General features: G+C 40.2%; 1 protein-coding gene and 2 non-coding genes across 4 annotated transcripts; all 3 read right to left on the reverse strand.

Moving 5' to 3' along the window:
* Positions 1–17745: 17745 nt before the first annotated feature.
* On the reverse strand, positions 17746–17820 carry Trnal-caa. Its single transcript has one exon. It is a non-coding gene; the product is annotated as a tRNA-Leu (tRNA).
* Positions 17821–18046: 226 nt separating this feature from the next.
* Positions 18047–18121, reverse strand: Trnal-caa. Its single transcript has one exon. It is a non-coding gene; the product is annotated as a tRNA-Leu (tRNA).
* A 73123-nt stretch (positions 18122–91244) lies between these two features.
* Positions 91245–228958, reverse strand: LOC124615290 (E3 ubiquitin-protein ligase RNF103-like). Of its 2 annotated transcripts, XM_047143070.1 has the most exons (11): positions 228884–228958; positions 228465–228761; positions 199320–199575; positions 179028–179139; positions 173564–174022; positions 152766–152915; positions 135266–135525; positions 120574–120726; positions 117857–118039; positions 117433–117756; positions 91245–92176 (listed from the first exon to the last, which is right to left on the reverse strand). In XM_047143070.1, exons 2-10 carry the CDS (start codon positions 228697–228699, stop codon positions 117462–117464), a joined length of 2103 nt encoding a protein of 700 aa, XP_046999026.1. In that variant the 5' UTR covers positions 228700–228761; positions 228884–228958; the 3' UTR covers positions 91245–92176; positions 117433–117461. The 2 variants fall into 2 exon arrangements, with proteins under 2 accessions (XP_046999026.1, XP_046999033.1); XM_047143077.1 differs by lacking the exon at positions 228884–228958 and having other exon boundaries at positions 228465–228868.
* Between the last annotated feature and the right edge of the window lie 59400 nt (positions 228959–288358).

The raw sequence follows: 288358 nt of genomic DNA on the forward strand, positions 1-288358 counted from the left end.
GGACACTCATGTCAACGGGGTGAATGTGTCACTATCATATTCTAGAATGTACCGCGTGGTTTTTTTCCCTGAAATCTCTGGGAGATGGAATATCGCTTCTCGTTCTCCAAGAGTTTTAGAAAAGCTATCGCTTGTGAATTTTTTGATGTAGCTGCTTTTCACTCTAAGGCTTCCATTCGTTGCCAAAATTACGTTTGCCCTACTATCTCCGATTAACTACGAATCTAACAAGATTCCTGTATTGTGTTGTAGCCTAAGAGCTCTACTTGTTATGGAATATCGTTACCATGGACCATACGAGAGAAGACTATACACGAGAACTGCCAATAACGGGTGATTAACTCGGATGCACCAAAATAAGTGAAACAAATTTGTAAAAAATTTTGATTCGGCATTTAAAAATAGTCTGCCGATGTGAAGAGCACCAAGGAATACAAAAATAGGCAAAGTTACCAGAACCCTAAAACTTTACAAATACGGAAGGGAAGATTATTACATGTGACGTTAGGGAAGAATTCTTGGTCGGCAGTTACCTGCTACAGTTACGAAAGCACTGCACACATTTTGTGAAAGTACAACAGCTTCACGACCGTTCGTTCTAAATTTAAACGTACAGTGTTGAATACTATTGTTAAGATATGGCAACAGATGATATAGGCCTGCTTGGTGACTAATACCTGTTTCTCAGGGAAACTGTTACGCTATAAAGCCATTCCAATCCATAATTATGGATTACGAACTCCATTGGTGTGTGGGTCACATTCCAGTCGGACCAAGGAAATTTCAAGTCTTCATCTCTCTAAGATGTAAGAAGTCGCCAGGAACGGCAAGTGGTTCCCCATTAAATTGGAAGTTCGATTTCCCCGGCTGGCTAGCTGGTGTGGATTAGGGACCGGCAAGTCGTCGAAGTGGTGCCCAGTCGAAAGACTTGCATCTGCCTATTGACCAACAAGGAATTATTTAACCAAACCGACACGAAGATAGAGACGCACTACTTGTAAAGTTTCAAAAATCGACTTTAAATGATGCTAGGGATGTACTACAACGCTTTACTCATCGCTTCCATTGTGATCATGAGGACAAAGATTACTTATGCCGCGCATAGTCATTTGAAGTCTTTCTTCCCGCGCTCCATTCTTGGATGGAACGAGAAGAAAACCCTACAGTCCGAAGTACTCTCTACCGTGCACTTCATTTTTTGAGTATAGATGTAGCTGCAAATCAACAATCAGCATCTCATGGCGTGAAATATACAGGATGTCCCCAGAAGAATGGTCAAGGTTCAGTTCCTATCATTCGAAGCAAAAACGTCCGGTAAACATTGCCTCTAAAACGGATACCTTAAGCGTTCAGTAGAAATGTTTTTCGCAGTAGCGAAGATGAACAAGTTTTCATTGCTCTTAAGGTATGCACTTTAGAGCTCATGTTTACTGTATTTTTTGGCTCTAATGTTTCCTGTCATACCCCTGTATGTTGACCATTCCTCCTGGGTCAGCGTGTTTAATTTGCAATCTATCTCGTTGTCAACATTTAATTATAATATAAATGATTTTCAGATGGCATCAAAAGCAAATGTTGTAGCTGCATGGTCATATTTGCGGATCAGTCCAGAGAAACTTTGATTTGCGCAAATTATCAAATTACAAGAAAATTTCAAAATCAAACTACCGCAACTTACAGGCAGTGAAACGCGCCCTGCCATTCTTAAACGTAATTTAGGAAGTCTATGTAATGGCACAAAATTTTATATATTTATGCGACTAAATAACTCAAATGGATATAACATGGACAAATCTATTTTTCTCCTTTCGAGAACATCGTGAAATTAGGTTGATAGTCTACAGACATTTTAAGAGTTCATTTGCAACCTTATCTTTCTTTGCATATTCCACGTGTAATGTCAGAAGCAACCCAGCGAGAGAAAATAATGCGATTTGATTATGTATCGTTTCTAGTCCTAAAATTTATTTCTCTGGTGAATTTTTGTGCTCACTCAGAGAATCTGCTATTACTGTAATATTCAATTTGCCATATTTGTTCGAACTAGCTACTCGGTTTCGACCTTAATTACGTATGTACACAAACTAGGTTCCATTACTTTCTGCTACATATTTAAACATTCGGTATCCTGTATACGATTGCTACATTAAGGAACATGAACTTTTTTGCTACATTAAGGAACATGAACTGCTTAGTGCCTTAGGAAAACTATTGTTCTAGAAGGGTGAATAACTAAAGCTATATGAGATACAGTAACAGTAATGAATGCACTACGACTGTATGAATTCATCTAAATGTTCTGTCTTGTCTGGAAAGAAAACTTTACGTGAAAGCTTTACTCAGATTTTTGGAAAATTCCAGCCCAAATCACCACCTACTGACGGGTTTAAATTTACCTTAAAGTTAATCTATGTCCCCTCTCGTTCCAGACAGACTCCATTAAACGAGGTTCCATTAATGTCGTGCAATAGAAATTTGTAGACTCTTACCCGCTGTATCGGGGTAAGCAACATTTGCATTTCACTGCCCACAGCTTGTTACGTATTCAGTATCATGCACTAGAACCATGCAGCCACGTCTCGCAAAAAAGACCACCAAAGTTTCCAAAATATCTCACTTATTCTACATTACGAGAGAGGTCCAACAACCACGTATATCAGATAACCATTGCCCATTGAATAGCCATACGCATATGGCACCCGCTTAGCAGTGTCTGGGGTTGTCAGTAATGCTAGAAAAAGCAGTTCGAAAAATAAAAACGTACCATTTCACCGTCAGAGACGGAAGCATGTCAGTGTGGACTCCTCTGAATTTTGTGTGAAACTACAAGAATTCCTTACGCACGCCCTGAATGCATTTTACTAATTGAATTTTAATTACAAGTCAACCACTAAATGTCAGCATTCAACATGACAAAACAAGCGGTTATCACATTGGTGAAAACATTTTCACGAAATTTGCTAATATTCTATGCAGAACATTAATTTTATGCCTCCTCCAAACATTAAATAAAACATTTATTGTTCGGGAGAAATGTAGTGTCCTACACGCGACTATGTAGACTACGTTGTTCAGTTACGGAAAGTGAAAGGACTTCGATTTTTTGATGGCGTTACGCTATTTCATAAGCCAGCGTCATTTAAGAGGCACAAACGTCGACATTTAGCTATGTTTGACATCTTAGCGTTTCAAATAGAGCTCGAGCAACATTAAATAATAATTAACGAACCACCTCCATTACAAATGCTACATTATTTCAGAAGAATTGCAGCAGAGTGAATAAAGACAGGAACGCAACACATATCCGGAAGGCGTAATGACAGATTTATTCGGTAGTTCTTTCAGTTTTTCAAAAACGTATCTTCAGTAAAATGAAAACAAACATGCACTATTCAAAAGTACTAACGGAATAAAGTACATGCATAGGAGTTGAACCTTTGCGTCTGACTGATTAGTGTAAATGGTTTCCCGTAGAAACCTCACGAATGTGGCGCTGGTGTAGCAAGCAGTTGTGCCATGGCGTCACCGTTTCGGGCCTATACACACGCACCAATTTGTCGGCCGACCGACCGACCAATTTCGTCCCAGCCTACACATATCCCAACCAACTGAACTCGGAGATTACGACGCCGTCCTGTTGTTGTGGTATGTTTACTTAAGTTCATTGAGTTTATGTTCTACAAGATCCCGCTTGGTTTTACACAGAAACAGAAACGGGGGTTTGCCTTGGCTGTTTTAGAGGCAACAAGGCCTAAATTAAAAAAAGAAAAAAGCCGAGAGAAAGCTGTGCGCAAAGTGGCTAATGCAAGGATAGAAATTCACCCCCATTCTGTTACTTAAACAGCTGGGAGCTAAAGATTTTCGTAATAGTCTAAGTAAAAATGAGAAGTGCTTTTCAGAGCTGTTGGAAAATCGCTAAACCATTCTTAACGAAAAAGAATAGGGTGCAGACGTGAAAGAAGCTGCAAGCTTGCAAGGAGAGGCTGTCAGTTCTAGCCATTGGCGTAAGTTACGAGAACCGCAAATCCAGGGCAACTGTGTCCCCACAATTATGATCTAAAATGATACCTGAAACCTGCAATGTGGTTTACAGTTTCTTGAGGAAAGTAAAGCAAAATAAATAAAATAAAAAATATGCATACAAACCTTATTGTTTTGTTTATGTTTGTAGAAGAAACGACGTCCCTTGTAAGATAACAAATAAATTTCGAATTAGAAGAAGAAAGACAACAGCAGTATCGGCGCAGATCATCTAATAAATACAATAACAGACATACAAGAAATGAAGCATTTAACAACTGTTAGAACTGTAAAAATAATCCTACACTTTGCTCTTCGTAGTACAAGGCGTGGATGTAGCCTGGACTTTTGTAACATTTCTATCAATGAAGCTAGTATGTTTCATGAATACGAGTCCATCAACTGTCTGTATTTCGCTCTTATTTCCGATACGTATCGGAAATGAAATCTAAGGTCTAATCTATCGGTGATTCGGTTTTTAGATTTCATTTCCGTTAAAGATCGGAAATAAAACATATACACTTAAATACACAAGGCTGAGGACTTTTTTCCTCTCTATGTGCCACACGAAGCCATTACGTACTCAAAATGAAAAAAGTGCTTCATTTGTTGCATATATATTGCTATACTCCTCGCATGACGTGTTCTACAAACATCAGCAGTCTTTAAATTTTTCCAGAAACTCTTTCTTTAAAATTTTATCCGTCTTGCACCCTGTCGTGTGTATTAGAACAGCATTTAGTCCCGCGCGCAGTGGCGAAAGACAAACTTTTGTCGGCCGATTGGCACTACATCGCTACACACAGCACAATTTGTTGGGAGGATTATACTGCTGAAGTATTGTATTTAGATGAATCCACCTATAAGCATCTAGATGCTGAATAAATATTGCTACTTGTTTTGAAAATATATGTGCGCATAAAAGAGCTAACGGTAATGTTAACAATAGGTAGGCACGCCAGACAGTCACGCCCTCTGCCGTTGAACGCACAATGACGCGCGCCTCAAATGCTATAAATTCCTGGCTGAGCCAAATCTGAACGTAGTCTGGTAGGGATCACCGGTTCCTTAACAGTCCGGTATGTGAAAGTTCGCAACTCTCCTAGTAGAGTTTAATAGTGTTGATTATAAATAACTGACTGTTATAATATTTGAGTGGTAATTGTGTGTTTAATTAATAGTTTTAGCAAGCTAACATGTGCGAATCAACCGTTGTCAAGTCTGAAGAAGGCAAGCCAGTCCAGCCTGAGAACTCTGTTCCGGCAGTACCTGCTACTGCACCGGCCCAGCCTCCTGCAGTTGGGGAGGCGCCAGAGCAGACATACAAAATGGCTGAGTTGCTGAAACATTGGCCAGCGGTGGTAATCGCCGTCCAGAAAAGCAAAGATGCGTATTGCTCTGTAAAGCAAAAGGCGAGCATCATCACCTGGTCACTTAACTTGACCGAAAAAGTTGTTGGTTCGGTTCTCAAACTTGCAGAAAGCAAAGTGAGCAGCTGGCGGCCAATTATTCAGCACGCAGACGAAGCGGTTAGCAAAGGCATGGTAGTAATAGAGAAGAAATTTCCCGCAGTGAGGGAGTCGCCGGAAAAGGTAACTGTTAATAAATGTGAACTCTGAAATGGTTACGTGAATACCGCATAACAAATCTTTCTTTTTCAGCTGTATGATGCTATCACGCAACACATAACGAAGATCGTGCGACCCGCACTAGATAAAACCGAATTTATAAGCGAAATCGGCAGGAAGAAACTTAACAGGGTTGCTAAAACGATAATTAAGAAATACAACAGTGTGATCAGGATCGTGGACAGCTGGCTGGACAAACTGGAGAACCAACTGAACGGTGCAGAAGCTGAAGCAGCATCTGGTAAGTTAAGCATGCTGAGTTGTTAGTGGTAACAGGTAATATTCAATGAAACAAGACAGACTTAAGACTTCCTAGTTATCTATGAATTTTCCACACATTCATGGAAAAGTCTTTATTTTTTTCTGGAAGAAAGCTGCATACAAAATTCTATGCATTACGTGAATTTTTTTTAAAGGAATCGTTAGTATAAAAACATTTTTTACTGCAGCTAGCATCTTATGCTATCTCTGCATATTGGTTGTCATTAAGTGACATCTCGCAAGATGTGGGTACTATAGTTTGCACGTGTCTGGTTATGGTTGACAATTAATACGTTCTTATCTGGAGATAAATTAAGTCGAAAGTCCTGTTGTAGAGAACAGGAAAAAGTTCCAGGGGGAGAGGAGAGGGTGGGGAGGGGAGGGAGGAGAAACCTCTTAGACAATTGCGGCGGGTTGTAAGTACAGCAGCGGTTTTCTTGCTGTCTGCGACAAGTCATGCAAGGGTAGGCTTTACTAGTAGTAGATATCATGCAGGCGATTGTCTTTGATGTGGAGCGGTGTTACTCGACGGCTGTAGCTAGGTAACGATGCTGGCTTCTCGGTCAGCTTCAACATTCCTATACTAGCTGGGTTCATCATCGTCTAGTGTCAGATGGGTGATACATTGCATTAACACTGTAGGGTAGTGTTAGCGGTTTGTGCGAAATTGTACGAGCTGGTCGGCTTTAATAGCAGCTGGCATATCCAAGGTAAATGTTACTGATTTGCAGGGCCTTGCCGATGTTGTTGCTGTATATGTTAGCTCGGCAGAGGTGGTTATGCCCTACCTAGTAGCGTCTTCGGCCGCTTATGCTTAAACTTACGGTTGTGATCGTTTCCGAGAGTAAGAATAAAATAATTACAAGAATATCTAGAGTTCTTGTATAGTCATGTGGCGAGTTTTTCCTTTTTTGTTAAATTCTTGAGGATTTCAAGACTGTATTCATTACGCAGATCAACAGTACGGGTAGAGCGTTGCTAATGATGCGTAGCACTTTGTGTGATCTGCAAGTAGTGCAGGGTTGTAGGAGCTGCATACATCAGAAGTATAATCAGTGTTTATATACCTCGACGCCTTCCTATTCAGGATACTGTCCTTGTTCTACATTAGGTAGACATGAAAAAAAGGCAACGTGCACTATTAATGTTCTCCTTAATCACTTGCTAACTATTAACTTTCGAAGTGATGGGTCACATTAAAGTAATTAATCTGACCCTTAGTTCTGTATATCGGGTGATCAAAAAAAGTCAATATAAATTTGAAAACTGAATAAATCACGGAATAATGTAGATAGAGGTACAAATTGACACACATGCTTGGAATGACACTTTTTTTTTTAATTAGAACCAAAAACAAAATTTCAAAAATGTCAGACAGATGGCGCTTCAGCTGATCAGAATAGCAATAATTAGCATAACAAAGCAAAATGATGTTATTGACAGGAAATGCTCAATGTCTATCATTCCTCAACAATAGCTGTAGTCCAGGAATAATGTTGTGAACAGGACTGTAAAGCATGTCCGGAGTTATGGTAAAGTGTTGGCGTCGGATGTTGTCTTTCAGCATCCCTAGAGATGTCGGTCGATCACGATACACTTGCGACTTCGGGTAACCCCAAAGCCAATAATCGCACGGACTGAGGTCTGCGGATCTGGGAGGCCAAGCACGACGAAAGTGGCAGCTGAGCACACGATCATCACCAAACGACGCGCGCAAGAGATCTTTTACGCGTCTAGCAATATGGGGGGGGGGGAGCGCCATCCTGCATAAACATCGTACATTCCAGCAGGTGTTTATCAGCCAGGCTGGGGATGATGAGATTCTGTAACATATCGGCGTACCTCTCACCCGTCACAGTCGCAGTTTTGCTGTCCAGCGCCATCCGTCGGACATTTTGTGACTTTTTGTTTTTCTAATAAACCCCATGTCATTCCAAGCATGTATGTCAATTTTTACCTATGCACATTATTCCGTGGTTTATTTTTTTTTTTTCCCCAGTACGCAAAACAAAAGGGGGCTAAGACGTTCAAAACAATGTTTACTCCTAATTTGTTCAGAAGGCAGCCGTCCTGGCAATGAAACATTGCTAGGACGCTGCTTGTCGGCCTTAGCGTGACTCGGTATGTCTCCTTGTTCAGATGCGGAGACAGCTGCGGCGCCGACCCAGATCACCACCACCATTGCCAGCCCGACGTCAGCGCCCCCTGCGGGCCGCGTGCGGCAGGCTCTGCGGCTGGGTGCTCGCGCCACCACGGCGCTGGCCGCCTTTCAGGTGGGAGCAGCCTTCTGGCTGTTGTCGCGGGCGCCGCTCGTGGACCGCTTCTTCAGAGAGGCGCCGACGCCAGACTCTTCGTCCTCCAGCGGCGCCTCATTCGCCAGACTCCCGACTCCCTCGACTTCAGAGGAGGAGCAGCCGCTGTCCAGATCTCAGTCCACGGACTCGTTGCACCCGGAGCAGTTCCTCTCATTGCCGCAGCAGTAATCACCACTAGATATCTTCCCTTAATTCGAAACTTTGCTTAATGTATGTAGTCCACAAAATTGCTTTTAACTTATTTATTGGTGAAATAAAACAAAATACTGGCATCTATGTATACACTACTTTCACTCCATTACTGGAGTGGCGTACTAGAACACTTTCAATATCCCTTGAAATTGGTTTGAGCAAACCAACGTGCCGTATTAAATCTGTGGGCAGTTGTCATGAGAACTAAGGTAGAATTTACTTTTTTTTTTTTTTTTTTTTTTTTTTTTTTTTTTTTTTTTTTTTTTTACTTAGTATACAAAGCTTGCCTTCACTACTAATATTAAGCTCTGTTAACCTACAACGTTAATTGCGAAATTGTCACAATCAAATATCAAGTTTGCGAGCTACTACACACAGAAGGAATTGAAATTAGTGGACCAATACGAAACTACTAAATCATTCAGGATGTAATGCAAATACTAAGATAACCTAGTAGGACTCCCTTGGAACACTAAACACCTCCACCCAAAAAAAAAAAAGTTACTCGCTTGTCTCCCACATTTCAGCAGGTCTCGTAAGATGCCTACAGAAACTAGAAAATTTCCGTCAAATTCAGGTGGAAAAGGGTAGGAACGTGTTACTTTCTTACTATAGTGCGGCGCCTGTGTTACGAACATTGCACCGCTCATCTCAACTTAGGCACTGCAATATCGTATATATCCGCAGATACCAAGCGGCGACTTTCAGTTACAAATGTCATCGCTGTACAGGAATTACATCGTCTGTGTTAGAGTACAGGCAGTGACGCAGGAATGACGACAGGTGGAACTCTGGGTCTGGCCGTGAGTTCTGCACGGATAGCCAAAGCGCTTAGGTTCATAAGGAGTTTGATTTAGGCAGGAAAAGTCTTAGCATGTACAGTGTCTAGACAATAGCTTTAACTGACGAGGGAAACTCCCCATCGTATCCCCCCCCCCTCCTCAGAGATCAATTTGGCTCAGTGGATAGCCCATCAAAAACTGAACACAGATAAAGCATGAAAACAGGAAGGTGTACTGAATGGTAAAAAAAGCAAAATAGAAACAGTGAACTGATAGCCGGCACGGTAGCTCACTCCCTTCGCGCAGAGGGTTGGATGCCCTCTGTAATAAAAACTGATTGAACGGAACAGTGAACTTGATCGGGTGTAATGGGACGTCGGCCCAGGATAAACGCGATGAACAAAATAAGATAAATTGTCACGGTGTTCTACTGCTAAGTGGGCGAACAGAGTTCAAACCTCATACGTGGTTCCTCTTCCTCGTCCTTCTCCGCTGTTCGCAGTATTCAAATTTGTGTCTGTGTTAAGTCCATTTGCAACCGCGAGATGTAAGGAAGGGACCTGTGATGAAAATTCATTCTGCACTACTACATTTGCAAATTTTTAGACAACATAGTTGTATAGAGATAAACAGCGATTAATTTATTTATAATTATTCAAAATGACAGTCACAATCGCATTACTTATTTTGCTATCAACCGGTTTCAACCCGCGATGAGGTCATCTTTAGGGCAATTTACACCATTTGGTCGGTCGCTGGAGTCGTCACCCTGCCTGTGCGCGGTTGGTAGCTAGATAGCCGGTTGAAACCGGTTGGAGGCAAAATAAGTAATGCGATTGTGACTGTCATTTTGAATAACTGAAACTTCCTGGCGGATTAAAACTGTGTGCCGGACCGAGACTCGAACTCGGGACCTTTGCCCTTCGCGGACAAGTGCACTACCATCTGAGCTACCCAAACACGACTGACGCCCCGTCCTCACAGCCTTACTTCCGCCAGTACCTCGTTTCCTACCTTCCAAACTTTGCAGAAGCTCTTCTGCGAACCATGCAGGACTAGCACTCCTGAAAGAAAGGATATTGCGGAGATATGACTTAGCCACAGCCTAGGGCATGTTTCCAGTTCGAGTGTCGGTCCGTTTTAATCCGCCAGGAAGTTTCATATCAGCGCACACTCCGCTGCAGAGTGAAAATCTCATTCTGGATTTTGAATAATTGATTACTCTATTAGCAGCTGAAAGGCAGCGGCTTTCGAATGCGAACCGCAAACGTTCAATCACAGGGTGACAGCCAGCTGAATCCGCCACTGGAAAGCATGTCTGGTATATCGTACACGGCATTAGTGACAGTACGTGTGTCATACGATGAGAATCTATTACCGACGCATCTAATTTGTACGTCGGTAAGTGAGGTATGCCTCCTTGTCCGATTTAAGTGTTCGTATGAATGTGATCACTCTCAAGGAAATGATGGAAACAGTGTCACATAATCTGCAACAAATGAACGCAAGTTTCACAATCACACAGTTTGTGCTCTGTCAAAACATACGTGCTTGATCCATTAACTCACTTGTTTTAAGTACAGAGGGCAGCTAACACGCTGAGCTACCGTGCCGGCAGCCACAACGCCGCTGCTGTTTGGTGCTGCTCTATATTGAACTTGTCGTCCTTTGACTGTTCACTGTTTCTATTTTGCTGCTTCTTCACAGTTCAGTACACCTCCTTCCTGTTTTCATGGTTCATCTGTGTTCAGTTTTCGACGGCCTGTCCACTGAACCATGGTTCTGTTACACACGCATTGTCCGTTTGTCCTAGATCTGACTATCCTACTTTGACACGCTGTACAAAATATTTGCTTGTCTACCTACCTACATCTATTACTACAGTAGAAAGAAGTTCTTCAACATTGCGTCTTACAAAGACATGGCTGAGGACGACAATGAAGGAGGATCTACTTAATTGCTTAGCTATGTTCAACACTCACCATGACATTGATTGTCCTATTGACGATGTAATTATCCCATTTGACAGGAAGAGTAGGCGCATAAAATTCATCATTTAAGGAAGAGAACATCAACTGTAACTTTTTTATATCATAAGATTTTCTTGTATATGTGTAAAAACTTTCTTAAGCTTTGCATGTGACTTGATTATTTTTTGTTATGGTAAAAGTAAAGGTAGCTCAAGATACTTTAGCGCCCCCTCCTTGAGGTTTTTCTGTATCCGCCACTGCCCAGGGGTCGAAATCAAGCTTTAATAAGCCGAGGTTACAGCACCGAAATCGTACTAGTGCGGACATACAAAAGTTTCTGTTGTTTTAGTTTGTTTTTTATTGGCTTGTCACTGTAGTGCACAGAAGTTCGTCGAGCTGAATAGCCACTCTCTCCGTATAATGTGATTGTGTGACAAGCTACATTTTTGTATAGCTGCGTCACACAGTTCTAAAAGTTTTTTGGTAGTGGAAACGAAAAATCCGAGTGGGAATAAGTGTTAAAGCGCTTCATTGGTTTGTCAAAAACGAAAGCTGAAAAGATAATGATGCGAAAAAGAGACAGACATTGTTACCCTTTGCGCCATTCACTAAACCGGTAGTGTCGAGGAAGTTAGTGGGATGTGGGAGATGAAGTTGAGGCTTACTTAATTGACGGTGTGGAGGATCAGGGTTCTCATAGAAAAGGCACGTCGTTAATTAGACAATTCCACGTGTAGGCATTTAAGAACGGCCTTCTCGTGCAAAAACAAGTGCCACTTAAAAAAAAATTGTAACTCTTGGTCTGCAAGACACACGTTGTTTAGAAGCATCTGAAATATCGGCGGTGCACGGATGGGACCATGTCGATGACGAGAGAGGCGTCAGTAAGAGTGACATTTGCAATCGGGAAGAGTGGACACAAAAGTGTAAGAGAGAGAACAATTGGCAGTGACACGTCTCGAAATCGTCTGCAGAAACTGTACATGTTTTAACGGCTAGCTCGTCAGGAAATGAGAAGCTGGAGAAATAAAAAATAATAATAAAAGGAAAGAAAAACGCTACGGCGGTTTAGAGGTAGGAGAAGCTGTTAGGCGAGGTCCAGATCAAACACCTACAAGGCCGTCGTGGGTCCGATAAAGTAATACCTTTCCCGTCAAATATATTTGAGCGCATTTTAAGAACGGAGCAAATTTTAAAAAGGAGCTGGCTTGTTTGGAACAAAGAAAAGCAATCATTGTACTGCCTTGCTTACCTATTGTTTCCGCGACGTACGGAACTCTCCGGGGAGAGGGCTCTCTCCAGTCTGATATGCACCATGTAATCAAAAGTATCGGGACACCCCGAAAACATACTTTTTCATAGTAGGTGCATTGTGCTGACACTTACTGCCAGGTACTCCATAACAGCGACCTCAGCAGTCATCAGACATTGTGAGGGAGCAGACTGGGGAGCTCCGCGGAACTCACGGAGTTCGAACGTCGTCAGGTCACAGAGTGTCACTTGTGTCATACGTCTGTACGCGAGATTTCCACACTCCTAAACATACCAAATCCACCAGGTCCACTGTTTCCGATGTGATAGTGAAGTGGAAACGTTAAGGGACACGTACAGCACAAAAACGTACAGACCGACCTCGTCTGTTGACTGACAGAGGCTGCCGACAATTGAAGAAGGTCGTAATGTGTAATAGGCAGACATCTACCCAGACCATCACACAGGAATTCCAGACTGCATCAGGATACACTGCAAATACTATGACAGTTAGGCGGGAGGTGAGAATACTTGGATATAATGGTCGAGTGGCTGCTGATAAGCCACGTATCACGCCGGTAAATGCGAAACAACGCCTCGCTTGGTCTAAGGAGCGTAAACATTGGACGATTGAACAGTGGAAAAACCTTGTGTGGAGTGACGAATCACGGTACACAATGTGGCGATGCGATGGCAGGGTGTTGGTATGGCGAATGCCCGGTGAACGTCATCTGCCAGCGTGTGTAGTGCCAACAGTAAAATTCGGAGGCGGTGGTGTTATGTTGTGGTCGTATTTTTCCCTGGTGGGGGCTTGCACCCCTTGTTGTTTTGCGTGGCACTATCACAGCACAGGCCTACATTGATGTTTTAAGCAGCTTCTTGCTTCCCACTGTTGAAGAGCAATTCGGAGATGGCGACTGCATCTTTCAACACAATCGAGCACCTGTTCGTAAAGCACGGCCTGTGGCGGAATGGTTACATGACAATAACATCCCTGTAATGGAATGGCATGCACATAGTCCTCACCTGAATGGTATAGAACACCTTTGGGATGTTTTGGAACGCCAAGACTTCGTGCCAGGCCTCACCGTCCTACATTGATACCTCTCCTGAGTGCAGCACTCCGTGAAGAATGGGCTGCCATTCCCCAAGAAACCTCCCAGCACCTGACTGAACGTATGCCTGCGAGAGTGGAAGTTGTCATCAAGGCTAAGGGTGAGCCAATACTATAATGAATTCCAGCGTTAGCGATGGAGTGGCCACGAACTTTTAAGTCATTTTCAGGCAGGTGTCCGGATACTTTTGATCACACAGTGTAGCAGTAGGCCATGGCTGGGAATTATCAAAAGGGTGGTAAAGGCTAATACAATGAGTGACTGAACATAAAAGCAGCACTGAGCACAAAATGTCGTAATTAGTAGAGTGTAAAATTAAAAATGTGCTAAACAGTAGTTCAGCTATAGAAAATCCTTTAGACTGAAATATAGTAAGAGAAGAGCAGTATTAGACAGAAGTAGCTATTACACTGTGTAATCGAAACGATTCTTTTTCTCGCGGAAAGAGGTTTAGCTTTGAGAGGTGATAATGACTTAGTCGGAGATCGTCAAAATGGAAATTTTTTGGTCATCCTAGAGTTTTGGGCGAAGTTTCATCAAGTTACGAAAGAGCATTTAAGAAAAGTTGAAGAGTCACAACAATGAGGAAAAGGCACGGTTCATTATCTATCACATTATGTTCAGAACGAATTTATTGAAACAGCAGGAGACTGGTCGCCAAACTATTTTATCGGAGGTAAAACGTAATAAATACTTTTCTGTTACGGTAGATGCGATTTTCGATAAAGCCCACACAGAGGACAATGTTTTTCTACTGTGTTACATTGCTCTCGGTGAAAAAAACCAGTATAGAGTTAGAGAGCGTTTACTTGACTTTGTGAATTGTGACTGTGAAACTGGTCAGTCAATCGCTAACATTATTTGGGATAAGCTGAAACGTTATGGTTTACAGCTTTCAGACTGTCGTGGGCAGGTTATGGCAACAGGAATTAAGTGACTGCCTTCTATCAGGAAGCTCAAGTGCATATACAGGTAGTCTCAAAAGAAAGTTTATGTTTGAAGAACTGCTTGCGCATGTGCAACAAATCGTGAGAGTGTGCGACGCGTTCATTGCTTGCTTGGCCTCTTGGAATTCAGTCGATATGGAGCACTTCTCGGGAACGGACCGCGTGCGAGAATTTTACAAAAACCGTGATTCGGCGACTGTAGTACAGACAAAATTTTGGAGTCATCGTGGTTTGCATAAAGTAAACGATACTCCAAGTGTTCCTTTTATCCGTAAATGGATCAAAACGTTTGAGGAGACCAGTTCAACATTGGCCAATCGAAATCCGGATGGCCAAGGTCACCAAGAACGGGCGAATCCGTGGAGAGTGTAAATCGGTTTGTTCGTGGCAATCTTAACCACTACATTCATAAGCGTGCAAATTCTTTAAATGTGCTTGGGTCATAACTGCGCCGAATTATGCAAGAAGACCTCAAACTGCAAAGCTTACAAAATACAATTACTGCAAGAATTAAAGCCTCAGGATGCCAGACATAGGCTGCAGTTCGTTGATGATATGACTGGGTGTCCTTCATTTAACAACCTCTTGTTTTCTAACGAGGCTCATTTTCACCTGAACGGTCACATCAGTAAACAAAATCGCCGCTACTGGAGTGCAACGAATCCTAAACAGAAGCATGAGAAGCCTTTTAATTCACTAAAAGTTACTGTATGGGCTGCGATGTTTGCTCGAGGACGAGATCGGTCGTGCAGTGGTTCACCTTGAAATGTTATTTAACAGTCGTGGTTAAAGACTGAAAATTGTTAGAGTGCACTTTTGAAAAATAATGTTCCGAGAAAAATGCCTTTGAAGTTATGAAATATGTTACAGACGTGAACAAATGAAAAAAAGTTCTGCTTTTAGAAAACTCTTAACATTAATCTGTTTTTCCAGGCCTGGGCTGCCGTACTGCTGCCGTTACGATCGAAATCATGTCCACTAGTTTATCACAGAACGATTGAAATATCAGTCGTGGAAATTCCACGAACGCACAAAACTTTTTAATTCCGTTTAACCCTACTACAAACATGCGCAATACTAGGACGATTAGACCGTTGATTTCATATGCGTTACGCAGAAACTTACTACTTAGTATAACAACTTCTGTAGAGTTTGGACAAGCAATAATTATTGTGAAGCTTCGATCTTGCAACGTGATGTCTGCATTGCACGTTTTATATTTCAGGAGTGGAGAAATAACAGAGAAAAGTCGAGAAAATTTATAATCCTATAGCTCATTTCGCAGTTCACATTAAAATCCTGATCACTGTCTTTCAGTTTGGTAGCAGAGGCACCGACTCCCTCCGAACCGCTCTCTGCCTCACATCTATTCTTTGGACTCTTTGATGACATGATGCTTTGACTCTGCGTTGGGTAAGATTGTTTTGTGGATATGATATTTTCGTATCTTTTCTGCACGAGTACACTTTCTTACTACTCTTTGTTACTTGAAAGACAAAAATGTATACCAAAAGTTCAGTAATACACTATAAAAAAATCAAGATTCTTCTTCGTACAGGCACTGGCGCTTTGCTGGCGCCAAGTTAACGTATCATTGTTGTGAAACGCTTGGAACTACGAGGGTTGTTTTGTAAGTAAGGGCCGTTTTTATTTAAAAAAAAAGATACAAATACTTTTGTAAAAAAACTTTTATTTTCTGATTCTACACACTTTTACCTATTTTTCTACATAGTTGCCTTGTTTATTTAAGCACTTATCATACCGTACAACTAAGTTTTTAATTCCCTCTTCAAAGAATTCGGCCGCCTGCTATGACAGCCAAGAGTTCACGGCCGCTTTCACTTCATCGTCGTCATTGAAGCGCTGCCCGCCAAGATGGTGTTTCAGGTACCGGAAAAGGTGAAAATCGCTAGGAGCAAGGTCGGGGGTGTATGGTGCATGGTCCAAAACTTCCCAGCCAAAAGAATCAATCAAATCCCGAGTCTTTTGAGAGGTGTGAGGCCTAGCGTTATCGTGCAGGAGCAAAACTCCTTTTGTCAGCATGCCGCGCCTTTTGTTTTGAATTGCTCTGCGAAGCTTCTTTAGAGTTGCACAGTAGGCATCTGAGTTGATTGTCGTTCCTCGTGGCATAAAGTCCACTATCAAAACACCGCGCCGGTCCCAGAACGCAGTTGCCATAATCTTGCGCTTTGACAGCGTCTGTTTGGCTTTGACCTTGACGGGTGAGGTTGTGTGTCGCCATTCCATCGATTGTCGCTTGCTTTCGGGAGTGATATGAGATACTCATGTTTCATCTCCAGTGACAATTTGACTCAACATGTCATCCCCTTCTCCCTCGTAACGAATCAAAAAGTCCCATGAAGTGGCAAATCTCTTCCCTTTGTGGTCCTCTGTGAGGAGTCTGGGTACCCACCGAGAACACAGTTTCTTAAAGTTTAGGTTTTCAGACTCTCGCGTCCGTCGGCCGTCGTAATTTAATATATTATTATTGTTATTATTATTATTATTTGATTGTTGCCGACTTACGTGGTGGGCCTTAATAAAAATGATATTCCATTTAATTTTGATTTTACGATTAAATGCTTCCTGAAGTTCTCCTTTTTAACAATATTAATCTCAAATTATTTGTTACGTTAATGAATGTTAGACTCGCTGCATCTTAAAACATGAGCATACAAGCTGAACAATGTAATAAACTTTTCATATTAATTTCCTCGGCTAGTCAATTCACTTTAAAGTAAAAGATCTTTAGTTATTAATTGCAATTGCGGCCCACACACGCGCGAGAGTATTTTTTCTTACCTCCGTTAACCATTGTATTGTAGTCGGAGTCCTGGCTCTGGGTCTCGGCTATGGTACTGAAAATAAGAATCTTAAAGCTAAGTATTTTCTGCAACGTCGGGCGGCTGTGGAGAAAAATTAATATTATGTTAAAACGAAACTTCCTGGCAGATTAAAACTGTGTGCCCGACCGAGACTCGAACTCGGGACCTTTGCCTTTCGCGGGCAAGTGCTCTACCAGCTGAGCTACCGAAGCACGACTCACGCCCGGTACTCACAGCTTTACTTCTGCCAGTACCTCGTCTCCTACCTTCCAAACTTTACAGAAGCTCTCCTGCGAACCTTGCAGAACTAGCACTCCTGAAAGAAAGGATATTGCGGAGACACGGCTTAGCCACAGCCTAGGGGATGTTTCCAGAATGAGATTTTCACTCTGCAGCGGAGTGTGCGCTGATATGAAACTTCCTGGCAGATTAAAACTTTGTGCCCGACCGAGACTCGAACTCGGGACCTTTGCCTTTTGCGGGCAAGTGCTCTACCAACTGAGCTACCGAAGCACGACTCACGCCTGGTACTCACAGCTTTACTTCTGCCAGTACCTCGTCTCCTACCTTCCAAACTTTACAGAAGCTCTCCTGCGAACCTTGCAGAACTAGCACTCCTGAAAGCAAGGATATTGCGGAGACATGGCTTAGCCACAGCCTGGGGGATGTTTCCAGAATGAGATTTTCACTCTGCAGCTGAGTGTGTGCTGATATGAAACTTCCTGGCAGATTAAAACTGTGTGCCCGACCGAGACTCGAACTCGGGACCTTTGCCTTTTGCGGGCAAGTGCTCTACCAACTGAGCTACCGAAGCACGACTCATGCCCGGTACTCACAGCTTTACTTCTGCCAGTACCTCGTCTCCTACCTTCCAAACATTACAGAAGCTCTCCTGCGAACCTTGCAGAACTAGCACTCCTGAAAGCAAGGATATTGCGGAGACATGGCTTACCCACAGCCTGGGGGATGTTTCCAGAATGAGCACTTGCCCGCGAAAGGCAAAGGTCCCGAGTTCGAGTCTCGGTCGGGCACACAGTTTTAATCTGCCAGGAAGTTTCTTATCAGCGCACACTCCGCTGCAGAGTGAAAATCTCATTCTGGAAACATCCCCCAGCCTGTGGCTAAGCCATGTCTCCGCAATATCCTTTCTTTCAGGAGTGCTAGTTCTGCAAGGTTCGCAGGAGAGCTTCTGTAAAGTTTGGAAGGTAGGAGACGAGGTACTGGCAGAAGTAAAGCTGTGAGTAGCAGGCGTGAGTCGTGCTTCGGTAGCTCAGTTGGTAGAGCACTTGCCCGCGAAAGGCAAAGGTCCCGAGTTCGAGTCTCGGTCGGGCACACAGTTTTAATCTGCCAGGAAGTTTCATATCAGCGCACACTCTGCTGCAGAGTGAAAATCTCATTCTGGAAATATTATGTTAATAGCGGGCGAGTTTTCCGCTTCCGCTAATTTTTCATAAGTTAATATCGCCACGTAATGGCGTCGTTGGCTGCATCGGCCGCTGCGATTGTTGAGCTGTAAATTACTTGAATGCAGGTTAATTCAAGGAAGGCGGGCATGAAATCGGGAAAACCTCTTACAAATTAAAAGTGCACAATAATATTAAATCATTATATTATATGCTTAACTCATACAAATATGCTTACATTTGCCAGCACTCGAAAGATGTCCGTCGATACACAATAAAGACAAGAGAAGAAGTGAAGACGACTAAAAAATTAACAAAAGAGCGTATCTTCTCGTCTCTATTAGATCACTTCATTATATTTCTTTGCATTGCATTTCTTTGCATTTCTCGACAGATAAATTATTGTTTTATGGCTACATGAAAAAAAAATATATTATTCAGTTTATGAATGTCTCTTCTTTATAAATATTGTTTTTAAGTCTTTTCGTAATATGGCACTGGGGACGCTATAAGACACAATTTTGTACAAAACCGATCTTGAAACTTGTGGAAATTCCAAAGAAAGAGTGGAAATTGTGAATCTTCTGTCCTCACGAATCTTTGTTTCGACTGCAGCCACCAAATCATCAGTGATCACAGAGGAGCGGCCTGAGCGTTCTTCGTCATGGACGTTTTGACGGCCATTTTTAAACTCTCTAACCCATTGTCGCACTTTACCTTCACTCATTGCATTCAAGCCATAAACTTCTGTTAACTGACGATGAATTTCTGCAGCTGATAGGCTTCTCGTGGTCAAAAAACGTATCACTGACCGTATCTCACACGCGGCGGACGATTCAATAATCGTAAACATTATGAAGTAGCACAGCGATGCGTACACGTCAGCTACAGAGCTGCAACTTGCATCAGCGTGAACGGGAAGGATGCCGGCAAGTGGCACGGTGGCTTGCTGCGGCGTCCGCGCGAACTACGGGACTATACGCGCGAACGGCCCTTACTTAAAAAACAACCCTCGTATACCCAGACATTAAAGGGGGTGTCGAGTTGGAGCAGGTAGGCCGTTTCTGGTCACCCGAAGCACTAGAGGAGCAGCTCGGAATGCAATACAACAATTTTTTTTTCAGTTATTAGACATTTTGCCTCATATTTCAGGACGTTCGAAGCAACTGTAAAGCCAACAAAAAAAGATTTTTTGAAAGTTTTACAGTGGTGTCACACTTTAAACTAGTCAAAACTAGCGCCACAGCTCAGTCAGGATGCGAAACCAAAACTTGACGAGGTACGTGGCGTTTAAAATTAGTGCACGAATACTCGTCCATATTATGTAACGTATGTTTGAATGGCTAGAAATAAATTTATTTGACGCTTAAAATATTGTCCTTACGTTGATTTTAAAATTTTTCGTATAGTTTCTTTAAAATCTGGTATCAACTGACAAAAAAAAGTTCATATATATTACAGCACTTGCACGTGTGTATTAATAGCATTTTATGACTAAAATGTCAGATGTATTTTCCGTTAATGTAACCACTATCAACAAATGTTCATGTTTTTTTAGAAAAAAAAATCGTGGCGCAGATTCGGTAAGGATCTATAGCTCTCAGGCATTTTGTTCAAAATCAAAAGTGCAGTTTAATACTTACGTTTGATTTCCATTGAAGATGTCAACACCCCCCCCCCCCCCCCCCCCACGAATAGTGTTAGGGAAATCTAATTTTTCGGTAGTTTCTGCCAACCTTTTGTGCAATTTATTAATAGAGTGCAGGATCCTTTCTCCGAGGTTGAGTACACCAAGCCAATCGGTAGAAGGCCCGTAAGAAGACCGAGAACTCGTTGGAGTGACTGCGTGTCCAAAGACCTTCAGAGAGTGGGACTGCTTGAAGGATGGCAGGAAGGAGCTAAAGACAGGCTGAAGTGGAGGCAATCTCTCAAAGCAGCGCGCGGTCTATTGGGCCTCACAGCGTGAAGTAAAGCATTAGCTGCGCAACTGAGGCTTCCCCTTAGGTTTACGATAGGGTTTTCTAAGATCTCCAATGTAGTTTCTTAAAAACATAAATTCTGTGTCCAGAAGAAGAGTTTAGTAACAATTTGAATCTCAAATAGGGAAAATACCTCGTCGTAAAATGAGCTGTGCGGCAGATTCTGCTAATAAAAAAGAAAATTTATTCGTAATGGTGCCAATTATTGCTTGTCCGTTCGCCGTGTTGTCTCTACTTACCGACAAGCGGACCCACGATCTTCAGATCACAGATGTGCTTCGGACTTTGCACACTTTTAGGAGTCCATTAGGACAAGATTACGTCCAAGCAACAAGGCGTACTACTTCGGCCATTTTGACAAAATCGCAAGAGAAGTTTTATGCATCAACAATGCACCATTGTATTGCAGCCTTGAACTGGAGCTGACAGTAGTTAAGTGGGAAGCGTTCAATCGACTGAGTCCCGTTGATTTTTTTTTTTTAAATTTGTATTTTTTCAACACTAGTCTTATTATTTCGTACATATCATATTAAGAGACGTGTATTTGCATGAACTTTTATTGAATTTCCAATTTTATTTCACTGCTTACTAATTTTTCGTATTACAACAAATATTATGCAACATTTGTTTATATAGGCAAGATAAAAACTTTATCAAGTGCCTTCAGACTTGTTCAGATTTTATTGGCAACGAGCGAGAAATTGCTTCACTGACGGATGCTGTTAAAGTACATTCAGTTGTACATCGCTAATTTTCGACACCGATATTTACGAAAATGTAGCGTTGCAAGTGGTTTGGATCCAAACTGTGGGAAGAAAGAGAAATTTTTCAAAATGTCAATGGGCTTTGCTTTTCCTTAGTAGCTCTGAACCTAGTTTGAGCATACGGGAAACTACATACGAGGGCAGTTCAATAAGTAATGCAACACATTTTTTTTCTCGGCCAATTTTGGTTGAAAAAATCGGAAATTTCTTGTGGAATATTTTCAAACATTCCCGCTTCGTCTCGTATAGTTTCATTGACTTCCGACAGGTAGCAGCGCTGTACGGAGCTGTTAAAATGGCGTCTGTAACGGATGTTCGTTGCAAACAACGGGCAGTGATCGAGTTTCTTTTGGCGGAAAACCAGGGCATCTCAGATATTCATAGGCGCTTGCAGAATGTCTACGGTGATCTGGCAGTGGACAAAGGCACGGTGAGTCGTTGGGCAAAGCGTGTGTCATCATCGCCGCAAGGTCAAGCAAGACTGTCTGATCTCCCGCGTGCGTGCCGGCCGTGCACAGCTGTGACTCCTGCAATGGCGGAGCGTGCGAACACACTCGTTCGAGATGATCGACGGATCACCATCAAACAACTCAGTGCTCAACTTGACATCTCTGTTGGTAGTGCTGTCACAATTGTTCACCAGTTGGGATATTCAAAGGTTTGTTCCCGCTGGGTCCCTCGTTGTCTAACCGAACACCATAAAGAGCAAAGGAGAACCATCTGTGCGGAATTGCTTGCTCGTCATGTGGCTGAGGGTGACAATTTCTTGTCAAAGATTGTTACAGGCGATGAAACATGGGTTCATCACTTCGAACCTGAAACAAAACGACAATCAATGGAGTGGCGCCACACACACTCCCCTACCAAGAAAAAGTTTAAAGCCATACCCTCAGCCGGTAAAGTCATGGTTACTGTCTTCTGGGACGCTGAAGGGGTTATTCTGTTCGATGTCCTTCCCCATGGTCAAACGATCAACTCTGAAGTGTATTGTGCTACTCTTCAGAAATTGAAGAAATGACTTCAGCGTGTTCGTAGGCACAAAAATCTGAACGAACTTCTCCTTCTTCATGACAACGCAAGACCTCACACAAGTCTTCGCACCCGAGAGGAGCTCACAAAACTTCAGTGGACTGTTCTTCCTCATGCACCCTACAGCCCCGATCTCGCACCGTCGGATTCCCATATGTTTGGCCCAATGAAGGACGCAATCCGTGGGAGGCACTACGCGGATGTTGAAGAAGTTATTGATGCAGTACGACGTTGGCTCCGACATCGACCAGTGGAATGGTACCGTGCAGGCATACAGGCCCTCATTTCAAGGTGGCGTACGGCCGTAGCATTGAATGGAGATTACGTTGAAAAATAGTGTTGTGTAGCTAAAAGATTGGGGAATAACCTGGTGTGTTTCAATGCTGAATAAAACAACCCCTGTTTCAGAAAAAAATGTGTTGCATTACTTATTGAACTGCCCTCGTACATTCGGTGTAATAGGTGCCGTTTTAATTTATGTTTTCCGCCTGTATGAAGAATAACATTCTGAGACTTGTAACGTCGGAAGCACATCCGACACGTAATTGTACATTACCCTCGCATTCTGGCATCTTGTAATTCATTGTATCGTTCAATGAAGTTATTTATACCTTTTTTATCGATGTTTGACTCTGGCTTTCCAAGCCTGTCCCTCGACCTTGAAACATGCGTCTGCAAATCGAAGCGCCCAGGAGCAAAGGGGTTCTCGGTATCTTATCCGAATGCAGGTATAAGGGATTTCGGAAAACACGACTGGCATACAATTTCAAGAAAATCTTGTGGGTCTAGTCGTTTGCTTGTCGATAGTTATAAATATATTTGCGTATAATACAAATTAGCAAACAACCAAATAACACTGTAAATTCGATAAAAGTTCACGCAAATGCACGGGTCTTTTCATCATACTACTTTTTGAATGTAATGAGTGCGAAATATAATGTTGAAAAAAAATATAATTTTTTTTTTTTTTTTAAAAAGAGGCGGACTTGAGCCAGCCATTACGGAGCTTGAACGCTACCCATTCAACCACCGCCGGCTCCAGTTCGGGGTTGCAACACCCGGTACATCAGTGAAGCGTAAAACTTCTATTTTGTTTGTATACATGGAAGAAGCGTGGAGATACTGACAGCTTTCAGATAGATTATACAATGGTAAGACAGAGATTTAGGAACCAGGTTTTAAATTGTAAGACATTTCCAGGGGCAGATGTGGACTCCGACCACAATCTATTGGTTGTGAACTGTAGATTAAAACTGAAAAAACTGCAAAAAGGCGGGATTTTAAGGAGATAGGACCTGGATAAACTGACTAAACCAGAGGTTGTACCGAGTTTCAGGGAGAGCATAAGGGAAAAATTGACAAGAATAGGGGAAAGAAATACAGTAGAAGAAGAGTGGGTAGCTTTGAGGGATGAACTAGTGAAGGCAGCAGAGGATCGAATAGGTAAAAAGACGAGGGCTAGTAGAAATCCTTGGGTGACAGAAGAAATATTGAATTTAATTGACGAAAGGAAAAAAAATAAAAAATGCAGCAAATGAAGCAGGCAAAACGGAATACAAACATCTCAAAAATGAGATCGACAGGAAGTGCAAAATGGCTAAGCAGGCATGGCTAGAGGACAAATGTAAGGATGTAGAGGCTTATCTCACTAAGGGTAACATAGATACTGCCTACAGGAAAATTAGAGAGACCTTTGGAGGAAAGAGAACCACTTGTATGAATATCAAGAGCTCAGATGGAAACCCAGTTCTAAGCAAAGAAGGGAGAGCAGAAAGGTGGAAGGAGTATATAGAGGGCCTATACAAGGACGATGTACTTGAGGGCAATGTTATAGAAATGGAAGAGGATGTACATGAAGATGAACTGGGAGATATGATACTGCGTGAAGATTTTAACAGAGCACTGAAAGGCCTAAGTCGAAACAAGGCCCCGGGAGTAGACAACATTCCATTAGAACTACTGACAGCCTTGAGAGAGCTAGTCCTGACAAAACTCTACCATCTGGTGAGCAAATTGTATGAGACAGGCGAAATACCCTCAGACTTCAAAAAGAATATAATAATTCCAATCCCAAAGAAAGCAGGTGTTGACAGATGTGAAAATTACCGAGCTATCAGTTTAGTAAGTCATGGCTGCAAAATACTAACGCGAATTCTTTAGAGATGAATGGAAAAACTGGTAGAACCCGACCTCGGGGAAGATCGGTTTGGATTCCGTAGAAATATGGGAACACGTGAGGCAATACTGACCCTACGACTTATTTTAGAAGTTAGATTAATAAAAGGCAAACCTATGTTTCTAGCATTTGTAGACTTAGAGAAAGCTTTTGACACTGTTGACTGGAATACTCTCTTTCAAAATCTGAAGGTGGCAGGGGTAAAATACAGGGAGCGAAAGGCTATTTACAATTTGTATAGAAACCAGATGGCAGTTATAAGAGTCGAGGGACATGAAAGGGAGGCAGTGGTTGGGAAGGGAGTGAGACAGGGTTGTAGCGTCTCCCCGATTTTGTTCAATCTGTATATTGAGCAAGCAGTAAAGGAAACAAAAGAAAAATTCGGAGTAGGTATTAAAATCCAAGGCGAAGAAATAAAAACTTTGAGTTTCGCCGAAAACATTGTAATTCTGTCAGAGACAGCAAAGGACTTGGAAGAGCAGTTGAACGGAATGGATAGTGTCTTGAAAGGAGGATATAAGATGAACATCAACAAAAGCAAAACAAGGATAATGGAATGTAGTCGAATTAAGTCGGTTGATGCTGAAGGAATTAGACTAGGAAATGAGACACTTAAAGTAGTAAAGGAGTTTTGCTATTTGGGGAAAAAAATAACTGATGATGGTCGAAGTAGAGAGGATAAGAAATGTAGACTGGCAATGGCAAGGAAAGTGTTTGTCAAGAAGAGAAATTTGTTAACATCGAGTATAGATTTAAGTGTCAGGAAGACGTTTCTGAAAGTATTTGTATGGAAGTGAAACGTGGACGATAAATAGTTTGGACAAGAAGAGAATAGAAGCTTTCGAAATATGGTACTACAGAAGAATGCTGAAGATTAGATGGGTATATCACATAACTAATGAGGAGGTATTGAATAGGATTGAGGAGAAGAGGAGTTTGTGGCACAACTTGACTAGAAGAAGGGATCGGTTGGTAGAACATGTTCTGAGGCATCAAGGGATCACCAATTTAGTATTGGAGGGCAGCGTGGAGGGTAAAAATCGTAGACGGAGACCAAGAGATGAATACACTAAGCAGATTCAGAAGGATGTAGGCTGCAGTACGTACTGGGAGATGAAGAAGCTTGCACAGGATAGGGTAGTATGGAGAGCTGCATCAAACCAGTCTCAGGACTGAAGACCACAACAACAACAACAACAGCTCGTGTATTTACAGATTAGGGATCGTTGTACATATTAATACTTTTCGTTGTTTTGGTGCTTAAGTATTGAACTCCTTAACACACCACGCTATCAGGAGATAAAGTTTTCTGCATCTCTTTTTTACTGGAACTTTTCAAGCAGTTGTATTGGATGTCCTGAGTGGTCGACAAAGGAATAAAAGACAAACAAGTGAATAACTTTGCTTTTGGTAGAGGTGTGCAGTCCCTCGTAGTAGCTAAGGTTGGTCATATTAGTATTTAAACTATCTTCGAAAGGTTTGCGATTTAGCAGTTTAATGTCTGCCATGGTTTATGTTTGACCACTGGCTCAAATCTCTTCCGTAGTAACTCGTTTGAATATTTCGCAATCTGTTCTACGTCTCAACCTCGCAACTGACTGCACATAACGGGCAATTCATGAAGTACCGCCGCGCGGGATTAGCCGAGCGGTCTAGGGCGCTGCAGTCATGGACTGTGCGGCTGGTCCTGACGGAGGTTCGAGTCCTCCGTCGGGCGTGTGTGTGTGTGTGTGTGTGTGTGTGTGTGTGTGTGTGTGTGTGTGTGTGTGTGTAGTTTGTAAGCTTAGGGACTGATGACCTTACCAGTTAAGTCCCATAAGATTTCACACACATTTGAACATTTTGATCATAAACTACGTCACACATTAAGGGGAGAGAGGTTTCAACAAAGAGTACATCGACATGGAGGGTGGGGAAGTCACAATCTTCGTGAGGTTACATGTATCAAGTTTTGTGTTACAGCTCCAAACTTCAAAATTCCAACTTGAACGAAAAATTTAAAAAAATTATCAATTTATCATTATTATTTACTGAGCTTTAAATTTGGTTGTATCACTTTTTGGCAAGTGGCGGCCGCTCGCTGTACCTAAGGTGCCGCGCGTCGGCCGCCTTTGAAGTCTTCGGCAAAACCGCCACCGCTCTGATTTCGTCTATGTTCAATTGTTTATATCACTCATTATAAATTTGACATTCGCAGAGGGATGGACTTTTTTTCGTTCTGCTATTTTGTGATTTTCAGTTTATTTAACAAATTTAAAATGAGTAACGAAAGTGATTTAGGTATTCTTTACCGCAAAATATATGAAATATACAATGCAACTTACGCTGAAAAACATAAAATATACAACGCGATTGCAAATGGGACTGACGAAAAAGAAAGCGAGACTCATAAATTTTTTGTTCGAAAATATCTTCGTCGTCAAAACCATCAGAATAACTAGAGCGCATGAGCTTAAAAGTTTTAGTTTTATATTAACAGTTCGTCCTCTACTGCTAAAAATATATTTAGTGTTCCGTGGCAAATTGGAAAAAAGAATAACCCAGCTACGTTCAACTGTCAGCCGAACGACAGAAAAAAAAGTCCTGACTCTAAAAAAAATTTAGTAATTTTTGAAAGTACTGTAATTCCAACTCATTTCAGCTCCGATAAAGGTTATAGGTAAAGACTCCTTCCCAGACAAGTCAATACAGTGGAGGGAGGCAGAGAGAGAGAGAGAGAGAGAGAGAGAGAGAGAGAGAGAGAGAGAGAGAGGGAGAGAGAGAGAGAGAGAGATATTAGTTTTAAATCGTGCAAATCAGACTACGATTCATGTAAAGCATAAAGATGGCAAATTCCGTACAGCTACTATAAGAAACCTTGAATCATTGGTTTCAATTTTGGGTTCTGATCAAGTATTTTTAAGTTTGGATGAGAAAGCACATATGACGTTAGGTACTGCAGCAGCAAATGATTAAGCACCAATTTAATGCACCTTGAGTACAGTGTAAAATTACCGGATCACTATTTCGTGGTAGCTGATAAAGTTATTGCCTCTGCTTATGCTGGTATTTTAATAAAGAAATATGGTGAAGGGAAACCTAAAGCTGTGATACACTGTTGTTCTAGCGATTTGTAATCGAAAACGTTCTCTCTCTAACGCAGCGACTCATGACACAGACGTATGCAGTTCCCGAGTTACCAGCTTTATAAAACTTAATGATACTTCGATAGGGTTTTAAGAAACCCATCTTTTCTTCGGCTTGCGATGGTGATACCTACGAAAATCCACGATGGGAACGAGTTATATCAGCTGTACAACATTTTTAAAAAATCTTTTTTTTTTACTTTGACGCTATTTAAACTGGCACAAATGCTCCAGGAAGTGCCTTTAACAGAAAGGCGCCTTTTAGTCGTGTTAAAAGATCACAATTTCGGTTCACATCTTAATTGCTACTGACACTGAGCTAGAAAAAATTGGACTTAGAGAACGCAGGCATCGTGCTGGCTAATATTTGGAGCTATTTGGCCATTGATTTTCTTGTAGTAGCCGAAAACGTGTCAGCAGAAACCAGATTGGATATCGCACAGGCAGGACGTCAAAAAATGCTACTTGGTACGCAGATTACAATTTTTTTTTTTAAGTTATAAAATGCAAGGTTGCCGCGTGTCGCAGTGTGACTATCCAGGCTGCGACTAATGTCTCTTAGGATTTTTTTTTCTTTCTATCACCTGTTTTGATTATACAAACTTAAGACTGGTCTGTAACGTGGAATAGGACGACTTAAATTTACTCTGCTGTTACTACCGTTATCTTTGTATATCCGAGCGTCGTCACATTTGAAGCAAGTTCCATACGATGACTATTGCCCCAGTTTCGAATCATGCTTATTTAAACGATCGTATGGTCTTTGGGGCGTATATTTTTCATCATACGATGCTATTAAACAAATGTATGCAATCACACCAGAGCCAACAAGATGTGTTGCCCTTTACGAAGATTCATCAATTAATTGCAGCTAGACGTTCCAGGGAACATCTCTGATGAAGAATTGAGTCAATTGGATGAAGATTACGTGGAATGCTACCAATATAATGCAAATCGAGAACGATGTGCCTGCTGTCCTACTTAGCAGGCAAAGAGGAACGTGTTTAATGACATGAATTTGGCACCCTTCGATTGGTTATGTTTCGCCTTTTTTTTTTTTTGGAACATTACAAATATTTTTGATTTCATTGAGAATTAAATAATTTTGGAAGCAGTATTTTACTTTTTAGATTTAAAACTGCAAAACGTGCTGCGTTAGACAAGGAGAGGGTATGACTGTAACAAAGAGGAACTCCAAAAACCAAATTCATGTCACATTTCTGAGTGGCCCCTAACTTTGTAGCTTAACCTAGCTAAATGTTGCCGGTAAAGGCAAGCCTCCTCTACAGAGGAGGCAATACTATTTTTTTCCCTTATCAAAACCCTTTGCTTTCAACATTTGTTATATGAAACTTTGAGAACATGGCATAATGTAGGTGAGTAATACACACAAGTACGAATATTTTTTTTTTATTTCACCGATAATTAACTCTTAAAACATTTATGTAGAGTAGCTTAAGTAATTGAAGATTCGAGTTACGGAAAGACGTCTGGTAGTGGTCACTCTTGCGGCAGGGAAATAAATTGCTCCGGGTGCAGCGACTGCATGGATAGAGGCCTGGACAGCGGCCGCTCCTCCAAAGGCGTTGGCGTAGGGAGCCTGGCGAATGACGCATCGCTGGAGGACGAAGATGCGGGCGCCTCCACCTCTCTGAAGAAGCGGTCCACGAACGGCGCACGAGACAGCAGGGAGAAAGCTGCGCCCACTTGGAAGACCACCAGCGCCGTGGCGGCACGGCTGCAGAGCGTCAGCGTCTGTCGCACCCGACCCGCCGGGGGATTCAGGGTCGGGCCGGCTGTGGGCATGGTGGTCTCATCTGGTGCCATCAACGCCGAAGAAGACGTCTCGGGTACAACCGTCTCCACACCTGAACAAGCGAACACGACAGGTAACGCAAACGCCACCTGCTTTCAACATCCACACTGCTACAGTGACATGACAGCTGTCCTTTGGACAACATTGGCTGGAAGTGTGAATGCTGTCTCTTTTGTCACGCTTACGGAGGAGGAAATATTTTTTACGTGACAAACTACAAAACGTATGTTAAATAAAGTCACTAGTATATATAAGTTACAAGTTATTGTTGAAATAACTTCATTCGTTATAAATTTGTGCATGATAAACCACGATTCCAAATATTAAATGTTTGACAGATTACAAACGTTATGTACGCTACGTATCTGATGTCTACTGCGCGTTAGACAACTCACCAGGTGCTGCCACATTCAGTTTTTTCTCCAGTTTGTCCATCCAGCTGTCCACGATCCTGATCAAGTTGTAATATTTCTTCATTATTATTTTACCAGCCGTGTTAAGTTTCTTCCTACCTATTTCGTTTACAGCTTCAGTTTTATCCAGCGCGGGACGGATGATTTTTATTATCTGTTGCGTGATAGCATTGTACAGCTGAAAAGGAGAAAGATTTGTTATACAGTTTTCACTGAACTGTTTTCAAGTTTACATTTACTAGCTGTTACCTTTTCCGGTGACTCCTTCACTGCAGGAAATTTCTTCTCTATTACTACCAAACCTTCGCTGACTGCTTTGTCTACATTCTGAATAAGCGGCACCAAGCTACTCACTTTGCTTTCTGCAAGTTTGAGAACGGAGCCGACAACTTTTTCGGTCAAGTTAAGTGACCAGGTGATGATGCTGGCCTTTTGCTTTACAGAGCAATAAGCGTCTCTGCTTTTCTGGAAAGCAGTTACTATTGCTGGCCAGCGTTTCAGCAGCTCAGCCGTCTTGTATGTCTGCTCTGGTACCTCCGCAGCTACAGGCTGCTGGACCGGTACAGTAGCAGGTGCTGGCGGAACAGAGCTCTCAGCCTGGGGTAGCTTTCCTTCTTCACGATTAAAAGCCGTTGGTTGAGGCATGTTGTCTCTTAAAGCTAATAATAAAAACATATATTTACCACTGAAATGTTGCAGAATTCAGCTCCCCATAATCAGTCATATCTACATACTTACAATCACAATAGTTATAAGTAATAGAGGACCACCACAAGACTGCGTTCAGATTTCGCTGAGGCGGGAATTTATAGGATTCAGGCGCACGACATTGTGCATTCAACGGCAGACGGCGCGATCCTCGCGGCTGTTATCAACGTTACCTGTAGCTGTTTTATGCGCATGCTATTCTTAAAGTAAATACCAGCATCATTTATTTACCATTTAGATGTATAGAAGTGGATTCACCTAAATAAAATACTTCGGTAATATGAATAAACGGAAGCGCCACGGCGCAACCGCTTGCTACACCAGCGCCACATACGTGAAATTTCTGCCGGAAAACTTTAGTCCGAATCAGCGAGGAAATGTGTACTTACATGGAGACACTGCTCACTTACACATTTGACGCTTCTGTTTTCACGACTGATAGCGCAGTGAGATTAGAGCTATCGCTGTACATACGGTACGAGGTGCTACGTTCGTCTGCGAAAGGCCCAGTAATGGTGAAATTCCTGGAGTTTTGATAGTCTACATTAGTTGCTTTGAGTCTTTGTTGACGTTTAAAAGTCGGCGTTTGTTGTTGTCGAGTGATGTCTTCAAGTAGTCATATTCGTGAACCACAATTTAGTTTACATTTGCTGTAAAGAAACGTTGCAACATGTATTTCGAATAACCGACATCGCCTCGTGATTATCATAATTTGGCAGTATTCGGATGGCCCATAGATTTTCATGCGTAATTTGATGTGATGGACTCTGTCCCCGTCCTACTGTGCTGCGGGCGGATTCTTTTTTTCCGTTGCCTGAAGTCGTCCGGTCGTTCAGAAAATCACTCTGGTACTAAGCTTGGTCGATTGAAAGCGAAAAATCTGTTAGAAATATTGATTCACACGAACTTCTTTTATGTTCATTTGGGGAAGCCGGTGGTACTGTATCCTTTGCGTGTGCTATGGCGTACCCAGCGAGGGGTAGCAGGAGGCTCCTTTGAAAAGAACCGATGTCTCATCCTGTCCCACTAGACTGAGTTATCAACTCAGTATCATTTAAAGGTAAAGCAGAGCGGTATCGTGGGTAGTGGCTAGTAGAAAGCTCAACAAAGGATATTTTTTGTGACATTTCACATCTGTTTCGTAAATCTTCGAAATAAACGTGCTGCTGATAGCCTCTCCCTGCCCTTCTCGGGCAACAATCTGGTGCAGTGGTTCTCAATCCGGGGATAGTAAAATGAAACTTTGATGGCTTAAAGGCAAAAAGGATAGATTTCGGTCACGAAACTAAATTATTTTTAAATCATTTCTATTACTGGTACCTCTATTTTGGCACTGTAGCACTGATTACATAAATTGGCTAAATTGTGTGTAGGACCCCCTCCTCCCTGAAATCTTGGTGGTGATGGACGGGCCTGTAGAGCAGCCCGATATCTGTTAATTGGAAGGTGACAAATTGGTTGTGACTTGAAGCCAACGAGTGTCAAAGCAGAAAATCTGGTTGTGGTAACAAATTAACCAATAGTGAAGCGCATAGTTTACGTCTGCACCGTACTGAAGAGGCAAGGGGCTCAAATACGTAACTTATATCCATAAATTACCAATACCTAAATTTTCATTTCAAATACTTGCATTAATGCATGTGGTGGTTACAGATTGTGAAACGACTGTGTGAGCATCTTCCCATGTACTCCTCCCACTACACACGCGCACTGTACTTTGTATCATGCATATCCATGCTTACGACATATCATAAAAAGTGGTGTGTGTGTGTGTGTTTGCAACACCTCCTCCTAACCACTGCACGGATTTCAGCCAAACTTGTTAAATACACACATTACTGTCAGGTGACAGTGGCTGTGGGAGGTAAGAGCCACCTACCTGTCAAATGACTGGGGGGGGGGGGGGGGGGGGGGGGGGGGGGGGGGAGAATGAGAGCACTTAGTGACTTGTGACAAACTTTACACCTAACTTCAAACCTTTGACATTTTTTCCTCACTGGCAGCCCCTACAAAAATGATGAAAGTAAGAATGTATGTTTGCTTACTGCTTTCCTGCTGTTCATGCAGTACCGCATCAGGCACGACATAATTTCTTCTTTACTATTAACTGAATTCAAGACACATTTTGTAAACACATGCACATATGCCACTGTGCATGTCATTGTATGTGGATGAAACTGTCTAGGATCTGATCCATCAGTTCTTGCAGAACATCTCGCGACGCATTTTGTGACAGCATTGGCGTTCCCCCCCCCCCCCCCCCCCCCCCCCCTATCCTGCTACCTTTCTCTGGCAGAAACGCAGATTTCAAAACACCCCTCCTCTGTTTCAACCCCACCAAGCTGAATTCCGTAATGAATCCTTCACTGAATGGAAATTCTTGCAGGCTCTTACCTCTTCACATTACACAGCTCCAGGGCCCGGATTCCATCCACAGACGATCCAACACTTGGATGTTGCCCAAAGGCAACATCTACTCAGGTTCTTCAACCGCATTTGGCTCTTGGGTGCCTTCCCCTCAAAATGGCAAGACACCATAGTTATCCCTATACTTAAGCTCGGGAAGAACTCGATGTCTCTAGACAGCTACCAACTGGTTACCCTGACCAACTTCCTTTTGTAAACTGCTAGAGGGGAGAGTTAGCTTCAGATTATGTTGGGTACTCTAATCTCGGGGCCTTTTGTCCCCATATCAGTGTGGCTTTTGGGAAGGACGATCTCCAACAGACCATTTACTCAGACTGAAACAGCAATCCGAAAGGCTTTTGCTCAATGCTGACACCTTATCACAGTCTTCTTTGACCTGTAACACACACAAGACATGGCTTGGCACTATCGCATTTAGCTAACCTCCATGACCGGGGCTTTTGTGACCTCCTTCAGATTTTTATCCAAGAGTTTTTTATTCCACTGGCACTTCTGGGTTTGCATTGGGACTTCTCGGATCCAGGAGAATGGTATCCCGTGGGGTTGTGTGTTAAGTGTCACTCTCTTCCTCATTGCCAACAATGGGCTTTTGACCTCTGTTGGGCCTCTGTTTACCCGGTGTTTGTGGACGATATTTGCATCTGGTGGTGCTTCCACTTGGTAGCATCTGCTGAGTAACAGCTCCAAGGCACCATCCAATGAGCTTCTGCATGTGCCATCCCCCTTCCAGTCTGCTCCCTCCAAAATGCAGGTTATGCACTTTTGCTGTTGACCCACAGTACACCCCAAACTTAAGTTAGGTAACCAGTACCTAGATGTTGTAGCAGTCCCATTTCTTGGGCTTATTTCTGATAAAAAGCTGACATGGCTGCCCCATATTCGCCACCTGAAGACTACCTGCATTTGGAACCTTAATGTTCTCCACCTCCTGGCCCACACATGTTGGGGCACAGTCCATGCTACCCTTCTCCACCTTTATTGTGCTCTGGTTTTGTCCAGACTTATGGTTGTCAGGTTTATAGCTCGGCAGCTGCTTCCGCTCTAAAACTACTGTGCCCTGTTCATTACGGGTTGTCTGGCAATCGCTGCCATTTGCACTAATCCTGTAGACAGTCTCCTTGGAGAAGTAGGGATTTTGACTCTACAAATAAGACGGAGCCACTCCTGGATTCTCATGCCATCATCATTGGATTCCCTGCCCATCCTGTGTACCCTGTTCTCTTTGCAAATGAGGAATGTCTCCCTCCTGACCTACACCCTCGGGTGGGATTGCTGGTTGGAATGTCTCACTTCCCCTCTCTGGGATCTGCATCTGCTATCCCTGGAATGTGCTCTGTGTATTTCCTCCGGACCCCCTGAACCCCCCTCCTTCCCCCCCCCCCCCCCCCCCCACCCCCCTCCTGCTGTTGCTCTTGGATAGTTCCTTGACTAGGGATTAGTGCTGACCTGTTCCAGCGTCCTAAAGTCTCTAATGCCCCTATGATATTCTGACAACTTGTATGTTCCATCCTTAAAGAGCTCTGGGGTGCTAATATCCGATGGTTCTAAAACAATAGAATAGGTGGGATACTTTCTCTCCTACTGGCATGGTACATCATTTACTGCAGGGATCATGTAGTGTTTTCACAGCAGAGCAGCTAGCCATTAACAGGGGCCCTCAATTTTGTGTCTCAGGCCTCCCTCCATAGTGTTCTAATATGGATGGGGTGGATGAGAAAAGGGGGGGATGGGGGAAAATGGAGTGAGACTGATTGGGTGAGGGGAAGGCAGCAGGGAGATGGAATGCTAGGGATAGGGATTTCTTCAGTTTAAAATGAGGGGGTCTTGCTGAAGTTATAAAAAAATACAATTATATAAAAATTCTTGTTAAAATGTGTGTGGCATAATATAGTAAAATTATAAAATTGATCGAAGGGAACTGAGAACAGGGAAAGAACGCAAGAGGGGTTAGGGGGGGAGGGGGAGGGGGGGGGGGGGGGGGAAAGGGGGGAGGCAGGCATATGGTAGGGATGTTATGGCATTAACAAACGAGGGTCTTGTACTAAAATTGCAAAAAAATCAATTATGTAAAAATTAAATGTTGGCCAATGATGGGTAAAACTGTAAAAGAGAGAAAATAGTAAATTGGAGAGTTTAACAGTATTTTTTGTTAGGCATGTGACATTTAATAGTTAAACTGGCCATTGTTCCTTTTGTTTAATAGTTGTAAAGTATCTTCTAATCTAGAAATAATTATGGCAATTAATACAGTAAAGATATAACCATTAACGATACCTAACATCTGTTAGGTGTGAGACAGAGATGATATGGAAGTACAAAATTTTGTAAATTTAAGAAAATCTAAAGCTTTGTTACAAATTTAGTGCATAATACTCATAAACATAACCTTTCATTGTGAAATGAGATTTTATTTTTATATTTCTATCAGTTTTGTGTATTATAAATACAAATGTTTGCTAGGTGTGTGGCTATTAGGCATGTGACACTCTGTCTATAGGAACTTTAAATGCCATAGAGCTTAAAAAAATTATTGAAATATACCAGAACAGCATGATAAAAAAGAGTAAAAGCTTATCTGTTCTATGAATTTATCAGGCAACCCATGATGACACCTACACTTCACAAAAAAGATGTCAGAGTGGGTCCACAGTTACACTATAAATGAGCACTGAAAATGGAATACGGCAGCAGTATACTTGAAACAACTAAATATCATACCCATGAGTCTCAACAGCAAAAACAGTTTATCCCCCCTGCCAGGTATTGATTCACCTGAAACGCGCTATGTTGTCTAAAAAGGATATAGAAACATTGACTGCAAGTGGGCACTGATTAAATCAATAAGGAAAGTTGAAAATTTGTGCTGGATCGGGATATGAACCTGGGTCTCCTGCCTGCTAGGCAGATACTCTGACCACTAAGCCATCTGGGCATAGCAGTCATCGCAACTGCATGTACTACCCTAATATGCCTCCTGTCAGACCTAAATTCTCAACTACCCATTCCTTTGTCTTGATTCATAGTGCCTGCTGGATCAAAAATGGTTTATATTTTTTCAAACTCACCCAAAAAAGACAGCACACAAATAGGCACTACGCTGGTACTTTCAGTCAGAACATATTCATCTGGCCACACAAAGATAGCGTTGTTAGTTTTTATAAAATGTCTCCACTATCCCATCATGTGTATTTGGTGAAACTAAGATGCCATGTAGACTTGTCAGACTCATGCTTGAGTAATGCTAATATAATGAACACACAAAGCCTGTCACATGACAGATATCATGCACAGTGTTATTAGATCTTTCCTTGCATGATGTTTCACTAACTACTATCTCATCGCTGACAACTTGAAGCAGACTTGCTGTATTACCACTGCCTGTTTATGGGGTGACATTGGCAGTGCTTTCTCATCTCTGCAGACAATTTTCCCTATTATATTCTATTATTCCCTAGATGATGATGATGATGATGATGATGATGATGATGATGATGATGATGATGATGATGATGATGATGATGATGATGATGATACTAGGGCATAGAAGGTCTCCTTCTCACTGTTTGACAGCTTCAGCACAGAAATATTAGCATTTGTTAGGCATGTGACTAGGAACCACCTGTTCAGATAGATTGTGTACAGCCATTTTGAACAATTTGGGCAATGCTGCCACATATGATTCATGGACACTAGTTGCAACTATAAATGATACAAACTTTGGAAAATACTTTCCTCTTGTTCTGGGAAGATGAAAAAAATCATCACATGCCTAACAGGAATTTTACAATTTTCATGTTTACTATTACACCAGTCATGGTACATTGATTTCTGGTGGTTAACTTTGTTATACTTGGAAAATACATATAATTACTTTTCATTTCGTATTCCACTTTCACTAATTTCTTGGAAACTGAAATACATGTATCTTGTCCAAAATATTGCAAAAGACCCCAATTATAAAAGTGGGAATCAAGTAACTAAAACTAAATTGTCTTAAAATACTTTGTGTGTGAAACATTGAAAGTATACAACCATAAGGTTCTATAAAGTATAAACAGTAAAATTATATGAAAATTATCATTTAAAGTACAGAATAATGGATTTACTAATAATAAGACGTGAAGTTTGTAAAATTATATTAGTGGAATTGTGTTGAGTATCTAAAACAGAATTGTTGTTATTAAATCTTAAAAATTTTAAAACACTGAACATATAAAACCCACAAAAAGTATAAAATGATAATTTATAAAAGTGAAATTCTGTAGCAGCTAAAGTTACAGGGGACAGGCTGTGACAACTATGGTTAATTGCATTTGCTTCTACTTGGAGCCATTATACAGCATGCAGTTTTATAGTATGTACAGAAGCCAGTCTGCATGCTGACTTTATGCTGTAGTTGGAATCATGAACAATGGAGGTAGAGTTCAGTCTTGTTCTGCACACATCACCAAGCAATATTCAACAACCAATGAGCATTCAGTAGTGTTCTGAGTACCTTACTAAGAATATCATAGCCAATGAAAACATTAAATGTGAGTGTAGTGAATTTTTATTTCATTTATCATGAGAAGTCATGGCTGATGATGGTGGTAAGTGATAATTTCTACACAAGTGGTAGATGTAACTGAAAGGATAAATGTTTTCACAAAGCTCAAAACACACACATGCTCATAGTGCAACTGTCACTTTGTAATCTTAAACCCCAACACATCACCATTAAAGTTCTCATTCTTTGCACAACTTTTTGAAAATTGCAAGTTGATTAAATTACAAAATAAGATTATCTCATTGTTGTTGTCGATGGCTCAGTATTGTCTAGGAGTATATTCTTGCAGTTGAAAATTTTGATTTCTTAGGTTCTTGCTGGCGAAATAACTGAAGAGTTGCCTGTTGCTATGAATGTCTCTTTATTATATTCTCCTTAATCACACTGACCTAACAAATTCCACATTCAAAAAACAATAATTACATTCTTGTTGACAAGTTTAGCAAAATACATGCATTTCCATCAGAGGCATGCCCACCACTACTTTACATTCTGCAGTACTCACAATTTCCAAAGAGCTTACAAACTTTCTTAACAGGAGAAGAATCTTTACCAAATTATATCATTATTTCATAAATAAATCCAGAAACAAATTTAATAATTAGCATTTGTTTGCATAATTACTAATGTGAATTTTAAGCATGCCAGAAATTTTGTAATTTCAATTATTCTTAATTGAAGAGTAATTTTAACTGTTAGTACATATCGGTTCTAACACATTAATTTCATTTTTTTTTTTTTACATTTTAGCCTGAAATATAATACATCATATACAAAATCATATGAATTCTTTTAATGCAACAGCTGAGATAATTTTAACGTACACAAGAATCGGTAACTTACATAATTTCGGTTAACTCTATAAACAAAAGGTAATGTTAGAGGAGGATGCTTCATTACAATATCCTCCTCCCAAAATTTGGAAACAGGGTGTTTACAATATTTGGTGACAGGCTCTAAGGTTGGACAAACGGTGTCCAAAATGATACCTACGATAGAAGATTGATGTGTAGAAGTATCTGATACATAATGTATTACAGAGAACATAAGAAAAATATCTACTATACAAAATTTTAAGTTAAGATCTATACAATCAAACCTTTAAAACCTTCAAAAAAGAGGAAAAATTTCAGAGCTTGAGTATACAAGGGAGCCGACTCGAAAAACTCGCAATGACTGGTATAGACCACCAAAAGTGTACTGTAATGAGTAGGAATCAATCAGCCAAATAAACAACAGTATTCAAGGATACGTTGACTCCTAATAGACCAAACTAATGGAAAAATATTAGGGCCTAAGCTTACAATGTGGGGATCGACCAATGAATCTAAACCACATCGGGTACAAACCAGCAAAAAAAAAAACGTTTCGACACAACAAAATGAATAAAGTTCATAATCATTTCAGTAAGTTAAATCAAATGCAAAGAGCAATTGAGAAGCATCTAGCTTCAATCAATGGTTGTACACACTCCTTCAGTACACACTTACCCAGCTGCAATGACCAGAGATACCCAAATACCCAAAACAGAGCGAAGCATGAGTCTGTCCACAACCCAAGATCCAATTAGATACAATACTGCAATATTCAGGATAAATTCGGGTAAACATAGTCATAGTTAGCTTTGAATGACACAATCCAGATGCTTGAGAACCAAAAATAGCATTAAAGCAAACATGTATACATCTTATTATATTGTCCATACTAGTAAATGTCTTCGACACTGTTGTTGTTGTGGTCTTCAGTCCTGAGACTGGTTTGATGCAGCTCTCTATACTACTCTATCCTGTGCAAGCTTCTTCATCTCCCAGTACCTACTGCAACCTACATCCTTCTGAATCTGCTTGGTGTATTCATCTCTTGGTCTCCCTCTACGATTTTTACCCTCCACACTGCCCTCCAATGCTAATTTGGTGATCCCTTGATGCCTCAGAACATATCCTACCAACCGATCCCTTCTTCTAGTCAAGTTGTGCCACAAACTTCTCTTCTCCCCAATCCTATTCAACACCACCTCGTTAGTTATGTGATCTACCCATCTAATCTTCAACATTCTTCTGTAGCACCACATTTCAAAAGCTTCTATTCTCTTCTTGTCCAAACTATTTATCGTCCATGTTTCACTTCCATACATGGCTACACTCCATACAAATACTTTCAGAAACAACTTCCTGACACTTAAACCTATACTCGATGTTAACAAAGGTCTCTTCTTCAGAAATGCTTTCCTTGCCATTGCCAGTCTACATTTTATATCCTCTCTACTTCAACCATCATCAGTTATTTTACTCCCTAAATAGCAAAACTCCTTTACTACTTTAAGTGTCTCATTTCCTAATCTAATTCCCTCAGCATCACCCAATTTAATTTGACTACATTCCATTATGCTTGTTTTGCTTTTGTTGATGTTCATCTTATATCCTCCTTTCAAGACACTATCCATTCTGTTCAACTGCTCTTCCAAATCCTTTGCTGTCTCTGACAGAATTACAATGTCATCGGCAAACCTCAAAGTTTTTATTACTTCTCCATGGATTTTAATACCTACTCCGAATTTTTCTTTTGTTTCCTTCACTGTTTGCTCAATATAGAGATTGAATAACATCGGGGAGAGGCTACAACCCTGTCTCACTCCCTTCCCAACCACTGCCTCCCTTTCATGTCCCTCGACTCTTATAACTGCCATCTGATTTCTGTACAAATTGTAAATAGCTTTTCGCTCCCTGTATTTTACCCCTGCCACCTTCATAATTTGAAAGAGAGTTTTCCAGTCAACATTGTCAAAAGCTTTCTCTAAGTCTACAAATGCTAGGAACGTAGGTTTGCCTTTCCTTAATCTAGCTTCTAAGATAAGTCGTAGGGTCAGTATTGCCTCACGTGTTCCGATATTTCTACGGAATTCAAACAGATCCTCCCCGAGGTCAACTTCTACCAGTTTTTTCATTCGTCTGTATAGAATTCGTGTTAGTATTTTGCAGCCGTGACTTATTAAACTGATAGTTCGGTAATTTTCACATCTGTCAACACCTGCTTTCTTTGGGATTGGGATTATTATATTCTTCTTGAATGGTATTTCGCCTGTCTCATACATCTTACTCACCAAATGGTAGAGTTTTGTCAGGACTGGCTCACCCAAGGCTGCCAGTAGTTCTAATGGAATGTTGTCTGCTCCTGGGGCCTTGTTTAGACTCAGGTCTTTCAGTGCTCTGTCAAACTCTTCACGCAGTATCATATCTCCCATTTCATCTTCATCTGCATCCTCTGCCATTTCCATAATATTGTCCTCAAGTACATTGCCCTTGTATAGACCCTCTATATACTCCTTCCACTTTTCTGCTTTCCCTTCTTTGCTTAGAACTGGGTTTCCATCTGAGCTCTTGATATTCATACAAGTGGCTCTCTTTTCTCCAAAGTTCTCTTTAATTTTCCTGTAGGCAGTATCTATCTTACCCCTAGTGAGATAAGCCTCTACATCCTTACATTTGTCCTCTAGCCTTCCCTGCTTAGCCATTTTGCACTTCCTGTCGATCTCATTTTTGAGAAGTTTGTATTCCTTTTTGACTGCTTCATTTACTGCATTTTTATATTTTCTCTTTTCATCAATTAAATTCAATATTTCTTCTGTTACCCTAGGATTTCTACTAGCCCTGTCTTTTTACCTACTTGATCCTCTGCTGCCTTCACCACTTCATCCCTCAAAGCTACCCATTCTTCTTCTGCTGTATTTCTTTCCCCCATTCTTGCCAATTATTCCCTTATGCTCTCCCTGAAACTCTGTACAACCTCTGGTTCTTTCAGTTTATCCAGGTCCCATCTCCTTAAATTCCCACCTTTTTCAGTTTTTTCAGTTTTAATTTACAGTTCATAACCAATAGATTGTGGTCAGTGTCCACATCTGCCCCTGGAAATGTCTTACAATTTAAAACCTGGTTCCTAAATCTCTGTCTTACCATTATATAATCTATCTGAAACCTGTCAGTATCTCCAGGCTTCTTCCATGTATACAACCTTCTTTTATGATTCTTGAACCAAGTGTTAGCTATGATTAGGTTGTGCTCTGTGCAAAATTCTATCAGGCGGCTTCCTCTTTCATTTCTTAGCCCCAATCCATGTTCACCCACTACGTTTCCTTCTCTCCCTTTTCCTACTACCGAATTCCAGTCACCCATGACTATTAAACTTTCATCTCCCTTCACTATCTGAATAATTTCTTTTATTTCATCATACATTTTTTCAATTTCTTCGTCATCTGCAGAGCTAGTAGGCATATAAACTTGTACTACTGTGGTAGGTGTGGGCTTCGACACTAACCTGCATACAAGTCCTAAAAGATTCATTTACAAATGATAAAAAAATGAATATATACTGATTTAAAACCAGTTCTAAGCAAAGAAGGGAAAGCAGAAAGGTGGAAGGGGTATATAGAGGGTCTATACAAGGTCAATGTACTTGAGGACAATATTATGGAAATGGAAGAGGATGTAGATGAAGAACCGGTCGTAGTGGCCGAGCGGTTCTAGGCGCTACAGTTTGGGACCATGCGATCGCTACAGTTGCAGGTTCGAATACAGCCTAGGGCATAGGTGTGTGTGATGTCCTTAGGTTAGTTAGGTTTAAGTAGTTCTAAGTTCTAGGGGACTGATGACCTCAGAAGTTAAGTCCCATAGTGCTCAGAGCCATTTGAACCATTTTTTTGTAGATGAAGATGAAATGGGAGATACGATACTGCGTGAAGAGTTTGACACAGCACCGAAAGACCTAAGTCAAAGCAAGGGCCCAGGAGTGGACAACTTTCCATTATAACTACTGACAGCATTGAGAGAGCCAGTCCTGACAAAACTCTGCCATCTGGTGAGCAAGATGTATGAGATGGCAAAATACCCTCAGACTTCAAGAAGAATATGATAATTCCAATCCCAAAGAAAGCAGGTGTTGACAGATGTGAAAATTACCGAACTATCAGTTTAATAAGTTACAGCTGCAAAATACTGGCATGAATTCTTTACAGACGAATGGAAAAACTGATAGAAGCTGACCTTGGGGAAGATCAGTTTGGATTACGTAGAAATATTGGAACACGTGAGGCAATACTGACCTTACAACTTATCTTAGAAGAAAGATTAAGGAAATGCAGACCTATGTTTCTAGCATTTGTAGACTTGGAGAAAGCTTTTGACAATGTTGACTGGAATACTGTCTTTAAAATTCTGTAGGTGGCAGGGGTAAAATACAGGGAGCGAATGGCTATTTACAGTTTGTACAGAAACCAGATGGCAGTTATAAGAGTCGAGGGGCATGAAAGGGAGGCAGTGGTTGGGAAGGGAGTGAGACAGGGCTGTAGCCTCTCCCCAATGTTATTCAATCTCTATATTGAGCAAGCAGTAAAGGAAACAAAAGATAAATTCAGAGTAGGTAATAAAATCCATGGAGAAGAAATAAAAACTTTGAGATTCGCCGATGACATTGTAATTCTGTCAGAGACAGCAAAGGACTTGGAAGAGCAGTTGAACGGAATGGATAGTGTCTTGAAAGGAGGATATAAGATGAACATCAACAAAAGCAAAACAAGCATAATGGAATGAAGTCGAATTAAATCGGGTGATGCTGAGGGAATTAGATTAGGAAATGAGACACTTAAAGTAGTAAAGGAGTTTTGCTATTTGGGGAGCAAAATAACTGATGATGGTCGAAGTAGAGAGGATATAAAATGTAGACTGGCAATGGCAAGGAAAGCATTTCTGAAGAATAGAAATTTGTTAACATCAAGTATAGATATAAGTGTCAGGAAGTCGTTTCTGAAAGTATTTGTATGGAGTGTAACCATGAATGGAAGTGAAACATGGACGATAAATAGTTTGGACTGGAAGAGAATTGTGGTGCTGCAGAAGAATGCTGAAGATTAGATAGGTAGATCACATAACTAATGAGGAGGTATTGAATAGAATTGGGGAGAAGAGGAGTTTGTGGCACAACGTGACAAGAAGAAGGGACCAGTTGGTAGGATATGTTCTGAGGCATCAAGGGATCACAAATTTAGCATTGGAGGGCAGCGTGGAGGGTAAAAATTGTAGAGGGAGACCAAGAGATGAATACACTAAGCTGATTCAGAAGGATGTAGGTTGCAGGAAGTACTGGGAGATGAAGAAGTTTGCACAGGATAGAGTAGCATGGAGAGCTGCATCAAACCAGTCTCAGACAACAACAACAATAGAAGGTTCAAATGGCTCTGAGCACTATGCGACTTAACTTCTGAGGTCACCTAGAACTTAGAACTAATTAAACCTAACTAACCTTAAGGACATCACACACATCCATGCCCGAGGCAGGATTCGAACCTACGAGCATAGCGGTCGCTGGGATCCAGACTGTAGTGCCTAGAACCGCACAGCCACTCCAGCTGGCTAACAACAGAAGGGTAAGGCCAAAAACAATGTTTTAGATTGACTCAGGAAAATCAATTGAATCTGAGTTTCCCCATTTGGGCACAATCACCAGGAGAACTGAGCTTAAAGACCAAGACAGAGCCTTCATATTCATATCCCGTATTTTGTCAATATACTTGAGTAGATATGCATTTATTTGAAAAGATATTTCGTTACTAAATTTGTAGAACAATTGGTTTCATACTACATTTTTATATGGTTTTTATGTCTCTGGTATGTGATTATCAAGCAATAAATTTTTTGAGTATACATAATTTTTTTTTATTTTACTGTGTTGTGAATGTTCATACTCAGATTTCTGATGCACGGAACAAGTTATATGGTGTATATCAGTTTAAACCTCATTATACAACTTACAATAGTTTCTTATTGTTCTGTCACTGGCAACTGCTGCATTGTAATATTGGAATGCAGAGTACCATCTAGGACCTGTGGCACACTGTGGAGACATCTGTTTGTAGTTATAGGCCGGCTTGCAGGCGGTGAACGTCCCTCTGGAGTTGGTTGGATACTGGCATCAGGGATTACATGCAGCTTATTGCTGTTGGTGAACATGAAAAATCATATGGCAGTACCAGATATTCTCCTGAGTAAATATATTTACAGTAAACAGAGAAAGTTTTTCACAGTACATAAAAATTATAAACTACATCACAAAGTTGTGGTTCATGTTCAATGTTTCATTCAGATCTATATGTTATTGGGGTCTTTTGAATTTCTTGTGTCTCTCTACAACAGATACATATACATTTCATTGAATTATGGAATAATTTTACAGTTTATAAGTGTTATTTATTTGTCATGATCAGTCAGTAAGTCCATACACATTTCACATCATGACACAGGATACAAGCACTTTCTAAGTGTCCTTCTACCTCCACTGTGTGTGTGAAACAATATCATTTCATTTTGCAAAGTCTGTCAGCATGTGCTATATTCCTGACCAACAATTAGCAAGGGAGTTCTTATTATTGCATGACCATGTTCCTTTCATGCTGCCAACATCATTTACTGAAGTAAAGTTTTGTGCTGTGAGCTATTCGCCAAGATCATCCAGAGTTTTTGTCTTTTATGTATAATACAGTCATGTCTGTATACAGCAAGCTCCACAAAAAGGTAAGTAAGACATTAGTTCATCACAATTTTTTGGTATAAGTTTTATGTAGTCCATATTGATGAATAGTGTTTTGCTCGCACTTGAGTGTCCATTTACTGTCACTATGGATATAAAGCACTAACATCAGTTTTTCAGAGTATATGTTAGCATCTTCACATTTACATGTTTGCATACCAACACCCAGTTCCTATTGTTTAAGTTGGCACCCATCACACTATTTATTATACTTTCTTCATGCCACAGATACAAAATTAATTTGCCCCCACATGGATAGCACTTACATCAGGTAAAGATTCTAGGATTACATTCTTATTATAAAAGTCTTTGAAATTATTTTAATGTTTTGTACATGGCTGGAGCAGCAACCACAGTATGAAATCTTAGTGAAGAAATAATAAGCAACCAATAAGTTGTCACTAATATCCATCTGAAGAAGACATTTTTATAAACAGTTAAACCCTGCTGATAGGGTTTAATTTAAATTCAAATCTCAACCATTTTAAAGTGCCCACCATATCACACAATTAATTAAATATTTGATACATATTTTTTAATTGTTACATGAGACTTTGATTGATGCACTCAACCAGAAGGGGATTTAGTACATGGACAATGAACAATTTTTATGATATGTAGACAGGCTGGATAGGGCAGTAGAAAGAAACATGTACCATAACAATTGAAATGATAGAGATCACAATGGTAACAACTACAGAAGCAGAGATAATGGTAATTTCAATCAGGGTCAAAATGGTAATAGAGACAGAAATTTGAACCTCAGCAGAACAGGAATAATGGGGATAACCATTGGCAAAATAATAGCAGAAACAATTATAGAGGCAACTATTCGGGGAACGGTGGTCCACCTCAATGAAGGTCCACAGTTTTGGGACAAAGAAACACAACAAAAACAGGACCCCCAATTTAAATGTACATTTAGACAATAATAATAGTATAAATAATGTATCACAGGTATCTGAAGTTGAACAGAAGAAACATCAGATTTCTCATTTATGATGTGATCATAAGTTTTGGTATACTATGTTTAACTACAGTGATGTAGATACTAATCACAAATCAGAGTGTGAGAGTAATGAGAATTTTGATGTAGTATGTACTAATGATTTCTTATCTTGGTCAGAAAACAGTGTTATGGATATATGTAAAGCAAGTGAGGACTGTATTGGATATGAATTAGGTGGTATTTTTGATGTAGATGTGAACGAGAGCTGTGAAATGACTGAGGTTGGTAAGTCTGAGACTGGTAGCTTATTGCAAATCAATGTACGTGAGGTATGTGACTTTGATAGTGATGAGTCTTGCATTGTTAATGGTGTTATTGATGAAGTAGTTTTTGAAGAACATGATGATGATGATGATGATGATGATGATGATGATGATGATGTGGAGGTTAAGAATAATGACATTTCAGAGTTGTTAGCGAATACAGTAAGGCAGGTGGTGTTTGTGATGATGTGAGAGTCATGGAATACTAGACCAGTCAAAGCAGTTTTTCATGAACATCATGCAGAGTAATGATCCAAACACTAAAGGTGGGTTATCTGTAAGCCTAGAGAATAAAGGTGAATTTTTTTAAAATTTGTTTGGTATCATATTGATGATAACATGGATAAATTTGCATTCTAGAATAAGTTGTCTGTGGTTAGTCAAAATTTGTATCCAAATTGGTGGAATGAAGTAAAAGAAGATCTAAGTAGGAAATGTTATTTTGGCAGTAATATATTTTGTGTTCCTTTTCTAATAAGTGGTGATGGTTGTGCTATGGAACCGATTCAGTGTGTTCAATCTTTACCTGGCAACAAGGGTAACCAAAGTAATGCTACACCACCAGTAAAGCTGTTAAAAACTTGCAAAAACAGTGTAGTACATGTATCATTTGTTGGGTGGTACTTAGATAGGTAAATAAATTAGTAAAATCAATGTGAAGTGAAATAGAAATTAGAAAATAAATGAAAAACTTAGTTTAGTTTAGAAGAATTACACACTGGCAAACAACGGGCAGAGCAGCAATGACAGAAGAGCCAATGACCATGAAATCAGCACGTCAGGAGAAGCCATCACCCCCCCCCCCCCCCCCCCCCCCCCGACACACACACACATACACATAAGCGGAAGCTGTCGATTCAGCCGTCAGGGCATCGTCCAACCGGCTCATGTGTTCATGTGTTTCTCAATTGTCACATGTGATCACAGGCACTCGCCTACATTCCAAGAGCCAATGACCGACATTAAGAAGAAACCCACATCCTTTCTACTTTCCCTTCTTTCCCTCTCCTTCCCTATTTCCTGACAAAGTAATCATGGGTTGCGAAAGCTTGAAATTTTGTGTGTGTGTTTTTTTATTGTGCCTATCTACCAGCGCTTTCCCGTTTGGTAAGTCATGGAATCTTTGTTTTTAATATATTTTTCCCATGTGGAATGTTTCTTTCTATTTTATTTATATCATTAATTTCAGAAAGTCTTATAGATAATATATTTTCAAATATAGAAAGCCCAGGTACGAAAGTTTTGAATATTGACCTAGGAATATCTTATCATAATGCACTTATTATTAAACTGCTCACAGTTCCAATACATACAAAAACAGTACATCATATGTATAAGAGAATTTTCTATCCCGAAAACTGCAACCAATTTGGTATCACACTGACTAACCAATCTTGGGCAGAAGTATTGTCACAAACTGATACAGATGCTGCATACAATGTTTTCTCCTCTCTTTTCATGACAAATTTTGAAATGTGCTTTCCAAAAAGATTAGTTAAAATCAACTCATCTAGCCATGGACACTCAAATTCTTGGATCACATTTGGCATTAAAAACTCTTCCAAGACTATGAAAAGACTAATCTATGAAATGAAAACTAATACTGACCCTAATTTCAAAAAACATGTTAGTAACTACAAAAAGGTATACAGAAGGGTAATTAATCTAGCAAAAGTGTTAAGTAACGATAGACTAATAAGGAAGTGAGACAATAAATCAAGGATCACATGGGAAATTGTTAAAAGAGAAATAGGAAAAAGCTCTAGACTTAAATCTAGTGATAACATTGAAATAAAGAAGGAAGTCTTGCCCAATTACATTAAAAACTACTTTCTAAGTGTACCTGTTAAATTAAGCAAGAGCTTTACCAAAGAAGAGAAAACAACAGCTCCAAAAGTAGTCAATAGTATAATAAGTTCCACTAATAAATATGAAATACTGAAAGTAATTAACAGTATGAAACCCAAAATGTCTGCAGGACTGGACGAAGCGCCAGTGGCAATAATAAAAAAAGTCGCCACACAAATCTTGAAACCACTGGTACATATTGCCAATTTATCATTCAGTGAAGGCTGAAAATTTCTAAGGTTAAACCATTATTCAAAAATGGGAATATACGCAAGGTAGAAAGCTATAGACCTATATCCCTCCTTCCATCTTTATCAAAAAATTTTGAAAAACTGATGAAAATTAGACTCATAAGCTACCTTGACACCTTCAATCTTCTAAATTGTAATCAACATGGTTTTCGTACAGGTTACAGCACAGAAACAGCTATACAGGCCTATACGGAAGAAATTATTAGAAATTTAGACAAAAACAAATGTGTGGTAGGGGTCAGCCTAGATCTTTCCAAGGCCTTCAATACAGTAGATCATCAAATTCTCCTTGACAAACTGGAGGCAATAGGCACCAGAGGAATTGGAAAGAAGTGGTCTGAATCCTATCTCCAAGATAGAACTCAGGTTGTGGAACTCACCTCATCTCAGAGTAAGCAAAAAACAAAGTGGGTTTCTGATGCTAAGAACGTGGCAGTAGGTGTCCCTCAGGGTAGTGTTCTTGGCCCCCTATTATCCCTAATATATATAAATGACATTGAAAGGCCCAACAGATGACCAAAAATTATGTTATTTGCAGATGATACAAGCATAATTATAAGTGATGACAGCAAATCCTTATTGACTACAGCTGAAAAGGTTCTGAAGAGTGTGCAACAGTGGTTTTACACTAATAAGTTAACACTCAATTTAAATAAAACAAATTACATACAGTGTGGTAAAGAAAATGAGAAGGAGGATCACCATTTATCATTGAGTGGCCATGAAATAGAGACAGTCTGGTCTACAAAATTTTTGGGCATGTACATTGATCAGCAGTTGAGCTGAAAAAGACCATGTCACATACATATCCAAAAAACTCAATTCAGCAAGTTTTGCACTGAGAATAATTTCTAGAGTTTGCAGTGCAGAGTGTACAAGATTAGTGTATATGGCTTATTTCGATTCTATTATATCCTATGGAATAACATTCTGGGATGCAACTAAATGTTTCTGTTTTTAAATTACAGAAAAGGGCCATTAGAATTATTACACACAGCTCCCTACAAACACACTGCAAGCCCTTGTTCATGCCGCTAAACATACTTACAGTACCATCTTTGTACATATTAAAAAGCATACTGCATACAAGAACATACTTGAGTAATTTACGTGTAAATTCATATCTTCATAACTACAATACACGTATCTGTAAGAATCTGCATGTAGAAAGAAAGTATTTTGTAAAGGCTGGCAGTTGCGAGTTTGTTTACATACTTAGGTGTAAACTTCGTATGAGCATAGATATTTGTGTTTGACTGGACTTAGTGCTTCAAAGTTAAAATTAATTCATGTCTCTCATCCAGAATTTGTGTGATTAATTAAAAGTTTCTGAAGCAAGTTTATAAGTTTGTTTATATTAGTGTTTAGTTACATATTAGTACAGGTTACGAAACTATTGTGTTGTTGAAGTTATTTTCTGCTTTTGTGTTACAAGTGTGGTGGTTGCCGCAAAAATTTGAAAGAGGGGGTATTCTGTATAGACTGTAGGTTGTGGTTTCATTGGAGTGAGTGCAGCAGAGAGGAAACGAGGGTAGATAATGAGGCTCTTCCATGGCAGTGTAGGTTATGTAGAAAGTACAGAAAAATCGCGGAACAGGAGGCAAAGATTTGTGTCCTTAAGGCTGAATTAGAAATCATGAATTTGGACTTATGTAAGCTAAGGGAGGAAAAGGACTCTGGGTGCTGGAAAAAGGTAGCAAGCAAAGGGCAAAAAAGGGAAACAATTGAAAAACTTCTGAAATTCAGTTAGCAAATCAGTTTGGCTTGCTATCCGAAGTAGTGGAGGAAGGGCCTCATTCAGATTTAGTTGAATGTAGGCTGAAGCAGAATATTAGTTTAAAGAAAAAAGACAGGTCGGGATCAAACCAGAATAGTAAAAGAAGAATTCTGCTTATAGGTAGCAGTCATGGGAGCACTGTGGGCCAACAGCTTCAGGAGAAATTAGGGACAGAGTACCAGGTCACAAGTTTTGTGAAACCAAGTGCTAGCCTTAGCCAGGTGACAGAAAACTTAGGTCAGCTATGCAAGGACTTTGAGAAGGAAGATCAGGTAATTATAGTTGGGGGAGCAGGAAACAGCCTGACTATGAATCCAAGATATAGTATTAGGAGTGACCTGGGTAAAATAGGATCAGGAACTGGGCACACGAATGTGGGCTTTGTGGAGGTCTTTCAGCACCATGATCAGCCCTGGGTAAACACTGCTGTAAGGTGTGTTAACACTGAGCTGAACGGGATGCTCCAGACACCAGCAAAATCTCACATGGGTGTTGTTCCAGTTGATGCTATTGGTAGGTGGGGTTACACTACACATGGCCTGCACCTTAATAGGAAGGGGAAAGATAAGTTAGCTTCTCTATTAGCAGATACCGTAAGGGGGGCCACAGTCACACAAAGGTTGATCCCTGTGGTTATTGGGACCAGGCAGACAGGTTTTTTAGGTTAAAGCCAAATTCCAGACAGACAACAACCAAGGAAAATAGAAGAAAAGAAACTTCATGCACAGCAAATAGGGATAAAGCTAAGGGTGGCATCAAGTTACTTCACCAAAATATCAGGGGAATAAAAATTAAAGTAGATGAGCTGATAATGTGTTTAGACGATCTCAAAAATGAGAATGAGATTGACATCCTTTGTCTGTGTGAGCACCATGTAACTGTGGAGATGGAAAATGTCAGTATAAATGGGTATAATTTAGCATCTTACACTTGTTTTATTTTTTTTTTTATTTATTTATTTCGTATTCAATTAATCCGTATTGTGATAAATCACAAGGATGTGGAATGAGTCATGATTACATACAACAGATATAATACACATATATAAAATGACAAAAATGTACCATAAGATTATGAATAAGTTTGTAGGTTAAAATCAAATCAAAGGTATAGCTCAAGTAATATAAAACAATACCTAAAAAGGAAATATAGTACATTTTCCAAATTAAACAAATAATACACATATATAAAATGACAAAAATGTACCATAAGATTATGAATAAGTTTGTAGGTTAAAATCAAATCAAAGGTATAGCTCAAGTAATATAAAACAATACCTAAAAAGGAAATATAGTACATTTTCCAAATTAAACAGTTAATGTGATCTATAGCAAACAAATTTATCAGTATAAAAAATCATTGCTTTATCTGTAGATACTCATCAAGAGAATAGAAGGAATTTACCATTAGGTATTCTCTCAATTTACATTTAAAAGTAGGCAAGACATTAATGTGATCTTTAATACCTGATGGAAGGGAGTTGAAAATTTTTGTGGCTGAATAATGAACACCTTTCTGAACAAGACTTAAATGTTTCAGATCCCTGTGTAGATCATTTTTAGACCTAGTATTATGATCATGACATTCACTATTAGTTTTAAAAAGAGATAGGTTGTTAGAAACAAAAATCATCAAAGAAAATATGAATTGAGAGGTAAGTGTTAATATTTGTAACTTATGAAACAGACTTCTGCAAGAATATCTTGGATGAACACCACTCATGATTCTAACAGCTCTCTTCTGTGCAGTAAATATTTTTTTGGCTAAAGGCTTGTTGCCCCAAAATATTATGCCATACGACATGATAGAATGAAAATAACCAAAGTAGGCAGCTTTAGTAGCGTCCTCTTCACCAATGGGGGTGATTACACGCAGAGCATAAGTTGCCACACTGAGCCTTCTATGTAGGTCTAAGATATGCTCAGACCAGTTCAGCTTGCCATCAATTAGAATGCCCAAGAACTTAGATGATTCACAGTGTAGTATATTTTGGTTACCACAGTTTAAGTGGCATACTTCATTTTCTTGTTGAGATGTGTGAAATTGCATATACTGAGTTTTCTGAATGTTTAGAGTTAGTCCGTTGCTCTTAAACCAGTGTAGGATGTCCACGAGTACAGCATTACATTTATTTTCTAGGTCACTGTTAGTTCGACTTTCAAGCAGAATAGTGGTGTCATCGGCAAAAAGAGTAAATTTACACTCGGTGTCTGTGCAAAGTGGGAGATCATTGATGAAGATAAGGAAAAGCAAAGGTCCTAGGATGGACCCCTGAGGCACACCACACTTTAATGTGCCCCAATCAGAAGAAATGGGACTATCATTGGCACCATTAATTATCACCTTCTGTTTTCTGTTTTGCAGATATGATTCTATCCATCTACCAATGCTACCTCGCAAGCCATAAAAATTAGCCTTATGTAAGAGAATGTTGTGGTCCACACAGTCAAAGGCCTTAGACAAGTCACAAAAAATTCCAATAGGTGACATTTTATTATTTATTGACTCTAAAATTTCATTTGTGAGAGAAAAAATAGCCTGCTCAGTTGATCTACCTTTTTGGAAACCAAACTGGTTTCTGTTGAGTATGTTGTGGCTGTTAAGATGTTCTACAATTCTTGTATACATTAGTTTCTCTAATACTTTTGAGAAACTACTTAGTAGTGATATTGGACAGTAGTTAGATAAATTAGTTTTGTCACCCTTCTTGAAAAGTGGTTTCACAATGGCAAGCTTTAATCTCTCTGGGACAACACCTTGTTGGATAGACTCATTAAAAATGTGACACAGGACTTGACATATGTGGTCACTACAATGCTTCAGTATTTTTGGTGAAATGTTGTCAATACCAGTGGAATTTTTATTTTTTAAGGCCTTGATGGTATTTTTAACTTCAGTAATAGTAACTGGGGCAATACAAATTGGGTCATACGTGTTAGGGTTAGCTCTGTGTGATAAATGCGTAGCAGCATTTAAGGAACCGTTACAACCTACTTGTTCTGCTGCAGTTATGAAGTGATTGTTGAATATGTTGGAAACTGTTACAGGATTATGAATAACCTCATCCTTATAGCTTATCTCTGTGGTATTAACATTCTTGTTACTCTTGCCACACTCTCTCTTTATAACATTCCAAACTGCTTTTATTTTGTTCTCAGATTTATCAATTTCAGACTTAATATACAGGCTCTTGGATTTGTTTATCACCCTTTTTAAAATTTTACAATATAACTTAAAATGAGACCTTTCAAGGGGATCATTTGATACTCTTAGTGAGGCATGTAACTCCCTCTTAGTCCTGCAAGAGATTTTTATACCTCCAGTAATCCATGGTTTACTGGAAGAAACCTCATTGTTCTTTCTGACAGTTTTTTTTGGGAAAGCCATTTCAAATACAGATATAAATTCATTTAAAAAAGGTTAAATTTATCATTAACATCTGATGTGCTGTACACTGGCTCCCAATCTATCTGTGACAAATAGTCGTTAAAGGCAGACACAGTTTCAGTGTTTATACATCTATAGGACCTATAGGTGTGGGAGATTTTATTGCACAAACTGATGTTATTTACTTTCAGAAGTTGTCCATCATGGTCAGACAGGCCATAAATTACTTTGCTCACACTAGCACTGTTGACTCTATTCTTGTCAATGAAAATAGATGTAGTATGGATAAAGGAGGAGTTGCCATTTTCATAAAACAAGGGTATAAATACAGAACTGTTGAAGTAAGCATATTTTGTATTGATCAGCACTTTGAGGTTTGTGCATGTGAACTTCGGCTAGATAATGTTGTGTTGATATTAGCCACAGTGTACAGGTCTCCACTAGGAGATTGGGAGCTATTCATAAAATAGTTTGACTTCCTATTATGCTGTCTGTGAGACAAAAAGAAGAAGTTAATTTATCTGTGGTGATTTCACTGTTAACTTTCTAAGCAATTCTGATAGGAAAAGTGAACTAGAAGTGTTGATAACAACATATAACTTAGAATCAGTGATCAATTTCCCTACATGTATAGCTCAGGACAGTAGTACTCTAACAGATAATGTATTTGTACAGCAAGAGGATGGAGAACAAACACATGCTTTCCCTGTGATAAATGGATTATCTGACCATGATGTACAACTGATTAACTTACAAAACCTAACAGGGTGTACACTTAAGAAACCATTAAGTAAAAGTGTGGGAGTGCTCAGCCCGGTATTTATAGATCACTTCAGAGAAAGTTTAGGAAATGTAAACTGGGAAGATGTATACAATGAGCCAAATGCTAATGATAAATGTAGCATATTTCTTGATAAATTTTTATCCCTTTTTTAACATTGTTTTCCAAAGAAAACTACTAAATGTAATACCACAAACTTTTCAAAGAAACCTTGGATTACTACAGGTATTAAAGTGTCTTCAGAAAGAAAAAGAAAACTGTATGAGACAGCGAGAACTAGTAAAGATCCAGAAGTAGTTTTACACTATAAAAATTATTGTAACATACTGAGAAAAGTTGTAAGGAAATCAAGAAATATGTATGTTAGAGAAGAAATTAACAACTCCAACAATAAAATCAAATCAATATGGAATGTTGTTAGAAGGGAGACAGGAAGAGTAACCACTGGGGTAGGTAGTATTACTGATAAAGAGAATGAGACCATCTTAACCAACAGTACACTGGTAGCCAATGTATTTAACAATCACTTCTTAAGTGTAGGAGAAAAAATTGGTGAGAATAGTTCAAAAGAAAAAGCCAAGCAGTACATTGAAGAGTCAGTTTTGAAAAATTTTAGTCAGATTAAGTTTCATCTAACAACCTCTTGTGAAATAAGGAAAATTATTAAATCTTTGAAAAATGAATGTTCTGTTGAAGTAAATGACATCTCTAACAAGTTATTAAAACAATGTGGAGCAATTACAGCTGATGTTTTGAGTCACATAAGTAATGCATCACTGACTCAGGGTATTTTTCCATACAGGTTAAAATATGCCATTGTCAGGCCTCTCTACAAAAAGGGGGAAACCACATATGTCAATAACTACCGGCAAGTATCCTTGCTTACAGCATTTTCAAAAATCTTTAAGAAGGTAATGTACTCAAGAGTGGTTAGCCATCTCAACAGTAATGGGATTCTTAGTAAATAACAGTTCGGATTTTAGAAATGCTGTTCCACTGAGACAGCAATATACAATTTCACTATCCACATAATAGAGTCTTTAAATAGTAAAATGTCACCAGTAGGAATATTCTGTGACTTATCCAAAGCATTTGATTGTGTGAACCATGACATTATGTTAGAGAAATTACAATTCTATGGTATAAATGGAACAGCATACGAGTGGTTTAAGTCATATCTACAGAACAGGGAGCAAAAAGTCTCTTTATATGCTTCAAGTGATTCAAAGGACATTGCCACTTCATCTAACTGGGATGAAGTTACATTAGGTGTTCCATAAGATTCGATCATGGGTTGTGTTCTTGATATATGTGAATGTCCTCCCTTCTCATGTGAAACAAGATGCTGAACTGACACTGTTTGCTGATGATACAAGCATAATTATTAATCCAGTAAAAGAAAGTCCGATAGAAAATGATACAAATAAGGTCTTTGGAAAAGTTATTAATTGGTATTCTGCGAATGGACTTGCTCTGAACTTTGAAAAAACACAGTACATCCAATTTTCTGCTGCAAAAAGTATAATTCCTTCAATAAACATAACACATCAAAAGAAGTCAGTAGCCAGGGTACAGCATACTAAGTTTTTGGGTCTACATATAGATGAGGATCTTAACTGGAAAAGTCATATTTTGGATCTCCTAAAGCGACTAGGTTCAGCAACTTTTGCAATCAGAATTATTGCCAATTTTGAGGATGTAGAAATTAGTAAGCTAACATACTTTGCATACTTCCACTCTCTGATGTCATATGGAATAATAGTCTGGGAAACTCAACACTTAGGCAAAAGGTATTCACTGCTCAAAAGAAAGTAGTTAGAATAATGTGTGGGGTTCATAGTCGCACATCTTGTAGGCATCTACTTGAAAGGTTAACTTCTTACAACTGCTTCACAGTACATTTGCTCAGTAATGAAATTTTTTCTCAACAACATGGACCAGATTAAAATCAACAGCAACATTCATGATTACAATATCAGATAAAAGAAAGACCTACACTATTCTTTACTTAACCTATCTTTGGCACAGAAAGGGGTAAAATATGATGCTATAAAACTTTTTGATACATTTCCAGATGAAATAAAATTTCTGACAGACAGCAGTAATAATTTCAAAAATAAATTGAAATCATACCTCCTTGACAACTCCTTCTATACCACAGATGAATTCTTGAATATGAGTAAATAAATCTGGAGATATAATATATGCATTTTGTGCCATTTAAGGGAATGGGATAGAAAGTAGAAATATTTAGGTATAACACTATAATGGAAAAAAAACTTGTTTCCTGTGTGCATTTCTTGTGCATTTTACACATTCCACATCATAAGGGTTATCCGTGCTATTGATCAGTGGAACACATAACTCACTAACTAACTAACGAAAAAAAACCTCAAAAACATGTGAGCCACTATGGAATAAAGCTTTATAATACTTTGCCACTCTGCATCATGGAACAGAAGATGAAGGAAAATTTAAGTTAGAATTAAAAAAGTTTATGATAAATAAATGTTTTTATAGCATAGAGGAATATTTTGAATCCTTAAATCACTAACTGATAGTTGTATTGTCAATATCATGTTGTTCTCATTGTCAGTTCTATGTCTCATTTATACTCTTTTAACTCTAAAATTATGTCTAATAAGTGTTTTCCAAAATGTACTAAATATATATAAATCCATCTCATACGGTACATGTTAAAAGAGCATGTAAAAGAACAACACATTAATTCAATGTTTTAATTTTCAACATAATGTTAATTTTGTGTGTTTGATAGAAATTTGTAATATTCTGCTGTGCACATTCTGGACAGTATTATCACAATTTCTATATCATGTAAATGATGAAAAGGATGATAATAAATTAAATGAAAAAATGAAAAAAAACATAAAATCATGTGCTGAATTTTAACAAAAGGATTCTATAGGCAAGAAATTATTTCGAAACAATATCTAATTATGGTTTTTGAACCATACTACAGAGACTACTGATCAAATTAATTACTTCTGTTTGTATGGTTATAAACTAGGTGCGCATATGAGTAGAGAGAATAAGGTGGGAGGAGGAGTTGCCACATATGTCATAAGTTATCACTGTGTAGAAAGCTTAGATACAAAAACGTTTTGTCTAGAGCAACATATAGAAGCATGTGCCTGTCAACTTAAACTGAAGGAGGGCTCTTTTATAATTGTAACAGTATATAGATCCCCTTCAGGAAACTTTCATTTATTCCTGGAAACTTGGATACCTTGTTGTGCTATCTGTCAGATAGGGGGAATCAAATTATTATTTGTGGGGACTTCAATGTTGATTCACTGAAAGAGTGTAATAGGAAGAATGATCTGGAAGTCTTGCTCGGATCTTTCAATTTGACATCTATCATTAATTTTCCTACTCAGGTAGTAAAGGACAGTAGCACATTGATAGATAACACTTTTATAGACCAAGATAGGTTTAAAAACATAAATTCTTGTCCTGTTGAGAATGGGCTTTCTGATCATGATGCTCAGCTAGTTACAGTATATGACATAGCTCCATTCAGTAATTCAAAACTACCCTCCAAAGTTGTGCATTCAATTAATGACTCAACAATTAGAAATTTCAGAGAAAATCTTCATCAGTTAGACTGGGATGAGGTGTGCAAGGAACCCGATGCTAATTTAAAATATAACTTATTTCATGATTCACTTGTAAGAGAATTTGAAAACTGTTTCCCCAAGAAAGTAGTTAATCTAATTATAAGAAACCATGCAAAAAACCTTGGCTTACTAGAGGAATAAAAATATCTTGTAACCACAAAAGGGAACTGTATCTAACAACAAAAAGAAAGAGTTATGACACAGAAAGAGCCAAATATTATAAGAACTACTGTGCTACATTAAGAAAGGTTATTAAAAAGTCCAGAAGCATGTGCATCATGTCTGAGATTAATACCTCTGATAACAAAATCAAAACAATTTGGAATATTATTACAAGGGAGACAGGACAACCAAGAGTACAGGATGATGGTATCACCATCAAAGCGAATAGAAACTTAATAAACAACAAGCTGGAAGTCGAAAACATTTTGGATAATCATTTTTTAAATGTTGTAGAGAAAATAGGATCTAAATGTTCATTAGAAGAAGCAAGGCAGTTAATGGAAGAGGCCTTACCCACACCATTTGATACAATTGAAATTCCACCCACCTCTCCTTCTGAAATTAGGAAGATAATAAACTCTCTCAAGAATAAAAGCTCACATGAAATTGATGGCATTTTCAGCAGGATGATAAAAGCTTGTTCCCAAGAAATAAGTGGGATTCTTAGCCACATATGTAATAGCTCTCTGAAGCAGGGTATTTTCCCAGATAGACTGAAGTATTCCATTGTTAAACCACAGCATAAAAAAGGGGATACGTCTGATGTCAACAACTACTGCCCAATCTCTCTTCTGACTGCCTTCTCCAAAATTCTTGAATACTTGAAAAAGTAATGTATTGTAGAATAGCTTCACAACTTTGTAAAAATTAAGTTTTAACAAAATGTCAGTTTGGTTTCGGAAGGGTTTTTCAACAGAAAATGCTATATATACTTTCACTAATGAAATATTAAATGCTCTGTGTAACCAGAAGTCACCCGTTGGGATTTTTTGTGATCTATCAAAGGCTTTTGATTGTGTAAATCATGGAATACTTCTAGATAAGCTCAAGTACTGTGGTATGAATGGGACAGTGCTCAAATGGTTTAACTCATACCTAACTGAAAGAGTGCAGAAAGTTGAAATAAACAGTTCACATAATATGCAAAAAACTGGTGATTTCTCAAACTGGGGAACAATTAAGAATGGGGTGCTGCAGGGTTCGGTCTTGGGTCCTCTGCTGTTCTTAATATATATTAATGACTTGCCATTCTATATTCACGAAGATGCAAAGCTGGTACTTTTTGCTGATGATACAAGTATAGCTATCACACCCAACAGACAAGAATTAACTGGTGAAATTGTAAACGATGTTTTTCAGAAAATCATTAAGTGGTTCTCTGCAAATGGGCTTTCATTAAACTTTGACAAAACACAGTAAATACAGTTCCACACAGTAAATGGAATGACCCCATTAATAAATATAGACTTTGATCAGAAATCGGTAGCTAAGGTAGAATATTCAAAATTTCTAGGTGTATGCATTGATGAGGGGTTGAACAGGAAAAAACACACTGAGGATCTGCTGAAACGTTTGAGTTCAGCTACTTATGTTATTAGAGTCATTGCAAATTTTGGTGATATACATATGAGTAAATTAGCTTACCACACCTATTTTCATTCTCTGCTTTCATATGGCATCATATTCTGGGGTAACTCATCATTGAGTAAAAGAGTGTTCATTGCACAAAAGCATGTAATCAGAATAATTGCTGGAGCTCATCCAAGATCATCCTGCAGACACTTATTTAAAGGGCTAATAATCTTCACTGTAGCCTCACAATATATATATTCACTTATGAAATTTGTTATTAACAATCCAAACGAATTCAAAAGTAATAGCAGTGTACATGGCTACAACACTAGGAGAAAGGATGATCTTCACTACTCAAGGTTAAATCTAACTTTGGCTCAGAAGGGGGTAAATTATGCTGCCACAAAAGTCTTTGGTCACTTACCTAATAGCATCAAAAGTCTGACAGATAGCCATATAGCATTTAAAAGGAAATTAAAAGAATTTCTTAATGGCAACTCCTTCTACTCATTATATGAATTTTTGGATGTAGTAAGTGGGTAATTTCCCAACCCCCACCAAGAAAAATGAGTGTCATGTAATATTTTGTCTAATGTAATATCTTGTATAGACACCTTTTATTAACCTGACACGTTCCACATCATTACAAAGTGTCTTATTCATGATCTATGGAACAGGTACTAATCTAATCTAATGGAACATAATGAGTGAACATTTATTAGCAAATAATTATGAAAAATACGATGCTAGTGCGATGTATGGGAAGATAATAACAAAACTCTCATAAACTTAACAATTATTTCAATAATAAAGTTTTTTTCCTAAAGCTTTCAATACTCCATAAGACAATTTAACACATGTTGAACTCTCAAAGCCATGTGTGTAAACACACATGCTTTCAAGACTCCAGGGAGCTGTATGATGCTCCTTTTTCTGTTCACAGCCAGTTTGGTTTCTTAAGCTTTTTTTACAATTACATCTGTCAAATAATAGGTGTAAAGTGTCTTGAGATACTGGCAAAGTGCTTCAGATATCATTGTCATTATCAGAGAAATGAAACATGATCCAAAGAAACTATTATGTAACATTCATTGTCACACCTAGATTGTTTTTTTCTTTAAGGATTAAAAATATGATGCTGTTTTATTTTATTCCAATAATATCAACACAAAAGAATTCTTATTTTCACTAAAGTAATTTTAAGCAGTCATAGTCATCTTTTGAACTGAGGTCATTTAAATAAATAGTTTTGGCCTTAGTAATTGTATTAGCTGATACTTGTGTGGAAATGTAGGTGATCAGTCAGCATTTAAACAGATCTGGATTTCAGTACCTGCAAATGAGAACCTCCTTTGTTCATTATAACTTTACAAAGTTTGATAATTTTACATGGGCTGCTTTGGATGAATCTGTTTTTGTATTTCAATGCAGCCACACAGAGCACATGCTATTCAGTAACTTTGGCTTGAACTGAACTCAGGTAAATAGTAGAAGCTAATGTATTCAGAATTCAGTTAACAGAATATGCACTATAACAATAAATTTCATTTAAATAACAGAGTATTATTTTCACTTCAGTGATCTAGAAACACAAAGATATTACACAATAATAATTTCAATTTTTTACCACTTTAAATTTACTTCCTGTCTTGGAGTATTAGTAGAAAGCAATTATAAATATTTTTGCATTTCACCAATGTAAGCTATCCATTAGATTTGGCAGAGTTATACTGTCCACTACAATTTTTCAGTATTTGAGTGAAACAAGCATGTTACCATTCATTTTAAAAGACATCCACAAAAAGCACACACACACACACACACACACACACACACACAGAGAGAGAGAGAGAGAGAGAGAGAGAGAGAGAGAGAGAGAGAGAGAAAGTACACCTCAAGTACACACGATAATCAATTCCAGCATTTCGGGCCAGAATGCATCATCATGTGGGATGCAAGTAGCAATCTGGAGGGGGCCAGGAAAGGGGAAGGGATAGTAGTGTATGGGTGGGGAGGGAGGCAAATGCTGTTTGGTGGAGTGTGCAGGGACTAGACTGCCAACAGGCACAGTGTCAGGAGGTTGTGGGGCAAGGAGGAGGGGAAAACCTCCACAACATCATAGTCCATCCCTATGCCACTCCCAATCCCAACCTCATGTCACAAGGATCATATCCCTGTGGGATGGGCCACCTGTTAAAGCAGCCGTATCATTTACCAGATCTGCTGCAATCATTGTATAACTTTTTATATTGGTATGACTACCAACCAGCTGTCCAACAGGATGAACAGCCTCTGCTAAACTGTGGTCAAGAGCAAAGTAGACCACCCTGTGGCACAGCATGCAGCTGAATGTAACACACTTGATTTCAATGGTTGCTTCACTACCTGAGCCATCTGGATCCTTTCCTCCACCACCAACTTTTCTGAACTGCACAGATGGGAATTATCCATACAACACATCCTCCACTCCCATGATTATCCCAGCCTCAATCTACAGTATCATACTTTACCCACACCCTACAACCAACAGTTTCCATCCCCTCTATCCTACCATCTCCTCTCCACTATAATCTCCCACCCTGTTTTTTTGCAGCCCTCTGCCAATGTGTAACCTCCTCATGCTGCACCTGTTGGCAGTCTAGTCCCTGCACACTACCAGGTAGTGTTTCTCTCTCTCCTCACCTGTACACTAGTATCCCTTCCCTTTCCCTGCCCCCTCCAGACTGCTGCTTGCATCCCATGCGATATTGCCTTCCAGCTTGAGATGCTGGAGTTGGTGGTCACATGTGCATAATGGAACGTAACAGTCCAATCAAAACTAATAAAAAAAAACAGGTAAATTTTAACCATAAACAGTAGTTTCTGACATAGAGGTGTATGGAAATATGTACTTCTGAAACAGTTATGAAGAAAATAATTACAGAATCTTAATTATACTAATGTGTAGAAGTCTATTAATTGGTAGGAACATTTTATATGATATGAATGTTCTGTAATTAGTAAATATAACAAGTGTATTGTTAACATTTACCACCTAAGAGTTTATACACTATACAATTAGTATATAAACTAGAATTTATTCATGTGTTTAATATATAAAAATCTAGGTAATCATTGAAATGTGTAATTTGTTTTAGGAGGAGAGTTTTAATTGTTAATTAATGAAATAATAATTTTAAACAATATTAAGAAAATATAAATAGTGACTGCCATGTTGGCAAAGTGAGTGAGTCTGGTTTTAGTTTTTGACCAGTGAGCGTGTAGCTGCTCCTTTTGTATTGTAAGTATTGTTTGCCTTTGTAATAATACTTTAATTCTGTTTTGAAAGAATAATAAATGTATTTAAAATACATAATAAAAGATGATTTATAATTTTCACTTTTCTGAAGTTAAAATTCTTTACAGTTATTGAGAACTTAGGACTTCAGGTGTGACAGATCTGCAGAAAGGATGAGTACACAGAAACCACAATATATAAAAGCTTAACCCAAGAATAGTTACATTTTATAGTTATGTTACAATTGGTGGAGGAGCTGGGATGCAGTGTAAATCTGTAAACTAATCTTGTATTTTGTTTCAGAGTTAACCCAATTGTTGAAATAATATTCCATTTTTACGAGAACAGGACAAAGAAGAACGTGAGTAACACTACAAAGTATACTTATGTGAGAACGCAACTCGGAGAACAAAATGTAAGTACAAATTTTATTTTAATTTTTACTTTTGGAAACTGTTTTTCATCTGCTTTGTCATTATGGAGGATAATAGAAAGGTTAACAACAATAGGCAAGTTGATGCTAATGGGGAGGTTAATGGAAATTTGGAAAACAGCGTAGATATTACTGCTAATAATGTAGTTAATTGCGACAATGATGTCGGAGAGGATAGTGACCGCAGTAGTGTGTGTTCACCCGTTCGTGGATTTGATCCTAATGTATCACCCTTGGATAGGTTAGTTCAACTTACGGAAGAAGTTGAATTCATGTGCCATATTAAAGACAACTGGACTGATAAAACGAGTGATAATTTGAAAATTAAATTTTTTAAAAAGTTCTTAGATGGGGAGGCTTTGTCATGGGCGAACCAAGCAATCAACCCCGAAATGTTGTTTAATGAGGTAGAACGAGCTTTCATGAACAAATTCTGGTCAGAAACTAAACAAGCTAGAATTAAGTCAGAATTTTCGAATGGGTCAAATTTCAAACCGGGTAATGGACACATGAAAACTTTTTATGAACAACAGTTAAGAACTTTTGTACTTCTTGATAAACCACTTGATGAAATGATCCAAATGGATGCTCTAAAACGTAGGTTGCCCAATGGGATACAGTGGAGTTCTGTCTACGGACCTGATGATACAATTGAACAATTTCTTAGATATATAGATAAATTGGATTTAGCATGGGAGAGAAATGACAGATGTAATGGCAGATCTAATGATAGCAGGAATAACAATAATAGAGCTTTCTATGATAATTTCAATAGCAGATTTAGAAATGATGACAGAAGAAATAGGGAGAGGAATGATAGGCAGACACCTGAGAATAGGAATTTCGAACCAAGAAAGGCAATGGGGGCAAAATCAGGGAAACAATAGTAACAATTTTGAAAACAGAAGAAATGATCCAGTAAACTAAGACCTGCCACTTTTGGCGTCTGGCGAGATGGGGCAAATAGACATGGGAATTACAATCAGGCACATTGTATTAATTTCAGAAGGGGAAGGTGCAGGACAAATAGATCATGCCAAAATTTTGTACCCAGAATACAACCTGAAGTGAATAGAATGAAGTTTGATAGGGAATTTTGGGAAATTTTTTTATCTGAAAACAAAGATGAACAAAAAAGTAAAAAATCTGAATTTGAATTAGAAGAAAACACATTGACAAGTTTCTTTAACTGTAGTAATGCCGTAGTAGCTGTTGATAGTGATGAGAACAGATCTGATGAGTATGGTTTAGTGAGAATGTTGAGTGACTGTGAAATAGAGTGAAAATGCCGACACTGGTGCTGTATGTGTGGAAGCTGGTGTTCATGTGCTAGGCAATGGAAGTGAGAATGACAGAATAATTCCAGATGAAATTACAGTAGATAATAAACAGGAAAATGAAGATGTGGTAGAACAGAGTAGTCACAGTGCTGAGGTTGTTGAAGAAGTGTGTGAAGAGAGAAATGAGTTTGGTGTTGAAAATAATATTAAATGTGATTATAATGTTTCCAATGAGAATGATTCAGGTGATAATGATAATGATGTTAATGATATGTTACTTACAGAATTAGATGGGATGGTATATGTAGAAGTTAATGTTGGTGATTTCATGCTCAATTATTCTGGAATTTCTGGTGTGCGTTCGAGTAATGAGTTAGAAACCAGTAGAGCAGTGCCTGATAGATTAATGTTACCAGTTGATGTTAGTGATGATGTGTCTGAATGTGTTTGTGAAATGGAAAGGAAGATCTAATTAGTGATAATAGTACTAAGTGTAGTCAATGACTACAGTAGCAAATGTCAGTATGGTGATCAAAAGTGTGAGGTCTTAACTGAAATTTGTCAGAGTGTGTACTCACATGATAAAATTGCCATGAAAAATGTGGAACAGTCTCCTGGTGGTAATATGATTAGTAAATGTATAGAATCTGTAATAAAAGATAGTGATTGTTATAAAGTGGTGAAAATATTTAGTGACTATGGTGACAGATGCAACCATAGTGGCCAAAAGTTTGAAACCATAAATGAAATTTGTCAAAATGTGCATCTAGGAAAGGAAAGTTGTTTTGGAAATTTGGAACAGGCATCTAATAGGAACTTAAGTAGTGAATGTGTATAAGTAGTGAAGGAAGGGAGTTGGCGTGTTGAAATCAGTAGCTTGCAGGCAGATTTGAGGGAGCTTTGCAAAAACAATTATCTAATTAATGAATATGCCACAAAACCAAATAAACAACCAGCAAATAGTAAACTTGTGTTGAAGAATGTATACTCTATGCCACACAGACAAACCCATGCTGTACACCTTGTCATGCCATGCTATAAATACTCTGATCCAATAATAAAGAAGATAGTAATTGAAAGAAAATTACAACTCATAAAAAGCTTTTTGCAAATGCAAACACTGACAAGTGAGAAATTGGATAACTTAACACATTTGAAGCTAAAACTGCAAAATATTTTTTTTTTTTTTTTTTTTGTAGTTTATATTCATATTACTTTTATGTGTGAATATTTGCATATTTTACCTATATTTTGTCTATTCATAGAATGGGGGTTGAAAAGGGTATGTTTGAATTTTTGTGTATGCTTTTACGTAGCATAGATTGGGGATTGTTTGATTTTTATGTGAGACCATTTGAATTTGTTGTTATCTACACTTAGGAACGTGACACAGCTGAAATTGTGCAGACAACCTGGTGGTGGTTATCAACCACAAACAATCGACCTACTTATCTTCGAACTAACTTCCTTGAAAAATTGTTTATTGGAGTGTTCACCAGGTTGTTGAATCAAGCGACTGTGGATTTTGAATGCGTCACTTTGTGTATTTATTTCTAGCAACAATAAAAGTATTCAATCGGTTAAGTGGTATGTTTCGGTTCTACAAACCCCTATACAACCCAACAACCACACTGGTGACCCTGAACTTTTGTTATTTCATGTGCTTCTGATACAACTCAGTGTATAAACAACATGGCCCATAAAGAACGCGAGTGTGCCTACGATTCCGCTGTCCTGTGTGAGTGAATTCTCACAAACTGCTCCAGGACAACTACCGTTTACACCAAATCCTACATTTGCGCCTCTTACGAATTATTACGCTCCACAGTTGCAGCTTACGACAGACACTTGTGTTGTGACAATGCCACCCGACAGTGTCCGCGTGAAAATAAGACATCAACAACACATCAGGTGCTGTGTATTCTGTGTTACCTACATCGTACGGCACACAGGCTACGCAATACGACCAGATCACCTGCTCGTTTGTTCTGGTGGCATTGGCCACCCCTGCCATGCCTACCACGACATACGCTGATCGTATTTCGGACCGTTCCGTGTTTTCAACAGCACCGGCTGTTTCATCCGCGCCGGCAACACACCACGCGTCTTCTGTGCCAATCGTGTCGCGTTGCTTCACACCTCCAACTGCCACGCCAGATGTCGCATGTCGCTCCAAGCTGGATACCAGTTTCCAGGCCCCCGCCTTGTCTCCAGTCGCAGAGCTATCGAAGCCCCCAAAACTGCCACCATTCAATCATGACAATCCTGTCACTTGGTTTGCTCTAGTCGAGCATGTGTTTGAACTTAATGGTGTTATCTTGGATGACGCACGTTACTCCAGTTTGATTACTCATCTACACGACAAGCTCGAGCCGGTGAGTGATATAATTAATTCACCACCACCTCCACCACGGTATATTTTGGCGAAGAAAATTATTGTGGCCCATTTAGCATGCACTACGGATGAGATGCTGCGGCAAATCATCCATGTCGAGCAAATTCAAGACAGATTGCCGTCCCAGCTGTGGTGCCAACTACGCTCAATGGTCGACCAGCAAACCCTGTCAGACACCACCCTGTGGGCCATTTGCTCAGTTAAGTTACCATATGACATGCAAATGCAACTGCTCGCCCTCTCGACGGCACCTTTGGACAGTGCCTATGGGTCGCTGACAGCATGCATCAGCTATATTCACACAGACACCTCGTTCCTGCAAGCCATGTTCGCACGGCGCCAACTGGTGGCACGCCTGGAAGTGTCAGTGCCCCACCAGCGCCGCCTAGGAATGGCTGCACGAACTCCAACGCATCGCATGAGCCGATCGTGTCCCCTCCTGGGAGCCACACGTGAAAACTACTAGCGCTGCCTGCCCCACCACTGCTAGCACTCCCACCGCTGGCACCCTGCACAGCCCCGCGACGGAGGTGGGAACTCCTTGCCTGGCTTCCACTCATCAGCTGTGCCGGTTCCATGCAACACACGGCGACACCGCCCGCAGATGTCGACCGCCATGCGCAGCAGAAAACTACAGGTGCGAGCCGCTTTAGGCACCTTGTCACACTCCACCTCTTCAGGGCGCCTCCAACGCACAAAATATTCTACACACGACGCCAGCTGTGCACCCAGCCATCTGTACATTCTCGACGAATGCTCCAACCTCCACTTTCTTGTGGATACAGGCGCGGACTCCAACGTTCTGCCACAAACACTTGCTCCGTCGAGCTTACTACCTACCGTTTCCACACTCTGTGCAGAGAATAATTCCAATATCAGCGTTCACGGAACACTCAACATTCAGTTTCAGCTCGCACCCGACGTGCTGTTCCCATGGACGTTTCACGTCGCAGATATCGACGAACCGCTGCTCGGTATTGATTTCCTCCGACATTATGGACTTTCTCCAGACCTACAGTCTGCAACACTGGTGCACCACGCTTCTGGCACACGCATCCCTGGCTCCTTCGCGCCACGTGTTACTACTCTGCCTCTTAGTTATGATTCACTCATTGACGCCTCTGCCAATTGCTCCAACTTGTCGGCTCAACTCGTCGCCTCCATCGCCGAAGTCAACCGCCAACGTCGTGAAATAGATGCTATTCGTAATGACAACAACAGATTACAACAACTGATTGCGGACAAATCACGTGAGCTGGCATGCGCATGCAGCGTGATCGCCAACCTCTCAGCTACAAATGCTCTCCTGTCATCTGCGGTCACTCACATTGCCAACCTCATGCACGTTTCCGCACCTGTTGCGGATTCTACTGATGAACTCCAGCTCAAGTTATTCCCTCGCTCTCATGTCGAGCGACCTGCTCACGTCGAGCCGACACAAGACCCCACCTCATCACAGGTCACAGCCACGGACCACAGATCTCCTCTTGCGACAGCACTTCACACGAAGGCCTCCACCGACCACGCCCATGCAGCTCCTGTTACAACGCCGACTGCGTGGCTCCCACAGCTGCCACCACAGGTCAGTGACTCTTCAACTGTCAGGACCGTGAGTGATTCGACATCCTCCCATTGCCCCCACGTTGTGGTGATTTCGAACGGCACGTGCCACAGACTGAATACTACTGAAGGCCCGCCAGTTCGTCACAAAGCCAGGCGCCTGTCGGCTCACAAACTTCGCCAGGCAAAAGCTATCATACAGGACCTATTAGACGCCGGTATTGTCCGTCCGGCATCCAGCAGCTGGTCTTCTCCAATTCACTTGGCTTCCAAGAAAGACAGTTCGTACTGATTATGTGGAGATTACTGCAAATTAAATGCACGCACCATCACTGACAATTATCCGATTCCGCATATTCAGGACTTTGCACAACTACTACACGGTGCACGTGTTTTCAGCGTTATTGACTGTAAAAAACCATATCATCAGATCCCTATGCACACTGATGACATTCCAAAAACGGCTATTATCACCCCCTTTGGCATCTATGAATACTGTACCATGCCGTACGGCCTCAAAAACACTGCGCAGATGTGGCAACTCTTCATTGACTCACTCCTTCTCCCACTGCCTTTTTGCTACGCATATCTCAATGACGTCCTTGTTTTCTCAGCGTCCGAAACAGAACATGAAGAACTTTTGTCACGTGTGCTACAAATTCTCTCAGACAATGGCGTTGCGATTAACGAAGATAAAAACCAGCTCTGCCACTCTCGTGTGACGATTCTGCGCCATGAGGTCACCCCCAATGGCATACGGCCTACATCCGAACATGTCGTCATTATTAACGAACTGCCACTTTCGGAAACGTGCCATGACCTCTGTCGTTTCTTAGGAATGGTGAACTATTTCCGCCGACACATCACGCTCACAGCTTCACTCCAGGCACCGCTCACAGACGCGTTGGCAGGCAAGAACACTTCTGGCACACGCAAAGTAGTTTGATCCGAGGATATGACACGCGCGTTTGACAATCTCAACTCTGCCCTGACCAACGCAGTTACACTCGTGCACCCATTTGCCGACCCGCGCATCTCTATTACTATGAATGCAAGCGTCGCCAGTATCGGCGCCGAGCTTCAGCAACACGTCAGTGATACCTCTCAACCACTCCGATTCTTCTCTAAAATACTGTTTGCTTCTCAACCCAAGTGGTCCGCATTTGATAGAGAGTTACTGGCCATTTACGAAGCTGTCAGACACTCTTGTGACGATATCAAAAGTCGCGATGTCACTATTTTCACCGATCACCATCCACTCGCAGGTGCCATTTGTAATCCTGCTACCGACCTCCCACCGCTTAGGTTCCGACATATGGATCTCATATGTCAGTACACGACAGACGTCTGCTATATAAAAGGTGCAGACAACGTCGTTGCAGACTATATGTCATGCATAAATGCCATTACTTCGCCGTTTGACATGGCTAATCTGACACCCCTTCAACAACAAGATCCCAACATACAAGACTTATTACAGGACACCAACACATCTCTTACCTTGGAGAACCGCCACCTACCGGGATCTGACACCCCAGTCATATGCGACACTTCCACCAGTACACCACGCCCGATCATACCTGCCTCGCTCCGTTGAGCAGTTTTTGATACCCTCCTTGACCTAGTCCACCCTGGCATTTGGGCTACGACACGCCTTGTAACTGAACGTTTTGTATGGCCTAATGTCAAGCGTGACTGCTGTGACTGGGTCCTTGCGTGCATACCCTGTCAGCGCAGTAAAGTCAGACGTCACGCCCAGCTGCTCCTCAGACAGTTCGATGTTCCTAAGGGTTGCTTCCGCCACGTCCACCTTGACATCGTCGGTTCCCTCCCCCCTTCTGAGGGCTACAGATACATTTTGTCTATGATCGACCGTATCAGCAGATGGATGGAAGCTGTACCGCTTATTGACATTTCTGCCGCCTCGGTGTCTTGTGTCTTTGTCCAAACGTGGCTCGCCCGCGTCGCCTGTCCATCCGCGATTACTACGGACCAGACCCAGCAGTTTGAGTCCATCCTTTTCGCCAGACTTTGTCAACTATGAGGTGTCAATAAATTCCATACAACTGCTTATCATCCACAAGCTAACAGTTTAGTAGAAACGCTGGCACAGAACACTTAAAGCAGACCTCATGTGGCATGCGGAACAGTGGTCGGAGGCCCTTCCCTGGGTGCTTTTAGGTGTGCAATCAGCCTTCAAAGAGGACCTGCAAGCATCATTAGCAGAAGTGCTCTACGGCGAGCCCCTTGTTCTTCCTTGCGAGTTCATCAAGGATTCACATCCCCTTCCATCGGACGAGCTCCCTAACTTGGTCGAGCGTGTTCGCATGTGTATTTCATGCATCCATGTACCCCCTCCGTGTGCACACATGGTTCCACGCGTTTTCGTACACAAAGACTTGGCTCAAAGCGAGCATGTAATGTTCTGGGATGACACTGTGCGAGCCGTTTTACAACCTCCCTACACAGGACCTTACAAGGTACTGTCATGCACCCAAAACACGTTCCAAATCTCCATCAACGGACAACCACACACCATGTCCGTGAACCGTTTAAAGCCAGCATGGACCATCTCAGAAGCAGCAACCATTATTCCGTGTGATTTCACCACTCAAGTCAAGTGTACTCACCCGATTGACAATGGTAGTCATATTTAATTATTCTTTTGCCATCTTAATACTATAAGATATGGATGATGTTTACAACATGTCTGGTATCTGTACAAGTCATGCTTTGTCCTCAGTACAGATATGAGGTGTTCTTTGTTACAGTGCCTACACAAATCTGAACTGTTCAATACTGCTTTATGTTACAGCAAGTCAATGCTTTTCAATATATACAAATGTTATCTTACACTCTGATTCTTAATGAAAACTGGTTAAATTTTTCCAGTATCTCATTGAAAATAATCTGATGACCAGTAATGATTCCTGTGTAATGACTAGCAAAGGAAAAACTAAAGATTGAAGATTCGTATTCATGATATAGTTATAGTTCTTGCAGACATCTACTTTCAACTGATGACTAGTTGATTCATTAATATGTAACTGATGAGGGAATATACACTCCTGGAAATGGAAAAAAGAACACATTGACACCGGTGTGTCAGACCTACCATACTTGCTCCGGACACTGCGAGAGGGCTGTACAAGCAATGATCACACGCACGGCACAGCCGACACACCAGGAACCGCGGTGTTGGCCGTCGAATGGCGCTAGCTGCGCAGCATTTGTGCACCGCCGCCATCAGTGTCAGCCAGTTTGCCGTGGCATACGGAGCTCCATCGCAGTCTTTAACACTGGTAGCATGCTGCGACAGCGTGGACGTGAACCGTATGTGCAGTTGACGGACTTTGAGCGAGGGCGTATAGTGGGCATGCGGGAGGCCGGGTGGACGTACCGCGGAATTGCTCAACACGTGGGGCGTGAGGTCTCCACAGTACATCGATGTTGTCGCCAGTGGTCGGCGGAAGGTGCACGTGCCCGTCGACCTGGGACCGGACCGCAGCGACGCACGGATGCACGCCAAGACCGTAGGATCCTACGCAGTGCCGTAGGGGACCGCACCGCCACTTCCCAGCAAATTAGGGACACTGTTGCTCCTGGGGTATCGGCGAGGACCATTCGCAACCGTCTCCATGAAGCTGGGCTACGGTCCCGCACACCGTTAGGCCGTCTTCCGCTCACGCCCCAACATCGTGCAGCCCGCCTCCAGTGGTGTCGCGACAGGCGTGAATGGAGGGACGAATGGAGACGTGTCGTCTTCAGCGATGAGAGTCGCTTCTGCCTTGGTGCCAATGATGGTCGTATGCGTGTTTGGCGCCGTGCAGGTGAGCGCCACAATCAGGACTGCATACGACCGAGGCACACAGGGCCAACACCCGGCATCATGGTGTGGGGAGCGATCTCCTACACTGGCTGTACACCACTGGTGATCGTTGAGGGGACACTGAATAGTGCACGGTACATCCAAACCGTCATCGAACCCATCGTTCTACCATTCCTAGACCGGCAAGGGAACTTGCTGTTCCAACAGGACAATGCACGTCCGCATGTATCCCGTGCCACCCAACGTGCTCTAGAAGGTGTAAGTCAACTACCCTGGCCAGCAAGATCTCCGGATCTGTCCCCCATTGAGCATGTTTGGGACTGGATGAAGCGTCGTCTCACGCGGTCTGCACGTCCAGCACGAACGCTGGTCCAACTGAGGCACCAGGTGGAAATGGCATGGCAAGCCGTTCCACAGGACTACATCCAGCATCTCTACGATCGTCTCCATGGGAGAATAGCAGCCTGCATTGCTGCGAAAGGTGGATATACACTGTACTAGTGCCGACATTGTGCATGCTCTGTTGCCTGTGTCTATGTGCCTGTGTTTGTGTCAGTGTGATCATGTGATGTATCTGACCCCAGGAATGTGTCAATAAAGTTTCCCCTTCCTGGGACAATGAATTCACGGTGTTCTTATTTCAATTTCCAGGAGTGTATATTTATCATACCTTCAGAGTGGCTGAACTAACCATTTTACTCCTAGTATTAACCCATTCATATTTAACCACTAGTACTTTACCCTTTGCCTTAATCTATGTTGGAATTTACCTTATCTGAGCCCAATTTTAATTACAGTCTGATCTGATGTTGCTACATCATGTCTAATGTGGTGATGACCAACGAGAAATTTGTCAACTAGTTGTTGAGCAGTATGTATTATGGAAGTAACTTGCTGATATTTAACTTGCCAATGTAAATCTGATTCTACAGTGGCATGTGGCCATTGTGGCTCTTTGTCTCTACGAGAAGATGCTGAGTTTCAAGCTACGAGAACAAGGTACCTTTGACAGTTATTGTGGGCATATCTCTTTATCCGTCCTCATGGTTTCCTGACCTGAAATGTTCGTGTCGGTTCAGTTGTTCTAAAGTTGGAGTTTAACATGTAAAGAAATGAGGACGTTTGGTCCTACAAGTGGTACAGTCATTATATCTACATGCATTTCAAAAGTTGAAGACTGACATAATTTTCCAATGAAAATAGATGCCTGAAAGGCTAACAATTACTGTTTCTTGTAAATTGCTTGACAACTACCTATACATGATACAATGCATACTATAATCATCTGTTTAATCTGGTCTGTCTAGACTCAATACAATGATATACTGTTACATGCAGTATATTACTTTATAATAACCTATTGTCAAAGTAATTTCAAACTTTGAGAGTTTAATTCGTATGCACTGCTGCTTGTAATATTCTCTACCTATACTTAATACAATGCTATACTGTTCTCAGCAATCCTTTTTATCAGTGCTCTTTTCTTTTCAGAACAAATGCACTTACTACAATTAATCTACAACTTACAGGCACAAAATTGGAACTACTGATGTACTGACATATACTATGATGTGCTGTCACATGCAGCCTGATTCTTTGTAATTATTCATTGTATTTGTGGTAAACTGCTTTCTTGTGGCATTCAGCCTACCCTTGCAGTTATTAACAGCAATATAATAACTATAATTGAGCCTATCACTCTGCTAATGACTGTTCATTTATAAGTACTTCCACTTGAAAAACATATACATATATATCTTTTGTCTTTGCCTTATATAAAATTTTGTAACATTATAAACACATGAAATATGTCCTTGAACTTAATGTAAGACTTATGTATGCCCTGACATTTGGAAAAGGAACTTCTATATCACTTGGCTGAGATTCCAGTAACTTTAATTTTATGTCTCAGACCTGCCTCTTGTTTAATTTTGAAAACATAACAAAAAATTTTTTTAGTCAGTGTCACTCTTGGCTCTGTGATGTTTAGTAAATATATTATATCTAAAAAGAAAGATGATGAAACTTACCAAACAAAAGCGCTGGCAGGTCGATAGACACACAAACAAACACAAACATACACACAAAATTCTAGCTTTCGCAACCAATGGTTGCCTCGTCAGGAAAGAGAGAAGGAGAAGGAAAGACAAAAGGATATGGGTTTTAAGGGAGAGGGTAAGGAGTCATTCCAATCCCGGGAGCGGAAAGACTTGCCTTAGGGGGAAAAAAGGACAGGTATACACTCGCACACACACACATATCCATCCACACATACACAGACACAGACACAAGCAGACATTTGTAAAGGCAAAGAGTTTGGGCATTTTTTGGGCAGAGATGTCAGTCGGGGCGGATGTACAGAGGCAAAGATGAAGTTGAAAGACAGGTGAGGTATGAGCGGCGGCAAATTGAAATTAGAAATTAGCGGAGATTGAGGCCTGGCGGATAGCGAGAAGAAAGGATATGCTGAAGGGCAAGTTCCCATCTCCGGAGTTCTGACAGGTTGGTGTTCGTGGGAAGTATCCAGATAACCCGGACGGTGTAACACTGTGCCAAGATGTGCTGGCCGTGCAACAAGGCATGTTTAGCCACAGGGTGATCCTCATTACCAACAAACACTGTCTGCCTGTGTCCATTCATGCGAATGGACAGTTTGTTGCTGGTCATTCCCACATAGAACGCTTCACAGTGTAGGCAGGTCAGTTGGTAAATCACGTGGGTGCTTTCACACGTGGCTCTGCCTTTGATCGTGTACACCTTCCGGGTTACAGGACTGGAATAGGTGGTGGTGGGAGGGTGCATGGGACAGGTTTTACACCGGGGGCGGTTACAGGGGTAGGAGCCAGAGGGTAGGGAAGGTGGTTTGGGGATTTCATAGGGATGAACTAAGAGGTTGCGAAGGTTAGGTGGACGGCGGAAAGACACTCTTGGTGGAGTGGGGAGGATTTCATGAAGGATGGATCTCATTTCAGGGCAGGATTTGAGGAAGTCGTATCCCTGCTGGAGAGCCACATTCAGAATCTGATCCAGTCCCGGAAAGTATCCTGTCACAAGTGGGGCACTTTTGGGGTTCTTCTGTGGAAGGTTCCGGGTTTGAGGAGATGAGGATGTGGCTCTGGTTATTTGCTTCTGTACCAGGTCGGGAGGGTAGTTACGGGATGCAAAAGCTGTTTTCAGGTTGTTGGTGTAATGGTTCAAGGATTCCGGACTGGAGCAGATTCGTTTGCCACGAAGACCTAGGCTGTAGGGAAGGGACCGTTTGATGTGGAATGGGTGGCAGCTGTCATAATGGAGGTACTGTTGCTTGTTGGTGGGTTTAATGTGGACGGACGTGTGAAGCTGGCCATTGGACAGGTGGAGGTCAACGTCAAGGAAAGTGGCATGGGATTTGGAGTAGGACCAGGTGAATCTGATGGAACCAAAGGAGTTGAGGTTGGAGAGGAAATTCTGGAGTTCTTCTTCACTGTGAGTCCAGATCACGAAAATGTCATCAATAAATCTGTACCAAACTTCGGGTTGGCAGGCCTGGGTAACCAGGAAGGCTTCCTCTAAGCGACCCATGAATAGGTTGGCATACGAGGGGGCCATCCTGGTACCCATGGCTGTTCCCTTTAATTGTTGGTATGTCTGGCCTTCAAAAGTGAAGAAGTTGTGGGTCAGGATGAAGCTGGCTAAGGTAATGAGGAAAGAGGTTTTAGGTAGGGCGGCAGGTGATCGGCGTGAAAGGAAGTGCTCCATCGCAGCGAGGCCCTGGACATGCGGAATATTTGTGTATAAGGAAGTGGCATCAATGGTTACAAGGATGGTTTCCAGGGGTAACAGACTGGGTAGGGATTCCAGGCGTTTGAGAAAGTGGTTGGTGTCTTTGATGAAGGATGGGAGACTGCATGTAATGGGTTGAAGGTGTTGATCTACGTAGGCAGAGATGCGTTCGGTGGGGGCTTGGTAACCAGCTACAATGGGACGGCCGGGATGATTGGGTTTGTGAATTTTGGGAAGAAGGTAGAAGGTAGGGGTGCGGGGTGTTGGTGGGGTCAGGAGGTTGATGGAGTCGGGTGAAAGGTTTTGTAGGGGGCCTAAGGTTCTGAGGATTCCTTGAAGCTCCGCCTGGACATCAGGAATGGGATTGCCTTGGCAAACTTTGTAAGTAGTGTTGTCTGAAAGCTGACGCAGTCCCTCAGCCACATACTCCCGACGATCAAGTACCACAGTTGTGGAACCCTTGTCCGCCGGAAGAATGACGATGGATCGGTCAGCCTTCAGATCACGGATAGCCTGGGCTTCAGCAGTGGTGATGTTGGGAGTAGGATTAAGGTTTTTTAAAAAGGATTGAGAGGCAAGGCTGGAAGTCAGAAATTCCTGGAAGGTTAGGAGAGGGTGATTTTGAGGAAGAGGAGGTGGGTCCCGCTGTGACGGAGGACGGAACTGTTCCAGGCATGGTTCAATTTGGATAGTGTCTTGGGGAGTTGGATCCTTAGGAGTAGGATTAGGATCATTTTTCTTCGTGGCAAAGTGATATTTCCAGCAGAGAGTACGGGTGTAGGACAGTAAATCTTTGACGAGGGCTGTTTGGTTAAATCTGGGAGTGGGGCTGAAGGTGAGGCCTTTGGATAGGACAGAGGTTTCGGATTGGGAGAGAGGTTTGGAGGAAAGGTTAACTACTGAATTGGGGTGTTGTGGTTCCAGATTGCGTTGATTGGAATTTTGAGGTTTTGGAGGGAGTGGAGCTGGAAGTGGGAGATTGAGTAGATGGGAGAGACTGGGTTTGTGTGCAATGAGAGGAGGTTGAGGTTTGCTGGAAAGGTTGTGAAGGGTGGTTTCCCACCTCCGGAAAGGCAACTCACTCACCCTTCACAACCTTTCCAGCAAACCTCAACCTCCTCTCATTGCACACAAACCCAGTCTCTCCCATCTACTCAATCTCCCACTTCCAGCTCCACTCCCTCCAAAACCTCAAAATTCCAATCAACGCAATCTGGAACCACAACACCCCAATTCAGTAGTTAACCTTTCCTCCAAACCTCTCTCCCAATCCGAAACCTCTGTCCTATCCAAAGGCCTCACCTTCAGCCCCACTCCCAGATTTAACCAAACAGCCCTCGTCAAAGATTTACTGTCCTACACCCGTACTCTCTGCTGGAAATATCACTTTGCCACGAAGAAAAATGATCCTAATCCTACTCCTAAGGATCCAACTCCCCAAGACACTATCCAAATTGAACCATGCCTGGAACAGTTCCGTCCTCCGTCACAGCGGGACCCACCTCCTCTTCCTCAAAATCACCCTCTCCTAACCTTCCAGGAATTTCTGACTTCCAGCCTTGCCTCTCAATCCTTTTTAAAAAACCTTAATCCTACTCCCAACATCACCACTGCTGAAGCCCAGGCTATCCGTGATCTGAAGGCTGACCGATCCATCGTCATTCTTCCGGCGGACAAGGGTTCCACAACTGTGGTACTTGATCGTCGGGAGTATGTGGCTGAGGGACTGCGTCAGCTTTCAGACAACACTACTTACAAAGTTTGCCAAGGCAATCCCATTCCTGATGTCCAGGCGGAGCTTCAAGGAATCCTCAGAACCTTAGGCCCCCTACAAAACCTTTCACCCGACTCCATCAACCTCCTGACCCCACCAACACCCCGCACCCCTACCTTCTACCTTCTTCCCAAAATTCACAAACCCAATCATCCCGGCCGTCCCATTGTAGCTGGTTACCAAGCCCCCACCGAACGCATCTCTGCCTACGTAGATCAACACCTTCAACCCATTACATGCAGTCTCCCATCCTTCATCAAAGACACCAACCACTTTCTCAAACGCCTGGAATCCCTACCCAGTCTGTTACCCCTGGAAACCATCCTTGTAACCATTGATGCCACTTCCTTATACACAAATATTCCGCATGTCCAGGGCCTCGCTGCGATGGAGCACTTCCTTTCACGCCGATCACCTGCCGCCCTACCTAAAACCTCTTTCCTCATTACCTTAGCCAGCTTCATCCTGACCCACAACTTCTTCACTTTTGAAGGCCAGACATACCAACAATTAAAGGGAACAGCCATGGGTACCAGGATGGCCCCCTCGTATGCCAACCTATTCATGGGTCGCTTAGAGGAAGCCTTCCTGGTTACCCAGGCCTGCCAACCCGAAGTTTGGTACAGATTTATTGATGACATTTTCGTGATCTGGACTCACAGTGAAGAAGAACTCCAGAATTTCCTCTCCAACCTCAACTCCTTTGGTTCCATCAGATTCACCTGGTCCTACTCCAAATCCCATGCCACTTTCCTTGACGTTGACCTCCACCTGTCCAATGGCCAGCTTCACACGTCCGTCCACATTAAACCCACCAACAAGCAACAGTACCTCCATTATGACAGCTGCCACCCATTCCACATCAAACGGTCCCTTCCCTACAGCCTAGGTCTTCGTGGCAAACGAATCTGCTCCAGTCCGGAATCCTTGAACCATTACACCAACAACCTGAAAACAGCTTTTGCATCCCGTAACTACCCTCCCGACCTGGTACAGAAGCAAATAACCAGAGCCACATCCTCATCTCCTCAAACCCGGAACCTTCCACAGAAGAACCCCAAAAGTGCCCCACTTGTGACAGGATACTTTCCGGGACTGGATCAGATTCTGAATGTGGCTCTCCAGCAGGGATACGACTTCCTCAAATCCTGCCCTGAAATGAGATCCATCCTTCATGAAATCCTCCCCACTCCACCAAGAGTGTCTTTCCGCCGTCCACCTAACCTTCGCAACCTCTTAGTTCATCCCTATGAAATCCCCAAACCACCTTCCCTACCCTCTGGCTCCTACCCCTGTAACCGCCCCCGGTGTAAAACCTGTCCCATGCACCCTCCCACCACCACCTATTCCAGTCCTGTAACCCGGAAGGTGTACACGATCAAAGGCAGAGCCACGTGTGAAAGCACCCACGTGATTTACCAACTGACCTGCCTACACTGTGAAGCGTTCTATGTGGGAATGACCAGCAACAAACTGTCCATTCGCATGAATGGACACAGGCAGACAGTGTTTGTTGGTAATGAGGATCACCCTGTGGCTAAACATGCCTTGTTGCACGGCCAGCACATCTTGGCACAGTGTTACACCGTCCGGGTTATCTGGATACTTCCCACGAACACCAACCTGTCAGAACTCCGGAGATGGGAACTTGCCCTTCAGCATATCCTTTCTTCTCGCTATCCGCCAGGCCTCAATCTCCGCTAATTTCTAATTTCAATTTGCCGCCGCTCATACCTCACCTGTCTTTCAACTTCATCTTTGCCTCTGTACATCCGCCCCGACTGACATCTCTGCCCAAAAAATGCCCAAACTCTTTGCCTTTACAAATGTCTGCTTGTGTCTGTGTCTGTGTATGTGTGGATGGATATGTGTGTGTGTGCGAGTGTATACCTGTCCTTTTTTCCCCCTAAGGCAAGTCTTTCCGCTCCCGGGATTGGAATGACTCCTTACCCTCTCCCTTAAAACCCATATCCTTTTGTCTTTCCTTCTCCTTCCCTCTTTCCTGACGAGGCAACCATTGGTTGCGAAAGCTAGAATTTTGTGTGTATGTTTGTGTTTGTTTGTGTGTCTATCGACCTGCCAGCGCTTTTGTTTGGTAAGTTTCATCATCTTTCTTTTTAGATATATTTTTCCCACGTGGAATGTTTCCCTCTATTATATTAGTAAATATATTGATGTATATGAAAGTACTTCACATAATGTGAATATTGTAACACTTGGTTTATCCGCCCAGTGAGGCAGTTGACTTTGTTTATTTTTTTTTAATATGAAATATGCTGTATTCGATGCATTTGGCTACTTTATTTCTATATTGTTATATTTATATAATAATTTATGTTTGAGCAGCAACAGATATCAGAGGAATACAGCAATTCTGTACCTCGCTTTAGTAATTTTCATGGATATGTCTCAGATATGTCACAGGTTTCAATATTATATGTTTATGTAATTGATTATGTTTTATCAAACCCAGATACTAGAGGGACTGCTTATAAGTCAGCTGGTAGGATCTAGCATTTATTACTTGGTTAACCAATACAGCATTGTATTTGTCATTTACTCTGTCCAGCAGAATGCTATTTGTTCGCCCTTTGTTGATCAATCAATAGGGAGTGTTGGGGTTAATTTTTGGGGACTTGAAAGGTGAAGCTGTGGAAAGTCCGTTCTGTAGGGAATGCCGAACATTCTTCTCCCTCCGGAGCCACAGTGAAGTACTGCAACAGTGGGGGTCCTGGGTAGGGGGGTTTCCTGACTTTGGGGTCTGTCTTTTCTTCTTCAACTCCAACACTCTGAGCCTTCTATTTCATTTCTTACTTCTCATTAGAGTACCAAGTTATCCTTCCCCCTGTCCACATGCGTATGTCTCTATTGCTGAGACCCTTCTTAGTTACCGTGTCAGCTTTATTAAGCGACTGAAACCTATTTTATAGGAGGATCCGGGGAACAAGCTAGCATTTCTGCATTAGTAGATGCAACTATTCTCAGTGATACTATATTATTTATTTATGTCTAATTTTGTTGTATGTTGTCACTGAATTGATAAACATTTTACCTATGTATTTATTTTGCTCCATACCAGCACTCAAAGTTGTGAACAATTATTAATATTTGTACTTACCAATGTATAAAACCTATTCATATTATTGTCATGATGTATCTGTCACTTATGAACCAATTACCAATGTATTATGCTCAACCATATAACTGTCATTGTGTATGTGTCACTTCTGTGCCAATTTGCCAATGTACAATGCTCAAACATTATTGTCATGGTGTATCTGACACTTATGAACCAATTACAAATGTATAATGTTCAACCATATAATTGTCATGATATACCAATTATTTATGATTTATCTATCATGTGTTCACACCTAAGTGGTGAACACTTACCAATGTATAATACCTAACCATGTTTCATCATGATGTACCAATCATTTATGATTCATTTATTTTGTACTCACAACCAAGTGGTGAACACGTACCTGTATATAACGCCCAACCACATAGTTGTTGGTGCTGTTTCAATTACTTATAAAACACAGCCAATATCATGTATTAGTCACTTACATTGTCACTCAAGAGTTATATGTAACTGCACTCTTACGTGTCATGTTTGAATGATCGTAAGGGTGGGAAAGTGGCGTTGGAAGTGTCTTGACAAATGAGGAATAGTAAGATTGGTCATTGGTCAGACATTTCATCCCAAACAGCAGTCTACTTACTGTAATCTTCAAGATTCTCTACAAAGCAGTCTGCATACTGCAGACTTCAAGATTATCTATAAAGCAGTCTGCGTACTACATATCTCAAGATTCACTATGGATCAGTCTGCATACTGCAAACATCAAGACTATTTACATTTATGTAAAGTACAGGGATTAGTGAATTTATACATAAGAATTTTGTACTAGTTTGAAACTGTAAGTTGTATGTTAGCTCATACAGTTAAGTAATAACTTGTTCTTCCCTTGTACTGTTGAGTAATAATGATTGCATAATGCTTCATAATTAATTTATATTTTTAATCAAACATAGGATTTACCTCACACCATAAGTAAACTGCTTGTTTCTCCAGTTTATTGTAAAATGAGGACTGTTACGTACATTTGTCAGAAAAGGTTTTGTTCAACTTTCTGTTGCACAAATCCTTTTTGGCGTTGTTGAAACATAACAGTCCAATCAAAACTAATGAAAAAACACATAAATTTTAACCATAAAAAGTAGTTTCTGAGACATGAGGTGTATGGAAATATGTACTTCTGAAACAGTTGCGAAGAAAATAATTAAGGAATCTTAATTACACTAATGTGTAGAAGTCTGTTATTCGTAAGAAACATTTTATATGATATGAATCTTCTGTAATTAGTAAATATAACAAGTGTATTGTTAACATTTAACACCTAAGTGTTTATACACTATACAATTAGTATGTAAACTAGAATTTATTCATGTGTTTAATATATAAAAATCAAGGTCATCATTGAAATGTGTAATTTGTTTAGGATGATAGTTTTAATTGTTAATTAATGAAATAATAATTTTAAACAATACCGAGCAGTGAGCATGTAGCTGCTCCTTTTGTATTGTAAGTATTGTTTGCCTATGTAATAATACTTTAATTTTGTTTTGAAAGTATAATAAATGTATTTAAAAAACATAATACAAGACGATTTTGAATTTTAACTTTTCCGAAGTTAAAATTCTTGACATTTACTGAGAACTTAGGACTTCAGCTGCGACAGATCTGCAGAAAGGATGAGTCCACAAAAACTCCAATATATAAATGCTGAACCCAAGAGTAGTTACATTTTATAGTTATGTTATAGTAAGGTGTTCTCATTTGTGTGTGTGTTTAAACTGAGTAATCTGTGACCAAAGGCTTTATGTGCATGTCTTTTAATTGTGCCTGTCTACAACTTGACTTGTCTTCTTTACAGCAATTAGCAATCTGTCTTCCTACATTGTTGATATTCCTGCCTGGAGTTTCCATTGTTTTATTTTTGCAGAATGGCTTTCTTTCATCCTACAACCCTGTAATGTTTTCCTTTGTTACTCTTCTCTGTAGCATTACTCTTCACAATGTCTGTTCTTTCTCTTCTTTCCTGTACCTATTTGCTCTCTTCCAAACCACATCTACTTCTGAGCCACACTGTATCTACAATCGTCCACACACAACACAGACTTCATGACAGCATGGATTGCTGTCTGATGCTCCAAACTCTTTCCTCCAACAGTTATAATTACATTTATTCCTATTGATCCCACTTCATCCCTCATCCTGATGTACTTCAAATTTTTCCACACCTGCCCGTGCCACATAAACTTAGCCCCCTTCAATCTCTCTTTGCTTATCGCAAAAACACACACACACACACACACACACACACACACACACACACACACACACACACACTTTAGAGTTCTTTTTCACTCACATTTCTGCAAGTTTTTAACGTATTTTTTCATATCTATGCATGTTTCTGCATGTCTTTACAAATTTTTTTATGCATTTTTACGTGCCTTTTCGCTTATCGAGCTCCTGTCAAAACCATCAACATCTATTTTGCCCATTGCTGCGTCACTTACATTTCTTCACACCATTCCTGCCACAATGGACCCTTGCTCCATCTTTTTTCTATTCTCTTCTTGTCTAAACTGTTTATTATTCATGTTTTACTTCCATACATGGCTACACTCCATATAATACTTTCAGAAAGGACCTCCCGCCACTTAAATCTATATTCAATGTTAACAAATTTCTCTTCTTCAGAAACACTTTCCTTGCCATTGCCACTCTATATTTTATATCCTCTCTAGTTCGACCATCATCAGTTATTTTACTCCCTAAATAGCAAAACTCCTTTACTACTTTAAGTGTCTCATTTCCTAATCTAATTCCCTAAGTATCACCTGATTTAATTCGACTGCATTCCACCATCCATGTTTTGCTTTTGTTGATGTTCATCTTATGTCCTCATTTCAAGATACTATCCATTCCGTTCAACTGCTCTTCCATGTCCTTTTCTGTCTCTGACAGAATTACAATGTCATCAGCAAACCTCAAACTTTTTGTTTCTTCTCCCTGGATTTTAATGTCACTCCAATTTTTTCTTTTCTTCCCTTTATTACTTGCTCAATATACAGATTGAGTAACATCAGGGATAGGCTACAACCCTGTCTCACTTCCTTCCCAACCACTGCTTCCCTTTCATGCCCTTTGACTCTTGAAGCTGTCTTCTGGTTTCTGTACAAATTGTAAACAGCATTTTGGTCCTCATATTTTATCCTTGCCACCTTCAGAATCTGAAAGAGAATATTCCAGTCAACAATGTCAAAAGCTTTCTCTAAGTCTACAAATGCTGTAAATGTAGATTTGCATTTTCTTAACCTATATTCCAAGATAAGTCGTAGGGTCAGTATTGCCTTGCATGTTCCTACATTTCTACGGAATACAGAGTGATCTTCCCTGAGGTAAGCTTTTACCAATTTTTCCATTTGTCTGTATAGAATTCGTGTTAGCACTTTGCAATTGTGACTTATTAAACTGATAGTTTGGAAATTTTCACAGCTCTCAACACCTGCTCTCTTTGGGATTTGAATTATTATATTCTTCTTCAAGTCTGAGGGTATTTCGCCTGTCTCATACATCTTACTCGCCAAATGGAAGAGTTTTGTCCTGGCTGGTTCTTCCAAGGCTATCAATAGCTCTAATGGGATGTTGTCTACTCCCAGGGCCTTGTTTTGAGTTAGGTTTTTCAGTGCTCTATCAAATTCTTCACACAGTATCATATCTCACATCTCATCTCCATCTATGTCCTCTTCCATTTCCAGAACATTACCGTGAAGTACATCACCCTTCTATAGACCCTCTATACTCTTTCCACCTTTCTGCTTTCCCACCTTTGCTTAGGACTGGTTTTCCCTCTGAGCTCTTGATATTCATACAGGTGGTTCTCTTTTCTCCAAAAGTCTCTCTAATTTTCCTGTAAGTGACATCTCTCTTAACCCTAATGATACGAGGGTCGTCCACAAAGTAAGTTCCATTTGTATTTCTATCCGCAGCAGCGTTACGATCGCAGTTCCGAGCATGTGCGGAAGGGAAGACATGTATACCATTTTCTGATCGCTGCTGCCAATGTGTGCTTTGTAGTGCTTCTTTATAATGTCGGATGTAATTGAAAATGCTGCCACGTGTGAAATCAGATCTGTGATTCTTTTTCTAAATGCAAAGACAGTTAAACCAATTCATGGCAAATCTGCGAGGTTTACAGACAAAATGCTGTGAGTGATTCAATGGTTAGAAGATGGGTCAGACAGTTCACTGAAGGATGTAACCAAATGCACAATGAAGAATGAAGTGGATGCCCATCTGTGGTTACTGATGAACTGGTTCACACAATTGAAGAGAAGATTAAGCACAACTGTGGGTTTACACTTAGTGCCATTTCTATGGAAGTCCCACAAATATCATGATCACTAATTCATGAAATTGTTACTGAAAAACTGAAATTTCTAAAACTTTGCTCACTTTGGGTACCTAAAATTCTTACTGCACAACGCAAAGAAACAACCAATGGGCAGTGCACTTCAGTTTCTGACACGCTACAATGAAGAAGGCGATGGTTTTCTTTCTTGGATAATCACAGGGGATAAAAATTGGGTATTGTATGACACCCCTGAAACAAAAGAGCAATCAGTGGAATGGAGGCACACTTAATCTCCAATGAAAAGTCATGAGCACTGTTTTTTGGGTCAGAAAAGACATTTTGCTGGTTGATTTCTTACCACGAGGACAAACAATCAATGCACATGGTTACGGCGAGACCATTAAGAAATTGTGCCATGCAATACAGAAGCAGTGCCGAGGATTACTGTCAAAAGGTGTTTTTTTCCATGATAATGCCCTACGACTTATCTTAAAAGCTAGATTAAGAAAAGAGAAACCTACATTTCTAGCATTTGTAGACTTAGAGAAAGCTTTTGACAATGTTGATTGGAATACTCTCTTTCAAATTCTGAAGGTGGCAGGGGTAAAATACAGGGAGCGCAAGGCTATTTACAATTTGTACAGAAACCAGATGGCAGTTATAAGAGTCGAGGGACATGAAAGGGAAGCAGTGGTTGGGAAGGGAGTGAGACAGGGCTGTAGCCTCTCCCCGATGTTATTCAATCTGTATATTGAGCAAGCAGTGAAGGAAACAAAAGAAAAATTTGGAGTAGGAATTAAAATCCATGGAGAAGAAATAAAAACGTTGAGGTTCGCCAATGACATCGTAATTCTGTCAGAGACAGCAAAGGACTTGGAAGAGCAGTTGAACGGAATGGATAGTGTCGTGAAGGGAGGATATAAGATGAACATCAACAAAAGCAAAATGAGGATAATGGAATGTAGTCGAATTAAGTCGGATGATGCTGAGGGAATTAGATTAAGAGATGAGACACTTAAAGTAGTAAAGGAATTTTGCTATTTGGGGAGCAAAATAACTGATGATGGTCGGAGTAGAGAGGATATAAAATGTAGACTGGCAATGGCAAGGGAAGCCTTTCTCAAGAAGAGAAATTTGTTAACATCTAGTATAGATTTAAGTGTCAGGAAGCCGTTTCTGAAAGTTTTTGTATGGAGTGTAGCCATGTATGGAAGTGAGACATGGACAATAAATAGTTTGGACAAGAAGAGAATAGAAGCTTTCGAAATGTGGTGCTACAGAAGAATGCTGAAGATTAGATGGGTAGATCACATAACTAATGAGGAGGTATTGAATAGGATTGGGGAGAAGAGAAGTTTGTGGCACAACTTGACTAGAAGAAGGGATCGGTTGGTAGGACATGTTCTGAGGCATCAAGGGATCACCAATTTAGTATTGGAGGGCAGTGTGGAGGGTAAAAATTGTAGAGGGAGACCAAGAGATTAATACACTAAGCAGATTCATAAGGATGTAGGTTGCAGTAGGTACTGGGAAATGAAGAAGCTTGCACAGGATAGAGTAGCATGGAGAGCTGCATCAAACCAGTCTCAGGACTGAAGACCACAACAACAACAACAACAATGCCCAACCTCACACGGCGAATGTGATCAAACATCTCCTACGGGAATTTCACTGGGACGGGTTTGATCATCCTCTGTAGAGCCTGGACCTCGCTCCTAGTGACTTTATTCTCTTCTTGCACTAAAATCTGTCCTTTGTCGTCAACACTTCAACAATGATGACAAGCTGGAAGAACATGTTACTGCATGGTTGATTACACAGGCAGCAACCTTCAATGAAGAAAGCATAAAATAAACTTGTGCCACACAATGACAAGTGCCTACAAAATTTCAGAAGCTATGTACAATAGTTGTTAACAGTTTTAGATTTTTGTACAATAAATATTTTTATCTGTATCCGTACAAGTTTGTTTTATATAACCAAATGGAACTTACTTTGAGGACATACCTCGTATATGCTTCTACATTCTCACACTTGTCCTCTAGACATTCCTGCTTAGCCACTTTTGCACTTCCTGTCCATCTCATTTTTGAGACATGTGTATTCCTTTCGCCTGCTTCATTTACTGTATTTTTACATTTTATCCTTTGATCAATTAAATTGAATATCTCTTGTGTTACCCAAGGATTTCTACTAGCCCTTGTCTGGCCTTCACTATTTCATCTCTCAGAGATACCCATTCTTCTTCTACTGTATTCCTTTCCCTTATTCTTGTCACTTGTTCTCCAACACTCCATACGAAACTCTCTACAACCGCTGAAACATGGTTCCTAAATCTAGGTCTTACCATTATATAATGAATCTGAAACCTTCTGGTGTCTCCAGATCTCTTCCACGTATACAGCCTTCTTTCACGATTCTTAAACCAGGCGTTAGCTGTCAAAGTTATGCTCTGCGCAAAATTCTACCAGGCTGTTTCATCTTTCATTCCTTACCCTCAGTCGATATTCATCTACTACTCTTCCTTCTCTTCCTTTTCCTACTATTGGATTCCAATCCTCCATGACTATTAAATTTTCATCTCCCTTAACTATTTGGATAATTTCTTTTATCTCATCATACATTTCTTCAATCTCTTCATCATCTGCGGAGCTAGTTGGCATATAAACTTTTAGTACTGTGGTAGGTGCGGGCTTAACGCTTATCTTGGCTACAAAATGCGTTCACTACGTTGATCATAGTAGCTTTTCCACATTCCTACTTTTTTATTCATTATTAAATCTGTTCCTGTATTAGCCTTGTTTGATTTTGAATTTATAACCTTCTATTCACCAGAGCAGAAGTCCTGTTCCTCCTGCCACCGAAATTCACTAATTCCCACTATATATAACTTTTACCTATCCATTTCCCTTTTTAAATTTTCTAACCTACCTGCACGATTAAGGGATCTCACATTTCACACTCCAATCTGTAGAACGCCAGTTTTGTTTCTCCTGATAACGACATACTCATGAGTAATCCCCACCTGGAGATCTGAATGGGGGACTATTTGACCTCCAGAATATTTTACCCAAGTGGATGCCATCATCATTTAACCATACAGTAAAGCTCCATGCCCTTGGGAAACATTATGGCTGTGGTTTTCCCTTGCTTTCTGTCACTGTGATCTTTTACTTAGAAAACTGCTCAAGCACCAAAAGTGCATAGACAGGAATGTACCTTGCTGGAACAATAACCTGGAACTGTAAAGTACACAGGTAAGAAGACTGTTAAACCTTGCAAGAAGGAAAGGACAATGGACAAAATATCATGAGCCCCACACCGAATATAATCTTGTGCTTAAGCAAGCAAATCTACCATCCTGGAAGGTATTCTTTGAGCAGGAGGAAGATACAGCTACTTGCACCGGACTTCACAAGATCACCAGATAATCAAATAATCCAGGAGGTGCTCTACGGAAGAGCGATGGTGAGGAGACAAAGACAGTGAACAAGATACTTGATGTGCTCCTCAAGAATCACTTCCCTCAGTACACTCTGGCAGACAGATTACGATTCAGTCCCTGAGAGGCACTTGGTTTACAGATAAAGGAAGAACTGAGAATCTATGCCCGCATCTCGTGGTCGTGCGGTAGTGTTCTCGCTTCCCACGCCCGGGTTCCCGGGTTCGATTCCCGGCGGGGTCAGGGATTTTCTCTGCCTCGTGATGGCTGGGTGTTGTGTGCTGTCCTTAGGTTAGTTAGGTTTAAGTAGTTCTAAGTTCTAGGGGACTTATGACCACAGCAGTTGAGTCCCATAGTGCTCAGAGCCATTTGAACCATTTTTGAACTGAGAATCTATCAGAAAATGTATTGATATAAAAGATTTCCAGTGGATGGTTGGAACATTTTAACCTTGCAAATCATCAGGTCCAGATGGAATATTTCAGCCCTACTGGAAAAAGTAGGAGAGAGTTTAATTAAACTCCTATGTAGCCTGTTTAGGGTTATCCTAGCATCAGAAATCATTCCTAACCTACATCTATGCTGCTTGGAAAACAGTGAGGATTGTTTTCATTCCGAAGCCAGAGTGAACTTATTACCAAGGCCAAGGATATGAGACCAGTCAGTCTCTCCTCCTTTCTTTTAAAGACATTAGAAAAACTCATTAATGCGCGCATTAACGAAAGGAGGCTAAGGTTTCTCCACACATAAACCGACAACCATATCAACCAGGCAACTCATGCAAACAACACTTCATCAACTTCTTGGGAAGTTGGAGAGTGTGCTATACTTTTACAAAATTGCTCTCTGCATCTTCTGCATAAAGAAGTGGCTCTTAGCAATACAACTTTCGAATCTATGTGGTCACAGATGCAGAAGAGCATGGCATTGAGAGCACCGTATATAGATAAAGACTATGTTGAACAGAAGAAAGGAAGAGCCCACTATGATGAATGAAAAAAATGGTGATGAACACCACCCGAGGATGTCCACAAGGAGGGGTTCTCCCCCCACTACTGTGGAACCTAGTTGTGAATGAACTCACTGAAGAACTAAATAACAGAGAGAACTTTTGCTTTTTGGTACAGGCAATAGTGGGCAAGGAGTGTTGTTGTTTTTATCTCTCTGTTCAAATCAAAGTATCTAACAGCCTACTGAGACACCTGCTGATAATGATGACAGAGGAAATCAGTGGAAGCTTGAGATTGACAAACCTGACACGGCCAAGAACTTCCTGAAGCATTTACTCAACAATGTCACCACAAAAAACTGGGTTCGCATATTGTGAAGATGTTACTAAACTTTGAATCATTCAATAAAGTTATTCTGAAAAGCATTCAAGTCATGGGAAAAAAGAATGCCTGAAATACTTAGCCATGTAATAACACCAAGAAGAAGCAGGGTGTAATGATTATGGCATGATTGGTCTGAAATGTGTTCTACATTATTCATCTCAAAGTCCATTAATGTACCGAACTTGAGAAATATGACAGACCCTTCTCACTAGTAACTTAAGTTCATTGCTGCATGACTATTTGGACTCCCGTGCCTACAAAAGTACAGCATATAATAAAATATGAGGTAAGTAAATCTGTTTTGCTTCTCTTCTGGGACAGTCAGCTATCCACTGAAAACAGAACATACAAGTTTTGTCTATTACGTGTTTCTCTGAAGACTGTGAGATCATAGTTGCAGTTTTAATTACCTGGTTGGAAGTGGAGTGTGTTTTAAATGAAAGATTTCTTTGTCAAGAGCACTATTTTATTTAGATAGATAGTGAATAAAATATATGTTTTCAATGCTTCCATATTCTACAGTCAGATCAATCAGACTTGCCATGTTAACACTTGTGAAGGACAGTCTTTTATACACATCAGTACAATCTGAAACATAAATAATGGTTCTCTAGTGATACCTGCCAGCCATAAATCTTCCTTAACCTCCCTGGGAATTTGGGCAACAGTCAAAGCAGAGAAAATTTTCAGCAACCGTCCAGATTTCCAGAGTAAAACTGAAAGTCTCTACCAGAATAGATTTATTGTTTCTTTCTTTCTTTATGTGTGTGAGTGTGTATTTTAATAAAAGTGATTCAAAGTATCTTGTTTCTATATATAAAAACAAGAAATAATGATTATTTGGAATGAGCACTTCTCTCTTCATCTGTTGACCCAAATGAACTTATTGCTTCACTTAGGGAAAAAAGTTCATAATGTAGTTAGCACATATGGCACACAAATTCATTATTTTTTAATCATAGACATCAATTGGGACATTCGAACAGTATGATTTCAATTTTCTTTAAAGTTGTATATACGCAGAATGTACTAAGATACTTATTTATATCTGTGTGTGTGTGTGTGTGTGTGTGTGTGTGTGTGTGTGTGTGTGTGTGTGTGTGTGTGTGCATATACATATAATGGTACACGAGGAACAACAACATTTAATGACAATATGTACACCAACTAAGGAAAACAATTTTTAAGGAACTTGTTTCTATGCTTAAAGGAAATATAATACAAGAAAATGACAGAACAACAAAATATCACGGTTTTGTACCACCAAATTTTAGGGAATGTATATGCAGCTCATAAGTATACGTGGCACAGTGAAATCTATGATATATAAGGAACACATACATATTATAAATTGACATAACTCTCCCAATACTATTTTGCTCACTGAACAGTCATACTTCTCACAATCCACATCATTGGAATGTAGTTTAATATTATCATGAATAGAGAAATCATAACAAAAAGCTTCTATTGCTCTGTCTCTTTTTTTCCTCTCAGTATAAACAATGCGAGTTCTATAGTGCTTATGAATTTATATTTTACCAGACTCCAGCAGAATTAAAGCTCAATTCAAACAACTTATTATTTTCCTTTTTAAATATTTCTGTATATTTAAATTATAAATATAAAAGCTTTTAAAGATTTGTGTATATATAAATTATAAATATAAAGGTAACAAAAACAGATTTATGATTACATGACATATGGCAAATATAAAATTAAACAATGACTTCTGAAGAAAGTATTTCTTAATCTAATTTCAAATGTACATGATACATCAATATTTTTGATCAAAAGTGGCGAGATTGATCAATGTGATGGGACACTTCAGCGGGGAAAGAAATATCTGCATATCCATGTGTTCCTGGAAAAAAAAAAAAAAAAACCATACTTTCAAACATTCTGTGCATCTGATCTTATAAAATAATATTTGACTAGTATATATTGTTTCTACAGGGGAAAATTGTGAGTTAAACAATATAGGAAGAAAATAAATTGTACATTTGACAATATTACGAAAAGGGTAAACTGCTACTCACCATACAGTGGAGTTGAGTCACAGACAGGCATGACAAAAAGACTGCTAAATACGTAAGCTTTTGGCCAAAAGGCCTTCTTCTGAAGTAGACAACTCCCTCCCCCCCCCCTCCTCACACACACACACACACACACACACACACACACACACACACACACACACACACACAGGTCTCGGCAGCCAGAAACAGTGGGCAGTGAGTGTGAATTGTCTATTTCAGGAGAAGGCCTTTTGGCTGAAAACTTACTCATCTAACAGTTAACAGTTTCCCTCCCCCCTGTCCACGACTATACATCTTCACAATAAGACTCTTTTCATAAAATTGCCATTTTTCCATTCTGGATTTTCCATTGTTTAAAATTTTGCATTTGTTAATATAATAATGGAAAAAACTTTGACAGAACATAAATGACAGGTCATATTGCTCCTGATGATATTATTTACCCAATTCTGTGAATTTTTGTGAAATTAACTTTTTTTTAAATCCCTCATTCTTGAAAATTGGTTTGCAAGAGTCTGTAGTTTTGCTTCCACTAACGATCCTCGTGATTCTCTTCCGCATTATAAAAGTGCAAAGGGCAGCAAGAAAATTTCCCAGAATATTACATCATATTTTAGGTGAGCCTGTATATATGCATGCCATGCACTTATTCCCATTTTCTGACTAGTGCATGCTTGCAGCACAGTCACTGCACAGTAGCCAGTAAATATTATAATGTTTACCTGGTCAATACATTCATTCCATTTCCAGTTATCTTGCAACCACAAAGACAGGAACTTGAATTCTGTGTTTGTTTTTATTGGTCGGTTATTTACTGTTATAAGTGATTGAGAGGGCTTTGTGTTTTGTGTGTTGTAGAAGTTCAATGAAACAGTCTTCTGAGTGTTGATGAGCAATTTGTTGAACATAGCCCAGTTGCCCACCTGGCTAGCCGTGCAGTCTAATGTGCTGCTTCCTGAGGGGGAAGACATACCAGTCCCCGGCACGAATCCAGCTGGGGGATTAGTGTCAAGATCCGGGTGTGCCGGCCAGCCTGTAGTAGGTTTTTAAGGTGGTTTCCCAATTGCCTCGGCAAGTGTGGGCTGGTTCGTCTTATTCCACCTCAGTTACACTATGTCGGTGGCTGCTGAGCAAACACTGTCTCCACATATGCGTACACCTTAATTACTCAATTACTCTACCACAGCAAACATTTGAGTTTGCACTTCTCTGGTACGAGACATTCCCGGAGGGGGATGGGGGGTGAACCGCATAATAATCCTGGGTTCGGTGTGGGGTGGCGTTTGGGTGGGTGGACTGCTGTGGCCTGTTGTGGGATTGTGGACCACTGAGGGCTATGGGGGGGGGGGGGGGGGTCAAAGCCTCTCCGTCGTTTCTAGGTCTCCAGTTTAATACACGATACCCCAAGTTGCTGAGTTGTTCTACACCTACATCTACAAGACACTGTATACTACATGGCAAGGGATATGTCCCAATGTACCTGTTATTGGAGCTTTTTCCCCATTCCATTCACATGTGGATAGCAGGGAGAATGAGTGTTTAAATGCATCTGTCTGTGCTGTAATTAATCTGATCATGTCCTCACGATCCCTATGGGTGTGATACATATGTAGGTTGGAACTTAACACTGCTGTGGAGACACTATGCAATGGAATCTACTATTGTCGCTGATAGCACATGTTTTTGACATACCTACCTTACCTCCGAGCAAATGGACTTGCCTGTCCCACGTCACCGGCGTGCGCACAATCGAGGAAAACATGGTCACTTGTGAGCGAGCAGTCTAACATAACGGTGTCACTATGTTTTCGAAACAGGAACAACAGAGTTGGATCAAGATTGAATGTGCCAGAGGTCATACAGCACGACAGTGTCATCAAGGTCTTCATGAGGCAAGCAGTGAATCAGCACCATTGGGTAAAAGCCTTCAACACAGGTCGGCAGCCTGTGGCAGACATGCATCGGGCAGGTCATCCTAGCATCTCTGAAGAAGATGTGCATGCTATTGCCGCGTTAGTTGACAGTGATCGACGCCATACGATTCATGAGCTTGTCCACAAAACCAGATTAGTGCATACGACTGTGCTTCGATCCTGAAGGAATGCCTGGGCATGTGAAAAATTGCATCACAATGGGTTCCGCATGACTTGACAGAAATGGATGCGTTACGATGCTGCTCAGACGCACTTGGAGTGCTTTCTTATGCCATATTGTAACACTGTATGAGACATGGGCCACATTGTACGAGCCAAAACTGAACCGCCAATCCAACAAATGGCATCATCATGGGTCGCCTCGAAAACTGAAAGTGCGTCAGGGCACCAGTATGGTGATTCTTGTGTACGACTGTGATGGTCTTATCCTAATGCATTATGATCCTCCACAGCAGACAGTATTACTGTTCATTTTTCGAGCATCACCTATGACCAGTTTTGCAAAAGAAGTGGCGACACTTTCTGTGCAACCCACCCATCATTGTGCATGACAATGTACGGGTGCATACAGCGCAAGCTGTGGCTGCTCTGTTCAGTCGACGGGACTGGGAAGTAATGTACCACCCACCATACTCCCTGGAATAAAGTCCTTGTGACTTTGATTTGATTCCGAAGATGAAGGAACCACTTCATGGCATTCGCTTCAGAAGTGTTCCGGAGATTCGACAGGCAGTAGACTGCTCCATTTGCACCAAGAGAACAGGCTCTCAAAAAAGGTATACTATGCCTTTCACATTGCTGGCAATGGGTTCTACACAACACTGGTCACTACTTTGAAGGACAGTAACAGGTGCAAACATGTAACTCTTTTGTACTGGTTGTGAATAAATAGTTGCCACTATTTAAGTTCCAACCCTCCTTGTAGGTTGGGGTATATTTCTAGTCATAATTTCAAGGTGGCTCTTGAAACTTCCTCCATTTCCTTAGTATTCTATCAATATACCAAAGTGCGCCACCTGCTTTACCCATGACTATGTGATCACTGAGTTTCATATCCCTACACAGTATTACACCCAGGTATTTCTATCAATTAACCAATTCCAACTGTGACTCAGTGATATTATAGTCATAGGATACCACATATTTAGTTTTGTCAAGTGCACAATTTTACATTTGTGAGCACTGGAAGCAAGTTGCCAATCTTTGCATCACATTGTAATCTTATCAATATCTCACTGAATATTTGTACAGCGTCTTTCAGACAGTACAGTGTAGATGACTGCATCATCTGCAAAAAAAGGCTGAGGCTACTATTAATATTGCCCACAAGGTCATTAAGATACAACATGAACAGCAAGGGAGTCACAGCATACTTCCCTTGGGCAGTTCCCATGTTACTCCGACATCTGGTAATGATTCTCCAGCCGAAACAACATGCTTTGCCTTACCCAACAAGAAATCCTCAATACTGTCACAATTTTCACTTCATACTTCATGCAACTGAACTTTTCATAGTAAGTAAAGATGTGGCAATAAGTCAAATGCTTTTGGAAATTGAGGAATACTGCATCTCCCCAAACAGGCCTCGATCCATGGCTTTCAGTATATTATGTGAGACTTTTGGATTCACATGAACATTGTTTGCATGGTCCATGCTGGTTGGCACGGAGGGAATCATTTTGTTCAAGGTATCTCATTATGTTTGAACTTGGAATATGTGCTAAGATTCTACAACAAACGAATGACAAGGATACTGGATGGTCATTTTGTGCATGGCTTGTGGTACACACCTTGTAAACCGATGTGATATCTGCTTTCTTCCAGTTACTGGGCATGGTTTTTGTTTGAATGATGTATGAGAGATTGTAGTTAGAAGAAGAAATAACTCAGCTGTAAGTTCAGTATAGAATCTGATAGGTGTTCCATCAGATCCTGGAGCTTTGTTCACTTTTAACAGTTTCAGTTATTTCTCAATACCATTGACACTAATATCTACTTCACTCATCTTTTCAGTGGCACAAGAATAGGGACAATACTTCTGAATGTTCTTTCGAAAAGGGACATTTGAAATAGGATTTAAGCATTTCTGCTTTTGCTTTGCTACCCTCAATTTCAGTTTGTCTTGTAGATGAGTGTAGTAGACACTTAACTTTGTTACCATTAATAGCCCTTACATATGACCAGAATTTCTTTTTACATTGTGAGAGATTGTGACATAGGAATGTGTTTTTACCCCATTTGATATGTTTTCATCCCTGGGTAATTATTGTTTTCTTTCTCTTTTTTCTGCTATATTTTCAATACTGTTATATGAGTAGAATGTGGTGTATGTAAAGATGTTCCAAAAAATATGAAACTTTCCCCCTTTTAAATTTATTGTTCATATATTCCTTTTGGTTAGTCTGGTTGCACAGCATGCTAATTGAAAGTTATAGTTAACTGAAATTAGCATTATAGTTCAAAATGTGTAAAACTTTGTGAGCTAATCGGCATATTTCCATGTAATAACACATGCCACCGTACCATTCTAAAATTAAGTATTCCAATTGTCAAGTAACATACTTAATTTTGCCTGAAACTACCTTCCAAAATAATTAGATTTGTAGTTACAAGCTAGTATCATTTTTCATTGCACTTTTTGTCATAAACACTGTTAGATTCCGAACTCTGGCTATATACTTTCATTACTTTAATTTTTCTGGATGATATGACAGACAGCATTTAGTAATTAACTTACTAATTGATAATTTCATGTAATTTACTATGTTTTTCAATATGGCATTTATACATGTAAACAAGGGTATCCATATTGTGGAACAATAACAGTGTCCACGTTCTTTTCTAAATTTCTAACCAGTAACATTACCTTTAAGTCAAAACACAACTAGCTTTTGGAGTCCATTTGAAATAGTAAAATCTAATCACTGCCAATTTTCAAAGCATCATGTAGTTTACAAAACACCTTTTTATTTGGTCCCAAAATTGGCAGTCTGCAGTCAGAATATAGACTTTCTTCTGTCGAGGCTGTGTCGAAATACATAAAAGCATTCATATCTTGTGTCAAATTGTGTAAGAAATATTATAGAAACTGTGTTTGTATGCTGATCTGGAAACTACAGACTGTACCACACTGAATTATTGTACTTGGAGTGACAAACTTCACCACAGATATTGCTAATTATTCTGTGGGTTAGCCTGATACAGGCACTAATTACTTTTTATATCTAACAAACTGGTCACTGTCTCAATGGAAACAACTAATTGTGAATAACTATACAAATTAATGAAACTAATTGCTGAACTGTTAAGCCATGTACATTACTGAATAGAAAGCTTTCAATAATCAATAAGATTTTTGCAGTTCTATTTTATCTACAGACTGGAGATTGCCTACATCAGGTTAAGGACCTTCAAGGTTTTTCGATAGTATTCTGCTACAGTAATTGTTGAAGGCCTCACATGCTGCTCTCTAGACAGCCAAACATGTTTCATTCAGTATCTCTATAGGTACAGCACTATGCATTGTTTTACATCTTTTATGCAAAAATCTCTACTTCTTTAGAAGTTTCTTTACAGTGACTGTGTACCACGGAGAGTCCCTCCCATCATGGAATCTCTTGCTGGGCACACATCTAACCAATGCATGGTCAAATATACTTTTAAACTTGAGCCATAGTTCTCTACATGTTCCTGTTTTGTGCTAAGAGTTTCAAGTTCCTCACTGAAACATGACATTGCTGCTTCTGTAACTAGATTAACATAATGTTTTCTACTTTTTTTAGTTCGACTTTGTACTTTGGTAATTATTATTGCTACTAGTGCCTCATGGTCACTGATGCCAGATTTGAAGTGAAGATCCTCAAAGAGGTCTGGTTTATTTGTTACCATTACATTTAATAATTTCCATCATGGGTGGGGTTCCGAACTATCTGTTCTATGTAGTTTTCAGAGAAGGCATTTAGCAAAGTTTCACAGCTTGTTTTTTCATGCTCATCACTAACAAAACTTTAATTATCCCAGCTGTTTGTTGGACAATTAAAGTCACCTCCAATACCTACAGTACAACTGGGAAACTTATGTACAAGCAAACTGAGGGTTTCTCTGAAGATTTCACTAACATCAGGAGGCGAGCCTGGCAGTTAGTAGAAGGATCCAATTACAATTTTAATTTTATGCCTATCACTGATACTAAGTTTTGCCTGAACAATCTCGCATGCCGCTCCAATTCCTACCTCGACGGATTCGAGTTTCATGTCTACTATAACCGACAGACCGCCTCCCATTTCCCAGAAGCCCATTCCTTCATTATATGCTTACATTTTCTCCAAAATACCTTACTGTTGTCAACTTCTGATTTTAAACATCTTCCTATACCTATTATTATGTGAACTTCGCTGCTTTTTAGTTGCACTTCAAACTCTGGAACTTTGTTATAAATGCTTCGGCACTTAACCACTTCGATTTTAATACTCTCACCTGTGTGGCGGGTATTTCTTTGTATCTTACATTCATATTATGGGTCTCCCATAGCTATCTTTATCTGGAATAGATGGAGTTGCCCAATCCAAAAAGAGCCTTGTATGCACTCTACAACAGACAGTTACCTGCGTAACAGCCTCTGATGTGCAGTGTACATCTGCTCCATTTAGAGGGTTCTCCACTGTATGGCACAAGTCCCAGAAATCACAGTCTAGCTTGTCACAGGACCTTCGCAGTCTCTGGTCCAAGACTTCCACTTGACTCAGAACCAAGGTGCCACAATCTGTTTTGTGGACATGCTACAGATTGTGAGCTTCGTTGAAACTCCATGAGCAAGCCTGGTATTCTTCTCTGCCAGTTGTTGGAATGATACAAGTACGACTTTGAAACCTAGAAGACAAGCATTGCTTGTTCCAACATGCATCGAAATCTTCAGTTGGTTGCGCCCTTTTCCCTCACAGGCTGCTGGCCTGTTTGTCATGTTGAATGAGGTCCCTAGGTTTACACACTGAGTGTACATGGTGTTCCTTACTCTCCCTTGTTGCATTTTCCTAGGGGGCACCATTACTTTCCTTACATTTGAACTGCTGATGGTTAATAGACCTTCCCTTTTATGTTTGCCTCCCCTCGACATGAGAGAGAGCATGTTTCTCAACTAGTGAAGTGAGTCTACTTGGCTCATTTTTGGTTTCAGTGGAAGATAGCAAATCTTAATTAGGGAGATGGACATAACATTCTGAGTTCTCCGAGTTGTTTGTCGGTGTACTTCATACCAACCTTCTGTGTGCCATTACTTAAGAACAACGTAATCCATTTGTATGCAAGTCCTCTGGTATGCTACATTTCAGTTTTTATCTGTTACACAGGGTGTCTGGAAATTCCCATTACAAAGTTCTAGGACTTGTAAAAGGGAGTGAATAGGTTCACTAGACGACGACAGCTTCACACCATCCCATCGGCATGATGAAGAATGTATAGGGATTCATCAGACCATGCAAACATGTTTCCACACTACAACCATTTGAAAATATGTTAGTAACACAACCACTTTCACAAGTAACTGATTAGGCGTGACTCAGTACATCACTTGTTTTATTGTTCCACATATTAATAGCTAAAGAACTTGCTCATGTACTCATTGATGGGTTCTCTTCAATGTGATCCAGTAACTCCTTGGAGCGCCATGGTCACACCTGCTGACGGTAAAGGTAACCTTTCTCGAAGCCATTGCATAATTGTGGTGAAAAGGCTATGTGATGGAGTTGGATGTTGTGGAGAACAACCTTGTGACAAAAGTGACGAGCAGCTCTTCCATTACCATGAGCTTCACGATTCAGAAGGATTGTGTCGGTTCTTCAGCAAATGTGTACTGAACCGTGTTACTCCAACAATCACAGACACTGGATAAGGCCTGAACGAGGTCAGAAATATAAGGGTAGATGTCAAATCATGCCAGACGATTCCACCACATAACCACCCACCCACAACTACCCTCTGCATATACACCTAGCATACATGTTTTCAAAATGGCTGTAGCACAGAAACAGTACCTTTCCCGACATGTGTCCCTATTAAAAATATTACGTTCTCACTCCCCTCTACAAGTCCTAGAAGTTTGTAATGGGAATTTCCGAACAATCTGTACTTTGTGATCCACTGTGTCAAAAACCTTTGACAGATCAAAAAATATGCCTGCAGTCAGTTGTCTTATATCTAACATATCTAGTACCATATTAATGCAGTCACATGAAGTTGTTTCTGTAGAGCTGATGTTTCTGCACACATGTTGTGATATATGCAGTATAACCCCCCCCCCCCCCCCTCCCTTTTTAATTAAGCCCATCAGTATTTTGTACATAATTTTTTTTCTTTAGAGAAGCAGTATGAAATAGTGATAGACCTACAGTTGTTCAAGTCTTTATTATCACCTTTTTAGAAAACAGGAATTACTTTTGAGATTTTTCAGTGACTCTGGGAAGGTACCTGCCTGAATGTACAGGCAAAGAGACTGAGTTTGCTGTTTAGCAAAAGTGTGTGCACAATTTTTGACGACAGTTGCTGAAAACAGTTTTTGATGCTGCTGAGCAACAGTCATACAATAATTTTTAAATGAACACACTGCCATTTGTTTATTTAATTACAAGCCAGGTTTCAGCCTTTTATGTCATTTTTGAATCACTTTTACTTTATTGTTAGATTTGTCAATGTACTCATCATTGTGCAGCATTTTAGTCTGTTTTAGCACACTTCTTAGGATATACGTGTAGCTTTTGCAGCACCTGAGTAGTTGGGCAAGTCATTAATATGTTTACATAACTTACGGTGAAGTGACTAAAGTCATGAGATACATGATACATAAATGACAGCTTCATCAATGCACTGCCCTTTTATACCTTGTGTACGGGATACTAGCACCATCTGCATTTGTGCCTATCGCTATCCCATGACTTTTTTCACTTCAGTGTATTTTTGCAGGATGTTCTTATAGGTCATGTAATCCAATTGTTGTGCTATTTTTGCAGGATGTTTTTATAGGTTGTGTAATCCAATTGTTGTGCCCCTCATTGTTTTCTGTGAAAATGCTTGGCTATTGTAACGAAATATTTTAAATTTGTTGACATCGTTTACTGCATATATGGCTGTCCACTTTCCCTTACTTAGGAGGCTGTTTCCTTCGTCTAAATTATCCTGACTGTAATATCTTTGGAAAGTTTTAGGTGGGACGGCATCTGAGGTATCTTTGTTTAAAAAGACATTTCATATGAGAGCTTGGTGATCACTGAATCCTGCACTGTATTTTTGCAGTGTTGTGCTAAGTTTATTTCTGTTTACAAAAATCTCACCTGAGGCTATCTTGGATGTAGGTGTTATTGTGATGTGCTTATTTACCACATCACACAGATTGTAAGATTTTGAATGAGCAGTGTCTCCCTGTTTTTATTTTTAGTAAGGAAGTCAATATTAAATTCTCCTCACATAATTACATTATGTTTCCACTGGCTAATTTTGCTTTAAAACAAGTCCAATTTCTGCAGTAAATCATTAAGATGTCATTATTTAAATAATGAAAACTGCACCCGTTACTTATTTTTTGAGGCTTAGTACAACACGTTCAAAGAATTTACTTTCATTTTCAAGTACATTTGTTTACATGAATATGTTTGGTGACATTTGCACGTGTCATTTTGTGCCTCTCTTGATCTTTTTGAGTTTAGATTGCAATGAAAGATAGGACAAAATGAATCTTTGAGTTGTTTAAATGCTAATGTTAGAAATGGTATTTTTGTTTTTCTACTTACAGGTATGGCACCTCCTCCATTATACGGAACATCACACACACACACACACACACACACACACACACACACACACACAAACACACACACTCACACACACTCAAATCATCATGCTCCTTGTTTACAAAACATGCTACAAGGATATTATGACATTATAGTTAGAGGTGTTACACTGTTTTTGGATTACATTATATATATTAGGTTGTCAATTACAAAATGTATTTTTACCACTATTGGTTACTGAATTATCAGTTACATCTTTTTTTCCCAAAATGAAAAGATGTACATGTTTATCAAAATGACTACAGTTACCATATGCAGGAGAAACATCTGAAAAAATAACTTACTCACTATCTAGTGTGTCATTAAGAATTTTTTCTCCTTCCTTTTTGTGGGGTACAAAAATTTCAAGCTCTTCCATTAAATACACTGTATGAGATTTGTGGAAGTAATAGAGTATCGTAAGATCTTCTATGTTTTCAAATGGGTGTCCCGTGGTCTTTAAGTGTGTTGCTATTCCTGATTTCGTAAATTGGTTGTGTGTGTAACGGTTGATGTGTTCCATGAATCTAATTTGAAAATTCATGTCAGTTTGTCCTATATAGTAGCTTGAGCAAGATTTACATGTTATTTTGTACATTCATGAATCTGAGAATGTAATTTTTTGTTTGTTTGTTGTTTACGGTGTCGGCTAATTTCTGTTGCAGATTGTTGTTTGTCAAAAAAGCTACTTTCACTTTCTGTGACGTAAGTGGATTTGCTTTTTTTTATTTACATATTTTTATTTTTTATTTATTTATTTATTTATTTTAAGGAATGTTAGCTACATACAACATCCTAGCAGTACATTTGATTGTACTATTGGTTCCTTCTAAAGATCAAGGAATTTCTTTCTTTTTGTTATTTGTCTCAGCATTCTGTCTATCACTGAGCAAGGGAAGTCACTGGTTACTGCAATTTTCTTAATTTCTCTATGTCATCTTTATTTACAGGGATTTTATTTGTTATGTGTATCATCGTTTTGTATGCAACTTTCTTGTGTACATCTGGGTGACGTGATGTGGCATGCGTCCTGTTGCTGGAAGTGGTCTTTTTTTCTGTATACCTGGAAATTGGGCCTGCAGTTTTTGTTTTCTATGCACAAATAGAAAATTAATACTATTGTTTTTGTGGTATCCAGCTGTGAAATTTTCCCTCTTGTGTACATTATCAGGGTGCATACGTGGACAAGGAAAAAAAATTCCTGGATTTTTCCCACATTTCCCGGTTAAACACACACTTTCTCCCAGCTGAAAACACACTTTTTGCGTGTTACTAAGTGGCTGTATATTTTCCCCTCGGAACTGTAAAACTTATCAATCCTTTGAATGATTATGTTTTTATACATGGGTGTAGAATTTCCCAGCACTTTATAAAACGAAACTCAGGGAAGAAAACTCCTTTTGGAAAGATTTTTGATGTGCAGCAACATGTACACTGCATATTTTCGTATTACGAAAGTGTAAATTCTAATTCCACCAAACACTGTACGTTACTTTCTGAACCATTGTAATCAAGATAGCGATGCGTTTTTGTAAGCCAGTCATAGCTCAGGTCACGTGATCCCGCCAGCCGATGACGGCGGCGGACGGCCCACGGGACATGTGATGTAGTCAGCTAATAGCAACATCAATTATGTAGCCCGGATACACAAACAGGAAAAGTTAATGTTCTAAGTTAATATACATAGTGTTGCTACAAGAAAAGCAAAGCTTTCACATATAATGTTGAGATATCTTAAAACGTAACACACGCAAAAAATATCACACAAATGTGCCAGTAAAATTTTTAGGCGAGTCCAGTGACTTGTCCTCAAAGTTTTCCACAAATAAATTTGCTACCGCAGAGGAGAGAGAGTTTCCCATAGCACTACATCAATTTATTCATAATAACGACATGAATGTCTGATCTTCTGGGCTCGAAATATTTCTAAATGGCTCGTCATCAAACACTCTGTGATTTAAGAAATCCATCATACATTCTCGCACATAGTTCAACTTGCATAAAAGGAAATTTACTTTGAAAGTAACGATTTTCACACCATTCGCAATATTTTCCTGCGACCTGTGATAAATAGGCTCGTTTCAGTAGTCGTCAGAAAGCGCCAGATAACAGGTGCCACCGCGCTTTGACAGCTGCTATGATGCAGGAAGCCCGTATGTTCATACGTGTAAAACATCAGAAGATCTTACATTATCTCATAAAAGAAAGAAGACATCAGAGGATACTCCAAGAGCATCGGAATTTTGTGAAGCATACTAAAATGGCACATTTTAAGCTCATACTTAAAAGAGCACATTCGTATGTCCAGATTCCCAATGAAGTAGGCCTCGACCTGATGTTAAGCTTTTCAGTTGGGTTGCGGGATTTAAATTTTCTTGGTGTACCAGTATTGTATTAACTCATGTTTGATTCTTTATTATGGCATAATGCCATACGTGCTAGAAGATGAAACTTGCACTTGAAATGCAAAGAGCTGTTAAAATTAGCCAATACCGTGGAACTAAACACTTCGTTTCAAACACATTGACTGGCTCAATGTCAAAGATTGATAAAAACCAAATTTATTTAGCAAACCAACAAAAATAACTTCATTGTTCTACAAGGCGATTAATGCATGGCTGTCAGAAAAGTGGAAATAAAATAAAATCTGAAACTAATAAAGTATATTAGCCGTCTGTAATTATGTGAATGTATTTTAATTCACTTGATAGCTCCCGGCCACAGAAATCTATTTTGTTTTCAGTTGACGTGAGAGCAGTAAATGAAGAGGTCACGTGGAGACTACACACTTCCCCACTATAACTCTGACTGCTCCGCGCATCAGCCTCGGATCTACGATGTTTCCGAGCCGGGGCAATACTAAGATAGTGGCGCACCCCTCCCCTCCCTCAGGGGTTTGAGATACGGCGTCAAAAACTTGAAAAAATCGAATTTTCAAAATTATTTTCATTCTGTAGTGCACATCTTTCTGAAGGATCTGATACATAAAACATATATGATCAAGGAAATGTAAGACATGTTATTTGGTCTTAAGTGTGCCAGAGTGCAGTGCCACCCCGCTTCGCACAGCATTCTTCTATCGTATGTCACTGTATTTCGCTCCGTGGAATTGAAACGTGTATATTTTGTACTGGATGCCATCAAACTATATTCAGGACAGTGGAAATTAAAATGTCCTGTGGTGCCTCTCCTGCCCCTCTTAAAAAAAAAATTGGATGGTATTATTTGCAATCGGGAGAACAAGAACTCTTCAGAAAATTTGCACTCTTTATTGCCTATTAGTTAATAACTCCCTGTTTTGGGTGACATAAAATTAAATATAGGATACACAAAAAGAGCAAAGACAAGAGACAAGCAATTTCTTCAATCCTTAGCTCCTCGTATTGTTTTGTCTCTAATCTTGCTACAGCTTTACATGGCGTGCTTTCCTTTCTGGGAAAGGATCTATTACCTCATCAAAGTTCATCAAACGTTTTGCTACATGAAAAATCGAAATATCGCTGTCTAATACTGTGCAAGCTGTTAATATGAATAGTACCCAAGACTGGTGTGGTTTCTAGATCTGATCACGTCTATTTTGTCACTGTCTGCTAGATAAAACTAAATAGGCCTTTCTAACACTGCATTGTAACACACACCAAATAAATGAGACTGTTTTGCCCCAAATGGTAATTTTTAAAATACAACAGAATATAATACATGAAGACCAACATAAAATGCCTCTTAGGCCTACTACAAGCAAAAAGCTTTATGTTAGAAAATAGTTTCAAATTTCATTCATACGCTCAAGTTTCTCGAGCATGAGATCGAAAATTAGTAGTTCGAGATTTTTATATAAATTTGTAATCATCATATTCTTCCCTAATTTGTGTGATGTCCCCGTTTCTTCTCTTTCCTCGTTCTAATAAACAATCTTGTCATGACTAATTCTGGAACTAGTCCTGCCTTTGTCAAAACTTATTCGCCGGTTAAATTCACTAACCCTGCCAGAATCACCGGTTTAGCTATCCCTGATTATTGTCCGGGTAGGCATTGTTATGTTTGTACAAACCATTTTCCGTGCTACTTCCAGAATAGAACTTACGCGGCTGCTAGACAGGGACTGTACAACTGGCCCTTACTAGTGTAGCGATCTGGTCAAAAATTTGACAAAATTTCATTTTCCTGGATACACCGAGAAGATAATACGTAATCTTTCTTACCTGTTAGTCTTTTATTTCCACTCTGGTAGTCTGAAACTATGGATTTCCCTAGTAATTATAACAACACTGATCATTCGCAAACCCAATCAACCACATAATCAGACAGCGATTGGCGCTCACTCATTCGGCTTTACTCCACTCAGCTTGTATAGCCCGGTCCCCTTTTGCCTGCATCACGTACACTATGCACACATTCAAAAATAAACTTATGTTTTTTTTCTGCTGATGTCATCGGCCCCTAGGCTTACACACTACTTAATCTAACTTAAACTAACTTACGCTAAGGACAACACATACACCCATGCCCAAGGGAGGATTTGAACCTCCGACGGGGGCAACCACGCGAACCGTGACAAGTCGCCCAAGACTGCACGGCTTATGATTCATTCAGAAATCAACTTACAGAGTGGGTTCAAAAACCAACAGGGATGCACATCAAAATCATATGAGTAATCGATAGACTAAAGTGCGCTGGATGCTAGGCACTTTGTGAAACAAGGTTTTTTCTCCTCCAGAATACGAATTTGGTTCCCCCTCAAATACCTCAACATGCAAACTAACCTTAAACCCACAGAAAGAACTGCAGTTCACCATCTGAATCCTTATAAGCCTACATTTGGATACAGGCTCCACCACTGTTGTTTTGAACTGCAAGGATTACCTGACAGAAGGACTCCGCCAACTGTCTGATGCATTCACCTACAAACCTTACCACAGTGACTCCATTCCAGAAATCCAGCAGGATCTCCAGTCACTCCTCAAATCCTTAAGCCCATCCCAGAACCTCTCCCCAGAGTCCATCTCTCTGCTCACCCCTACCAATCCCCACACTCCTACCTTCTACATGCTAAAGTCCAAAAACCCAACCACCCAGGATGCTCCATTGTGACTGGTTACTTTTCCCCACTGAGAGAATGTCTGCTCTCGTAGACCAACACCTTCAACCTATTACCCGGAACTTGCCTTCCTATATAAAAGAGACTAACCATTTCCTCCAGTGACTCTCCACAATTCCTGTCCCTTTAACACACAGTGCCCTGCTCGTCACTATTGATGCCACGTCCCTTTACAATAACATGCAGAATGCCCATGACCTTACTGTTATTGAATATTACATTTCCCAATGCCTGATGGATTCCAAACCAATAACCTCCTTTCTAGTCACCATGGCAACTATATTCTCACCCACAATTACTTCTCCTTTGAAAGCATTACCTGCAAACAAACATGGCGTATGGCTATGGGGACCTGCATGGCTCCATACTATGCCAACTTATTCATGGGCCGTCTAGAGGAATCCTTTATAAACACCCAGAATCCTAAATGCCTCATGTAGTTCAGATTGACTGGTGACATCTTTACGATCTGGATCAAGGGTGAGGACACCCTATCCACATTCCTCCAGAACCTCAACAGCTTCTCCCCCTAGTCCTACTCAACTCAACAAGCTATCTTCCTAGCTGTTGACCTCCACCTCGAAGATGGCTACATCAGTATCTCTGTTCATATCAAACCTATTAACTACCAGCAATACGTCCACTGTAACAGCTGCCACCTGCTCCATACCAAGAAGTCTCTTCCATACAGTCTAGCCACCTGTGGTCATCACATCTGCAGTGATGACTGTAATTATCCTTCCAATCTCGTACAAAAACAAATCTCCCATGGATTATCTTTCCACACTCGCACCACCTCCCAAAGTCTCATCATCCAGACACAAAGCAGCATTCCCCTTATAACTCAGTATCACCCAGGACTGGAGCAACTGAATTACATTCTATGCCAGGGTTTCGACTACCTCTTGTCGTGCTCTGAAATGAGGAATTTCCTGCCCACTATCCTCCCACCCACACAGTGGTATTCAGCTATCCACCGAACCTACACAATATACTCGTCCATCCCTATACAATGCCTACTCCAAACTCCTTACCTCATGGCTCATACACCTGTAACAGACCAAGATGCAAGTCCTGCCCCATAAATCCTCCCACCATCACCTATTCCAATCCGGTCACAAACATCACCTATCCCATCAAAGGCAGGGCTACCTGTGAAACCAGTCATGTGATCTACACGCTAAGCTCCAACCATTGTGCTGCATTCTAGGTGGGCATGACAACCAACACCCTGTCTGTCCACATGAATGGCCACCGAGGAACTGTGGCCAGAAAACAAGTGAACCACCTTGTTGCTGAGCACGCGGCCCAATACAACATCCTTGATTTCAATGGCTGTTTCACAGCCTGTGTCATATGAATCCTTCCCACCAACACCAGCTTTTTTTAATTGCACAGGGGGGAACTTTCCCTGTTTTATATCCTATGTTGCCATAACCCTCCTGGCCTTGATCTTCATTAGTGATTGTCCTCACCCCCCCCCCTTTCCCTGTTCCCATTCTGGCACTAGGCAGCCCTCTTTCCACCATCTCACCCAGCCTTTTTACTTCTCTCCTATTTGGCTATCCCCCCCCCCCCCCCCCCCCCCCCAAGCCTGTCCCCGGCCCTCCACCTAACCTCTCAACTGCACATAGCTGCCCTACGCCCTCTCCACCTTGTCCCTCCATGCTCCCCACCAGCACTTCACTGTCACCCACGCCTACCCTACTATCGCTCCCCCTCCTCTCCCCACCCCAGCCTCCTTCTTACCCCCACCCAGTCTCCTCCACTGCTGGTCGCAGTGTGGCCTCAGTTGCCTGAGACTGTAGTCGTGTGTGTGTGTGTGTGTGTGTGTGTGTGTGTGTGTGTGTGTGTGTGTGTGCGCGCGCCTGTATTTTGACAAAGGCCTTACTGGCTGAAAGCTTTGTTCGTGACAGTTTTTTTGTTGTGCCTATCTGCGACTTGGCCTCTCTGCTGTATGGTGAGTCGCAAGTTTCCTTTTCATTTTATTGTTACATGCATCCGGGATTTTCCACTGTTTGATGTATCCTTTGTAGTATACTATGTTGTTTTTTTTTTTTTAAGCAGGGTTCCTGGCTGCTGAATATTTTCAATTCTAGGTGGTTTATGAAAATGTCTGTTATGGTGCCAGATATGGATGAGCACATGACGAGCACATCTGTGTGTTGATAAATGTTACTACCAAATGCAAAGTAATTGTAGTTGAGAAAAAGTTACTGAAGCACTGAATATCTTGTTTAGACACTGATCAACAACACGTACGAATTTCACAAAATGCATAACACTGTGCTGTCTGTGATAATGATATTTATTCTGCTACCGGTTATGCATTTTGTAATATTATTAAAGCACAAAAACTGTTCACAAGCTGAAATCACTGAATGTCTAGAATTACTAGAAATAATCCTCAACTACAAAAAGTACACATTCAATGGTAACAATTATCAACAACCCTGCTTAAAAAAATAGTATACTACAAAAGGTATGTAGATGATACCTTAATTTTACTCAAAGGTGACACCAATAACATCATAAATTTGTTAAATAATGTACACAAGGGGAAAAATTTCACAGCTGAATACAAAAAGCAATAGCATTAATTTTCTAGATTTGTGCATAGAAAACAAAAACAACAGGCACAATTTCAAGGTATACAGAAAAAGACAACCTCCAGAAACAATGTCCCTGTCACATCACATCACCCAGATGTACACAAGAAAGTTGCATACAAATCGATGATACACAGAGCAAATAAAACTCCAGTATATAAAGAGGACACTGAGAAATAATTGACCATTATTAAGCAAATTAAAGTAACCAGTGACTTCCCCAGCTCAGTGATAGACAGAATGCTGAGACAAATAACACAAAAGGAAAATTCTTGGCTCTTTATAAGGAACTGATAGAACAATCAAATGTAAGGCTAGTATGCTGCACATAGTTAACAGTTCTAAAAAAATAGTAAATCTACTTAGGTCACAAAGTAAAAATAGCTCTCTCCACAAACAACAAAGTACACAGAAATTAGTTCACACCTTAAACAATAAAAAAAGATAAATTAAACTCAGAAATATACAAAATAACATGTAAAAATTGCTCAAGTTACTACATAGAAAACTGGAGGGAGCTGTCAAATTAAGATACACTGAACACATCAATTGTTACACACACAACCAAACGAAATCAACTATAGCAACACACACAAAAACCACTGGATACCCATTCAAAAACACAGAAGGAGATCTTAAGATGCTCTACAACTTCCACAAATCTCATACAATGTATTTAATGGAGGAGCTTGAAATTTTTGTACACCACAAAAAGCAAGGAGAAAAAATTCTTAATGACAAACTAGATACTGAATCAGTTTTTTTCCCAGATATTTCTCTTGGATATGATAACAGTAGTTGTTTTCATAAACATGTATATCTTTTCATTTTGGGAAAAAAGGTGCACGTGATGATTTGCATGTGGGTGATATACTGTATAATGGAGGAGGCACAATACCTGTAAGTAGAAAAACTATCATTCCTAACATTAGCATTTAAAAACACTCAAAGATTCATTTTGTCTGATTTTCCAGTTGCAGTCAAACCTCAAAAAGATGCAGAAGAGGCACAAAATCACACATGCAGAAATCACTAACATATTAATGGAAACAAATGCACTTGAAAATGAGAACAAATTTTTGATACTGGTTGTGCTAAGCATAAAAAAGTAAGTAACTAGTGCAGTTATTTTTTAAATCATGACTGACACAGCTGCGGGTTTTCCTGAAAAATTAAATATGATAAATAAATTAAAAAAATTAAATCATTAATATTACTGAAAGGGGACAGGGGAAAGTAAACTATAGGTGTAATGAGATTTAGATTTGTAATTTTTAAGTTTTATTGCAGCACTTTCAAAGACTTTGTCTGCTGCTATTTCCTTTAGGGTTAATAGTGAGTCAGATTCAGTACCCTTTTTTTTTATGAAGATGGCTACCCTACCACATTTATCACTGGTTCTCTAGTAGTTTCACAGAACTAGAAAACTCACAGCGAATAACTTCACTACAGCATTGCAAACCCAGTGTTCTGCAAGGCACACTACTGAGAGCTCACTGGCCTCATTAGTTAGCAGAATTTTTAATTCTTCAGTTTTATTGGGTAAGGACTGGACATTGTGGCAGCAAATTTTCAGATTTCTGTCGAGTTTCCTAGGAAGGCTTGAATTTATGTTCAGTGTATCACTGACTTTTGGATTAACTTCTGCTGTATTCCCTATTCAATGGCTTCAGATCTGTTGTGCATCCTTGGCTGCAAGTGTTCCTTCAGAAAATTCACTTTCACACCGCACTGTTGGGATGTCACATTGTTTTGATGGAATGACACAATATTATTATGGTGAGATGCCACAACAGTATTGTTCCTTTCTTTGTTGCCTGGAGAGACCAGACAGGAAACTCACTTGGCTTCCAGGTGAGCAATTTCTGTACTCTCAATTGCACTGCTTACAAGAGCTGCATTAGAGTTAGGTATCTATTAATTGTGAACTAAAAAACTTAATGAATTATGAAAATTAGGTGTTGCAGTGCAGTTGACTTTACAATTTAAGATTAAAGGATTCACATTGTAGTTTATAACACTTTAATACACTGACTCACGACCCTTGGAAGGTAATGCACAGAAAATGTGTCCTAGAATATATGTATAGTGGAAGTACTCGCTGAAGCTCATTTGGCAGCTGCACAAGGGGCACAGAAATGGTCGTCATTCAGTGCAGTGATCCTGTATTTGTATGTTCATATCGCATTTCCCCCCTTATACTTTCATAAAAAGGAGGTAACAGGTAGAGTTCTAAAACTGATCGATTCAAACTTCCGCAATCAAGCAACATTTTGTAATTGTTTTGGTACTTTATTATATATGAAGTTAATTCAAAAAATAAGTAGTGTATCCATAACCAGCAGTGATTTTAGTTTCTTGAGGGTTGGCAACACTGAATGGTAGAGAGCAATCTCCTGACCATAGCAAACATTGCAGGAACATGATAGTACATAAACTCATGCTGTAGTATATTGATAAGTTTCACTTATGGACCGTCTGATAGCAACTGAATAAAACACAATTTTAGTGCCATACGCGTTTCGCCTTTATTTTCTGCAAGGCATCATCAGTGGCCTGGAATATGTACATATGTTAGCTATTTTATTTACATTTTTGTCACTGTGCCTATAGGTTATAAACAGTTCTGGTGGTTTGTATTTCCTATTAAGTATTAATGTTTTGAACTGTACTTACAGGTTGCGTAGACAGTTTCTCACATATTACGCTCCTGTTGCATTTTTGGCGTTGTTCTTCTTCCTATGAGCGCCAGTTTGCTGTTTTTTCCACATTCCACAGCACTATGCACTGAAAGCATGTTTTAATGCAATGTTTTGGTTTCTGTTGCCGACTGTCAAATGTTTTTGCCAAAGATCGAATGTTACTGCCAAACTTATGAGTGTAACTACTGAAGTATCTGTGGTCTGTTCGTGTATGCATTTGTGTGTGCGTTTGTGTTTGTGTATGTGTGTGTGTGTGTGTGTGTGTGTGTTTTGGTGTGGTATTAATTTAATTTCATTTAATTTTATTGTATTTAGTTATTTATTTTTGTTTTTATCCTGTGTATGTGTGTGTGTGTGTGTGTGTGTGTGTGTGTGTGTTTTGGTGTGATATGTATTTTTTTGTGCTGTGTGTGTGTGTCTGTCTGTATTTTGGTGTTACGTATTTTTTTTTTGTGTGTGTGTGTTGGGCTGTGTGTGTGTGTGTGTGTGTTTGTGTCTGTCTGTCTGTATTTTGGTGTTATATATATTATGTTATCATTTCCTTTATTAAGTGTAGTAGGGAGCCTGTGCCGATGTGTGTTTGTTCATTTATCACATGTTTGTTTTCTGCTATGGCTTTCTGGATGTGGAAGTTTTCTTGCATTTGTATAAGATGTTTGTCATGGTTGCTTATTCTCATTATTTTCATTTCTTGTTCCATGTTTGTAGGATGATGGTTGTAGTGTTTTAAATGCTCTGCAAATGTGGAATGGTTTGTTTCATACTTCCAACATTTCTTTGTATCTTGTTTCAAAATTCCTGCATGTCATGCCTATGTATACTGCATCGCAACTTTGACATTCAAGTTTATATATTCCTGATTGTTGGAATTTGTCCCTCTTGGTAGCTGGCTGGCTTAGGTGTGATTGAAGGGTTTGCCCAGGCTTATATGCTATTTTGAAGCCCTGTCTCTTTAGGATGTTTGCAACTCTGTGTGTTAGTTTATGTGTGTAGGTCATGGTGTACCATCTGGTTCTTTTCTGTGTGGTGTTGTCATTGTGTGTGTTTGTTGAGTGTGTTTGTAAGTTTTCAGCTTGTGAGTTCTTTTGTATTGTGGAAATGTTGTGTTTGTTTTTTATTTGTGTTTTTATTTTTTGATTGAGCCTGTGTACCACATGTGTCATACCCGTTGTTCCTAGCTATTTGTATGATCGTGTTCATTTCTTGTTCATAGTTTCTCTTGCTGAGCGGGATTCTGTTTAATCTATGTAACATGTGTCTTAGTGCTGCAAGTTTCTGGCTTTGGGGGTGGTTGGATGTGGAATGTATTATCGTGTCTGTGGTTGTTGGTTTTCTAAAGATGTTAAATGTATGTTTTCCATTTTCTTTTTTAATTGTAATGTCAAGAAAATTTATTTTATTTTCTTTTTCTTTTTCAAGTGTGAATTTTATGTTCTTATGAGCTTTGTTTATTTCTGAATGGAGTTCATCTATTTTTTCACTTGGCTCGTCTACCAAACAAATAATGTCATCCACGTATCTGTACCAATATATGATTTTGAAACTTTCATTTGTGGTTATCTTATCATATATTTGATTTTCAAGGTGACTGATGAAAATGTTTGCTACAGTTCCTGATATTGGGGATCCCATGGGCAGTCCATCAGTTTGTAGATAATATTCTTCCTCAAACTGAAAGTAGTTTTGTTCAGTTGTCAGTCTGAGCATATCTGTTATTTCTTTTATTGCATCTGTGGTGAGGTTGCTGTGGGATGAGAGATTTTGTTCTATGATTTCTATTGTTTCTGTGATAGGGATGGAGGTATACATGTTTTCTATATCGAATGAAATCAGTGATGCTGTGTGTGGTATCTGTATGTTCTGTATGTTTTCTATTAGGTTTCCTGTGTTTATCACTGTTCTGTTGTTTTCTACTTTATAGTGGTTTGTAACTAACTTTTGGAGGTGTTTGGCTATGCGGTATGTTGGGGCTTTCTTGAAGTTGATAACAGGTCTCATTGGCATTCCGTCTTTATGTACTTTTGGTTGGCTGCGGAGTGTTGGTGCTTGTGTGTTTTTCTGTGTTAAGTAGTATTTCTGTTTGTCTGTGAGTGTGTGTTCAATGTTTTTCAGTGTTCGTTTCACATTTGCCTGGAATCGTGTAGTTGGATCTGACTTCAGTTTTTGTATTGCGTTGGTGTTTATGTATTCCTTGGTTTTTGTGATGTATTGCTCTTTATCCATGAGTACTGTTACATTTCCCTTGTCTGCTCTTGTTATTAATATGTTGTTGTTTGTTAACTTTTGTTTTAACCTTTTCATAGTAGCTGCTTCTGTTTGGTTGTTCTTATTTTGTGTCTGCTGTGTTTGTTTTATTATGCCTTTTATGCTGTAGTGTACAGTTGCCTGAAACGCTGTGATCGGCTTCCTACTCATTGAAGGAAAAATACGCACCAACATTTTTTTAACAAATCAAAACAGTTTACGGTGAAGGTGTTGTGAACAGAACAAGTGTATTTAAGTGGTGTAGGGAGTCTTGTGGAGATCGAACTAACGTCCATGACAGAGAGAGGAGTGGAAGACCTTCCATTCTGACAGATGACTTGGTGCAAAAAAATCAAGGAAACTGTTTGTGAAGACAGTCAATTGACAGTGGGTAAAATTTCTGTGGTGTTTTCATGAGCCTCCAGAACTCTCTTATATGAGACACTCACAGAAATGATGGGATACCAGAAACTGTGCACAAGTTGGATCGCAAAACAGCTGACAGAACAGCACAAGAAAAATCAGTCAACAGCACCAGCAAGTTTCTTGAGCGACTTGAATTGGTAGGTAAGGATTTTCTGAGCTCTACTATGCTTCTGGATGGAACGTGAGTGGCTCATGACATGACAGACAAAAGGACAGTTGTCACAGTGGCATCGTACCAATTCCCCATGTTCCAAAAAATGCAAAATCACAATTTTGGGCAAAAAATCATGGCCTATGTGTTTTGGGATCAAAAACGAATAATTTTTGTTGAATTTCTGCCTTTGGGATACCATCAATGCACAGTGATATTGTAAGAACTTAAAAAACCCAAAAGTAGCATTCAAAATAAAAAGAGGGGAATGCGGACAAGAAGAGTGTGCTTGTTGCACAACAACACCCAACCTCACATAGCCTTAGCCATCAAGGTGATTTTGGAGTCATTTGGTTGTTTTGAACCAGCCTCATTATCCCCCGAATTCAGATTGTCATCTTTCCACCTCCCCTGAAGGCACATAAAGTGCAATTAAATTTTCACCTGATGAGCAGGTGCAGAAAGAGGTTCTAAAGTGGGGGAAGGAACTAGCAAGAGAGTTCTTCAAGGAGGGCATAACGAAGCTTGTGCCGGAGCTCACATGCACTGAACGGGATGGCGATTATATGGAAAAATTGTCAACAAGCGTATCAACAATATCATGTAATTCTTTTTTTGCAAATACACTTTTTCTAAAAAAATATAAAACCCTAGCACACTTACTTTCTGAACATACCTAGAATTCTGTTGTGAGGCTATGAAAGAGTGGCACAAATAATTTATTTTTGTCTGTCAAGTTGTAATTTGGCTTTCCAAATGTTATATTTACTAACAAACCCCACAGTAGTCAGGTAGCAATGCAAGAACCATTTCAGACTGCTATATCATATCGGCCGAATAGCATATGAGCAACTGCCAGTTACATTCATTGGACCATCAGATGCTAGAAAGGAAATTAACAAAACACTTACCTTAATGTATTTTCTCTCTCTTTCCGAGGTTTTGCCTGGATTCTATCCAAGTATGTTACAAGGGATTCTAGTTACATGGTACCCAATATGAGCACAACAGAATCATATACTGGATTTGTACACTGACTTTAGACTATTAAATACTTCACATGATTTTATTTTGTATGTAAATAAAAATGTGACATTTTGAGATACAAACTATCAAAGTTAACTGCAAAACTAATTGCAAACAAAAGTGAGCTTGAAGTTTATATGAAGAAATATGCTCCCGAAAATTGTGGAAATTGTAGAAATACAAAATGAAAACTAACCTGAGAAAGCCTCCGTACTTAGTTTCAAGAACTGGCTTTAAATGGTGACTCTAACAATACACAACAATCCCCCAACTTATCACTCCTGTAGGGATTGTGAAGACGTAATTAGATTAATTTCAGCACACATGGAGGACTGTAAGCAATTATTCTTCCCCTGCTCCATATATGGGTGGAATGGGAAGAAACCTTAGTAACTGGTACAATGGGACTTACCCTTTGCCAAACACTACATAGTGGCTTGCGAAGTACAGGTGTAGATGCAGATATTTTTCTTGACATAATTCCAATACAAAATTGAGTCTCATGGTAAATAAAATAGTGTAATAGTGCTACATCAGTTTCTTCCAGTAGTTCAAAATAGTGAGAGCTTGAGATAGCAACAGTTCTGTGTAAATGGGCGTGGAAAACACTGACACATATATATTTATTGTTAAGATGTGGTTACCTCATAATAAATTGCAATCCAGAACATATGGCTAAAAGATCATTAAGCATATCTTAGGAAACCAAACAGGATAATAAGGAAAATTACATTTTAACATGCTGTTGATGATGTGCTCATTACAGTTGGAGCAGAAGCTTGGAATAGGGAAGGACGGGATAGAAAGTCTGCCACTTTATTCTCAAAGGAAACATCCTGGCACTTGTGACAATTGATTTAGAGGAAACTAAGGAAAATCTAAATCTGAATGCTTTAGGAATTTCAACCATCATACTCCCAACTACAAGTCCAGTGTCTTTCCCTTGCACCACCAATAGAATATAAGCTATATGAGAAATAACTCAGTCACTTGAATGGAAATAGAAGCAAGAGAGAGAGAGAGACAGAGATTGAAACTAAGATAATGAGAGTAAACAAGTATATAACCCTGTACCTTAATGAAAGTTCCATTCGCAACGTTATTCAGTCTGCATGAGGATGATGCACCTTGTTGCGATAAGCTGGCCAACGGCAGACAGGGCAATGGTGGTTATCCCTTGACAGCCAAGTAAATATACAGGGCTGGTGGTAGCTATGTCCACATGGCAATCCACAAAGTATTGCACCGTCAACATATGGTTCCAGACAGACAGCGCAGTCCAAAGCCAACAACATTCCTGGCGGAACTGATTCCCACCAGCAACCCATTGTGCCTAAAATGGTATTCTCCTCAGGAGAAGAAGCACTTGTACTTTCCTCACTTTCTGAGCTTTCTTCCCTGGTAATACATTTAAAAAGCATATGTTAGAAAGAAAATAAAAACTGTAGTGTGAAGTAAATCAGCATTATATCAATGACAGTGAGGTAGTTATATTTACCTTGCAGCAGGTACACATTTGCATTCATTATTCTGATGAGGCAAGTTTGGCTCCCTAAAATGAGGTCCTGGTTCTTCACCATCCATCATACGTGCTACTGTTTCTGGAGAGTCAACACAGTGAGTGTCAAGAACCTTTAACTGCAACTGGTTATTGGATTTGCAGCACTTTGTATTTTCAGAGCTGCAGAGAAAGGATGACACTTCCACTGATTTACTTTGTAAACGTCACCATAAATAGCAAATGTGTACATATTATCAAAATTAAACAGTTGAATATAAAAATGTCAATATACGAACATACTAAAACAATTCTAGAAGGATAGTTGCATATAAATTGTGTGTGGAAGATCACACAGAACTCATGGCAAATCCCATACCAATGTGAAAACAGATTAGTTTACTTAGATAAATATAAAGCAGAATTACTCACATGTTGCTGGGGTTCACATTTTTGAACTTGCACAACTGACAATGATGACAAAAGCATGCGATTAGAAATGCTCAACAAGTGGCTCAACCAAGGGAAATTAAGGTAACACCAGAATTAACGGTCTTCCAGTTTCTCCCGGTGTATTTGAAGACAAAATAATCCATGGGTGTGCTGCAGACTTTTTGCATCCAGAGGGCATAATATTTTGCTGTTGATCCTGTTGCCTTCCTCAGGTCCACATATAATAATGGCGACAGGACAGATCACTGATATACTGCGCCCTCTGGACACCACTAGCAAGCAGTACATCAATAAAATTATTTCTTATTTTACAGTACGTCTTGTATGGTTACACCACACATTTATAGAATAAGTACCTTGTCCCACACCAAAAGCCCCTTCTCATTCTTGCAATCAACTATGACACAACTTCCAATCTGCCTTATCACATCTTTCAAACAGCCCCAAAAATTGACCAGTTAGTAATCGTAGATAGACCTAATAAGAATCTCCCTCCTTCCCCAAAGCTAGCTTGCTATTTCATTTTTGACACTCTTGTATAAAGATCTTGACTTACCACTTAAGTACCTTAACAACAAACTTGAGCAGTTTGGCTTCCACATGGAACACAGCACAATCCATCGATCGCTGCATATGGTTGAGCTGTTATGTAAGTCAATGGATAAGAAGCACATAACAGAAGCTTTCTTTTTTGATAGCAAGAATAACTCTGACTAACTTTGCCATGACTGTATAATTTACACACGTTTCAAATAAGACATTTGAGATCAGATGACCCACATTACTGACTCATCCCTAATGGGCAGACAGTTTTCTTAAGTCACAGTGTGAATGTTAGTACAAGAGCAATAAGAAAATTTTGGTCTGGAAAAGATATGGTGATAATGTGCTCATAGCTGATCTGAGAATCCAACTCATTTAGTAATTTGATGTGAAACATATTCACTTAAGAACATGTGCATTAAAACAGTTCTCTACATGGACAGGCTTTAAATTTTTCAAATGGCAAATGGAGTTCTCAAATACATCAGCTACTGCAATCGTATGAAATAGACGTAGCATGTGTCTTCAACATATACTGAAGCAATCTGTAGTTGGAAACTTTTTAGTGATTTGTAATGAACACTGCACTTGCAACAAAGCAATGACATATTGATCTGGTAGCTCTAAAACCAAATCTGATGGCAAAGCTCTCCAAGGCCAGTGGGCATTCCACAGATGTCATGACCAAGCAACAGACACTGTAAGAACTCAATACACTGTTTTGTTTATACTTATGTAACAGCTCCATTAAAAAAAAAATCTTCAAATGTTAAAAAGTTCCTTAACATTTCACTTTTATTACTAGGTAAAAATCAGTTTTTTGCGGGGATACCAGGACTTCCTGACAAATTATTAATCTGGAAATGAAATTAATTTTCCATTGTAATTAACACACAGAGTGTGATTGAATATGGCCTGACTGGACCAATATTATAATTTAAGGTGACACTGACTGCAAACACAATAAAAAACACTTAATTTCCAATGTAAAACAGTTCACAGTTTAGTGACGAGACAGTGACAATTCAATAATGCGTGTGGAAACTCTGTCTAATATCAGGTAACTATGAAATTAAATAAATTTCAGTTTTATTATGAAAGGTGATTGAACAGTTTTCTGTTCCAAAGAAATCATCCGCATCCTGTCTCTCCCTCACATTCACCTTCTAATCAGTTCAAGGTGACTGATTCAGAAGACGACCCCAAAGATAATTCCATTTCTCTTCTACAGTTGTGCACTCCAATGTTGGTCAGTTTTTATATGAATACAAAAATTTAACATCCATTCATTTAACAATATCCCCAAAAAAGTACAATTTTTGAAAGGTACAAAACAATTATTAAATTGAATGAAAAGATAAAACTGTGTAGTTTGGTTGTCTTGCAGTGGTTCTCAACAGTAACCAAACTTGTATCTCTTCAAAATCTACTAAGTAGTTATGAAATTATATTCAAAATTTATTATTATAATGGTACCCATTTTAAAACTTCAGTAAAATTAAACACTCAGTACTTGTCTTTCTAATATAAATACTTTTCAGAAGAAATGCTTTCTCAATGAACAATGATTAAAAATGCAGAATCAAGCATTCTTGAGTATTTCTAGCAGGAGAAATCTGCACAAGTTTCTTTTCCTCATTATGTGGTTGTTTTTCTCTCACAGGTATTCTAAATAATTTATTTTTGTACAGGACAGACTATGTAAGAAATTATTTCATTACCTTGATGTACTAGGAATTCTGAACCGCCATAATGGTAGCTCCTTCACATAATCTGTAGGAATAACAGAAGGTTGCAACCACAAATTTGGAACAGCCAGTCGTTCAATTAACATCTCTATACCTTCCTCCATGTCAAAATCTGTTGGAGCTTGTCTGGAAATGAGTTGTATTTGTTTCTCAATACATACATCACAAATAAGCAACCAACTTCATAATAATTCTATTTCTTTGCATTATGAAAGAAGTGATAATAACATGCAATAAATGGAGACAACTTTCCTCAAGTAAGTATTGTCCACTCATAGAAACAACTGAAAAGGCTTTAAACACTTTTAAAAATGTTTCCTTTCAATCACAAAATTATTTCACTTTAGTTAAAATACAGTATATTTGTCATATAATACATACTGGTTTATACGATAATTCATGAAACTGTTTACATTTTGTACAGGTTACATCCTGTCTGATCTGATTTTATGAATTTGTGAAAATATATAGTTTTTATTGTGGCTAATAACTTAAGACTGTCTTTCAAATTTCGTCAATTCAAAATTGAAGTATTCTGAACAGCTCACACATTACTATAAGAATGTGGGCCTGTCCTGAAAATGTGGCCTGTATATTATACAGTTTCATTAAAGGTTCTGTGCAATGTTTAAAAAAAGTCTGAACAGCACCTTTCAGATAGCAGTGATGTAATGAAAGCTGGCAAAAAAATTTACCAGAATTACAAAGCAACCTATTGCATTAAAAATATTAAATAGCTACATTCCATCATACACAGACTGTTTTCAGAATGTAAAAGTATGCATTTTTGTAAGGAGTTATGAGCTCACCATCACAGGCAAACTAATGAATTAGCTAGAAGTTGAACAAATGCAAGTGTATAAGACATGATGCAATCACGTATCATTGGAGCTAACGAGTTGTGCACCTAGTTCAATAGCTCGTGCCTGGCAAGTTGAGCAATGTCTGACAGTTAGAGGGTTTTTGTTTTTCTCTCTGGTGGAATGGAGGAAGTGGGTTGTACGAAAAGGAAGGGGATAGTTGGAACTGGGCAGTTACGGTGGATGGTGTGTCCAGTGAAACATAGGGGCTTCCTAGAGAGCAATAGGTCAGCATCACTAATGCATCATTTTTCTGGCGTGCGTGATGGCAGTTGGCACTCTCCATGCAGTGCAATGCAGCTGTTGACATTTCATGCTGGGCCAGCCTGGTCCTGCTGTAGCTGTCCTTGTTTGGCAGTACCCAGGTTCCTCCCAAAGAATATGGTGTGATTGTGCGGTCGTCTCCGCTTCTGCACTACATGACTGGGATACTTTCACAGCATGATTTTGCTGGGAACTGAGTCAGTGCCTTCTTCGGGTTCCTTGGTCATGAACAGAGCCCGGATCAGCTTCCCTGTGGTTATGGTGAGCGCTATTTGTACATTCTCCATTGGCTTGTCTCCATTCCCTGCTGCTGGTTGTGTTTGAAGCAGCTGGATGCTGGCCTTTCACTTGGTTTATCAATTTTTGTTGTTCTGCCCTCCCTCATTTTCTCTTAATGTGATTTTGAAAGGGTTTGCAGTACGTCCTCAACTCTCTCTCATGGGGAAATTGGCTTATGTTTAGAGTAAATGTTTTTAAAATTTTTGGGGTAACTTAATATTAGTTATTGGATTTCTTATAGAGCCGCGGCACAGGCTTTGGCTTTATACAATCTGTTCACTGCTCAAGAGAACTTTGCTGTATATGTTGCAGTGCATTACCTATCCTCTCTCAGCTTCTTGTCTGTGGTCTGCTGTGTTATCAGCAGGTTTCAGCCCTGACCTCACGTGTGGCCTCGGTATGAGTTCCGAAGTAAATTATTAAAAAATTAATGTTTTGATGAATTGGTACTTTTTAGGGAAAAGAATAACCTTCAAAGAGTATCTAAATTGTTCTGCTCCCAGTGTTTCACATTTAACGCCCTTTTTAAGTGTATTGCTGGGAGTATTTGGCAACAAATAATGTCCAATAGTTTTCCCTCAGCCCTTCCTCTAGATCCTGTTGGTTGATGTCCTAAGATATAAGCTCTTGTTGCCTGTGTCAATTTTGGTAGCTATAGTGTGGTTATGTTCTGGCCTTATCCTCCTCTCATTGAACATCATATTTTTTCTTTCTTTATGTTATTTTCTTGTTTATTGTAAATTATATGTTATTACTTGGAAACTGTTCACTGTTGATCGTTGTTTCAGGCACACTATGCAACATGGAAGCTCGTACTGTGACCAGAGTGGAGACTCTCAGGAAAGAGCAGTTCAAGTACGAGTTGTGACTATGGGGCCAAACTGAGGACGGTGACGTCAGTGAGTTATGCAAGTGTCTGTGCAGCAGTCATGCTTCCCATGCACGTCATGGAAGAGAATATAGGCTAGGTGAATACCATGCTAGCGAGTTGCTCAACTTCCTTGGTAGACATACATAAAAATGTTGAATTCCCTTCTGATACTACTACCCCTCATGCACAAACTTTTCGTCTGGAAGCGCAGATTGCACATTTGTTCAGCTGAGTGGAAGACTTGTGGTCCTTATTTTCTGATGTCCTCTCTAAGGCTCAAGTGCATAAATTATTGGTCACAGTAATGTCTGTACACAGAAAGCTAAATGGGTTAGAACAGGACCGAGGGTCCCGCGAAAGTGCGGGGAGTGGTCCAGCAGAAGAGTGTCTAGGAGAGACTTACAGTCCTGTCCAACGAAATATGCATGTTTTGCCAAACTTCCCAATTCATTTCTTAGAATTATCAAGGGCACAGATAACCTTGCCAAGATACCGTTAACCAGATTTGGTACACCAAATCAGTTACCCTTTCCATAAGGGCCTGTTAACTGATATGGTGAGTAATGTCCTGGCCTGTAAGGGTGATCTGTGTGAGCTATGCTCCATGATCCTTCAGCAAAGACTGTCTGCTTGAGTCAGGAATGAGTTAATTAACGAATATTTGTTTTGTGTACAGCAGGTTGGGGAACCCCTAACGGATTACATGTGGGGCGTGTGTACTGCCGCCCTTGCATTCGATGTGCAACTTTCCAAGGATCGCTCCCACATTTGTTTTGGAAAGGCCTATCACTTATCAAGATTTAGAGCATCTGGTTTCTGATGTCATTGGGGTTGCTTAAGCTGATGCTAGACATGAGCATGTTAGGGAAGGTGGATTTCCTCCACTTGATAAGACTACTGTTACTAATAAGGTCACTCACAGTAAGTGACGGTGTTTCCATGGCCGGCAGCCTGGGCATTTTGCCTGCTTGTATTACTGAAAATGTAAATCTGTGCAAAACGGCTGACACCAGAGGACAAACAGATGCCGAGGAGCTATCTCTGTTCCTCACATCTGTGATCACCTAAGTGCGGCTAGTTTGCATACCTTCCCTAAGCTTGCACAAGTCTTAATCACGAAGCAGTGTGTGGTCTCCTTGATTCTGATACCTCGGTGCCTTTATTGATTTATGACGTGTACCTCAGACATCTGGCTATTCATATTTTACACAGTTGTGACCCGTGATTACCATATATTATACAGTTAGCAGGCAGCAGTTCGCTACCCATGGTTTATTGCACATTTTTTGTGGGAAGGGTGGCTGACATGCTGAGCCATATGTTTGTGTCTGGTGATGAGGAAACTTTGGTTCGTTGAATGTCCAACCAGGATGGAGGTGCCCGAGTTGTTTGGTGATCTAGCACAACAGGATTCTGACCTAGGGGCTGTTACATATTAAACAGCATTTTCAATCTGGGGAAGAAGTGTCCAGGTACCAGCTTATACGGGAATTGTGTATTTACAATTGAAGGGCAATGGTGACTGGAAAATTTGTTTGCCTCGGGATCTCATTTCAGCCATCTTTAAATATTACCATCAGTGTTTGTTAGGTGGGAACTTAGGCACCTATAAAACCATACAGAAGATCAAACAACATGCAATGTGGCACTTGCTCTTTATTTATATAAACAGGATGGTTGGACAGTGCTGAGAATGTAAGTTGTCAAAACAAAGTTGGAGAAGTAAGAGTGGATTGCTGAATTCCAACCATGCCATGGAATGTATTTTCATTGACAATGTTGGTCTCCTTCCCCAGACTCAGGCAGGATACCACTATATTTTTGTAGCAGTGGACCCTCCTTGCATTTTGAATGGTTGATGCCAAGTGGGGTGGTTAACCGCAGGGACTAGCACAAAACACCTTAGTAAAATTATTTTATCTTTGGCCCTTCTGTCACTCTCATCAGCAATGACAGCCCAGCCTTCGTGTCTCGCAAGTTCCACAGATTTTGTTTTTAGAATGGCTTCCATCAAGAAACTACCACCCCCTATTACCCCTCAACCATCTTTTGTGGAAACAGTTAACAGGAACTCTAAGACTGCTCTTATTGGTTCAAATGGCTCTAAGCACTATGGGACTTAACATCTGACGTCATCAGTCCCCTAGACTTAGAACTACTTAAATCTAACAAACCTAAGGGCATCACAAACATCCATGCCCGAGGCAGGATTCGAACCTGTGACCGTAGCAACCACATGGTTCCGTACTGAAGTGCCTAGAACTGCTCGGCCACCACAGCCGGCCACTGCTCTTATTATTTACCATTCTGAGGTGCCACTGTAATGGGACAATACCATACCATAGTTGAATTTTGCCTTTAATATGGCTAGGCATGAAGCTCATCAAGCTGTACCAGCATCCTTAATGTTCTTCCACCCTGTAAATCCACCACCGTCCAAGTTGAGAGAAATTGCTTTCTTATTATGCCACTCCGAAGGTTCCCAGACTTAGTAAGAACAATGAACACAAAAACATATGTAGGGTTTCAGAAGCTTTTGCACAAAGCCCAATAAGAGAAAATTCTGAAAATATAAATGAAAGTTGGTGACACATAGTGAAAGGAAAGGCAGTGTTGCAACTATGCAAGATAACCAAATGGCATTTATATTAATAAGTCATTCGCTGTTGACAAATGTCATTGTTCCAAACTGGAAAATTTGTATGTGACCTGGAAATAGAACACAACAGCTCAAGAAATATTGGAAAGGCAAAACCAGATAATGTAGGACAGTCTGACTCTGAAATCAAACATAGATACAGAGGTGTCTTTATACACACTGGGACACATTCGCTAAAAACCTGCCTCATTTAAGTACTAATTTGTAGCATTATAAAAAGGAAATTAGTGAGTTATAAATACATCTGCAAGATAAATTGTGTCTTAAATAATATTGTGATAGCAGTGTTCATAGACACAAACAAATTTATAATTTAAAACTGCCTAGGAAAGGATAGTATGCATTTACATAGACTGGGATCTATAACAGTTAGCAGGATGTATAAACATGTCTGCAAAATCATCAGAAAGAGAGGCAATCAGATGCACCAGCTGAAAAAAGCAAACATAAATACAGAGAAAAACTATAGTGTATGAAAGTAATAGATGACATTAATTTTACAAAATCAGTGGTACAGAATTAAGTACACAGAGTGTAACACAGCAAAGGGGAACTATCCTATTCATTCTTATACCATTCGACATCAATATTATTTTGTCCTAGTGGATACTCTAAACATCCAATTCCTTATGCAAATAGGCATTCATAAAACTTTACTATTCACTGTGTAATTTCTTCATTACTGATAACTATAGAATAATTAGTTTAACGGGAAATATTTTATTTTGAGAAATATTAGTGATTTACTGCACACACAAAACATGGGAAGGTGAAATTTTCGATGAGCTAGAAATTATTTGTTTCTCAAATTAGAACAGTTCATAAGAAAGCCCCCATTTTTCTCTATTCAACAAAAACTTTATACTTCAAAAGTTATTTGTATTCAAATGTATGATGTTCCATAATTTCCAACATTAAAATGCAATTATTTATAAAAGTCAGTAACACAGTTTCATCGTCCTGATTTTTTTCTGTGTACAAAAATGCAAATTTCCACTAAAATAACTTGTTTGTTTGTTAATTATTCTGATTAGAAAATAACACTTTCTCAAGAATGTCTAGCAAATTTTGGGAATCCCCTTCCACAATGAGTTGCTCTCCAACAAAACATTATCATTAATTCTGCCATTTTCTAATTTACAGCTATTGGTTAAACAAACTCATATCAATGGCCATTGTGTCTTTGTTCTTTGTAATAGCTCTATATTTCAACAAACTGTAATTTTCCATATTATTTACTTCTGTAAATAGGCACAAGGCCTTAGTCTGTGCTTATCTACCAAAACGTAAACATCTATATGACAATATGTTATAAATCAGCTGGAGGACAACACTCATTACTTAATCACCATGCTGTCAGTATCAAGTTAAAGTACGTATTCAGTACGAGACAGTCAGTGGCCAAAAGTGAAACTGTAACCATTATATTGTTTTTGTTTTATGTTTCCTCATGCAGTTTTCATCTGCACTATGTAATCCAAATGTAAACATCATGTTAGTAGCTCGAACAATCCACACCTAAAGAGTTTGGTGGTCTTCTCGTCAAATTTCTGCTCAATAAGCTTGACTAACTCTGGTGAATAGTGAAACCATGTCGAAGCTCACTAGGATATCAGTATCTTTCAGTCTGAAGTTGTCGAGACGTTTCACAAAATCCACGGAATTACGGATATGGTGAGGGCATTTACCTACATAGGGACTAAGTAATTCAGCCGTTTTCCAACTTTCCCAACCTTCGAGGCACTACTTCTCAATCAACTAGCACCTTAATTTGCATCACGAGGATAAGTGCAACACGTACCTGCCCTCCCGCCAAGAAAATCCCCTTGACAGTACCAGGATTGAACCCGAGTCCACATACAGTAAGAAATTAAGCTACTAAAAACTAAACACTGCGTGGAAATAGACAATATACTGAATTTGATTCCAAAAATTTTTGCAGACATAACATCTGAACCACTGATGTAAACACCATTTAAGTTTGTTGTTACCTACTGTCATCTTCCCAGACTACTTAAAAAGTGAGACCACTACATAAGAAAAGAAGCCATGTTCTGGTGACAAACTACAGATCAGTTTGAAACTTCTTGAGAGATTAAAACAATGTGCAGGACTAGGACTCAAATCCGGAACCTTGCCTTGTCAGTCTGCCACACAGCTTTACTCTGAAAGGAAGTTTCAAAACAGCACACACACCCCTTTTTAGAGTGAAAGATTGATTCTGGATACAGAGTATTTTCTTTACTGTCAGTCTTTTAAAAAATACTTGAAATTTTTTTACTTAGAAGACAGTAAGATTTCTTAAAGAAATACAACCTAATAATATAGTACGTCAGGATGGGTTTACAAGGAATTACTCAACTGAAACTGCAATATTTTCTTTTCACAAAACAAGAGAGGATCACTAGCATATGTGCAATGGGAGCAGAACTCTGCCAACAACAGTTTACAGTCTGATTGGACTCCAGACTGTTAGTCCACATAACAGCACCACTCGCAGCACCTGAAGATGACAGGATCAGCCACCATATATTCTGCATACAACGGAAACTACTACTACTACTACTACTACTACTACTACTACTACTACACTGGGAACCTGGAAGCACTCTATTAATCAATCACACCAAGAAAACCTGAGAGGCAACATGAGAAAAATGTATTTAATAATAAGAACAATAAGGAGCTGTATTTCATATAATAAACTCATGAATATATATTTTGCATATGCTCACTCAACATTGAGTAGTAGTTGGAGAACACTGTTGAGCAAGTCAGAAACTTTTCAGGCTACAGAAAATATAATACTTTAATGTTGAGATTGGACAAGAAAAAAAAATCAGAAAAAATAATAACTACAAAAAACTTAACACAAACAAATGACATACAATTTTAGTGACAAATGCAGCACTATTCCAAAAAGTTATTCTTCGTCCCAGCATCAAACTGTATAACACATTACCGAGCTACATAAAAATAATAACTGACAAGGATAAATTCAAGTCACATGCAAAAGATTACTTGGTCAAGCACTGCTTCTGTTCTGTGTACTGTAGTATTTAAGCACTTGTCCAACTTCTCTTGGGCATTATACAATACTTTATTTAAAAGACACATAAATACATAAAGCAAGTAAATAAATGAATTTCTCAGTAATCTTTGGACTCTTTTAAAAAAAATTGTCTGATTTTATGTGCTACTTTGTTATTGTGCATCAGACATAAATCCACCACCACATGCTAGAAATTAGAAATGAAATGGCAATGAAAACAGAGGGTGGAAATCGGTGACACTGACTGAAAGAAGGCAAATTTAATTTCATCAGTCAGATAAGTTACGGCAAGTGTTTTCTAAGATGAATTTGGATACTTGATGTGATTACCATTCAAATGCTAAAACAACAACTAGCAAATACTGTGTAAGTCATACATGACAGGAAGCTGGGACTGTTTAGAGGAAATAACCCACCTCTGGTAGACCTGAAGGATTTGATATACAAATTGTTGGGATGTACACCCTGTTTACCAGATTTGGCAGCCTCTCATTCCACCTAAGTCTTTAGAAATGTGAGACAAAAATTTTTTTCACCCCAATGGAGAGATGACAGCATCCATACATGTGCATTTGCAAACATTTCAGGACTGGATTACAGGGATGCAATGAGTTCACTGGAGAATCATTTATCCAAAGTAAATTAATCAACAAGGGAACAACATTGAAATCAGGGAATCTTTGATCCAAAGAATACTAACTTTCATGGCCAGAGCAAAAATGTTTCACATTGCCCTTATATCTGTATATGTGGAGGGGGGGAGGGGGGGTGGGGGTGGCCACACATTTCAAGTGGATACAAGTTCATATGCTGAGTTACTATGTTCAAGTTTTTTATTCACCAATCAATGTCTCCATTATAGGTAAGTGGTGTGCAGGCAAACAGAACCCTCTTAGTCTTTGAAAATGTTCTACTTACAATATTTCAATATTGCCACGGATCTTGTGATGCTTTATTAACAAACATGAACACCAATAAGTGAAGTTCATGTTTTGTTTATTCCACTTCTTAAACAATTTTGATGCCTGCCTACAATACAGCTGGAAAGTTGACTAAACATTAGTTAAAGAGAACATGTTAGCTAGAATTTCTGTTAGTGTTCTCAATTGCATCTCAGTCATATAAAATCATTAACATCTAAGCTTGCTATGAAGATTTGTGTAGTCAGCAAACTTAATAAACTCAGACTAACGTATTCTCAAATCTTTTTACCTACAGAGAACTTAGATCCATAATTATGTTATTTTCAAAAAACTGGCACAACTCTATGGTTATAACATGAACACTTTCTCATTATGAAAAATCAAATCCAATGGCTATGTCCATAGGGAAAATTTATGAGGCAGTAAAATCACATAACAGCTACATTTACTAATTACTATGCTTGTATTTTGTGCATGATTTTCCAGTACTGCATGTAAAATTAGCACTTGTGAGAAGTACTGGTAGATGAACAGTGACACAGTATGCAACTTATCACCACCGTACAATGGAGCTACTAAGCACAGTGACCTACAGCTGCACTCCAAAACATGTGCTGAACCCATTACATGCCTGGATATTTGTTAAAAAAGGATAGTGTAGTTGAGTGAAACAAACAACCTGATATACCTGCCAAACAACAATGACATCTTCATATTTTAATACAGTGCAACTCACACTTGAAAGAACTTCTCAAAGAAGAACTGAATGCCTTTCAGAGAATAATTAGAAGAGGTTGACAGTTCCTTAAGAATACATTCTGGGATTCACTCAAACATTACAAAATGTACTGCCTCCTTCTTCCCGACAACCAGTGTTTAACTCATCATGCAGTCACCACTTCCATTACAGCACATCCCTACACATTGTGGAATAAATAAGAGTACATCATTTAACTGGAGCATATGATCAGTCATGTTTACAATGCATTGATTCCCAAACTTACATCACTACTACATACACATACATCACTACCACATCTATATAGATTTAGCACAAGGCCACTTTGGAACAAGTATTTTAATCTATATTGTCAATCACACTCATTCCCTTTCTCGAATGAAAAACAGCCCATAGTTGCACTAAGTTATGTTTATTTTAAACTTTGAACATGGTTTTTGCTATAATAATATTGGACACCATGAGCAAGGAATTTAGTGTCATTGTAAGTCTGGCTTTTCAAGTAACAGAGATGAGGAAAAATTCCTCATTTCAGGGCAACAGGAGAGGTAGTCGAAACCTGGCAGAGAAAGTGATTCAGTTGATCCAATCCTGGGTGGTGCTGAGTCACAAGAGGAGTGCTCCTTTTAGGCCAGACTGGGTACGTGGGAGGTGGTAGGTGACTGGGTAGACAAGGCATGGGAGATCTCTCTATTGACAAGGATGGGAGGGTAATTTTGGTTTGTGAAGACCTCAGTGAAATCCTTGGCATCTTTGGAGAGGGACTGTTCATCACACTACAGTGGCGATGACCACTGGTTCTGGACGAATGTGGATAGGATGTTCTCAACCTCAGTCCACATCACGAAGTTGTCATCAGTGAACCTGAACCAGGTGAGGGGTTTGGGAAAGATTCCTTAGATGGTCCATGTATAGGTTGCCATGGATTGGTGCTTTGCATGTGCCCACTGCTGTACCACATATAGGTTTGTAGGTGATGACTTCCAAGAAAAAGCAATTTTCAGTGAGGATTCAGTTTGCCATGGTGACCAGGAAGGACATTATAGGTTTGGTGTTGGGAAAGATAGCATTCAATAAGCGGCAAGGCCGTGAGCAATGAGGATATTAGTGTAGGGAGAGGTGATATAGACAGTAACGAAGAGGGTGCTGGGTGGAACTGGAACAGGAACTGTGGAGGGTTGGTGGAGGAAATGAAACCAACCCACAATACTTCTCCTTTTAAAGCATCACCTACAAACAAATCTGCAGTACACAAGTGGGAAGCCGAATGGCACCACCCAGTGCCAACCTATTCATGGGCCATTTAGAGGAATCCTTCCTATGCGCCCAGAATCCCAAACCTCTCACCTGCTTCAGACTTACTGATGACATCACTGTGATCTAGATCAAGGATGAGAAGACCTATAAACATTCTTTCAACACTTTCTTCCCCACTCACTTTACCTGGTCCTCAACTGTCTTTCTCAGTGTTTACGTCCACCTCACAGATGGCTACTTAAGTACCTCTGTCCGCATCAATGCTACCAACTACAAACAAAACATCCACTTCAACAGCTACCACCCATTCCATACCAAGAAGTCCCTTTCATATAGCTTAGCCACCTGTGGTCATCACAACTGCAGTGACAAACAGCCCCTCTCCAAAGCTTCCAAGGCTCTCACTGAGGCCTTCAGCGACTAAAATTATCCTCCTAACCTAATTCAGAATCAGGGCTCTCATACCTTGTCTCTCTAATCACCTACCACCTCAAACATACCCACTGTCGGGCCACAAAGGAGCACTCCTCTTGTGACTCAGTAGCACCCAGGAATGGATCAACTGAATAACTTTCTCTGCCAGGATTCTGACTATCTCTCGTGATGCACTGAAATGAGAAAATTCTTCCCCATCTCTCCCATAGTGGTATTCTGCCACCCATTGAATCTACACAATATCCTTGTTCTTCCCTATTCCAACCCTGCTACCAACCCCTTGTCTCATAGCTCATATTCCTACAATAGACGAAGATGAGAGACCTGTCCTCCTGCTACTATTTACTAGTCTTGTCACAGACATCTCCTTTGCTGTAAAAGGCAGGGCCACCTAAGAAAGCAGCTGCGTGATTTACAAACTGTGGTCAAGTGTCAGCTGGACCACCCAGGTGCTGAAAATGCAACCAACACAATGTGCTTCACTTTAATGACTGCTTCACAGTCTGCACCATCTGGATTCTTCCTACCAATAGCTTTTCTGAAGTGAGCAGATGGAATCTCTCCCAACAACATATCCTTAATAATTCCCATAACCCCCCCCCCCCCCCCCTTCGCCTTCAACCTTTGCTAACCCGTGTCCTCCACCAACAACCTATCCCGTTCCTTATTCCCACTCAAGTCCTTCTACCCCACCAATGCACTCACCCATTGCACCTGTCTGTGACTCTATGCCTCATCTATGTGGTGACTAGCAATCTATCCTTTCCATATTACTGTTATTTGATCCTACTTTTTCCACTGTTTAAAATGTAATTAAGTTATGTAGACCTATCAAGACTGATAGGACATACACCTGCGAACATTCTGACGCAAAAGACTATATGGTGATAAATTATTTATATGACAGATTGCATATGGTGTGTGATATGGAAGTGGTTGACACTGAAATTCAACACTTTAACCTACAAGTCAAATCACAAACAGAAAAGTGGCATCATTTAACAGATTTCTATTCCACTAAAACAGTTTGCACAACAATACCATGAAGCAAAATTCGAACTAATTTATAACATTCTCTTTTCTGTTTAGTAGATCAATTTCATTCGAATCTCTACAGCCTGCCATCACCATGAGTGATTTGGGGAAAATCTTTAAAAGAAAATGAGCAACACCTAAATGGAATTTTAATATAATTTCTCCTGAAACTTCCTGGCAGATTAAAACTGTGTGCCGGACTAAGACTCGAACTCGGGAACTTTGCCTTTCGCGGGCAAGTGCTCTATCAACTGAGCTACCCCAGCACGACTCACGCCCCATCCTCACAGCTTTATTTCTGCCAGTACCTCACCTCCTACCTTACAAACTTTACAGAAGCTCTCCTGCGAACCAACCAAGACAACACTTTTTGACAGTGCTAGAGAGATTTCTAACGTCAAGCTTTTATTTTCTACAGTTTCAAAAATCTCTGTATGTTAAATAATTAAAATAAATTTACTCTGTCTGTAAACTGCAAGTAAAAAAAATAATTATTATAAAATGCAGAGCACAGTAATTTGGAGACTGATTTTGTTTGTAGATTTGGCAATATTTGATGGCCGAAATTTTAACAATGCAAGCTCTTCTCCTGATGTACAGTGCTGAAGTCACTTCGCAACTGCACAGAATTTCAATGACGAGATAATAGTTACATTTTTACCTTCACCTGACACTGAGGAAGTTGGTTGATGGCACTTACAGAAGTAGAAATTATTTTGGCATTGTTCATGAAAAAAGATGCACAGTTTGTAAGATGAGATATTGCAACAAAATCATTGGTTAGAGGTGGTTTTGTTGACACGGAGCTACAAGAAAGACAAGACATTATGAATTCACATAATGTCAACCTGTCATTCAAAGAGTAGTGTCCTCCCCCAAGATTACATAATAGTGAATCAATTAAATATGGAGACTAGTAAAATGGGCAATGACTGGAAATAAATGTTCACTTTCAAGAAACCTTAGAATTTTCACTTGCATCATGGACGATTTTATTTAAAGATAAAATGAAAAGCTGTCAAGCAACATATTTGTTCAATATAAAAAAGGAGAAATCAGGACACAAAATTTAATTGAATAAAATTTTTTCCAAAAACAATTTATTAATGCAGCTATAATGAACACAAGATATTTTGGAGGTTCAAAGAAAGATGTTAAGAGTCAGCTGTCTTGCATCTGCCAATTACCTGGTGAATCCTGTCAAGAAATGCAGAGGCAGCTGTGAAGCAGATAAACATACTGAACAAAAATGCAAAAAAAGCTGGTCTCCAAACTTCTTTAGAAAACAAAGTACATTACCGACATCTGAACAATAACTCATCACCTAACAACAGAGTACCGTAAAATAGAAAAAGTGGACAGTTTCAGATACGTTGGTGAAGTAATAAAGATAAAAACAAGCAAATAAAGGCCAACGACAGCAGAAGACAGAGGATGAGCATTGCTTTCATAGGACAATTGTCCTATATAAGAAAAGGGCAATCACAAGAAAAGCTGAACTCAGGCACTATAACACACTGATCGAAACTGAAAGTCTATATACAATCAGATAGATAGGAAAGGCTGGCCTGAGAGATGCCAAGAATTTTTAATGCAAGATCCTTTGGAAAATATTGGGTCCTAAGATACTGGATGAACAGTATCGACTGTGAGGAAGAAAAGAGTTGTACAGGGATAATGAAAGGCTGATTGAGTCAATAAGGAAATGGCAACTAAAGTTCTATGGACATATATTCATGATGGTAACCCCCCCCCCCCCCCTCCCACACACACACACACACACACACACACACACACACACACAGAGAGAGAGAGAGAGAGAGAGAGAGAGAGAGAACAGTCAGAAATGGCTCACAGAGATACGTAAAGAATCCAAGCAATATATAGATGAAAGATGGGAAACATCACTAAAATATGTCTTTAGTAATATAGAAATAAAATTGTGTGAATGTAATTATGTCTCGATGATCCATTACGAACCAAATGAATGCAGAAAGTGAAAGAAAGGTCTTGAAGGTATGACTTGAAGGTATGACATTTCTGTCCAACAACACACAGCATAAATTTAAAGAAGTGATACTAATGGCACACAAATTACGTGATAGCATTGCACTTTCATGGTGACTAACTATGTACATACTCAAATGTATCAGCTGCAATTTCAGTTTACACTAGAATTACAAAAAATAGTATTTTCTTTGACTGAATGCAAGTATTCTACTTTTCTTAAAGCAGAATGGAATTACTGTACACTGATCACACAAGCAAAGTATTGTTAAAGAACTACTCACATTCCAAGAGCTTGGGCAGGTCGAAAGAAGCAGTCAATCCAACGAGAGCCAATTGGTAATGAATACCACCATGATCTACCTCCTGGGACTCCTGATCTGTTATTATCTTCATCTTCCTCTGGCAAAGGGTCTTGTATGAAGCCTGCTATTGCCACCAAATATACCAAGAGTGAACCCATCACCACATATGGCCGTTGGCACATTAACCACAGATCAGAACGTACAGCTGCCGCAGCTTCTGTCAAGTTGAGTTCTCGCACCTACAATTGTTTCCATGTATTTTTGAGAAAGTTCATTATCAACAAAACAGTTTTCTGAGTATTCTCCATGACAACATATTAAACTAATTCATAAAATAATTTTGTCCAGAAATAAAGATACCACATATATGGACAAAAAAATTATGTTAGAATCACACCAATACTACTGAGTCTCTGTTTACATCCATCAGAGTAATGAAGAAACCTCACAGAGCTATAAATTCAAAGAAACAGTATCGATGGTAATCGAGAGAGATACACAAAAATAAATTAATAACTGATGGTACAGATCCCCATGGTATATAAAACAGGTCAGAACACTGCTGCAGACACTACGAAAAAAGCAAGCCAAATTTGAAAGAATACTAAATCCCCAAGACTTTCAAAGTTTTATAAAATCTCAAAAATCAGCACAATCTTGTATGTGAGATGCTTTTAATAGTTTCCAAAACTAAATCCTGTCTATAAATCTGGCAGAAAACCTAAGGAAATGCTGGTCTTATGCTAAGTACACTAGTGGTAAAATGCACTTAATACCTTCACTGTGTGATAGCAATGGTAACGATACTGATGATAAACCCAAGTTACTGAACACACGGTTTTCTGAAATTCCTTCAGCAATGAAGAAAAGTACGTATTTCAGAATTTGAATCAAGAACAATTCCCAACATGAGTAACTTGATGTAGAAAAGCAGCTAAACCCACTGGCTTATACAGATGGCCACAGGTTTCAAATTCATTATTACAATGCTGGCTGTGAGACAGGCCAAGCAGCTATAGTTTCTTCTTTTCTGTCAAAAGATGGCACAACACGTTATAATCAATTGGAAAGCTGAGAAATATATCTATGTCGCAGTGTACCACACACACTATTTCCCTTAATATTTTGTGAGTTATAAACAACAATTCTCAAGGTTTCTCACCAGCTGTGTAGTCACAAGCAATTTCATACCATAAAAAGTTTCTCTCAGACATGGAAATCAAAAGTCTGTTGAATAAAGGTGACGGTGATAAACCTGAAAGTGATCAAAGAGATAGTGACAGTGATGTTGCACCAACAGGTATGAGTGCTGGTAAAAAACAGAAGGTAGAAAAATTAAAATGGGGAATAAATCACGATAAACCTTCCAAAATTTCGTTTTCTGGTTCTAGTGCCATCAATTCTAGGGTTCAAAGACAACTTCCTCGACAACTAACCCCCTTAGATATTTACAGAAACAGGGTCCATTTGTTGTTCTGAGAGAATGTAGCAGTGGAAAAAGACAGATATGCAAAAGATTTTTACGAAAAGTGTCATACTTTGAAATCAAACAATGCCTTGTTTCCTGCTAATTCTGAAGAAATTCAAGCATATTTTGCTTTAAGTATTCTTATGGCAGTCCATACTCACCTACTATTTTTCCTTCTCTTCCTTTTCATACTACTGAATTCCAGGCCTCCATCACAGTTACATTTTCATTTGCATTAACTACCTGAATAATTTCTTTTAACTCCACGTACAATCCTTCGATCTCTTCATCATTGTGGAGATGGCATATAAACTTGTGCTACTGTTGCTGATGTTGACTGTTTGTATCTTGACTACAACAACGCATTCACTATGCTGTTCATAGTAACTTACCCACATTCCTATTTTTGTATTCATTATTAAATCTACTCCTGCATTATCCTTATTTGATTTTGTATTTATAATCCTGTATTCACCTGACCAGAAATCCTGTTCCTCCTGCCACTGAACTCCCGTTATATCAAACTTCAACCTATCCGATTTTCCTTTTCAGTTTTCTAACCTACCTATGCAATTATGGGATCTAACATTCTGTGTTCCAATCTGCAGAAAACCAGTTTTGTTTCTCCTGATGATAACATCCTCCTGAGTAGTCCCTGGCCAGAGGCAGACTATTTTACCTCTGGAGTATTTTATTCAAGATGATGCCATCATTTAATCATACAGTAGAGATGCATGCACTTGGGAAAAATTATGGCTTTAGTTTCTCCTTGTTTTCAGCCATTCACAGTAACAGCACAATGAGGCCCTTTTGGTTGATGTTACAAACCCAGATCAGTCAATCATCGAAATTGTTGCCCCTGCAACCACTGAAAAGGCTGCTGCCCCTCTTCAGGAACCACAAATCTGTCTGGTCTCTCAACAGATACCACTCTGTTGGGGTTGCAGCTACGGTACACTAATCAGTACTGCAAAGGCACGCAAGCCAGTCCACCAACAGCAAGGTCCATGGTTCGTTGGGGGAGGAGGTTGGTTGATTGTTGGTTGGTTGGTTGGTTTGTTTAAAAGAGGGGAGGAAGGGACCAAACTGCGAGGTCATTGGTCCGTTGTTCCCAATAAAATAATTATACAAGGGAAAGATGAAAAGAAAGGAGACGTACAGCACAATAACAAGAGAAATGAAGAACCAGAAGAACGACAGAAGGACAACCAGCACTACTACAGACAAAAATAGGAGAAGAAAACCATAGAGAGAAGCAATAAACAGGTAGAAAGGGTAAAAACTAGACAGCAGATGACTGTGGCTGGCCAACCACAAGAATAAAAAGGAAAAACCAGTCACTCTGCGACACATTACAACATGCACCCTAAAAGCATTAAATGGCAATGAGTCCGTTGTAGGGCAGGCAAAGAAGGTCAGCTCACCAAGATATGGGCCACTATCAGCCAGGCACCGCACTGACAATGAGGCAGGTCATCACGGCGCACGAGGTAGCTGTGTGTCACCCAAACGTAGCCAATGCGGAGCCGGCAGAGAACCACAGAGTACCTGCGAGAGGCCCGCATGGAGGACTGCCACACAATCATAGTCTCCTTAATGGCATGCAGTTTGTTGTGCATGCTGAGGTTATGGCATTTTGTCCCCCAAAGCCTCAGAACCTTGAGGCGTAGTACTGAACGCAGGTCAGTTGCAGAGAAGCTGATCTCCATAAGTGGTTACCGCTTAGCCTGTTTGACCAGCCTGTCGGCAAGTACGTTGTCTGGGATTCTGACATGACCTGGGGTCCAGACAAACACCACTGAACGACCGGACTGTTCCAGGGCATAGATGAACTCCTGGATGGTCACTGTCAAAGGATGACGAGGGTAGCACTGGTCAACAGCTTGTAGGCTGCTCAAGAAGTCAGTACACAGAAGAGACGCCTCCCCCGGGCATGAACAGATGTGCTCAAGAGCATGAGATATAGCCACCAACTCGGCAGTGAAAACACTACAGCCATCAGGCAAGGAATGCGGACATAAGCATCAACCATCGAGCCGTCTGTGTAAACCACATCATGGTCTTGATATTTGACAAGAATCAAGAGGGAGTGGCAGCAGAGAGCCGTGGGGTTAACCGAGTCCTTGGGGCCATGTGAAAGGTCCAGACAAAGCTACAGCCTTGTTCTTGAATGGACCTCAAGTATAGGTGGTAAAGGCAAGGACTCCAGTTCATAAAGAAGGGATTAGACACGAACTGCAACTGAAAGCCCTGACCTAGGCCGCCGATACAGGAGATGAACCACCGTGGGTGGGAAAAGGAGATGGTGATTTGGATGTGCAGGAGAACTACGAACATGTGCTACGGCCAGCAGTTGTGCACGCCTAACCTGCAATGGAGGCACTTCAGTTTCCACAAGGATGCTGGTACTGGACTCAACCTAAAAGCTCCTGTTGTTGGGTCAATGCCACAGTGGTGAACTGGGTAAAGTAAATGCAACACTGAGGGCACCGGAGAATCATGACTCCCATAGTCAAGGTGGGATTGAACAGTGTAGAGCAATCTGCACCCCAGTTAGTGTTGCTCAGGCAGTGGAGGGTATTTAGGTGCTGCCAGCATTTCCGCTTAAGCTGCTGAAGGTGAAGAAGCCAAGTCAAAGGGTCATCAAAAACCGGTCCTAAGAACTGATATGTCTCCACTACAGTGAGTGAATCGTCATTATGGAAAGACATCGACAGAAGTGCATAACACACGACCTTACAGCAAAAACTGGAAACCATGGACTAGAGCCCATGACCGCGCCTTGTGGATGGCTCCTTGTAGGCGCTGTCAGCAACACCATTACTGGCGGAGCAGTATGAAATGCATAAGTTGTCTGCATACAGAGAATGTGAGACGGACAGCCCTACAGCTGCTGCTAGACCATTAATAGCCACTAAAAATAGAGATAGACTCAATACAGAGCCCTGCGGGACCCCATTCTCCTGGATATGGAGGGATCTATGGGAGGCACCAACTTCGACACTGAATGTACGAAGCGACAGGGAATTCTGGATAAAAATTGGGAGTGCGCTTTGGAGACCGCACTCGTATAATGTGGCAAGGATATGATGTCGACAGATCGTGTCATACACTTTTCGTAAATAAAAAAAGATGGCAACCAGGTGTTGGCGTCTGGAAAAGGCTGTTCAGATGGCAGACTCTAGGAAAACAAGAGTATCAGTGATAGAGCAACCCTGGCGGAAGCCGACCTGACATAGAGCCAATAGGTGATGTGACTCCAGGTCCCGACCCAACCCTGCTACCAACACACCATACGTTCCAGCAGCTTACAAACAACATTGGTGAGGCTGATGGGCTGATAGCTATCCACATCAAGTGGGTTTCTACCGGGTTTGAGCACTGGTATGATTGTGCTCTACCGCCATTGTGATGGAAAGGCGCCACGCACCAGATCCGGTTGAAGATTACGAGATGTTGCTTGTAGTCAGATGAGAGATGTTTAATCATCTGACTGCATCTGATCTGGTCCAGGAGCTGTATCGGGGCAATGTGCAAGGGCACAGAGGAGCTCCCACTCTGTAAATGGGGCGTTATAGGGTTCACTGTGGCACGTAGTAAACAAGAGAACTTTCCCTTCCAGCCACCATTTGGGAGTGCGAAAGGCTGGGGGGTAATTCTCCAACGTAGAGGCTCGAGCATAGTGCTCAGCAAAGTGCTCGGCAATCACATTTGCGTCGGTAGATAACGCGCCATTTATGTTAATACCAGAAACACCTGTTGGGGTCTGGTACCCGTAAACACGTCTGATCTTCCCAGACTTGGGAAGGTGACGTATGGCACCCAATGGTCGAAACATATCTCTCCCAACACTCCTGCTTCCGTTGTTTGATAAGATGGTCAATGCGAGCACAGAGCCATTTAAAGGCTATGAGGTGCTCCAGCGAAGGGTGCCGCTCATGCTGTTGTAGAATTTGCCAACGCTCCTTAGTTGCTTCAGTGACTTCCGCCGACCACCAAGGGACTGTCTACACTGGGGGTACCCTAAAGAGCGAGGGATCATGTTTTCTGCCACAGAAACAATTGTTGTAGTCACCTGCTCAACCATCCCATCAATGTTCCTGTGTGGGGGAGATTCAACAGTGACAGCAGAGGTGAAAGTTTCCCAGTCCGCCTTGTTTAAAGCCCATCCGGGCAGGCGTCCATGGGCTTGACGCATGGGCAGTGACAGGTTGTCATGTGCTCTCCAGTGGATAGATGGGAGAAGTCCTGGACTGCAAATGGATAAATCAGTGGTCAAGTAACTACCATGAGCCACAATGAAATGTGTGGTGGCCCCAGTATTTCAGAGGCAGAGGTCGAACTGAGACAATAAAGTTGCGACATCTCTGCCTCGGCCAGTAAGCACAGTGCCACCCCACAAGGGGTTGTGGCCGTTAAAATCTCCCAAAAGTAGGAAAGGTTTAGGGAGTTAATCAACCAATGCAGCTAATACATTCATTCAGGGGTACTGCACCATCTGGGGAAGGATATACAGTGCAGACAGTTATTTCCCGCATCGTCCGTATTCTGAGAGCCACAGCGCATGATGGACACGACGCACCATGTAAGGCGCCCTTCCCCAATTGGCTTGCTCTTCAGGAAAATTTTGAAAAATGGAGGTCAAACCCTGCAGGGGACCATCACAAACATGTGAGTTGGCCTATTCTAACCTCCAGACCTACAGGGATGGGGGGTGGAGAGAGGGGGAGGGAGGGGGGGGGGAGGAAGGGCATGAGAATATGGACTGGAGGAAAGGAATGAAAGAGGAGGTTGCCTGGTAGAACTTTGCACAGAGCATAATTTAATCTCTACAAACACTTCGTTTTAGAATTGTGAAAGAAGATTGTACACATGAAAGAGACCTGGAGACACTGGAAGGTTTCAGACTGATTACATAACAGTAAGACACAGATTTTGGATCCAGATTTTAAAACGTAAGACATTTCCAGAGGCAGATGCGGACTCTGGCCACAATTTACTGTTCATGAACTGTAGATTAAAGCTAAAAGAATTGCAAAATAGTAGGAAATTAAGGATATGGGGCCAGTATATGACTTTGTTGAAAGTTTCAGAGGGAGCATTAGGCAACAGGTGACTTGAACAGAGGAAAGGAACACATTAGAAGATGAATGGGTAGGTTTAAGAGATGAAGTCGTGAAGACAGCAGAGGACAAATAGGTAAAAAGCCCTAGTAAAAAACCTTGGATTACACTGGAGATATTGAATTTAACTAATAAAAGGAGAAAATTTAAAAATGCAGCAAATGGAACAGGTGAAAGGGAATACAAATGTCTAAAAATGAGATTGACAGGGAGTGCAAAACGGCTAAGTAGGAATGGCTAAGAGGAGAAATGGCAGGATTTAGATCCATATTTTACCAGAGGACAGATGGATACCACCTACAGCAAAATTAAAGTGGCTTTTGGAGAGAAGAGAAGGAGCTGTACGACATCAAGAGCTCAGATGGATAACCAGTCCCAACCAAAGAAGAGAAATTTGAAAGGTGAAAGGAGTATGTACAGGGTCTTTATACGGGAGGTGAACTTGGAAACGATATTACAGAAAGGGAAGAGGATGTAAACAAGGAGGAGAGGGGGAAATACGATACTGTGACAAAAATTTGACAGAGCGCTGAAAGACTTAAGTCTAAGCAAGGCCCTGGGAGTAGACAGCATTCTGTCAGAGCTACTGATAGCTTCGGAGTGCCAACCATGATAAAATTATTCCGTCTGGAGTGCAAGATGTATGAGGCAGGCAAAATACCCTCACACTTCAAGAATATAGTTCTAATTCCAAAGAAAGTAGGTGCTGATCAGTGTGAAAATTGCCAAACTATCAGTTTAATAATCACAGTTGCAAAACACTAACATGAATTCTTTACAGAAGAATAGAAAAACTGATAGAGAAGTTGAACTCAGATAAGATTAGTTTGGATTTCAGAAAAATGTAGGGACAAGCGAAGTGATACTGAACCTATGACTTACCTTAGAGGACAGGTTAAGGAAAGGCAAACCTACATTTATAGCATTTGTAGACTTAGAGAAAGTTTTTGACAACGTTGACTGGAATAATTTCTTCAAAATTCGGAAGGTAGCAGGGGTAAAATACAGGAAGCAGAAGCCTACTTACTACTTGTACAGAAACCAGATGGCATTTATGAGATTCCAGGGGCATGAAAGGGAAGAAATGGTCAAGAACGAAGTGGGGCAGGGTTGTAGCCTATCCCAGATGTTACTGAAATGGCACATTGAGCAAGCAGTACAAAAACCAAAGAAAAATGTGGAGTAGGAATTAAAGCTCAGGGAGCAGAAATATAAACTTTGAAACTTGCTGAAGAGACTGTAATTCTGCCGGAGACAGAAAAGGACTTGGAAGAGCAAATAAACGGAATGAACAGTGTCTTGAAAGGTGGAAATAAGATGATCATCAACAAAAGCAAAACAAGGGTAATGGAATGTAATCAAATTAATTCAGGTGATGCTGAGGGAATTAGATTAGGAAATGAGACACTTGAACTACTAAATGAGTTGTGCTATTTGGGGAGCAAAATAACTGATGATGGTCAAAGTAGAGAGAATATGACGTGTGGACTGGAGATGGCAAGTAAAGCGTTTCTGAAGAGAAATTTGTTAACATGGAGTATAGATTTAAGTGTCATGAATCTTTTTATTGGAGGTATTTGTCTGGTACATAACCAAGTATGGAAGTAAAACGTAGATGGTAAACAGTTTAGACAAGAAGCTTTTGAAATGTGGTGCTACAGAACAAGGCTGATGACTAGATGGGTAGATCACATAAATAATGAAGAGGTACTGCACAGAACTGAAGAGGAAAGAAATATGTGGCACAAACTGACTAGAAAAAGGGGTCACTCAACAAAATACATTCTGAGACATTAAGGGATCACGAATTTAGTATTGGAGGGAACTGTGGGTGTAAAAATCGAAAGGGACGCCACAAGATGGCTATAGTAAGCAGATTCAGAAGGATGAAAGCTGGAGTAGTTATTCAGAGATGAAGAGGCTTGCACAGGACAGAGTAGCATGAAGAGCTGCATCAAACGGTCTTCGGACTGAAAACGACAACGACGACAACAACAACAACAACAACAACAATAAATCAATTCATACTCCTCTCTTTTTTGACGTCATACCCTATACAAGATTCTTGTATATTTCTAGGCTCATTCATTTTATAAATAATGAAAATGCTGACCTTGCAAAGCACATGAACAAGTTACAATCTGTTACTGACCATCTGAAACAAAACTTCCAAAGTTTTTGTTATTGTGAATAAGATATTGCAATTGATGAGTGCCTAATGATATTCAGAGATAGACTTCACTGCATACAATTCGATCCCCAAAAAGGAGCATGTTTTGGAATAAAGTTCTCCGAAATTTGTGAAACAGATAGTGGCTACTGTTCAGGATTTGATAACTATACAGGAAAAATATGTGAGGCAAATAATAAAGAAATCCTAATTAGTGACGGTGTTATGGATCTCATGCAACTGTCATGGTCATACAGTATATGTTGACAACTTGTACACTGTCCCTTCATTGTTTGCAAGGCTCACTGAAAGAGGCACAAATGCTGCAGTGACAGATCTACAAGATACTCTTGGGGTATTTTCACACAAGCTCATGGCTCTGAAGTGGAAGGGTAAAAAAGAAGTAAATATTCTATCCACTATCTATACAGATGTCAATATCACAGCAACAGAAAAAACTGATATGAAAACCAAATCCCAGTCCAGAAGCCCCAAGTATTATACAAAACAACAATTCAATGAATGCTGTTGACAGACAGGACCAGCAGTTGTCATCTTTCCCTCTAATGTGAACATACACCAAAGGATACAAGAATTTTTTCTTTTTCCTGAAGGACATTGGGATTTTCAATTTATGTGTCCTACTAAACAAAGTGTTAGGAAAAAAATCTTGTTTCAGTCAGTTTAGAACTCAGCTGGTTGCTGACATAATAGAGCGAGTCACTCTACCACACTACCCCAGACGTAGATGGCCCCAATCTGGAATTTCCGCTGTGAGACTGCAAGCAGCAGATTGAGCACATTTTGTTAGCAAGAGATTGCTTTATTTGAAACTGTTAGAGAGCCTGGTGTATAGTAGGATTACATCCAGAAACAGGGACTTACAATGTTGGCCTTTTGGAGTAACTCCAAGGGACAGGTAGGTTTCAAGAAACAGAATGTGCGACCTCAGCTTCGATAGTGCAGAAGCATGTTTTCAAACCAAATAGATTTAATATGTCAAACGTTCCCTCCCACACAGCCTTGGCATTCGAGGCATAGATATATGTTCAGATGCAAACTATTTACAGCAATACACTGCTGCTCTCACCTCAGCCTTCACTGGACATAATTATCCCACCAGCCCAGTTCAAAGCAGATTTCCCAGGCCATCACATGCAATTCTGGTACTGCTGATCCTTCCAAGAAACAACTTCAGAGCACACCACTTATCATGGGTATTATCCTGGTCTGGAATGTACTAATCAGCTACTTCGACAAGGCCATGACTTCCTAAAACCATGTCCTATAAAGAGATCTGTACAGTCAGATTTTGCCCACCACACCTAGAACAGCTTTTTGTCGCTCTCCCAATCTCCACAATATCCTTGTCAGACCCCATTCTCCTTCTGCATTGATCTCCCTACCCTATGGCTCCTACACCCAAGACCATCCCCACTGCAAGATTTGCCCTATGCACAATTCCACCACCATCTATTCTTGCCCTGTAACTGGTAAAACATATATCATAAAAGGGAGATAACCACCTGTGAAACGACACTTCATATACAAGCTGTAATGTAAACAGTGCTGGTCAGGATGAATGGGTGTAGGCAGAGGGTGTATACTGGCAACAAGCAATATCCTGTTGCAGAGCATCCCTTACAATGTGACAGTCATGACCTTGGTGTCTGTTTCATCACATGGGCCATCTGGATTCTTCCCCCAGACACCAGTTTCTCAGAACTCTGCAGGTGTGAACTAGCGCTACATTATGTCCTTGGTTCTCGCCACCCGCCTACCCTTAATTTTTGTTAATTTCTTCTGTCTCGGCGTTTATTCACAGTAAATATTCCTTTCTTCACTCTGTTTTAGTTTTCTACACATTTCTCTTTCTGACATGTCTGTTTTTTGCTGTCCCCCACCCACCTCCCTTATGTAAAATATACTTAGCTTTTCATTCTTTATTAACTCATGCATGATGCTTTAGCAACAATTTCTGTCTTGCATATTACCCTGTCATCCACCTTTAAGCTTTCAGGTTTTCAAATCTCGTCTGGTGCAGTCCCCAATAATAAGTCTTTCCTTCTCATCGTGTCCAGTAAGTCTGCCCTGACCTGCAGTTTTGGGTGACTTTCCGAAAACCTACCCCTTTTCCTAGACCTCTCTAGTCCTTTTCGTTCATCCCTCTTTCTTCCCCTTCAATCCTTCTGCCAGAAGAAGGAGCTCCTGACTCAAGAAACTTGCATAATTGTAATCTTTTTTATGTGCTTGTTCTGCCGCCACTTTGTGAGTAGATTTTTTTATCTATCCTATTACACTATATTGTCAAAAACTGATAGTTTTCATTGTTATAGAAGTAATATTTGGTGTTCCCCAGAGCAATGTTATAGGCCCTCTGTTATTCCTGGACAATCTGTGCAGCCTTCTTATATTGTTTTCAGATGATGCTGTTATTTACCATTTTGTAAAGTCATCATATGAACAAAACTATTTGTACAAGAATGGTGCAAAATGTGGCAATTGACTTTAAATAATGAAAAGTGTGAAATCATCCACATGAGTATTAAAAGGAATGCACTAAATTTTGGTTACACGATAAATCACAAAAATCTAAAGTGTGTCAAGACAACTAAATACCTATGGGTTACAACCACAACCAACTTAAATTGGAATGATCACATACATAATGTTGTATGGAAAGTGAACCAAACACTGTGATATATTGGCAAAACACTTTGAAAATGCAACTGGTCTAATAAAGAGAAACCTACATTACACTTGACCACCCTCTTCTGAAATATTGCTGCATCAGATAGGCCTGACAGAGGAAATTGAAAAAGTTGAAAGAAGGGCAGTTCATTTTGCATTATAGCTAAATAGGGGAGAGAGTCCTGTGGACATGATACACAAATTTGTGTGACAATCATTAAAACAAAGTGTCTTCGTTGCGGCAAGATCTCCTCATGAAATTTCAATCACCAACTTTTTTGTCTGAATGCAAAAATATTTTGTTTGCACCCACCTTCATAGGGAGAAATTATCGTGTAATGACACAATTTCAGAGATTTTACAGGTGTCATATAGATATGATTTTGTGTATATAGTGTAGTTGTGTGAATCGTTGTACCAAGGGACTTAGTGGCTAATGCACCTGCTTAGTAGAAAGGAGACCTGGGATCAATTCCTGGCCTTGGTACAAATTTTCACTTGCCACTTCAGTGTATATACATAAAGAAATTATCATCACAATAAAATAAGAGGAATTAGAGCTCGTACAGAGAGATTTAAGTGTCAGTTTTTTCCACACACTGTTCTGGGAGTGGAACAATAGAGAAATATCTTGAAGGTGGTTCGATGAACCCTCAGTCAAGCACTTAATTGTGAATTGCAGAGTAATCATTTAGCCTTAAATATTAGAAGATGTAGTAATTTTTAGTAAACTATCAATGCCCAGCCAGACAGTGACCAATACCTTATACCACACCAAGACAGGGTACTTGTGAAATTAGCATACTTTTTAACAACTACTCCACAGTATTCCACAATGGGCAAATTATCTAGATAACAATGGAACTATCTGGAGTTTCCATGTTTGATTTTACCTATATAACATAACCATAACAGCAGTCACTCAGGAGCAAGACAAGAAAAATTTTCATTGTGTATTAGTCAGCCTCTGAGCCAATGACCTGTGATGCGGGCTGGATAAATTTGGTTTTATTCAGCTAAGGTTAAATGGTTTGAGCATATTTGGAGTAAAAATGGTTTTAAGCCCAACATGAACATACAAATGAATTCAAAAGATCTGAAAAAACTATGATCTTATCTTGGAAAAGAAAATTATAGGAAATTTATACTCAAGGTAGTCCGAGTTTCGTATCTCCTAAATAAGTATGCAAAATAAGAGCTGAATTTGTGTACATTAAACAAAAGTCTGAAATCTGTTCATTGCCTGGCAGTGGGGAAGTCACTTCACTCTGGTGAAAAACATGCTGCTGTATATGACTGATGTAAATCTGTCCAATAAAACCGCTGAAAGAACAGTCAGTAGTTGTTGCCTCAAAAATATTATTAAAGAAATAAAAAATCAGTCACAAATTGAAAAGCTTGGCAGTAATATATTACATAAAGAAATTATATTTACTACTGAGCCCTATTTGAACCCTCAGACGAAAAATGGCGAAAAAGGTGAAGAGGAGAGCCTTACGCCTTGGAACCTTTTGCCCATTTATAGGTCCACATAACAACACATTTTCAACACCCAGGAGTCAGTTTGTTTAGCAACCAAAGGCAACATGAGGCTCACCCCACATTACACAATTTTCTGAATACAGTGACTAACAACCTGTCCTCCACATGTAATTATCATCAGTCCATTGGAGTTGGCTAAAGCACCTACCCAAAAGTATGGAAATGGCACATACAACTTACTCTTCTTATTACACATTCTTAATGCCAATGAATGAGTCCTATTACAGGACACATAAGAAGCAGACTGCTGAATCAGACTACTCTGGTCTACATCGCTCAACTCCTGCATCAGTAGCAATGGGGATGAGAAGAACGATGGAAAGGCTTGGCATCATATCACAGCCAAGGACTGAACAGGAACCAGAATGAATGGTTTGGCTTTCTTATGCCTAACTCAAAATCAGTCCTCCCTGTGACCCAAACAAGAGCCCATGGGAATTAGGACAACAATTTTGTCAGGTCATTCAAAGATCTAATGTGCTTTGTTTTTAGTGGACACACTCTCTAATTTCCCATTTGAGTCCTGTAAGTCAACCACAACTTAGCAGGTCAAGTATGACTGTTAGATGTCATAATGGTACAACAGACTTTGCTTTGTTTTCATCTATCTACATCTATACTCTGCAAACTACTGTGAGGTGCATGGCAGAGGATACGTCCCACAGTACCAGTTATTAGGGTTTTTTCTTGTTCCATTCATGTATGGAGTGCAGGAAGAATGATTGTTTAAATGCCTCCTTGAGTTGTAGAATATTCCGAGAGTCTCTGTTTAAAGCTGGTTCTTGAAACTTTATGTGTAGGCTTTCTTGGGACAGTTTAGTCTATCTTAAAGAGTCTGCTAGTTCACTTTCTTCAGCATCCCTGTGACACTCTCCCATGGATCAAACAAGCCTATGAACATTCATTCTGCCATTCTCCATATACATTCAAAACCCTCTGGTGGTCCTACTTGGTATGGATCCCACACACTTGAGCAATATTCTAGAATGGGTTTTATAAATGATTTGTAAGCAATCTCCATTGCAGACTGATTACATATCCACAGTATTCACCCAATAAACCACAGTTTACCACCTGCTTTACCCACAGACTGAGCCTATGTGATCATTTCATTTCATTTCATATCCCTACAAACTGTTACACACCCAGGTACCTGTATGAGTTGACCAATTCCAACTGTGACTCACTGATATCATAGTCATATGATACTAGTTTTTTTGTTTTGTGAAGTGCACAATTTACATTTCTGAAGACTTAAAGCACAGTACCAAACGTTGCACTACTTTCAGATCTTAACAAGATATGATATGAAATGAAATGATCACAGAGGTTCAGTCTGTGAGTAAAGCAGGTGGTAAACTGTGGTTTATTGGGTGAATACTGGGGATATGTAATCAGTCTGCAATGGAGATATTTAGGCAGCTTCTTTCAAACAGCATTTCATTATAAACAACTGCATTACCTGCAAAAATTCTGAGGTTACTATTGTCTGCAAGATCACCAGTATACAACACGAACAGCAACGGTCCCAACAAAATTCCCTGGTGTACTTCTGAAGCACTTCTACATCTGTCAATGACTCACCATCCAATATAACTTTCTGTGTCCTCCCCCCACCCCCCCCCCCCCACCCCAAAATAATAATAATAATAATAATAATAATAATAATAATAATAATAATAATAATCCTCAATCCCGTGACAAATTTGGCTTCATACATCATATGAACTTACTTTCAATAAGCATACATGTCTTACTGAGTGGAATGCTTTTTGGAAATCTAAAAATACTGCACTATCCATGTAATATAGTCTATTCTCTGTCCTACATGTTTGCAATTGGAAGGAGAACTTCAGACAACTGTCTCCAGCAGTTGCCATGCATTTATCACATCCGAGTTTTTGAGATTCTGCCAGTGTAACAGTATCGAGGGTACCTAATGTTGAGTACATTCCACCTGAAGTAAAATTCACAGGTCGAGTGATTAGTATGTACATTCAAAAGTTAGACAGATGAAGGTGTGTTAATAAAGTCCACCCAGGAGACACTCATCAAATCCCTCACAATGTAAGAGGGTTGGCTGAAAAGTAATGCCTCCACCTTCTTAACTCTTCAACAGTTGGCAGCATTGGTATGTGACAGGTACTGGCTTGTTCTGTAGCCTCTTCTCTACAGCTCCAGTTGGCAGGAAGCCTTAGCATTGAACGGTTGTGTTGTTACAGTGTAATGAATGGAACCCTACACAGACAGTCGGTCAATGCAATTTAAGCAATGTGCGGTCATTGAATTCTTGACAGAAGAAGGTGTCACCCCAAAGGAGATTCATCAGAGAGTGAAAGTTTATGGTGATTGTATTGATGTGAGTATTGTGCATCATTGGGCAAATAACTTTAAAGATGTTGAGGTGGGAATATCTGACCTGTGTGACAAACAAAGAGTTGGATGTCCTGTTACAGCAACCACCAAGTTTCACAAGCAAAATGTTGACAGATTGATTCAGGACAATCATCGTATCACTCAGAGAGAAATTGGAAGCACAATCAACATTTCACAAGAACATGTGGGTCACATTATTGCATGACAATGCCAAACCACACACTTCATGTGCCACCACAGCAAAACTTCAGAGACTGTATCTCACCACCATACGGCATTCTCTATACAGTCTAGATTGAGCACCGTCCGACTTCCATCTGTTCCTGATAACGAAAGACGATCTGCGCGGACATCATTATGCTTCTGATAAAGACGTTGAGAGAAATGTGAGATTGTGGTTGCAGAAACAGAATGTCGACTTCTTCCGTGACGGCTCCAGAAAACTTGATCATCGCTCGCAGAAATTTATCCAATTGGCTGGTGATTATGTGGAAAAGTGAATATTGGTAATTAAAGATCACATTCTAAGGATTATTTCTGCATTTGATTTATCAAAATATTCCCATTCAAACCCAATTAACGAAGGTGGAGGTGTTACTTTTCATTCAACCCTCGTATATGTCCACGAATGACAACAATTGCAGCAGGCTACGTACATTGTTCAACCAACTGCATCTGGACCAGTATGCCCAGGGACAGCACACTAGTCCATGGTACTATGCAGGCACATCCACCTGGGCTCACGTACTTTGTATTAATCCTGGGTGGACCTCAAGTATCTTCTTCAAAAACAAAGCAGCAGGGTAGGGGAGGGCCAATTATTTGAAGTCACACTTAGGCAGACTCTGCTGATCCACCATTTAAATCAGCTCAGTTCCAAGATACCAGACAGACAATATGATGGTAAATGATCCAAAACAGTTACATTCATAGGCTAATTCTGAGACCTGCCAGCTGATATAGGCCAAGTACACCAACCATGCCTCCAGCTATGCCATTGCAAATGCACAGCTGTGACTTTTGCCCATGCCACCAAGTGTGAATACAGCCAGTTGCAATGGGCAAACATTTAGGGAAACCCATGGAGGTGGACTATTGTCTTCATCCAGGCCATATCACCCTGATACATTTTAAGAGCCAGGTACAAGAACAATTCCCACACAAACTACTGAAACCATGTTGCCACCCCTGAATGAGGCAGGTATCACTGTTTCATTGTTACCATCCTGCTGCCTGAATCATTGGCAGGAAGGTCATAGTTACTATCATATCTGCAGCACCAAGCTAGGCCTTACTCAAAATGACATTGGCCCTCCCAACTGGTTACGGGGGACACGGATATCCCCAAAAAATGCAAAAATAGAACCATTCAAATGCCCACCAGGCAGTGATACAGAATATGAAGCGATGGGTAATGTTAGCACAGCATGAGCACCAAGCACCATAACCCAGCATTAAGAGAGGTCAGAATAAAAAGCTGTGATAGGTAGATTGCTTGGCAGATGAGTCCATATAAAGCCGCATGTACAGTTAATCGATACCAACTTGCATATGCGCATGGAGCCTACCATTATATATCACAGTCATATAGTAGACTTCACTTTGTTTTCGGATTACAGCATGGATGCAATTTGGGCACTTAGTACATGAAGTAGGTTGTCCCTATATGTAGGCTTGTAATAACATTAAACTTACCAAACTTTGGCATATGTAACATTAACCAATATATAGGCCAATGTCTGTAGGTAAGTGGCTTTCAACTTAAGCTACTGCTACACAAAATTCACATTTTCAGGTGCATAACAACTAATTTGCATTAATGTCCTGTGAGATACAATATCTATGAGCTAAATTTCAGCTGTTAAAGTCACCAATGCACAAGAAAATATTATCAGCAGCTTGAAACACATCAAATGCCTCACAACTTACATTAATAATCAAAGAACCGTCACTGTTATGTGGCTTCATTCTTAAACAGGCAATTGTTCTAGCTGCATGTGACAGATGAATCTACAATTTGCTGTAAGCATCTAAAATTTTATATAATATATTCCTTATGTTTTTTGTAGCTTTTAAGAATTAAATAATAACACTATAGCAGTGACTTACCACAATGAGTATCATGTCCAAAATAAAACCAATGACACAAAAGCGATAAACTGCAAGAATTAGCAGCCAAATTGCAAACAGCCAAAGATTGTAGCTCACAAGCGTCCATACACATTGTGCCAAATGCTTCCACCACAACTTCACTGTGACCTAAAAACATATTTAAACACACATGTTTATAATATCTATGAATTCACTTAATTTATAGATGACCAAGCAATTACACATAATACAATGAAACAATGGTCAGTAGTGAATTCTAAGAGTTTTTCCTCCCAATAATTGAGAAAATAACAGGCTGACTCACACAGTTTTCCAATGATAGCTTGGCAGGAAGATTTTCTCTTGCCTACTCAGTGAAATTGCAACTGAAATGAATATCATAATTATAGAATCTGGTAAATCTGTTATTTGTGAATTAACTTGTTTCAGTTATCTCTTAGGCTAGTAACTGATATCAGGAAGCCACCGCAGATCTGAACGAAACAAACACTTTGGACTCTGCAGTGTTTATATACCAGAATGATACCTTGCTGTAAATAGGCATCAGAATACACATATTTAATGATGAGTTTATGTAAAATAAAGGAAAGATGGCCATTCACACATATCTGGGGCACAGAAATACACAACAGAAAACAGCATTCACTAGCTATTTTTCTAGCAACAGCACACACATTCACACATACAATGATACATACACACCAACATACACACTTGTTGGGTGGTTGTTGTGTTTGGGTGTCTGTGTGGTTTTGTGTGTGTGAAATCTATTGTTAGTGCCTGAAAAAGAGCAGTTGCTCAAAAGTTAGTGTAAATGCTATTTTTTGTCATGTTTCTGTGCTCCTCACGCTGATCAGCTATAAGTGAGTTGTTACCTTTCCCCTATTTTACATATTACTCCATCCATAAATTTCCATTATTATTACAGTGATGCGTTTATTAAGGCAGAACTTTTCATGTGATAACACAAATTACAAAGGAATGGCTAGAGTTAAATATGGTTAACTGCCAGCTGGGATGCTTTGTCATTATCACCCATATGTTGGAAACATGTCAGCTAATACAGCCTGGGGTATGTCAGTTTTAGGTAAGGATTGGCTAAACTATTAACTGTGACTGATAGATTCAATTTCACAGTTCCAAACCGGTTAAAGGTGCCCCAAACCTGTTCATTTTTTAATAGGTTCTACATAGGAATGCGAAATAATGACTTTATTGTCACAACATATTTTAAGTATTTAATGCAGTTAGGAAAATCATTTTGAAGTCTGATTTATTTAAGACTTTCTGAAAGTTGGAAAAGTGTATTCTTTCATCAATTAACAGAAAAGTGCTCAGATTTAAATACAGAATCTTTTCAATAAGTTGTGTACTTAGGTACATATGACAACCATTTATTACACAGCATACTCTTCAAAAAATTCTATTGATAGGCTCTCATGCCACTGACATGTGGAATCTATCTTAATTACTTTCACCTCTGGCAGAAAAATATCCCCGTGAACAACTAGATCTCTGTCTTTTCTTTGTGTTGAAAACCAAGCACAACTACACACAAAATGGAATGGAAAACATCTATACTTCACCCTCCTATAGCATATCACTTTGCATAATATGGGAGATCAGCATTACCGTCAAGAACACTTAATGCATTTGGAACAGTAAACCTGTCATGACTTCTAAATTGGAACAGTGATACTGCTTGTGCAAAGGAACAACTCTGTATTCTGCAGTCCATCCCTGATAACTGCTGCTGAAGAAATGAACACATTCCAACTGCAAGCAATATACTACTCAGGCAGACCTATTAATAAGTAATAGCTGTAACGCAGAACAGTTTTGGTGGATTGTTCCAAAGAAATGAATACGTTTCAGGTGCACAAATATCATCCCGACCCCACAGAGCTATCTGTGCTTATAGGTTGCAAGATCAATGCAATTTCAGGGTTTTGTAGCGGACATTGTTTGGAATTGTGTTGATGGAATCATTGGTAGAAGCAAATGGCCAATACTGACAACTCTATTCATCCTTTAGAAGTTCTGCTTCAGTTGACACAAGTCGTTTGCTGTGTATTCTAGAATAATTTGCGTATCACAAGGCTGTATGCAAGTTCAGGTATGATATGTTAGCTTAACTTGGCACCCACACAGTCATCATGTTTGACAGTCACAGTGGACAATGCAAGGCTCTGAATGGGTCCAGTATCAAAGTTTAGATTCAGTACATCTCTATAAAGCAGACCACCAGCCTGGTATATTCTCATAGACAACTAAAAGCAGCTTTCAACACAATACCTTGCATTCCCATCAAACCACACAGTGGTTATTAACAATCCCCACTGGCCAAAAATGAGTGGAACCGTGGGGGGGGGGGATGGGAAGAGGTGTAGAGGGGGCATGGGGGACAGTGGAGAGGGGGCCTGGGGGACAGTGGAGAGGGGGCCTGGGGGACAGTGGAGAGGGGGCCTGGGGGACAGTGGGGAGGGAGCGTGGGGGACAGTGGGGAGGGGGCGTGGGGGACAGTGGGGAGGGGGCGTGGGGGACAGTGGGGAGGGGGTGTGGGGGACAGTGGGGAGGGGGCGTGGGGGACAGTGGGGAGGGGGCGTGGGAAACGACAGGGAGGAGACTGGTGGGGGGATACTGGCGGGGAGGGGGGTGAAGTAAGTGATGGGTGGAGGGGAGGGGAAAGCAGTGTGGAGGGGAAAGGGGGAAAACGGCAGAGTAGGAGGAGTGGTGGGGAGCGAGAAATGGCGGAGAGGAGGAGGAGGGGGGGGGAGGGGGGGGAGAGGGAGAGAGGGAGAGAGAGAGAGAGAGAGAGAGAGAGAGAGAGAGAGAGAGAGAGAGAGAGGGGGGGGGGGAGGTTTACTTTATTTTTGTCTCATTACCGTCAATGTGGAACAATCATAAAAACTGGGACTCCCAAGGGAGTCTGGAGAATTTTTAAAAGAAGAAAATCTGTAGCATATTAGTCGGCCAAGTATTCATATTATGAGAGTCCTGCTGCAAAGTGATGTCTTAAATACATTTATGTGAAAAGGCAAAGCTTTTTAAATAATACAAACACATTAACACATTAAATCTTTATTCTTCATGTTACATATTTACTTCTCAACACAGTCAACCTGGTAACGAACAATGAGAGTGCAGTTTGTTGATACCATCACTGTAGAATGTTTTACTTTGTTGACAGGGCCACACTCTCACCTCAGCTTGCACTGTTTCATCACTATAAAAATGAAGTCCTTGGAGGTGTTCTTTAAATCTTGGTAACAGATGAAAATCGGATGGGGCCAAGTCAGGGCTGTATGGAAGATAATCGATGAAAGTGAACCCAAATCATCAGATTGTTGCATATGTCACAGTTCTCACATGATATATGACATTGGCGTACCGAAGTAGAGGGTGCTCCATGTGTGGAAAAACTCTGAATTCAAAACTCGATTACAGCATGCTTTTTCTCATGCACCAAGATAGTTACACTTCACACCGCCATGTTACACACTACAGTTCGGAGCTCTCTAATGGCAGAGTGCTGCAAATACGTAGACATGAATAATAAAGATGTAGATTTTTAATAAAGAATTTTTATTTAAAAAGTTTTAAGAACTTTCACACAAAAATATTGTAGGCACTGCTTTTCAGCATGCCCTTTGGACAGTAAGTCTGACTACGGGTCAGCTCTCGTACCAATTCAAAGTCTGAGTCACAGCAGGCAGCTGTATGAGAAGAAACTAAAGGGAATGAACTTCTTCTTCTTCCTGGCCCTACTGCCCTAGATATGCCTTGGCCTGCACTAGGACATCATTCCATTTGTCCCTGTCCGGCATCTTGTGGTTGGTTTGTTTGTTTGTTTGTTTAAAAGAGGGGAAGGGACCAGACTGCTAGGTTATCGGTCCCTTGTTCCGAATAAAACAATGCCACAAGGATGAGAATAAAACAAGCAAAACTGATGACACAAAATGGAGAGAAAGGAAAAACCACAACAATAACGGAAGGGCAACAAAACACTTAAATGGACAAAAGGGAAGAAGAAAACCACAGACATGCAAGAAAAAGAAACAGGTAGAAGAGGTTAAAACGACAAAACAGATTACCATAGCTGGCTAACCATGACAATAAAAAGGCAAAGCCAGCCACTCTGCAACACATTAAAACCTCCACCCTAAAAGCACTAGGTTGGAGGACACATAGGCACAAAGGACATGCGCTAAAACTTAGATCAAATGATAAAACCCACCTACTTAGCCAGCATGTCATAAAGTTTGATGTCTGGGATTCCGATGTGTCCTGGGGACCACACGAACACCACTGAACGACCGAACCATTGCAGGGCATACATGGACTCCTGGATGGTCACTGCCAAAGGATGACGAGGGTAGCACTGGTAGATAGCTTGTAGGCTGCTTAAGGAGTCAGTACACAGAAGAAATGACTCCCCAGGACATGAACAGATCTGTTCAAGAGCACACGATATAGCAACCAGCTCTACAGTGAAAACACTGCAGCCATCGGGCAAGGAAAGCTGTTCAATATGTCCTCCATGGACATACACGAAGCCGACATGACCATCAGCCCTCGAGCCATGGGTGTAAACCATTCATGGCCTCAGTACATGTCAACAATCGAGAGGAAGTGACAGTGGGGTGAATTGAGTCCTTTGGGCCATGTGGAAGGTCCAGGCAAAGCCGCGGTGTACGCAAATGGAACTCGAGTATAGGTGATAATGGCAAGGACTCCAATTCATATAGAAGGGATTGGACATGTACTGCAATTGAAGCCCTGACCTGGGCCGCCGATGTTGGAGATGAACCGCTGTGGGTGGGAAAATGGGATGGTAATTCGGATGCGCAGGAGAACTACGAATGCGTGCGACTTAACTGGCGAGTAGTTGCGCACACCTGACCTGCAATGAAGGAACTCCAGCCTCCACCAGGATGCTGGTGACTGGACTCATCCTAAAAGCTTCCATTCCTAGTCTAACACCACAGTGGTGCACTGGGTTGAGTAAATGCAATGCTGAGGGCACCGCCGAACCATAAACCAGACTCCCATAATCAAGGTAGGATAGAAAAAGGGCTCTGTAGAGCTGCAGCAGCTTAAAGCGATCTGCAACCCAGTTGGTGTTGCTCAGACAGCGGAGGGCATTGAGAGGTGCTGCCAGCACTTCCACTTAAGCTGACGAAGGTGAGGAAGCCAAGTCAATCAGGTGTCGAAAACCAGTCCTAAGAATCGATATGTGTCCACTACAGTGAGGGGATCGTCATTACAATAAAGTTGTGGTTTCGGATGACAGTACAATGGGACAGAAGTGCATAACACACAACTTTGGGGCTGAAAACTGGAAACTGTGGGCTACAGCGCATGAATGGGCCTTGTGGATGGCTCCCTGTAGGCACCGCTCAGCAACACCAGTACTGGTGGAGCAGTACGAAATGCATAAGTCGTCTGCATATAGAGAGGGTGAGACGGACGGCCCTACAGCTGCTGCTAGGCCGTAATTGGCCACTAAAAATAGAGAGACACTCAATACAGAGCCCTGTGGGACCCCATCCTCCTGGATATGGGGCGGAACTATGGGAGGCACCAACTTGGACACAGGAAGTACAAAGCCACAGGATATTCTGGATAAAAAAAATCAGGAGTGGGCCTCAGGGAGACCCAACTCGTATAATGTGGCAAGGATATGACGTCGCCAGGTGGTGTCATACACTTTTCGCAACTCAAAAAAGATGGCAAAAAGGTGTTGGCATCTAGAAAAGGCTGTTTTGATGGCAGACTCGAGGGACACAAGATTATTAGTGGTAGAGCGACATAGGTGGATACTGCACTGGCACGGAGTCAGTAGACCATGTGACTCCTGGACCAAACCCAACTGCCGACACACCATACGTTCCAGCAGCATACAAAGAACGTTGGTGAGGCTGATGGACCGATAGCTATCCACATCAAGTGGGTTTTTGCCAGCTTTGAGCACTGGTATGATGGTGCTCTGCAGCCAGTACGATGGAAAGATGCCATTGCACCAGATCCGGTTGAAGATCATGAGGAGATGTCACTTGTAGTCAGACGAGAGATGTTTAATCATCTGACTGTGTATCCGATCTGGCCCAGGAGCTGTGTTGGGGCAATGTACAAGGGCACTGAGGAGCTCCCACTATGTAAATGGGGTGTTATAGGGTTCACTGTGGTGTGTAGTGAATGAGAGGACTTTCCATTCTATCCACCATTTGGGAGTGCAAAAGGCTGGAGGGTAATTCTCTGATGCAGAGACGCGAGCAGAGTGCCCAGAAAAATGCTCGGCAATCACATTCGCGTTGGAAGATAACAGACCATTTATGTTAACACCAGGAACACCTGTTGGGGTTTAGTACCTGAAAACTTGTTCGATCTTTGCCCAGACTTGGGAAGGTGACATATGGCACCCATTGGCCGAGACGTATCTCTCTCAACATTCCTGTTTGCGTCTTTTGATAAGCTGGCGATCGCGGGCATGGAGCCATTTAAAGGCTGTGAGGTGTTCCAGGGAAAGGTGCTGCTTATACCGATGTAGAGCTTGCCAACACACCTTAATTTCTTCAGCGACTTAAGGTGAAAACCAAGAGACTGTCTTTCTCTGAGAGCACCCTAAAGAACAAGGGATCGCGTTTTCCGCCGCAGAAACAATCATTGTAGTTACTTGCTCAACCATCACATCGATGTTACCACGTGGGGGAAAGTAACAGTGACAGCAGAGGTGAAAGCGTTCCAGCCTGCCTTGTTTAAAGCCCATCTGCGCAGGAGTCCATGTGCCTGACACCGGGGCAGTGACAGGAAGATGGGGAAGTGGTCACTACCACACAGGTCATCATGTGCTCTCCAGTGGATAGATGGAAGAAAGACAGGACTGCAAACCGAGAGATCAATGGCTGAATATGTGCTGTGTGACACACTGAAATGTGTGGGGGCACTTGTATTTAAGAGGCACACGTCAATTTGTGACAGTAAATGTTCGATATATTTGCTTCGGTCAGTAATCACAGTGCCACCCCCCAAGGGGTTATGAGTTTTAAAATCTCCCAAAAGTAGGAAAGGTTTAGGGAGTTGATCAATCAGTGCAGCCAATGTGTTCAAGTACACGCACCATCTGGAGGAAGATATACATTGCAGACAGTTATTTCCTGTGTCATCCTTATCCTGACAGCCACAGCTCCAAGAGGGGTTTGAACGGGCACAGGTTCACTGCATACAGAGTTCCCGACATAGACACAAACTCCACCTGACACTCTAATATAGTCACTACGGTTCTTGTAATGTCCTCTATAGCCACGGAGGGCAGGGGTCCGCATTTCAGGGAACCAGGTTTCCTGAAGGGCAATGCAGAAAGCAGGTGTAAAGCTTAAGAGTTGCCACAGCTCAGCCAGGTGGTGGAAAAAACCACCACAATTCCAGTGGAAGATGACGTTATCATGAGGCTGGGAAGGCATGAAGTGTGCAAGGAGGCAGGTTATGCCTCAGGGTCACCTGCTGCCACTGATTGAGTATTTGTAGCCATTTTTATGGTGGATGAGGCATCAGTGACATCCAAGTCTGCAGGGGATGCCTAGATCTCCACCGCATCCTCAGATGCTGAACTGATAGGGAGTGGTGGAGTTGGGGCTACCAGAGGGTCCTGTTTCTTAGCAGATTACTTCTTAGTTTGCTTGCTCTCTCACTTCTCTTTAGGGGCTTGCTGGGAATATTTCTCCGAAACAGCTTCAGTCACAAAGGAAGACTGTGAAGTTCTTTGTCCAGCATCTTTTGGCCATGGCCGTGGCATTGGTGGAGACTGAAAGACCTTGGGAGAGGGGGCCCCAAGGGACCCCTTCCGCATGAGAAAAGCCAGAGGAGGCTGTTTCTTCTCCGGCAGCAGGGAGGGGACCAATGTCCCCTGCATTTGGAGAGGCCTTGCTCCCGAAGTAGGTGCTTTGGGAACAATGGAGGAAGATTTGCCCCCTACCACCAAAGGGGCAGATGTATTCTGGTGGCCCAGAGGGCCCACTGTTTGTGGCACAGAGTGAGGAACCACTGACACTTAGGACAGCGATGGTGACATAGCTGCAGCACATGACAACGTCAACTGAATGGGGTGTAATCTTTCAAATTTACATTTAGCCTGTGTGTAAGTCAACCGGTCCAGGGTGTTGTACTCCATGATTTTCCCTCGTTTTGGAGTACTGGGCCCTGTGGTGAGCAAGGGGAGTGGTGCTCTCCACAACTGATTCAAGTGGGAGGAGGTGCACATGGAGTATATCTGGGTGTAGTTGACGTTCACAGTCTCGACAAAGGGAGCTGGAAGTGCAGCAGGAAGACATGTGCCCAAATTTCCAGCACTTAAAGCATCGCGTAAGGGGAGGGACATATGGTTTAATGTCACAGCGGTAAACCATCACCTTGACCTTTTCAGGCAATGAATCACCCTCAAAGGCCAAGATGAAGGCACCCTGTTGTCTTTGGTTCCCCTGTAAACGCACCGGATGAAATGAACACCCTTCTGTTCTAAACCGGCGTGGAGCTCTCGTCAGACTGCAATAGGAGATTGCGATGGAAAATGATCCCCTGGACCATGTTGAGGCTTTTATGGGAGTGACGGAAACAGGAATATCACCCAGCTCGTCACAGGCGATTAACTCTCTGGATTGGGCTGGGAATGCTGTGTGAATCAAGACTGCGCCGTTTCGCATCTTGGACAGTGGTGTCACTTCTCCAAACTTATCCTCAAGGTGTTCAACGAAAAACTGAGACTTCATAGGAAGAAAGGAGTCCCCCTCAGTTCTGCTACAGACTAAAAACTGAGGCGAATATGGCTCTCTCTGTTCTGTAGCCCTAGGTTCCTCCCATGGTGTAGCAAGGGAGGGAAACGATTTAGGGTCATACCTGTTGGCATTGTATTCGATCTTGTCCTTCTTAGAGACTGCTGATGCTGTACGGTCACCAGCAAGAGAGGACTTAGTCCACTTCACTGCGGGTCATCCGCCCTGATGCCACCCACTCTGGTCAGCGACACTCCCCAAAGGCACCACCCAGTGACAACAAAGGCTAATTGTTATGATGGCCATTGCTGGGAGTTCTGATGACCCAAGAATACAGGCATCTACTCCTTGGCATACGTGGGGAGTTTACAGCTCAGGCATCAGCAGTGCGATCCCTGTGCTGTCAGGGGGCTACCACCACATGGGTACATGACAGCCCCAACACAACAGACTGTCTACCGTGCTCAATACTGGGTGCAGAGAAATCCAATATTGTCATGGGGGCGAAAGAGGACAGGAGACAATGGAAGAAGACAACATACCCCGAATTTTCAGCACTTAAAGCAGTGTCCTCGCCCAAATAGGGTATCGCAGCTGGAGATGCAAAGCCATGACAAGAGATTCAGGAGATTGAATCTAAGGGCACTATGGATAACTCGTGCACCACGTAAGGTGTCCTCCCCCATATGGCCCGCACTTCTGTATTTTGAAAGTGGCAGGTCAAACCATAGAATGGGACCTGAACTCATAGGGCCAAAAAGTATGAGACTCTTTTTAGTCATCTCTTATGACGGGCAGGAATACCTCCAGCCTATTCTACCCCCGAACCTGCAGGGGGGGCATCATCTTGCATCTCCATCCTTTGACACCAATAATTTTCAAACCATCTTGTATACCATCCAATGCAGAGGAGAAGACGATAAACTAATAGCATCACATGAAGGCGTGTTACATCAGTGGGCAGAGTACTTTAAGGAATGCTGAAGCATGGGAACATAGCAACTATCTGAAAACCAACATAAGAAGAGGAAAATGGGATGCCCTCGATGCAAGAGATTCGGCTAGCAATATAGAAAGGGGAAGATTTTTACACACACACACACACACACACACACACACACACACACACACACACACAGTGAAGTAAAACATCTTGAGAAAAACCATTCCTTTAAGGCAGACCCTCTCTCTAAACAACAATATTTCTAAGAGACGGAAATAAAATCTCACAATATCACTGCATCTTCACCCCCTTTAAAACGACCAACCCTTTCCCGACCAACCACCACTCTTTAACATTGTTTTCCCTTTAAGAGGACCACAAACAATCACAGAAGGGGGATTTTCAATACTGATTAGTGTGAGGTTTCTCACTGACAATTGGACACAACAATCTCTAAAATTTCATTGTAATTTTACTTCTAATAGCAAACATTTCCGATTTTTCTTCTGTAGTGAATAGTCATAGCTATTTCAAATAAAAGAAATCTTGTTGTTCTCTTGCTAGAACACAGAATTTCTGTTATTAGAGAGAGTGAAAAAGGAAAAGAGTGAAAAAGTCAAATACAGATTACAACTTCAATTTGTTACAGGTGTGTTAAGAAATGAGAAGAAAACGCGAACTAAAATTAAAATAAAAGACTGTGGCAACCATTTTAAGATGTGAATAATGCTATTTCAAAAAATGGCTCTGAGCACTATGGGACTCAACTGCTGAGGTCATTAGTCCCCTAGAACTTAGAACTAGTTAAACCTAACTAACCTAAGGACATCACAAACATCCATGCCCGAGGCAGGATTCGAACCTGCGACCGTAGCGGTCTTGCAGTTCCAGATTGCAGCGCCTTTAACCGCACTGCCACTTCGGCCGGCAATGCTATTTTAGAGCGGTTTAATAGAGCAAGTGCCAAAGGATTGTCTATTAGTGTACTGATGCTACAAGAAAAAGCTCTTAAATTTGCTTCTGATCTTGGAATTTCAATGCAAGCAATGACTGGCATGACCGATTTCATGTTCGACATAGTATTGTTTTCTGAGCAGTCCCTGGAGAAAGTGCAGAAGTTAATCAAAAAGATGTATCCAACTGGAAGTCGAGACTTCCAAGTAGCTATTATGACAATGACATTTACAACATGGGTGAAATTGGTCCATTTTTTGAACTTATTCCAGACAAACACTAACTGTGAAGAGTGATCAGTGCAAAGGTGGAAAAATGGCAAAACAAAAATTAACAATCAATCTTTGTGCTAACCTCTGCAGTGAGAAGGGGAATCACTAGTCATACATACTGCAAATTGTCCACAGCACTTCAAAAACAATGACATTTCCTTGCTTGTTATCTTTTGGCATGCAAATAAAATGCACGGACGATGTGTGACTTTCATTTTTGGATGAGTAATTTAAATTCAAAAATGAGAATTCAGAAAAGTAAAATCCTAGTTTTCGTATATAATGCACCATGTTATTGCAGCAAAATGTATCAAGTATGTGGTAGTAACATTTCTTCCTGCCAACACAACATCCTGTGTTCAGCTTCTTGACCAAGGAGTGATCCAGTCTTTTAAATTAAATTACCAAAAGAATCTTCTGTGTTCCCTAGTTAAGAAAATGAACAACATATCCGTGTATGACCCAGCTAAGTCTGTGATTGTAGGTGATGCTGTCAGCTGGATTAAAAGTGCTTGGAATGAAGTGAAAAATGAAACAATTACAAAATGCTTCATTAATTCTGGTTTTGAGTCTCTACAAAATGTGGACGCTGGAGGACAAGCAGGTGGCGATGAATCAATAAATAGCCTCAGTCACCTGTCCGATGCAGCCGAGGTGCGATGCTGCCAACATAGAACTGAAAATTTCTACAGTGAACAAAGAAAATGAATGCTTCAATAGTGGTGATCATTGGGAAGATGATGTTGCAGACCCAGAACCAAAACAGCAATAGTGATGACGATGCAATTCCTGTAGAGGCAATCCCATTAGGCAATGCCTTACATAATATGGCTGGGCACAAGTCCCTTGCTTCCGAACTTCCCAACCAGAAACTGATGTACTTACTATCTGAGGTGGGAAGTAATATGAGAATGAGACTGTAAATAAATGTATGAAAAAGTGTGTGCTACTCACTTGCATGCGCTTGTATATATATAATGTGCAACACTTAAAAAGTAATGACAATATTATGAAAAGGATAGAGTGCTACTCACCATACTGTGGAGTGGCTTTAGACAACACAAACACGTGCACGTGCGCACATGCACACGCACATGCGCGCGCGCGCCCACACACACACACACACACACACACACACACACACACACACACAAATGCAACTCACACTCCCATGACCACTGTCTCTGGCAGCAGCCTGGGGACTTCGGCTGGATTTTCCATTGTTTGACTTAAGAAACTAAAGTAGTCATCAATCTGAAGGTTGTTTTAAACACCACAGTGCTTTACTAGGCATGATTCTGTTGGAGGTGGTATGCCGCTGACTTTCTCTAACCACTGAACTGACTTAGCTAGCCAGTTACAGCGGGACCTACAAATTATGAAAGCAGAGAGGAGTGGTAAAATTGAGGAACTGAAAGCAATATTGATGCTGAAGCTGAGAAATAATTTAGAGAGAAGTAACAGTATATGGGTTGGGATGGTGTGCATGTCACAGCACATATGAGGGCTGCTCCATGTCTCATATAAGGTGGGGGAAATTTCATCTGTATCTGACACCTCTCCCTCCCCCCCAATCTGACAAAGTGCTAAGACAGTTACAGAGGAAAGAAGACCTTCTGGCTGAGAGATTCATAACAGTAAAAGTGAGAAAGCTAAAATCATAATGAACATTAGCTGGATTGACAATAAAAAAAGGTGAGAGAAATAATCAGTAAAGAGGTGGGTGGGCCCAGGCGAGTGTTGACCCCTGAGCTCTGCATGCAACAGATGCTGTCCCTCCAAAAGTCATCCCACCCCCAATCTGTTACATCTAAAGTGAAGTGTTAGAGATGAGAACAGTACCCACTATCTTGGAGGAAACATATAAACCTCTTTCATTGTTCTTTCATCATCGGCTTGGACCTAGGATAAGAAATCCTTAATATCTTGCCAGAGTGTTATCCCTCATCCGTAAAATACAATGCGCCAGAAAATAAGAGCTAACCACATCTAAAAGTAATTAAAACAGAGTAAAACTGGGGTGACCACAGGAGCTAGCAGAGGAGGTGGAGATGAGGGTCCCCCCAGACCCAGCATGTGGTAGGATACACCCCAACCCCAACAACCCTGCCCCCAGCCTGAAAATAGTTTAAAATGTTATAGCTGAGGACCAAAACCACTTCCTCAGAGAAAACATCTGAAATAAAGTGCATTGCACCAGCACGTGAGATACTTTCTGTGAAGTGCTTGAATAATGATAATTGAAACCAACAGCTGTATTGTAATCCTACATCATTTATTCAAAACATGCTACCAGTTTTGACGGTGAAAACTGTGATCTTCAAGCCCCAATCGTAATCTGCCACCAACATATGAACCACAATGACAACGACCAATGGAGACTTGAAATGGAAACAGTACAACTTACTAAGGAAGTTACGACAGCATGTGCAACCAACAAAGTCAAGTGGACTGTGGCCAAAATCAACTAGATTCCTTAACTTCCAGTAATAAGCCCACCAATGACAGGATGACAACTCTTGGTCTTTATCACTGTGGTTCTTATATTGATGGCAGATTATGCTTGGGGTCTGAAAATGACACATTTTGGTGTCTCAAGCAGTAGGATGTTTTGAATGAACAATGTTGGATTACAATACAGCTGTTAGTTTCAATTATCATTATTCAAGTACTTCATGCACAGCTGCTGTCCAGATTACCATATGCTTTTTGTGAGGCTCTACAACTGTTATTCCTGACCAGTGGGAGATACCAGGCTACAGTAAGTACAGACTAGAGTTTGTGATCCACATTCCAAAAGGTGGGAACAAGGAAGCAGAGAGCCTTAAGCTTTCACTTTGGAGTTAGTCTTTAACTGACAAATATGGAGTAGCCATGTCAGCTTTTCATCAAACGAGGAGTCCCAAAAACTGAGATTGTGCAACAATGTCCAATTGCTGCATACCCAAATATAGCTCTAGGTCTGCAAGAACCATTGTATGATGATAGAAATGCATGTCTCTTGTTTTTGTGGGAGGGAACTGAAAGCCATGGGAGGGCACTGAAAGCCATGGGAAAGACTCCCAGCAGAGGCCCTTCAGATGGCATCTAGGAGCTGACGCTCAGCCAAGGCCACAGATTTGGAGCTATACCAAATGCAGAAGTGACTGATATACAGCAAGGGACTGAAAAATGGGCCAATGGAGGTAATTCTAGCTCAATGTTGATGATCAGGAAGAGTTTTAACACTCAGCACAGAACACTGTAGGGTGCCGTTCTCTTGAACCATAGGAAGCTGAACGATACACCAACACTAACCTGAAACAATTGGTGGGATAAAAACTAGCGAATAAATACCAGTCAAGAGCCTCAAATGCCCCAGTCAAGGAGAGTAAGTAAAATGTGATGACACCAAGTGATGTCATATGCCTTACATAGATAAAAAAAAAAAGACTGCAAGGAGATGTTGGAATTCAGAAAAAAGCCTATCAGATAGCTGCTTCCAACCTAACCAGATTGTTGATTGTGGATTGTCCCTCTAGGAAACCACAATGATAGTGGATAAAACGTCCAGTGATTTGAGAACACAGCACAATTGTTGGGCTACCATCCTTTTAAGCAGTTTGCAGACACATTGGTGAGGCTAATCAGTCAGCAACTGTCTATGGACGTGTGGTTTCTGCCAGGTTTAAGGGTTGGGAAACACCTACTAGCCAAAGAAGGTCGAAGACCCTGTGTAGGTGGATTCTTTGAGTAACATTCAGATGTTGGATCATTTGATTATGCATTGAATCAGGGCCTGCAGCTGTTTTATGCGATGAATCAAGAGACTGAACAAGTTGGCAGTCAATGAAATGTTCATTTTATAATTTGGATTGACAAGGGGGAGGGGAAAAGGGGATGTATTCAACTAGTCTTTAATAGGTTCAAAATAGCTGGCTAAGAAGAGGATGCCAACACTTTTGACAAGTGTGTTGCAGGGTGTTAAACAAGAAATGAAATTGGTAGACATACCATCATGAAGGAGGCGGCCTGGAACAGTTGCTGGTCTTTGGCAGCATAAAGAATACAGCACAGGGCCTACATCTGCGATGAAGAGATATATGTTCTAAAGGAAAAGGTTCAGCACTCCCAGCATTCCTTCTTACTGAATTTAATTAGATAGCAATCCTTACTACAGAGCTGCTTTAAACTGAATAGGGATGGTCTGTGAAAGATGTCATCTGAGAAGTTTCAGGGCCCTTCGACAATCCTAGATAGCTGTTGCAATGTCCTTGATCAACCGTGGCACAGGGAGGCAGCAGAGAGGGGGCTGCAGAAATGGGAACAGCAGTTCTGATGGCATCAGTGATCGCATAGGAGACATTTCTCACAACCTCATTGATGCAGTTTGAAAAGAGTGGATAGAGATGACAGCAAAAGTATACAACTGCCAGTTGGTTCTTTAAAGAGCGCAATACGGTAACTGGTCTGTCGGGTGGTGACATGGAAGTGGCAGAATCACTGGTAAGCGGTCACTGTCACAAAGATCGCTGTGTAGCAGCTATTGTAGCAAAGCTCCGTGACTGGGAGAAAGGAACCTACAGTTGATAGCTGGAAAGGTGACATGGGTGGGTGCTGAATGTGTAGGAGAATCATCACTGAGGGGAGAGAGATCAAAATCAGAAAGAACGTGATCAATCAGAAGATCCAGATGAGACAACATGATACTTCACCACAGGGGGTGGTGGGCACTGAAATCAGTGAGTAGGGATAAAGAGGCGGTAGGGGGGCATCATTGGATAAAGGTGTTCATCTCCAGACAACTAAGTCCCTTGCCTGCGGTAAACTGTAGCAAAGTCACAAGATTGGAGGAAAGAACCACAAATTCAATATCCAAAAAAGTATTTCCTGGAGAGCAACACAGATTGTGGAACAAGAGGAAATTAGTTGTAGTTCTGGTAGGTGGCAATAACATCAATTACAGTTCCATTGAATTATCAAGTTAAGGGTGTCCTTGTTAGATGTGAAGGGGCAAGGAGGAAAGGTCATATCTCAGGGTTACTGCACCTCACCAGTTGGGATGGAACAACAGTCAGGTGGCTTGAGGGATCTCATTCTTCCAGGGTCAGAAGAGTAGCCTTCTCCCAAGCTTTCTCCTTCTTCTTCTTCTTCTTCTCCTCCTCCTCCTCCGTTTTTGGTGGTTGAGAATCCTGTGAGGGCTTATCCGCTGTAGGTGTAGGTTGTAATGACACACCCTCCTCTGGCATTACCTTTTTTTTTTTTTAAAAAAAAAAAAAGAAGTAACCCATAGCAGCATTAATCTCGAATCTCATATAGGTGAACATTATCTCAGTTGTTCACTAAAAGAATTTTGATTTTGTATACAATGTATTATATTTCAGGCTAAAATGTATAAAAAGAAATTAATATGCTACAATCGATATGTACTAATGGTTAAAATTACTCTTCTTTTAGGAATATTTGAAGTTACGAAATATCTGGCATACTTAAAATTCATATTATTAATTGCACAATCTAATGCTAATTAGTAAATTTATTTCTGTACAGACGAATGCCTCGCCAATATGCTGCCGATATGGCTGCACAATCAGTCGAAGGATGGCATTCATGTATCATACAGCCATTACAGCGTCTTCCATTGACCACCAGTGGCGTATGTGGGCCCCACATAAAGTCACCCCAAAACAGCAGGAAACCACCACCTTGCTGCACTTGCTGGACAGTGTGTCTAAGGCATTCAGCCTGAGCAGGTTGCCTCCAAGCAGGTCTCCAATGATTGTCTGGTTGAAGGCACATGCGACACTCATCGGTGAAGAGAACGTGATGCCAATACTGAGCGATCCATTCGGCATGTTTTTGGGCCCATCTGCACCGAGCTGCATGGTGTTGTGGTTGCAAAGATGGACCTTGCCCCGGACATCAGGAGTGAAGTTGCACATCACGCAACCTATTGTGCACGATTTGAGTCTTAACATTAAGTCCTGTGGCTGCACAAAAAGCATTAGTCAACATGGTGGCATTGTTGGCACGGTTCCTCCAAGCCATAATCTGTAGGTAGCGGTCATTCACTGCAGTAGCAGCCCTTGGGTGGCCTAAGCAAGGCATATCATCGACATTTCCTGTCTCTCTGTATCTCCTCCATGTCCGAACAACATCGCTTTGGTTCACTCCGAGATGCCTGGACATTTCCCTTGTTGAGAGCCCTTACTGGCACAAAGTAACAATGTGGATGCGATCTAACTGCGGTATTGACCGTCTAGGCACAGTTAACTACAGACAAACACGAGCCATGTACCTCCTTCCTGGAGGAATGATTGGAACTGATGGCTTAGGATCCCCTCCATCTAATAGGTGCTGCTCATGCATGGTTTTTTACATCTTTGGGCAGGTTCAGTAACATCTCTGAACAGTCAAAGGGATTGTGTCTGTGATACAATATCCACAGTCAACACTATCTTGCGGAGTTCTAGGAACTGGGGTAATGCAAAACTTTTTTTGATGTGTGTATATTTTATGCCTCTCGAAGTTTTTGAAACTAATGAGGACACCGAAAAATTTAATAGTGATGTGTGGGAGGGGAAGATTACAAAGTGTAGGAATGGAAGAGGGACGGGGAGTCCCGGGCTCCACTCTTTAAGGCTCCTCAGCTACTGGTTGGTGTTGGGTGGCTCATCTGTAGGTATCTGGGGAGGGAGTTCCCAAAAGGGAGTCCTGTTACAAGTAGATGCCATAAGAGGATGCTGCTCCTCTGACCAAGTGCAGGGAGTGGTTCCAAAGATGGTGCTGCATGAACCATGGTTATGAAGATGGTGCTGCAGGTACCACAAGGGGGAGGGCCTACTGCCCCAATAGTCCAATTTATTTGCACCACTACCAAAGGGCGACACCGGGGGAGTAAATACATCAGGTACCACTGACGACGTGGCCACATAGTGGCAAAAATCAATACTATGAAGACAGGATATAAAATATCATATTTTTTCCGAACTTCAAAATATTAGAGGCGACCGAAGACCTACAGTTCATGTATTTTGCATTCCTTGATTAGGATAGCAGACTTCAGGAATGGGAAGGGTGGTCCTTCTTGCAAGTGATACAGGCAGGTGGTGGCGCATGTTGTGAATTTTCATGAACTGGCTGGTCACATTCTCCACAAATTGGGTCATACGTACACCAGGAAGACATAAGCCCCAAGTACTGGCATTCTAAGTGTCATATTGTGGATGGGAAATATGGCTTCACATCACAGCAGTAAATCATGGTTTTGAACTCCTCTGGAAGTGAACCCCACTGAAAAGTGAGCATGAATGCTCTAGCATCAAATTTGTGGTCCGGCGGGCCACAATGGATCCTACACTTCTCCAACTGTTCATGTAGTTTTTCATCCATGTGCTGCATTGAGTCCTGGTGGAAAATGAAACCTTGCATGTTTACATTCTTATGGGGTGTTATGGTAAGATGTGTATCACGGAACTCCAAGAGAATGATGCCCAAGACTGGGTATGATTTGGCTTCTAAATAACAATGGAATCATTCTGTAATTTACTAAGGAAAGACAGTTCACTGTATATGTTTTCAATATTCTCCAAAAAGAACACTGAGTTTGCAGAGAGAATGGACCCTCTGTCTGTGACTAAAAACTAGGAATTGAGGAGAATAAGTGTCTGCAAGCCATTTAGTTTTGCTTTTTTCTCATGGTATGGCCATGAAAGAAAAGTGCCTAGGATCTTAATGATGTGCACTGAATTGTGGTCTGTGTGAAGAGACTGCCAGAGTTTTGTGAGCACTGGGTGGTACCTTGGTCTTTTCATAGTGTCAGGTACCCACCATGATACTACATAATCCAAATGACGGTTCCCCCATGGACACCACTCAGCCAGAGCAAAGGCCATCTGGCTTGATGGCAGGGCCCTGAGTCTCGAAGCCCCTAAATGGACAGGCGCCTAATCACTGGCGTATGTGGGAGGTGACAGCTCGAGCATCAATAATGCATTCTCTGCATAGCTAGGGGCTATGACCATATGGGTACCAGACAACCCTCCAAGTGGACTAGATACTGTTCTGGGCATTGGTCGACCTTTCCCACACAGTCCACGCTTCTGTAAAAAGCTTTGAAAAGGTGTAGGTCACACCCAGGACTAAGGATTTAATGCAAGTTAAAATACTGAGGATTTAATGCAAGTTAAAATATGTGATGTAAAAAAAACACAATATTATGAAAAGGACAGAGTGCTACTCATTATGTAGTGGAGATATTGAGCCACAGACAGGCACAACAAAAAGACTGCTGAACAAGAAAGCTTTTGGCCAAATGGTCTTCTTGTGAATCAGACAGCATACATACATGCATTCATGCAAACAAAACACACACACACACACACACACACACACACACACACACACACACACGACCACAGTCTCTGGCTGTCGAGACCAGCCAGTCTAGCCTCCGCAATGTGGCCTTGACAGCCAGAAACAGTGGTCAAGGGTGTAGGAGTTGCATTTGTGTGAATGTTTGTGTGTGTATGCTGTTTAATTCAGAAGAAGGCCATTTCCCAAAAGCTTACTTGTTTAGTAGTATTTTTGTTACGCCTGTCTGTGACCCAACATCTCCACTGTATTGCGGTAGCAGTCTATTCTTTTTGCAATATTGTCATTGGTCCATCCTAGATTTACCATTGTTTGGTGTAAAAGAAAGGAACATAGTGGGAGGGGCTTCTATATCCTGCAAGCAAGCTAGATTTTTAGTAGGAAATCTGTGCTAGAGAATAAATCTGAGAAAAGATATACTCAGAACATAAAACTGCAGCACAGGAAAGGAAGAAGTACTGCAGTGGCTTTGACTCCCATGCTCACCATGCACACACTCACTCAAGAACTGCGTGTCCCCTGGGAGGGGGGGAATATTAACAAATTTAATAGTTAACAGTACTACCTAAAAATGAGAGGAGGAGGAGGAGGGAGGGAGGGAGAGGGAGAGGGAGAGGGAGAGGGAGAGGGAGAGGGAGAGGGAGAGGGAGAGGGAGAGGGAGAGGGAGAGGGAGAGGGAGAGGGAGAGGGAGAGGGAGAGGGAGAGGGAGAGGGAGAGGGAGAGGGAGAGGGAGAGGGAGAGGGAGAGGGAGAGGGAGAGGGAGAGGGAGAGGGAGAGGGAGAGGGAGAGGGAGAGGGAGAGGGAGAGGGAGAGGGAGAGGGAGAGGGAGAGGGAGAGGGAGAGGGAGAGGGAGAGGGAGAGGGAGAGGGAGAGGGAGAGGGAGAGGGAGAGGGAGAGGGAGAGGGAGAGGGAGAGGGAGAGGGAGAGGGAGAGGGAGAGGGAGAGGGAGAGGGAGAGGGAGAGGGAGAGGGAGAGGGAGAGGGAGAGGGAGAGGGAGAGGGAGAGGGAGAGGGAGAGGGAGAGGGAGAGGGAGAGGGAGAGGGAGAGGGAGAGGGAGAGGGAGAGGGAGAGGGAGAGGGAGAGGGAGAGGGAGAGGGAGAGGGAGAGAGAGAAGGTACTGAAATAAAATATTTTGTTATGAATGAACAACTCTCCACGATCAGCAGCACATTCATAAGTCCTCCTCACTTGCTGTCAACTAGCGCACAATTTGTGGTTAAAGCCATAAGTAATCACTGAAAAATATCTGTCCAATGGAAACAAATACATAAATAAATTAGCACTCGTAAAAGAAAAACCTGATCAAAGTGCAAATATTGCAGAATAATGTTGAATGGCCACCATTTAAATCAGATACTGAATACCCAAATGATGGTAGTTTAAGTGCGAGCTTCTACTTTTGAATAGCCAAAGCAGAGACAAAAATGTCTTTCATGTTTTCTGAATTTTATCTTTTATGAAGCTCACAAGATAAGTAAATATACAGTAAAGAACTGAAACTATACCTGAAACATCCGAATACTGACAAGCATGTTGACCAGCACTAAGCTACACAGGAAGACATCATTAGTTTCTGGCTGTACAGAACGAAGGAAGAGGTTCATAGCAGCATAATTGAAGTGTTCAAATTTTCTGCGACCATAAACAACCTTCCTCTCTGGTGTCACAACAACATATGCTGGAAGCTTCTGATCTGACAGACCAAGTTTCTTGCGCACCATTTCTGCATCCTCTTTTTTCACAGTAAACACGCCAAACTTGATTCGTCCTGTGAATTTCACACTGAGTGCTGCCAGGAAGAGTGGTGGATGTAAAAGATGAGTCAATAACAGCACACGGACTTCACTGTTTTGTGCATTAACAGCTGCTTCATCCTCACCGAACCACTCTGACTGAACTTCCTCAACACTTTTCACTCTTTTTACTCTGATGGACAGCTGTTCTCTTACCCATTCCACTATTGCCTGTGGACAAAAATTTTTCTTAAAACATATAATATGCATACACATTTCACATTTAAAAAGCAAATGATCTCTCTGCATTTGTATAAACATCCAAACCATACACATAAAAAAATTAATGTCATTCAGTTTTTCAGTAATATGCTGAGCCAATGTCAATAAATAACTTCCTTCCATTGGCACATCACTAACTCCTAGGTACTAATGCTGTAAGGGTTACAGGATGGGGAGGGGATACGGTTCTAATCCTTCACAAAGTTACTGGATTGTGTTTATCTATTAAACATTTAAAAACATTTGTGGAACATAAAGACAAATTTTATTTCTGGTAAAACCAGAGTAGGCTGTTGTTTCAAGAATGTACCCAACACTAAGAACGGCGTACTGCTTGCAAAGAAACTGTTGCAAAACCATAACCTGAATAACAGGTACCCTTAGTGGTCAATCACTACAGCAAAATTTTAAAAATTAATTTTGTAGGTCAGAAACTGTTTGCAGATGGCACTAAATTGGATAAAAGAACATTGTGTGAAGAAAATAAAAATCCTAACATTATGATGTTATTAACAACTAAGAAAATACGGAAAAGTGCAATTGGTACTGAAAATCTCAGCAGATGTGGATATTTGCCAGACAGCAGCCAAGCATTTTCACTGATTTTTGCATGCATAAAGACTCACTCCGTGGAAAATACGTGGGCTTTTTTACGGTGGCATTGTTTTGGTAACAGAATTCTAACACAAATGTGCTTACAACAGTGTTATGGTCAAGACAGTATACACATATTACAACAATTGATTATCTTCAAGCTTACTGTTTCCTAATCACAGTATGGGATGTAATGCATTCCAGTCAGGCTCAGAAGATGGCATATTGACAGAGTTTCTATGGATGCTGCTTGTCTACAAATTGCAGCTACAGCCTTGACAACAGTGCACCACCTGACAAGACTTTACAATACTGAGTCGCCTGGTGTTATATCACGTCAGATTGGCTGGCATAAGATAGAAACACCACTCTCTTGTGTGCATTTCGTTATTTTTAAAAACTATTGTAGATCATCCTTCTTAGTCTTACTGGCTTGGGATTTCTATTTACTTATTATGTATTGTAATTTTGTTGACAATCTGTGCTTTTGTATCTGGACTTGAATGTATTACCTATGTGACAGTGCTTCTCTCCCTTTAATATGACTGCAAATTTCCTGCACAAGGAACTGGTCCCAGTATTTGTATTAAACGCAATAAATTAATTTGAGTCAGCAGTTTGGCAAAATGTGTGTTAAAGTCCTGTGTTAAAACTGTGTGTCAGGATTCTCTTATGTGCTGATGTACATTGCCACAGCATAACGTACGGAAATCAATAACTGTCTTTGTGAACCACATCCTGATGGGTGTCACTGTTACAGCTGTAGGTTATTCTGTGGAAGAAATTTCAGGTTTTGAACTTATCGGTCAATGTTTCGCAATACCAAACATTAAAAACTTTAACAGTGACTGTGTTCCCTTGATAGGATGACTAGTTTAATTAACGCTTGCTGGAATACTTTAAATGCTTCTCTCAACCATGGACCTTGTTGTTGGTGGGAAGGCTTGCGTACCTCTGCGATAGGGATAGCCATACCATAGATGCAACCACAACAGAAGGATATCTGTTCAGAGGCCAGATAAATGTGTGGTCCCTGAAGAGCTTCTTCGGGTAGTTGAAGGGGCAACAGTCTGGATGACTGACCTGGCCTTGTAACATCAACCAAAACGATCTTGCTGTGCTAATACTGTGAAAGGCTGAAAACAAGAAGAAACTATCATAATTTTTCCTGAGGGCATGCAGCTCTACTGTATGGTTGAATGATGATGGCATACCCTTGGGTAAAATATTCTGGAGGTAAAACAGTCTCCCTTCAAATCTCTGAGCGGGGACTACTCATGAGGATGTTGTCATCAGGCAAAACTAAACTGGCATTCTACAGATCGGAGCATGGAATGACACCTTAATCGGACAGGTAGGTTAGAAATTTAAAAAGGGGAATGGATAGAGTAAAATTAGATATAGTGGGAATTAGTGAAGCTCAGTGGCAGGAGGAACAGGACATCTGGTCAGGTGAATACAGGGTTACAAATACAAAATCAAATAGGAGTAATGCAGGAGTAGGTACAGTGATGAATAAGGAAATAGAAATGCATGTAAGCTACTATAAACAGCATAGTGAATGTATTATTGTAGCCAAGATAGACACAAAGCCAACACTAACAACAGTAGTCCAAATTTATATGCCACCTATCTCCACAGGTGATGGAAGAGATTGAAGAAATGTATGATGAGATAAAAGAAATTATTCACATACTTAAGAGAGATGAAAATTTAAGTGAAGAGGGAGTGGAACTCAGTAATAGGAAAAGGAAAACAAGGAAAAATAATAAGTGAATATGCACTGGTGGGAAACAAATAAAAGGACAACCCACTTGGTAAAATTTGTCACACAGTATAATATAAGCATTTCTAACACTTAGTTTAAGAAACATGAAAGACGGCTGTTTATCTGAAAGAGACCTGGAGACACCGAAAGGTTTCAGATTGATTATATAATGGTAAGACAGAGATTTCAGTACCAGGTTTTAAACTGTAAGACACTTCAGGGGCAGATGTGGACTCTGACCACAATTTATTGGTTATGAACTGTAGATTAAAACTGAAGAAATTGCAAAATGTAGGAAATTAAGGAGACAGGACCTGGGTAAGTTGAAAGAACCAAAGGTTGCTGAGAGTTTCAGAGGAAGTATTAGGCAACAGTTGACTAGAACAGGGGAAAGGAATCCAGCAGAAGATGAATGGGTAGCTTTAAGTGATGAAATAGTGAAGGCAGCACAGGGTCAAATAGGTAAAAAGACATGCCCTACTAGAAATCCTTGGATAATGCAAGAGATACTGAATTTAATTGATGAAAGGAAAAAATATAAAAATGCAACAAGTGAAGCAGGCGAAATGTCTAAAACAGGAGATTGACAGTAGTACAATATGGCTAATCAGGAATGTAAGGATTTAAAAGCATATATCACTAGAGAAAAAGTAGCTACCACCTACAGCAAAATTAAAGAGCCCTTTGGAGAAAAGAGAAGCAACTGCATGAATATCAAGAGCTCAGATGGAAAACCTGTCGTAAGTAAAGATGGGTAATCTGAAAGGTTGAAGAGTATATATCGAGTCTATACAAGGGAGATTAACTTGAGGACAATATTATAGAGATGGAGAGGACAGAATAGAAGATGAGATGGGAGATATGATACTGTGAGAAGAATGTAACAGAGCACTGGTAAACCTAAACAGAAACAAGGCTCCAGGAGTAGATAACATTCCATCAGAACTACTAATAGCATTGGGAGAAACACCCATGGCAAAACTCTTCCATATGGTGAGCGAGATGTATGAGACAGGCAAAATACCCTCACACTTCAAGAAGAATATAATAATTCGAATTGCAAAGAAAGGAGGTGCTGACCAGTGTGAATATTACTGAACTATCAGTTTAATAAGTCAAAGTTGTAAAATACTAAAACGAATTCTTTACAGAAGAGTGGAAAAATTGGTACAAGTCGACCTCAGGGAAGATCAGTTTGAATTCAAGAGAAAAGGAGGAACATGCGAGGCAATACTGACCCTATGAATTATGCTAGAAGATAGGTTAAGGAAAGGCAAACCTACATTTATAGCATATGTAGACTTAGAGAAAGATTTCAACAATGTTGACTGGAATACTCTCTTCAAAATTCTGAAGGCAGCAGGGGTAAAATACAAGGGAGTGCAAAGTTTTTTACAATTTGTACAGAAACCACACAGCAGTCATGAGGGTCGACGCGCATGAAAGCAAAGCTGTGGATGAGAAGGGAGTGAGGCAGGATTGTAGCTTATCTCTGATGTTATTTAATATGTACACTGAGGAATCAGTAAAGGGAAGGAAAGATTTGGAGTAGGAACTAAAGTCCAGGCATAAGAAATAAAAACTCTGGTGTTTGCCAATGACATTGTTGTTCTGTCAGAGAGAGCATAAAACTTGGAAGAGCTGCTGAATGGAATGGACAGTGTGGAATGTAGGGAATGGACAGGGTGGAATGTAGTCTAATTAAATCAGGTAATGTTGAGGGAATTAGGGTAGGAGATGAGACACTTGAAGTAGTAGATGCGTTTTACTACTTGGGCAGCAAAACAACTGATGATGGCCGAAGCATACCGAATATAAAATATAGACTGGCAATGGCAAGAAAAGCATTTCTGAAGAATATAAATCTAACAATGAATATTGATTTAAGTGCTAGAAAGTCTTTTGTGAAGGTATTCGTCTGGATTGTAGCCATGTATGGAAGCAAAAAATGTGGATGATAAACAGTGTAGACTAGAAGACTTTGATGTGGTGCTACAGAAGAATGCTGAAGACTGAGTGGGTAGATCACATAACTAATGAGGAAGTACTGAATAGAACTGGGAAGAAAAGAAATTTGGGACACAACTAGGAGGAGGGATTACACTTATTCTGAGGCATCAAGGGACCACCAATTTTGTACCAGAGGGAAGTGGGGGGGGGGGGGGGGGGGGAGGGGGGGGGGTAAAAACCAGAGAGGAGGACAAAGAGATGAATATAGTAAACAGATGCACAAAGATGTAGGTTGCAGTAGTAATTCAGAGATGAGGAGGCTTGCACAGGATAATAACATGCTATTCTTTTCAAAGATTCATTTAATATATGCATAATTTCACACTTAAAAAAAAGTATGTGTAGCATAAGTAATTGAAGTAAGGTTTTATAAAAAGGTTTTCCTTTCAGCTAAATATGAATTTCAAATAAATTACTCCACTGTTTGGTTTTTTGTTTACATCTCTGTTAAGATGGAGAAAAAAAAATATTCATGAAATAAATTCTTGGACAAATTAATTCACTTAGTATAATGACATATTCCATGAACATGTGTTGTCGTTATAGTTTGCGAATAGAATAAAAAGCAGTATTATATCTTACCTGTGGTCTTGTTGAAGTGAAAGTACGAAGAATTACTCTATCTTTAGGCCTTGACCCCTTTGGTAGAGCCAGGAGTAGAAGAGGCTGATCCCATCCTTTACTGCCACATAGTCTACAGAAAAAAAAATAACTTTTTTTTTCTCCCAAACACACTTTGATTTCAGAATCCAGGGTGATTAAATGAGATACATTCTAAAATGAAATAGCTTTTATTTTTTAAATAATAATGTGTTCTTGTAATTTATGAAGATAAATACAATTATCATTTAATGTCCTGCACTCTTCCGAAATATTTGTGAGAACTTTCTGTGTGACAGAGCATTCATTTGTCTAGTCTTTCATTCATTCAGTCACTGTGTAAAAAAAAAGGTAAACTATCACCATATCTCTATACCAGTTAAATTTAATCAAGTAGATTAGAAATAAATCTGCTACCTTTAAATAAGCTGCTGTGTCCTCCAACACAAAATCAAAGAATGGAAAATCCATGATGGAATGTAATAAAATTATGAAAAGGATAGTTGCTACTCACCATATAGCAGAGATGCTGAGTCACTGGTAGGTACAACAAAAATACTGTCAGAAAGGGAGCTTTCGGCCAACATGGCCTTCATTGAAAATAGACAACATACACACTCACATTCATGCAAACGCAACACACACACACATGGCCACAATCTCTGGCTGGCTTCAGCTGCCAGAGACTGTGGTCATGTGTGTCTGAGCTGCATATGTGTGTGTGTGTGTGTGTGTGTGTGTGTGTGTGTGTGTGTGTGTGTTTATTTTTGACAAGAGCCCTGCTGGCTGAAAGTTTACTTTCTCACGGCCTTTTTGTTGTGCCTTATGCGAGTCAGCATCTCTGCTATATGGTGAGTAGCAACTATACTTTTCACAATATTGCTGTTGTGTCCTCTGTTATAACGAATAGGTAACAGTTACTTCACATTGATTACAGTGGTATTTTTCAAAGAAAATATTTACCTACACCTGTAAATACTGAGTCCTATTTACAGTGCATTACTATTCATAATCCAGTGGGAGTTTGCTGAACAGCATCTCACCAGGCTATGTAATGCCACTCTGGACTCTAGTCAAAGATCAAAGTCTATGTGAAAATTATCTTTGTTTCTTGTACTGTGACTGAGTAGATAACAGTTCAGTTAAAAAAAAAAAAAAAAAACTTTTTTTTGTCAGCAACATAAAATACTAAGGAATAAATGTTTGGAGAAGTTAGTATAAGAAAGCCACGAGCCTTAAAAAGGCTTACTGCAAGATGCAAAATGTAAGATTATCTACTTTCTAGGAAGGGACAACATGCAAGATAAGCAACGCATCTGCTTTTAGCTCAACAAAATGAATGGTGCTCATAAGGTCAAAACACACTGAACTGAGCTTTTTGATTAGTTTATCTGCAGGATGGGAAAAACGAAACTGGCCCAAAAAATATTTTTAAGTCCGACGTGGAACTGATCCTTTTTAAAGTACAGGAGCACAGCCTATTACAGCAAATGCTGCAAATCATGATTTCGGTACACTAATCGGTTGTATCACATGTCTGCACATGTACATTTCCCATGTGTTCTGTATGTGTACTTTGCTGCGTCGTCATGTTCAAGTGAGTCAGTGAGAGAAGCAGGCTTGAGGGGACATGGCTTAGCTACAGCCTGTGTGGAAGTGTTTATGCGAGAGTTTAAGATGTGAAATATTCCTTGAAAACCTCCAGAAAGGGCTTAAATACAAAACTTAGTGGTAAAATAGTCGAAACTGGCTCTGCAGTGAATAAAAGCTGTAACTACCTGGAAAGCATTTGAACACTAGAAAACATTGCTTGACTGAAGGAAAGCCCAGAATGAAGTCCAACTAAAGTTCAATGCTGTTTATGTGTACAAGTGAAAACAGAGATCATCATGTCAAAATATTATCATAAAGTACCTGAATCTTTATCCTTACAAATTTACTGTTCTGCACAAATTAAAGTCCCCAGACCAAATTTTGCATATAAAGTTGTTATTGAGGTGTCTGAATGATGTGAAATCAGAACTATCGGATCTTCAGTTTTAATTTCCTCGTATGAAGACTGGTTCAGCCTGTAACGGGTATGAAGTCACAGAACATGTACTTCTGTTCATCGGAAAATCTCCATCAGTACTTCTGAAGAGCTGTTGCACAATTTCAAGATTGGTACTTAGTGCACAATGTCTGGTGTCCGCATCATATGATTCTTTAACCAAACTGTTAACGCTAACCAGTACATCCAGAAACTGTTTAATACATACATGGATCAACTCACAGATTATGAATGACGGTATACATACTTTTAGCAAGACAAATTGTCATGAGTGCATGAGGTGCTCAGTGAGGAGAGGACGATAAACAGAGTCCATGTAATGTATTGGGCAAATTGAATGGTCAAGTGTACTCAAATAGTCTGCACGCACTGGAGTAGCTGCAGCAGAACACCGAAAACCGTATTGATGTTACCCTTCAGGCAGAACTGCAGCACACTTCAATAAATTGAGCACAGCACTGCATCAATATCAAAAATCACCATTTATGTCATCCTCCGAGATGTTCGTTAACAAGGGCCAATCCTGGATTAATTTTATTGTAAATGTTTTCTGTGGCAGTTTTACTTTGCCCATCCTGTACATGTTGAATTCAATTTAACTGGACAACAAGTATTCTTATACAGTGTGTTTCATTTAATGTATTACCATTAATGCCTTCTTTCTGGTGCCACCAGGTCATTATTCCATAATTGAAATTGCATAATATGAGTGTGTGTTAGATTAAGACAAACTCTTGACCTAGCAGGACTTTAGAAGGGGCAGTCATGAAGTTTTAATTATCACGTTGAAAGAAATAAAGTCATGTATTTTTTTTATTTATTTATTTTTAATGACACTACAGGAGCCCAAACAAAATGATGCAGCTAAATGGTAAAGTGGTGTTTCATGTGGTAATTTCATTTCTGGCAGCAATGGGAATATTGCAGCTGCGTCAGCCCAATACAGAAGACTTCCTTACCGACCTGGATTGACCTGACACAGCAGAAACATTTCTGCTACTGCCAAAATCAAGTTCTTGCACAATTTGTTGTGTGACTTTACTTTTTTGAGGTAATAATTAAAACTTTATGACTACCCCATGGGCTTGTTCGGCTATCGTCTGAGCTGCATCTGCTAATGTTCATTTTAGACACTGAATTGGTATGCTTTTGCCACTGGAAGTCAGTTATGTAGGATTCGAACAACAGCACACCTAGTTCTTATCTTTGTGAGACCCCTTCCTGTCACATTTTCCCATTCTCACGTTAGCTTCACTTATGTGTTAGAGCCTGATAATGTGATTCTCTGCTTTTCATTATTAAATTAAGACCAGTATATGCAAGAGTAATCTCATTAATGCCACAATATTATAAGCCTGCATATAGAACTAAGTGAAGTGGTACGGTGCTTAGGACACTGGATTAGTGTTCAGGAGAGCTGTGGTTCAAATCCTTTTTTAAGCATCCAGATTTAGGTTTTCTTATGGTTTCCTTAATGTGCCTACATCTAATGCCAGGGTGCTTCCTTTGAACGGACATGGCCGATCTTCCTCGGTGTCCTTCCTCCAATATGAACTTCTGCTCTGTCCCTAATGACCTCATCATTAATAGGACATTAAACCCTAATCTTTATTTTTCCTTTCCAAGTAGATATTTGTGTCCTCACAAAAAGGCTTTGGCTAAGTCACAGAATATACCAACAGGATAATGTTTTTCTTGTTTAGCTCTGCCTGGTCTTCATTTGTGAGTTCTCTGTGGAGAATCTTTTACAAAACTCAAACTATGAGGCAGTATGCAAGTTCTCCTCAGAAGAATAAATTAATATTTTATGACAAGCTGCTTTCTCAAACACTTTTGAAAAGATTGGAAGGAGAGAAATATGTCTATAATTAGAGGTGGTTAGTTTATCTCCTTTTTTATAGAAAGAAGGGAGATTTAGTGTTTAATATACTATCAACAAGGTCATTTCATGAGACAGAGCACAAGCTTGAGGTATGGGAGGAAATTAGCCATGCCCTTTACACAGGAACAATTCCAACATTTGCCTTGAGTAATTTAGGGGTATCATGGAAAATATAATCTGAAAGGCTGGATGGGAATTCAAACCATCATTCTCCTCAATGCGAGACTAGTGTGCCAACTACTGTTTTACCTTGGTTGGTTCCATTTTTATACTTGGGTGTTGCAACACCACGTTTAAATCTGTCGGGGAAACATGTCTGAAGTCAACGACGATTACAAAGATAGCTCAAGGGTCATCTATCAAGTCACCACAATATTTTAATATTCTGATAAAAACACCACCATAAACAGCAGAACTACTGCTTTTTAGTGCTCTTATAAATTTTCTAATCTCCTTATTATCTGTGTTTTTTAAAACTTATTTCTGTTGGTGGTACATGGAGTGTCCACACTAATAAAAACAATGCCTCTGTATCTTATTGTTTCTATGTGGATGCAGCGTTGTTTGGTGGCATCATAAGGCCAATGATTTGAAAGTGACCATTTATGCCTGAGCTATTTTCTAGGGACTCAGTTTAATTTGGTCACTATACTTGTTTGTTTATCATGTGATAACACTCCAAATAATTAACAGTACTGATTATTCATTTGGAAGTTAATTACAGGATTTACCAGGAATTCTGCTCACTTTATTGTCATCTAATTGTGTTTCGGGGATGCAACTGCTTTTGATACATTTATAGTTGGGTGAAACTAACTGGCAGATGTATTTCAGTTTTCACTGAAGATTATTTGAATGCAAAGGCGCATGTTTGAGCTTCATGTCATCATTACTAATTCTGACATCTGTACAACTCACAAGAATCCAGTGTCAGCATTTATGTAGCTAACGATTTCCTTTTTTGGAAGTTAGGTTCTTGAACTACAGTACACCTGCAGTAATGACCAATTGCCTAATTATCCTTCCTAGCATGACTAAATACATTACAATTCACTGTTCCCAAACCATTAATATGTGTTATATTGCCAACCTTTAAATTACTGAAAGTTCTGTACTAATTTGGTATTCACAAGTTGCTTCTGTTTAACAGGATTGCAATGAGAGGTACACCCTATGCTCCCACCCAACACCAAGCTCTGATTGTTAGCTAAAAAGTATGAACAAGTGTGTACAGTCTTGGAAGTAATCCACTGTAAATCTGGAGAGACAGCACAGCCAGTAAAAATTATTTATTTTGGGGAGGCTGGAGATATCAGAGGGAGAAAGAATCCATTTGGAGTCCTATTCAGGTTGAAACACTCCTCACACACCATTCCTCAAGACTTTGGTTTTGTTCAGGTCTGTGATGGTGCTATCTTGCCTTCATAGTAATTTAGTAATTTGCCTGTTGAATCAAAGCTGGTGTTACATATCCCTCACAATCTTGAAGAGAAGATGACTTACATGTAAACATTCTTGAATTTTTGTTGTTGATTCTAAAATTTTTGGCCCCTTATACTAAAGTCTGATGTTGGCTGTTCATGTAATCAGCAAGCTGTGTCTTGTCCTATTTTCTAACCAGGAATATTTTCCTGCCTTTCTTAACATACAACCAAAGCCTATAGTCAATGATATGGTAAACACTATAAGGCACTCACTCCTTACTCTGTAATAACTAAGTTTTAAATCTGGGGTCTGTTTTTCTCCACAAGACATGTAACATAATCCTTATGAGTTAGCTTGCTAGCTAACCACTCAATGTAACTTTCATATGAAACATTTATTACAATATCACATGAAACCCTGGCCCTGCTGCAGCTGGTAAAGTCAACTATTTTCTCTGTTATCTTAATGTTATTGGTAAATTTATGCACTACATTCTTTGAGGCTTCCCCAATGTATCCTGTTATTACAGTATATGAGGTAAGTTTCTAGACTTCTTTGATCCACATTTGATTTTTACCTTAACTCAATTATTTAAGATTTGGAACTGTAAATAGCGAACACTCTAGTTCTTTATCCCACTGAAAACACTGCCACCAATGGAATATACACATATATTCCATATAGAATTTAAGCATTTTGGTACTATCCCCTTCTTGTTTCAGCTAAATGTTTTAACTTGGACACACAATACAACCAAGAAAGTTGGTAGTTTATTAGGTTGTGGCATGTACGCCACCGCCATAGCATACATTGATCACAGTAAGATGACAAGGCAACAGTACACAAGAAGTAATAACATGATAACTGAACACAAGCGTAGTGCAGCAAGGTTTAAATAGGCACTCGCCTGTGGCGGGCTCATCGGTAGTTCACAGTATTGCTCTTTCATGGTGTACTCTTGCGGATGCCCTGCTAATACATGCTGCTTTCAAATGTGTGCACATTACTTCATTCGGCTTCCCTTGGGGAACACGTTGGACTCTTGAGATGTTTTTGCAGTCTTCCTTAGTGAGGCTCTGACAAGTGATGTACTGATACTGGGGCATATGGTTGGAAGTACTTTGGGCACAGGCAGCATTGCAGTCCACCTTGTGCCAACCCACAAAGTAGGACAGGTGACAATAGCATGAGCTCCACGTCCACATCAGGTCTAGGGCCTGGTGGTGGTGGTTCCCCCACAGTTCGTGGCTGAGGGAGGTTTTTTTGGGGGGAGCGCACAACTACAGCGGTCATTAGCACCCAGACTAAGTTAGGAATGCACCGCGAGGCACAAGGCTAAAACAGCAACTAAAAGGGACAACACTATGAAAGACATTGACAGGCATAGGATTTTTTAAAAAAAAAAAAACAGCATAATCAAATGTCCTTAGACAGGTTTGTCAAGTGGATAAAACGAAGAACGCGAGCAGCTGCTCTTGTGTCAATGTCTTGTGTCAATGCGCAGCGAATTAAAATTCGGACAGGACGTTAAAATGTGGCATACCGTCAGCGATTGCCCACATGGGCAGAACGGCACCGGCGCAGCCATCAACAGATGCCGATGGCTGAACCGGCAGTGTCCAATTCGTTGTTGTTGTTGTTGTGGTCTTCAGTCCTGAGACTGGTTTGATGCAGCTCTCCATGCTACTCTATCCTGTGCAAGCTTTTTCATCTCCCAGCACCTACTGCAACCTACATCCTTCTGAATCTGCTTAGTGTATTCATCTCTTGGTCTCCCCCTACGATTTTTACCCTCCACGCTGCCCTCCAATACTAAATTGGTGATCCCTTGATGCCTCAGAACATGTCCTACCAACCGATCCCTTCTTCTGGTCAAGTTGTGCCACAAACTTCTCTTCTCCCCAATCCTATTCAATACTTCCTCATTAGTTATGTGATCTACCCATCTAATCTTCAGCATTCTTCTGTAGCACCACATTTCGAATGCTTCTATTCTCTTCTTGTCCAAACTATTTATCGTCCATGTTTCACTTCCATACATGGCTACACTCCATACGAATACTTTCAGAAATGACTTCCTGACACTTAAATCAATACTGGATGTTAACAAATTTCTCTTCTTCAGAAACGCTTTCCTTGCCATTGCCAGCCTACATTTTATATCCTCTCTACTTCTACCATCATCAGTTATTTTGCTCCCCAAATAGCAAAACTCCTTTACTACTTTAAGTGCCTCATTTCCTAATCTAATTCCCTCAGCATCACCCGACTTAATTAGACTACATTCCATTATCCTTGTTTTGCTTTTGTTGATGTTCATCTTATATCCTCCTTTCAAGACACTGTCCATTCCATTCAACTGCTCTTCCAAGTCCTTTGCTGTCTCTGACAGAATTACAATGTCATCGGCGAACCTCAAAGTTTTTATTTCTTCTCCATGAATTTTAATACCTACTCCGAACTTTTCTTTTGTTTCCTTTACTGCTTGCTCAATATACAGATTGAACAACATCGAGGACAGGCTACAACCCTGTCTTACTCCCTTCCCAACCACTGCTTCCCTTTCATGTCCCTCGACTCTTATAACTGCCATCTGGTTTCTGTACAAATTGTAAATAGCCTTTCGCTCCCTGTATTTTACCCCTGCCACCTTTAGAATTTGAAAGAGAGTATTCCAGTCAACATTGTCAAAAGCTTTCTCTAAGTCTACAAATGCTAGAAACGTAGGTTTGCCTTTCCTTAATCTTTCTTCTAAGATAAGTCGTAAGGTCAGTATTGCCTCACGTGTTCCAGTGTTTCTACGGAATCCAAACTGATCTTCCCCGAGGTTGGCTTCTACTAGTTTTTCCATTCGTCTGTAAAGAATTCGTGTTAGTATTTTGCAGCTGTGACTTATTAAGCTGATAGTTCGGTAATTTTCACATCTGTCAACACCTGCTTTCTTTGGGATTGGAATTATTATATTCTTCTTGAAGTCTGAGGGTATTTCGCCTGTTTCATACATCTTGCTCACCAGATGGTAGAGTTTTGTCAGGACTGGCTCTCCCAAGGCCGTCAGTAGTTCCAATGGAATATTGTCTACTCCGGGGGCCTTGTTTCGACTCAGGTCTTTCAGTGCTCTGTCAAACTCTTCACGCAGTATCGTATCTCCCATTTCATCTTCATCTACATCCTCTTCCATTTCCATAATATTGTCCTCAAGTACATCGCCCTTGTATAGACCCTCTATATACTCCTTCCACCTTTCTGCTTTCCCTTCTTTGCTTAGAACTGGGTTTCCATCTGAGCTCTTAATATTCATACAAGTCGTTCTCTTATCTCCAAAGGTCTCTTTAATTTTCCTGTAGGCGGTATCTATCTTACCCCTAGTGAGATAGGCCTCTATATCCTTACATTTGTCCTCTAGCCATCCCTGCTTAGCCATTTTGCACTTCCTGTCGATCTCATTTTTGAGACGTTTGTATTCCTTTTTGCCTGTTTCACTTACTGCATTTTTATATTTTCTCCTTTCATCAATTAAATTCAATATTTCTTCTGTTACCCAAGGATTTCTACTATTCCAATTCGTAACCTGGCCAAAGTGACCTCCTCCCGCCGAGAAGGGCGCGAAGAGGTCGTCCAAGCCATGGGAAGAGGTTTCAAGGCCCGAAGCTTGTTGTCCGTAAGTGCAGCCCAATCAGCATGCCACAGCGATAAAATGCGCTGACAAATGACCCTGCTACAATCTGATGAAGGGACACAACAAGAAGCTGTCCGAGGCTGGAGGACCGCAGCCTTGGCCGCAGCATCTGCAGCTTCGTTCCCAGTGATACCGACATGGCCAGGAACCCACATAAAGGTAACCGGAGAACCATCGTCCGCCAGCTGCTGAAGAGAGCGTTGGATCCGGTGCACGAAAGGGTGAACCGGATATGGATAACTGAGGCTCTGGATGGCGCTCAGGGAATCGGAGCAGACGACATAAGCAGAATGTCGGTGGTGGCAGATGTAAAGAACAGCCTGGTAGAGGGCAAACAGCTCAGCTATGAAGACCGAACAATGGCCATGGAGCCGGTATTTGAAACTGTGTGCCCCGACAATAAAAGAACACCAGAACAGAGCCATCTGTATAAATGAAGATCATATTAATGAACTTTGAACGAAGTTCGACAAAATGGGAGCGGTATACCGAAACGGGGGTAACCTCCTTTGGGAGCGAACTGAGGGCAAGGTGAACGCAAACCTGAGCCTGGAGCCAAGGTGGCGTTTGGCTCTTGCCCACTCTAAAGGTTGTAGGGAGTGAAAAATCAAGGTGCTGAAGGAGGCGACGAAAGCGAACTCCAGGGGGAGCAGGGCACAGACATACAACTCGTATTGACGGTCGAGAGAGTCATCAAAAAAGGAACGATAAGATGGGTGGTCGCATATTGACAATAGCCGACAGTCATACCGACAAAGCAGTATATCGCGGCGGTATGTTAGTGGCAATTCACTGGCTTCAGCATGAAGACTCTCGACGGGACTAGTATAGAATGCTCCGATCGCAAGACGTAAACCCCGATGTTGTATAGAGTTGAGGCGGCGTAAAATGGAGGGCTGTGCAGAGGAGTATACGAAGCTCCCATAATCCAGCTTTGAGCGGACGATCGACCGATATAGGCGAAGTAGGACGGTTCGATCCGCTCCCCACGACATACCACTGAGAACACGGAGGATATTTAGAGAACGGGTACAACGGGCAGCCAAATATGACACATATGGAGACCAGCTAAGTTTCCTGTCAAATGTAAGACCTAAAAATTTTGTTGTCTCCACGAATGGGAGAGCAACGGGACCAAGTCATAAAGACAGTGGGAGAAACTCTTTGTAGCGCCAGAAGTTAATACAGACCGTCTTCTCGGCAGAGAAACGGAAGCCATTGGCGACACTCCAGGAGTAAAGACAGTCAAGACAATGCTGAAGACAGCGCTCCAGGAAACATGTACGCTGCGCGCTGCAATAGATGGTAAAATCGTCCACGAAAAGGGAGCCTGATACATCAGCTGGGAGGCAATCCATTATTGGATTGATCGCTATGGCGAAGAGAGCGATGCTCAAAACTGAGTCCTGTGGCACCCCATTCTCCTAGCGAAAGGCGTCGGACAGAATGGAACCCACACGTACCCTGAACTGTCGATCCATTAAAAAGGCACGAATAAAAAAGGGAGGCAACTGCGAAGGCCCCATGTATGCATGGTGCGGAGAATGCCCGCCCTCCAACAGGTGTCGTAAGCCTTCTCCAAATCAAAGAACACAGCCGCGGTCGGGCGCTTCCACAAGAAGTTGTTCATAATGAAGGTCGACAAGGTAACCAGATGGTCAACGGCAGAGCGGCGCCTACGAAATCCACATTGTACATTGGTAAGTAGGTGTCGAGATTCGTGCAGCCAAACCAAACGAGAGTTAACCATTCGCTCCATCACCTTACAGACACAGCTGGTAAGTGAGATGGGTCAAAAACTGGAAGGCAAGTGCTTGTGCTTCCCCGTCTTAGGAATCGGGACAACAATAGACTCGCGCCAGCATGTGGGAACATGACCCTCAATCCAGATGCAATTGTAAGTACGAAGAAGAAAATCTTTACCTGCAGGAGAAAGGTTCTTCAGCATCTGAATATGAATAGAATCAGGCCCTGGAGCGGAGGACCGTGATCAGGCAAGTGCATTTTCGAGTTCCCGCATGGTGAATGGGGCATTGTAACTTTCACAATTCGAGAAGCGGAAGTTAGGTGGCCTTGCCTCCTCTGCCTGTTTTCGGGGGAGGAAGGCAGGGTGGTAATGAGCGGAGCTCGAAACCTCTGCGAAAAAGCGGCCGAAGGCATTGGAGACATCCTCAGGGGCCAAAAGGACGTCATTTGCAACCGTCAAGCCAGAAACTGGTGAGTGGACCTTAGTACCAGAGAGCCGGTGCAGGCTACCCCAAACAACAGAAGAAGGAGTAAAACTGTTGAAGGTGCTTGTGAAAGCAGCCCAGCTGGCTTTCTTGCTGTCTTTAATAACACTACGACGCTGTGCACGTAATCGTTTATAATTGATACAATTCGCCACCGTAGGGTGGCGTTTAAAGGTGCGTAAAGCAAGTCGACGAGCATGTAAAGCTTCTCTACATGCTGCAGTCCACCAGGGGACCGGTACGCGACGTGGAGAAGAAGTAGTGTGAGGGATGGAATATTCAGCAGCAGTGAGAATGACTTCCATGAGGTGTGCGACCTGACTATCGCAGCTTGCGAAGTTTTGATCCTGAAAGGTCGCCCTCGAAGAGAAGAGCCCCCAGTCTACTTTTGAGATGTTCCAACTAGATGAGCATGGAGAGGGGGTATGATGCAGGAGATGGATAACACACGGGAAGCGGTCACTCGAATAAGTATCAGAAAGTGCGTACCACTCAAACCGGCGTGCAAGTTGGGTAGTACATATAGAGAGGTCTAAATGGGAATAGGTGTGAGATGTGTCCCAAAAGAAAAGTAGGGGCGCCAGTATTCAGGCAGACAAGATTGAGGTGGTTGAAAAGGTCTGCTAACAGGGAGTCCCTCGGGCAGGATGCTGGAAAGCCCCAAAGGGGATGGTGGGCATTGAGGTCTCCAGTTAACAAAAATGGTGCAGGTAGCTGAGCAAGAATTTGTATCATGTCTGCCCTGGTAACGGCAGATGACAATGGAGTGTAAATGGTACAAATGGAAAATGTAAAAGTGGGGAGAGTAATTCGGACGGCAACTGCCTGCAGGCCAGTGTGCAATGTGATGGGATCGTAGTAAATATCATCCCGGACCAGCAACATAACCCCACCATGAGCTGGAATACCTGCCACAGGGGGTAGGTCAAAACGCACAGAGGCATAGTGTGCCAAGTCAATTTGATCGCATTGGCGTAGCTTCGTTACCTGGGGAGCTACAACGAGCAGACAGTGCAAGCGGAGCAGCAACTTTAAGTCCTCTCGGTTGGAGCGAATGCCGCAAATATTCCAATGAAGAAGTGTCATCGTGAGAAGAAAAAGAAAAAGGAGAAGCAAGAAGGGGTCACCTCAAAGGCCGCTGAGGGCCTGGCTTCGAGTGAGCACTGCTGCCGCTATCAATAGGCGGAGAGTCATCATCCATTGGTTCGATAGGTTCATCGGCCATCTTGTTACGATGATCGGGAGGGGGAGCTTCCTCTGCCGGTGAATGGCCAGATGTTTGGCTACTAGTGGTGCGGCCAGGCAAAACGGATGACGGCCTGGGGCGGCAACCGCTGGGTGGCGCAGGAGAAGAAACGCGCCGTGGCAGAGAAGGAGATCTGTGCTTCCTATGAGCCTTCTCGGAAGGTCGTTTAGTGGAAGTACTGGTCGATGGCTGGGAGTTCGAGATACGCAGGAAGTTTGCACGGGATGGTTCCTTCTTTAAGGCCCGTGCATCTGACTTCTGGGTCTTCGTGTTGGCAGAAGCTGATTAAGGTGCTTGTGTCTTAGGGGTGATGGGAGGGAGAGGAGACGTTTACTGGGCGATCTTAGCACTGACCGTCGGACGACCGTAGTGCTGAAGGTCAGATCGCATGTCTGCGTCGCCACCTCCCTGGTAGTCCGAGGAGAGGCGAGGACAGTACTGTATTTCCCCGCTGGGAGCAGTGTGGGCTTCCTACTAGCAAATACACTCCTGGAAATTGAAATAAGAACACCGTGAATTCATTGTCCCAGGAAGGGGAAACTTTATTGACACATTCCTGGGGTCAGATACATCACATGATCACACTGACAGAAACACAGGCACATAGACACAGGCAACAGAGCATGCACAATGTCGGCACTAGTACAGTGTATATCCACCTTTCGCAGCAATGCAGGCTGCTATTCTCCCATGGAGACGATCGTAGAGATGCTGGATGTAGTCCTGTGGAACGGCTTGCCATGCCATTTCCACCTGGCGCCTCAGTTGGACCAGCGTTCGTGCTGGACGTGCAGATCGCGTGAGACAACGCTTCATCCAGTCCCAAACATGCTCAATGGGGGACAGATCCGGAGATCTTGCTGGCCAGGGTAGTTGACTTATACCTTCTAGAGCACGTTGGGTGGCACGGGATACATGTGGACGTGCATTGTCCTGTTGGAACAGCAAGTTCCCTTGCTGGTCTAGGAATGGTAGAACGATGGGTTCGATGACGGTTTGGATGTACCGTGCACTATTCAGTGTCCCCTCGACGATCACCAGTGGTGTACGGCCAGTGTAGGAGATCGCTCCCCACACCATGATGCCGGGTGTTGGCCCTGTGTGCCTCGGTCGTATGCAGTCCTGATTGTGGCGCTCACTTGCACGGCGCCAAACACGCATACGACCATCATTGGCACCAAAGCAGAAGAGACTCTCATCGCTGAAGACGACACGTCTCCACTCGTCCCTCCATTCACGCCTGTCGCGACACCACTGGAGGCGGGCTGCACGATGTTGGGGCGTGAGCGGAAGACGGCCTAACGGTGTGTGGGACCGTAGCCCAGCTTCATGGAGACGGTTGCGAATGGTCCTCGCCGATACCCCAGGAGCAACAGTGTCCCTAATTTTGCTGGGAAGTGGCGGTGCGGTCCCCTACGGCACTGCGTAGGATCCTACGGTCTTGGCGTGTATCCGTGCGTCGCTGCGGTCCGGTCCCAGGTCGACGGGCACGTGCACCTTCCGCCGACCACTGGCGACAACATCGATGTACTGTGGAGACCTCACGCCCCACGTGTTGAGCAATTCGGCGGTACGTCCACCCGGCCTCCCGCATGCCCACTATACGCCCTCGCTCAAAGTCCGTCAACTGCACATACGGTTCACGTCCACGCTGTCGCGGCATGCTACCAGTGTTAAAGACTGCGATGGAGCTCCGTATGCCACGGCAAACTGGCTGACACTGACGGCGGCGGTGCACAAATGCTGCGCAGCTAGCGCCATTCGACGGCCAACACCGCGGTTCCTGGTGTGTCCGCTGTGCCATGCGTGTGATCATTGCTTGTACAGCCCTCTCGCAGTGTCCGGAGCAAGTATGGTGGGTCTGACACACCGGTGTCAATGTGTTCTTTTTTCCATTTCCAGGAGTGTAGCTTGCGAGCAGCCGAGGTGGACAGTTTCTCTTTGACCCAAATTTCCTGTATACAGCGTTCATCCTTGTAGATGGGACAGTCGCGGGAGGACGCTGCATGGTCACCCTGACAGTTCACACAACGAGGAGATGGAGTGGACAGTCACCCTCATGGGCATCCCTGCCCCAAGTGACACATTTAGACGCATTAGAACAAGACTGGCGAGTGTGATTAAAACGCTGACACTGGTAGCAGCGCGTAGGTGTCGGGACATAGGGGCGAACAGAAATAACCTCATAGCCCGCTTTGATGCGCGACGGCAGCTGAACACTATCAAAGGTCAAGAAAAGTGTCCGGGTTGGTACAAGGTCATTGTTGACCTGTTCCATGACCCTATGGACAGCCGTCACGCCCTGCTCAGCGAGGAAAGACTGAATCTCCTCGTCAGTCAATCCGTCAAGTGATCTAGTATATACACGCGACGAATTCAAAGTGCGGTGAGCCTCCACCCTGACAGGGAACATGTACAAGAGTGTGGCCCGAAGCAGTTTTTGTGCCTGAAAGGCGCTCTCAGTTTCTAATAACAAGGTACCATTACGCATCCTGGTACAAGACTTGACAGACCTGGCTATGGCATCCACGGCCTTCTGGATAACGAAAGGGTTAACAGATGAAAAATCCTTTCCGTCCTCAGATCGAGAAATGACAAGGAACTTTGGGGCAGGCGGTAGTACTTTTGTCACTGGTGTCTGGTCAAGTTTCCGTTTTTGGGCAAAAGTCGAGAGAGAAGAAGAAGAAGAAGAAGAAGAAGAAGAAGAAGAAGAAGAGAAATCCATTGCGGAGGAATCCCCCATGATTGTCAGCATCTCCGATAGCACGCTCCTTCCTTGTGGGGACCCTCTCAGAGGGCACTCCCGCCTTAGGTGAATATTTACAGCTCATGTCACACCTCCCGAGAAATGGACGGAGGGATCAATCGGCATGGTTGGATGGTGTCAGCTCAGGCAATCACCCCTCCCTGGGCCTGGCCTTTACCAGGGGGTACGAGCGTGCCTTACTTGCTACCCAGGGCGGGGAATTACGCATTACCCCGTCACCGGCTACGCGTGCGAACGCGTGGGTCGGCCCTCAGGCACGCACAGAGAGGAAAGAAGAAGAGGAAAAAATAAAAGGGAGAGAGAGGACAGACTGTCTCAAACGCCGAGGCGGAGACAAGAGGGTGGACAAGAAGGCAAGGAGAAGAAGGCAAGGAGAAGAAGACAAGGGAAAAAGTAAGGAAGACAGTAAGAGGGAGAAGGACAAAGAAAGGAACCAAACAAAGAAAGGAAGAAACCAGAATAAGTGAAAAACCAAAATGACCACAAATATAAGTTGTGGAACCGTCCGTCTCCGGACGCAGGCGCAAACTACCCCCTTGAGGGGGAGGGACTCCTTCTAGTCGCCTCTTACGACAGGCAGGAATACTCCCGGACCCGCAGGGGGAGGCTGAGGGAGGTGGAGGAGGTAGCTCTGGTGTGGACAGCAGCTGCATTGGTACTGGTTGTGGTACTGAAGAAGCTGCATCAGGTTCATCCACCGGTGATGGGGGACCCCTTGTATGTCTTGGCAGTGACCTAGCCACATCAGACTGGAATGACGACGTCAAGAGTGCCAGCTGGGCCTGTCCAGTTGTCAAGCACAGGAGCATATGGTCTTAATGACATGCACAGTGGCGTTCCTCCATACAGATGTCGCAGAGATGGTGGCCATGGCATCAAGAGATGTTGGAGGGAATCCATTGTGGGCAATGACTAAGCCCGCATGCCCAGACAGCCACCCAGGGCCAGAAACGGGACAATGGCTGCAAGGGTTGGCATCCCTGCCTGGACCACAGCAGATGCAGAAGCAGCCAGGGTTGACACTTGTGGGGCTGTTGTTGCCGAACGGCATGAACTGCTAGGAAGACAGAAATTGGTCCAAGGCAATGTCGGATGGGGACTAAGTCATTAGTTTTCCATTTTTGTTAGGTTCTAACTAACCTTTCAGTCTCATTGTTGGACTGTGGGTGGAAGGGTGGGGCAAAAATGTGGTGAATCCTACAGGCGTTGCAGAAGAAGACAAACACTGGTGACACAAACTGAGGGCCATTATCAGAAACCAATAGTGCCGGAAGTCATTCAATGGAAAAAATTTCTGACATGGCTCCCAGAAGCTGAGGGGTTAAACAGCAAAACTAACGGCTTGTGACCGATGATAAGGAATTTTGCATCATACTGGAAAACATGAAAATTCTTTAAGGCATTAACAATGGGGCGAGGGCTTATTTGTCTATTTGTGAATATCTAGTCTGAGCCAAATTAAGTGTCTTCAACATGTATGCAGTAGGCTGCTCAGAGCCATCACAATATTTATGAGCTAACACCGCCCCAAGACTATGCTGGGACGAATCTGTTGCTAACACTAAATGTTGACCTGGTTGGTAAGTTACAAGGCAAGGTGCAGACTGTAACACAGCCTTCAGTTGGGAAAAGCCATTTCACATGCTGGTGACCAGTGAAAAAGACATCCCCTTATGCAACAAGGCTTGTAACGGTTGTGCAACAGATGCCATCCTCTGCAAAAACAGACTATAATAAGCAATCTTATCTAAAAAAGAACCCTGGAGATCCTTAACCGGCTTAGGATGCAGAAGAGCCACAATAGCAGAGAGATTCTGATGAAAGGGTTTGACACCAGCACTAGATACCTCAAACCCATGATAAACAAAAGAAGGCTGAAAGAAGTGGCATTCTCCCAAATTGCATTTTAAGCTGGTGGCCTGTAACACTGAAAAGGGCGTACATAAGTTGTTGAGATGTTCAGCAGTGGAGCAGCCAGAGACCACAATATCATCAAGATAATTGGCACAGCCAGGCACAGACCTCATGAGTTGTTTGAGAAACTGTAAGTATTGATACAAGGCGAAAAGTGTGTTAAAGACCAAAAGCCGCTGACATTCAGCATCAACGTGAAACTGCAATTATGCATTGAAGAGGTCAATTTTTGAAAAATACTGAACACCCGTGAGCTTAGCAAAAAGTTCATCAGGGCGCAGCAAGGGATATGTGAAAATGATACATTGAACATTGACAGAAACTCTGAAATCACCGCAAAGGTGTAACCATCCCGACAGCTTCTTGACAATGACTAAGGGGGTAAGCCATTCACTGGATACAATCAGTTGGATGACCCTGCCTTGATTTGGTCATGGAACACCATTGGCACCGGGTGATCCCAAAAGAAACTGGGTCTGGCCGAAGGTTTCATGGTGATGAGGGCTTTGAAATTATTGGCACAACCCAAGGCCACAGAACACAGGGAGGAAAATTCAGAGCATAAAGAGTCAAGCTGTGTATAACACACTTGATCAGAGACGAGACTGACTTCATCGGAAATAGTAAATCCAAAAAGGTTAAAGATGTCCAAACCAGACAAATTTTCAGTTTGTGCATTGTTTACCACCAGAAAAGTCAGTGGATGAACCACTGATTTATATATGACTGGGCCTGAGAAACTACCTAATATCGGACTGCTTTGTTTATTTAAGTGACTAATGCATGTGACACTGGCACTAAAGGGGGAGATCACAAGTCCCTGTCCTTTTGCAAGTTGAGTAATGACATGGCAGCACTAATGTTGATTGCATGTGTAGAACCTTCTGATAAACCTTGACATCAATAAAAAGCTTATTGTGTGCAACGGAGATTGCCAACACACAACTGACATCCCTTTCAGTGACTGCAATATGCTGTTGAAATTTTGTGTTACAAACTGTAGCAGTGTGGCCTGTTTTGTCGCACTGCACTGGCAGCAAACTGCCCACCACTTAGGACAATCTGGGCCATCATGAGTGACAAAACGCAATGGACAAGAGGGAAGCGTGGAGTGCTCATGTTGTTGTTCATTACTGGGGCTTGCTGCTGCAGCAAGTTGGACTGGCTGCCGTGATGTTTTGCTCGCACGTAGACCGCTGTGGACTGTCCAACAAATGGTGGTGGTGGGGAGCTAATTTAACTTTTGTAACCTCACATCATGATTAATTTCAGAACCTGCAGCCATCAAAACTTCAAAAAACTGTGCAATGTTTTCACACTGAAGGGCCCACTCATGAACTCATGATTGGGGACCAACAGAATGATAGCATCACGAACCATCTGGTCAACATACGACTTCTTATGCACATCAGGGACAATGTGACAACGATGGCTTGAACCGTGAAGCTCAGCTGTCCGAGTTCCATAGGAATGTTCCAGTTTCTTGTGACACCAATAGAACTCGACTCAAGTGGCAATGATGTGCAACCATTTACAGTAGTATTTTGATAGCAGGTCACACATGCTATTAAAAGAAAGTGAAGACTGACCCTGCAGGGTGGCCACTTGGCAAAGTAGTTGATAGATGCAAGGTGAAAAAAAAAAAAAAAAAAAAAAAAAAAATCGTGGCTTAAGCTATCATCAGTCAATCCAAATGCATGAAAATGCTACCACAACCTTTTTTGTAGGCTTCCCATTCTTCGTCAGATTCATCATAAGCCAGAAACAACAAGCGATAAATGACTTGGGTAGCAATGTGCAAAACAGGAGGTGCGACGGGCGATTTAGATTGAGATGGACCCAAACTGGCCGAAAAAGAGGCAAGCATTTGCAATACCTGGGTTTGATTATGTTGCACTGTGGCTAACACCACCTGCTGTGACAGAGATGCTACAATGTCGCAGTTACCCCTTGCTGATCCACCAACCTGAATAAAAACTCGTCAGTAGCACCATCAGACATTGTAGATGCAACAGTGGACCAACCAGAGACTGAATGCATGCAGAACAATCCCACACTCTTCGTCACTTTTGTTGTTACTTTGACACACGACACAACCAAGAATGTTAATACAACTTTATTAGACTGGAATGTATACCAATCACCATAACATACACTGAACACAATAAGATAGGACAAAAGTATGCAAGCAGTAATAACATGATAACTGAGTGCGAGCATAGCATCACAGGATTTAAATAGGCAGTCACCCATAGTGGGCTCTATCAGAAGTTCACAGTATTGCTCTTCCGTGGCGCACTCTCACGGATGACACACTGCGTGGATTTCAAGTGTGTGCACAACTTTCAGTTCACAGTATTTTGTGGGCATTAGTGATTCTGCCAAGATAGATTAACTTATCTGGGGTGTCCCTGGAATTAACTAATACCATATCACTGTTTCTCTTTCTGAGCCGCAAGAATGAATGTTACTTTCTGAAATTAATGAAGATGATTTTTTCATCTTCTCTGAGAATGCCATAAATTGGTGATTGGACCAGCATTCAGATACTGATAAATGCATTTGGTCATCACTGAACTATCAATTAATTGTACTATCCACTCACACCAAATTTAACAATTTGAAGATTCAATCTGTCACTTGGTTTCCTCCCATACCTTGACAGAAACTCTGTTGTTATGCTGGTGAACTATCATATCTAGAAAAAAAGGATGTAATGGATAGTGCAACTTAAACTCAGCATCAGAGATGTTAGTGACATGCCACTTACATTACACTGTAGCAGACTATGAACAACTGCGACATATTCATGATGTGTCAGTCTCTTTGATATATAGGTACAAAGGATAAAAAAATTGGTTTCTCCATATGTCTCCCAGAACCATTTACGTCCCCCCATAGTAACAGGGCTATTTTATTACTGAGATTTGTTAACAGCTATTCCCTTCCCCTCTTTGTTTGCACTTGTACTGTAACTGTATGTCAGGTGGAGGATTAGACGCCGAGCTAGTTGGATCAGTTTGATAGGTTATAGTCTATTTCTTCCAAGTATGGGTCCTCCTTAATTAAGTATTACTTACCTCCGGTCAAGGCGACAGTCAAAGACTCCAGTACGAATAGCAAAGGGTGCCAGATGTGACCTGACAACATGCCAGCTGAGGTCATCTAGGAGAGGTTCACCATCAGCTGGCACAACTTGAACAAGCCACACACTGTCCTTAGTATCTTCTACCTGCTCATAAAAATGTGCTCCACCAGAAAAGCGTGCAGGCTGTTCTAGCACAATTCGAGAATCCGGTCCATTCAAATGTTCCACCTCTCCATGTGTCACTTCCGCTACAAGAAAAAGTGAATATATAAAAATTTAATCAACTATTTTCATAAATATGTGTGTGTGTGTGTTTGTGTGTGTGTGTGTGTGTGTGTGTGTGTGTGTCAAAACTTAAGATAGATTAATATTGATAATCACAAGCAGGAATGCACTATGATTACTATGTCTTTGTTCACAAATAAATTAATGGTTAGTTGCTCCTGTTAGAGAGAATTTTTTATTCCAACAGCAACTTTTCAATGGGCAGCAGGCATGTAACAGCTGTGACTAATTTAACTGGAAAGGTAAATTTCTAGCCTTATTTTATTTTAAATGGAACATAAAAGTGTTCCACTTAGAAATTGCATACAAATAGTTTTCAGACAATCAACAGCAATGAGATGGATTGAAACAAATTTACCCTTCAACACAAAAAACAAGAGCATCTAAAATCCCCTGTGTTTAGGCATAGCGTATTGCAACCAGTTTGCCCTAAGTACTGCATGCTAACAATTACTTACAACTGGATGAAACAAAAAGCAACTTCTAACCTGAAGACAGATGATAACTTAATTCTGACATAATGGCAACAAGAAAATGTATGACGACAGTTTTTTCAAGTTTCGTTACCTGCAGATTACTATTCTTCACTTTCAGCCAGTCATTCCACTTACCTTCAAGGATGTTTATCTGGGACAATTGTGTGTACTGGAATGACACGATGTACAACAGTGCATGAACACTTATAATAAGATTTTGCTTCAGCACATGTCAGACTTTAAAATCCTCCAACATGTATATATGTCGTCGTCATTTCACAATGTACAGAGCTTTGCACTTGTCTGATGTTACTGTATTTCTATAGTGCACAGGTCTCTTTTTGATGATGACATGTATATATGTTGGAGGATTTTGAATTCTGACACGTACTGAAGTAAAATCTTTCTGAGTACTAGTAAAACTTGAAAATGGCTCAAAGGGCAAAATCTTAATAGTGAAATAAATAATTTCCATGGTCAACAGCAAATATTATGCCCTTTAAAAAATAAAATTTCATTCAAGATCACATGCGCAAAGTGTCAAATGCAATATGGTACATTCAACATGAAAAACAAACTGCAAGGATTCAGAAGATAACACAATAGAATCCTCAAATATGCCTCTGCTTAGCCATGTCAGTAACAAAGATATAGTGCACTTTCGAAATAGAAAGCTCTAATGATTTAAAAATGAGCTATGGGGCACAATATTTCTGGCACTCCAGTAAATCTAAAACTAACCTCTACATTGTAAGTGCCAAGAGTTGCAATCTATTCAAACTGTGATCAACAGTTTCCATATATTCTACACTTAACTTCACACAGTCAGGCTCCACAAATTTCTTACAGATTTTAATGCTTACAGACAGCTAAGGAAAATACATTCAACAGACAGATGGAATGCAGATAGTTGTGAATAGGCTGTGTTAAATGTCTCACTATAACAAACTTACAGGTTTTCACAATGTGGCCATTACATCACCACATCCAGTCCAGAGTAATAAGCATACACTGTTATAAAATTGTGATGCTTGTCCACAACATTACACACAGTAAAGGAAAATTCAGTTAAGAAAACTAATAAATTATGAGATAAATGTATAGTACAGTTGATATTACAGTCTCTTACTTTTGTGTGTCTACTGGTGATATTGCACATTTTGCTTCCTGATGGTAAGTATAGGTCAGAAATTCTGTCACATAATTTATTAGAAATAGAGTTAAAACATACATTTGGAGTGCACAGATTCTTTTTAAGTAATAAAGCTAAAATAATTCCCATTCTCTTAAAAAGCCTATGGAGGTTTTTATTGCAATCTTGGCATGAAACATAAGTACCTGTTACAACCATTTCTAAAAGTGCACTAATCACTATGTGGCTTCTTGTTCAGTGACCGCTTTAAAGTCCCCCAATCGCTAACACAATTTTTTAAATAGTTGGAAAGAGAAAGCAGTCAGAGATACGTCTAAAGGCGGAGAATTACTTTTGTTGGATTGGGGGGAGGTGGGTGGGGGGGGGGGGGGGTGGTAAATAGCAGTACAGGTACAGGGATCTTTTTGGTTTATTCTTTTTCTTTCTGGAATAGTGGACACTCAGAACTATGATGTCTGAAATGTGCGTTAAAAGATGATGTTGCTCACTAGACATGTCAATTAATTGAAGGCAAATAAAAAAGTAAAGTAATTAGTGACAGCAGCACTTGAATCTATTCAGTGATTTAATCTACATGTACATCAACACCTATACTCTGCAAACCACCATGAAGTGCTTGGCAGAGGGTATGCAGCATTGTACCAGTTACTAGGGTTTCTTCCCATTCTATTCACGTATGGAGCATAGAAAGAATGACTGACTGAATGCCTCAGTGCATGCTGTAATTAGAATAATCTTATTGTCATGATCCCTATGTGAGTGACATGTACAGCATTGTAGTATATTCCTAGAGTAATCATTTAAAGCTGGTTCTCGGAACTTTGTGAATAGACTTTCTCAGGATAGGTTAAGTCTTTTTAAAGGGTCTGCCATTCAGTTCCTCAGTATCTCTGTGACACTCTCCCATGGATCAAACAAACCTGTGACCATTCGTTTTGTGCTCTGTATAAGTTTCATATCCCCTGTTAGTCCTTTATGGTACGGATCCCACACACTTGAGCAATATTCCAGAACCAGTCGCAGAAGTGATTTGCAAGCAATCTCCTTTGTAGACTGATTGCACTTCTACAGTATTCTACCAATAAACCCAAATCTACTGCCTCCTTTACTCATGTGAACATTCCATTTCACACACCTACAGTTTGTTACACCCAGGTATTTGTACATGTTGGCCAATTCCAACAGTGACTCATTGATATCATGGTTAGGATGCCATAGGGTTTTTTTTTTTTCACTTTGCGAAGTGCACAACTGTACATTTCTGAACATTTAAAGCAAGTTGCCAATCTTTGCTGCATCAACAGCAAGAAATCTGAGGTTACTACTACTACTACTACTACTACTACTGTTTACAAGATCATGAACAGCAAGGGTCCCTACACACTTCAAAATGCTGCATCCTCCATACCAAAAGTCCTCAATCCAGTCACAAATTTCACTTGATACATCATATGATTGTACTTTTGACAATAAGTGTAGGTGTGGTACTGAGTCAAATGCTTTTTGGAAACCAAGAAATACTGCATCTCCCTTTCTTAAAAGTCTCACACCCAGTTTAGAAATTTACTCAACACATACAAGGAAGATAGAATGTATCACACCATAGTGCACGTAAGGACAAACACCACAGACATTTGCTGATAAGTATCCATTCTTCGCCAAAATATGCAGTCTATTATATATAAAGTACATCAGCTTAAACTGAATAACAGTCACTGAGCATCACAGTGGTATTCATTACACAGCACTGGTGCAGAAACACTGAAATTCAGCACATAGTGCTATTGTCATATGAAAAAGCAAGTTGCTGATGTAGAACTATTTTAAAGGGTGGGACAATATCTATAAAAGAAGTGGCACACATTTTAAAACTAGAGATGATCACAATGACTGAAGGTAAAAACTTAATTGATGAATCTCGACATTCATAAAAAGTTAATCTTTCTGTGCATATATTGCTCACCTAGTAGTAAAGTGGATACTTTTCTCAACAAATTACTGAAGTCCTAGGAAGATTCTCAGCCCCCAAAACTACAATAATAATGTGTGGAAATGCAAACATAAATGCAGCTGTTCAGGGTGATATTAATAGTTACTACAGAAACATTTTGAACACTTTTGGCATGGCACAAATGGTAAACATTCCTATCAGGGTGTCGAAAAGCTCAGTATCACTCTTAAGCCATGTACTCACAAATCTTGACAGGGAAAATTCTATATATAAAAGATATTGGCCTCTTCGATCATTACTATCATACAACTAAGCTAAAGTCAACTTACCATAAAGATGGCATGTAGAGTAGCAGACAGGCACAACAAAAAGATTGTTACACGTAGAGCTTTCACCCCAACCCTTCTTCAGAAAAGAAAAGAAAACACACACACACACACACACACACACACACACACACACACACACACACACACACACACACGTTTGCATAAGGAAACAAACCTGCTGCTCCAGAATTCTGGCCGTAGATAGCTGTTGTATGCATGAGGTGTGTGTGAATGCGTGGTCTCTCTCTCTCTCTCTCTCTCTCTCTCTCTCTCTCTCTCTCTCTCTCTTTTTTAAGGAAGGCTTTAAGCGAAAGCTCAGTGTGCAACAATACAATGTATGACAATATCTTTGTTGTGCCTGACTGCAACTCACCACTTCATCATTACAGTGAGTAACAATGGACTCTTTTCATAATATTATTCATACTCAAACCTGGACTTTCTATTGTTTGAAAGCTAAAAACAAGATTGATAAGACCCACAAACTGAACTACAAATGGATCTTCTTTGAACATAAAATACATGCATTTTCTAGAGCACTGGTAAATCAAACCTGGGATGAAGAGTATATGGAAAACAATTTAAGTGCTAAGTTTTATAAATATATTAAGAGGAGACATTTCCAAAAGCAGCCACATCAACAGCAGCAACTAAGGAAAATGGATGAATGACTGGGGACATTACAAGGTCCTGCCAGACACTTCAATATCTCAGTTCTTTACAAAATCACTGCACTAATTCACAGTTCCTAATTGCTACCACAGTACAACAGGACATAAAGGAAGATACATATATTATTCAACAACAAAATTATATATAGGGCTAATGAAATTTCCTGGCAAATTAAAACAGTGTGCCGCACCAGAACTCAGAAACGGGATCTTTGCCTTTTGCAGGCAACTGCTCCACCAACTGAGTTAGCTGAGCACAACTCACAATCCACCTCCACTGCTCTACTTCCGCCAGGACCTCATCTCCTATAAGGGATAATGCAGGAACTAAAAACAAAGTCTTAGAGGATGACAGAAAACATGACAATGGGAAAGGCAGACACAAGTAATATAACATACAAATCAAAGATGAAAGTAGAGTAATAGAAAATCCACCATAATTAGCAAATCTTGTATTCGACTATATTTCTGGTTTTGTACAGAAGTTGCAACCAAATCTTCCTACGATACATGTAGCTGCCACAGTGAATTACACAGCAAGCACAATGATCATGTTTCCCACAACAGAGCTTGAAGTAATGAAGACAATACAGAAATTAAAAAATAAGAATTCAACAGGATAGATGAGGATCCACTCTCTCACTAATTAAAACTTCAGGGCTAAGAGGCTATGGCTGAACAGCAGAAATTCATTCCCCTGATGTTTCATTGCCAACTGCAGGCAACATCTTCCGAGGTGAGACAACGACTGGCTGCTAGACTGTGGAGGTTCCATTTATATAGAGTGCATACGGGGCACCACCACTCACCATGTGCTGTCGACAGTGAAACTACCTCTGACTAAAGTCACTATGGAGAGTAATAGAAAGCTTAATTTTTTGGATGTTTCAGTAATTAAACAGGCAGATGGGACTTTAGGTCATACAGTAATAGGAAAGGTACATATACTGATCATTACCTCCATAAGGATTCTATCATCCCAGGCAAAAGAGATAGTGTCGGAAGTTCCATGCGGCTTTTCGCGGATGATGCTGTAGTATACAGAGAAGTTGCAGCATTAGAGGATTGTAGCGAGGTGCAGGAGGATCTGCAGCGGACAGGCACTTGGTGCAGGGAGTGGCAACTGACCCTTAACATAGACAAATGTAATGTATTGCGAATACATAGAAAGAAGGATCCTTTATTGTATGATTATATGATAGCGGAACAAACACTGGTAGCAGTTACTTCTGTAAAATATCTGGGAGTATGCGTGCGGAACGATTTGAAGTGGAATGATCATATAAAATTAATTGTTGGTAAGGCGGGTACCAGGTTGAGATTCATTGGAAGAGTGCTTAGAAAATGTAGTCCATCAACAAAGGAGGTGGCTCACAAAACACTCGTTCGACCTATACTTGAGTATTGCTCATCAGTGTGGGATCCGTACCAGATCGGTTTGACGGAGGAGATAGAGAAGATCCAAAGAAGAGCGGCGCGTTTCGTCACAGGGTTATTTGGTAACCGTGATAGCGTTACGGAGATGTTTAATAAACTCAAGTGGCAGACTCTGCAAGAGAGGCGCTCTGCATCGGGTGTAGCTTGCTCGCCAGGTTTCGAGAGGGTGCGTTTCTGGATGAGGTATCGAATATATTGCTTCCCCCTACTTATACCTCCCGAGGAGATCACGAATGTAAAATTAGAGAGATTAGAGCGCGCACGGAGGCTTTCAGACAGTCGTTCTTCCCGCGAACCATACGCGACTGGAACAGGAAAGGGAGGTAATGACAGTGGCACGTAAAGTGCCCTCCGCCACACACCGTTGGGTGGCTTGCTGAGTATAAATGTAGATGTAGATGTATCATTAAAACACTAGTGGACAGGGCTCACAAAACTGTGAGACAGTTTATTTGCAAGAGGAACTAAATCATTTGCGAACAGCTTTTAAGAAAAATGGATATGCTGATAATGAGATAGATTGAGCACTCCGTCCCAGAAGAAAAGTGTCCGAAAACATACAACAACAACAACAACAACAACAACAACAACAGTCAGCTGGGAATGGTTTAAATTGCTCTGAGCACTATGGGACTTAACATCTGAGGTCATCAGTTCCCTAGAACTCAGAACCATTTAAACCTAACTAACCTAAGGACATCACACACATCCTTGCCCGAGGCAGGATTCGAACCTGTGACCATAGCGGTCCCACTGTTCCAGACTGAAGCGCGTATAACCGCTCAGCCACACCGGCCGGCTAGCTGGGAATGTTCTTCTCCCATTTATTCACAATGTTATGGACCATATTGGGAAAATTCTGGCCAAGTATTGAGATGAAAATCTTTAGACTCACCGAGAAGATCAGTGAATGTTTAACATTGGCCAAAGATGCACAACACCCTTTTGCAACCCCTAAGATGTACAAAATTCCATGCAGTTGTGGGAAGAATTATATTGGAACAACAAAAAGAAGTGTTAATACCCGCTAACTGAACACAAAAGGAACTGTCATTTGGGACACACAGACAAATAGGCAGTAGTGGAACATCTTTTTGAAGACGGTGATCATGAAATAAAATTCAGTAAGACAAGGGCGCTAACTAAGACATCGCATTATTATGCATGTATGTAGGGACAAGCCATAGAGATTTATAAACACCACAATAATATTATTAACAGAAAAGAAGACGGCTTACAGTTAGATATGATGGTCGACTTTGTACCAACGATTTGACAAATCATTACCTTTGATCAATAGTAAAGACATTAGTCATCGATGGTTTAACTGTCGATACCATGTGACTAGTGGTGGTGCTCTATATAATTTGGACCTACATGGCCTAGCAACCAGTCATTGGCTCACCTCGGAAGATGTTGCCGACAGTTGGCAACACAACATCAGGAGGAAGAATTACTACTGTTCGACCACGGCCTCTTAACCCTAGGACACCCAAGCCTTTTTTTCTAACTTGGATGCCTAAGGGGGAGGGAGGGGGGCGGGGGGTTCGGCGAACCCACAGGTATTAAATAAGTTTACTGACGAAAAATTACAACTTTCAAAATGGTTTATGTATTTTAACTAAGGCATTGGTTTATAAATGTTGTTAATTGTTATAAATATTGGATTGAGTGAATAAAAAATTGACATATTACAATACAAAATACAGATGTGTTCATATACAATAGACTACTCTGAATCCTCAACTGCAAGGCAAGAGACACACTTCACAATTTTTTTCTGAATGTGTGTTACACACATGTTTATGACACTGTCCACAATATTGTTTTGGTTTACTTAGATTGTTGTACTTCTGCTTCTTTGTTTTAGCTTCTCTTACACAAATATGGCACCGACTTTTCCCTAGAGGAGGCTGACGTGCTTCTGTTGTCACTTCTTTGATTTTCTTTTGTAGAATAGTCTCCATTGATTGAACAATTTGGTTAGATAATCCTCTTGCATTGGCACTTCTTTCTTCTACCTGCAATTTCACTAGTTCCAGCGCCCTCTAGACAAGCTGGGCATCTCATCATCGGTGAGGTGGACCCCTGGTTTATACAGTAGTGGAAACATATCATTCACTTTGTTGGAAACATCATGGAATGCTGTGAACTTGTCTGCTTCCCTTCTTAGCTGGCGGGTACTTTTGTCATCAAACCTTATGATTGCAACAAGTTCCTTGAAACGTTCGCTTGCCCTAATACCCTTGTAAACTGGCAATCCCATTAGGTCTGGCAAAAGATCGTGTACACTGACAGAATTGTCCTTATTTGCCCCCATAAGTATCAGGAATCCTATAAAGGCATACAATTCTTTCTCATTAGTCAAAGTAACATTTCACCTAACTGCCTCTTCATTTGAATGTTTTACTATAACATCCATGACGTCAGGCATAAGAAGTAACTTCAAGGCTTCTCCAGGTGAATGGCAAACACCAGCTGGAGTTACTCCTACCTGCTCTCTTACTATATTAGCAACAGACCTCCGAGGAATTCTAGGCTTTGTGGTTATGTACCTTCTTCCAGACTTGGCCACAATAACATCCTGATGGTCACTGCCTGAAGCTGCGCTATCTTCATCTTCTCTAATCTTCATCTTCTCTAACATCCACATCACTTTCCCGATATGAATCATACTCCATAACACCATCCCCATATTCACTTTCACTCCCCGAGTCAGAAACTTCATCTAAAATTTCATTCAGAACACTTTCTAAAGACAAGTCACGTATTCTTTTAGTCATTTCTAAGTCTGGGTGTGAACAGTAGGTAACTGCACTAACTCACTGCAAGTTTAGAAGATAAATAACAGCTGACTGACATCAACAATCGCTTCCTCTCAAAGTAAAGCGATTGTTGTGAATATTAAGAATACCAACCAACAAACTAACTTGCACTGTTGTAGAGATGAGAAATATGAAATACTACTTAGGGAAATTTTCTATATCATGGAAGCCTGGGGGAGGGGGGTTGTTGGACCCATAGTAAGTTTGTTTATTTTTTCTTTCAAAGCAGGAATTTTCTGTAAAATATATTGACACTAATGTTTCATAAAATAGCCAACAAACAATAACTCAAAGGGAATATGTAGTATGAAAGTTACTTGGGCAAAAGCAGGGGACATAAAAAAATTGTGGGTTCAACGACCCCCCCCCCCCCTTAGGTGTCCTAGGGTTAACTCAGAAGTTTTAATTAATGAAGATGTTGGCCTTGAAACCCTACTTGCTATGATGATCCAGTCTCTGTTCTAAATGTGTGAATGCCAGAGTACAAACTCATCAACAAAAATATTAAATTAGACCTTCAGTTCAAGTACTTTTTTCTGGAGTCTCTAAAGCACAAATTTATTATGACCTCACTAAAAAAAAAGTAACAGTTTTAGAAATCATCACTTGTGCGAAACTCAGTTCAGCCTTTTCTCAAATGATAGTCTGAACTATAGATGAGGGACACCGGGCATATTCCATAATCCTAGGTCTCTGAGAGCATTTGAAATGGTGCCGCACTGCAGATGTTAACGAAGGTACAAGTAAGTGTACAGAACTGGTTCTCATAAATATGAGGGACTTGAAGTCTTCTTTGGTACTAGAACCTGGTAAACTATCCTAAATGGCCAGTGCCCATCAGTGACACTGGCATTGTCAGGAGTGCCCTAAGGATGTGCTATTATTCTCAATACACGTAAATGATCTGACAGAAGGTGAAAAGTAATGTGTTGCTATTTGCTGATGATGCTAAGTATACAGGAAGGTGCCACCATAGTGTGACTGTAAGAGGGTACAAGATGACAGTCAAAATTTCTAATTGTTTTGATGAATGGCATGTACAAAAATGCAAGTTAATCCAATTGTTGTGTAGTTTTTAGTCCAAAGACTGGTTTGCTACAGCTACCCGTGGTACTCTACCCTGTGCAAGCCTCTTCATCTCCGAAAAACTGCTGCAACCTACATCCTTCTGAATCTGCTTACTGAACTCATCTCATGGTCTCCCTCTACAATTTTTACCCCAAACACTCCAGTACTAAATTTGTGACTTCTTGACATCTCAGAATGTGATCAACCAATACGTTCTTCTAGTCATGTCATGCCACAAAGTTCCTTTCTTCCCAATGCTTCTCAGTAATTCCTCATTAGTTACTTGATCTAACCATCTAATCTTCAGCTTTATTCTGTAGCACCACATTTCAAGAACTTCCATCTCTTCGTATCTGAACTGTTTACATCCACGTTTCACTTCCATACATAGCTACACTCCATACAAATACTTTCAGAAAAGACTTCCTGTCACTTAAATCTTCCTGTCACTTAAATCTATATTCAATGTTAATAAATTTCTCTTCTTCAGAAACACTTCCCCCACCATTGCCAACCTACATTTTACATCCTCTGTATTTCAGCCATCATAATTATTTTGCTGCACAAACAGCGAAACCCATACATTGATTAAAGTGACTCCTTCCCTAATCCAACCCCTCAGCATCACTCAGTTTAAACCAACTACTTTCCATTACCCTTGTTTTGCTTTTGTTGATATTCATCTTATTCAACGCACTGTCCATTCTGTTTACCTGTTCTTCCAAGTCCTTTGCTGTCTGTCTGTGACAGAATTGTATTCCAGTCAACAATGTCAAAAGCTTTCTCTAAATCTACAAAAGCTATAAAAGTAAATTTGCCTGTCTCTAACCTATCTTCTAAGAGAAGTCACAGGGTCAGTATTGTACTGCGTATTCCTGCATTTCTCCAGAATCCAAACTGATCTTCTCCAACGTCAGCTTCTAAAAGTTTTTCCATTCTTCTGAAAGGAATTTGTGTTTGTATTTTGCAACTGTGGCTTATTAAACTGATAACTTCACACTTTTCGGCACCTGCTTCCTTTGGAATTGAGATTATTACATTCTCCTTCAAGTATAAGGTATTTCTCCTATCTCATATACCCTGCACACTAGATGGAAGAGTTTTGGCATGGCTGTCTCTCTCCCAAGGCTTTCAGTAGTTCTGACAGAATTTCTTTTACTGCCGGGTCTTGTTTTGGCAGGTCTTTAAGTGCTTTGTCAGCTCCTTGCACAGCATCATATTCCAGATGAGTTGTTGTTGTTGTTGTTGTGGTCTTCAGTCCTGAGACTGGTTTGATGCAGCTCTGCATGCTACTCTATCCTGTGCAAGCTTTTTCATGTCCCAGTACCTACTGCAACCTACATACTTCTGAATCTGCTTAGTGTATTCATCTCTTGGTCTCCCTCTACGATTTTTACCCTCCACGCTGCCCTCCAATACTAAATTGGTGATCCCTTGATGCCTCAGAACATGTCCTACCAACCGATCCCTTCTTCTGGTCAAGTTGTGCCACAAACTTCTCTTCTCCCCAATCCTATTCAATACTTCCTCATTAGTTATGTGATCTACCCATCTAATCTTCAGCATTCTTCTGTAGCACCACATTTCGAAAGCTTCTATTCTCTTCTTGTCCAAACTATTTATCGTCCATATTTCACTTCCATACATGGCTACACTCCATACGAATACTTTCAGAAATGACTTCCTGACACTTAAATCTATACTGGATGTTAACAAATTTCTCTTCTTCAGAAACGCTTTCCTTGCCATTGCCAGCCTACATTTTATATCCTCTCTACTTCGACCATCATCAGTTATTTTGCTCCCCAAATAGCAAAACTCCTTTACTACTTTAAGTGCCTCATTTCCTAATCTAATTCCCTCAGCATCACCCGACTTAATTAGACTACATTCCATTATCCTTGTTTTGCTTTTGTTGATGTTCATCTTATATCCTCCTTTCAAGACACTGTCCATTCCATTCAACTGCTCTTCCAAGTCCTTTGCTGTCTCTGACAGAATTACAATGTCATCGGCGAACCTCAAAGTTTTTATTTCTTCTCCATGAATTTTAATACCTACTCCGAATTTTTCTTTTGTTTCCTTTACTGCTTGCTCAATATACAGATTGAACAACATCGGGGAGAGGCTACAACCCTGTCTTACTCCCTTCCCAACCACTGCTTCCCTTTCATGTCCCTCGACTCTTATAACTGCCATCTGGTTTCTGTACAAATTGTAAATAGCCTTTCGCTCCCTGTATTTTACCCCTGCCACCTTTAGAATTTGAAAGAGAGTATTCCAGTCAACATTGTCAAAAGCTTTCTCTAAGTCTACAAATGCTAGAAACGTAGGTTTGCCTTTCCTTAATCTTTCTTCTAAGATAAGTCGTAAGGTCAGTATTGCCTCACGTGTTCCAGTGTTTCTACGGAATCCAAACTGATCTTCCCCGAGGTTGGCTTCTACTAGTTTTTCCATTCGTCTGTAAAGAATTCGTGTTAGTATTTTGCAGCTGTGACTTATTAAGCTGATAGTTCGGTAATTTTCACATCTGTCAACACCTGCTTTCTTTGGGATTGGAATTATTATATTCTTCTTGAAGTCTGAGGGTATTTCGCCTGTTTCATACATCTTGCTCACCAGATGGTAGAGTTTTGTCAGGACTGGCTCTCCCACGGCCGTCAGTAGTTCCAATGGAATATTGTCTACTCCGGGGGCCTTGTTTTGACTCAGGTCTTTCAGTGCTCTGTCAAACTCTTCACGCAGTATCATATCTCCCATTTCATCTTCATCTACATCCTCTTCCATTTCCATAATATTGTCCTCAAGTACATCACCCTTGTATAGACCCTCTATATAGTCCTTCCACCTTTCTGCTTTCCCTTCTTTGCTTAGAACTGGGTTTCCATCTGAGCTCTTGATATTCATACAAGTCGTTCTCTTATCTCCAAAGGTCTCTTTAATTTTCCTGTAGGCGGTATCTATCTTACCCCTAGTGAGATAGGCCTCTACATCCTTACATTTGTCCTCTAGCCACCCCTGCTTAGCCATTTTGCACTTCCTGTCGATCTCATTTTTGAGACGTTTGTATTCCTTTTTGCCTGTTTCACTTACTGCATTTTTATATTTTCTCCTTTCATCAATTAAATTCAATATTTCTTCTGTTACCCAAGGATTTCTACTAGCCCTTGTCTTTTTACCTACTTGATCCTCTGCTGCCTTCACTACTTCATCCCTCAAAGCTACCCATTCTTCTTCTACTGTATTTATTTCCCCCATTCCTGTCAATTGCTCCCTTATGCTCTCCCTGAATCTCTGTACAACCTCTGGTTATTTTAGTTTATCCAGGTCCCATCTCCTTAAATTCCCACCTTTTTGCAGTTAGGGAGAACAATCCCTTACTGTTCGAATACAGCACTAATAGCATGCCACTTGGCACAGTCAGGTCTATTAAATATTTAATGTAATGTTACAAAGTGATGTGAAATGGAACAAATATGTCAGGATTGTAGTGCAAGGAGTGGGAGGGGGGGAGGGGGGGGGGCAGTAGCAGATAGTTAACTTTGGTTTATTTCGAGAGTTTTAGAAAAATGTGGTTCATTTGTACAGGAGACTGCATTTAGAACAGCAGTGTAATCAGGTCTTGAATACTACTTGAGTCTCTGGGATCCCCACTAGGGTTCGTTAAAAGAAGACATCAAAGCAATTTAGCAGCAGGCTGCTAGATTTGTTACCGGTAGGTTTGATTAACAAGCAAGTGCTACGCAGATGTTTTGAGAACACAAATGGGAATCTCTAGAGGGAAGGCGACATTCTTTTTTGACAAATGCTGTTGAGATGTAGATATAGGGGTAGAAATTTTAGAGAACTAGCATTTGAAGCTGACTGCACAATGAGCCTACTGCCCTCAAAATGCATTGCATGTCAGTACCACAAACTTTCCGTTGCTCTGTTAGTGACTGGAACAGGAAAATAAATGACCACCAGAAGTGGTACAATGTACCCCCTGACATGCACTGTATGGTGGCTTGCACTGTGTGTATGTAGATACAACACATAAAAAACTACAGGGCAGTTTGTCTACTGTTTGAGATCTCAAAAACTATTGAACCAATCGTGAAAGATAAAACTAATCAGCTACCCCTTAAATAAATAAAACCTAAACAAAGTGCAGCACTGTAGTAAAAGTACAATATCAGCCAATATAGAGCTCACAAAAGTGGTACTTTAAGCTCTTCACAAGGATGACTGGTTACAGGGATATACATGGAATTGTCCAACACTTTTTACATTGTTTATGATAAAATACCACTAAATAAATAAGATAGTAAGAGGAATACAAAACTAGAGGTCTCAGTTTTATCTGGAAAACAGGGTGCAAAAGATGGAGATAGTCCACCCTTCTGCTGATGATAAACTAACAATAAAACAAGTGTTCAACAAGAAACATATGAACACTGATGTTCCTCGGAGTAAAATATTACGTCAAATTCTGTTCTTAACATATATCCATGACTTTCCTAGCAGTATAACACACAGAGAAAAAGTTCTCTTTGCTGATGTCAGCAACACCGTGGCCACTGACAAAACAAAACAACTCCTCACATAGAAGGAAAATGAAACATTCAAGGATGTGTACATCTGGGCAGCAAGTATGAATTAAAATAGAATATAAAGAAAACAAACACTGTACATTTCAGCACAAAGAGGTAAAACAACAATCCCATTAAGCACAGGTGTTTCTGTGTGCCATGGGTTGGGTTGTTTTGGAGGAGGAGACCAGACAGCGAGTCATTGGTCTCATTGGATTAGGAAAGGACAAAGAAGGAAGTTGGCTATGCCCTTTCAAAGGAACCATCCCGGCATTTGCCTGAAGTGTTTTAGGGAAATCGGGGAAAACCTAAATCAGGACGGCCAGACACAGGATTGAACCGTCGTCCTCCCGAATGCGAGTCCAGTGTGCTAGCCACTGTGCCACCTCGCTCGGTGTGTGCCATGCATTAGTCAGCTACAGGTGAGTGGTTGCCTTTCCCTCATTGTACGTATTTTCCTTTCAGGAATTTCCATTACTGATAGCCATAAATATGTGTACCAAACACAAAGCTTTTGGGGATGAATATTGATTATCATCAACATGAGAGGAACATGCAAAGGTACTGGCAAAAAGAATGTCAACCACATGTCATCATCTTTGGGTTCTGCCAGTAAACCCAAATTCTTTCAAAGAATCAAACACCCATATATAAAACATCTTCAAACACCTGAATGATTTGCAACTGAATTAATGTGTTAAATATTTGACATTAATCATGTAAGTAAGAAACAATTTAGAAAAGCTGTGGAATTATATTTCAAGTTTGTTGGAAGTTGCAAAGTGCTCTCATTAACCACTCAGGATGAGTGCTTCTGGGTTGTTGGTAATCCACTTTAAGCAAAAGTGAGTTTTCCACAAATCTCAATGTTTAATACATTGTATCTCCTGAACTACATGTCACACAATTATTCAGTTTTGCAGCAACATTATGTGTTATATGTGAGTACTGACTGCCAAATGCGTTACAACAGACTTAGCAGTAAAGAAGAGATAAACTAAAACATCTTGACTGATGCGGCAATTTTATTACATGAATAGTGAAAGTGTAGTAAGTGGGGTGTTTTTCCTGCCATCATTTTGTGAAATTGTGGTTTATTCATTTTATGATGTACATTTGCAGCCCATTTGGTTTGCTTTCAGGCAACATGCCATAAATTTATAATAAAATTATAGTGATTTTTACACTGATAAACAATAACACTAAAATAAATAACAACACTACATGCTACTTTCATCTCGCCATGTCAGTTGCAGTTGGTATTATTTGCATTCCAAACACAAAACTGCTCAATTTGTTTGCTAGGTACTCAATGTGCGTCTGCCAGCTCAAATTTTTATCCAGATTTAATCCTAAGAATTTGACGGAATCAACTTCTTTTATATTTATTTCGAATTGCATCATGCAAGTCTTAGTATGTTTATATTCAACCCACTTAGCTGAAACCACATTTCTAAGGTACTGAGGGTACCAATCAGATTTGGAAACTCTTTCCGAATCCTGATTTTCAATTAAGACAGAAGTATCACCTGCAAACAGAAATGACAGAGAGCTAATATTTAATAGTAAGTCATTAACATAGAAGAAAAAGATCTGGGACTAATATGATGCTGTGTGGAACATCCTGAGAATTTTTGTTTTCCTGTCATAAAAATAATTTTCCCCATTTAAAGAGATGCTAACTCTTTGCTTTCCATTTGGTGAGTAGGGTGTAAACAGCCCCTAATGCCGTGGTTTTCATGTTTGTAAATAAGCAATGTGAGCAGTATGAGGTCACAGGGAACTCCTACCACTTTGCTGCTCCCACCTTCTTGTACTTATTTCTTAATGAAACTGTTTACTGCATCCATGGAGGTTTTCCCTTGCTGTGGGAGGTGTTTGGGAGAAAAAGTGTCATAAATGTTTGAAATTATGTGTAAATGTTTTTGTTGCAAGTCACTAAACACTCTCATTCTCAATCACTGGATTAATGTAGTCTGTATATTTGTGTGCAGTGAGTTAAACTGCCTCAAGACTTACACACTGTTTCTAACTGTAGTAGTTGTCTTTGTGTTAAACCTTGACCATAAGATTGTACCTCTTGGTGAGTAGATTGATACATCATTTTAAAAATTTTTAATTCAGTCAATAATTATAAGAAACATTGAAAATAAAAAAAAAGTTTTCCTTCTCATTTGTTTGTACTTTTAGACGATTCAACAGTTCCGCTGTCTCATGAGTAATCTCCTTTATCTATAATTTACTTTTATTTATTTTATTTTACATTCTGTTAGAACTTTCTTAACTATATTTATATAAAAACTATATATCGTTATTATATTTCAAGAGTTCATCTACCGAACTAATGTATCAGGAAAACCTCAGTAAGTGTCCACCAATAATTCTGTATATAATCATGGAGCAAGAGCCAGTTTGGCTCCATTAAATTTTGTTAGATTGATTTTGTTAAATTAATTGGTACATTTACCAGTGAAAAATGAGCAAAGAAACATGTAACGGTATTTTCAGTCAAGTATTAAAACTGCATAGGCCTCAAATTGTCCAAGGACATGAAAAAGATTACTAAAATATATCAACTTAAAAAAGCAATTTAAACATACACTATCAGATCAAAACAATCCAAACAAATCTAAGCAATGCAGATCTGACCACTAGATGTTGCAAGAGGCAGACCTACGATTATAAAAGGAGGCAGATAGTATTGTGCTGTCAATTGAAACACATTAACAAAAGAAAGGGTTGGTCAGGGGAGCTCAGTGACGTTGAACGTGGAGCAGTCATTGGATTTCTCCTGAGTAACATGCCCATCAGGAGTATTTCAAACTGTCCTAAAGCTGGTTATATCAACTGTAGGTGATGTGACTGAAGTACAAACATGAAGAAACATCCACAACTAAACCAAGACCAGTTAGACCTCATGTACTGATGGACACGAACTACTGAGTATTGCGGAGGACAAAACCACATGAAATCAGCAGAAGGAATCATTCGTGAGTTCCAAAATGCAACCAGCAGTCCAGTTAGTACAATGACTGTGTGTTAACATGAAGTCATGTAAAGAGTGATGCCACTGGCCAGTGGATGACTGGAAACATGTGACTTGGCGTGATGAATTTTAGGGCAATGCTCTTAGCCTCTTAACAAGGTGATTGACTCACTCTTGTCTTTTGCAAGTGCTCTGTCAGTCACATCACACACACATTCACACACGCAAAAATTTTAATGGAAGGGTCTGGATTTGGCAAATGCCCCGAGAATGTTACCTGCTGTTATGTGGTACTGCCAAATGTGAAGTACGGATGAGGTGTTAGAGTATTGGGGTGTTTTTCATGGTTAGAGTGTGGTCCCTATTTGCACTTAAGAAAATGCTAAATGCAGGAGGATACAAGCATATTTTACAGCATTGCATACTGAGTACAGTAGAGGAACAGTTATGAGGCAATGACTGACTGTATCAACATGACACTGTGCACTGTCACAAAGAAGCATCTCTGAGGCAATGGTTTGTGGACAATACAAATGTACTGGCCTGTCCAGAGTCCCATCCTTAACTTCGTAGAACACCTTTGGGATACGTTAGAATGTCACTCCAGACCCCAGTGTTACAAAGTCACTATCTTCTTTGGTTTCAGCTCTTAAGAAAGAATGGGCTGCCATTCCTCCCTAGATGCCTAAATGAAAGTGCCCCAGCAGAGTTCAAGCCAGCATAAGGGTGAAGGGTAGACACACCCCATATTACAAGGTGTACAACTTTACTTCTGCCATTTTTCTCCCCCCCCCCCCCCCCCTCCCACCCCAACATTTCAGGCTTCAATGAAACAAATTGGTTACACATGATCATTCAAAGTATTTTCCATCACTGGCCACTACTTACTACCATCTTTCGGGCAGTGTACGAATCCCGCGACAAAAAAATTGTTCATCTTTTGAAGCGATCCACGAATCGATCCAATTTGTGACTTCTTCATGAGATTGGAAGTGTTGGTCAGTTAGGCCATGTGCCATTGATATAAACAGGTGATAGTCAGAGGGAGCAATGTCTGGAGAATATGGCAGGTCAGGTATGACTTCCCATTTTAACTTTTCCAAGTACGTTTTGACCTCTTTTGCAACATGGGATCGAACATTGTTGTGCTGCAAAATCACTTTATCATACCTCTTGCTGTATTGTGGCCATTTGCCTTTTAATGCTCGGCTCAAATACATTAATTGTGTTCGATAACGAGCACGTGTGAATGTTTTGCTTGGTATTAACACCTCATAGTATACGACGCTGAGCTGGACCCACCAAATGCAGAGCATGATCTTGGAGCCGTGAATATTCGGTTTGGCCATCGACGTGGAAGCATGGCTGGGATATCCTCATGATTTTTTGCGTTTAGGGTTATCGTAACGAACCCATTTTTCGCCCCAATTCTGCATCTTCGAAAACATTCTCTCTTCCACCACTATGCCAGTCTACAACACTAAAATCACCATTCTTAAAGCACTGAAACCACTCTCAACACGTTCTTTCACTAATAGTGTCCTTACCATACGTACTTGAGAGCATTTGATGAGACTCAGTCGCTGTTTTCTTCATATTGAAACAAAACAGTAACACCTCCCGCAAATGACGAGAATTACGCTCGTAAACTGAGATTTTCAATCAAGAACAACTTTATGGTGCAGACACAAATCGACTAATGTTTGAATGAGGTTATGTTGACCGAGGTCCAAGCTAACTGCCTGATGTTTGCGATATGTTTCTTTCAACCGCTATTTACCATTGTCGCCACCTATTGCCAAATGGCAGAAGTGAAGTTGTATGCCTTGTAATTAATGCCGTACCGTACATGCAACCACAACGGAGGGGTATCTGTTGGGAGGCCAGACAAACATGTGGTTCCTGAAGAGGGGCAGAAGCCTTTTTAGTAGTTGCAGGGGCAACAGTCTGAATGATTGACTGATCTGGCCTTGTAACATTAACCAAAACAGCCTTGCTGTACTGGTACTGCGAACGGCTGAAAGCAAGGGGAAACTATAGACATAATCTTTCCCAAAGGCATGCACCTTTTTCTGTATGGTTAAATGATGATGGCGTCCTCTTGGGTAAAATATTCCGCAAGTAAGATAGCCCCCATTCGGATCTCCGGGCGGAGACTACTCAGGACATCGTTATCAGGAAAAAGAAAACTGGCGTTCTACCGATCGGAACGTGGAATGTCAGATCCCTTAATCGAGCAGGCAGGTTAGAACATTTAAAAAGGGAAATGGATAGATTAAAGTTAGATAAAGTGGGAATTAGTGAAGTTCGGTAACAGGAGAAACAGGACTTCTGACCAGGTGAATACAGGGTTATAAAAACAAAATCAAATAGGGGTAATGCAGGAGTAGGTATAATAATGAATAGAAAAATAGGAGTGCGGGTAAGCTGCTACAAACAGCATAGTGAACGCATTATTGTGGTCAAAATAGACACGAGGCCCACGCCTACCACAGAAGTACAAGTTCATATGCCAACTAGCTCCACAGATGACGAAGAGATTGATGAAAAGTATGACGAGATAAAAGAAATTATTCAGATAGTGAAGGGAGATGAACATTTAATAGTCACGGATGACTGGAATTCGGTAGTAGGAAAAGGAAGAGAAGGAAACGTAGTAGGTGAATATGGAATGGGGGTAAGAAATGAAAGAGGAAGCCGCCTGGTAGAATTTTGCACAGAGCATAACTTAATCATAGTTAACACTTGGTTCAAGAATCATGAAAGAAGGTTGTATACATGGAAGAACCCTGGAGATACTAGAAGATATCAGATAGATTATATAATGGCAAGACAGATATTTAGGAACCACGTTTTAAATTGTAAGACATTTCCAGGGGCAGATGTAGACTGACCACAATCTACTGGTTATGAACTGTAGATTAAAACTGAAGAAACTGCAAAAAGGTGGGAATTTAAGGAGATGGAATCTGGATAAACTGACAGAACCAGAGGATGTAGAGTGTTTCAGGGAGAGCATTAGGGAACGATTGAGAGGAATGGGGGAAAGAAACACAGTAGAAGAAGAATGGGTAGCTTTGAGGGATGAAATAGTGAAGGCAGCAGAGGATCAAGTAGGTAAAAAGATGAGGGCTAATAGAAATCATTAGGTAACAAAAGGTATGTTGAATTTAATTGAAGAAAGGAGGAAATATAAAAATGCAGTACATGAAGTAGGCAAAAAGGAATACAAAAGTTTCAAAAATGAGATCAACAGGAGGTGCAAAATGGCTAAGCAGGGATGGCGAGGGGTGAAAAAATTTAGGGATGTAGGAGCGCATATCACTAGGGGGTAAGATAGATACTGCCTACAGGAAAATTAAAGAGACCTTTGGAGAAAATAGAATCACTTGTATGAATATCAAGAGCTCAAATGGAAACCCAGTTCTAAGCAAAGAAGGGAAAGCAGAAAGGTGGAAGGAGTATATAGAGGGTCTCTACAAGGGTGATGTACTTGAGGACAATATTATGGAAATGGAAGAGGATGTAGATGAAAATAAAGTGGGAGTTATGATACTGCGTGAAGATTTTGACAGAGCACTGAAAGACTGTAGCTGAAACAAGGCCCCGGGAGTAGACAACATTCCATTAGAACTACTGATAGCCTTGGGAGAGCCAGCCCTGACAATACCATACCATCTGGCGAGCAAGATATATAAGACGAGCAAAATACCTTCAGACTTCAAGAACAATATAATAATCCCAATCCCAAAGAAAGCAGGTGTTGACAGATGTGAAAATTACCGAACTACCAGGTTAATAAGCCACAGCTGCAAAATACTAACGCGAATTCTTTACAGACAAATGGAAAAACTGGTAGAAGCTGACCACAGGGAAGATCAGTTTGGATTTCGTAGAAATATTGGAACATGTGAGGCAATATTGACCTAACACTTATCTTAGAAGATAGATTAAGGAAAGACAAACCAACGTATCTAGCATTTGTAGACTTAGAGAAAGCTTTTGACAATGTTGACTGGAATACTCTCTTCCAAATTCTAAAGATAGCAGGGGTAAAATACAGGGAGTGAAAGGCTATTTACAATTTGTACAGAAAACCAAATGGCAGTTACAAGAGTCGAGGGGTATGAAAGGGAAGCAGTGGTTGGGAAGGGAGTCAGACAGGGTTGTAGCCTGTCCCCAATGTTATTCAATCTGTATATTGAGCAAGCAGTAAAGGAAACAAAAGAAAAGTTCGGAGTAGGTATTAAAATCCACGGAGAAGAAATAAAAACTTTGAGGTTCACCGATGACATTGTAATTCTGTCAGAGACAGCAAAGGACTTGGAAGAGCAGCTGAACGGAATGGACAGTGTCTTGAAAGGAGGATATAAGATGAACATCAACAAAAGCAAAACAAGGATAATGGAATGTAGTCAAATTAAGTCGCTTGATGCTGAGGGAATTTGATTAGGAAATGAGACACTTAAAGAAGTAAAGGAGTTTCGCTATTTGGGGAGCAAAATAACTGATGATGGTCAAAGTAGAGAGGCTATAAAATGTAGACTGGCAATGGCAAGGAAAGTGTTTCTGAAGAAGAGACATTTGTTAACATCGAGTATAGATTTAAGTGTCAGGAAGTCGTTTCTGAAAGTATTTATATGGAGCGTAGCCATGTATGGAAGTGAAACACGGACGATAAGTAGTTTGGACAAGAAGAGAATAGAAGCTTTCGAAATGTGGTGCTACAGAAGAATGTTGAAGATTAGATGGGTAGATCACATAACTAATTAGGAGGTGTTGAATAGGATTGGGGAGAAGAGAAGTTTGTGGCACAACTTGACTAGAAGAAGGGATCGGTTGGTAGGACATGTTCTGAGGCATCAAGGGATCACCAATTTAGTATTGGAGGGCAGCGTGGAAGGTAAAAATCGTAGAGGGAGACCAAGAGATGAATACACTAAGCAGATTCAGAAGTATGTAGGTTGCAGTAGGTACTGGGAGATGATGAAGCTTGCACAGGATAGAGTAGCATGGAGAGCTGCATCAAATCAGTCTCTGGACTGAAGACCACAACAACAACAACAACTGTCCGGATACTTCTAATCAGTGTACTTCATGAGTAATGTATACTACACAATTAGAGACCACACAGTGAACTCAAGAGTAGGATTTAAGAAAGGGGATAACTATAACAACCTGTCATATTACACGAGCATAATGCATTTTTTTTAAAAGAAAAAAGAAAAGATGAAAAAAAGAAAGAAAGAAAAAAAAACATACATCTAAGACTTACAGGGTACAATGTTAATGTCATGTCATTCTTCTGAGTTCAATCACTAACCATGGCAGGATGATGACTCCATTTTACAGATGGACTTGAGAGAGGTCATGGAGTACATATAGTAGCATAACTATGGTCCTGGAATCAGTTTTCTGGGCAGTCTGAAGGAAGAGTGGGGGGCATACTAGAATGTTTGAGGTCATTAGTGGGTGTCCGTAATATAGTGTGCAATGATAGTGTAAAGATGTGTGAAGAAACAGTGAAGAACTATTTTTTACATTATAAATCATCTCATGAAAACTGTTTATGGACTAATGCACTATGTACAATAGTAAACAATAGACAGAGTGTGCAGTTGTTACAACAGTGATCTAATGTAAATGAGGATAGAGTTTGCCCTAAATCATTTCATACAAATGCTGGAATGGTACCTTCAGCAAGGCCATGGGGACCACATGTCCTATCCTCGTACAAACATCCTAATATTTTCTAAGATGCTGTACGTTTGAGCTATTTATTTTCATTGTAATATGGTAATAAATCCTGTATAATTATCAGATGATTGCTGGATGAATGAATAAAGAAATAAGTATATAAGGAAACAAAAATCACAAACTGTGTGTGTGTGTGTGTGTGTGTGTGTGTGTGTGTGTGTGTGTGTGTGTGTTTGTTTTACTGGAAGATAGGTGGGAGGGGTAGCAGAGAGTGTTTTTGCTCTCTGAAAAAAAAAAAAGTGTTCTTCTAAAATCTCAGTTATAGTCATTCAGGCCTCTCATCAGCTCAATGCCTCTGCTAGTCTGTGAATAAGGACTTATTCCCTCATGCGGTTATTTCTATCCTATCATTAGAGTTCCCACTGACTCGAAAAAAACTGAAAGCTGTCCTATATCTTATCTTTTCATCACAGTGAAATAAGCACCAAATGGAAATTTAAGACAAAGTTTTGGTTTAATGAAAGAAAGGAGAAAAAAATTCATAAAGGGAAACTGTCAGCACATTTAACGCAAGAAAACTGGAAAACTTTGTACATACAAAAGAATATTTTATTTGTTTATTTGTTGTTAATTTTCATTCCCATTGCCTCCATAATTGCCCAATTATAATGACAAATTTCTATGCAAATAGATCTTTATTCTCATTATTTTTATTTATTTACAAGTAAAGTTCCATACGACCAAACTGAGGAGCAAATCTCTAAGGTCATGGAACGTGTCAGTACATGAAATTACAACATAAAAGTAATAAAAGCTATGTTTATGAACCCGAAAAAAGTCAAACCATAAGTTTAAGTAAACGCAATCAACAATACAAAAAGAATCAGCTTAATTTTTCAAGGAACTCCTCGACAGAATAGAAGGAGTGACCCATGAGGAAACTCCTCAGTTTCAATTTGAAAGTGCGTGGATTACTGCAAAGACTTTTTAAGTCGAATGGCAGCTTATTGAACATGGATGTAGCAGTATACTGCACACCTTTCTGCACAAGAGTTAAGGAAGTCCGATCCAAATGCAGGTTTTGATTTCTGCCGAGTATTAACTGAGTGAAAGCTGCTTATTCTTGGGAATAAGCTAATAATGTTACTACGAAATGACAGTCAGTAATATATATATTGAGAGACCAATGTCAAAATACCCAGACTCATGAACAGGGGTCGACAAGGGGCTCATGAACTTGCACCACTTATTGCCTGAACCACCTGTTTCTGAGCCAAAAATATCCTTTTATAATGGGAAGAGTTGCCCGAAAATATAACAACATATGACATAAATGAAAGAAAATAAGCAAAGTACACTGATTTTCGTGTCAATCAATCACTCACTTCGGATACCGTTGGAGTAGTATAAATGGGAGCATTAAGTCTTTGAACAAGATCCTGAGTGTGGGCTTTCCTCAACAGTTTACTATCTATCTGAACACCTAGAAATTTGAACTGTTCAGTTTCACTAATCATATGCCCATTCTATTAAATTAAAACGTCAGGTTTTGTTGAATTGTGTGTTAGAAACTGTAAAAACTGAGTCTTACTATGATTTAGCATTAGTTTATTTTCTACAAGCCATGAACCGCACTATTTGAAACCGAGCCAATGTTAAACACAACATCCTTTAGAACCAAGCTAGTGTCATCAGCAAACAGGAATATTTTAGAGTTACCCATAATACTAGAGGACATATCATTTATACAAATGAGGAACAGGAGTGGCCCCAACACTGATCCCTGGGGCAACCCCCACCCCTCCCCCTCACTCTACAGGACCCCACTCAGACCCCACATCACAGATGTTATCAAATTGTGAATAATGACCTTTTGCTGCCTGTTGCTAAAGTAAGATGTGAACCAACTGTGTGAGCTACTCCCCGTATTCCATAATGGACCAACTTCTGGAGCAATATTTTGTGATCAACACAAATCAAAAAATATGCCCAGCATTCAAAAACGTTTGTTTAACCCATCCCAGTACCTCAAACAGAAAAGAGAATATAGCATTTTCAGTTGCTGAATGACTTCTAAAGCTGAACTGTACATGTACATAAGACAGCAAATCGTGTGATATAAAATCATCAATTATCCTTACATATACAGTCTTTTCAATAACTTTAGCAAACTATGATGGCATAGAAATAAGTTTAAAATTATCTACATTATCCCTTTCTTCCTTTTTATAAAGCGGCTTTACTACTTAGTACTTTAGTCATTCAGGAAACTGGCCATCCCTACAGAAAAAAATACAAATATGGATAAATACAGGGCTAAGATGTGCAGCACAGTACTTTAATATTCTGCTAAGCACTCCATCATATCCATGAGAGTCCTTAGTATTCAGTGGTTTACATTATATTACATTATTTATCGTTTTCCATGAATCCCTTGGAGAGGAGTCTCTGGGATGTGGAAAGAGTCAAAGCTCCCCCCCCCCCCCCCCCCCCCCTCCTGTCTGTGTGTCAGAAGAGTACTTCAGACATTAATCTTGCAAAGACTTTTACCAAGAAAGTTATATGATCACCTGTACAAACTAATTTTTTATTTAATTCGCCAGCAATGCTCAAAAAATGATTGTCAAATACAGTACATATGTCTGACTTATCAGTAACAGAAATATTTTTACTACAAACTGACTTTATATCACTGACCTTGTGCTGCTGACCAGAAACTTCCTTCACAACTCACCATATGGTTTCAATTTTATCCTGTGAATTAGCTATTCCATTAGCATTTTTAAGCATCTTACAGTACTGTTTGTAATGGGTCACTGTAGCTTGATTGTAACTACTTCCAACATTTTGATATAATTCCCACTTTGTTCTACATGATATCCTTATCCCACAAGTCAGCCACCCGGGCTGCCTATTACTGTTAGTACCCCATCAAGAATGCTGTAATGGAAAGCAACTCTCAAAGAACATAAATGTGTTAAGCAAAGCATTAGGCCTATATTTATCATCTATGTTATTGGCAATATAAACATCCTGTCACTCTTGTTCCTTGACAAGGTTTAAAAAACTATCTATTGCTGTTGGATTAAGTTTCCTACATAGTTTGCAATTGTATGTTGCATTTGTTAGAGTACAAAAGTCTTTAACTGTTAAAATTTGTGCATCATGGTCTGAAAGGCCATCCACCCTTTTATTAACAGAATGCTCATCTGGTAATGAAGAATGAATAAAAATATTGTCTATGGCTGTGCTACTGCTCCTCATCCTACATAGATCTTTATTCTTACTACCTACATCTACATTATGCCCACATTCTGGAAACCACAGTGAAGTGAATGGCAGAGAGATATCTACAACACGTAAATAACCGTCAAGTCTGTATTTGCAGTGAGAGTGATGTCAGAAGTAGGCAATACAAATATAAAAAATCTTAACAAGTCTGTTTGTGTGGCCATCCTCCGCAGCAAGCATATAAATACTTGTTTTGCTAGCAGCAGGAAAAGGCAGTTTGATTTGCAAAACAAGTATAAAAAAAACTTGCATATGTTGCTTACTTTCATTCTATTATGTCACATGGAATAATATTCCGGGGTAGACCGTCAAACTGAGCAAAAGTTTTAAGTGTGCAAAAGTGTATAATAACACTCATTTGTTGTGTTAATTCAAGAACATTACATAGAAACCTGTTCAGGGAACTTGATATCCTAACCACTGCTTCTCAGAATATTTATTCCTTAATGAATAAGAACAATCTACATGAAGACCTAAAATCACATATCTTGGTCCAAAAACAGGTCCAATATTCAGGAACGGACATTTTCAATAAATTGCCAGCAACCATTAAAAACTTGGTTTCAGATAAAGCACAGTTTAAACAGAGTTTAAAAGACTTTTTGGTAGGCAACTCCTTCTACTCTATAGATGAATATCTTAACAGGGACTGCTAGACCAGTTTAAGTTAAAGTGTCAAATTTCAGTTTTGACAGCACTTGGTCACAACAGTCAACATTAAGTATGTTTTGTATGACAAACTTATGAAAAGTGCATACCTATATTTCATTTTGACAGTGTATTAATTCTGTAAATATTAGCAGCTTCAGTTTACTGTTATATATTGACATATTGTGACAATCTCCAGACTAATGATCAGTGCAGTACGGATTATATTCAAATGTTGTATGCTTATTTTATACTTTCTAACTTGTTCCACACCCACAAGAATCATCTCATTCTTTGGTCTATGGAATGAAAACTGAATCTTATTTAATCTGATCTCATTATAGATGAGTATCAGTTAAGTCGCGTAAATATTAAGCAATGAGTAGTAGATAAGCAACAATCATTTAGTATAACAGGAAGCAGTAATTGCTACTCCCTCTCCTAAACTAGTGCTTTTCTAAATGATGTTACTATCTTACTTTTAGCCTGTGTAATCACTAATAGTACACCACTATTAGTTTTAGTACCTGTCTGTCATTGTAAATACATAAGCTGATTTTATCCACACACCTGACAATTACTCATAATTACAGGATTTACAGAATATGACAATTCACTGATTAAAAGGTAACTGAGTAAGTGTTAAATCTAATGATCCCTATCAAAGAACCGATCAAGAAATTTGTAGTTATTTGTAGCTTCCCCTTGGAAATGAGAACATTAAAAAAATCGAGTATTTACTCATGACAATGGTGGAAGGAAGTGACTGCAAGAGTATAGCACAAACACTGACCCATCATTATCCAAATATTACTTGGACATCCCACAGGAAAACAAAAATAGAATGGAGAAATATTTCTTTTAATTGCACAGCTCCAAAATATAGAACTGGTGAGCCAACCATTGTGTAACTATTTTCAGTTACGCATCAGGAAAAGGGGGAGAATTGTCTTACAGTGGTAGAAAGTCCCCTACTGGTATATGAAAATCTTACCATTGGAAGTTATCCTTGGGGAGTCTTGAATCAAGTGTCAAAATTTTAAAACTGTAAGATTGATACAAGATGCACATAGCAAACTGCTCTCTGCCTAGGGCATTTAGAACTGAGATCCGTATTTACTCGTTATTTAAACAACAGTAAACAGTCTCCTCCCAGTAAAATCGTTTCCATCATTATCAAAACATCCTCTTCACATTTTCTACACTCTCCTCATCATCCTCTCAGGTCACTTGCACATTTTCAAGATTTTCATTTCACTTCTTCCTCTCCCTTACCATTTTTTTTCCCCAACATCCTGATACGTACTACTTCAAAATAACGCCCAACTAACAAGCTATACTTTCACTATAAAAAAAAACTACTTTCTATTTTCATTACTTGGTCTTTGTTAAACTGTGCGTCGTGTAAGATATTGAATATTGTATATATTAATGTAGTTATTCGGTTTCTCTTCTGCAATAGGAATAAATCCAAGAATAAAGCAACAAATTCATAGTCCCTCGTGTAATTACGATGCAGTTCGTGACTTGTCACCAGGAAGATTTCAGTATACAATAAACATAAAGTAAAAAGGCTGATTATCAATGAGAATCACTTTTACTTTTCTTACCCAGAAACGATGTACAACGCCCACATTCTTCGCTACAATAATATTTCACTATATGTTCGTGTACAGACAGTACAAGAAGCTCCTAAATATTGATGGATGTAATATGAGTGGGGCAATCAGAAAAAGTCATAATACTTACCTGAAGCATCTACCAGCTCCACTAACTCCTTTTTCTCCACATACCCTGTGTAACTAACGCCTCTGTTGTCTAATAACTGTTTCAGCTGTCTGACGCTCAACAACAGTGGATCAACAACTTGTGTCGACGAAATTCCATGTTGAAACCATGATGCAAAATCAATTAAGCGAGATATAATGAAAACCAAAAGTAAATAAACACCAAGAACTATAAACTGTACCCAAAATGAACGCATACTATGCACCTCTGAACTTGTAAATATTGGTATTTAGCGATCAGACGACACTTCCATACCACCTGTAAGAACAGAAATATTAATTAAAGTCCAAACTCGTGGTAAATAATTACGTTGAAAACAGTCAATATAACTGCGCGCATTCACTGCGGATACGTCAATAGAAGATAATGACAAGATTCACCTGACATATAACAACACGATTTCACTTTCGTTTATTTCTGACAACTCTGACCTGCTTGTTGGTGGTTTAATCAGGTCACGTGACGGCCATTGGTGGGCGGTAGATTCAAGATCGCAAATGAGGAAGTCAAATGTGTTGTATACGTTTCATATCACTGACATAATACATTTATCACAATAATCGTTGAAAAGAAGCATTTTATTGAATATTAAAAAAGCAGTAGAAAAATTGTATATTTCATTTTACAGCAACATTAGCAAACAAGAATTATCAAGTTTATCGTAGCAATTCATTTTTTTATTAAAAAAAAACATATCACACAATACTATTTTGTCCTCGTATACACAAACGTCAATAATTTGCACATGTTTACTCCCACTGAATCCTTTGGTTTTCATCTTTTTATGTTCAGTATTATCTGTGTTGAATATATAGTTCCAAATTCAAATGATACCAGCCGTAAATGAATATTTTCGCGAATTATGAAATTGTTCTTTTCCTTCTTTTCTTCAGACCCACAATTCATAACTGAGACTTTTTGATAGAAATGTGATACTTTTCATTTCGTAATGTTGTATGACACAGGGATAGCTTGTAAGTGGCTACTTTATATATCTTTCTTGGAGGTTTCTCAGGGGTATTCCATTCTTCATAGCAACCTGTACTGAAGTTTTTAAATGCAGAAGAGACAGTCTCAAAAAGTAACCTAAATATTAAGAGTAGAATAAAAAATTTAACAGATGCAGATTATTTTCAGTATTATTTTGATATGTTTCTGGGTTCTTCTTTGATTCATTTTGATGTGATCTGGAAACGAACTGTGACTATATGTCTGAGTTCCCTATACGGGAATATGACATACTTCCTTGCAATCAAGATGAAGGCAATAGTTTTGGACACTCAGTATTTATAACTTTAGCAGCTATAATAAATAGTGAAAGACAATTGTGATCAAAATGTTGTTGTTGTTGTGGTCTTCAGTCCTGAGACTGGTTTGATGCAGCTCTCCATGCTACTCTATCCTGTGCAAGCTTTTTCATCTCCCAGTACCTACTGCAACCTACATCCTTCTGAATCTGCTTAGTGTATTCATCTCTTGGTCTCCCTCTTCGATTTTTACCCTCCACGCTGCCCTCCAATACTAAATTGGTGATCCCTTGATGCCTCAGAACATGTCCTACCAACCGATCCCTTCTTCTGGTCAAGTTGTGCCACAAACTTCTCTTCTCCCCAATCCTATTCAATACTTCCTCATTAGTTATGTGATCTACCCATCTAATCTTCAACATTCTTTTGTAGCACCACATTTCGAAAGCTTCTATTCTCTTTTTGTCCAAACTATTTATCGTCAATGTTTCACTTCTATACATGGCTACACTCCATACAAATACTTTCAGAAATGACTTCCTGACACTTAAATCTATACTCGATGTTAACAAATTTCTATTCTTCAGAAACGCTTTCCTTGCCATTGACAGTCTACATTTTATATCCTCTCTACTTCGACCATCATCAGTTATTTTGCTCCCCAAATAGCGAAACTCCTTTACTTCTTTAAGTGTCTCATTTCCTAATCAAATTCCCTCAGCATCAAGCGACTTAATTCGACTACATTCCATTATCCTCGTTTTGCTTTTGTTGATGTTCATCTTATATCCTCCTTTCAAGACACTGTCCATTCCGTTCAGCTGCTCTTCCAAGTCCTTTGCTGTCTCTGACAGAATTACAATGTCATCGGCAAACCTCAAAGTTTTTATTTCTTCTCCATGAATTTTAATACCTACTCCGAATTTTTCTTTTGTTTCCTTTACTGCTTGCTCAATATACAGATTGAACAACATCGGGGAGAGGCTACAACCCTGTCTTACTCCCTTCCCAACCACTGCTTCCCTTTCATGTCCCTCGACCCTTATAACTGCCATCTGGTTTCTGTACAAATTGTAAATAGCCTTTCGCTCCCTGTATTTTACCCCTGCCACCTTTAGAATTTGAAAGAGAGTATTCCAGTCAACATTGTCAAAAGCTTTCTCTAAGTCTACAAATGCTAGAAACGTAGGTTTGCCTTTCCTTAATCTTTCTTCTAAGATAAGTCGTAAGGTCAGTATTGTCTCACGTGTTCCAGTGTTTCTACGGAATCCAAACTGATCTTCCCCGAGGTTGGCTTGTACTAGTTTTTCCATTTGTCTGTAAAGAATTCGTGTTAGTATTTTGCAGCTGTGACTTATTAAACTGATAGTTCGGTAATTTTCACATCTGTCAACACCTGCCCTCTTTGGGATTGGAATTATTATATTCTTCTTGAAGTCTGAGGGTATTTCGCCTGTTTCATACATCTTGCTCACCAGATGGTAGAGTTTTGTCAGGACTGGCTCTCCCAAGGCCATCAGTAGTTCCAATGGAATGTTGTCTACTCCGGGGGCCTTGTTTCGACTCAGGTCTTTCAGTGCTCTGTCAAATTCTTCACGCAGTATCATATCTCCCATTTCATCTTCATCTACATCCTCTTCCATTTCCATAATATTGTCCTCAAGTACATCGCCCTTGTATAGACCCTCTATATACTCCTTCCACCTTTCTGCTTTCCCTTCTTTGCTTAGAACTGGGTTTCCATCTGAGCTCTTGATATTCATACAAGTCGTTCTCTTATCTCCAAAGGTCTCTCTAATTTTCCTGTAGGCAGTATCTATCTTACCCCTAGTGAGATAGGCCTCTACATCCTTACATTTGTCCTCTAGCCACCCCTGCTTAGCCATTTTGCACTTCCTGTCGATCTCATTTTTGAGACGTTTGTATTCCTTTTTGCCTGCTTCATTGACTGCATTTTAATATTTTCTCCTTTCAATAATTAATTTCAATATTTCTTCTGTTACCCAAGGATTTCTACTAGCCCTCGTCTTTTTACCTACTTGATCCTCTGCTGTCTTGACTACTTCACCCCTCAAAGCTACCCATTCTTCTTCTACTGTATTTCTTTCCCCCATTGCTGTCAATTGTTCCCTTATGCTCTCCCTGAAACTCTGTACAACCTCTGGTTCTTTCAGTTTATCCAGGTCCCATCTCCTTAAATTCCCACATTTTTGCAGTTTCTTCAGTTTTAATCTACAGGTCATAACCAATAGATTGTGGTCAGAGTCCACATCTGCCCCTGGAAATGTCTTACAATTTAAAACGTGGTTCCTAAATCTCTGTCTTACCATTATATAATCTATCTGATACCTTTTAGTATCTCCAGGGTTCTTCCATGTATACAACCTTCTTTCATGATTCTTAAACCAAGTGTTAGCTATGATTATGTTGTGCTCTGTGCAAAATTCTTAGCCCCAATCCATATTCACCTACTATGTTTCCTTCTCTCCCTTTCCTACACTCGAATTCCAGTCACCCATGACTATTAAATTTTCGTCTCCCTTCACAATCTGAATAATTTCTTTTATTTCATCATACATTTCTTCAATTTCTTCGTCATCTGCAGAGCTAGTTGGCATATAAACTTGTACTACTGTAGTAGGTGTGGGCTTAGTATCTATCTTGACCACAATAATGTGTTCACTATGCTGTTTGTAGTAGCTTACCCGCATTCCTATTTTCCTAATCATTATTAAACCCACTCCTGCATTACCCCTATTTGATTTTGTGTTTATAACCCTGTAGTCACCTGACCAGAAGTCTTGTTCCTCCTGCCACCGAACTTCACTAGTTCCCACTATATCTAACTTCAACCTATCCATTTCCCTTTTTAAATTTTCTAACCTACCTGCCCGATTAAGGGATCTGACATTCCAAGCTCCGATCCGTAGAACGCCAGTTTTCTTTCTCCTGATAAGGACATCCTCTTAAGTAGTCCCCGCCCGGAGATCCGAATGGGGGCTATTTTACCTCCGGAACATTTTACCCAAGAGGACGCCATCATCATTTAATCATACAGTAAAGCTGCATGCCCTCGGGAAAAATTACGGCTGTAGTTTCCCCTTGCTTTCAGCCGTTCGCAGTACCAGCACAGCAAGGCCATTTTGGTTATTGTTACAAGGCCAGATCAGTCAATCATCCAGACTGTTGCCCCTGCAACTACTGAAAAGGCTGCTGCCCCTCATCAGGAACCACACGTTTGTCTGGCCTATCTGTATCGCTGAGGCACGCAAGCCTCCCCACCAACGGCAAGGTCCATGGTTCATGGGAGGGGAATAAAAATGGTAAAACATAAAATTTTATCCTTGTCTGAGTAAATGACTATGTGTGTACATGCACAGCACGCACATGGATATAAACCACCAATTCAAGGCTGGTCAAGTACTGCATATTAGGAAATTTTTGCAAAATCTCATCTAAATTTTCAGGTCAGTCTACTTCCCATTTGACAATCTTGTTTAAAGTTTGTGCATCTATCACCACTTGCACACCTCCATCTTTCTTATTTAAAATAATGAGAAGACTATCATATTCACTGTTATCTCTTTCAATTACACTCCATTCAACCATTTTATCTATTTCTGGCTCCCAGATTTGTCTGAAAATACTTCCCAGTTTCTCTCTAATATGTTGAACACCCTAACACTCGAATGCCTCACAAATCTTGATATTGCGTGCTCTGACCAGCTGGCCAAGTAGGGATATACTATGAGGCCCCTTTAAAACTCTGTCAGGTGCTGATAAGGCCGTCTCACATGAATCTGCTGATCTCTCTATTCTTCACAGTGATCACTCAGCTTCTGATAGCATTCACACTCCTTATATATCCTACCAGACCCAGTAGCAACATTAAATGCAAACAACACTAACTTATTATTGTTGTCATTTTACCTGCACAGAGACTTGCAATACTAATCATTTACATATCTACCAGTGGGGTGTACCTGTATAAAGTTACATTGACATTCTGGCTGCTTCACTTTTTTTTAATTTAATTTAATTTAATTTATTTACAGGGAGAGAGAATATGCATCTTTCATTGATTTTTACCTGGCCCACTGTCCCTTAGTTTTCATACAAAATAGTCTTTTGGTTCTTTAGATTTCCCTCTTTTTCAATGTTACTAAATTGCTTTTCTCTCTTTGTAACTTTCCAAACCTTCCTTAGACTAACAGACAGCTTAAGATTGTGATTTAAGCAGGTATCTGCTCCTGGGCAACTTTCTGCATTCCTCAAGTTGTTTTTATATCTGTGCTGGTTTAATAAATAATTTCGCAGCATTTATCATTCAGTTTGATTTCTAGGTGTACTTCTTTCTCGTATGGTGCTCAAATATATTTCCTACCATGATACTTATGGTGACGAGAAGCAGACAAAAGTGAGAACGACACAGAAACCAGTGGAGACTGGTCGACTAGTCAAGAGCATCGACAGTGAGAAGCCAGAGAGTGACAGGTGGACAACATGAGAAGAAGACAGACAATGGAGGCGGCACAACAGAATAACAAGACCAGCAGAAACCAAGATCGAAAACTAAGGTGTAGCGAATTTGGAACCAAGACAAGGATGTGTAGTGAGACCAATACTGTAATGCAGGGAAATCACAACTGACTGTGGAGCTGCTGTGCTGCCGGTTTTAAAGGGAAGCCATGAGTGCTGATAGGGTGACACAGTGAGCATGTGTTTGCAGCAGTACTTGTGACAATGACAGAAGCTGCTGCAGATGCAGCCATGCTGCCAAGCAGCCATCATCGATTTTCATATTGTTCAACAGGCATTCAAACTCGCAGGGCTGGGTTACCAGATCCCTCCCCTCCAAAAAGGATGTGTAGAGCTGCAAGCACCCCAGGTGATGGTGGGTAAGGCAAGAAGGTGACACAGGCTGAGGCCTGGCATAGAAGCCCATTGGCAGGGAGGAAAAACCAGGGGTGCCTGGAAACATGCTAGGGCATGGTAGCCTGGGCAGTGATGGCATGGTTATGATGGCCAAGAAGGTGGGGTTGCACTGAGACCTCCAATTCTGTATCCTTGCCCTATGATATCACTGTTGGGGCTCAAGAGCATAAGTTGTACCTGTGCGGGAGACAGAGTGGCAAAGGTGGGTGTTCCAGGACCAATTGAGGCAACAGGGGCAGTACACTGCCACTCCAAATCCCTTGGTGTGACCACCATTATAATGCACCACCCATGGGCGGCAACCACCATGGCCTGTATCCACAAGGATTCTACCCATACAAGCATGCTCACACCTCTGAGACCGGAGGAAAGCACCTAGCCTATGGGGTGCAGGGCTCTGTGGGCTATGAGGCCAGGAGGTGAAGGAGAGTACATGGCTGCCACCCATGGAGGATATCTGCTGGGCTACTATCATCGACAGGGGTGGTCTTGTAGGCGCTCAGAAACAGCATGAGCACAGTCATGGTAGTGGAAGTATGCATCATTTTCAATATTTGTTGCTTAAACATACACGCTATATGCTCTGCTTCACTAGTGAAGGAGGGGTGAAACAATGGACTAAACAGGTACTTGATACCATCGGAGGTACAGGTCTGTTCAAAAACTGCCACCATGAATTAGGGTCCAATGTCCAACCTGATGGTGGAGGGAAGCCCTACGATGGCTCGAATCTGGATGAGAGCAGTGAGAGCGGCATCTGTGGAGTTAGATCCCATGCTGATCACATATGGGTAGTTGGAATAAGTTTCCATGACAATGAGTCTTACAGATTCCAGGAAGTGTCCAGCAATGTCCAACATGAAAGTGGTTCCAGGGGTGACGGGGGCAGGGAAGAAAGACTGGAGCAGAGAAGCCAAATGCAGAGCACAAGCAGGAACAGCTGTGCACCATGGTCTTGTCTTTGTTCAGTGCTAACCAGTAGGCATGTCATCTTGCAAGTGCTTTCATCCATTACATATCTCAATGCCCACAATGGAGTAGCTGCGGAACATGGTGGTGCAAGGTAGGTAGGTGATGAAATGATGAATGTCCACATCTGTATCAAGCAGGAGAACATTGGAGACAAACAGTGGGAGAGACAAGCCCACGCCAAGAGCTCTTGATCCTCTTGATCAGCAGACTTTGCAAAAAGAAATGGGCCACATAGTGCTTACCAGAAGATGGTGTAGTGTTTCCTTTCCTCGAGGTTGTGCTGTGAAAATACAAAATAGAAAATCTGATTGGGTTTTGAATTTTGATGAAATATGTTACGGATAAGGTGGACTTCGTATTACAGATTGAGATAGTGCTGTAATTTGACCGTGGATGGCAGACCGGGTCGGCAACACTACGAAAAGCAACTGTAAAGAAAATTTGCCTTATAATTCTGTTAGAAACGTAGTATTAATTATAATATAGTCTTCGTGGCTGTATCTGGAATACTTCTTAATTTTCTTGTAGGATGTCCTTTTTTTCTCATTGTTTGCTGGTCCTCTTGTTCTCCGTCTGATGAAAATTTCTTTAAGTTGTCACTGTCAGGATTAATTTATAAATTTAGCGATAACCATTTCGAATCACTACTGAAATAACTCCATTTCGTAATATAGTTTTAATTTTTCACTTAAAAGCATAGTTAACACAGCGTCAAAAAGTACACGTCTTTCGTATGAAGACAAGAGAGTAATCAATTAGTTGTTAAAAACAAACACCTACGCAAAAGTAAAAAAAAAAAGATCAAAATTATTTATAAACATCGGTCGATCTGCATGCACGATCGTAAATCATATCTTTGTATTGGCGGAGGCGCAGTAGTCAAAGTACCATTGCAATGGGATCATGGTGTATGCTTGCAGCTATGTGAGCAGCTGTACTGGGATGATTGTCCAAGGTGTGTCATCATGGACACGGGATATTTTCTATTGATAAAATGTGGCTGAGGGCAGATGAGAAAGGGCAACCGCATTTGCTTATTGCGCTATGGGCTTCCATTTAATGTCTAAATGTATGAGCTGAGGGAAAGGGCCTAACACAATGCCTGAAAGCGAGAGCAGCGCCCAAAGAGAGTTACTAGTGGCTTATTGTCCATAATGAGAGTAAACTTCTTCCCAAATAGATAAACTTGGACCTCATTAATGGCAAAGATGACTGCCAATTTTTTTTCGCTCTGCAAATAGTTTTTTGAGTAGATGACAGCATCTTTGATGTACAGGCAATTGATTGGGAAGTACCATCATCATTGCTATGCACTAGTATTGTGCCAGTGGCATAGGGAGAAACATCAGCAGCCAAAAAAAGTGGATGTGATGCAGCAAAGGAAACAAGCATAAAAGATGCTTCAGCTCTATGAAAGCATTCTCAAAGGCAGCTGTCCACCTGTACTGAACACCCTTCTTTCACAACTGGTTGAGTGGATGCATAATGTAGGCTGCTTGTGGAAGAAACTTAGAATAATAATTCAACTTTCCCAAAAAGCCTGTGGCACCAGTAAGTGCTGGGGGCAGGGGAAGAGTCAATGGCAGAAACATGGCAGTCAGTGATGATGTTGATCCAATCTTTGTTAAGCAAGTAGGCAAGGTATTCTACTTGATCCTGAAAAAACTGAAGTTTGTGTAAGCAGCACTTGAGTCCCTCACCATGCAACACTGTAAAGAGGGTACAAAAGTTGGGCAAGTGATCCTGAAACATAGTGCTTATGACAATTAAGTCAATAAGATAGTTAGTACAAGCAGGAATGGACACAGAGGTACCTCTGGGAAACTGCCCAGATGGAAAAGCTCCCAAAGGGCAAGCACCTGCAAAAGAGGTCTTGATGACCTTAATGCATTGCTATTCCTCATTCAGGGAGATCTGCAAATATGCGTCAGCAAGGTCTTTGTTAGAAAAATATTTACAGCCAACAATCTTTGTGAGGAGGTTCTCCAGACACAGGATGGGGTAGTTTACCACTTGTGCCTAGGCACTGATTATCAGTTTAAAATGGCCACATAGCTGGAGAGAGTTATTGTGTTTCTAGACAACTACATCTACATCTACATGGATACTCTGTAAATAACACTTAAGTGCTTGCCAGAGGGTTCATCGAACCACCTTCACAATTCTCTATTATTCCAATTTCGTATAGTGCGCAGAAAGAATGAACACCTATATCTTTCCATACTGTGACGTCACAAGTTATTACAGGATAACATTTATAGCAGTAAGATGTGTAGATGTGGAGCTGGTGACTGTGAGGAAGCTGCAGGAAGACGCCTCAGCTATGAATCACCGCGCAGCTGACGCTATGTGGCTGTGCGAATAGGCTACCGTGTCACCTAATGTAACCATATATTCATACCCCCTACAAATCTAAGTAAATCATAGTAAATATTAACCAATTGTTTATACTTTTTGTTATTCAGTAGAAGATCTCATAAAAACTACAGCTTTCTAACTATTGTAGTTTCAGAGATTGAGAAAATTACCTAAAAACCATAAAACTGACACTTAGGGTGTAAAATTGAGCTAGAAACAATAACTGTTTGTCTTTTGTTATCAATTGAGATCATATCCAAAGTTCTAAATGTGTAGAATCATTTAATTCGGATTTTTGTTTTCAAAAACTTTAATTATTTCTCATTTCGTAGCATGAAATTCATGAAAAATTAATATTTGTTTATTATGTTGTTGTGGGAATAAATGGGAATGAATGAGATTGTGTATGTGGGACATATATAAAATCTGATTTTACTTTCTGTAAAACATTACGCAATCGGATCGTGGGAAATCTGTATTGTACCCATACTGCTGATGACGGATGTCGAGGTGTGGTTGCTTTTGTAAGAAGGCAGCCAGAATATCAGTTTGAAGCATAATCAGTTTCTAAATTAATTTCAAGATTATTTTTCTTTTCAGTCTTTTTATTAAACATTATATTAATATTTGCGTTTTAGATTGACACCAATTACTTTCTGAAGAGTGATTGGCTTAGGCAAGTTTTAGCACGAGAATGATATCAAAGACTCATTCTGATTGGTCAGTCAGATTGATCAGCCAATCAGGATTAAGCTGTTCCCATGCACAGAAACTTAGATATGCAGAGAGTGGGGTAGCATCGACAGAGTTGATCGGCAGCTATCGGATGCGACAGGTTATGGTAAATGACACGGTGCTCATTATGTGTAAAATGAAGAAATATTCAGTTGTCATATTTAGTACAAGTTGTGACTAAAGCTGTCACAGTTACGGACATTTTGATGAAAGTTTGAAGTTTCTGGATTGTTTTGTTGGAAAGTTACTAGTGTGTGAACTTTCGGCCTTATTGAAAATTCCTTGTGGCATTTTCTGTATTCATTGATGGAGAGTTTGGTGAGCACTTTGTTTATGTAAGACCACTGAATGAGACCGAATGTAGAACTCACAAATAGTGGTGAATCAGAGACTGTGAGATCGTAAATGTGAATGAGCCAGACTTATGCAGATTTCTGGCTGCTTTGTGTGTGAAATTTGTTGTTTGACTGGGAACTGAGAATGATAGAACAGTACCTCACTAAATGTGTGTTATTAAGCAATAAACATTGCTGGTCTCGAAATTTTAGGACGCTTATTTCAGTAAAAATACACCAAATTACCACCCGAAATCTTGACAAATAGGAACTCTCAGGAACTGTTTCCACCACTAGTGTTACGCGGACTCTGCTGGGTAGGTATTAGGTGACATTTTCTTCAACACTGCTTTTTTGCCGTCTAGTAAATACCTAAGATTGCAGAGTGAAGCGATGTCAAGCAGAAGCTATACTGAGGTATGTGGACATTTAATGTGAACAGCACAACAAATGTTCGAAACATATATTTTAACCCACCCAGTGGCAGCACGAGCTCTGATTTCCCTTATTTTATCATGGTGATCATGTAGGTCGGTGTCAACAAAATATTTTCACATTTGAAGGAGAAAGTTGGTGATTGGAGTTTCATGAGAATATTCTGTTGCAACGAAAAATGCCTTTCTTTTAACAATTTCCAGCCCAAATCCTGTATCATTTCAGTGACACTCTCTCCCATATTTCGCGATAATACAAAATGTGCTGCCCTTCTTTGAACTTTCTTGATGTACTTCATCAGCTCTATCTGGTAAGGATCCCACACTACACAGCAGTATTCTAAAAGAGGATGGACAAGCGTAGTGTAGGCAGTCTCCTTAGTAGATCTGTTACATTTTCTAAGTGTCCTGGCAATAAAATGCAGTCTGTGATTAGCCTTCCCCACAAAATTTTATATGTGTTCCTTCCAATTTAAGTTGTTCATAATTGTAATTCTTTTATATTCTACTGATTTATTGTGTAACCAAAGTTTAATGGATTCCATTTAGCACTCATGTGGATGACCTCACACTTTTCATTATTTAGGGTCAACTGCCAATTTTCGCAACATTCAGATATCGTTTCTAAATAATTTTGCAATTTGTTTTGATCTTCTGATGACTTTATTAGTCGATAAATGACAGCAACATCTGCAAACACCGAAGACGGCTGTTCAGATTGTCTCCCAAATCATTTATATAGATAAGGAACAGCAAAGGGCCTATAACACTACCTTGGGGAACACCAGAAATCACTTCTATTTTACTCGATGACTTTCTGTCAATTACTATGAACTGTAGCCACTACCAGTGGTGTGGCCCATGCAATGGTTTTGACAGATTTAGTCACTACAGCTTCATGGAGGCAATCAAGTTCTTGTGTAATGGCTACTCATAAAGAGACAGGAAGAGGCTGCAGTCAGTAGAAATATGGCACACCATCTGAACATAAGGAGATATGGGTCTGGAAATCCATGGTGCACCCCATGCCAGGTTCAAATAGAGGCATGAGATGGTACTGAGATCATCAAGCTTTTAGAACAGAACACTGTCTGAGGTAGCCTGAACCTTATCAGTGATGGAGAATCCAAACAGCGAGAAGATATTGAGACCAAAAATGTTGCCCGCTGAGTGACTATCAATAACAAACAGAGTTACCAGCTGCATGGCCTGTTTATTTGTGAAGTTGACCATGAATTGTCACCATAGTGACCAACATACAGTGGAGTGGGGAAAAGGCAGGGAAACCAAGATGAGCATACGTCTGGAGGCTAATCAGAGATACTCTAGTTCCTTTGTCCACCTGGAATTGAACGTCCTGGTTTGCAATTGTGAGGTTGTACACCTGTGGAAGATGTAATGTGACTGTCCTGATGGTTGATGACAAACTGTACAGAGATGCAGATCTTTCCCACAATGAGCACTGTCCTTCTAGCTATCCAGACTGTCCACATGCAGGTCCACTGTGAAGCAGTTAGGACATGACAGGAGATCCTGATGGTTAAATCGATGGGGCATGGCACGTTGTTCAGAGGCCATGGAGATATCCAAAACTGATGAACCATGATGCCAAATGCAGGAAAAAGACTTATGAAAATTTTGCCCTCGCGGCAATAGCTAGATCTCTGCTACCTGGGGCTTAGCCACGAGGTGTTTGTTTGCTGCCTGTGCGATCTCAAAAGGGTCCATAATTTTCAAAATATAATCTAAGGAAGGGTGGTCTAGTTTGAGAGCTGTAGTGTGAACGTCCAAATCAAATAATCTACACCTGAAGTTTTGCAAGACAGGTTCATACAAATTTAAATAGCAACATCTAACCCACCCTTGCAAATCTGTTACCCATAAGTAATACAACTGACCAGGTTACTTGTGGTGCTGATGGCATTTGAGGCACAATGCAACCACATGGAATCTTTGTGTATAATAATTGGACAACAGTGAACACATCTCCTTGAATGTGGGTGCAACTGGATTTAAGAGTGGAGCCAACTTGTTTAGCACAAAAAAACGTCTCTGAGGAAGCCCAAATAAGGAAGAGCAACCACCAGAGATCATTACCCACAACCTGAAAGGTGGTGAAATGCTGCTTCAGCCACTGCAAAAATGTGTCCCAGTCCACTTTTGCAGTATTAAATGGTGGGAATGAGAGTGGACAGCACTCTGCCTTGGAAGTGACCACAGCCTGGATGGGTGGGGACCCTTAACCTGTTAGTAATCTGATAAAAGTTGAAAATGTTGTTGGAACTGCTGTCGCTGCTGCTGACTTTGCTGTTGGAGCTGCTCTAGCAATTTCTGTTGATCGAGAAACAGTTGCTGTTCCACAAGTAGTATGAGCATGGCGTCCAAGGAATGCCACTAACCTTTTTATTTGATTACCAGTTATAGTCACCAGAATCAGGCAAAACCAATTATGACCCAAGAACCAGTGGAGACTGGCCCAAGATCAACAGTGAGCCTCCAGACACTAACAGGTGGACAACACAAGTGAAAGATGGACAACAGAAGACGGTATGACAGAATAAGAAATCCAACGAGCAAACCAAGATCGAAAACTAAGATGTAGTGAATTCAGAACCAAGAAAATAAGGTGTAGTGAGTTCAATACTGTAGTGCAGAGAAATCACAACTGATTGTGAAGCCACTGCAGTGCTGGCTTTAAAAGGAAGCTGGAGCACTGATCGGCCAGCGCAGTGGGCATGTCTTTGCAGTGACGCTCATGGCAGCAACAGCAGTGCCTGCAGGTGCAGTCATACTGCCAAACAGCCATTATTGACTTCCAAACCACTGGGTGGGCCTTCAAACTCACTGGGCCAGGATACCAGAATATTGTTCATTTTACAGAATTTTGCTAACATCTATACATCCACCTCTTATTTTCTCTCCCACTTTTTTTCTATCTCCTGGAAACAGACCCTCTGCTTTTTTGTTGGGATGTTGCCTAGTCGGTAGGTATACTTGAATGAGTACCAAGCCTCTTTTTGTTCCTTTGACTCTTATCAGTACCAGTGTTTCATTTACGTATCTTACTTTTATAACTTTTCCTTTCAATCTGTTACCTAATGAGTATTTTAATTCCATAACTATCAGCTTTCTCATGCCCTGAGCAGTCAAATCTAAAGTCTCCTACCTCTCTGCTCCCTCTCCACCTTCCTCCACCCATATCAAATACATCTAGTACCTTTTTGTCCATCTCAGGTGCTGAAGTTTGTAATCTGTTTTGCTGTAGAAGTGACAAAACATTTTACATTCCAAACCCTATGCTTTCCCCTTTCTTCTTCTGGTCACTCTGTTCATTTGCAGTAGGTGGACGAAGTGCCAGTGACAATAATATAAAAAATCACCACATAAATCTTGGAACCACTGGTACATATTGCCAATTTATCATTCAGAGGCTGAAAATTTCTAAGGTTAAACCATTATTCAAAAATGGGGATATACATAAGGTAGAAAACTATAGACCTATATCCCTCCTTCCATCTTTATCAAAAAGTTTTGAAAAACTGATGAAAATTAGACTCATAAGCTACCTTGACACCTTCAATCTTCTAAATTGTAATCAACATGGTTTTCGTACAGGTTTCAGCACAGAAACAGCTATACAGGCCTATACGGAAGAAATTATTAGCAATTTAGACAAAAACAAATGTGTGGTAGGGATCAACCTAGATCTTTCCAAGGCCTTCAATACGGTAGATCATCAAATTCTCCTTGACAAACTGGAGGCAATAGGCACCAGAGGAATTGGGAAGAAGTGGTCTGAATCCTATCTCCAAGATAGAACTCAGGTTGTGGAACTCACCTCATCTCAGAATAAGCAAAAAATAAAGTGGGTTTCTGATGCTAAGAAAGTGGAAATAGGTGTCCCTCAGGGTAGTGTTCTTGGCCCCCCTATTATTCCTAATCTGTATAAATGACATTGAAAGGCCCAACAGATCATCAAAAATTATGTTATTTGCAGATGATACAAGCATAATTATAAGCGATGACAGCAAATCCTTATTCATGACAGCTGAAAAGGTTCTGAAGAGTGTGCAACAGTGGTTTTATGCTAATAAGTTAACACTCAATTTAAATAAAACAAATTACATATAGTATGGTAAAGTAAATGAGAAGGATGATCACCATTTATCATTGAGTGTCCATGAAATAGAGAAAGTCTGGTCTACAAAATTTTTGGGAATGTACATTGATCAGCACTTGAGCTGGAAAGACCATGTCACATACATATCCAAAAAACCCAATTCAGCATGTTTTACACTGAGAATAATTTCTAGAGTTTGCAGTGCAGAATGTACAAGATTAGTGTATATGGCTAATTTCGATTCTATTATATCCTATTGAATAACATTCTGGGGTGCAACTAAATGTTGCTTGAGAGAGGTTTTTAAATTACAGAAAAGGGCCATTAGAGTTATTACACACAGTTCCCCACAAACACACAGCAAGCCCTTGTTCATGCAGCTAAACATAATTACGGTACCATCTTTGTACATATTAAAAAGCATACCGCATACAAGAACACACTTGAGTAGTTCACGTGTAAATTCAGATGTTCATGACTACAATACATGTATCTGTAAGAATCTGCATGTAGAAAGAACAAGAAAAACAAAAACTCAAAAACATGTGAGCCACTACGGAATAAAGCTTTATAATGCTCTGCCACTCTGCATCAGGGGAACAGAAGACAAAGGAAAATTTAAGTCAGAATTTAAAAAGTTTATGATAAATAAATGTTTTTATAGCCCAGAGGAATATTTTGAATCCTTAAATCACTAACTGATAGTTGTATTGTTGATATCATGTTCTCATTGTCAGTTCTATGTCTCATTTATACTCTTTTTAACTCTGAAATTATGTGTAATATGTGTTTTCCAAAATGTATTAAATATATATAAATCCATCACATACGGTACACATTAAAGGAGCATGTAAAAGAACAACACATCAATTCAATGTTTTATTTTTCAACATATTATATAATGTTAATTTTATGTGTTTTAATTCAATGTTTTAATTTTCAACATAATGTTAATTTTTGTGTGTTTGATAGAAATTTGTAATATTCTGCTGTGCATATTCTGGACAGTATTATGACAATTCCTATATCATGTAAATGATGAAAAGGATGATAATAAATGAAGCGATGTATTCCTATCCTGAACATCTCAGTAAGGGGAAATTTTAAGCCTGGAATCTTTGATACCATGCACCTTTGAGGAGGCAGTAATGCAGTAGCTTCTCACTCCTTTCCATACTGGCAGAAAGGGTGCCTAGCCAGTTTCAAGCATTTATTGTGGGTCAAATGCTGCAAATCTCTGCCTGCTCGTCTGCTGTCTAAGGTTGCTGTTGACACTTTACAGGGGAACCCCAGGAATCAGATTAATCTCCAAATATAGGACTCCTTCTTCTGTCATATGCTGCATAGTACAGTCCACCTTCTTTGCTACAGATTTCAATGAGGCCTTCATCCACAACTTTGGGGTACAAGTTCCTTTTATACCCTGTGAGATTGGCTCCCTGCCTGGACTTAGCCACCCTATCACTCTGGCTCATGGGAGTGAACATACCAGGTAAGAATTTCTCAAATGGAGTAAGGAGTATGACCCTGTCTTTCTTGATGTAGGTTAATGGTCATGTATAACATAATTGAAGGTAATAGGCAATAAAATAAAAGACACAACTGAAATTGTGTCTTCTTGAAAACTACTTCCACTTCATAGAAGAATTTCTGTATGTGTACTAACATGTGTGTGTGTGTGTGTGTGTGTGTGTGTGTGTTTGTGTGTGTGTGTGTGTGAGGCAGACAGAGTGAACATAACTAAATATAAATCACTGTAGGCAAAAAAGAATAAACTTAAGGCAATCATTTGTGTGGTCAGCATGTTGCCATATTTGTTGCTGTGGAAATGTACCCTATTGTAAAATGGACTCATTTCACGCCATAGAAAGAGGTCGCAGGTATGTGCCATGGAACATGCAAATATCTAAACTTATTCATTCATTCATCATGTTCCCTAGATACCACAGAGAAGAAGAACCTTCAGGAATATGGAATGAGTCAAGATATACTTGAACAAAACATCAGCAAATCATAAAAAGTTAATCTGTGTAGCCCTTTTTATGATTTGCTGATGTTTTGTTAATGTATACCTTGACTGATTCCATGTTACTGAAGATTCTTCTTATCTATGGGATCTAGGAAACATAATGAATGAATAAGTTTAGATATTTGCATGTTCCATGGAACACACTCATGACCTCTTTCTGTGATGTGAAACGAGTCAGTTTTACAATAAGGTACATTTCCACAGCAATAAATATGGCAACATGCTGACCACACAAATGACTGCCTTAAGTTTATTCTTTTTTTTTTTTTTTTGCCTACAGTGATTTATATTCAGTTATGTTCACTCTGTCTGCCTCTCTCTCTCTCTCTCTCTCTCTCTCTCTCTCTCTCTCTCTCTCTCTCTCTCTCTCTCTCTCTCTCTCTCTCACACACACACAGTTAGTACATATACAGAAATTCTTCTACCAAGTGGAACTAGTTTTCAAGAAGACACAATTTCAGTCTGTGTCTTTTATTTTGTTCCCTATTACCTTCAGTTGTGTTATGCACAATCATTAACCCACATCAAGAAAGACAGGGTCATACTTTTTATTCGTTCATTTGAGAGATTCCTAACTGGTATGTTCACTCCTGTAAACCAGAGTGATAGGGTGGCTAAGTCCAGGCGGAGAGCCAATCCCACAGGGTATAACGTGGAACCCATACCCTGACGTTATCATTTGATCCAAGTAAATAAAATGAAAGTTGCTGCTTCCTCAGTGAAAAAGAAAAGTATGAAAGTAAAAGTACTGAAATATTACAGCAAATTCTTGTGACTGGCTGCTCATTAATTAAAAATTATTGAGCTAGCCACTCTACAATATACTGAAACTTCCAGCCGAATTGTCTAGATTGCAGGCTAGACCACTGAACCATACACCAAACTTTGAAATTTCTGTCATACTCACTGTTACCTAAAATGGAGACCAGGCCCCAAGTTAACTCTCTTCTGCCATGTGCTTGGAATATGAAAGCCATTCCACTGAAATCTGGTGTTCTGAACTACATACAGACATACACAAAAAATTTGAAAATTTAATGATCTGAGAATAAAGATTACTCTGGAGCAGTCTGGCTCCAGTTGTCACCTGTGACACATCCCCAGTGCACCAAATTAATATTTAGCTTTTATTGTGTTTGCTGTGTTTTAAATGTTGTGTGTGTTTTAGTATTTAAGAAGTTAAATCTAGCATTTTGTAAATGTGTATTCAGGCAGTCAGTAGCCCAGTAGTTGCTCATTTGTTTGTTTTTAAGGCAAGTGACTGTTTGGTTCACCATAATTAGCCACTCAGTCCAGCTCCAGCTGTCACCTGTGACACATATCTGGGGCAGAAAGTTCTGTATTTAGGTTTTCCTGCATTTTTGTAGTAGTATATATTGCTTAAATTTCATGCATGTTTTTGTATTTAAGAGGTTTGATTTCACATTTTGTAAGTGTAAATTCATGGAATTTGTAGCTCAATTGTCATTTCTTCTGTAGCTCTCTTGTCATTTCTTCTGAACAGTCAGCACATGGTTCATTAAGGTATGGTGACACAGGAGGCTAACAAGATGCACATCTAGGTATCTGTCTGCTTTTATAGTTTATTTCTTCAGTTAGGTCTTGCTAGGATACGTGTAATGTGTGTGAGCTGGTAACAGTTCATGAACAGTTGAATGTGGTTTTGGGTATGGTCATCCATCTTCAGATTGATGCCCTGCAGTGTAGCAGTAGCAGAGAGTCAGGCACATCACATTGGACACCTCAGGTGTCACTTATTTCGCCTGCTGGCTCTGCCACTGAGGCACCTCCTCATGTACCCAACACAATGGATCCATCCCCATAGCAAGATCAGTGGTGGGATTTAACGTCTTTGCATTGCTCGAGGCAGAGGAGCATTGTGGAGGTTGGGCATCTGGCCTCACCTATTTGCCCTATTAGTGAACAAGTGACTGGTCCTTCACCAGGGTCTGAGGGGGCATGCAGTGACAGGGGCTTGCTACATTTCAATAGCTCTAACATTAGACACATTATGGAGCCCCTTAGGAAGACAACATTCAGGACTGGATAGAAAGTCAGCGTGTACTCGGTATGTCTGCCAGAGGCCTCAACTGAGATATGGAGCTGAGTGGAGGGACTCCACTAAAGGCTTCATCAACTGTATGATGGTCTTGACTGCAGATTTCTAGATCTAGATTATCAGGTGGGGAATTGTAAGACTCACCTCTTGGTAGGTCAGTTTTCATGCTCAATTTAATATTGGGACCATGAGCTGGCTATAACCCTAAGCATAAAGCTCTTAGATATTTAGTGAGTTATGTGACATTTAATAGGACAGATTAGGTGCTGTAGGAAGGGGAGTGTTCATTCCTATTGACAAAAATATTGTCTCTATTGAAGTTGAAATTGAGTGACAGTGAAGTTACCTGGTCATGTATAACAATTCTAGGCGAAATGAGTTAACTGCTGGATGATTTTACTGGCCACCCAACTCCACTGTGACAGTTCTAGATTCATTGGAAGAAAGTCTGCTGCCAGTACTACATAAATACCCACATCATGCGATACTTGTTGGATGTGACTTTAACCTACCAAGTATAGATTGGGACATATGGATCCATTGGAGGAGATGCACACAAACAGTGTTGCAAAGTACTTTTGAGCACGATTTCTGAAAACTGTCTTGAACAGCTATTTTGGCAGATCACATGTAGTGGAAATATCTTAGACCTTCTAGCTACAAATAGGCCAGACCTTATAGATGATGTCAGTATAGAGATGGGGATTAGTGATCATAATATCTTTACAGCAACTGTGGTTACTAATATTAATAAATCAGTCAAGATAGCTAGGAGAATGTTTCTGCTAGAAGGAGCAGATAAGCATTGGTAGCATCTCACTTAGACAATAAACTGGAATCATTTAGTTCCAGTTTGATGGACATAGAGGAATTATGGGCACAGTTTAAACAGATTACACTCTGGACAAATATGTCTCTAGTAAGCAATGAAGGATGGAAAATACCTACCACACTTTAGCAATGAAATTTAGAAAATGCTGAGGAAGCAAAGACTGTTGCACTCTTAGTTCAAAAGCGAATGCAGAAATGATGACAGGCAGAAGTTAGTAGAGATTCAAGCATCTGTAAAGAGATGTATGCATGAAGCATACAAAAATTACCCCTTTATACCTTAACAATAGATTTGGCCAAGAACCCAAGAAAATTCTGGTCCTATGTAAAATCGCTCAGAGAGTCTAAGAATTCTATCCAAGCACTGTTTGACCAGTCTGAAAAGAGCAAAATGAAAGTCACAGTTTAAAATTCCACATTAAGAAATGGTTCACACATGAGAATCTTACAAATATACTGTCGTTTGGCCATCACACTGTGTCCTGCTCGGAGAACATAGCAATAAGCGTCCCTGGTATAGAGAAACAACTGAAAGAGTTGAAAACAAATAGCTTACCAGGGACAGATGGAATCCCAATCTGGTTTTACAAAGATTGCTCTATGGCACTGGCCCTTTATGTAGCTTGCATTTATCACAAATCCCACACCCAGGGCAAAGCACCAAGTGACGAAAAAAGCACAGGTGACTCCTGCATATGAGAAGGGTAAAAGAACAGACCCAAATTACAGACCAGAAACCTTAAGATCAGTTTGCTGCAGAGTTCTAGAACATATACTGAGTTGGAATATAGTAAATTTCCTAGAGATCAAAAAGCTTATTCCGTGAATCAGCATGGTTTCAGAAAGTGTCGCTCATGTGAAACTAAGCTTGCCATTTTCTCTGTGAACTATGTGTAAAGGACAATGGGCAAATTCCATATTTCTAGACATCCAAAAAGCAATTGACATTGTACCCCAGCACATGCTGTTAACAAAGAAACAAGCATACAGAATAGGTTCCCAGATATTTGAGTGGTTATAAGGCTTCGTAAGTAATAGAACCCAGTATGTTGTCCTCAACGGTTAGTGTTCATTAGAGATAAGACTATCATCAGAAGTGCCAGAGAGAAGTGTTATAGGACCCCTATTATTTTCTATGTACATAAATTATCTGGTAGACAAGATGGGCAACAATTTGCAGTTATTTTCCAGAGAAGCTGTGGTGTAGGAGAAGGTGGTGAATATGAGTGACTGTAGGATGATATGAGATGACTTTGGCAAAATTTCTAATTGGTATGAGGAATGGCAGCTGGCTCTAAATATAGGAAAATGTAAGTTGATGCAGATGAGAAGGAAAAACAAACTCATAATGTTTGGATAGAGTATTAGTAATGCTCTACTTAACGCAGTCACATTGTTTAAATATCTTGACATAAAGTTGCAAAGTGACATGAAATGGAATGAAGCATGTGAGGATTGTGGTAGGGAAGGTGAATGGTTGAGTTTGGTTTATTAGGATGATTTTAGGAAAGGATACCACATATAGGATGCTAGTGTGATCTATTCTTGAGTGCTGCTAGAGTGTTTGGTATCTGCAACAGCTTTGATTAGAGGAAAACACTGAAGCTGTTCAGATGCAGGTTGCTAGATTTGTTACTGGCAGGTTTGAATAACACACAAGTGTTACGAAGATGCTTTGGGAGCTCAAATGGGAATCCCTGGATGGAGACTGATATACCTTTCTGATGTTCTTTTTGAGGAACACTATTGAGAAACTTTAAAGAATTGGCATTTTAAGCTGTCTGTAGAACAATCCTACAGCCACCAACATACATTTCACGTAAGGATCATGAAAATAAGATGCAAGAAATTAGGGTGCATTGTACATCTGCAAATGGAACAGTGTACCCCCACCATGCACTGTATGGTAGTTTGTGGAGTATGTATGTAGATGTAGGTGCAGGTGTAGGTGTAGGTACAGATGTAATATCATTAACAGCCATTAAAAATAGGGTCACACCTGAAGACTAGCTTGACATGTGCCTTTCTCTTGAATAAAATGCTCTGATAAGACATCATTGACACTATGTGAAAAATAATGTGGTGACAGGAAGGACAGAAAAAAAGAAAAAATGAGCAGAGAGAGACAAAAGGCAGATATCTCTGGAAACCCATGTATGGTGTTGTTTGAGGATATTAGGAGATGAAGTATTGTACAATGTCAAATAAAGTCTCTTATATATGTCACCTGTGTAGTAGAGTCCTACATACAGTCACCTCAAGCTGACTCATCTTATCAATAGTGAACTGATACCTCCTGAAACTATACTGGAAGTGATGAATATAGTCACTTCAAGGTGGATCAGTTTGTCAATAGTGGAATGATACCCCCTGAAAGCATACTGAAAGTGATGAATAATTCTGTGATTTGGACAAAGCTGTAGGTCTTTTCCCTACAATTAGTGAGGGCAACACAATGATAACTACTTTAGTGTGTGGTCCTTCCCAAGTTCAAGGAGAGAAAGCAAAACAGCTTCTTTCATTAAGTCAGGGAATTGTTGAAAAGCATTTGACTCCACACCACATCACCACTTATTAATGAAAGTATGGACATATGGGATATCAAACAAAATTTGTAACTGGATTGAGGATTTCATCAAAGGTATGATGTAGCATGTTAACTTGGAAGAGTCACTAATAGATGCACAAGTAACTTCAGGCATGTTGCAGGGAAGCGACCTTTTATTTCATGCTGTATATTAATGATCTAGCAAGTAATATTAACAGCAACCCCAGACTTTTTTGTGTACTGTTTAGTAATCTATAATGAAAAGCTACCCTAAAAAATACTGGGCAAATAGCCAGTCAGATTTAAAAGTGATGTGAAGATTGGCAACTTGCCTTAAATGTTCACTAATGTAACATTCTGCACATCATAAATTGTAAAAATGTAACATCCTACATCTACATCTACATCCATACTCCACAAGCCAACTGACAGTGTGTGGTGGAGGGTACGTTGAGTACTTCTATCAGTTTTCCCTTCTATTCCAGTCCCGTATTGTTCTTGGAAAGATAGATTGTCGGTATGCCTCTGTGTGGGCTCTAATCTCTATGATTTTATCCTCATGGTCTCTTTGCAAGACATATTTAGGAGGGAGCAATATACTGCTTGACTCCTCGGTGAAGGTATTTTCTCAAAACTTCAACAAAAGCCTGTCCCAAGCTACTGAGCATCTCTCTTGCAGAGTCTTCCACTGGAGTTTATCTAGCATCTCCATAATGCTTTCATGATTACTAAATGATCTTGTAATGAAGTGGGCTGCTCTCCGTTGGATCTTCTCTATCTCTTCTATCAACCCTATTGGTACGGATCCCACACCGGTGAGCAGAATTCAAGCAGTGGGTGAACAAGTGTACTGTAACCTACTTCCTTTGTTTTCAGACTGCATTTCCTTAGGATTATTCCAATGAATCTCAGTCTGACATCTGCTTTACCGACAATTAATTTTATATGGTCATTCCATTTTAAATCACTCCTAATGCCTACTCCCAGATAATTTATGGAATTAACTGCTTCCAGTTGCTGACCTGCTATATTGCAGCTATATGATAAAGGATCTTTCTTTCTATGTATTTGCAGCACATTACACTTGTCTACATTGAGATTCAATTACCATTCCCTGCACCATGTGTCAATCCGTTGCAGATCCTCCTGCATTTCAGTACAATTTTCCATTGTTACAACCTCTCGATATACAACAGCATCATTTGCAAAAAGCCTCAGTGAATTTCTGATGTTATCCACAAGATCATTTATATATATTGTGAATAGCAACGGTCCTACAACACTCCCCTGCGGCACACCTGAAACCACTCTTACTTCGGAAGACTTCTCTCCATTGAGAATGACATGCTGCGTTCTGTTATATAGGAACTCTTCAATCCAATCACACAATTGGTCTGATTGTCAATATGCTCTTATTTTGTTCATTAAACAACTGTGTGGAACTGTATCAAATGCCTTGCAGAAGTCAAGAAACACGCATCTACCTTGGAACCTGTGTCTATGGCCCTCTGAATCTCATGTACGAATAGCACAAGCTGGGTTTCACATGATCGTATTTTTGAAACTCATGCTGATTCCTGCAGAGTAGATTTCTAGCCTCCAGAAAAGTCATATACACGAACATAATACATGTTCCAAAATTCTACAACTGATCAACATTAGAGATATTGGTCTGTAGTTCTGCACATCTGTTCGAAGTCCCTTCTTGAAAAAGGGGATGACCTGTGCCCTTTTCCAATCTTTTGGAATCCTATGCTCTTCTAGAGACCTATGGTACACTGTTGCAAGAAGGGGGGCAAGTTCCTTTGCGTACTCTGTGTAAAATCGAACTGGTATCCCATCAGGTCCAGAGGCCTTTCCTCTTTTGAGCAATTTTAATTGTTTTTTTATCCCTCTGTCATCTATTTTCATATCTACCATTTTGTCATCTGTACGACAATCTAGAGAAGAAACTACAATGCAGTCTTCCTCTGTGAAACAGCTTTGGAAAACAACATTTAGTATTTCGGCCTTTAGTCTGTCATCCTCTGTTTCAGTACCATTTTGGCCACAGAGTGTCTGGACATTTTGTTTTAATCTACCCACCACTTTGACATAATACCAAAATTTGTTAAGATTTTCTGCCAAGTTAGTACATAGAACTTTACTTTCGAATTCATTGAAGGCCTCTCGCATAGCCCTCCTCACACTACTTTTTGCTTTGTCTAATTTTTGTTTATCTGCAGGGCTTTGGCTATGTTTATGTTTGCTGTGAAGTTCATTTTGCTTCTGTAGCAATTTAATTTGGTTGTTGTACCACGGTGGCTCTTTTCCATCTCTTATGATCTTGCTTGGCACGTACTTATCTAATGCATATTGTATGATGGTTCTGAACTTTGTCCACTGATTCTCGACACTATCTGTACTTGAGATAAAACTTTTGTGTTGAGCCATCAAGTATTCTGAAATCTGATTTTTGTCACTTTTGCTAAACAGAAAAATCTTCCTACCTTTTTTAATATTTCTATTTATGGCTGAAATCACCGATGTTGTAACCGCTTTATGATCACTGATTCCCTGTTGTGTGTCGGCCGCGGTGGCCGTGCGGTTCTGGCGCTGCAGTCCGGAACCGCGGGACTGCTACGGTCGCAGGTTCGAATCCTGCCTCGGGCATGGGTGTGTGTGATGTCCTTAGGTTAGTTTGGTTTAAGTAGTTCTAAGTTCTAGGGGACTTATGACCTAAGATGTTGAGTCCCATGGTGCTCAGAGCCATTTGAGTCAATACTCCTCCTCCCTGTTGTGTGTCAACTGTTTCAAGTAGAGTGGGTGTGTTTGTCACCAGAAGGCCTAATATGTTATTGCCACAAATCAGTTCTCTGTTTAACTGCTCAAGGTAGTTTTCAGATAACGCACTTAAAGAAATTTGAGCCTGCTTTAACTGTGACTTTCACCCAAATTATTTCACCTTTCGGACCTCCGTCAATTTCCATCGATACTATTGCACTTTTTATCGCTATAAACACGTCTGCCCTTTCACTGTCCAGCCTTTCTCTGCAGTATACATTCCAATCTGAGTTTAGAATTTCATTACTGTTTACATCTGGTTTCAGCCAACTTTCCGTCCCTAGTACTATGTGGGCATTGTGGCCGTGTATTAATGAGAGCAGTTCTCTGACTATAATAACAACGAACCACAACTGGACTCAGTCAACTCTTTCAAATATTTGGGTGTAAAAAATTGTGGGGATATGAAACTACTTGATCACATAAATTCAGTTTTGGGTAAAGCATGTGGCTGACTTTGGCTTAGAGGTAGAGCACTGAGAAAATGCAAACAGTCTACAAGGGAGATTGCATATGAAACACATTTGTATGACCTATCTTAGAAAATCAGGCATGTAGGAAAGAAGGGAAGCGTATTGGGTTGGGAGAGCATCTACACCTACATCTAAATCTGTACTCTATAAATCACTATGAAATCCATTGGAGAAGGTACTTTCCACTGTATCAGTTATTGGGATTTTTATCCATTCATGCACAGAGCATGGGAAGAATGATCATTTAAATGCTTCTGCGCATGCTGTAAATGGTGTAATCTTGTCCATGCTATCCCTAAGAGAGCATTATGTAGGAGATTGTAGTATATTCCTAGATTTGTCACTTAAAGTTGCCTCTTGAGACTTACTAAATAGGCTTTCATGGGACAGTTGGTGTTTCTCTTCAGGCATTTGCCAGTTCAGTTCTTTCAGCATCTCTATTATTCCCTCCTGTGGGTCAACAAGCTTGTGACCATTCATGCTGCCCTTCTTTCTATACATCAAATATCTCTTTTTAGTCCCATGAGCATTACAAAAACGCTGTAAAACCTGAAGAGGCAGATGCTTGAAGAGTGATGCCAAACATCCCATGAAATTCCACTTCCAGCATGTCAAGAATTAGCATTAAGTGAGGCTCCAAGAGTATCCTACAGACCCCAACATATCACTCCCATGTTGTTGTTGTGGTCTTCAGTCCTGAGACTGGTTTGATGCAGCTCTCAATGCTACTCTATCCTGTGCAAGCTTCTTCATCTCCCAGTACCTACTGCAACCTACATCCTTCTGAATCTGTTTAGTGTATTCATCTCTTGGTCTCCCTCTACAATTTTTACCTTCCATGCTGCCCTCCAATACTAAATTGGTGATCCCTTGATGCCTCAGAACATGTCCTACCAACCGATCCCTTCTTCTAGTCAAGTTGTGCCACAAACTTCTCTTCTCCCCAATCCTATTCAATACCTCCTCATTAGTTATGTGATCTACCCATCTAATCTTCAGCATTCTTCTGTAGCACCACATTTTGAAAGCTTCTATTCTCTTCTTGTCCAAACTATTTATCGTCCGTGTTTCACTTCCATACATGGCTACGCCCCATACAAATACTTTCAGAAATGACTTCCTGACACTTAAATCTATATTCAATGTTAACAAATTTCTCTTCTTCAGAAATGCTTTCCTTGCCATTGCCAGTCTACATTTTATATCCTCTCTACTTCGACCATCATCAGTTATTTTGCTCCCCAAATAGCAAAACTCCTTTACTACTTTAAGTGTCTCATTTCCTAATCTAATTCCCTCAGCATCACCCGACTTAATTCGACTACATTCCATTATCCTCATTTTGCTTTTGTTGATGTTCATCTTATATCCTCCTTTCAAAACACTATCCATTCCGTTCAACTGCTGTTCCAAGTCCTTTGCTCTCTCTGATAGAATTACAATGTCATCAGTGAACCTCAAAGTTTTTATTACTTCTTCATGGATTTTAATTCCTACTCCATATTTTTCTTTTGTTTCCTTTACTGCTTGCTCAATATACAGATTGAATAACATCGGGGACAGGCTACAACCCTGTCTGACTCCCTTCCCAACCACTGCTTCCTTTTCATACCCCTCGACTCTTGTAACTGCCATTTGGTTTCTGTAAAAATTTCACTCCCAGTATTTTACCCCTGCCACCTTTAGAATTTGGAAGAGAGGATTCCAGTCAACATTGTAAAAAGCTTTCTCTAAGTCTACAAATGCTAGACACATTGGTTTTTCTTTCCTTAATCTATCTTCTAAGATAAGTGTTAGGTCAATATTGCCTCACATGTTCCAATATTTCTACGAAATCCAAACTGATCTTCCCCATGGTTGGCTTCTACTAGTTTTTCCATTCGTCTGTAAAGAATTCGCGTTAGTATTTTGCAGCTGTGGCTTATTAAAATGATTGTTCGATAATTTTCACATCTGTCAACACCTGCTTTCTTTGGGATTGGAATTATTATATTCTTCTTGAAGTCTGAGGGTATTTTGCTCATCTTATATATCTTGCTCACCAGATGGTAGAGTTTCATCAGGACTGGCTCTCCCAAGGCCGTCAGTAGTTCTAATGGAATGTTGTCTAGTCCCGGGGCCTTGTTTCGAATTAGATCTTTTAGTGCTCTGTCAAACTCTTCACGCAGTATCGTATCTCCCATTTCATCTTCATCTACATCCTCTTCCATTTCCATAATATTGTCCTCAAGTACATCGCCCTTGTATAGACCCTCTATATAATCTTTCAACCTTTCTGCTTTCCCTTCTTTGCTTAGAACTGGGTTTCCATCTGAGCTCTTGATATTCATACAAGTTGTTCTCTTTTCTCCAAAGGTCTCTTTACTTTTCCTGTAGGCAGTATCTATCTTACCCCTAGTGAGATAAGCCTCTACATCCTTATATTTGTCCTTTAGCCATCCCTGCTTAGCCATTTTGCACTTTCTGTCAATCTCATTTTTGAGACGTTTGTATTCCTTTTTGCCTGCTTCATTTACTGCATTTTTATATTTTCTTCTTTCATTAATTAAATTCAATATTTCTTCTGTTACCCAAGGAGTTCTACTAGCCCTTGTCTTTTTACCTACTTGATCCTCTGCTGCCTTGACTACTTCATCCCTCAGAGCTACCCATTCTTCTTCTACTGTATTTCTTTCCCCCATTCCTGTCAATTGTTCCATTATGCTCTCCCTGAAACTCTGTATAACCTCTGGTTTAGTCAGTTTATCCAGGTCCCATCTCATTAAATTTCCACCTCTTTGCAGTTTCTTCAGTTTTAATCTACAGTTCATTACCAATAGATTGTGGTCAGAGTCCACATCTGCCCCTGGAAATGTCTTGCAATTTAAAACCTGGTTCCTAAATCTCTGTCTTACCATTATATAATCATCTGAAACATATCACTCCCATAGCGACCACAAAAACAAGATTAGCAAAATTGCAGTGTGCAGAGATATATTCAAACTGTCTCCCCAATCTACCCCACACATGTTCGATGGATATAAGTCAGGGGAATGAGCAGGGTAGTCCATTTGCCAAACATTTTCTCATTCCTAGAGCTCCTCCGACTGCACTGTTTGATTTGGTCATGCTTTGTCATGCATAAAAATGAAGTCAGGGTCAAATGAACCCCTTAAAAGACACAAACAGGTAAAGAGTGCAGCGTTACAAAAATGCTGACTGGTGCACGTACTGTGTTAAAAGATTTGGAGGTTGGTATGCCCATGCAACATTATGCCTCCCCACACTATATCACCTGGATCACCAAACCGATCATGTTTGACAATGCCCCTGGGTGCATTACATGCTCCCACACCCTACTATGTGAAGGTATATCCAGAATCACTACTAATAATGAATCTACTCTCATTCAAAAAGAGCATGTGACCCCACTCCCATTGGTCCAGTCCCAACGCTCTTGGTGCCCTCGCAAATAGTGCTGCTGATGTGCAAGTTTCAATAGAACACAACATACTGGTCATCACGTAAAGAGACAACCCCCACGCAGTCACCATGCCTCTGTGGAGCATGAGATTGTGTGCCTTCAGTCCTGTTAAATGTGGTTGCAGTTGCACCTGGTGTTTGATGTGAGGTCCCTTCTTTTCTGTTGTGTGATGTAGCAGTCAGTTGTTGCTGAACTTCACCATAGTCAACCAGCTCCCCTCCTTTGGACAATAGTGCCTGTGGTTTGAAATGCTCTCCATGAATGTGAAACAATGATGTGAGCTATGCCACTCTGCTGGGCTACATTCATCATACTTCATCTTTCCTCCAGTTTTTCAATGATTCTTCCTCAGATGTTTTTCAAAGCAGTATGCTTTCAATCAGTATCTTTCTACAGCCTGATGGCCATTAGAATGTGTGGAAATGGAGACTGCTGCAAAGAATGATTGATAACAAAAAGTCTAATAGTGTTGACAGAATACACAAAGGTAAATGCTTGTTACACATCACAGTTGAAAAGGAGGGTATAGGCAGTAGCTGTATCCACTTTCCAATTAATAAAATTGACAGCATTGTCTCCACTTTTGTAATTAAATATAGTAACTATAAAATATCTGATAGTCGTAATCATACACTTTCTGTCACATTTACTTGCACTAGTCTCAGTCAGAAATGTATCAGATGTTTAGTAAATATCATCACATAATATTATTTTTTTGCTGACATAAATGCATTAGCATCTTCATTTATTCTCCTTACCTACATCTTCTGAAACTTTTGACCACAATTCTCACTGCAACTGGTGATGTTAATACCTCTTGTCTTATATATCCAACATGGCCTGTTCTCAGTCACAAGTCAAGTTCAGATATGAAAAAAAAACAGACATTACAGCAATAGGTATCTGCTTGGACTGATTAAGTTCCACAATCCCATCTCACTGTGCTCCATTTGACCACACATAGATAAACTAATCAAGAAGGACAGTTCACCATGTTTTGCTAATAGAAGAATTTCTCATTTTGCTGTACTAAAAAAAGTGTGTTGATCTACTTAGCATATTTACAATACTTTTGTACACTCTTATGCAATTACCTTCTGTGGCAATAAACTAAGAGTAAATAAAGTACTTATCCAGCAGAAGTGAGCAATGATAATATTGTGTAAAATAGATCCTGCAGAAATCCCTTGAAAGATTTTGGAATTCTTACACTCACTTTACAGTATATGTATCCATTAATGGTGTTTGTAGCCAGTAATAAAAATCAGTTGCAGCCTGACTGTAATTTGCACAATCACAATATAAAACATAAAAATAATTTTGAACAATGAAAAATTTAGAGTGGAATAATGACAATATTATGAAAAAAATAGTTGTTACTCACCATATATTGGATATGCTGCAGACAGGATCAACAAAAAGACTGTCAAATAAGTACACTTTCAACCAAAAAGGTCTTCATCAGAATTAGACAACACACACACACACACACACACACACACACACACACACATTCTCATGCAAATGCAACTCATCACACATACATGACCAGAGTCTCTGGCTGCTGAGACTGTAGTCATATGTGTATGAGTTGCATTTGTGTGTGTGTGTGTGTGTGGCGTGTGTGTGTGTGTGTGTGTGTGTGTGTGTGTGTGTGTGTATGAAGGTCGTTTTGGCTGAAAGCTTACTTGTTTGACAGTCTTTTTGCTATGCCTGTCTGTGACGCAGTATCTCCACGGTATGGTAAGTAGCAACTATCCTTTTCATAATACTGTCAAAAATAATTTTGATATAGACTCTGCCTCCATGTCTAGGGTTCAAAGTGGAATCATGTACTCTGGTGCAAAGCTCTTCAACCATCTCCTGTCTAACATCATGTAAGAAACTCGGAATCTTTACTAATTCATAATATAAAATAAAAATAAATATATCTAATAATCCACTCCTCTGGTACATTATTTGACAATCTGCATTCAAAGACTGAAAATTCCATTTGGCTGCATAATAAGTAAAAGTTTTCATTGCAAGGCTGTATGAGAAGTGGGAGTGAATTGTAGAGATACCTCTGTTGTTTTCTTTGAAAAATACCAATGTAATCACAAAACTATTGTGCTACTAACAGATGATAAAGATTATCTATGTAATATAGCAGAGGAAGCAGCAGCTTTTTTTTCCTTGAGGGAATGACTGCTCTCCTAATATAATTGGTTGTATTTATCTGATATAAGTACAAATAGTACTGATCAGTACAGTTATAGTTATTGTTAATATAGTGTACAGATTAATTTTTGTTAATTTGTTTGTGTTTTGTTAATGTATGTGTCAACTAGTTCAATGTCCCTAAAGGTTCCTCTTCTTGATGGGACTCATGAAACTTACAAATGAATGAATGAATGAATGGAAGTCCACCATATTCAGCTGACTAGGTAGTGTGCTGTAGAAGCTAATTTTTTTTAAGTTAGAGGGTCTAGAGAGTGTGCAGAAAAGGCCTCAGTTTCAAAGGGTGCAAGACAAACACAAGAAGAGGGTAGATATAGGAACAATAAATATTGTAGTTTTAAACTGTCATAGCTGTGTTTGAAAATACCCAGAGCTCCAAACACTAATAGAAAGCACTGAATCACACATTATTATAGGTGTGGAAAGCTGGTTAAAACCAGAAATCAGTTCAGTCAAAATTTTTATAAAGGACCTAACCACTTTCAAAAAGGATAGATTAAATACAGTTGGTGGTGTAGTTTTCACTGAAGTCAGAAACAGTGTACCTTGTAATGAATTCGAAGTAGGTAGTTCCTGTGAGTTAGTATGGGTAGAGGTTATACTTGACAATCAGAATAAATTAATAATTGGTTCATTTTACCAACCTCCCAGCTCTGATGGTACAGTTACTGAACACTTCAAAGAAATCTTGAGTGTCTTTGCAGATAGGTACCCCACTCATACAACTATATTTGGTGGTGACTTCAATCTACCCTCAATACATTGGTGGAAATATACATTTAATACATGTTTGAATTTGGTGATAGGCATAAAACATTGTTCAAAATTTTACTGAATTCCTTCACAGAATATTATTTTGTACAACTAGTTCAGGAGCTCACTCATAGTTAAATGGTTGTGAAAACATACTTAACATCTTAGCGATATATAATCATGACTAAATAAGATGCAGCATGACAGATGCAGGGATTAGAAAGCACAAGGTTGTTGTACCTAGACTGAATCCCATAACATCCAAACCCACCAAAAAATAAATTCGATATATGCCTTTTTTACTATTTATTTATTTAAATTGTTTGATACCTTCCTAAAAGACAGTCTCCACTCCTTCCAATCTGCCTATGTATACATAAACCAAATGTGGTTTAAATTCAAAGGAATAGTATCAATGTCAGTTGAGAGGTATACACCAAATCAGTTAATAACAGATAGCACTGATCTCCCATGGAACTCAAAACAGGTCAGAACCCTATAGCAGAAGCAATGAAAAAAGTATGCCACATCTAAAAGAATGCAAAATCCGCAAGGTTAGTGAAGTTTTACAGAAGCTCAAAATTTAGCTCAAACTTCAATGTAAGATGCTTTTAATAGTTTCCATAATGAAACTCAGTCTCAAAACCTGGCAGAAAACCCAAAGAGGTTCTGGTCACATGTAAAGTACACCAGTGGCAAGACACAATCAACACTTTCACTGCATGATAACAATGGTGATGTTCTTGAAGACAGTGCCACTAAAGCAGAGTTACTAAACACAGTTTTCTGAAATTTCTTCATAAAAGAAGACATGTAAAATATTCCAGACTTTGAATCAAGAACAACTGCCAACATGAGTGCCTTAGAAGTAGATATGCTTGGCAAAGCAAAGCAGATTATATTACTTAAGAGAAGCAAGGTTTCCGGTCCAGACTGTATATCAGTCAGGTTCCTTTCAGAGTATGCTGATACAATATGCTCCATACTTAGCAGTCATATACAGCCACCCACTTGCAGAAACATCTGTACCCAGAGACTGAAAAGTTGCACAAGTCTCACCAGTACTCAAAAAAGAAATAGGTATAATCCGCAGAATTACATACCTACACACTAACATCAGTTTGCAATAGGATATTGGAACATATAATGTGCTCAAATGTTATGAATCACCTCAAAGAATATGATTTGTTGGCAAAAATTTCAGAAAATATCATTATTGTGAAACACAAGTAGCTTTTCATTCTCATGAAGTAATGAGCACTATTGACAGGCGATCTCAAATTGATTCCATATTTTTAGATTTTCAGTAGACTTGTGACACTGTTCCTCACAAGTGATTCTAATTAAATTGTGTTCCTATGGAGTATCGTCTCAATTGGGTGAACAGATTCATGATTCCCTGTCAGCTGTAATGCTATTGTAAATATAATACTGCCATTAATCTGTATATTTTAAAATTTTTTTGTTCCGTAATAATTTTGAAAAATTAAGCAACTACTATAACGAGAGCAAGCTTTTGTTAAGTGCAGTTTATCTGTTTAAAATATCCTCTTTGATGTAGGTGGAATAAATGTATTAAAACATATTTTGTAAATAATTATGTAATATTTCGAGAACAACTGCAATTAATTATGTCAATTTTGTATGTATATGCTGTCATACAATTGAAGATGGTTCATACTTAAGGTTTTTGTAAGCAGAAGTGTAAATTGAAAAGGTGTAGGAACCATAGGTAGAACAGAACTCCATTCTGTGGTGTAATGAAAAAGGTGGTGGGGCACGCAAGTGAGAATTGGCGCACAAGCGGCTCACACGGTCGGTAGCTGCCCTGCAAGTGGTGAACACGCATTACGTTGGTCAAGCACTAGAGGCCCTGAATTTACCTGCAAGGCTGAGTTTTGGCCTTGGACGTGTTCTACATGACTATGGCAATAAATTAATAGCACAGAAATTTGCAATTTTATCGTCGCCACCAAGAGGAAGACAGAGCTATGTACATTAAGAGCCGTACCTGTGCGATGTTACTACGCGGCACCGCCTCACGCCACCTTCGAGATCAGTAACAGGCAAAGTACTTTATTTAGAAGTGTATCACAGTATGAACCATCCATCTTCAATCAGTGGAATATAAGTGTTAAATGTACCTTTGTGTTTAACCGTAATTTTCCTATTTCATTTACCTCAGTAGGGTCCTTACCTAAGTGAATTTATTCCTAGTATCCTGATGTTTATTGAAGCTTGAATAATAGTAAATTACTGGCAATAGTACTGTTCTTGTAGTAAATTCTGAAAATAATTATTAAATACTAAAGTTTGCACGTATCAGTTTAAGGGCCACCACTTTGCGTGACCATGAGGATAAGTTCTCAATAGCATTTCTGAAAGTAAAATAACATAATTGTTTAACTGCAACAATCTTAACAGTAATTGTTTGTGTTGCTTCTCCATGTCAAAGAAAGCCAGACAAATATTGGTGTTAGTAAAATGTTAACCAATAACAGTCCTAAAGAAATGAAATTTAGTCGTGTTAAATAATAGTTTTGGTCGTATGAATGATAGCTATAAGTTTAATATTTTTTTGTATCCTTGTTGAAACATGTGTGTCTTCTTTAAATAATTACTGAAGTATAGTGATAAATTCCATAAGTAACAGAAAGTGGGATTAATAGTACTTACTGCCAAGTGACCGTAGTAAATGGAAATTAAGTGGTTGTGTTTCAATTACATAGTTATTTATTCAGTGTCGAAAATTGACTTCATCTTTTTGTGTAGACACTGTGCTCAATGTGGGCTGGCGGCACTTTTATTAAGCAAAACAGTTTATTGTTGTAACAGGCTTTGTCTGATAAAAGGTGTCCAAAAGTAATTATTCTCACTGCTCTTCCCACAAACTGTATGATTCAGAGAAAAATAGTTTGATACTTTACCATTAGGTTGAACATGGTTAAAATCTCTCTCCAAGATTCGATGGTTTGGTGTGTTAGTGCTGCGTGATTTTATGGTGGTATTCCTGCCGCTTCTTACTACACAGTTCTGACATTCTGAATTGTGGGTCTTCCATCTTTACAGTGGTAGAACTTAAACGTTCTGGTACCGTATTGACCAGAATGCGAAAGAACCGTTGCTCAGCAAGGTCATAGTTAACAATAACTGATAGAAAGTGTGATATCTTGGGTAGTCACAACTGTAATTCATGGAAGTAGGAGACATACCAGTGTAGCTGGGCATGCAACATAATATCAAAAGGCAGTGCTATAAATGAATAATCAGACAAGCTTACTTATCTTCTGAGAAGCAGTCGTGTACAACAAGCATTTTCAATCTACTTTCAATCTCTGAATAAAGTCTTTTGTCTACTCAACAGCAAACTACCTTTCTAGCTGTGCTGTTCCTTGAAGACCTAAATATGATGTTGGTAGCCAGTGTCCCATAGAGCTGAGCTCTCAAACTGAGGAGATGATCTGTGCTGATGAACTGGTCTCCAAGCACTGTCATTGGGGTCCTTTATGCCAGCACCAGAGAGGGTGCTGGTGTCATGAAGTCTTCCCAGAGAGAGGAGGTGCAGCACCTGATTTGCGTATGCTACCATGCTGGTGCCACCCCTTGGTGTCAACAGATATTGATGTTCACACTGATGGGCTCTTGATGGGCAACACGAGTGGTGTTTTACGACGACATCACAGAAAGACATTGAGTAAAACAGGAGTAATATCTAGTGTTCCCCAAGGAAGTGTTATAGGCCTTCTGTTGTTCTTGGACAATCTGAGCACTCCTCTTAGACTGCTTGTAGATGATGCTCTCATTTACCATCATTTAATGTCAACAGATGATCAAAACAAATTGCAAAATGATTTAGACAAGATATCTGTATGGTGCAAAAGGTGGCAATTGCTGTAAATCATGAAAAGTGCAAAGCCATCCACATGAGCACTGAAAAGAATCTGCTAAATTTAGTTACACAATAAATCACGCAAATCTAAAGGCTCTAATTTCAACTGGATACTTAGGGATTACAATTACAAAGAACTTAAACTGAAATGCTCTCACAGATAATGTTGTGAGGAAAGCAAAACAAAGACTCCACTTTAGTGACAGAACACTTAGGAAATGTAACAGGTTTACTAAAGAGTCTGCTTACACTGCACTTGTCTGCCCTCTTCTGGAGTATTGCTGTGTAGTGTGGGATCCACTTCAGATAGGACTGATGGAAGACGCCAAAAAAGTTCAAAGAAGGGCAGCTCACGTTGTATTATTGTGAAGTGGGAGAGAGAGTGCCACAGACATGATACGTGAATTGGGGCTGCAGTCATTAAAAACAAAGGCGTTTTCCACTGTGACAGGACTTTCTCATTCAATTTCAATTACCAACTTTCTCCTCAGAGAGTGAAAATATTTTGTTGGCACCCACCTACATATGGAGAAATGATCATCATAATAAAATAAGAGAAATCAGAGCTCACAGAGGAAGATTTCGGTGTTCTTTTTTCCCACACACTGTTCGAGAGTGGAACGGTAGAGAAGTAGCTTAAACGTGTTTCAATGAACCTGCTACCATGCACTTAGTTATGAATTGCAGAGTAATCACAAAGATGTAGATGTAGATTGATTTCTTTACCTGTCTTGAGATTGTTAGCCTTATTCAACTGTCTTTGCTTGATCAGTTATTAGGATGGATAATGTTCCAATGGATAACCAGCATCAGTCTGAAGAGCGATTTCCCACAACTCACTGTGCTGGCCCATCCCATTCAAGACTCTTCACTACTACTACAACCTACACCAATTTTAACCTACTGACTCTAGTTAAGCCTTAGTCTCCCTTTACAGCTCTTATCCCACACTTCCTTCCTTACCAAACTAGCTATTCCTTGAAGCCTGAAGATGTATCTTATCAATGTATCCCTTAGTTAACTCAAATTGTGCCATAAATTCCTTTTCTTCCTGATTCAGTCTTGTTCCTCATCATCAGTACCCTAATTTATCCATCTGTTCTTCGACATTCTTTTGTAGCACAACATTTCAGAAACTTCTACTCTCTTGTTGTCTGTACTTCCGTTGTTCCTGTTTCAGTTTCATATATTGTGGTACACTTCCAATAGATACTTTCAGAATAATCTTCCTGACATATAAATTTATATTCAGTGTTAACATGTTTCTCTTTCCAACCTAAATTTTGTAGGTCTACCCTCTTTACAACTGTTATAGTTATTTATTTTGATGCTCAAATAGCAAAACTCATCTATTACAGTTTGCATTTCATTTCCTAAATTAATTCCCTCAGCATCATCTGCCTTTAATTCAATGACACTCCATTACTCTTGTTTTACTTTTATTGATGTTCATCTTATAACTTCTTTTCAAGGCACCATTCATTATGTTCAACTGATCTTCTAAGTCCTTTGCCATTTTTGTCTGACTCACAGTATCATAGGCAGAACTTGATGTTTTTATTTCTGCTCTTTGAATTTTAATTTCTTTCCAAAATTTATCCTTGCTATCACTTAGTATTTTCTATCTGTGCAGACTGAACTACACAAGGAATAGGTTACAAGCCTGTCTACTCCATTCTCAACTACTGTTTCTTTTTCTTACTTCCTTTCTGTAGAAGTTGTAGAGAGCTTTGCATGCCTTGTATTTTGTCCTTGATAATTTGAGAATTTCCATGAGTGCGTTCCAGCAAATAATGCCAAAAGATTTTTCTAAAATTATAAATGTGGATTTGCATTTCTTCAACTTTCCTACTAAGATATAAGACTGAGTGAGCACTGTCATGCATGTTTGTACATTACTAGTCTTCCCCATGTCAACTTCCACTCCATCAGATAATTTGTGTTACCGTTTTGCAACCATGACTTATTAAATTAATCGTTCAGTAATCCAAACACCTGACACCACCTGTCTTTTTTGGCACTGGAATTATTATATGTGCAAGTGCAGTTTGTCTGTCTCATATGTCTTGTATATCAGGTGGTACAGTTCTGTCACGGCTGGTTCTCACGACAGTATGTAATGAGACAATGTTATCTACTACAGGTAACTTGTTTTTACTTAGGTGTGTCAGTGGTCTGTCAACTTATTCTCCTTATTCTCACAGTATCAGACAATCTGTCTTCATATTCTGTCACTTCAATTCTCTAAATTTACCTGCTGACATCTCCTTTGTAACCTATCAACATATAATTAGGGTAGTTTGTCCATTTCATATTTTGTCTATATTGGGTGGGACACTTTTGTCATGATAGTTTGTTCTCATGTAGTAATTATGGGGCAATGTTATCTACTACAAATGCCTTGTTTTGACTTCACATAAGCTATCTTCATAAGCCATCATTCATCATTCACCTTTATTCCCTAAATTTGCCTGTGGACATCTCCTTCATAAACTATCAAAATATAATTAATCAACTAAAAATAGTTTTAGATCATTGTTCCAAGAACTGAACTTTTCAGAGAATGAATTGCAATTCTTCAGTTGTACCCGATGACGTGGCACCTATAATGCAATTACAACTAACTGACTTACATAATTCAAACACTGTTAAAGGACTTGAACTACAGTTGTTTGAATTTGTCCCAATGCTATTGAAATTTAAAGGCAAATGGTTCAAATGGCTCTAAGCACTATGGAACTTAACATCTGAGGTCTTCAGTTCCCTAGACATAGAACTACTTAAACCTAACTAACTTAAGGACATCACACACATCCATGCCCAAGGCAGGATTCGAACTGCTCATCCATGGCGCCTGGCAATGTAAAGACAAATACATTCCCCAGGCAACATATGAATGCAGCTGGAATTATGTGCATATTCAGGTAAACATATTGTGTGAGCAGCTATTTTCTGCAATGAAGAAGATAAAAAACAAAGGAAGGTCATTGTCTCAGGACTCTACAATAACGAGTATGCTATGCAATACTGCAGCAAAAAAGATATCACCTGGTATAAATGCACATGTCTAACAAATCTTTTGTTAGTTTGCAAAGGTTGTTCAGTAATTTGATCTGCTCATCACTTCCACACAGCTGGCTTGTCTCTTACCAGCTGTTACATCATTTTGGACTCCAGTTTTTTATTCCAACACATTTCATGTAGATTAAATTAGAATTATAATAGAGGGAAACATTCCACGTAGGAAAAATATATCTAAAAACAAAGATGATGTGACTTACCAAATGAAAGTGCTGGCAGGTCGACAGATACACAAACAAACACAAACATACACACAAAATTCAAGCTTTTGCAACAAACTGTTGCCTCATCAGGAAAGAGGGAAGGAGAGGGAAAGACGATTGCTCTTCAATATATCCTCTCTTTCTGTTATCCACCAGGCCTCAATCTCCGCTAATTTCAAGTTGCCGCCACTCATACCTCACCTGTCATTCAACAACATCTTTGCCTCTGCACTTCTGCCTCGACTGACATCTCTGCCCAAACTCTTTGCCTTTAAATATGTCTGCTTGTGTCTGTATATGTGTGGATGGATATGTGTGTGTGTGCGAGTGTATACCCGTCCCTTTTTCCCCCTAAGGCAAGTCTTTCCGCTCCCGGGATTGGAATGACTCCTTACCCTCTCCCTTAAAACCCACATCCTTTCGTCTTTCCCTCTCCTTCCCTCTTTCCTGATGAGGCAACAGTTTGTTGCGAAAGCTTGAATTTTGTGTGTATGTTTGTGTTTGTTTGTGTGTCTGTCGACCTGCCAGCACTTTCATTTGGTAAGTCACATCATCTTTGTTTTTAGATATATTAAATTAGAATTAGAGTGATTTCACAAACGGCCATGCCCAAGACAGAACTTGGAGTGCAGATGCAGTTCTTTGTGACATCACACCCTGGTTGGTCCCTTTATCTGTACATATTTGGTTTTAATAGTTACTATTTTTCATCATTTTGTAATTAACCTAAACATTAAGTGATAGTAATGGTCTAAATTCTGACTTACGTATGGTCTAAATTTGAGCTTTAGGAAGATTGTTGACCATTTTGTCAATATGACTAACCAGTGCCGTCTTTCTTCTAGAATGCTGAGAAAAAGCAAACCTATATCCTGCTGGCAAAAAGGAAGAAATGGAATGAACGGCTATGACCAAGGTGTTTCATGCTGTCAGAGATAAAACTATATGGACACTGAAGGCTACTAAAATATTTAATGTTCCATAATCAATGTAACAAGCATTTCTCCTTCAAAATTAATTTCACCCAAAATTGGAAGAAAACTTGTATTGGAAAAGGAACTAGTGTCTTCTCTATTTCACATAGAAGAGAAATTTTATGGCTTTCCATGTCATGACTTAGTTGAATAGCTTACTAGTTAGCAATAATGGATGGTCTACAACATCCATTTAAGAAGGAAGAGACAGGAAGAGCTTGGATGGATCTAGTGTGTGTGTGTTGGGGTTTATGGGCGCTCAACATCGAGGTCATCAGCGCCCTGACACACATTAAAAGGAACGAATGTGGACAGACCTAAGAAAACTGAAGCACACACGCAAAGAAAGCAGGAAAAGAAAGAAAATGCTACATAATAAAGTAAAACCGAAGGAAAGGGAAAACATAGCAACAAGAATGCCACTGAAATTGTCACTGGCTGGCTACTTACATAAAATACGGGTGAGCTTGTCACACAGTGAGCAAATTAAAATCCTCTCCCTAAAATCTTTGTAAAAACATTTGACATGGCACAGAACTTTAAAACTTTAACCACATTCATCCGAGTGTTACCTAAAAGAGTTGGCAGGTCCGCTGGCAAGTCAGCCGTGGCCCGCTGGTCAGAAAATAAAACGCAATCCAATAAAACGTGGCGCACAGTGACCTGGACGCCGCAAGCACCACACATTGGAGGGTCTTCTCGCCAGAGCAGGAAGCCATGCGTCATAGGGCTGTGGCCTATTCGAAGCTGATTGAGGAGAACCTCGTCCCGTCGATGGGGCTGAAAGGAAGTACACCACACATGCGTTGTGGGCTTGACTATACGGAACTTATTGTCAGTCACTTCCAGCCACTCATCCTCCCACCGACACATGACTCATGAGCTCAACAGCGAGGTGAGTGCGCGCAAGGGGATAGCACACTGAGATACGTGTGGATCGAGACACGCCTCCTTGGCTGCGAGATCTGCCCTTTCATTCCCAGCAATGCCGACATGCCCCGGAACCCAGCAGAAAGTTACAACCTTCCCCAGTCGCTGTAGTCGGAGGAGGGCATCCTGGATGGTCTGGACTATTTTATCTGCTGGATACAAATGGTGCAATGAGTGAAGGGCACTGAGTGAATCGGAACAGACAAGAAATTTAGGAGAGGAAGAATGTCTCATCTGCTCCAGTGCCCGCAAGATCGCAGACAATTCTGCATCAAAGACAGTAAAAGTCTGAGGCAGTCAGACCTTGAGGACATGATCCGGAAAAACAACTGAGCAACCAACGGAATCCCCTTGTTTCGACCCATCCGTAAAAACAGCTACATAGTCATGGTGCTCAGATAAAATAGCAGAAAATGCTGCATTAAAAACGATGGCAGGAGTGCAATCTCTCTTGTACTGCAATAAATCTAAAATCACTCCGGGCCTCTTCAGTAACTAGGGTGGCAGGCGGTTAAAACCCTGGATTTGGGGTTGTACAGACTCCACACCGAGCAACTCTAGCACACGTTGCACACAGATCCCAAATGGCAACGTAGCCCAAGGACGGTGGGAAAAAAGGCGGTCCAGAGGTGGATGGGCAACAAGGTGGTGAGCAGGCAAGCTGGGAGCTGCAAGAAACTTACAAGCCTGGTGCACCAGCAGGAGCTGCCGCCGGATGGTAAGTGGCGGTTCGCCAGCCTCAGCACAGAGGCTGGGTATGAGACTGGTCCGATAAGCACCCGTGGCCAGTCGAATCCCAGCATGGTGGACAGTGTCAAGGATCTGCAAATAAGACGGCCTTGCTGACCCATATACTGTGCACCCATAGTCCAGCCGTGAATGCACAAAAGCTCGATAAAACTGAAGGAGACGCGCCCTGTCCGCTCCCCAAGACCTGTAGTTGAGGCACTTGAGGATGTTCAGTGCCTTCAGGGTTCTGGCTTTCAAGTCACGTAGGTGTGGCAGCCATGACAACCTGGAGTCAAAAATTAGGCCCAGAAACCACACTGTGTCTCTAAAATGTAGGACAGTACCCCCATATGCAAGGCAGGCAAAGTAAAAAGACGACGAGAATGATTAAAATGAACACAAACACACTTATCAGCAGAAAACCAAAAACCTGTCTTTGCAGCCCACTCCTCTAACTGCTGCACTGTTAGCTGCAACTGACGGCTCACGGTTGCAACACTGGAGGAGGAACAGAAAACAGCAAAGTCGTCCACAAACAAGGAGCACTGTACTGGACTCCTCACTGTAGATGTTATACTGTTGATGGCTATGGCAAAGAGGGTAACGCTTAAAACACTGCCCTGGGGGACACCGTTCTCTTGCTCAAAGTGATCAGACAGTGTGTTACCAACGCGGGTCCGAAAAAACCGCTGAGACAGGAAAGACCGAATGAAAATGGGAAGGCAGCCATGAAAGCCCCACTGATGCAGTTGTCCAAGAATACAGTATCTCCAAGTAGTATCATATGCCTTACTGATATCAAAGAAGATACCAATACAGTGATGCTGATGGAGGAAATCCTGCTGAATAGCCGCCTCTAGGAGGGTCAGGTTGTTGACCGTGGACCGAAATTTTCGGAATCCACACTGAAAGCGGCTAAGGAGCTGTCTAGTCTCTAACAGCCAGACCAGACGACGGTTAACCATCCGTTCCTATTTTTGTAATGTCATAAGAAATCAACAAGGATTAATTGCTTTTGTGATATAAGGTGTAGGATACTATAAAACCGCAACAGATTATTGTCCTTGTCTTCAGTTGTAGCCAAAGGAAAGGTTTGTATATATTTTGAGTTTTCTGAAAATAGATGCTTAAAATCACATGAGGGTCTGACACTAGCAGTGCACTGACTGACAGTAATTACTTTTTCTCTTCTACAGCATTTGATACTATGCTAAATCCTTGCAAACTTCATCAGCTTGCAATTGCATCATTGATGTCATTTAATAACTCACATTTACTCGTGAAAGAAGACAGGTATCAGTGTGATTACCATTTCAAAAACTCTTTTGTGCTTTTAGCTATATTTCACTTACAGTAATGTATTAGTCATTAGTGAGTTGCTCACAGTCACACTTTTTCTATACAAGATTTATATATCAAATGCACATTCTAGACAAACAGCATCATTTTGCAATGAAAGCTACAAATTATGAAAAGATAAATGGCTTATTAAGAAGCTAAGATTCCACACTACCCTGTATGAAAAAAAAATCCAATTTTTTTAACTGTGTAGTTTCTTCAGAATTGATTGAGAGACATGGCATGGTCTTATGTAACTTCAAGTATTTTTACAAGTTGAAAATAGAAGAAGCGAATTTTTCCCTTCACCCTGAATGGATAGTTGGGTCCTTTGAGCATGAGATGCTCAATCGAGGAAGAGTAAATTCAAGTGCAGTTGCTCCCTGCGTGCACAGTGGCAATGTTGACATCTGCAGGACTTCTATGGAACTATGTCCACTGAATAATCTGAGCCAACATAATTACCAGATGCAAACCTCTGGAAGGAGTTGTCAAAGATAAAATGTAACTTAACTGTCTGTCAGACATTTTATACCACTGGAGAATTCACAAAAATTTTTTTTGCAGCATTGTGCACCTCTTTTGTGCTGAAGGCAACCTTAATGTGGAATAATAAATGTCAGTTTTTCTTTTGGTGTTGTAAATGTATACATCATTGCTCCATTAGAACTGCAGTGGATTATTTACAAAGAAACTTCATAAAGCGATAAATATACTGTGGAACAGTAGCCAAATTTCTATATTTTAAATGAATGTCTAGTAGTAGGAGGCAGCACATATTATTATTATTATTATTATTATTACAGCACATTTTTGAGCAATAAAAATGATTTACCCTAGAACATTATTCCCGATGACATTATTGAATGTAAATATGCAAAATATGTCAGCTTACTGGTTTATCTCTCCATAAGTTAGGTAACGAATCCAAGAGCAAATGTTGCTGTACTACATTGTTTTAGGAGGTTCAAAATGTGTTTTTCATGTTTAAATTCTCGCCAGTATGGACACCTAAAGTTTTTGAAGTTTCCACTGTGGTTATTATTTCCTTACCATGTGCTATAGTTATCATGATGTAGTACCTCTAGAATGAATATATTTGTGTCTTCTTGAAACTGAGAGTGAACCGTTAACAGAAAACCACTCAATAATATTCTTAAGAACATTATTTCCCATTTCCCCTGTTGCTGTATGTACTTTTGGATGGATTACAATACTAGTAAATCTGAAAGAAGAACTAATTTTGCTTGTTGTACATTAGATGGCAGGTCATTCGCATGTAAGAGACAATAGTTGCTCAAGTGGAATACCATTCTAGAATACATCACCTTCTCAAAAATTTTGGAAAATGTAAATAGCATTCACACTTGAGCAACTCTTTTGAAAACTAAATTTTAATTTGCGTAGGATATTATTGCTGCTTAAGTCAGATACTGTTCTAGAAAATTTTAATTTGCATAGGATATTATTGCTGCTTAAGTCAGATACTATTTTAGAATACATCACCTTCTCAAAAGTTTTAGAAAATTATGTCAGTAGTGAAATGGATTGGTAGTTACTGATATTTCTCCTAGAACATTTCTTATAGGGGATTTAGCAATGGAATATTTCAATCTCTCTGTGAAAATATCCTGAGCTAATGATTGTAAGTTGTCTTCCACCTCCACTCATTGAAATATTTCAAATAAAATTTTCCCAGAATTAAGTTTGTAGGTGCCCTGGATTGTTTTTGGAGCAGCACAACAGAGGATGTGGACCAATGGAGTTTTAGAAAATGTAAATTGCATATTACAATTTTATAACCATTTTGTGCCATATGATTGATTAAAAAAACTCTTAGACTCCTTCTCTGAATGACTGGAGGCTCTAGTCGTAAGGTAAGCAAAAATCAACATAATGAATTAATAATAAAACCATGCCAATCGTGGATCAGTCCCGTATTGAAGTGTTGCTTCTTCCTCAGAGAAAAGCTGGAAAATAACATTTAATACACAATATGTATTGAAATAAACATATAACCTGGTGCATTAATAAAGATACAACACATTGGTAAGCCAAAATCAATTCTTTATATTAGAAATCATTTATAGCAAAACTCCCTGATGCTTTTATTCTGATGGTTGGAAGAAGAAAGACCAGTGCGAACAGCCAAGCTTCTCCTAGCTGCACCCTAAAAAAATTTGAAGGCCACATGATCTTTCATTACACATATTACATATGAAATCACATTTGCATATGAAATCTCTCACTGTTAATCGACATATTGGATTTTTACACATATAATTTTTTAATTTTTTTTATTGGGTATTACAATGCTCCCTGAATGACTACGAGATAATTTGTTGTTTCAGTGAGAAGTCATTCAGATTTTATGTATTTGGAAAGGAAAGTTAATATACGCATACACTTGTTTTACTAGTTTGATAAAAAAACAATTTCAATAGGTGTACAATTCACCCATTATGAAGTTGTTGCACAGACTTGCCTATTTGCATATATTAGCATGGTATGTGAGCAATATCATATTCTGAGGGTGAAAGTAGGTTTGCACTCACTGTGCAATGCTGGCTGTGGGTTCTTCAGAGGAATTACACCAGATGTGAATTTTAACTTCAGATGCAGTCTCTGGCACCAGATGCATGTTGCATAATGTCACCCACGCAGAGTCAGGCTGAGTGGTTTGCTCTCCTCAGCACGCCTGTAGTCAACACACTCATTGTTGTCCTATTGATTTTCACTCTAGTATCCACTCACACACATGCAGCAGTGCAAAGGCTCCATGAATCATGAAACATCTGTACCATGACATCAGTCTTTTGAAGGGCTGCACTACTATAGTGCATACAGAGTTAAAATGCTTACATAAATACATATGCAATAGATAAAAAACTGGATTCATTTCTCAGCAATAGATAACAAAATAAGGTCTGAACATACAATTACTTATTTTTTCATTAGATTTTTGTCAACTTGAAAGACATGGACATTTCTCTTTGCATAAGAACAATGTAAATTCAGACACAGCTGAAAGTTCATTCTTTGTTTGTATAATACACTGCTTATTTATAAAGACCAAAAGTTTTTAAATTCACATGAATAACAACATGTCCACAATTTTCCTTACTTGTATTAGTGTGCACATTTGAATGTTTGATAATGTGGACCACATAGATATCTGGCAACAATTACATTTTACTTCTGGTGTGCCTGCACCTTAGTTTAGATATGACAGCTGGATGCGGCACATTGTGTTTATAGATTATGTGAAGCTTTCTCAGCAAGGATTGGTGTTGAAGATATATTATGAATTCCTGAACAGTGGAATCCGCCTGATCTCCTTTGGTAGCACACCATCTTGGAGGAAATGGCTTCAGTTTTTTCACGTCGTAAGTGTGTGCCTATATATTCAGCAGAAATGCTGTTTACTCGTCCTAATCTTCATTTAGCAGCCCACCATATCATGCACAGTACACTAATTCTCTGTCACAACACACAGTCAGTCACTGTTTATCACTTACACGCCACTTGTTTGTTTTTCACTGTAATAGAAGCCTAGGTACTTTCATATGTAATTACTTATTTACTATGGACTTTCATATTCACTGATTTTATGTCCAAGTCATTTTATCTACTAAAATTTTTCCATTAACCTATTACATGTTTTTTACAAATTTCACTTCCTACTTTCAGCCTTTGGAAATATGCTTTAGAGTCTAGTTGTAGGATTCATGTATCATGAAGCTAATATTTCATGTACTTATACACACATAAAAGTCAGGCCAGACAAAAGTTACTACATTACTTTACTACCTAAAGTAAGCAAGTGGAAAATAGAAAGGCACCTGCTTTTTGAAATGACTCAATTTCAAAACAAACAAGTGCTCACCCAAAAGGAGCACAGGAAATAAACCTCTAGTTACAAGTTTCATATCAGCAGTACACTAACATTCATGTTGCTTAGAAGTGTTTTGTGTGAGTGTATTACTGATGTTTACTTCATGAATAGGCTAGTACATTACATACATGCATAATATCATGTTGTGTTTAGATGGTACATGGCACACAATGCAGCATATCGGCATAACTGATTTCATCATTGGCAGGACATCATTCTCTGCCATTTTACTAATCACTTCTTTTACCAGTTCTGGCCATCTTTTACTCTCTTCACAAAGTAAATGTCATAGTATTAAAATTCACTAAGCATAGAAAGTATACAGTAATGTGTAAGGTTGTTTCCACACAGCGGAAACAACCTTATAGCGATACAGGTGACAATACTTAGCGTTATAATACACATAGAAAAACCATAGATAAAAGTGAATTGGTGCTACTGCAGATCTTCTTAAAATTGATACATGTGTGGAGATGCAAATGGTAAGCTAGTGTAGATCTCGTATCACTGATACATACACTGCAAATTTAACACTCATTCCAAACAAAGTCATGACACATGATGTTTCATGTTAGTTCATCCACAGTCAATCAATACAATGAATATTCTAAAGCTGGTATTTATCTTCCATAGTGTTTATCTGCTAGTTTTGTGTGCATTGAAACTTCTTCAAATCTTCGTACAGGTACAAACCAGATCCATGTCATATAATGCAATAATGTATTTGATAACTTCATGGGCAATTGAGTTTGGATCAGCAGTGTCAGCAGTTATGATTTCAACAGATTTGATAGGTAAAATAGAGGGGAATTCAGTCTTAGTAGTTTTGTTAATGGATTTTGCTTTCTGACAGATGATAAAACTATTCATCAATCAATGTATTCTTTGTCATGTATAGGGATAGTAGAAAAACAGGTTACTTTTCTTTATACTTTTGTGGTAGCATAATGCCCCAAGGCAAGATGTGTGCACCAAATAAGTTTATCTACAGTTTCAGATGGTGGAAATGTATTGAGTGCCTGTATTAGATGTCTTCTACAGAACAATACATTAATGTGTAATATTGCCCTAAACAGCTTCAATTATTCTGTTTCAGGTATGTGGATCAGCAGTTCTTGCAGTTCTTTCATGTTTCTGCACATATCAATGTAGTATATGTCGATAGTGTTTGTCTTTCATGATTTTAATGTGGTAGTCTGTTACCTGTTCTAATATTTCTGCATTTTCAATTAGACCTTGTGGCAATCTAAACAGTATGTCAGATACATTGTTTTGTTTTCCTGCTACATTAATTACTTCAAATGAATATTCTTATTAAGATAATGCCCAGTGGGCTAGGCATGGATGTAGTAATCTATAAGACATCAAAAAGCTCAAAGTTTCATGATCAGTATATATGGTACCTTTACATTTCCACCATAAATGTAGTAATTGTTTTGTCTTTTTAATGCCCACACAATTACTAGTGTTTCTAATTCTGTTACTGAATGAGAATGCTAACATTCAGTGAGTGTTCTACTTTCAAAGCTAATGACTTTTACTTCACACTTACTCTGTTCTTGATCAATTTGAAACAAACATGTGTATGAGGCATCTGTTGTGACACAAAAATCTTTGCTCATATCAGGATGACAAAAGATATATGAATTAACTAATGCTCCTTTTATTGTGTTAAAATGATTGGTGCATTCCTAAGTCCAAAGTCATAAAGAGTTCTTCTTCAACAAATCTAATAATACTGTGCTATTTAATAACTTGTCTGGAATGAAATGCTGGAAGAAAGAGCACAGATTAAAAAATAATGCTTTTAACTACTTCTTGGTGTTTGGATATGGGAAATTCTTGGTTGTGCTAATTTTATTAGGATCTGATCATATTCCTTCTGAGGATATTGTACGGCCTAAAAATATGATCTCCTCTCTTGCCAATTTAGATTTTTGTAAATTTGCTGTTACTTCTGCTTCTGAAAACTTCTATATATTCCTTCTAGAGTATGTAGGTGTTTTTCCTGAGTATTTGTTGTCGTGAAACATCATCAACATACATTGTTACTCTTTCTAGCAGTTCTGAACCTAGTACTGTGTCTAAAGCAGTGATGAACACTCCAAAAATAACATGAAGTCCAAAAGGTACAATGCAAAACCACTAACTCCTACTGCCAAAAATAAAGGCCATATATTTTCTAGATTCTGGTATTAGCTTTGTGGAAACATTAGCATCACTGGCCAGAGAAAATGACTTGCAGTCTTACCTCTGATGGTTCACAGTAACAATTCAGTTCATTCTGTGACTTGAGTGTGTTATGTCATGTATTTTTGTACATATCAAGTTTCTATAAAATAAAGTTTGTTGCGTACTCCATATCACTGTGCTGTCTATCATTCACTATCACTGTGTACCAGAGTCCCACATTGGTGACCTCAACCTTCGAGTGAATGCTAAAATAGTCCAAATTCATGGACAAACATGGAAAATTATCCAGTCCCTAATATCCAAGACTTCATGCTCTTTCTTTCCGGCACTAAACTGTTCAGTGTAACAGATTGCAAGAAGGCCTATCTGCAGATACCAATGTACAAAGATAACATATGCAACACTGCGATAACCACACTTCTTGGATTGAGTTCCTTTTATGCCTTATAGACTAGAAAACACTGTACAACCTGGCAACGCTTTGTAGACAGCCTGCTTTTTAAATTTTCTTTTTGTTATGTGTATGTGGATGATATCTTCATTTTTTTGCCATACATGGACTCACAGTCTGCCCATCTTGAACAAGTTCTTGGCACTCTAAAACCCAATGGTGTAGTGATCAGCACTGACAAATGTCAACTCTGTCAGGTGCAAGTCATCTTCTTGGACCACATCATTAATGCCTCTGGCATCCGCCCAACTCCAGAGCATACTGAGATGATTCATAAGCTACCGCCATGATCCAGCTACCATGAACTCTGCTGATTTCTCAGGATGGTCAATTTCTATCGCCGTCACTTGTCCCATGACACTACCCTGCAGGGCTCTTAACACGGACCCTCAAAGGCAAAAATACAACTGGTCACATGAAGCTCATGTGGACCATGACTTGCAGTGCACCTTCCAAGTGATCAAAGATGATCTGTTTCAGGCAGCCACCTTAGCTCACCCAATTCCAGAAGCTCTCCTGTCCATTGCTGAAGCTAGCTGTTTAGCGATAGGAGCTGTCCTTCTGCAAGAGGTCAATGGCTCCAATCAACCCTGGCGCTTCTTCTCTCATAAGCTGACTGAGGCATAGTGCATGTGGTCAGCTGATGGCTGGGAGCTACTGACCATTTACAAGGCCATGCAGTATTTCAGAGAAAATATTGAAGACCACGAGCACCTAGCTGACACCATCTGTAGTCTACCCAAGGACAAGTGCCTCTGCCACTACCGTACTTCAAATACATAACACAATTCATTGTGGAAAGGCACAGACAATCTAGTCACTGTCTGTATATCTCAGCTATGATCAACTTCAGCAAGTTTGCACAGGCTCAGCCAGATGATCCTCAGCTACAGAACCTCTTAAACAGTACCTCCTCCACCCCCATCATTGAGCCAAAGTTTATTCCTGGTTCGACCCACCCTATCCTCGGAGACACATCCCAGGGGTGCATACTCCCACTCGTCCCACAAAAATTGCGCAGAATTATTTTCAACCTGTTTCACAATCTTGCCCACCCCATTGTCAGACCTACTATTCATCTCATAACTGAGGCATATGCTTGGCCCCTTGTTAAGTGAGACTGCAAGTCGTGGACGAGGGCCTGTGTACCATGCCAACAATGTAAAACCAATTGACACACCCAGCCCCACTAGGCACATTGCAGATACTGAAGGGGCACTTCCTACCTGATTGACCCACTTCTCCCATTCAGCAACTATTGCAACATCCTCTCCATTGTTGACAGGGTAACAAGCTGGGCAGAGGCTACCCCCATCCGAGACATCACTGCTGAAACAATTAACAGAGCTCTCTTGCCTACCTAGTTTGTGCAGTTTGGTTGTCCTGACTTCATAACCATGCACCAAGGTAGACAGAGTCCTCACTATTTGCCAAACTCTGTTAACTATGTAGCACTACCCATTACAGAACCACTGCCTAGCACCCTCAGTGTAACGGCTTGTTGAGAGGCGGCATTGCACCCTAAAGGCCACTCGTATGTGCATGGGGGTGACTGGTCTGACACATTCCCTTGGGTGCTTCTGGGTGTTCACATGGTGCATGAACAAGACCTCAATGCCTCACTATCTGAGATTTTATTGGCGAGATGCTACTCCTCTCCAGGGATTTTGTCTCTTCCGATCACCCCCCCCCCCCCCCCCCCCACCGCCAACCTCACTTCCCACTTTGGTTGACAGCATCTGGCATCACTTAACCAACCATCATGTTTCATGTTTCCCGTCTCCCCCCCCCCCCACCCCTCCCATACCCGTTTTAAAATTTTTGTGTCTCCAAGGACCTAGCCATATGTGTCCCCCTCATACCACACGATAATACTGTCCACACCCCACTCCAGCCTACATATTTGGGCTGGCACTGAGTTCTCCATCTTGGCCCCAGTTCCTATGACAGTTTGCTTAACTGCAAGTCAGTCACAGTCTCCACCAACTGACTGAAACCTGCCTGTTATCTCACTGATGAGGCCCCGATATGGCCTCTACCCTCACGATGTCTTTGCCCCCTAACTCCTGACCCTCCTCCTCCTGTGACTGTGTCCCGTCCTTTCCAGATGCTATTCAACATCTGCTGCTTCTGCCCAGAGGAGCTTAGACACAAGGTTACAGACAAGGAGCTGGTAGTCACAGGGACCCACAATGACTGCACAGTCTCACCTGAGACCCCAGTACAGCATTTCTGGGAAGTTCTCACCTTTCCTGATAATGTCGGCCCTGCAACTCTGGATGCACATGTGACCGATGACAGCTGTCTGGCGATACATCTTCCCCATCTCTCCTCCCATACTTAGCTATCTGGGCTGTGCAATCCATTTGTGTGACTATCATCTCTGCACCCTGCACCAGATCTGCCACACCTGTACTTCTGCATGCCTGGTTGTTGCCTCCACACCATACTCTGCACTACTGGATGAGGGGCTCTGTGCAAGCATTACCATCACAGGCCAGAGAAAACAACCCACAGTCTCTGACGGTAGACTGTAGCAGTTCAGTTCACTCTGTGAGTCGAATGTGTTATGCTGTGTATTATTGTGCATATCGAGTTCCTATAAAATAGAATGTGCTCCGTACTACATACCACTGTGTCATCTCTCGTTCACTGTCACTACATACTAGAGTTCCACAGTTTTAACTGCCAATGTGAACTTTTTAAATCAGTACTTGTAAGGTATTTGACAACCCGGAATTTTTGTAACTGTTCATCAAGGTTTTCAGGTTTTGTGCATACAATTATTTAACATTGTTATCTCCAACAGGCAGAAGACATGCTTTGTTGGAACTGCACATTTTAGCGATTGTGACCAAGATGAATTAACGCTGCAGTGTTCTTCTTTGACATGTCACTGTAGAAGTGTGCACAGAAACAGCTACCGTAAAATGGGGTGACTTGGGACAGTGGGGTGACTTGGGACATTTTGACAGTGTTTTGTTTTTTATTATGTTGGCAGCAGTTGGTGGCCAGAACTGTGTTTTGCTCATTGTTATCGTTTAGGTGATGGTGTGCTGATGTCCTCAGGTTGAAGGGAACAACTTGTTATCAATGTAAGTACTACTTTTAAATATTTGAAAATTGTCAAAATATTAACAAAAAAATGATAGTGAAATAGGAAGGCCTCCTGGTTGTTATGGATTAATAGTGGAAATGTGGTCAATGTTTAAATGAGATCCCCACTTCTATCTCTAATAATAACCACAGAAAGATAAAAATTTAGGCCCATATTTTGGATTGAAATTTTCGATTTTGAAAATGACAGCAAACTAGGGGTGACTTGGGACATGTAGTTGATTGGCAGAAACCTTTCTTTAGACTTAACTAAAGAGAGTTGTATGCACAAAAGCGCATTAAAATGAAGTTGTTGGTGTTTCTTATACACATTGGAGTCATTGTTTGTATTTGCTTATTGTTTTATGGTTAGGTTAAGGGATTAGGTTAGGTTATGTTAAGTTACATCACATTTGATATTACTGTGTGTACTTGTTTATCAATGTGTTTGGTTTTGCAGTATAGTTTGAAGAACATATTACTTTCAATATCTACAAGAAAACTGTTAATGTTGTTTCAGATGCCTAGAGAGTATATTAGGAAGGTTGGTGGTAGACCTTACAAACGATATGTTATGGAGAATCTTGCAAAAGCTGTGACAGATGTTCAAGCTAAAACTTTGTGTGTAATACAAGCAGCTGATAAGTATGGTGTCCCCAAGAGCTTTATTCAGAGCAAAAGACTCTCCACCCAAGAAAGCCGGTGGCCGAACTTCTCTCAGTTCTCATGACGAAGACCTCATAGTAAGCAATTTGGTAACTGCGAGTGAGTGGGGTTTTCCCTTGACTTCAATGGATATTAGAGTAATTGTTAAACAATATCTAGACAGGCTGGGAAAAAGAGTGAAAAAGTTTAATAACAACCTTCCAGGATGGGACTGGATTGTGTCTTTCCTAAAAAGACACAAGCAAATTCTGTCTGAGCGATGGTGTATGAATATCAAAAGAGCACATGCTAGAATTGACCAAACAATGATGCAAGAATATTTTCCTGAACTTCAAAAAAGTTTAGATGGCATTCCTCCTGAAGCAATAATCAATTATGATGAAACCAACATTACTGACGATCCCGGAGTTAAAAGGGTCATTGGCCGAAGAGGATCAAAACGTGTGTACCGTATGATGGACAGTTCAAAAAGTAGTATTAGTGTCATGTTCTGTGGCACAGCTAGTGGTGATCTGCTTCCACCTTATGTAGTTTATGGTGCATCGCATGTGTATGATACTTGGAGGCAGGGCGGCCCAAAAGTTGCACTTTAAGATGTTCAAAAACTTCCTGGTTTAATGAAATTATATTTTCAGATTGGTTCGAAGGAATCATACTTCCATATGTGAAAATGCTGCCCGAAGAAGTGCCGAAGGCTGTAATAGGAGATAATTTGTCCAGTCATATCTCCATAAATGTTTTACAAAAGTGCAGGGAGCATAACATTAAATTTATATTACTGCCACCCAATTCAACACATCTGTGCCAACCTCTTGACATGGATTACTTCCATACACTGAAGGTTGAGTGGCGCAAAGTTTTAGAAGAATGGAAGTTGAAGAATCGGGGTCCTATTACGAAGGACAAATTTCATGCAGCACTGAAGAAGACGCGCAACATTATGAATTACAATGACCAAACAAGACACAACTTAAAAGCCAGATTCAAGAAAACTGGAGTTTTTCCATTCAATCCACAACAGGTCTTGAAACTCATTTCCAAAGCTACTGAAAATGAAGGTGATTCTCAAACGCTGAAAAATGCATTTCATACATTTTTGCGTGAATTGTTCAGAAAGGAGACACAGCCACTTCGTGTGAGACGAAAGAGACTTTCTGTTCCACCTGGTAAAAGCATTTCAAATGTAGATTTGGATGATCTTGATGACTCACTCTCTCATGACAATAGTGACGCTAATGCTCCATTACTACCTTCACCTTCTAAGCCTTCTGCTGAAAACAATTTAAGATAAGAGAGTGAAAAATATCCGAGCTATGATAATGACATAGATGATCATCTTTCAACTGACGAATACAATGAGCACACAGATGCCGCAATTAGAGAAACTAATACACCAGTACCTATCACTTCAGAGAATGAGTTAAATGAAGGAGACTTCATTTCTGTAATGTTTAACTATGTTGGACGAAAACCCCAGGTTGTTCTGAAAACATTCATAGGGAAAATATTGGCCATAAAAGATTCCAAAGTGAAAACTTCATTTATGAGAAAGTCTCAGAAGCAATCGGACATTTATGCTTTTCCAAATGTAGAAGACATTCAAGAAGTTTCTATTTCACAAGTTCTGTGCAAACTTGTTCCCCTGTTTATTCGTTGTGGTTGTTACAAGTTCCCGTAAGAAACTGCAGAGTACCTAATGTGAAAAAAATCTAATTACTGTAAATAAAAACAAAATGAAACAATTCATTTTTGTACTTTCATATTTGTGAAATACTATTTTAAGACAATAAAAATCATAAAAATTTCTTTTAATTCTTTTTCAACTTTTCAAGATTTGTTTTTAATTTTAATATATCATAATTTTGATTATTTCATCTTAAAAGACACTAAAACTGGTGTCACATATTTAAAGTAGTCACCCCACCCTGCCTTGGGACAGCAACAAAAAATTAAATTAAAAATAAATGACCAAATTTAAGATAATATTTGATACATAAATGTAATCTACTGACCCAGACCTAACTTTTGATATACATATCCTTTTCATAAGTTGCATGGGCTCTGAGAAATAGCTAAGGAAACACAAAAAGTGTCCCAAGTCACCCCGTTTTACGGTAAGTGAAAAATTCGTGCAATATGCATATTTATATATAAAAGCCGACTTCGGAATTTCCCTTTGTGAGAGTCCGTGTATACAAGATTCGTGTGCCAATTTGAAGTTCTGGATTCGCATATTTTACTGTTCACGTCACTTCTGCATAATCTTTCATTAATTGCATCTATACATGTTTGTGTTGTCTGGTATATTATGAAATTCCAAACATTCTCGTGTATCAAAATATACTCATACTGTTATCGTCAATAACATTATTTATGTTACAAAACCATATTTTCATAACTTACCGGCTAGAGCGTTTTGAGAACTTAACTTATTTCACAGCAAATCAGCGTTTGTGGCAGTGTTGCCAGATTCGTATTTTTTTTTAGAAGATAGTGCTTATTAATAAAAGTTTCGGAAAATATAGAAAAAATTTCGCAAGTTAGTCTTCATTAGCCCTCTATCTGCGACTAGAATAAAACAATGTCTTAAAATCAGTTAATCTTAATAGTTATTAATATTTTATGATGAACTTACTTAAAAATAACCGACTTACAATGAACCGTAAAAATTTTCTTCTTAAATAAGTACTTAAGGTACGGTAACAAACATTCTGTGTACAAATAATTGGTACATTTTTTTTACTATCACAAAATAGTTGAGTTACAAATTGTTACTGGATAATAACAATAGGATATTTGCAGCGAAGTAATATTAATTGTAAACTTCTCCAACCATGAAGCAAACAAACCCAAATAGTGTTTTATACACACTTCTACAAACTTTTTTCAACAGTCACCGCATATTGGCGTGCTACAACTAAAACAGCAAACTTTTGTTTTCCTGTCGTTTGAAGTAGTTGTTTCTAACACCTCTTCATTTTCCACATCATTTCCCTCTCCTAACTCTGAATTATAGTCATGTTTGCTTCTATAATTTTGATCAAGAACTGAGTCATTGTTGAAGTTAAACTCATTCTCCACTTCATCAAACATTGACTGTACACATTCATCGAGCTTAGGGTCAGACAGATTTCTTTCATTACGAGAAGGCAACTCCATTCGATCTAGAAAAGAAGAAAATACTTCTTTGGAAAAATCTCATATTTTACTCGGTATGGTAGGGTCAGTCTGGCCCCAACTGAAAGAAAAATTAGTGTATGGTCACAAAATATACAAGAATTAGGATAATAACTGTACTATAGGAATTGTTATAAAATGATATATGTGTAAGAAATATTTCATTTCAAGGGGTAGCGTCTTTGATTCATAATCAAAACGTCTTCGGTCTCGGGTTTGATCCCCGCCACTGCCTAAATTTTGATAAATAATCAGCATTGGCGGCCGAAGACTTCCGGCATAAGAAGTCAGCCTCATTCTGCCAACGGCCTTGTCAAAGAGGGCAGAGGAGCGGATAGAGGTTCAGGGCACTCTCTTGTCCTAGGGGTGGGAAATTGCCCCTAAAGGCGGAAGAATCAGCAATGATCAACGACATGAGGATGCAGAAGGCAATGGAAACCACTGCATTAAAGACACGTAACGTATATCCACAGGACATGTGGCCTGTAATTGAAGAAGTGTCATGATGATCTCTCCATTGGCAAAAGATTCCGGAATAGTCCCCCATTCGGATCTCCGGGAGGGGACTGCCAAGGGGGAGGTTACCATGCGAAAAAGATTGAATAATCAACGAAAGGATAACGTTCTACGAGTCGGGGTGTGGAATGTCAGAAGCTTGATCGTGGTAGGGAAACTAGAATATCTGAAAAGGGAAATGCAAAGGCTCAATCTAGATATAGTAGGGGTCAGTGAAGTGAAGTGGAAGGAAAACAAGAATTTCTGGTCAGATGAGTATCGGGTAATATCAACAGCAGCAGAAAATGGTATAACAGGTGTAGGATTCGTTATGAATAGGAAGGTAGGGCAGAGGGTGTGTTATTGTGAACAGTTCAGTGACCGGGTTGTTCTAATCAGAATCGACAGCAGACCAACACCGACAACGATAGTTCAGGTATACATGCTGACGTCGCAAGCTGAAGATGAACAGATAGAGAAAGCGTATGAGGATATTGAAAGGGTAATGCAGTATGTAAAGGGGGACGAAAATCTAATAGTCATGGGCGACTGGAACGCAGTTTTAGGGGAAGTAGTAGAAGAAAAGGTTACAGGAGAATATGGGCTTGGGACAAGGAATGAAAGAGGAGAAAGACTAATTGAGTTCTGTAACAAGTTTCAGCTAGTAATAGCGAATACCCTGTTCAAGAATCACAAGAGGAGGAGGTATACTTGGAAAAGGCCGGGAGATACGGGAAGATTTCAATTAGATTACATCATGGTCAGACAGAGATTCGGAAATCAGATACTGGATTGTAAGGTGTACCCAGGAGCAGATATAGACTCAGATCACAATATAGTAGTGATGAAGAGTAGGCTGAAGTTCAAGACATTAGGCAGGAAGAATCAATACGCAAAGAAGTGCGATACGGAAGTACTAAGGAATGACGAGATACGTTTGAAGTTCTCTAACGCTATAGATACAGCAATAAGGAATAGCACAGTAGGCAGTACAGTTGAAGAGGAATGGACATCTCTAAAAAGGGCCATCACAGAAGTTGGGAAGGAAAACATAGGTACAAAGAAAGTAGCTGCGAAGAAACCATGGGTAACAGAAGAAATACTTCAGTTGATTGATGAAAGGAGGAAGTACAAACATGTTCCGGGAAAATCAGGAATACAGAAATACAAGTCGCTGAGGAATGAAATAAATAGGAAGTGCAGGGAAGCTAAGACGAAATGGCTGCAGGAAAAATGTGAAGACATCGGAAAAGATATGATTGTCAGAAGGACAGACTCAGCATACAGGAAAGTCAAAACAACCTTTGGTGACATTAAAAGCAACGGTGGTAACATTAAGAGTGCAATGGGAATTCCACTGTTAAATGCAGAGAAGAGAGCAGATAGGTGGAAAGAATACACTGAAAGCCTCTATGAGGGTGAAGATTTGTCTGATGTGATAGAAGAAGAAACAGGAGTCGATTTAGAAGAGATAGGGGATCCACTATTAGAATCGGAATTTAAAAGAGCTTTGGATGACTTACGGTCAAATAAGGCAGAACGGATAGATAACATTCCATCAGAATTTCTAAAATCATTGGGGGAAGTGGCAACAAAACGACTATTCACGTTGGTGTGTAGAATATATGAGTCTGGCGATATTAGATTAGATTAGATTAATACTAGTTCCATGGATCATGAATACAATATTTCGTAATGATGTGGAACGAGTCAAATTTTCCAATACATGACATAATTAGGTTAATTTAACAACATACTTAGGTTAATATAACAACTTTATTTTTTTGTGTTTTTTATTTTTATTTTTTTATTTTTTTTATTTTTTTAATATTTTTTTTTCTTAATTTATATCTAAAAATTCCTCTATGGAGTAGAAGGAGTTGTCATTCAGAAATTCTTTTAATTTCTTCTTAAATACTTGTTGGTTATCTGTCAGACTTTTGATACTATTTGGTAAGTGACCAAAGACTTTAGTGCCAGTATAATTCACCCCTTTCTGTGCCAAAGTTAGATTTAATCTTGAATAGTGAAGATCGTCCTTTCTCCTAGTATTGTAGTTATGCACACTGCTATTACTTTTGAATTGGGTTTGGTTGTTAATAACAAATTTCATAAGAGAGTATATATACTGAGAAGCTACTGTGAATATCCCTAGATCCTTAAATAAATGTCTGCAGGATGATCTTGGGTGGACTCCAGCTATTATTCTGATTACACGCTTCTGTGCAATAAATACTTTATTCCTCAGTGATGAATTACCCCAAAATATGATGCCATATGAAAGCAATGAGTGAAAATAGGCGTAGTAAGCTAATTTACTAAGATGTTTATCACCAAAATTTGCAATGACCCTTATTGCATAAGTAGCTGAACTCAAACGTTTCAGCAGATCATCAATGTGTT

Source organism: Schistocerca americana, chromosome 1 (genome assembly GCF_021461395.2).
Source record: "Schistocerca americana isolate TAMUIC-IGC-003095 chromosome 1, iqSchAmer2.1, whole genome shotgun sequence".
In the NCBI taxonomy this organism is placed as follows: domain Eukaryota; kingdom Metazoa; phylum Arthropoda; class Insecta; order Orthoptera; family Acrididae; genus Schistocerca; species Schistocerca americana.

Coding starts and splice junctions, on each gene's coding strand:
- LOC124615290 (XM_047143070.1), bottom strand. CDS start 228,699: ATGCGTTCATTTTGGGTACAGTTTATAGTTCTTGGTGTTTATTTACTT. Junction 179,140..199,319: donor GACTGTCGCCTTGACCGGAG/GTAAGTAATACT, acceptor TTTTTTCTGTAG/ACTATGTGGCAGTAAAGGAT. Junction 135,526..152,765: donor TGGACATGATACTCATTGTG/GTAAGTCACTGC, acceptor AAACAATTGTAG/GTGCGAGAACTCAACTTGAC.